Below are 288,358 nucleotides of genomic sequence, written 5' to 3'. Positions count from 1 at the left end.
CATTTTCTTGCCGGTTCTCCATGCCAAGCACACGGCTGCCTCAGGGCCTTGGCACCTGCTCATTCCTTTGGTAGAACACACTTCCCATGTACATCTGCAAAGTTTACTGCTTGGCTTCAACAGGGTCTAAGTTCAGATGCCTGCTCCCTGGAGGGGCTGGTCTTCCCTAATTGCCCCTTTCTAAAATAGCCCTTCCTGTCAATCTCTACTCCCTCATTCTGCTTTTTTTTTTTTCTTCCCCAAACATTCATTACTACCCGACATGGCATTACACATCCATTTTATGTTTCTTTATTGAATGAACCCAGTATCACACGGGGACTTCTGATGGAGAAAGTCCAGCATGAGTCTGGGAGGACATATATTGAGAAAATCACCAGGAGATTAAAATGCATAGCCTGGTTAAGAACCACTGGTTTAATGGATATTATAGTTTTTGGAGTCAGATGGTCTGGGTTTAAATTCCAGCTTGGCAAGCAGGACATTACAACTGTAGTCCCCATGAGAAACATGGTAGCAATGATCCCCAACACCAAGGGTTGTTACTCAAGATCATACCAGGAGCAGATTTAGGACAACCTCTTGAACTGGAAAGTGTGATTAAATAAATATGTTCTTATAACCTGTTCTCTGAAGGTGAACTACTTATATTTTAGAGAAAGAACAGTCTTTAAAATAATAATGAAATTATGTTTAATTAGTAGTGCCATCTAACTGAATCAGATTGTTCCTTTCTTGTAAACTCTAAATTTGTATATCCAATTTTATCCCCGGAGGCAGTGCAAAAGACAAATGAATGGAATTTGGCCAGTCCTGATAACTAATGCAAATAATTCCAAATTCTGAAATTCAAAATTGCTAGCAGTGACTTTACCTACATTAGGCCATATCAACTGCCATGAAGAGGGGATCTCCCCAACCCCCACCCCTACCCCAACTCCCCTGGGCTGAGCTGTCTCTGAATGTCCCCGTTTGGGGGGGTCACTCCGTAGGGGAAAGCGGCTCAGGGCGCGCTGGGTGCCCGGAACGCACGGAGATGATGGTCGCATGGAGTAGGTGGAAGTGCTGTCTGCAAAGACTGGGAGACAACACTAAGACAGCACTTCCGGAAGCAGCAAGCGGAAATGGGGCCTTTTAGAAACATTTGGCTGTCATAGTCCCCTGTGATCTCCAAAGCAGCTGGGTCCAGCGTCATGAAAAGCGATGGATGAATTGAGGAAGCTCCAACTCAAGTGGCCAGGCTGCAGCTCCCAAAAAGTCTCAGAACAAACCTCTCTGATTGGAATGAGTTCTCTGGAGAAATTATATAGGGTCCCCTTTTATGACAGAAGTCGCCAGCAAAACACTTAAGAACACACACGTGGGGACATTTTGTTATTCATTTTTATGTAACCAAGGAAATACCTTAAACATACTTGTTTTTATGAACACTGTTAGCCAGGTTTAGTTGGATCAAGAGTGACACCTAGTGGACAAGCTCTGGTAACCTCTATTTTCTGTTCCCTCTAAAGCAATTTCGTTTCTTAAATTATTCCACAGTAGAAGGAATGATACTAAAGCTGAAACTCCAGTACTTTGACCACCTCATGGCGAAGAGTTGACTCATTTGAAAAGACTCTGATGCTGGGAGGGATTGGGGGCAGGAGGAGAAGGGGAAGACAGAGGATGAGGTGGCTGGATGGCATCACCAACTCGATGTATGTGAGTCTGAGTGAACTCCGGGAGTTGGTGATGGACAGGGAGGCCTGCTGCTGTTGCTGCTAAGTCACGTCAGTCGTGTCTGACTCAGTGCGACCCCATAGACGGCAGCCCACTAGGCTCCCATCTCTGGGATTCTCCAGGCAAGAATACTGGAGTGGGTTTCCATTTCCCTCTCCAGTGCATGAAAGTGAAAAGTGAAAGTGAAGTCGCTCAGTCGTGTCCGACTCTTCGCGACCCCATGGACTGCAGCCCACCAGGCTCTTCCGCCCTTGGGATTTTCCAGGCAAGAGTCCTGGAGTGGGTTGCCATTGCCTTCTGGCGTGCTACAATTCATGGGGTCGCAAAGAGTTGGACACAACTGAGCGACTGAACTGAACTGAACTGAACACCAAACTGTCGTAAAGCCAACGCCTTTGAAAACCTCACCCCAAATTCTATAACTTTTATTCCTTTAAGAACAACAGCAAAAGGACACTGGCAGACTAAAAATAGTTTTGAAGCATTTGTGAATGAAGAAAAGGATAAGAAAAGGAAATAGTAAAAGATGTAAAGACATATCTTTGTCTCACAACACAGTATGAAAATTTCCCATCAGATGGAAAGAGGAAATTTTTAATTTTACTAGGAATCTGTGTGGAGAAGGAAATGGCAGCCCACTCCAGCGTTCTTGCCTGGAGAATCCCAGGGACGGAGGAGCCTGGTGGGCTGCCGTCTATGGAATCGCACAGTCGGACACGACTGACGCGACTTAGCAGCAGCAGCAGCAGGAATCTGTGAGTAGGACTTTTTGGATTGGAAGCAGGTGAAAAACAGTAGCTACTGCCTCTGGAAGCCTGGCCTGGGGACTTTGGCCCCTTTACCTTGTGGGATCCAAATATCCACTCTTGCAGAATCTGAAAGGTTCAGCAATTCACATGTCCCAGCTTTCACAGAGCAGGGTCATCTGGTGGGCACCTTGGGCTTCTGTCCTCAGGCACTTTCACCATTTTTTTTTCTCAAATGTTTATCCTAAAATCAAGTAACACTGGGATCTCTCTGACCATCCAGTGGTTAAGACTCCCAACTTTCCACTGCATGGGGCACAGGTTCGATTCCTGGTTGGGGAAATTTCCACATGATGCGAGGTATGGCCAAAAAAAAAAATTTTTTTTAAGCAAAATAAAATCCGGGAACATTACCTAACAGTCAGTTACACCATAGGACAAAGCCACTGAACTGAAGGCTGCCCCTGGGAAATTCAAGATATGCGCTTGCTGTAACGCATAGATTCACCCATTTTGATCATAAAAAATTTATTCTGCTTCCTAAATGTCCTCTGGGGTAATATCTTGCTCCTCTTCACCTCAGGAAGAACCATTTGCTACTATTCGGACAGAAGATTTTAACCAGCCCCTCAGTAAAGCCACTGTGCCTCTCGACTGCTACCAGCTTCCCGTCAGTTCTCATCCTTGCCTAGCACAACCGCAGCTTCCTGGTTTCTCACCCCTCCTCACCCACACGCCTCCCAATTACCTTCTCACAAGACTCAGGTGGCCCCAGCCCAGGGTTTCCCTCCCAGAGTGCTTCCACCCAGGACCTCCCTCCCAGTTGCATCACAGTGATTCCTCTGAAATTCCCCAAAAAGCGTTAGTCGCTCAGCCGTGTCTGACTCTTTGCAACCCCATGGACTGTAGCCCACCAGGCTCCTCTGTCCACGGAATTCTCCAGGCAAGAAAACTGGAGCGGGGAGCCATTTTCTTCCTCCAGGGGAATCTTCCCAACCCAGGGATCAAACCCAGGTCTCCCACATTGCAGGTAGATTCTTTACCATCTGAGCCACCAGGGAAGCCCAGAAAATCCCTGAGTAAACATAAATTTGCAGGGAAATAGCTCCCACCTGAGCACCTCCTCCCCACCAGAAACACACACTTTTATTACTCCCATGCCTGGGCGGCACCAAGCCGTCGGTTTGCTCTAGCAGCTCTGTTGAGCCTAATGGTGTAACTCACTCCTGTTTGTTTAATTGGTTAAATCAGATAATGTGTTTGGGGCTGGGATACAGTGTGCTCACTTGTGTGTGTTTAACTGACAGTCACCCCCGATGCTGAGACCCAGAAGCACAGTTTAAAAATTAAAAGTTTTCAAAGCCACGCTGATGTCAACAACGGTTCATAGACTTCACAGCCAGCAAATACTTCAAATAGGTTTAATTATTGAAAACAACTGATCCTCAGGCCCAAGGAGGTATCACTTCCTTCAAGTTTCCCAAACCTGGCTGCACCCAAGTCATCAGAAAACCATCCTGAAAAGACAAAGCCCAGGGCCCCATCTCAAATCTCCTGCACTAAAATGTCTAGGTAGGGACCTGGAATGTGTTTCACAAGCCCTCAGCCAACCCCACATCACTTCAGTCTAGTGTTTGGAAGCCCTGCTTTGAATCACAGCTCAAACCTCACCTCATTTCAGAGAAGTCTAATTAAGCAAATTCTGCCAGTGTTTCCTGGTATAAAGTCATGTATGTCATCTTGATTTTTGCCATATCCATGGACCACCTGTACTGCAATTTACATAAGATGTCTATATCAATTGGCCTGCATTTTTGCATAAATAGATTTCAGGTTTTTTTAAGTTATATCACTACTAGGAAATCATGGCTTTGATGGATGTTAGTATATTTTTTTCTAATACACAATACTTGTACACCATTAAAAACTGTTTTAAAAATGCATTTGCCTGTAGAACTAAACTAAGTTTGTATTCCAATGGGTACACTTCAATACAGGAGAAAACACTGATAAAAAGAAGTAATTTCTGATTCTACCTTTCCTTCCAGGAGACTTTATTGTGGCCCCTGCTGCAACAGGGGGGCATATGAGAACAAACAACAGATTCCCTGAATGGCTAGCTCCTTGGGGAGCTAGCACACTGGTTCCTTCTAAGGGGTGAGGGTAGAGGTGTGTCCAAGGGCCAGGGCGAGGGGTGGCTTAGGTGTTTCACCCACCCCTTAGGTGGTGGTGGGATGGGGCATGCCCAGTACCCTGCTTTTGCTCCAGGCTCTTCAAAAGTGGCAGTTGGGGTTCCTTTGGTCTCTTTCTATCTTGTGTCCAAAATTTATCTCAACTATTACATGTCTGCAGTTATTTTTAATCTCATAAATTTTTTTTGTATTTTGTTGCTCAAGGAGAGGTGTGCAGGTGCAAGCATTGCAGCGCTGCAGCTAAGAGTCCCAGCCAGTCTCACCGTGACTCCAGAATTCCGGAGAATGCCAACCTCCAGCGATGCCATAAACGCATATACTACAGCGACACACGTAAACATCCGCTACAGAAGGCCCTGGTTTCTTCTCTCATTTTTCCTTCCTTCCTATCTTCTGTTTTTTATTTTTAGTGGCTAAAAACAAATAACATACTTTTTTTTCTTATTTTGAAAGCAAATGTTCAACATAAGAAAAATTAGAGGCAGACTGCTGCTACCCTCTGTTATCAGTCTCGCTTCACCCTGCGATGCAGCTGGTCAAATACAGGGTGTGGGGGATGGGACAGGAGGTGTCACGAGCTGGGCGAAGCGCTGACACTCACCCAGGTTGAGGTTAAGAACCAGCCCATGAGCACTGCAGGGGGAAGAGTTGATCCAGTTGATAAATGCTGCATGTTGTTCTTGACAGAACTGAATGCTCCCAGGCATTAGGGCACCGTTTCCTAGTGGTCAACATAAAGGGCAGGAACATCAGCGATGACACAGTCCTCTCGGATTACGTGGGCCTGGGACCCCCAGGAGAATGGGTCTGCTATGTCTGTCTGGTTTACAAGCAGGACTGGCCGCTGAATGAGGCAAGCCCATTATCAGCAGCAGTTATGGAGACCACTGTGGCAAATTCACACCAGAGTCTTTCCTCAAAAGGTGAAAAGTTTGGGACCCCATGGCTGGCACATGTCACCAGGCTGAATGGGATGGCTGTGTGCCCAGACTCTGCGGGCAGCTGTCTGGGAAGTAGAGGAGGAGATGGAAGCCTTCTGGGAATTTCCCAAGAGAAGTTTCAGTTCAGCGATGCGTGTAGATTTCACCCCTTCCAGTTCCAAAGCCCTGAGCTGTGAGATTTAGGTTTAGGATGACTTTTACTTCTGCCTGTTCTCTATAATTCTAGGAGGTTTATGTTTTGATCAAATTTGAACCCCATTTGGGAAACTATTTTTGGTGCTATGAGAGGGCCATCAAAATTTTAATATAAGGATAGCAAACTGAGAATTTAATGAAGACAAAAAATCTGGTAAAACGACCAAGTTTACAGTATTCATTCGAATAGAGTATGAGAGAATCTTTAAGTGAGGTTGAAAAAGAAAAGGGAAAAAAAAAATGGATTGCCTCCACCTATTTGAGCCTAAGCCCAGATTTGTGTGGGGTGGCATCGTCACGGCTTGTGTTTTCACAGCTCCATCTCTCACCAAGACAACCAGAGGCTGGCATATCCATTAACAACCCCCCCCAACATGGTACATGTCAAGCTGGTTACTGGGTGCCAGTGTCCTGCTCTGGCTCCTTAAAGGGCAATAGTGAGGAAAAAAAGCAATAGGGAGAGAGTCACTTCTCTGTTAAAATGTGGCCACCTAGATAAGCTGCAGGGCTGGGTGAGAGGTTATCAGAAATCTGAAAATCTGTGCCTGTTAAATTCATCACTCCTCTCTAGTATGAGAAAAGCCCATCTGGAGTTGCTTAATGTTGTGTTCATTCTGCTGTTTGCTTACAATTGGATAAAAATAAAAACAATATGTGGATGGGAAAAATAAAAATAAGCAATACATGTACACCTTTTTTTTTTTTTTTTGGCTGCATACTGTGGCATGTAAAACTTCCCCAACCAGGGATTGAACCTGTACCCCCAGCAGTGAATGCATAAAGTCTTAACCACTGGACTGCCAGGGTTAAGGTAAACATTTTTAATGATCCATAATATCACCATGGCAAGACATCCACTTTTAACATTTTAGGATATACATGCAGCTCTTTCTAGAATGTGTGCCAGCATGCAATTCACAGATTGATGTGTCCTGAACTCACTGCTGTAAAGGAGTGAGTGGTGATTTTTCCTCCTTCATTCCCAAGCCAAGTCTATGTTTGGCAACTGAGCGTCCCAGGCTCAGCAGGTTATTACATTCTGGTAGCAGAGCTAGAAATAGAAGCTAGGAGTGACAGAAAGCTAACAGCTCACCCATCCTGAATGAGGCTGGTGCTGAGACGGGAAGCCTGAACCAGGGGAGAAGCCTCACGAGGGAGGAGGCCAGTGGCAGCGGGTCCCACAGACAGGGAAGACCCATGCCCCAGTCGCAGAGAGCCCTTGAGGAGTGATCTGGCTTCTGCGAAACAGGGACTGAACCCAAAATCTTTGGCCTTATCCTGCAACCTAAGGTCCTTGTAACCACCTTGGCACAGAGCAAGTGAAGCTGCCCTCTTCGATAACAAGCACCTCAGTGGCTCCCACAGGGGCCCTAACAGATGGGGCCCCGTGGTTTGCTGCACACTGTGTAAAACTCAAATGGGATTTCCAGCCAGTCCTGGTGGGTGGGAGGGGAACAATTTTATCTCTTTTAGAATTGTAAAAGCCCATTGACTAAAAGCACCAGGAATACACGTGGGACCTCTCAGTAAAGAGGAATTTGGAGAAGTTTCTTAAAGGATTTGGGCATTTTATGGATATAATAGTTCCACCTTATGCTTGGGGAATACAATCCAAGACCCCTGGTGGATGCCTGAAACCTCAGATAATATGAAGCCCTATATAGACTATGTTTTTTCTTATAATTACATAGCTATGATAAAGTTTAATTTATAAATTAGGCACAGTGAGAGAATATCTGAATTGCCAGCATCAATAACTGCTTTTGAGCTTTGGGGCCATTATTAAGTAAAATGCTTGAACACAAGCATGATTACTAAGTGACTAATGGACAGGATACACTAGACGAAAAGATGGTTCACATGATCTGTAGGGCCAAGCAGGATGGGGAGACATTGCATCATGCTACTCAGGACGGTGTGCAATTTAAAACTTATGAATTGTTTATGTCTGGAACTACTCTCGTTTAATCTTTTTGGACATAGATCTACCTTGGTTAACTGAAACCACAGAAAGCAAAACCACAGATAAGGGGGACTACTGTACTTTCAAGGAGAAATCAAGGAAGCAGAGATAAAATCTGGGTAGGATTCCATCAAGAAGAAGAGGCAAGCTGGTGATAAATATCTTGCAAGGGGAAAACCTAAAAAGGGCGACAGTTGTCATTAGTTTAAAAAGAAAGTAGCAGTCACTTGTGTTGGGAGATACTGAGAAGTTAAGGTCAGTTTTCATTCCAATCCCAAAGAAAGGCAATGCCAAAGAATGTTGAAACTACCACACAATGGCACTCATCTCACACACTAGAAAGTAATGCTCAAAATTCTCCAAGCCAAGCTTCAATAGTACATGAACTGTGAACTTCCAGATGTTCAAGCTGGTTTTAGAAAAGGCAGAGGAACCAGAGATCAAATTGCCAACATCTGTTGGATCATTGAAAAAGCAAGAGAGTACAGAAAAACATCTATTTCTGCTCTACTGACTATGCCAAAGCCTTTGACTATGTATATCACAACAAACTGTGGGGAATTCTTCAAGAGATGGGAATAGCAGATCACCCTACCTGCCACCTGAGAAATCTGTATGCAGGTCAAGAAGAAACAGAGTGGGACATGGAACAACAGACTGGTTCCAAATTGGGAAAGCAGTACATCAAGGCTGAATATTGTCACCCTGCTTATTTAACTTATATGCAGAGTGCATCATGAGAAATGCTGGACTGGATGAAGCACAAGCTGGAATCAAGACTGTTAGGAGAAATATCAATAACCTCAGAAATACAGATGACACCACCCTCATGGAGAAAGTGAAGAACTAAAGAGCCTCTTGATAAAAGTGAAAGAGGAGAGTGAAAATGTTGGCTTAAACCTCAACACTCAGAAAACTAAGATCCTGGCATTCAGTCCCATCAGTTCAGTTCAGTTCAGTTCAGTCACTCAGTCATATCTGACTCTATGCAACCCCATGAACTGCAGCACACCAGGACTCCCTGTCCATCACCAACTCCCGCAGTCCACCCAGACCCATGTCCGTTGAGTCAGTGATGCCATCCAACCATCTCATCCTCTCTTGTCCCCTTCTCCTCCTGCCCTCAATCTTTCCCAGCATCAGGTTCTTTCCGATGAGTCAGCTCTTCACATCGGGTGGCCAAAGTATTGGAGTTTCAGCTAAAACATCAGTCCTTTCAATGAACACCCAGGACTGATCTCCTTTAGGATGGAATGGCTGGATCTCCTTGCAGTCCAAGGGACTCTCAAGAGTCTTCTCCAACACCACAGTTCACAAGCATCAATTCTTCTGTGCTCAGCTTTGTTTATAGTCCAACTCTCACATCCACACATGACCACTGGAAAAACCATAGCCTTGACTAGACGGACCTTTGTTGGCAAAGTAATGTCTCTGCTTTTTAATATGCTGTCTAGGTTGGTCATAACTTTCTTTCCAAGGAGTAAGCGTCTTTTAATATCATGGCCACAATCACCATCTGCAGTGATTTTGAAACCCCCAAAAATAAAGTCAGCCACTCTTTCCACTGTTTCCCCACCTATTTGCCATGAAGTGATGGGACTGGATGCCATGATCTTAGTTTTCTGAATGTTGAGCTTTAAGCCAACTTTTTCACTCTCCTCTTTCACTTTCATCAAGAGGCTTTTTAGTTCCTCTTCACTTTCTGCCTTAAGGGTGGTGTCATCTGCATATCTGAGGTTATTGATATTTTTCCCAGCAATCTTGATTCCAGCTTGTGTTTCTTCCAGTCCAGGGTTTCTCATGATGCAATCTGCATATAAGTTAAATAAGCAGAGTGCCAATATACAGCCTTGTCGTACTCCCTTTCCTATTTGGAACCAGTCTGTTGTTACATGTTCAGTTCTAACTATTGCTTCCTGACCTGCATACAGATTTCTCAGGAAGCAGGTCAAGCGGTCTGGTATTCCCATCTCTTTCAGAATTTTCCATAGTTTATTGTGATCCACACAGTCAAAGGCTTTGGCATAGTCAATAAAGCAGAAATAGAGGTTTTTCTGGAACTCTCTTGCTTTTTCCATGATCCAGTGGATGCTGGCAATTTGATCTCTGGTTCCTCTGTCTTTTCTAAAACCAGCTTGAACATTTGGAAGTTCACGGCTCACGTATTGCTGAATCCTGGCTTGGAGAATTTTAAGCATTACTTTACGAGTGTGTGAGATGAGTGCAATTGAGCAGTAGTTTGGGCATTTTTTGGCATTGCCTTTCTTTGGGATTGGAATGAAAACTGACCTTTTCCAGTCTTGTGGCCACTGCTGAGTTTTCCAAATTTGCTGGCATATTGAGTGCAGCACTTTCACAGCATCATCTTTCAGGATTTGAAATAGCTCAGCTGGAATTCCATCACCTCCACTAGCTTTGTTCTTAATGATGCCTCCTAAGGCCCACTTGACTTCACATTCCAGAATGTCCAGCTCTAGGTGAGTGATCACACCATCGTGATTATCTGGGTCGTGAAGATCTTTTTTGTACAATTCTTCTATGTATTCTTGCCCCCTCTTCTTAATATCTTCTGCTTCTGTTAGGTCCCTACCATTTCTGTCTTTTATTGAGCCCATCTTTGCATAAAATTTTCCTTGGTATCTCTAATCTTATTGAAGAGATCTCTAGTCTTTCCCATTCTATTGTTTTCCTCTATTTCTTTGCATTGATTGCTGAGAAAGGCTTTCTTATCTCTCCTTGCTATTCTTTGGAACTCCGCATTCAAATGGGTATATCTTTCCTTTTCTCCTTTGCTTTTTGCTTCTCTTCTTTTCACAGCTAAGGCCTCCTCAGACAGCCATTTTGCTTTTTTCCATTTCTTTTTCTTGAGGATGGTCTTGATTCCTGTCTCCTGTACAATGTCACGAACCTCTGTCCATAGTTCATCAGGCACTCTGTCTATCAGATCTAGTCCCTTAAATCTATCTCTCACTTCCTGGCCCCATCACTTCATGGCAAATAGATGGGGAAACAATGGAAACAGTGAGAGACTTTATTTATTTGGACTCCAAAATCATTGCAGATGGTGACTGCAGCCATGAAATTAAAAGATGCTTGCTCCTTGGAAAAAACCACCTTGACCAACCTAGACAGCATATTAAAAAGCAGAGACATTACCTTGTCAACAAAGGTCCATCTAGTCAAAACTATGGTTTTCCCAGTAGTCCTGAATGGATGTGAGAGTTGGACGATAAAGAAAGCTGAGAACCAAAGAATTAATGCTTTTGAACTGTGGTGTTGGAGAAGACTCTTGAGAGTCCCTTGGACTGCAAAGAGATCCAACCAGTACATCCTAAAGGAAATCAGTCCTGAATATTCATTGGAAGGACTGATGCTGAAGCTGAAACTCCAATACTTTGGCCACCTGATGTGAAGAACTGACTCCCTTGAAAAGCCCGTGATGCTGGGAAAGATTGAAGGCGGGAGGAGAAGGGGACAACAGAGAATGAGATGGTTAGATGGCATCACCAACTCGATGGACATGAGTTTGAGCAAGCTCTGGGAGTTGGTGATGGACAGAGAAGCCTGGCATGCTGCAGTCCATGGGGTCACAAAGAGTCGGAAGCTACTGAACTGAACTGAACTGAGAGTAACTTTGTCTTTATCTTCCAAACTTGATCAGAGTGGCCTTGTCTGAACATTGTTTATATTCTGTGAATATCATTAATATTTACTTGGGAACTTCATGATCAGCTGCCAGCATTGCCAATTTCTTTCTTTCCTGAACAAAAGCATGTATCATCTCTCAGGCCAAATTAATATTTGTTATGTATGTATATATACATATATATATATATAACAAATATAGGATTATACTACATATACTGTTTGATCATTTATATTACCTAATGATATAACTATAACAGTCTTCCCTGACAGTATTCATCTGTATCACTTCAAATGGATGAATGAAGTTCCATTGTATAAATGAATCACATACATTTAACTAATACCCTATTGCTGGCATTTAGAAGGTTTTCCTTTGTGTGTGTGTGGTGTGTGTGTGGGGGGGTGTGTATGTGGTGTGTGTGTGTGTCTGTGTGTGTCTGTGTGTGTGTGTCTGTTGTGTGTGTGTCTGTGTGGGGGAGGGGGGTGTGGTATGTGTGTGTCTGTCTGTGTGTGTGTGTGTGTATGGATGTATGCACCAGTCTGCTATGACAGAGTACCACAGACTTAAACAACAAAGTTTATTTTCTCACTGTTCCTGAGGCCAGAAACTCTAGACCAAGGTATCCACAGGGTTGGTTTCATTCTGAAACCTCTCGCCTTGGTTTACAAATGGCTGTCTTCCTCCAACATCTTTATACAGTCTTCCCTCTGTGTTTGACTGTAACTGAATCTTCTCTTCTTATAAGAACCATTCATATTGGATTAGGGCCCACCCATGTAACCTCATTTTGTTTTGATTTTCACTCTAAAGGCTCTATCTTCAAATATAATTACAGTCTGAGTTACTGGGCACCAGGACTTCAACAGATGCATTTGTGAGTTGGTGGGGGAAATTAAGGAGGAGACATAGTTCTTATAATGTGCTTATAATCAGAGCTGAAATGAACATCTCTATATCTAAGATTTTGTTTACATCAATAGTTATTTCCTTAGGGTAAGTTTTCAGAGATGGGATTGCTACATCAAAGTAAGATCACAGTTCTAAGGCCTTTGGTAATATTATCAAATTGCCCTTTAAAATTTATTACAGGGACTTCCCTGACAGTCCAGAGGTTAAGACTCTGCACTTCCACTTCAAGGGGGCCTTGGTTTAATCCCTGGTAAGGGAACTGACTTTATTTTTTGGGCTCCAAAATCACTGCAGATGGTGACTGCAGCCATGAAATTAAAAGACGCTTACTCCTTGGAAGAAAAGTTATGACCAACCTAGATAGCATGTTGAAAAGCAGAGACATTACTTTGCCAACAAAGGTCCATCTAGTCAAGGATATGGTTTTTCCAGTGGTCGTGTATGGATGTGAGAGTTGGACTGTGAAGAAAGCTGAGCGCCGAAGAATTGATGCTTTTGAACTGTGGTGTTGGAGAAGACTCTTGAGAGTCCCTTGGACTGTAAAGAGATCCAACCAGTCCATTCTGAAGGAGATCAGCCCAGGGATTTCTTTGGAAGGAATGATGCTAAAGCTGAAACTCCACTACTTTGGCCACCTCATGTGAAGAGTTGACTCATCAGAAGAGACTCTGGTGCTGGGAGGGATTGGGGGCCGGAGGAGAAGGGGACGACAGAGGATGAGATGACTGGATGACATCACTGACTCGATGGACGTGAGTCTGAGTGAGCTCTGGGAGTTGGTGATGGACAGGGAGGCCTGGCGTGCTGTGATTCATGGGGTCGCAAAGAGTCAGACACGATGAGCAACTGAATGAATGAAGGGCACTGAGATCTCACATGCCTGCCATGCATCATGCCAAAAAATAAATCTATTACAATGTACACTCTCTCACAAAGCAGTATAGGAGACTGATTTTAGCCCCATTTCCTTCAGTGTGCTTCATAACTTATCTACTCCATGTGAATTCAGATGGTCCAAACATGTTACTGAGACCAAGACTATCCATTTAATTGCTTTAGGAGGTAAGAGTTTTTCTAACTAGTTAAGTAAACCAAGCAAAGTCAGAACCCTGCCATTTCCATACACAAAGGACAACATATTAAAGTTTTTGGGTTTTTTTAACTGACAGAAATAGTCCCTTGATTTTTATCTTAAGCACTTAAAAATCTATTTGTACTCTACGAATCTCAATAAATATCTATTGATTTTCTTTTAATCACCATCTGATTTGAGATATCTTTGGGTGGCAAGTGGTAAAAAACTCTAAATAGCTTAAACAAGACAAACTAATAATAAAGCAATATATTGACTCATGTAACTGAAAACCCTGGAAGACAGTATAGCCACAAGTGAGGCTTCATCCTGCAATTAAATTCTGCCACCAGGACCCATCTCTGACTGACCGCCTTTGGACTGCTTGATGCCTAAGCTAACTGTGATGGCTTCTGGCAGCTTCAGACTTTGTCATAATAGTCACAGGTAAGTGCAGAAAAATCAGAAGGAAGTCATCATGGGTGAAAGTGAAAGTGTTAGTCTCTCAGTCATGTCTGACTGTTTGTGACCTCATGGACTGCAGCCCACCAGGCTCCTCTATCCATGGAATTCTCCAGGCAAAAATACTAGAGTGGGGAGCCATTCCCTTCTCCAGGGGATCTTCCTGACTCTGGGATCAAACCTGGGTCTCCTGCACTGCAGGAGGATTCTTTACCATCTGAGCCAACAGGTGGGCAGTAAAACAACAAATACCACCATTCTGAGTCTCACAGAATTCCGAAGCATGTAGGAAAGTAGGAATCATCTGGTCCAAATATTTTTGAAAGGTTTTTTTCTGGGACTGAGGGTCATGTTTTGTTTTGCTGGGTCAAAAAAGATCATTAGCTTTCCTCAAACAATATCTTAGGATGAAATCAAATATTTAAAACAGAATAAAACTGTGTTGTTCAGGTAGAAAAAGATGGGGACCCCCTACTTCCACCATGTTACCTCCCATCTGCCCCTCCTCCTCCTTCCTGAGGTACCCCGTAGCAGCACACTACTGATAACTTTAAGACAGGGAAAATGAGCCCCAGAGTGCATCCGTGGCTGACTCCAGGACCCACAGCCCATGAGTGACAGGGCCAGAGGAACTCAGGCTCTCTCCCCCGTCCACTCTGTCCCGCCTCTCCCCTCACCTCTGTTCCCTTCTCATTGCCATTTTGAGTGTTGTGTTTAAACTCTATCCTTAATTTAATACCTCTGCTCCTACCAAAAGATGGTAAACATAATTAAAAGGCTTATTTGGCACTTCCCTGTTGGTCCAGTGGTTAAAATGCAGTGCTTCCAAAGCAGGGGGCAGGGGTTCAATCCCTGGTCAGGGATCCCACCTGCCTCAACGCCAAAAAACCAAAAACATAAAACACAAGCAATATTGTAACAAAATCAGTAAAGACTTTAAAAATGGTCCACATGAAAAAAATCTTTAAAAAAAAGGCTTAATTGTCCACCATCAGCGTATACACACAGCCTTATGCCTCCAGCCATAATGGATCATTGAAACTGGCTCAGGACAGAGCAGGTTCAAAGCTACATGGAGCCTCAGAGCTTCTCAAGTCAATTTAAGGTTTTTATTTCAAGTCAGCACAGTTCAGTCCAGTCATTCAGTGGTGTCTGATTCTTCTGTGTTCTTTATAGTCCAATTCTCATATCACACATGACTACTGGAAATACCATAGCTTTGACTAGATAGCCCTTTGTTGGCAAAGTGATGTTTCTGCTTTTTAATATGTTGTCTAGGTTGGTCATAACTTTTCTTCCAAGGAGCAAGCATCTTTTAATTTCATGGCTGTAGTCACCATCTGCAATGATTTTGGAACCCCCCAAAATATAGTCTGTTACTGTTTCCATTGTTTCCCCGTCTATTTGCCATGAAGTGATTGGACCAGATGCCATGATCTTAGTTTTCGGAATGTTGAGTTTTAAGCCAACTTTTTCACTCTTCTCTTACTGGTCCCATCACTTCATGGCAAATGTATGTATAGATATGAGAGTTGGACTATAAAGAAAGCTGAATGCAGAAAAATTGATGCTTTTGAACCATGGTGTTGGAGAAAACTCTTGAGAGTCCCTTGGACTGCAAGGAGATCTATTCAGTCAATTCTAAAGGAAGTCAGACCTAAATATTTATTGGAAGGACTGATGGTGAAGCTGAAACTCTGATACTTTGGCCACTTGATGTGAAGAACTGACTCCTTTGAAAAGCCCCTGATGCTGGGAAAGATTGAAGGCGGGAGGAGAAGGGGATGACAGGATGAGATGGTTGGATGGCATCACCCACTCAGTGGACATGAGTTGAGTAAGCTCCGGGAGTTGGTGATGGACAGAGAAGCCTGGCATGCTGCAGTCCATGAGGTAGCAAAGAGTTGGACACGACTGAGCAACTGAACTGAACTGAACTGAACTGATGGGACTGAATGCCATGATCTTAGTTTTCTGAATGCTGAGTTTTAATCCAACTTTTTCACTCTCCTCTTTCACTTTCGTCAAGAGGTTCTTTAGTTCTTCTTCACTTTCTGCCATAAGAGTGGTGTCATCTGCATATCTGAGGTTACTAATATTTCTCCCAGAAATCTTGATTCCAGCTTGTGCTTCATTCAGCTCAGCATTTCGCATGATATACTCTGCATATAAGTTAAATAAGCAGGGTGAAAGTATTCAGCCTTGACGTACTCCTTTCCTGATATGGCACCAGTCTGTTGTTCCAGGTCCAGTTCTAAGGGAACAAGTCAGCACAACAGTCCTCAATCTAAGGACTTTGTGGGTCCCTCTCCAAACTCCCCTTAGGAATTATTGTGTTTAGAAGATATTTTTGGACAAAGCATAGTCAGAGCAATGACGTGAACCAAGGCTGGAGTCCTAGCGAGATCTGTCCTGTGAGAGAGAAAGTTTATTGGTTCCACTTGAAGGGATAGAAATGTCTTTAGTGCACAATTGAGAGTTTAAAAAAAAATGAAAGAGAAATTTTAAAAGATGACCAAATTTATGCAAATGCCAAATACCTCCTAACTATTCTAAACTAAAATAAATAATTTAAATAAAATAATAATACCAATTGTGTCTGCTGAAAAAGAGGGATACCCCCCAAATCCCACCACCATCTTTTTTCTGAATTTATAGCCAAGAGAGCTCATCAGAATGGTCTCTCTCCACAGCAATCCCCAATCTCTTTCTCCCAGTTTTATTTAAAGTTTTTCTCATGTAGAAGGTTTGGAGCATAGAGAAAGAAAACAAAAATAACACTCTGAAAAATGCATTAATAAATTTTCCAAATAGAACAAAATAAAAGGTTAAGGGTCCCTGGGGCCCTGGGTAATGGTCAGAACCACATATGTACAAGGCCTTGGGTTAGAGCCAGTCAGTAAATGTCACAAGAGAATGGGGGAAGGGGCAAGCCTCTCCCCTCGAAGAACCATTTTTGGAAGGACTCATTAAGTACAACTCTCCTCTTCTGTGAAGGAAAATAATTTCTACCAAAATTATTACTTCTAGCAAAACTCACACATAACTTTTTTCATTGTACAGTGGTGTTCTGCAAGAGGGTAAAGCATCTGCCTGCGATGCAGGAGACCGGGGTTTGATCCCTGGGTCGGGAAGATCCCCTGGAGAAGGGAATGGCAACCCACTCCAGTATTCTTGCCTGGAGGATCCCATGGATGGAGAAGCCTGGTAGGCTACAGTCCATGGGGTTGCAAAGAGTCGGACACGACTGAGCGACTCCACTTTCTTTGTTGATTAGTTAAAACTAGAGACACTGAGTCTCTCCAAGTGTTCAAATTATTTAAAAGAAAAAAAAAAAAAACATTTCCCTGGGACATTTGAATTATAATGATACCAGACTACATATTAATGCAACCCTTTCAGATCTGAAATCATTCCTTGGATTAGTAATACAGAGATATATTAAATCCACCATAACTTGTTCATAGAATCTTGAATTCTAGTGCATAGGAGAGATGTTACTGTCAGGAGAAAAAATTCCGGTCAGGGAGGCTTTCAGTTTTCTCACCTGTGAGTTTGAATAACCAAAACAGTTCATTCCCCTCTGAGCACCCACTTCACTGTTCACACCTCAGTATTTGTCTCTCAGTGTCATAACTTGCTTTCCTCGTCCATCTTTCCCATCGCCCTCCAAGCTCAGCAAAGCAAAGGACTGTACCTTTTTCATTTAAGATTCTTTTAAAAAAAAATTATTTATTTGGCTGTGTCAGGTCTTAGTCATGGCAAGTGAGATCTAGTTCCCTGACCAGAGATTCAACCCTGGCCCCCTGCATTGGGAGTGTGGGGTCTTAGTAGCCACAGGACCACCAGGAAATTCCCTGATTCAAGATTTTGAGAGGCCTCAAGCATTCAAAAACTGAGTAGACAGTAGATGTAATAGAAATGAGGGGCAGAAATTGATCCAATGAATTTTATCAATACTCCCTCCAAGCCTTGAATTGCAGCCCTTTTTTTTCCCCCCCATGAATTAGTAAAAGCTTAAGTGTAAATCCCAAAGAAAGGCAGGGCCAGAAGATTCAGAAACCATGGCCAAGTAAGGATGAGGACTGTTTATGAAGGCTCTAGAAACACTGGGTGAAATTAATTTATCCCAACAACAATACCTTTTGCTTTTCTCCACCAATTTATTTAATGAAATGATAAGGAAGCAATTGCCGAGGCAAGGCAGCCAACGACAAATAGATTATACCAACAGAGGGCACTCTTTCCACAGATGTTGACCAACGATGCCTTCTCTTTTTGAACGTTTGCCCACAGCGGGGGCAACGGAGAAAGCCCAGCATTCTTTCCTAAGGAGCTCATCGTAATTCTCACAGCCAAGCAAGAAGGAAAAGGGAAAATACCAAGGGTAAAATATTAGTAGAGAAGAATGCCAAAGGTGACTGCTCCATTGCACTCCGGAGGCAGAGCTTTATATGGCTCTCAAAGAACTATCCCTCCTCCTCACTGAAGCTTAATCAACAAAGGCAAAAGTGCCAAGAAGAAGCTGTACCAAGCCAACCCACATTCTGGACTGTATTTACCCTCCCCCTGTCATGCCTTTCACGTTTTTTATTTCCACTTGTTAGAACAAGTCATTTCATTCGAGGCTTAGACCAAACCAGGATGTCTGGGACATTTGCCAGGCCTGTAGTGATAAGAAATAGAGTTGCTGTATCTTTCAGGGGGAGAACATTTGTGCTCTCTCCCCATGGAGACTGCCCAGGCTTCTGAGCTGTGGAAGCAAATGAACTCTGTCTCTTCCTTCATCCTCCTCTGGGACAGTCACAGACTAATGTGCTGAACATTGGGAGAGAGAGAGAGAGCTGTGGTTCTCCTCCTTCTCTGACGACTGCCATCACACATTATTGATCCAGGGACTGGGAAGTAAGTACCCTATCTCATTCTGTCTCAAAGCCCTTTATTCCCCCAAGGCCAGCTCTGTTTGGGGACTTCATTTCTGTCCTGGTCCAAAATACCCCCATCTAGAGGATGACTCTACAATTCCAACTCCATTGCTCTGGTGATGGCTCAGTCCCCCATCATTCCCATAGGCATGTAGCAGTCTCCATCCCTGACCCATCCTTCACACTACATTGGAGTTTCCTTCCTGGAAAAGATCTGATCCCTGACTCCCTCAGCCTCACTGCCCACCATTCTTCCAGTTGCTTACTCCTGCCAGATTGGCCTGTGTTGTTCTTTGAATGTAACTGTGTTCCTGCCTCAGGACCTTTGCACGTGTGTTCCCTCTGTCTAGAACAGATGATCCAGGATTCATTCTCTGACTTCATCCAGGATTCTACCCAAGTACCAGGCCTTTCCTGACCTGCATCTGTACCAGCGCCTGCCGTATCCACTCTGCCCCTTACACTGCTTCACCTTTCATCATAGCGCTCATCACTCTCTGACACTGTGTTCTACTGACACTGTGTTCTGTATCTGAGTGTTATTTCTGTCAGTTCCATGGAGGGCAGAGACTTAGTTCCATCCTGTCCTCAACTGTATTAGCAGCACTTGGCACATTAGATGTTCCTAATAATTAATTAATGAAAACATACCCTCCATATCCTGGTGCTCCTCATTTACTCCAGAATTAAACCAAATCCTATGGTGGGGCATTCCAGAATCATGATCCAACTCTTCCCCCCTTTTCTGGTCTTATCTCCTATCATATAATTCTCACATGCAACGTACCCTGAACTCTAGCCAAACTTTGTAACACACCATCCACTTTCACTTCTGCCTACCTTAGCTTCTGCCTTCTGTTCCATCACTGTTCATTGAAATCTTCTGAATCTCTTAAAACCCTTCAACATGCTCTTCGCATGGTGAAAACTTCTCTTCTCCCTTCCATGCCCCCCATTGACAGCTCTGTCCTTTGATATCCGTTTGTATATCTCTTACATTGTATATCTCTTACATTAAATGATGTCTCCATTTAACTTTTTCCCCATCAGTAGACAAAGCATAAGACATGGATATTCACTTTTAACTCTCAAGGACATAAAGCAGGAATCTCAAGCTCAAATGCCCACAGAAGCGACCCACAAAGTAAATGAGGCACATGGGTGTGTCAGTCTGCTCAGGCTGCCAAAATAGAATAGCACAGACTCAAGGGCTTAAACAACAGATTCAGTTTCTTACAGGTCTGGAAACTAGAAGTCCAAGGTCAAGGTGCCTCCAAGTTGGTTGCTGGTGAAGCCCCTTTACCTGGCTTATAGATGTTGCCTTCATCCTTTGCCCACATGGAGAGAGGAGACAGCTCTCTGGTGTTTCTTCCTCTTCTTAGAAAAGAAAGCTAATCCCTTGGGATTAGGGCCCCCCTTATTTTTAATTCTATGTATTTGGCTGCAATGGCCCCTGGTTGTAGCACTCAGGATCTTCCATCTTCACTGTGGTATGTGGGACCTTCAGTTGCATCATGAGAACTCTTAGCTGCTGCATGTGGGATCTAGCTCCCTGACCAGGGATCAAACCTGGGGCCGCTGCATTAGGAGTGTGAAGTCATAACCACAGGTTCTACCCTTATGATCTCATTTAACCTCATTGCCTTCTTAAAGGTCCCATTTCCAAATATAGTCACATTGGGCATATGAAATGAAAGTATCTCCTGCCATATCAATAAACAAGAACTGTCACAGCCATCAGTGATTTCTCCAAATATGAATGAGGGCTCCCAAAACTGATTCAGCGGATGCCGCTGGTGATTGCAAAGGACCTGGGGGAATGCAAGAAGCAGGATGAACAAGGAAACAGGATTGGCCCCATATTGCTGAGGTGCATATGCAAGGAATGAATTCAGTAAGTCCAGAGGCTTGCATCTTCCCATAGGTAGAATGCTAAATTCTTTAACTTGATACCTGATCTTTGATGTTAAGACTGCATCCTTTTGTTGGAAACCTGTATATAGCCTGATTTCCCTTCCTGCCTCCTTGGAGCAGTTTTCTCAGAGCTCCTGAGATGCTGTTTCCCTGGCTCAGAGTCCTAAACATTCCCACCAAATAAAATAACTCTCTACTTTCTGGTTGTGATTACATTTCTTAGTCAACAGGGGTTAGGCCTTCAACATATGAATTTGGGGGACACAGTGCAGTCCATCACAGTGGGTGAGGTGGGACTTAGGAGAACTAGAAAGTAGTTCCCATTCACACGGCGGGGGGAGTCATGGGGTGGCGGGCAGGCAGGTAGGAGAGCCACTACTCAGCTTTAGCACATGATTCCAGGCCTGACATGCCAGTCTAGTATTCCCAACCTATAGAATGTGAAAGAAGTGGGGTTCCCTGGTGGCCTGGTGGTTAGGATTCTGTGCTTTTACTGTTGGGGCCCCAGTTCAGTCCCTAGTCGGAAAACTGAGATCCCGTAAGCTACATGGCCAAAAAAAAAAAAAAAAAAGTAAAAGAAGCTGGAAATCTGGATAATTCTTAAGTGAACTATCCTAATTTTAAAATGTCAGTAGCTAAATAAAACATTGTAAACTAGGTGAAAAATACAAACACTGCCCACAGGCAGCTTTCAACCTGAGAACCAAAATGTGGCAGTTTTCTGAATTCCCACAGAAGTACTGAGCCCACAGCTAAGCCTTGTTAAATGCTTTGTGAGGAAATAGTTCACTAACATTGTTTGGAAAACTTTTACGTGTGAATGATAGGGTGGGTACAGCGTCTGACTTCTAACTCTTACACAAAGATGCCTACTCCTCTCTTCTTTCCCACCTTGTCTGTACACTAACAAGCTGTTTGCAGTCACTGCCTGCCAGTCCACTCCCATATCCCCTGCGGCTGCTGCTGCTGCTGCTGCTGAGTTGCTTCAGTCGTGTCCAACTCGGTGCGATCCCATAGACAGCAGCTCACCAGGCTGCACCATCCTTGGGATTCTCCAGGCAAGAACACTGGAGTGGGTTGCCATTTCCTTCTCCAGTGCATGAAAGTGAAAAGTGAAAGTGAAGTCGCTCAGTCGTGTCCGACTCTTGGAGATCCCATGGACTGCAGCCCACCAGGCTCCTCCATCCATGGGATTCTCCAGGCAAGAGTACTGGAGTGGGGTGCCATTGCCTTCTCCCATATCCCCTGCTCAGCCTCACAAACCTGGGCAGACCCTTCCTGAACTCGGAGTCTGGTTCTGGTGCATGCGATTAATGGGGAAGTGAGAGAAACTACAGTCAGTTCAGAAGCCACGGGAGTGATTAGAGAGCTGAAAACTAAAGAACAGGAAAAGTTAAAGGAACCAAGGTAATTCTGTTTAGAGGCAAAAGGGTTACAGGGTTAGTTAACAGCAATTTTCAAGTGTATAAAAGGCTTATAGTACCTAGGACAGTATGAGATCTTCTCCCTACTGAGAACAGAACAAACAGAAAACAGACTCCAGAGGCAGCATGGGGACTTGGAAGTGCCTTTCCTTACCTTTGTAAGGACTTTTGTACTTGAATAGCCGTTTACAATGGAAACACTCTTTTTTCCTTTCCTTATCTCCCTTCTGGCTGTTACAGTTTGTGATTCTAAGAAAATTCTGTTAGAAACGGTTGTTAATAATGAAAGAAAGAGCCATAAGGTAAAATAACATTTTTCATTTCTCTAAGAAGCTTGCAATGTGATAGTGCTTAATGAAGAGCAATATTTCTGTGTTTACCCACGCGATCCACTTCGGACAGGAAGCAACCAAAACCCAGATGACTTTGAAAACAGGTTCAAGGTCACAGGGGGCGATAAACAGCTACATTTTCCCCATCGCATTCTTCCCAAGTTACATACTAAGATAGCTAGATTTTCTCCAGTAAATGAGGACAGTGAGGAAGCTATAATAAGTAAACAGATGTACAGAAACAACCAGAGAGCCTGTTCCTTTAAAAGTGCATTGTCATGGCCTCTCAGGGCAGAGGAGCTGCCCTCACAGGACAGCTGGACCTCCCCCAAGGCCTCTGGGATGACTTGCATTTTATTAATTTCCTAAGTGGAAGAAAGAACAAGGGTGAGCTTTTGTCTCTGCAAACTTTGGCAGAGCTAGCGCTCAGTCACCTGGCCTCCGAGGAACTCCTCGGCAGGATGGCAACATTGATAAAGTCTTAGATGTTTCCTGTGGGCCTCCTTTCCCCCTGGAACCCAGAGCCCTCCTGACCTTGGACATATCCACCAGCATCGATTCCTTTCTGTCAGTTGCCCCCCCCACCCCCCGCAGAGAAGGCTAATCAGACCCAGAGACCAGCCTAAGTTATCTGATTTCCTCACAGCCTCTCTCAGTGTAAGAATCCCAACCAAAGCAATATGGTCTTATTCCTCTTTTGAATAATGCCAGGTGGTGCAGTAGTAAAGAATCCACCTGCTAATGTAGGGGCCACAGGTTTGGCTCAGGGAGATTCCCTGGAGAAGGAAACGGCAACCCAATCCAGTATTCTCGCCTGGGAAACTACATGGACACAGGAGCCTGGAAGGCTACAGTCCATGGGGTCGCAGAATCAGACACAAACTGAGCATACATACACACACACACACACACACTGTCCATAATTCACAGATATGAATTTGGAGGGTTTCCACCCAGCAGGTAAATACATACCCTTGCATTCCCTCTTCACTGCAGGTTTTATCTGCCTGGTTAGACTATGGTCCTCTCTCCTCTTTCCACCGCTTCCCAAGATTTGCTTCTATACCCTGATATTACCTAGTTATATATGTCTTCTTGTTGGACATGTAAAGGGCTTCAGTATCATATTTTGATATGCTGTCCGTGAATAAGAATGATTGTCAACATTCAATGGAAAAGACGTGTTTTCTGTTGCTCTGTTTCACATGGTAAGACTATATTTAAAGGGTCTGATAAGGGCGGAGTATCTGACAAAGGTCCATCTAATCAAAGCTATGATTTTTCCAGTCGTCATGTATGGACGTGAGAGTTGGAAAATAAAGAAAGCTGAATGCAGAAGAACTGATGCTTGTGAACTGTGGTGTGGGAGAAGACTCTTGAGAGTTCCTTGGACTGCAAGGAGATCCAACCTGTCCATCCTAAAGGAAATTAGTCCTAAACATTCATAGGAAGGACTGTTGTTGAAGCTGAAACTCCAGTACTTTGGTCATCTGATGCGAAGAACTGACTCATCTGAAAAGACCCTGATGCTAGGAAAGATTGAAGGCAGGAGGAAAAAGAGGCAACAGAAGATGAGATGGTTGGATGGCATCACCGACTTGATGGACATGAGTTTGAGCAAGCTCTGAGAGTTGGTGATGGACAGGGGAGCCTGGGGTGCTACCGTCCATGGGGTCAAAAGAGTCAGACATGACTGAGCAACTGAACTGAACTGATCTGATTTAATTTTAGGTGGTAAATTGTTCCTGGACATTTGGAATCAGAAGCAAATATCCCAGGAACTGGCAAGCTGACACACGTGAAGAAGGTTTTCTTGAGACTGTGAATTTGGGAATAGCTAAAGGGGCAACTTTTTAAAAACATTGGTTTGGCTGCACCTGGTCTTAGTTACGGCATGTAGGATCTAGTTCCCTGACCAGGGATAGAACCCGAGGCTCCTATGTTGGGAGTTCGAAGTCTTAGCCTCTGGACCACCAGGGAAGTCCCTAAGGGGGCAGCTTATCTTATTGCTACTACTTCTTATCATGCCATTAAGTGCAGTGCTATAATGTTCTCAACTTACTTAAAGTATCAAAACTGGAGGATGAGGGCATTGAAACTATCTGTGAGTAAATATCAAATTACTTATTTGGAATTCTGTCACATAAATTTGGAGCCAGATAAAACTCAAGTCAAATCCCACATCTGCCATTTGCTGTGAGAATCTGGTCAAGAAATCTCTAAAATAAAGATTAAAATACCAACCTCCAAGTTTTTTTGTAAAAATTAATTTCTATAAGATACATCATAGAGCAGTTTTTAGCACATGTTAAACTTGTGATCAGTGGTAGCTGTTACTTTGAAAGGAGAGATCTGGACAAGATTACTTCTAAAATCCTCAGATTACACAGAAATTCATGGCCAAGTGTGAATCCAAGGTTTACTGGCCTGCTGGCAGGAGAGTTTTTTTCAATGACCCCCATCCCCACTTAATGTAATCCCCACTAATTTAATCTTTGTTGGTAGACTATGGGAATATTTAGATCTATCTGGAGAAACTGGGTCACTCCCAGCCCAAACACAAAGGCAAACAGTATTAACCTCCTCACCACCCCACTTTGGAAAAGTACCTGGCCCCGGGCCCCCACACAAATATGGCTAGAAAATTAAAATTAACATTACTACCTGTTACGGATACTTATGGACAGTCAAAGGAAGCAGGGGGGCCACTTGATCGTGGAGGGAGTCTTTGATCAGAAGCTGTGACCTCAGGTTATCAGAAGCATGACAGCCTTGTTAAGCAGACTCTTAAGAACAACCCGGGCAGCTGAGGCTTCTAATAACATCTGCCAGGTTTGGGCCAAGTTCGGGCTAAGGTGAACTGACCCATTTAGGCAAGTTTGGGATTTGATGGCTGGTTTGTGAAGCAGAGGAACATTCATGGGACTGATGGCTCCATAAGAGCCCAGTAATGGAATTACGGGCCTAAGGTACACAGCTGGCAATTCTACTCTTTACAGATTACTTCAGGCAGCAATAAAGATAAAGTGCTTTAAAATGTATTCATTCATTTCAATACAGTCAATGGTAACATTTGAAAGCGGTTCATGGCAAGAAAAGGCTTAGCTGCATTTGAAAATGAGAAATGTGTTTTCTTAAAGGGATTGTTTCAGAGAACCAAATGAATGTGCATGAACTACTTCATTAAATCAGAAGTCAGTTTGGGAGATGATCTAATCTGCTCCTGGCAAAAGTTTGAACTGAAGCAATTGAAACAGTGGGAACAAATGAGCTACAGGTGTTCCTTGTTTTTGTTTGTGGTCTCATTTGGATTATTATGGGGTGCATCAGGTATATTTCCAATAGTTTTCAGTAAATCATTGTGATAAATTGATTTGGAGTTCCTAGAAAGCATCAGATGTGTATTTGATGGACAGTTTAAGAGAGAACACTTGGTTTCAGGGTTGTCTTCGCAGAAAGTCAACAGCATCCAGGTCCACCCTCTATTCCAAAGCTCTTCTCCTCTCCTCTCTCCCAGGAAGAAGGTGAGTTACAAGGGAAGTGGGAGGGTGGACTCCTAAAGAAAGTTGAAAACTACTGAGACAGCCACCCAGAGAACAGGACTGTCCTAAGGGGGCTATCCTGATGCTTCAAAAGGAAATGACCTTTGAAGGGCACAGAGCTGAATCCCCCATCCTTGGGATCCTGCCGATTGCCATGTAAAGTAGCATTTCTTCTAGGACCATCCCTGCTTAAAACTAACTCATCAGGAACTAACAGTGTTGTGTGTGTTCAGTCGCTAAGTCGTGTCCAACTCTTTGTAACTCCAGGGACTGTGTAGCCTGCCAGGCTCCTCTGTCCATGGAATTCTCCAGGCAAGGGTACTGGAGTGGGCCATTCCTGTCTCTAGGGGATCTTCCCGACCCAGGGATGGAACCCGTGTCTCCTGCATTGGCAGGCAGATGGATTCTTTACCACTGAACCACCAGGGTAGCCCAACACAGTGTTGTAGGACAATCATATTTCAAAAACAAGCAAACTCATAGAAAATGAGGTCAGATTTGTGGTTGGGGGTATTATGGGATAGAGGGAGACGGAATTGAATGTAGGTGGTCCCAAGGGACAAAGTTCCAGTTTTAAGATAAATAAGTACTAGGAATGTAATGTACAACGTAAAACACATAATTAACACTGTGGTGTGTTATATATGAAAGTCAGGAGAATAATCCTAAGAATTCTCAAAATAAGAAAAAAAAATTTTTATTTCTTTAACTTTATACCTATATGAAATGATGGATATTTACTGAGCATAATGTAATAATCACATCATGATGTAAGTCAAACCATTAAGATGTACAACTTGTACAGTGCCGCATGAGTATATCTCAGTATTATATCTCAATAAAACCAGAATTAGAAAAGGAAAAAAAACTATCTCATGATATTCCACCTCCTCTTCTCCCCAGATTAGCTCCTTGTTTCATTTATTTAATTAAAATATATTTATTAAGAACCTACTATGTGCCAGGCACTGAATTTACCTGGTATTTTACTGCATTAAAAAAAATAAAAATAGAAACATAGTGTGGCTCATATGCCCTTACAGACTAAAAAGAAAAACCATAAACTAACTGAACAAAGGGCTAAGTACTTAACACATTTACTCAGCTGTGGAAGCATGCTACAAGGAAAGATCAAGCAGGATAAAGGGAAAATTTGAGGTTGAGCAATCGAGAAGGGCACATCTAATGAGGGCATATTTTCGCAGTCTCTATAGCTTAAGCCCTCCATCTCTGCACCTGCAAGAACTTCCAGAAAGAGTAATATTTTCATAATCAGAGGACTGGTTAAAAATTCCAGTGTTTTAGAAGACAACTTAAATGAGTGGAGAGGGCCAGGTAAAGACTGAAAGTGAAGAAACAAATCAGGTAGAGACCTGGGAGAAGAGTGTTCAGGATGGAGGAATTGGCGTATCAAGACCCTGAGGTGGGATTATGCTTACCTTGTTTCAAGGAACAGCATGGAGATCTGTATGGCTAGGGAAAGGGAGCAAGGTGAGACGGGGAGCAAGGCAGAGACTCTCAGTTCTTAGTCCCTTCCAGGTTGGAAACTGCAGGGGAACTACGCTTACCTCTTATACCTCTCCCCTCTCCTTGACCCAGCTGTATTCAGTTATCTTATCTTTATATTATATATAAAGAATTCCAGTTGAGCTATTTCAAATCCTAAAAGATGACGCTGTGAAAGTGCTGCGCTCAATATGCCAGCAAATTTGGAGAACTCAGCAGTGGCCACCGGACTGAAAAAGGTCAGTTTTCATTCCAATGCCAAAGAGTGCTCAAACTACCACACAGTTGTACTCATCTCACACACTAGAAAGTAATGCTCAAAATTCTCCAAGTCAGGCTTTAATAGTACATAAACTGTGAACTTCCAGATGTTCAAGCTAGATTTAGAAAAGGCAGGGGAATCAGAGAACAAATTGCCAACATCCGTTGGATTATCAAAAAAGCAAAAGAGTTCCAGAAAAACATCTATTTCTGCTTTATTGACTATACCAAAGGCCTTTGACTGTGTGAATCACAACCAACTGTGGAAAATTCTGAAAGAGATGGGAATACCAGACCACCTGACCTGCCTCCTGAGAAACCTATATGCAGATCAGGAAGCAGCAGTTAGAACTGGACATGGAACAACAGACTGGTTCCAAATTGGGAAAGCAGTACGTCAAGGCTGAATATTGTCACCCTGTTTATTTAACTTATATGCAGAGTGCATCATGAGAAATGCTGGACTGGATGAAGCACAAGCTGGGATCAAGACTGTCAGGATAAATATCAATAACCTCAGATATGCAGATGACACCACTCTTATGGCAGAAAGTGAAGAAGAGTCTGTTGATGAAAGTGAAAGAGGAGAGTGAAAAAGTTGGCTTAAAACTCAACATTCAGAAAACTAAGGTCATGGCATCCGGTCCCATCACTTCATGGCAAATAGATGGGGAAACAGTGGAAACAGTGAGAAACTTTATTTTGGGAGGGTTTCAAAATCACTGCAGATGGTGACTGCAGTCATGAAATTAAAAGACGCTTGCTCCTTGGAAGAAATGCTATGACCAACCTAGACTGCATATTAGAAAGCAGAGACATTACTTTGGCGACAAAGGTCCGTCTAGTTAAAGCTATGGTTTTCCAGTAGTCCTGTATAGATGTGAGAGTTGGACGATAAAGAAAGCTGAGCACCAAAGAATTTATGCTTTTGAACTGTGGTTTTGGAGAAGGCTCTTGAGAGTCCCTTGGACAGCAAGGAGATCCAACCAGTCAATCCTAAGGAAATCAGTCCTGAATATCCATTGGAAGGACTGATGCTGAAGCTGAAACTCCAATACTTTGGCCACCTGATGCAAAGAACTGACTCATTGGAAAAGACCTTGATGCTGGGAAAGAATGAAGGTGGGAGGAGAAGGGGACGACAGAGGATGAGTTGGTTGGATGGCATCTCTAACTCGATAGACATGAGTTTGAGTAAGCTCTGGGAGTTGGTGATGGACAGGGAAGCCTGGTGTGCTGCAGTTGATGGGGTCGCAAAGAGTCAGACACAATTGTGCAACTGAACTGAACTGATATATACATAGTCTAATTGCTTTACAGCATTGTGTTAGTTTCTGCTGGTGCAAGGAAGTGAATCACTATATGTGTACATGTATCTCTTCCCTCCTGTATGTAGAATCTAGAAAAATAGTACAGATGAACCTAGTTCCAGGGCAGGAATGGAGATGCAAACATTAGAACACAGGTTGGGGGGCAGGGGGACGGGAAACAGAAAGGGGAAAGTAGGCTGAATTGGAAGATTAGATTCATTTATCTTTTCTAAAGAATAATTCTCTAAAAGCACCCCTCCCTGCTTCTCCCTCCCCTCCCAGCTAAATTCAGACTCCACTTACTTTCTACTTGGATTATTCAAGAGCCTCCTAACCAGCCTTCCAGCCTCTTGCAGCTTCTATTGCTCTAATCGCTTTAAGCTTCCAGATTAATCTTCCTAGAGCATTACTTTTGTCACTTCTTTTCCTCTTTCATAATAATAGCTTAGCATTACCTGAAGAATAAAGCAGAAGCTCTTCCGTCTGCTCCTCCCCACCCCTGCTTAGAAACTCCACCACTCTGTAACTCTGTTCCCAACTTCCCAATTCCAGTGACCTCAACCCATCATGTCATACGCTGTGTCCTCACTCTCAACTCTTTTTGAAACCCAGTCTAAGACCCAATTTTGTCTGCTCTGAATGGCCCAACCCAAAACATGCTACCTCCACTCTCAAACAGCTGGGGCAATGTCCTGGGAGTTAGCTCTAAACTGATGCACTGAAGGTCCTGCCCCACCCATCTACCGGCAAGCATAAGTGGATGCCACTTTTCCAGGCACCTTCAGATTTGGAGATGACATGGATGGTTCCTGCCACAGTTAGAATCTCTCTCTAAACCAGCTGTCCATAGATTAAAGCAAATAGGGTCAGGTGTACAGGCCTTCCCCTGACAGCTTGGCCCTGGGCAACCCTTTGCTTCTCTAGAAAACACTGCATCCCTCACACCCTAGCCAGACACCTTATAAATGTCAAGAAAAGCATGTCCAAATTAGAACTGTAGTTAGATCCACTTTCTCACATATCAGATTGGCAAAATTTTTAAATATATTTTATATATCCATCCAATTTAGTGCTTAATATACAACAGTACATAAGGCCCATCACCTCTTTCTTTGGTCCTGGCTCACTGACTGAATCCACTGAGGATAGGAAGTACATCTTCTGCACCCATGCATCATATGAATCCCATATACATACAAACCACAATCTGTTAATCAATATTAACAAAGAAAGATTTCTGGGATGTCAGGCATTGAATTGGGTAGGAAAAATGAAATGCAATGACTATATTTTGTCCTCAAAGCCCTCCTTTTTCTGCAGGCAGAGGGGGCTTTTCAGGGCACGGTCATCTTCCTCTTACTAGGAAGGATGGTAAACTCAGCAGCATGGTCACAAAATCTTATTTTGTTCACCTCCTATATTCAGTAACTAGCTATCTAAGTAATCATATTCCCCATACATTTATATTAAGTACTAAATATATGTAATTATAAACTCTCCAGGGAAACACTACCAACATGGTGAAACCAAATGTAAAAAATGTACACATCTACTTGGACTTCTAGCAGTTAAGCTAATAGATCTGAAGAGCTTTACAAAAGTGAGAATGAGGGATGAGGGACTTTATAAAAATGAGCATGAAAATGAGGGACTTTCCTGGTGATCCAGTGGTTAAGACTCTGTGCTTCCAATGCTAGGGGCATGGGTTCAGTCCCTGGTCAGGAAACACATGCCCCATGATGCAAAAAAAAAAAAAAAAGTGAGAATGAGAAGTTCATTTCTTCAATTTTCAGCACCAACATCAAAAACTGGGCCACAGCAATATTTTGCCCACACAGAAAGCTCCCATAGATGCCAATAAAAACAGAGACAAAGTTTAGAAAGCCTTCATTGTTATGGAGAAAATATAAAACCTCATTCTTAAATAGAAAGGCTTCTACAAGAAGCTAAAATAAAAATCCTTTTCACCTGTCTATGTCTGTGGGGCTTGCACAGAGTCACCCAAAGGAACTCAACTGTCAGGACAGTGCTGTATGTTCGTTCTTTGAAGTTAGCACTTGCCAGCTTGAAGTTCTGTCTTTTAAAATAATAACAGTCACAATACAGTTAAAAGGAAGAGATGCATATAATCTGTATTCAATTCATATTTCACCTGGTTTTAGCAGAATGAAGCATGGAAAGTAGGGCAGGTGAGATTAGGTGGCAAATCGCCAACTTCCATGGCCTCTCCTGATTCGCATTCTACCTACATTTATCCCTGCAGTCAGGCTGTCCTGGCCACACCATTCATGTGAAGCTTGGAACAAACCTTGCTCACACTGAACGTAAGCGAAGGTCTCACCCGACATGACATGCTGAAGCCTGATTTCTTCATGCCTTCCCAGCGGCTGAAGCCTGTAATTCCATTGTTGTTATTGTTCAGTCACTAAGTCGTGTCCAGTTCTTTGCGACCCCATGGCCTGCAGGACGCCAGGCCTCCCTGTCTCTCACCATCTCCCTAAGTTTGCCCAAGTTCATGTTCATTGCATCGGTGAGGCCATCCAGCCATTATCATTGTATAATTACTACAGCTTTCTTCCTTCTCAGTAAACCTGCAAGAATTTTGAGGAAAGATAATGTTTTAAGCTGTCATTTATATCTTAGCACAAAGATTTGAAATTCTCCCATATTTACAGGCAAGGCTGGGAGGGGCTGAAGCAATGGCTCCACTCACCTCCAGCCAAATGGAGCTGTGTAATACTGGCCCAGTGCTACTAAGCATTCTGATTTTTCAACAGAAATCCAGATTTTTATGTGAAACCTCCCATTTAAAAAAAAAAAAATTTGGCAACTACAATAAATTTCCTATATATGAACTTTCTAGTTGCAAACTTTAAAAAATGGGAATGTACATTCTATCAGCGTCAGGCATGAGTGAAATGGAAGCTTGTCCTCCTCTCCTGTTGCTGATGAAGCTTCAGCCCTACCATCTCCCACCTCCACTCCCTCCTCCAGTCAGTAACTTGTCTTGCCTGTTCGTTCAGTGCCAGCCCATTTTCCAGCTGTTGTACCGCACTACTGTGCTTTTCAAGGTTCTGTGCTGCAGGATTAAAAATGTTTTCCTTATTTTTTTGTGCTTGTTTTTTATATATCATTTGTGTGTTGTGCTGTGCTTGCTCAGTCACTTCAGTCGTATCCGACTTTTTGTGACCCCATGAACTATAGCCCGCCAGGCTCCTCTGTCCATAGGATTTCCCAGGCAAGAATACTGGAGTGGGTTACCATGCCCTCCTCCAGGGGATCTTCCCAAACCAGGGATCGAACCCTCATCTCCAGTGTCTCCTGCATTGCAGGCAGATTCTTTGCTGCTGAGCCACTAAGGAAGAATATTATTTGTGTGAAAAGTATTATAAACCTATTACAGTATAGTACTGTATAGCCGATTGCATTACTTGGGTCCCTAGGCTAACTTTGTTAGAACCTACAAACAAACTGGAGTTATGAACACACTCTCGGAGCAGAACTCAATCTGAAGTAGAGGGCTTACTGTATTCTGATTTGTTCAAACATCGTACATATCAGACCAGACCCACCTGCAGGCCAGCAGTGAAACAGGCTTGCCTCAGTACAGGGCAGGAGAGAAGAGAAAAGTTCCATCCACTCAGTGACCAAGGCAGGGGCCAGGGGGAGGGGGAGGGGCACTTCCAGGAGAAACCAGAGGTTTGATGCGGTGTTGAGCCAAAGATGGGCTATATGGCAGCTTGCCTGGGTACCACCCTGCAGAGAGGAGGAAGAGACCAGATGGGAAGAGCAGCTTTGTCCACGCCTATCAACTTCTACTCCAGTCAGGCCCACACTATAATGTTCCTGGGCATATTTTATAAAATATAGATTATGGCAATGCTGATATAAAGAAATGTGGTCCAGGCTAAATTATATTTGGGGTTTTCCCTTCTGATTTTAAAAGAAACTAAAACATTTTCTTGGGCCCCTGAAAGTATCATGGGTCTTAGACTCTGGCCTTCTATGCCTGAAAGATAGAGCTGAGCTGCCTTCAGCTTAGGTTAAACACTGGTTACTCTTGGTTACTAAGTGTGTGTCACTGTGAATATGACAAATGGGTAGTCATGTTATAAGGTAGCTATGTTCTTGCAGACATAAGCATGGGCCTTAAACATAGACCATATAGGTTCGAATGCCAGCTCTATCATTTACAATTTAAGTGATATTAAGCAAGTCATTTATTTTCTCTGTGACTTAATCTCCTTATCCATGCCACAGGAGTAATAACAGTACCAACCTGAGGATTGCTGCAAAGATTAAATGAGTTAATATATGTAAGAGGTTTAGAAAAGTACCTGACAAAGGAAAGAAACAAATGCTAGATATGTCCTATTGTCCCCTGGTGGCTCAGACGGTAAAGAATCTACCTGCAATGCAGGAGACCTGGGTTCGATCCCTGGATTGGGAAGATCCCCTGGAGAACGGAATGGCAACCCACTCCAGTATTCTTACCTGGAGAATCCCACGGTGGGCTACAGTCCAGGGGGTTGCAAAGAGTCAAACACCATGGCTGAGCAACTAACACTTTCACTTTTTTTCCGTCATGACTATAACTGACTGACTTTAAGTTTCTGATATTAACAAAACTATAGAGTTACCATAGAAAAGCTCTTGAAGTACCAAACATTCTCTGGTCATTAAGGCAATAGCTTTATCATGATTTCCTAAAGGTAGCTTAATGATATAAAATTCAAGAGACAGAGGAATGACCATGCAAGCTTGATTAATGTTTATTTTTGGGGGGAAGGGGCCATGTTTCATGGCATGCAGGATATTAAGTTCCCTGACCAGGGACTGAACTCACATCCCTTGCAGTGGCAGTACACAGTCTTAATCACTGGACTACCAGGGGAGTCCTAGGCTTGGCTAAATTTTAATATGTTATCTACTTTCTATCAGCTTCCCTCATTTATCTATGAAAGAAATTCAAAGTGGAGACTTAGGCTTAGAAACTTACCCATGAATTTGTCTTACATCCTGAAGAATTGTGATCTTTCAAGAAATATGCCTTGCATTCAAGTGCCTAGCAGCTTTCAAAGCACTTGAATATTAGACAATGGTAAAATGTCCATTCAAAGCATCTGAAAACCAGAGAATTTTAGAAAACTTCATGCCCTTGGGAAGACTCAGAATATCAATCTCTCCCATTGTGCTGATATTATTATTATTAGTGATTCAACAGTGATTTATATTGTGATTCACACACATGTTGAGTGAGAAGGAACCTCTCAAGTTACCAATCAATTCCTCATTTGCTGAGGACACTAATGCAGAGAGAATTCAGTTGTTTCTTTGAGGACCCATTGGTTAGTCTCAGGCTCTTTCCCTGTCTCTTCTACCTCTGTCATCATTTTGCATATATAGTTTATTCTGAATTCTTTTGGACAAATTCCTATCTCTAATTCTAAAATTGCTGTAACTAAAGACAGTTGTAGACTTTTGTGCAAATTTTACATTTCTCTCTGGGTGGAAAACAAAAACAGTCAGTGCACAAAAATACTTGTTGAATGAATGAATGAGAATTCTTAAATCTTTTGCTTCATATCATCTTACAATCTCTTTGTTGAATTCCTAACCATTTTATAAAAAGGAGGAAATGGAGACCCTGGTGTATGATCATGTCAGCCTACATATAGTCCATATGGTTGAAACTACATGTAGTTCATGTATTGTGAAACCATGCAGTATTTCTATTTCCCAATGTTTAAAGATTATATTTAAATGAGTGTTGTTTGATTTCAAAAGAGCTGACAAAGATGTATCCAAAGCCACATGATGCTGTGACTCCTGAAGACAAGAATAAGGGCGGTCTTGTGAACTTGTGGGCTAAGCTGAGCCTGCATTCCTCTACTTAACATAATGTACCCTTAACTGCTCAAAATTACCAAAAAATTATTATTCTCATCTAATCTGGAGGAAATGGCCTTTTAACTCTCGTCATCAGCCAAGGACAAACTCATTTTTCAAGATATATCTTTTAAGGCATAAGTTTCCATTCCCAAAAAACAATCAGCAAGATATCTCTTGCAGATTTGTAAAATACTTTAAAATCGGTAATTCCCTCCCATAGCACTGTCAGCTTATTTGATAGTAAAGGTTCCAAAGAAAGGTAGAGGCATATTGTGTGATTTTAGGTAACTCACATTCTATTTGCTTGTCAAGTCCAGTGAGCCGTGCTGTGTCCCTAATGTACAAGTAGATGTCCGAATCTTTCTTTGGGCCAAAATAAACCAATGAATTGCATCTAAAATAGCTGCTTTGTTAAAAATCAGAGTCATTTGTAAACAGAATGGTTATTTCCTTATGGCAGAGGAACAAAACCCCTTCCTAACCTATGCTCACATCTGATGTTCAGCTCTATGGGCCCAAATGCAATTCTGGAACATAAGCCATGTCAGCATTAAGTGCTGAATACAGGTTAATATATTGGGTCTTTATAACTGGACTATTAAGTCCATTAACATTTAATGAAACAATTTTAACTTTACCCACAAGAACACTCACAATGAATTTCCATCAACTCCCTAAAGGCAAAACAATGTAAATTTGAAAGAAAAATAACTGTGGGGCTTTGCTAAGCACGGATGATTTCCATTGGACAGGTTAAGTCCTGGACTTCTGTTTCAATGCAGTCCACATTTGATTTTTACTGCAAAGATAAACCCAAACTGGCAATTACCCTTGGGTTACCCTACCAAATAATCTCAGCATGAAAACTCTGATGTTTTTCTTACTACAGTGTCACATATAGTGAATCAACTAATGTAATTTCACTAAAAGTCTTAGTAATCCATTTCAAAATTGTGCTGTGAAACATTATCTTTTAAAATATCATGTTAATTCCTTTCCCTTCATAACCATCTCCAAAATTACATTCACTTTGGTTTGAATGATTAATATCTAGAAACCAAAGTCCTTTATAGAGATCCAACTGTCACGCTGCCACAGAGAGATATATATGGAACACAAATAAAGTATTCAGTTGTGCTTTAGCCTGCTACCTACAATGCATGTATACACTAAACTTAGGTTCATTCTGAGCCTCTACTCTGAACCTTTTTATAAATATATTTTTTTCCCAAAGCCTATTTGGAAACTTCTTAGGTAGACAGAAGTGAATTTAGTCCTTTTATCAAGCTCTTAAAAAAATAATAAACTAACCTAGTCTTCTTTTCCTAGGGTGATGCTACTACCTGGACTGTTCTATAGATTTAACAATCCTATATCCATGCTTGCCAAACTTGATCCCTTTGAAAACAGCTCTCCATCAATTAAAAATAAAGAAAAAGCTGCAAACACCCATGACTTGTAGTCATGTTTTTGGCAAACTTATTTAATAATCTAGTGATTAAAAAATAAGTCACTTTTTTAAAACATCTGTCTTGAAAAACCTCCCATGGCAGCTTCAGTGATTTGAATACCTTTGAGAAACCTGAACATCTGAAGGAGTTAGTGGAACTGACGTGGTCAAGGCACTGAACATTTGACGAGGCAATTGTAGAAGTTGTAAATGCACCGCAGTAGGAAGCAGCTTTCCCTGGACTTCAAAGCAAGCGGCAGTTAATTATCTAGCTTTCAGGAGCAGCCTGGACCTACCGTGACAGCTGTTAGGCGAGGATACACGGGCATCTCCACCACCGAACATCAGCTCGTGTCATTGTTCAGCTTGGATCTCATTGGGAAGAAATGCTTAAGGTCTCAGCTTGGCTCAATTCAAATTAGTTGAAGAGTTTTCCCAGATGGTTTCTCAGTACAAGCTTATTTCTCAGCCCAGAGCCTATGCTTCACCATCCTCTCAGAGCTGCCATCGACTTGCTATTTGCATATGCTTAAGCTTCATTTTTAATGCCATACATGGGATACATCTATTTGAACTTTCTCCACCCCATCATTATTGTGAATTCAACCTGGAGGTCTTAAAACTTTGGTTAAAGAAAAAAATACTGCTTCTTTTTAATCTCTCTCTCTCTTCCATTCCTTCCCACACATTCCCCTCATTTTTTAACTGACAGACACGATTGACTCCTTCTGCTTGGTGCCTAACATGTGGGGTGCCTTGGGGTGTTCTCCATGGCTGGCCAAGTATAGTGGATCCAACCATTATTTGCCTTGCAGAACTCCTGATGGTCTGGCTTGGCCATGCATTCCCAAAATATCTACTTCTATCTACAGCTACATCAGGCTCCAGGTCAACCATGAGAAATGCTCACAGCCTCTGAGTTCACTCTTGGCCTTTCCTAATGCCACCTCCCAATCAAGGGTTGTGGTCACAGTTGTGTACTTTGCTGCATCTGGCATCTTTTTTAGATCCCAAACTCACCCTTCTTCAATACTATCAAGTGGTCCATTAGCAGAAGGGATCTACCCTCAAGGAGAGAAAACAAAAAGGAAGTAAAGAATATATTCCTTTGATTAGATCCTCTCAGAGAAAGGAGGGCACAGAATTTAAAGGTGGAGGTGGGGAATGAGAGGCAGAGTTATGAAGATCAAACAGCTAATTACGAGAGTCGAGAGAAGGAAAGCTTTTCTTAAAAAAAAAAAAGAAAAAAATGAGGAAAGTTGAAGTTCCAAACTGTTCAATATGACCTAACCTTATTATTTCATTCCTTATAGAAAAGTTCTGTGTTTAATCATTCTAAGTTAGGGAACTCTTGCTCTTAAACTTGAAAAAAAAAAAAAAAAACTTGAACAAAAATCCTTCAGCAACTGCTGACATCACATTGGCATTTGCTTCAGTTGGCCCCATACTCTTTCTTGACACGTCCAAAATCCCAATGAGGCCTCGCTGATTTCCCACGATTGGTAGCTATGTGAGTATACGCTGAATCATCTGGGGACTTCAGAAACCCAGGACTCTTCTTCCACCTCCAGGAAATAAATATCGAATGCTTTCATCTTTCTAGTGTGCAAAATGTTTTCAAGCTGCCTGTAAGATGTGTGGTACAAGTGATTCGAGAAAACTATGATACAAACATATTATCTTTAAACATGTTTCTTTGCAGTTTTCAGTTCATCTTACAGGAAGTGCTGAGCAGAAATTGGCTTTGTGTCTTAACAGCCAAATTACACAAGAGGCATGAATCTTTAATGTTCTTGGTTTCCTTTCATGACTTTGCTTTCTTCATAAAACGGTTGAAATACCTCTGAAAAGCATGCTGGATAAATTCCCAAAGTGCCAGGCTGCTGGCCAAAAATACTCAAAGGTGAGAGGCCACAGCAGCTTCCTCCTTTCTAGGGGAAAGGATACAAAGGTGCAGGCCACTGGATACTGGACAAATACATGCTTACCAAGTGTTCTGGCTTTGTCTTCTGTGGAGATTCTGGGTAGACTATGTTTCAAGCAAACTGCTTTATATGGAGAATGCAGAGTTAGCCTGACCTAGGTTTTCTAGGCTAGGTAGAAAGTGAAGTGGCTCAGCCGTGTCCAACTCTTTGCGACCCCATGGACTGTAGCCTACCAGGCTCCTCCGTCCATGGGGTTTTCCAGGCAAGAATACTGGAGTGGGTTGCCATTTCCTTCATCAATAAAGTATAAAAGCTGAGAATGGAAATATACTTTAAGAGTCACATGGTCCACAGATTTGATCCAAGAATATCTGGTATAAAATTCTTATCAAGGGATCTTATATTTGAACACCATTGGGGCAGAGTATCTACTCTTTGTTAAAATAGTCTGTACACATATATACACTCAATGGAAATTCATATCAGATAAATGGATAATCTTCATAATATATAAAAAGCTACTATGCCTCACAAGAAAAATACCAATAGTCCAAGAGAAATATGGGCAGAGGATGTAGAAAGAAAAAGAAACATAAATGACTCAAATATAGAGAAGATATACTCAACCATGCACATAGTAAGATTTCAAGTATTTCATATATGTTTTGAGTATAAATTGGTACAATTGCCTTGTGAAATACACTGTCAAGAGAATGGAAACTTAGGCCACAGACTGGGAGTATGAGTATAAATTGGTCGAATCCCAGTAGAGGGTAATTTAGTAATTAAAATAACAAATACATATATATGATTTTACTCACTATTTCAACACTATTTCAACTTTTCATTCTTCGCAGTTGCAGAATGATCTCTGTGTCTGGTTAGTCGCTACAACATTTTATATACATATATATATCGGAGAAGGCAATGGCAACCCACTCTAGTACTCTTGCCTGGAAAATCCCATGGACAGAGGAGCCTGATAGGCTGCAGTCCATGGGGTCGCAAAGAGTTGAAGATGACTGAGCGACTTCACTTTTACTTTCCACTTTCATGCACTGGAGAAGGAAATGGCAACCCACTCCAGTGTTCTTGCTTGGAGAACCCCAGGGACAGGAGAGCCTGGTAGGCTGCCATCTATGGGGTCGCACAGAGTCGGACACTACTGAAGTGACTTAGCATAGCATATATATATATATATATATATATATATATATATATATATAAAATTAAGTTGCTGATCTCTTAAGTTTAAGCCCATTTTAACAACCCTGTATGTTTTCTGCTTGCCCCTACCAACATTTTCTTGTTTGGACATAATCTCTTATATAATTTTGTTTTGTGTACCCCTTAACTACTTATTGTGGATATAAATGATTGTACTACTTTTGTCTTTTAAGCTTTCTACCAGCTCTATATATGGTTGACATACTACTTTTACTGTACATTTGCTTTTTCCTTTTGTAATTTCCATCTTTCTAGTTGTAGCCTTTTCCTTTTTGCTTAGAGAAGACCCTTTAACATTCCTTGTAAAGCTAGTTTGGTGTGCTGAACTCTTTTAGCTTTTGTTTCTTTATGAAGCTTTTGATCTCTCCATCAACTCTGAATGAAAGCTTAAATCAGGGGTCCCCAACTCCCAGACTATGGAGTACCAGTCTGTGACCTGTTAGAAACTGGGCTGCACAGCAGGAGGTGAATGGTGGGGAAGCAAGTGAAGCTTCATTTGTGTTTACAGTCACTCCCCATCACTCACATTACTGTCTGAGCTCTGCCCCCAGTCAGATAAGTGATGGCATTAGATTCTCATAGGAGCATGAACTCTACTGTGCCTGAGTCATCCTGAAACCATTCCCTCGTTATATGTGGAAAAATTATCTTCCACGAAACCAGACCCTGGTACCCAAAAGGTTGGGGACCACTGGCTTAATGTATTCTTAGTTGTAGGATTTCCCCTTTTATCACTTTAAATATACTATACCAGTTGCTTGGGACCTGCAGAGTTTCTGCTGAAAAGTCAGCTCACAGACTTATGGGAGCTTCCTTGTATGTAATTTGTTACTTCTTCCTTGCTGCTTTTAATATTCTCTCTTTATCCTTTAATTGGGCTTCCAGGGTAGCTCAGTTGGTAAAGAATCTACCTGCAATGCAGGAGACCCTGGTTCAATTCCTGGGTCAGGAAGATCCACTGGAAAAGGGATAGGCTACCCACTCCAGTATTCTTGGGCTTCCCTTGTTGCTCAACTGGTAAGGAATCTACCTGCAATGTGGGAGACTTGGGTTCGATCCCTGGGATTGGGAAGATCCCCTGGAGAAGGGAAAATACCCACTCTAGTAATCTAGCCTGCAGAGTTCCATGGACTGTATAGGCCATGGGGTCGCAAAGAGTCTGACAAGACTGAATGACTTTCACGTTCACTTTCATCCTTTAACTGGGCTTCCCTCGTAGCTCAGTTGGTAGATAATCTGCCCGCAGTGCAGCAAACCTGGGTTCGATTCCTGATTTGCCACTCCAGGCAACCCACTCCATTATTCTTGCCTGGAGAATCCCATGGGTAGAGGAACCTGGCAGTCTACAGTCTGCAGTGTTGCAAGAGTCAGACACAGTCCAGCAACTAAATCACCACCATCCTTTAATTACAGTGTATCTTGGTGCAGTTCTCTTTGGGTTGATCTTGCTTGAGACTTCCTGTGCTTCCTGGACTTGAATGTCCATGTCCTTTGCCAGGTTAGGAAACTTTTCAGCTATTATGTCTTCAAATATGTTCTCTGGCCCTTTCTCTCTCTCTTCTCTTTCAGAGATCCCTATAGTGTGAATGTTAGTGTGCTTGATATAGTCCCAGAGATCTCTAATGTGTCCTCATTTCTCTTTACTCTTTTTCTCTTTTCAATTCAGTTTCAGTAATTTCCACTACTCTGTCTTCCAGCTCACTGATCTGTTATTCTGTATCATCTATCCTACCATTGATTGCTTCTAGTGTATTTTTATATCAATTATTGTATTATTCAGTTCTGTTTGATTCTTCTTTTAACTCTATTAAACTTCTCGCTATGTTCATCCATTCTTTTCCTGAGTTCTTTGAGCATCTTTACAATCATTTCCTTGAACTCTTTATCAGGTAAGTTGCCTATCTCCACTTAGTTCTTATTCTGGGGTTTTTATCTTGTTTGTTCATTTGGAATATATTCTTCTGTCACCTCATTTTGCCTAATTTGCTGTTTTTATGTCTATATATTCAGCAGGTTGGATACATTTCCCAACCTTGGAGAAGCTGCCTTTTTTAGAAGTCATCCTATGCATCCCAGAAGCACACTCCCCTCTGTCACTAGACTTTAGGCGTGTCCCTTATTTAGGCTGTGAGGGTTCTTCTGTTGTGGCAAGCTGACGACTATGGGCAGTCTGGAAGTTGTGGCAGGCCCTCAGTCCAGTTGGTAGCCAAGCCCCACCCTGTATGAAGGCTGGTGGGTGGGGCTGGATCCTGAGACAAATGTAAGCCCACTGGAGAGTGGAGCTAGGTCCAGGGTCTCTGACTGTAGGGCCCTGGGGTAGGTTTTGGCCCCCTGGTGGGTGGGGCTGAGGCCCAGGTGGGACTAGAACTGGTGACTACCCCCTTGTGGGTAGAGCTGAGTCCCAGGCCTTCTGACTTCAGGGTCCTGGGGGTCAGGGACTACTGCCATGTAAGACTGCAGACCAGGTGCTGGGCCCTCTGGTGGACAGGGCCGGGTCCCAGGGCAGCTGTAGGCTCAGGGGTCTTAGAGTGGCAGGCCTCGTGATGGATGGGGGTGGGTGGTTCCTCAGCTTTACTAGTTGCCTTGTCTAAAGTGTCCCAGCACTGGTGCTGACAAGCTGGTGGGTGGGGCTGGGTCCCAGTGCTATGAAACTAGAGAGACGATTCCAAGATGATGCTTGCCAGCACCAGTGTTCTCATGGTATAACATGCTCCCCAAAATGGCTACCTCCACCATCTACATCCCCAGGATGAGCCCCAGCTTTTTGGTGCCTCTCCAAGAGGCTCTCCAATATCAGCACAAGGGTCTGACCAGGCTCTTTTTATTTGTTTATTTTTAAAATTTTAATTTTACTTTATTTTACAATACTGTATTGGTTTTGCCAGACATTGACATGAATCCACCACGGGTGTATACAAGCTCCCAATCCTGAATCCCCCTCCTACCTCCCACCCCATATCATCTCTCTGGATCATCCCCATGCACCAGCCCCAAGCACCCTGTATCCTGTATCGAACATTGACTGGCACTTTGTTTCTTACATGATAGTATACATGTTTCAATGCCATTCTCCCAAATCATCCCACCCTCACCCTCTCCCTCAGAGTCCAAAGGTCCGTTCTATACATCTGTGTCTCTTTTGCTGTCTCGCATACAGGGTCATCATTACCATCTTTCTCAATTCTGTATATATGTGTCAGTATACTGTATTGGTGTTTTTCTTTCTGGCTTACTTCACTCTGTATAATCGGCTCCAGTTTCATCCATCTCATTAGAACTGATTCAAATGTATTTTTTTAATGGCTGAGTAATACTCCATTGTGTATATGTACCACAGCTTTCTTATCCATTCATCTGCTGATAGACATCTAGGTTGTTTCCATGTCCTGGCTATTATAAACAGTGCTGCAATGAAGGCTCTTTTTAAATTGCTTCTTTCTACCTGGGTCCAAGTGTGACATGTGCACCCTTTAAGTGTGCAATCTATTTCCCACAGCCCTCTGGTTCTCCTGAAAATAAGTCTTGCTGGCCTTCAAAGTCAAACATTCTGGGGGCTTGTCTTTCTGGTGTGGGACCCCCAGGCTATGGGACCCAATGTGGGGCTCAGACCACTTCATCTTTGGGGAGAAACTTTGCAATTTTAATTATCCTCCCATTTGTAGGTTACCTACCAGTGGTATGGGTCTTGACAGATTCATGGCTCCACCCTCTCCTACCTATCTCATTGAGGTTCCTTCTTTACATATATATTTTTTCAACTGAGACAATTACACAGTGGTGTATTTATTTTTAGGGCTTCCCAGGTGCCATAGTAGTAAAAAATCTACTTGCCAATGAAGGAGACTCAAGACACTCAGGTTCTAGCCCTGGGTTGGGAAGATCTCCTGGAGTAGGAAATGACAACCCACTCTGGTATTGTAGCCTGGAAAATTCCATGGACAGAGGAGCCTGGTGGGCTACAGTCCACGGAGTAGCAAAGAGACACAACTGAGCACATATACATACACTATTTATTTTAACCTTGAAAGCATGGACTCAATTTTTAATCTTCTTGAAACTAACAAAAGTATAAAGAAGATCCTATAAAGTCTCCAAAAGAGAAAAATCAAATCTTAAATCAATGGGGATTCCTGTATTAACCTCTGCCTTCCATTTTTTCCTTATGTAAACTTCACCTTTAACATCAGCCATGTCTTGATTACTTGTCTTCCATTTAAGCCCTTAAACTTTTAAGCCTCCAATCCAAAAGACTCTGTGAGCAGGGAATACATGGTGCTGTGTCCCAGGTGTGTCAGAAACACCCAGCTGTCCTTATCAGCTGAGCATATTTCTTGGAAACTGCAGGGCCTTCTGTGCAGTGAAACATTTTTCTCCTGACCTCAAAAAGTATCTAATACCTTTTCTAAGTAAATACTATTTCTTTCAAAACCTATTTGTCTAGGTCTTGGCCAAATTTTGAGAACCGGTATCTTTGGTAAAAGCCATTCTTCTGCTTGCCCCTGGGGTGGGTATTGCCTTTCTTACAGACATCCCCTTGTGAGTTTCACTTAACAGTGGTCACACACTTTTTTCATGAATTTGATTCTAGCCTAACACACCAGAATCCTAAGCAGTATCACTTCAGGGCAGGTGGCTGGGCATCTTTTGCTTCATCTCCCTTTGGGAGAACCCACTGGCTTCCAGAAAGGGCTGCCCTCAGTTGACACCAACTGAACATGCCAAGCAGCTCACATGCTGATTTTCTGATATGCCTGGGGAGGTTAGATACTGTCACCCCTCCTAAACTTTGGGCCAGGCCAGAAGCCGGGTGAGTCCTAATGATGTACCATGGCAGAACAGTTTTTGGCTGTGAGATCCTGTTTGGCAAGGAGAGGTGTAGTATCAAATTCTGACAACAGCCTTTGGCTCGGTAACAGTCAAGGAAGATCCTGGGCTGCGGGAGGGATTTTCCTAATGCAAACTGGCCGAGAAAAATTTTCAGTTCAAGGTCAGTCTGTGCTGCATGGAGCCAGTTCACCCACACACCCTACAACTACTGATTGCAAGTCTTTCTGAAATACAGATGTTAGGAGACTGTGAGTCCTAAATCCTTCCCAATGAAGGTTAACATTTACTTGAGTAAATTTTTACACTGTTTAATTCCAAATCAAAAATTATCTCAATCATCCAACAGAACAAAATCTGAAACGTTTGGGGAAATGTTTATCTGGTCACAAAGAACTTGAAAGTCCATCAGAAGCAAAAGTGAAAGCAGCCAGCTGTATAACTTTAAGAGCCATGGCATACAAACCACTCCAGTATTGTAAAGTAATTAGCCTCCAGTTAAATTAACTAATTTTTTAAAAATAGAAGTGAGTATTTTCTAGCTCAAAGGCCTTATTTTTCTGTACAAAATAATAGTAAGTCACTTTTTCTTGCCTTACTGGGAAAAAATTGTTTAAAATACATATTTTGGGGGAAAAAAAACTTAAATAGTCCTTAAAAAGTTTTAGTACCAGGACTGAGGAAATGTCTGCTTCTACATAACTGCTACTGCTGCTAAGTCACTTCAGTCGTGTCCTACTCTGTGCAACCCCATAGACGGCAGCCACCACGCTCCCCTGTCCCTGGGATTCTCCAGGCAAGAACACTGGAGTGGGTTGCCATCTCCTTCTTCAATGCATGAAAGTGAAAAGTGAAAGTTGAAGTCGCTCAGTCATGTCTGACTCTTAGCGACCCCATGGACTGCAGCCTACCAGGCTCCTCCATCCATGGGATTTTCCAGGCTTCTACATAAACACCTTTCCAATTTACAAATGACAACAATAGCACTAGGTATTCATGTTTCCAAGAATCATATGTTACTATCATTGCTCTATGTGCAAAATAGTGATACCTCAATCAATGCATCCTCTGAAAACGTGTTGCTTTAGTAGGCACTTTGTTTTAAAAAATCTTCAACAGTCATTTCAAGCCAAACCAAATGTACTCATATATGACAAAAATACCTCTGGACACAGAGTCTTCTTTACTGGCTTACAAAAGGCATAGACACACATTGAAAGTTAACAGTCTCTTAACCTCTCGGTTTCATCATTTTTGTTTACTAAATGGAGCTACTAGTCTTTTGCACAGGCTGCTAAAAAATTAAATGAGATCATATATGTAGGACTTCTTCTTTACTGTGCCTGATATTTATTAGCACTCAAAATAAGTGCCTTTCCTCCCTCAATCAGAATTTACTTTGCTCTCTAACTATAGGTGACATATCTGTCATCAAAAAGAATTTCAGACTCATGGAGGTATTTCAGGATTTTAGGACTCCCCAAGAAATCATTAAGCCTTCATTCCAATGACCCTTCCCTGGAACCAGAAATATGCAACAGGATCTATTCTAGGAGCTGCCTGGGAATCGTAAGGAGGGAAATCATGTATGCCCTTTAACACCAGCTTTTCCAGCCCCTTGGAGCTTCCTTTACTCCCACACTCACCCCTTCTCCTTCTCTGCCTGCCCGTGGGCTGGGAGCCTCCCTCAGGCTCTTTCTTGCATCCATCCATCTTCTTTTACTTTCTACCTTTATTTTTATTCTTAGAGATCTTAGACAGCTTCTTCAAAAATCCAGTGCCCATTCATTCCTCCACTTCCTTTACATCAAAAGCAGCAGCCGATGGGGGGGGTGCTGTTGATGTATTGATTGTCTCCATTGGAAATGCATATCTCTGAGGTCCCAAATTCTGAGGAATGCTTTGCTTCCCGCTTACATGGCAGTGAAGCAGCACAGCTTAAGGAGACCCAGGTTTGCTGCTCTCTACTAAAGTGACCCTGAACAATTTCTTCTCTTCTCCACGTCTCTGTTAGGTCACTGGTCATATACATTCTGCATGAGCTAAAGAAAGTCATTTTCCTGATGGAAAAGAAAAAGACAAGACAAAAACCAGAAAATGAAACTTTTTGTTTCCAAACATTGTGCTCGATAATACACCCCTCACCCTCATCCTCACCTTAGAGGTTCAAGGTTGAGACTGAATCAGAGATACAATGAGTCTGAGGGATGAGGTATAGTTCAGTGATGTGAAGATGGCTCTGAGTTAGGTGGGGGTACTTGTTACAGCCTTTAATATTTTTAAAACTGGAAGCTTAGTTTTTTAAAAAAAGAAGAATAAAACTGTTCTAGATTCCCAGAGTGGCCTTGTGAAAATGGCATGTATCCCGCTGGATTAACAATTGGCTATTTTGAGGATCAAAAGACACAGTCCATGGGAGAAAACTTTCTATAATATATATTGTGACCTTGAGGTTTGGTAATGTTTTCTCTCTCCATGTTTTCTGCTCTTTGGGCAAAATCCCTGCAGTTGATAGAGCACTAAGACTTTGGACTGTAATGAACCTTGGGGTCATCTTTTCCAGTCCTTCTCAAATGAGGCCCCGTGTGTACACATGCTGGACAAGCAGAAGTGAATGGTACTGCCATGCTTATAAAAAAGAAATTCTCCAGTGATACACATGGGGATTTATGTCCCCTTTTCTCTCAGTGAACTATGAATGGACATATGATCATCTTAAGACATAACTGATTTGTATAAAAACAATAACTTCTGTTCTTCATGATCGTAGTATTTAAATTTGGCAATGACCTTTGAAAGTTAACTGCCATTCCTATAAAGTTAAATGTTTCTTTATAAAATTAAACATACCATACTATACAACCCAGTAATCCCACTCCTTTGAATATTCCTGGCAGCTTTATTCATAAAACCCAAGTAGAAGCAGCTCCAATATCCACCAGCTGAATAATTACATTGTGGTATATGCACGCCAAAGAATCCTACTCAGCAATAGAAAGGAATGAATCACTGATATTCAACCACATGAATAAATCTCAAAAGCATCATGCTAAGTAAAAGAAGCCAGACACAAGAGCCTACATACTGTATGATTGCATTTCTATGAAATTCTAGAAAAAGTAAATCTATACAGATGGAAATCAGAGCTGTGTTTGGCAGGGGAGGAGAATGGAATTGACCACAAAATACAATGAGAAAGTTTTGGAGACAATTGTGGTGATAGTTATATGATTGTATATTTGTTGAAACTCATTGAATTGTATCCTTTTAAAAAGTGAAACAACTGTATGTAAATTATGCCATCATAAAGCATTTTAAAGAAAAGGTAACCGCCAAAGAGATTCTCCTAATTTCAGCCTGATAATTAGCTAATTTAAATGACAATCCATCAACTAAAAGATCATAAATGTGATAACTAAAAGTTGAAAGGTGAAAAATATTTGAAATATATTTGAGAAACTGGACAACCTTATCCCTCCCTTTTGACCATTACCATGTTGTTATTATATTACTGGTTAGAATAGATAATAAAACTAAGGCTGACAAATCAAGCCATTACTGTGTCTTTTTAAGATTTTAAACTAATTACAGGTTATTCCCATGTCTGGATCAGTTAAGCCTGTGTATGAAATTTTCATTTTACTGACAGATCACTGCAAAAAACTCCAGTCACCCAAATTGAGCTGAAATGTCCTCTTCCCTTCTCTACTCCCACTAGAAAACTCTGATCACTTTATTTACTAATTAATTCCACATTCTTTCCCCACTTCCAAAGGATCTCAGCAACTTCAGAAATAAATCAGGCAGGGTAATAATGGAGAAAAAAGGTTAAAGCATAAATAAATGCAGGGTGAAGAGCCAAGTAACTAATGGAAAGTTACAAATTTTGCTCTAAGCTTTTTGCTGCTGCTGCTGCTGCCAAGTCACTTCAGTCGTGTCCGACTCTGCAACCCCATAGACGGCAGCCCACCAGGCTCCCCCATCCCCGGGATTCTCCAGGCAAGAACACTGGAGTGGGTTGCCATTTCCTTCTCCAATGCATGAAAGTGAAAAGTGAAAGTGAAGTTGCTCAGTCGTGTTCGACTCCTAGCAACCCCATGGACTGCAGCCAGTGGCCTATAAAAAGAAAAAAAGAATTAATATAATTCAAAATGTCTATTAGATAATGAAAAAAACTAAGTATTAAGACATACAACACTCTTTCTGATACGAAGACCAAGGTGAAAATTTTCCCATGGAGCCTCTGAAAGGAAATTCTGTGACACCAAGAAACATCTACAAGAGCCCATAGGAGGGACCTATTAATGCTGGTGGTCCAGTGGTTAATATTAATAATCTGTCTTCCAAAGCAGGGGTCGCAGGTTTGATCCCTGGTCTGGGAACTAAGATCCTACATGCTTCAGGACGTCAAAGCCCACATGCAGCAACTATTGAGAACGTGTGCCCTAGGGCCCATGATTAGAAACCAGATGAAGTCACAGCAGTGAGAGGCCTGCGCACTGCAACTAGAGAAAGCCCATGTGTAGCATCAAAAATAAATAAAATTAAAAAAAAATAGAATCCATAGAATTGATGCTTTCGAACTGTGGTGCTGGAGATTTTTGAGAGTCCCTTGAACAGCAAGGAGCTCAAACCAGTCAATCCTATGGGAAATCAACGCTGAATATTCATCAGAAGGACTGATGCTGAAGCTTAAGCTCCAATACTTTGGCCACCTGGTGTGAAGAGTCAACTCACTGGAAAAGACCCTGAGCTGGGAAAGATTGAGGAAAGGAAGAAAAGGGGACAACAGAAGACGAGATATTTGGATGGGATCATTGACTCAACGGACATGAGTTTGAGCAAGCTCCCGGAGATGGTGAACGTCAGGGAAATGTGCTGCAGTCCACGGGGTTGCAAAGAGTCAGATGTGACTAAGCAACTGAACAACAACATAGGAAAAGTCACAACAGTGGGTTTTTTTGTGACATCCTTAAAACTATGGGAAAAGTCGAGAAGATAATGCCATTCTAGGAGGGGAACATGGTAGCTGGGGCAGGGGGAAGGTAGCAGGCGAGACTTACTTTTCTCCGTACACATATGTTTTTCAGTAGCGCACACCTACACATATTGCCAGACAGAGATTAGCACACAGACTGGAGAGGCAAGCCACCTGGTTCAAATCCTAGCTGTACAAATTACTAGCTGCAAAATGTTGGGCAAGCTCTGTGCCTCACCTCTAAGGTAGGGAGTAGAGACTACCTCATCAGATTGCTGGGAAGATTAAATGATTTAATATGTATAAGAAGCTTAGCATCAAGTATGTGTCCGTCATTACTAACAATAAAGCCAAAGTGAAGTTTTGTCAAGGTTGTCCTGTGATGGGCCAAGATATTAGGGCATGTATGAAGTTAAATAATAATCAGATTTTAGCCAGGAATATCAAGTTAGAGTATCTAGCAGATATGAAAATCAGCTGCCATGACTGTGGGATTTATATAGCTAACGAGCCTGAATTGTTTGAGTTTTGTTATATGTTTTAAAAGGCAACAGAATAGTAAGCATTGCTGAAAGAAACTAAAGATTTAAGTAAATGAAAAGACATCCTACGTTCATAGATCAGAAGGCTTAATTGTTGTCAGTACTCCCCAAATTGAGCCACAAATTCAATGCAAGCTTATCAACATTCCAGCTTCCTTTACTGTAGAAATTAATAAATTGATCCTAAAATTTACATGAAAATGCAAAGATTTCAGAACAACCAAAACAATCTGAAAACAGAATAAAAACAGAGAACTCACCCTTCCCAATTCTAAATGTACTACAAAGCTGCAGAAATCAAGAAACCATGGAACTAGCTTTAGGATAGACATATATGTCAATGGAAACGAACTGAGTCCAGAAATAGAACTCTCACACTTACAGTCAAATCATGGCATCTGGTCCCATCACTTCGTGGGAAATAGACGGGGAAACAGTGTCAGACTTTACTTTTTGGGGCTCCAAAATCACTACAGATGGTGATTGCAGCCATGAAATTAAAAGACACTTACTCCTTGGAAGAAAAGTTATGACCAACCTAGATAGCATATTCAAAAGCAGAGACATTACTTGCCAACAAAGGTCCGTCTAATCAAGGCTATGGTTTTTCCAGTGGTCACATATGGATGTGAGAGTTGGACTGTCAAGAAAGCTGAGCACCGAAGAATTGATGCTTTTGAACTGTGGTGTTGGAGAAGACTCTTGAGAGTCTCTTGGACTGCAAGGAGATCCAACCAATCCATTCTGAAGGAGATCAGCCCTGGGTGTTCTTTGGAAGGACTGATGCTAAAGCTGAAACTCCAGTACTTTGGCCTCCTCATGCAAAGAGTTGACTCATTGGAAAAGACTCTGATGCTGGGAGGGATTGGGGGCAGAAGGAGAAGGGGACGACAGAGGATGAGATGGCTGCGTGGCATCACCAACTCGATGGACATGAGTTTGAGTGAACTCCAGGAGTTGGTATGGACAAGGAGGCCTGGCATGCTGCAATTCATGGGGTCGCAAAGAGTCGGACATGACTGAGTGACTGAACTGAACTAAACTGATTTTCAAAAGGTGCCGAGACAACTCAAAAGAGAGACAATAGTATTTTCCACAGATGGTGCTGGGCCAACTCAATGTTCACACACAGAAGAAAGAAGTCGGACCTCTACTTAAGATCACACACACAAAAAAACTCAGAATGGATTACAGACCTAAGAATTAAAACTATAAAAGTCTTAGAAGAAAACTTAGGGGTAAATCTTCATGACTTTGGATTAGGCAATGGTTTCTCAGATATGACACCAAAAGCAAAAACAAAAAAGAAAAATAAATAAATTTGATTATGTAGAAATGTAAAACTATTTGCTACAAAATATACTAGCAAGAAAAGTCAACCCATAGAATGGGAGGATATATTTGCAAATTATATACTTGTAATATATATCTGAAAAGGACATGTATCTAGTAAAGAGCTCTTTTTTCCCAGATTTTTTAATTGAAATATAGTTAGTTTACAATACTGTTAGTTTCCAGTGTAGAGCAAAGTGATCCAGTTATTTATATATATATATATAGTATACATGTATATACATATGTGTGATTCAGTTTCCTTTTCAGATTCTTTTCCACTATAGATAATTGTAAAGCATTCAGTATAGTTCCCTGTGCTATACAGTAGCTCCTGTTGTTTACCTATTTTATATACAGTAGTATGTATAATTTGGGCTTCCCTGGTGGCTCAGCTGGTAAAGAATCCTCCTGCAAGTGGGAGACCTGCGTTTGATCCCTGGGTTGGGAAGATCCCCTGGAGAACGGAAAGGCTACCCACACCAGTATTCTGGCCTGGAGAATTCCATGGACTGTACAGTGCATGGGGTTGCAAAGAGTCGGACACGACTGAGTGACTTTCACAGTAGGTATAAGTTAATCCCAAACTCCTATCTTACAAAGAACTCTTACAACTCAAAAGGGTTTCCCTGGTGGCTAAGTAGTAAAGAATCTGCCTGCGAATTCAGGAGACTCGGGTTCGATCCCTGGGTCCGGAAGATCCCCTGGAGAAGTAAACAGCAACTGACTCCAGTATTCTTGCCTGGGAAAACCCTTGGACAGAGGAGCCTGGGGGGCTACAGTCCACAGGGTCGCAAAAGAGTCAGACGTGATTTAGTAACTAAACAAAAACAGTAACTTACAACTCAAAAATAAAAAAACCAACTCCGTTAAAGGATGGGTAAAGGGTTTGAATGGACATTTCTCCAAAGAAGATACTCAAATGGACAATACCACTCCAAACCCATTAGAATAGCCATAATAAAAAAAATAAATAAATAAAGAGTATTGGCTGAAAAGTAAAGAAATTAGAACTCTCCTACTAGTGGGAATGCAAAATGATACCTATACTTTTGAAAAGTTTAGCAGTTCTTGAAATGTTAAACACAGAGTTACTAACTGATCTAGCAATTCTACTCTTGGTATATATCCAGGACAAAGAAAAACATATATTCACACAAAAGCTGGGAAATGAATGTTCACAGGAGCATTACCCATATAGCTAAAAAACAGAAATTACTGAAATGCCCATCAACATGTTTATCCATTATATGAATAACTAAAACTGGTATATCCATATAATGAAATATTATTTGGCAATGAAAAGGAATGAAATACTAATAATGCATGACATAAGATTGAAGAATCACAAAAACATTTTGCTAAGTGAAGAAGCCAGTTATAAGAGACTACACATAGGCAAATCTCTGACTTCCCTGGTGGCTCAGATGGTAAAGCGTCTGCCTACAATGCGGGAGACCCAGGTTTAATCCCTGGGTCGGGAAGATCTTCTGTAGAAGGAAATGGCAACCCACTCCAGTATTCTTGCCTGCAGAATCCCATGGATGAAGAGGCCTGGTAGGCTACAGTCCATGGGATCGCAAAGAGCTGGACACGACTGAGTGACTTCACTTCACTTCAGGCAAATCTCTACAGACAAGTCTATAGAGACAGAAGGTAGATTAGTAGTAGTTGACTGAGTGCTGAGGAAAGGGGAAAGAAAGAGGAATGATTGCAAGTGGTTATAGGTTTCTTTGGGGTGCTGAAAATATTCTGTACTTAAATTGTGGTGATGTTTATACAACTCTGTGACTATACTAAAAACTAATTGTGTGCTTTTTTTTTTTTCGGTCACACCTCATGGCACATGGGATCTTAGTTCCCAACCAGGGATGTAACCCATGCCGCCTACAGAGTCATAACTACCAAATGCCAGGGAAGCCCCTAATTGTTTACTTTAAATAGCTAGATTTCACAGTATGTGAATTTTATTTCCATAAAGATATAATGATACTACTTTAATGGCAAAAGCAAAGAGGAACTAAAGAGCCTCTTGATGAAGGTAAGAGTGGCGAGTGAAAAAATCAGCTTAAAACTCAATATTTTTAAGGGGAAATGGTGGAAGTAGTGACAGATTTCCTTTCCTAGGGCTCCAAAATCACTGTGGGGTGACTGCAGCCATGAAATCAGAAGACAATTGCTTCTTGGCAGGAAAGCTATGACAAACCTAGAAAGTGTGCTAAAAAGTGAAGACATCACTTTGCTGACAAAGGTCCATATAATCAAAGCTATGGTCTTTCCAGTAGTCATGTACGGATGTAAGAGCTGGACCAAAAAGAAGGCTGAGAACCAAAGAATTGATGCTTTTGAACTGTGGTCCTGGAGAAGACTGAGTCCCTTGGATAGCAAGGAGATCAAACCAATCAATCTTAAAGGAAATTAACTCTGAATATTCATCGGAAGGACTGATTGTGAAGCTCCAATATTTTGGCCACCTGATGTGAACAGCTGACTCATTAGAAAAGACCTTGATGCTGGAAAAGATTGAAGGAAGGGGGTGACAGAGGATGAGATGGTTGGATGGCATCACTGATACAATGGACATAAATGTGGGCAAACTATAGGAGATGGTGAAGGACAGGGAAGCCTGGTATGCTGCAATCCATGGGGTCACAGAGTCGGACATGACTTGGCAATTGAACAACGTAATGTAGCTGGCCACCAAGCTCTTGCAACTTGTGGAGTTGGAACTCCAACTCTTGAGTAAAGAATGGACTCCTTTGGGCCTCCAAGAATAATATATGTTGAAACTAAGCTTCCAGTTAGATATGAATAGGGTTGTGGTCACTGGCAACAATTCCAGGTATGGATTTTATGTATTATCAATTAAGGGAAAACTTTTAGGCTGTCAGTTACCTAGTTAGTTCCTCTGTTTGGCCAGATGCAGTGTATCTATTCCATGGACTGTCTGTGGGAACTTTTTGTGTCTTAGGACAGCACATTGCCCTTTGCTCTTGATTATATTTCCAGGTCAGTTGTTCCCACCATCAATTAGCATGTGTGCTCAAGGGAATGCAAACTGATTTTGGCATTATCTTAAACAAAACATAATCAGGAAGGTAAGTATCCTGCCAAAAAAAATTACATAATGCATTCCAAGGCCAACTAAAAATTAATTTGGACCAACCATACTGAGTATATGGATTTAGCAAAAGTTTAAATGGTTAATAGTTCTGGGTACTCTTGTAGAATACAGATTTTTTTTTTTTAACCTTAAATCTTTTTTTAGGAATCAGAAATTCTACAAGTTTAAATTTCACAGAAAAACAATAAACAAATGAAAGTCTCAAACATCTGTCTTGGTACATGTATTAAGGTAGTATTTGCAGGTAGTATCTATCTACTACCTGAAAAGTCTTATAAACCAGAATGTTTGAATACCTACTTGGTCCACAGCCTGGGACATCACCTGAGAGATCCACCCCAAACCACTGAGTCAGAATCTGCATTCAACAAAACCCCCAGGCAATTTGTGGTCACATTAAAATTTGAGATGCTTTGATCTCATAATTCATGAAGCTCAATGTGGAATAGCCTCAGGAAAACTGGTCAGTGGGTCACTATTAGTAATCTCAATTAAGACAACATGCAAAAATAGATTGTAGCAACCTCAAAATGCCCCTATTTGACTCCATGTGGTAAAAGCTGCAAAGTCTCTGTTTCTGTGACTCTGTTTCATGTAAATGTTTTTCTCATATGAAACACAGGAAAGGAGGCTATGGTGACTGCTTTTACTGAAACACCGCGGGTTGGTGGGGGTGGGGGGAGTGCAGAGAGGAGCTGTTCCTAAGGAAAACCTGCCAGTTCTAGTTGTCCACAGCTCTTCCTCTAGGCTTTGCCCTTCTGGCTCTAGAACCACACCCTGTGGGAGCCCAGTATGAATACTTAGACTTCAAGCAGCAGGTGGTTAAGTGTCATAAGGGTAGGAGGGTTCCTGGGTGAAAGAGGAAAACTTCACTCTCTCGAGTCCACCTATCAGTATGAAAAAGAGCAATTCAAACCTGAAAGCACCACTCTTTTCCCTTTCCCGGTGCATATGTGTGCTGTCATTTCAGTCATGTCCAACTCTTGGCAACACCGTGGACTGTAGGGTGCGAGGCTCCTCTGTCCATGGGCTATTCCAAGCAAGAATACCGGAGTGGGTTGCCATTTCCTCCTCCAAGGGATCTTCCTGGCCCAGGGATTGAACCTGAATCTCTTAACGTCCTGCTTGGCTGGCGGGTTCTTTACCACTAGCGCCCCTTTCCTCTCCTCAGGTAGGTGCAACTCAGCTATAGCCTTTTATCTTCCTTGCGTGCTTGCTAAGTTGCTTCAGTTATGTCCAACTCTGGGATCCTATGGACAGTAGCCCACCAGGCTCCTCTGTCCATGGGATTCTCCAGGTAATATTGGAATGGATTGCCATTTCCTCCTCTAGGGTATCTTCCTGACTCAGGGATTGAATCCTCGTCTTTTTTATCTCCTGCATTGGCAGGAGGGTTCTTTACAACTAGCACCACCTGGGAAGCCTTATCATCCTTAAAGAGCTCCAACTCTTCTAAACTTGTAGGCTTTGAGTAAGTGGTAACCCACTTACTGCACCTCCTCCCCTCATTTCCACTTCCTTCAAAGGAAGTTTAGAATGCCAAGTAATCAGGCGGTTTTCCGAAGTGAATGAGTGGTGTCAATTGCTATGGTCAGGATAGGGGAAAGGATTCAAGAGTCTCCCAGAGATGACATTTAAAATGCTGATTCCTGGGTTCTATTATTAAGATTCTGAATCAGGGGTCTGGGCTTAGAACCAAAAATCTGCCTTTTTAACAAGTGTCCCCAAGTGATTCTGATGTAGGTCCAGGCCTACACTTGAATAAACAGTGATATAATTAGTTTGGGCTTCCCAGGTGGCACTAGTGGTAAAGGATCTGCCAATGCAGGAGACACCAGAGACTGGGGTTCGAATACTGTGTCAGGGAGATTCCCCGGTGTAGGAAATGGCAACCTGCTCCAGTATTCTTGCTTGGAAAATTCCATGGTCAGAGAAGCCTGGTGGGCTACAGCCTATAGGGCTGCAGAGAGTTGGTTTGAGAATAGCAATACCACCTTTACAAATAAATCACCTATTCTAAAGCATCTGTTTGGTTGTTTCAACTGATGTTGTCAACTTCCTGTTTGGTTTCCATTCAGCAGATACTGAGCAACTATTGTTTGCAGCGCAGAAGGCAATGGCACCCCACTCCAGTACTCTTGCCTGGAAAATCCCATGGATGGAGGAGCCTGGTAGGCTGCAGTCCATGGGGTCGCTAAGAGTCGGACACGACTGAACAACTTCACTTTCACTTTTCACTTTCATGCATTGGAGAAGGAAATGGCAACCCGCTCCAGTGTTCTTGCTTGGAGAATCCCAGGGACAGGGGAGCCTGGTGGGCTGCCGTCTGTGGGGTCGCACAGAGTTGGACACGACTGAAGCGACTTAGCAGCAGCAGCATTGTTTGCAGAGAATTGTATCAATACTAGCTGCTGCTTTCCTGTGTGACTGGATGGAAGAGATGGGGAGAGAAGGGTATGATCACATTAGAGAACTATTTCTCAACTTCCCAGAAAAATGACAAACTCACCTTTTCATGATTTGTGAAACAGATTATCCTAAAAGACTGTATTACCCAACCACAGTTAGCATAGTTTACTAAGCTTTTGGGCACCAGTGTACCAGAGATGTCATGGTCTTGCTTGCAAGGTCAGTTCAATAATAAAACTGCCATGGTTCAAACCCTACTTTCTCCACTTACATGATACGACCATAGACAAGCGACTTTTCTGTGACTCAGCTTCTTCACCTGTAAAGATTACAGAACCTACTGCATTGAGTTAACGTTTGACAATTCAATGGAACACTGAAATATCTAATTGATTCAGAGGACTTCAAGAATCTAACGTACTGAAAATTTATTCTGTTTTTAGGTTAAGGCCACAAAACCGCTGTGAGAACACTGAGAAATGCTTCCGGAGGGTGATTTGGAATTCCAGGTGAAGAAAGTGCAGTTAAACTTTATGTTTCACACAAGCAATTCAGATGAATTATTCTAACTGGAGTGATCTGGGGTTTTTGTTTTGTAAAGTTCCCTAATCCTTGGCTTCTTTGGGAGTTTGTCCCTGGGATGCCACACTCTGCCGCTAAAGGGCCCCTCCAAATCCCCAGCTCACGGTCTCAGGCAGGTGCCCCGCAGGAGCCGGACCAGGACTAGAGCGGCCGCGGGAGGTGGACGCGGAGCCCAGCACGTCCGTGGAAAGGCTGGGTGAGGACTGGGGTCCCGCAGTCCCGGGGCCGCCTCCCCGCGAGGATGCCGGCGGGCGCGGGGAGCGTGCGCGGCCACGTGACGGCCGCTATAAGAGCGCTCCGGGCGGACGCTCGTCTCCCGCCGCGCCTCCTCGCCGGCCGCGCTCGCTCCCCGCGCCCGGCGTCTCCGAGTCACGAACTTGCGGCTGCGGCGGCCGCCCGCGCCCCCGGCTGCACCATGACAGGTACGCGCCGCTCGCCGCTGCCGCAGCGCTTCTCCCCCCACACCCGGCCCTCCGCCCCGGGGGAGCTCCCGGCAGGACGAAGACCGCCGCGAAGTTGCAGGCTGGCCGCAGCCGGGCGTGTCGCTTCCTGCGTCAGCCGCTGCCCCGCCGCCCCGGGGGCCCGAGCGGCCGTCCCGACCCGGAGCGCAGCCGAGGGGCCCCCGCCGGGCAGCGCCTGGGCCCTCCGCCGAAGCCCCCGTTCCTGCTTCCGTCTCCTTGCCCTTCCTCCTGCGCGCACCGTGAAGGGCGGGCGGAGCAGCTGCGGCGGGCTGCGTAGGGGCGGGGAGCCGGCTCCTCGGGGGCGCCCGGCCCGAAGCCCGGAGCGCGGCGGGGTCGCGGGGCGCCGCCCCTACAGCCCGCCGGCTGGAACCTCTGGAAAGGGGCGGCTGCGAGGCGGGCACGCCGGCGGCCCCGGCCCGGCTCCTCGGCCGTCAGTCCCGGCGCTGGCCGCCTCGCCGAGACTATTTTTAGGCCTTTGGGGCTGGGTTGCGGTAGGCACGAGCCCGGCGAGCGCCCCCGGGAAGCGGGACCCGCGTGGTGGAAAGGCGCCGGCCCACTTGTTGCAGGGTGTCCGGGCCACTCGGCAAGTCTGCCCCCGAGGACCGCAGACCGTGCTGTTGAGTCTAATAGTGGGGTTAGTACGGCCACTGAACTGCGGAAAGATTGCAGAAGTCACCCGGAGCTCGGCCATCTCTGGGAGGGTTTAGCCTCCTCCCCAGCTGTCATTGGTCTTTCCTTTGCTAGGTTTGCCTTGCAAACCTCAGTTCCTAAGGTTGTCCTGCCTCCCTCTTCCTTTGGGAAATCATCCATATCCTTGCTTCCTGAAAGCCTTGAATCCTACTTACCTGTAAACTTTTCTTCTTGATCTCCTGGTGTGTGTATGTGTGCTAAGTGGCTTCAGGCATGTCCTACTCTTTGGGACCCCATAGACTGTAGTCCCTCTTGTCCAGGGGTTCTCCAGGCAAGAATACTGGGGTGGGTTGCCATGCCTTACTCCATGGTCCTGGAATCAGGACCATCTTTGAGTTGAAACATCATTCATCATGCCCCAGGTTAAGCGCCCTTGCGGTGGGCTGATTAAAATATTGCTATCTTATGACGGGTTGAAGAAAGGAGAACAGGCAGAGGTTGATGGATATGTCAAGGGATGGGGGCCCTGTTCCGAGCTTTCCTAGAGTGACTGTTTGAGAAGCAGATGACCCCGGGGGAGGGCGGGGTGCAGGTAGAAACTCTAGACCTTCTACTGCTTAACAGAGAATCCAAGGCTATATGTGAAGGTTGCCCTCAAATCTGCAGCTGGGGAGTGTGCTGGCCCACTGGACAGCCTACAATTTCCTCTTCTCACTGGAATTTGCCCTCAGGCACCACTGGAAAATGGGCAAAGTGAGGAAGAGGAAACCTAAGACAGAATCAGAGTGACTTTGTTACAGTGTCCCAACTGCCTACTTGGGCAACAGTGACCCACGTGAACCCCAGCAGCACTGGATCCTTTGTGTTTGGATGCCCACCAACCTGTTTTAACGTTAAAATCCCTTTCGAGAGGGAATGTGTCCCAGAATCATCCTGGGAAGGACTAAAGAAACCCTAAAGGCTTGGCTGGTGGCCTTGGGAGGGTTGGGCTTGTTTAGGAGGAAGAATAATTCATGTATTTGTAACTAAGTGATTATTGGAGATTGACTTTTGAATGTGGGGGGGTGTGTGAGAGAGAGGGGATTCCCTGGTGGCCAGGTGGTAAAGAATCCACCTGCCAAGCAGGAGATGTGAGTTTGATCCCTGGGTCGGGACAGTCCCTGGAGGAGAAAATGGCAACCCACTCCAGTGTTCTTGCCTAAAAAATTATATGAACAGAGGAGCCTGGTGGGCTACAGTCCAGGGGGTCACAAAGAGTCAGATGGGACTGAGCGACTGAGAACAAGCATGAGTATGAAAGAGAGGGTTAAGGGGCCCCAGGGTACTGGGTAGGATGTAGTGCTTGCTTCTCCAAGGAAAAGGAGGCAGGTTTGCTAGAGCTTGTGAGGTGGTCCCTAAATCCATTCAACACTGATGGGCCACTAGTCCAGATGGAAGCATCAAGGAGGGAAGGCTTCTTGGGGGAAGTGATGTTTAAGAGAGACTCAGAGCGACTCTGGAGAGGTGGTTGGGTGACTGTGGAGTCTTTGCTCCAGGTTGAGGAAAGAGTTGAAAAAGCCTGAGGCTTGGCACAGGTGAGCACCAGGATGAAGAATATGGCTTCTGCTTCAGATGCTCTCCGTTGAGGTTGTTGGCTGGATTTGTTCTTGACTGAGGATACTGTCTATGATAGCTTGTAGGAAAACAGAAAATGCACTTCTTGATCTCTTCTCTGCTACCTGGTAATTGCCCTCTGGGTGTTAAGCTACTGTGTAGTCTGAGAATTTAGCATGTCTGGACTTTAAATTAGATTTAATTTTTATAGCCTCTTAAAGATTGCCAGTGATCTCCTGCTAAAGAATGGTACTGAGACACTCTTAAAGTGGTCACTGGGTTCTCTCTTCCATCCCCCATCCCCCCAAGAGGCTGTTCTTTATTAATCGAGCAGGTTGATCACAGAGGAGTTGATTTTGCCCATGTATTGGTTGACCAGGGTCCTGGGGTCATGTTTTCTAGTTAGACTGATGTAATGAATACCTTCTGTTTTCCTTGTTTTAAGATCAGGCCTTTGTGACACTGACCACAAACGATTCCTACGCCAAAGGAGCCCTGGTCCTGGGCTTGTCTCTGAAACAGCACAGGACCACGAGGAAGCTGGTCGTGCTCGTCACCCCACAGGTCTCGGACTCCATGAGGTGAGGACCTCGCTGCCGGGCTGTTGGCTGGTCTCTGACATCCCCTCCCCTGTTTCTGGCATCAGTGGACCTTAAGGCCATCCCCTTTCCAGAGGTTGAGTGCTGGTGGAGAACGATGAGAGCTGCTGAGTGAAGGATTCCTGGGTCTGAAACCTCGTCCTGGCTCTTGGGAGATGTTCCAACCATGCTCCATCTGGGAGGTGGAGTTCTGGCCCTTGTGCTTACTGATCCCAACCAGGAGTTGGGCTCTCTCGTAGGCAGGTCCTCCCTGGGTGATCCAAGTGAGTGACTCAGTCCAGCCGTTCCCTCTGTGTCCTCCTGCTTCACCTGCATACCTTTCCGCCAAAGGGAGCAGGGGCTATTGTTCCTGTTTCCAGCCAAGCAAACCTCCCTTGCCTTTGAAAGAAAGTAGCAGTTTTCTCCCGGAGAAGGCAGTGGCACCCAACTCCAGTACTCTTGCCTGGAAAATCACATGGATGGAGGAGCCTGGTAGGCTGTAGTCCATGGGGTCGCTAAGAGTCGGACACGGCTGAGCGACTTCACTTTCACTTTTCACTTTCTTGCATTGGAGAAGGAAATGGCAACCCACTCCAGTGTTCTTGCCCGGAGAATCCCAGGGACAGGGGAGCCTGGTAGGCTGCCGTCTATGGGGTCCCACAGAGTCGGACACAACTGAAGGGACTTAGCAGTAGCAGCAGTTTTCTCCACCACATCTGACATTAGTAACCTAATGATCTTTACTTAAAATTCAGTAGACTAGATATTTTCCAAAGGGCTTTCTGAATTAGGGGTTCTGCTAGGAGAGACCCTGAGAGGTACACACTGCTTGTTAATTGGGTTAGTTCATGTTACTTTTTTGGAATTAAATTTTGAAGTATCTGAATCAGCTGCCTTGATCCTCATGTTAACTTATTTAAGAGTATCTTGCCACACTAGCACCTCTGTATTGCGTTTATTTTTGCATTCTTTTATCCCTTTTAGAAGTTGAAAATGCCCCTTTTGTGACTCTTCTCAAAAAATGTAAGCACATGCCAAGGACCCCTGAAAAAGAGGCATTATATATGCATACATATATCTCACACACTAACAATTTTGTTCCTAAAGGGTAATTTAGGAAAACCAAATTACCCCCAAACTGTCTCCTATGTGTATGTCCTAATCTGTAATCACTTTAGTGAGGATACTGTAAGAAAGTGGATGTAGTCTTGGAAACCAAGAAACCAAGCCCCCTTTCCTGTGGTAAGTGGTACACCAACCATTTCTTTCAAAGAAATCAAGTTTACAGTGTGAACTGGAACATATTTTTGTACAGCTTTGGAGATTACTAGTACAATATCAGTTTTGTTCTCCATGCTTGATATTGTTATAAACTTTCAGTGATGATCTGTCTTTATCCTGTGTTTTTTCTTGTGCTGAATTCAGTGTCTCACCTAAGAAGTACACCCCCACTTCTCTCACCTCTGGCTTGCTTTCTAAAGTAAGTCTTTAGTTAATTTTGGGCAGAGATAAATGTTGTACCTCACAAATCAAAGTGAGTCTGTCATGCCAGGGGTGCTAAGCATATAATAAATGCTGGTTATATTCAATGCAAAAAATGGAAACCGAGTAATTGAGTCACTCAGCTTCTTTTATGACACACAGCTTCAGGCAGTTGTCAACTGCTTTAGCAAAAATTATTAATTGTAGGCTTCAGTGCAGATATTGTATGCCTTAACTCAGCAGCACTTGGAAATGTATTCAGTGGTCAGCAAGAATCAGTTCTAATAAAATATTATCGTTAAAGACATCGGCTGTTGAAAAGATGTCTGACCAAACATTAGTTACATTTTTACACGCTGTTTCACAATTTGCCTGGTAGTCAGTGGTACAATAAAACATACAGAACTTCTTCTATGATAGTGTTTAAGACAAGTAGTTCATCCTCACCATAAGTCAGCGTTTTAGTGAAGTTAACTGCACATGCAAATTAGAAGTTTGTGCTGAAGTCAATTAGGACATACTTAAGAGACTGTAACATACCAAAGTAATAGATTGCTGTAGTTGTCGATAAGCTAATAAGAATGCAGTCTTATGTTATATGGGTCACTTGTTCTGAAGAGATGCTAATAGCTGTTTTCTGGATTTTATTTTGACAGGAAAACTTTAGAGACAGTCTTTGATGAAGTCATTGTGGTAGATGTCCTGGACAGTGGCGATTCTGCACATCTAACCTTAATGAAGAGGCCTGAGTTGGGTGTCACGTTGACTAAACTCCACTGCTGGTCACTTACACAGTATTCAAAATGTGTATTCATGGATGCAGATACTCTGGTGAGTGTGACTTTGATGGCTGGAGAGATGGATATAGTAACTGAAACCAGTTAGGCATGTGAAGAATGCCGTCAGGACTTGACAGTAAAGTTCAGATAAAACCGCTGTTGTGAAAAGTGTCAGGTGTTGAAGGAGAGTAGGACCAGTCTGCCTCACAGGTGTCATCTGAAGAGTTAAAGACCAGCAACAGATTGCGTCTTGTTTGTTGGATAACTTAAGGAGAACTTAGGAAGGGTTATGCTATAGAAGAACAGTTCTGAAATGCTTTCCCTTCTCCCCAACCCCTTACCCTTGAATCAGGTCCTAGCCAATATTGACGATCTTTTTGAGAGAGAAGAATTGTCGGCGGCACCAGACCCAGGGTGGCCTGACTGCTTCAATTCTGGAGTCTTTGTTTATCAGCCTTCAGTCGAAACATACAATCAGCTGTTGCATCTTGCTTCCGAGCAAGGTAGCTTTGATGGTACGTATCTATTTTCCTTGTATCAGATAAGATGTGAATAACTTCTAGGGGCTGCTCTTCTCAGGGAGTTGCTACGTTTCCTTGTGTCTACAAGATAGTGATACATGTGATATGACAAGCATTTTAAGTCGTGTTGTTCTGGGAAATAGTGTGTTTTGTGTGTGTGTATGCATCTTTTTCCTATAGGTACCTAGGCTGTTTTATAGACTTGCCATTCATTGATCTTCCTGTGTCTAAATTGGAGTATGATTAAAGCAACCATGATTATTCAGGAATTCAAAAGACTACTAAACTAATGAAAGAGTTTAACAGCTGTCTTAAGCCTGAGTAAACTGAAGTGCAAGAACAGGAGGACCCAGAATTGTCTCCGTGGAAATTTGAGGGATAAATTTAGGCTCTCATTCTCAGAACATAGGCTCTGTGAGTAATCTTTGTCTCCAAATTTTCACTGTCTCTTAAGGCAGTGCATCAGATAGAGTGGTATCTGCAAAGCTAAAGCATAGAACCTTGGCAGTCACCATCCATTTTCCGTAAGGCATATGTGTATCTATCTATAGTTGTCAATATATATTTATATAGAAAGGTATGACTGTGATTTAGAGCCTCAGATCCTTTGGAGAATTTTGGTTAAATTAATTAGTTAGGTATACTTCTATTTTAGGCCAGTCTCTAAAATAATAAATAATAACTCACTTTTGTTTTTAATAGCACAAACCACAAAACTAGGAGTTAGTATGCAAAAGCAGCTTTTTTGAAAATAAATGTTGATGAATCCTTTGAATTAAGAAAAGACCCAGTTGTATCTAGGTAGAAGGATTTGTACAAGGAGACCCCCTCTCAGCAGTGACTCTCTGTCAGATTCTTGACACTGTGGCAGAGGCTAGGGCCAGGAACATGGGGATAGGCCAGAGCCCTGAGCAGACCCCAGGCCCTACTTTCCACTCCAGGAGCAGGTATGAGATTTGCAGTGAGTAGATCTTTTGACACCAGCAGGAATGACCGTCCTCAACTAACATAAAGTTCAGCCCTGGATGCAGATATGGGGGTTCATCTCCATTAACTAGTTGTAAAGTTAAAAATCACAATTTCAGGTTTAAAGTTTTTGAATTAAAAGTACATCTAGAAGTTCATGGGATTGCTGAATATAAGAGATTGGAATTTAAAACATTTTTGTGTGTGTTAGTCACTCAGTCATGTCCAACTCTTTGTGACCCGAGGAACCTTAGCCTGCCAGGCTCCTCTGTCCATGGAATTCTCCAAGCAAGAACACTGGAGTGGGTAGCCATTCCTTTTTCCAGAGGATCTTCCTGATCCAGGGATTGAACCCAGGTCTCCTGCATTGCAGACAGATTCTTTACCTTCCCCGCCAGGGAAGCCCAAAACATTTTTAGTTACATATAAAATTGAAATTGGGTTTTTGTTGTTGCTGTTCACAGAAATTGAATTGTTTAGTCGTTTGAGGATTTGGAACAGCAGCTATTTGAAATGTCACTGAAAAGGAAGGAGAAATTTAAATCTCAGTCTTGTTTCACTATTTGACTAGTTTATATTCTATACCAGTAGTGCTAAACCTGGGATGATTTGGCCCCACCCCCTGGGGACTTTTGGCAATGGAGACATTTTTAGTTGTCACAAGTGAATGGGGAGACAGGACTGTCATCTAGTGAGTAGAAGCCAGGGATGCGGCTAAACATCCTCCAACGCACGCCCCCACACCAAAGAATCATCCTGCTCAGGAGGTTAGTAGTGCCAAGGCTGAGAAATTCTGCTCAATGCCTAGTCATTACGTGCCCTTAAAACAGTGAGCAAAAGTATCTGAGCCGTAATAAGTGGCAGCCTCCGACAGGAAGTGCATTCTTACTTTAAGCAACCTTAAGTGAGAAGTAATGCGTTGAGTGCTCACTGTGGTTATGGCCAAATGTAACTTCTTCACTTCACTGACTTATTTTGTAGTTCCTGCTATTTTCCTTTCATATAAGGAATGAAAGTTATATTGGCATTTGAGTTCAAAACATGTATTTCTTTTGCACACACAAAAATAGTTACCTTTGCACAGAAGGAAGATAGAGTATTTTTAGCCAGAGTCCACTGTTTGTCTTAACCTTTGCGTCAGATTGTGGCTTTCTTCACCTCCTCTTATTAAGTTTAAAGGAAGTAGCATAATCCTGCCAGAAATTTCATATAAATTCTCAGGTCTAGTAAGTGAGTCGCATGCTACAGTAGATCTAGCTGCCTAGAATGCACGTGATTGTAATTGCGTAAAGAGAATCCACTTTCTAATTCTGAAGAACACTAGATTCTGTTGTTGCAAGATGAAAGTTTCGATGCTAAACAGTGTGCCGTGATAAACTACTGGGTTACAATTTCAGAATATAAAATGGTTTCATTAGCTGGTAGAAACCAGCCTGGATCATGTATTTTTTCTGGAACCAAGAGGTACTAAAGGAATTGATGGTCCGTTGTTAAGAAGCAAGAACGTGTAAAGAGGGCTCAACTAGAAAGCACTTTCTGCTTTTTCAGCTAGAATCTGAAACCGCAGGAGATTCTCTCTGTGCCTGGGAGCACATTCATTATTCAGCAGCAGGGTTTCCAGGAGCTGGCCTTTCTGGAGGGTGCTCCATTTACTGGCTCGTTGGTGGCAAAGGATTGGAATTTTTTCTGTGACTTGTAGAAATACCTAGTTGAAAGAGTTGAAAATTCAACTATGTAGATAGGAGCTTGTGGTTATTCTTTTTTAAAATGTCATTTATTTATTTATATTTTTGACTGTGTTAGGCCTTCACTGCTGCAGGGGCTTCTCTCTAGTTGTGAAGAGAGGGGGCTGCTCTCTGGTTGTGGTGAGAGGACTTCTCGTTGCGGTGGATTGCAGTGGCTTTTCCTATTACCGAGCACAGGCTTCAGTAGTTGTGGTTCCTGGGCTCTAGAGCACAGGCTCAGCAGTTGTGGTTCCTGGGCTTAGTTGAACCGAGGAACTGATGTCAAGCTCTCAATGCAGGCCCTGTCTTGTTTAGATGTCATGCCACAGGCTCTGAGACGAGCACTTTCAGGCATTTCCTCTCACCTTACCATACATTTTCTAATACCCACAGATACCTCCCCCGACCCTCAGCCCCCAGGTATACTGAACAGGGGTCTTCAGTCCCAGCGTTTTTAGACTGATGCTAAAGAAAACCTGTTTGCAGATAACTATATCTCTGTCTGAATGTCTTGCAAGTTCTGCTTAATCTCCTCATACGTTCAACAAAAATTGATGGGGCCTGTTGTCCACTGACAAGCCACGCGGGCTGCTGATGGCTGAGTATTTGCAGCTGCTTCTGCAGCCCTTCTAATGTGAAAGAATGTGGCTGTCAAGGCTTCTAATCACCAGTCCACTAATCACACCGCACCCTTGCCTCTGACCAAGAGGATATTCCTAATATGGCAAATCATGCTAGGGACCTTGACATCTCTTTTCTTCCCCAATGTCTATAGAGTGTTAGACATTTCGAACTAGTGACTTCACACCTAATTCATGGCTGGCGTTTAATTTCCTACAATGAAGTGTCTAACTTCCTATGCTGTTAATATTTGTGGACTGTCCTGCACTTACTTCATAACCAACATTACATGTTTTCTGAAGAGTTGTACCATAACTATTGCAAAACACATACACAGTAACATTTTATAGACTCTGACAAGATAAGGTCAACTTCAGGACTTAACAGTGAGAAGGAGAGAGGTGATGATTTCGTAGATACTAGTCAGCAGTTTTCTCTCCACACATGAGAGTACAATAAGGCTGATTCACTTGACTCTTCATTTGATTAAATTAATCTGGATGCAAGTTGATATTTTTATTTCCTTTCCTCCCATGACTCCAGAGTATCCTAAGTTAAGGATGCCTATACAGTTGAAATGGTTGGATGGCATCACTGACTCTATGGACATTAGTTTGAGTAAGCTCCGGGAGTTGGTGATAGACAGGGAATCCTGGCGTGTTGCAGTCCATGGGGTCGCAAAGAGTTGGACACAACTGAGCAACTGAACTGATACAGTTGAAACGTTTAGTGCTTGACAGTTGCTATATATTCAATTTCGTTTCCATGTATTACCTTCAAAAACCTAAGTGAAAAATTAGAATTCATATTTTCCAATTTCAAGTATCCATCTTTTTTAAAAATGAAATTCATTAGTGTAATCTAAATACCCTAAACTTTTTTTGAAGTCATGAAATTTTGGTCTGTTGTTGAATTTTCAAAAAAAAAATAGAACAGAGTAAATTGGTGTAGAATGTTAGGTATGGTTTTCCTTCAGCAGAATCTAAAATCTGCTGTGAGTTCATTAAACTGTGTGTTCCCTATGCTGATTTTAAGGGGCCACTGAGACCCTTAAACTGAAATTTTTTTCTGTGCTTGGAAATGTAAACTGGGAGAATACAATGAAGTTTTTAAATAATTTTAAAAGAATTGGTTCTAAATTCTAAATTTTAAAGTGTAAAATTGACCCCAGTGCTACCTTCTCTAACCTTTGCGATTAGTTTGGATTCAAGCTGTCCAAAACAGGAGTGAAGGAGAGAGGTATTCCCAGATAGTACTTGTCTTCTTCAAACCAGAGATGCTCAGAAATTCAGATGTGCCTCACCTGGTCCCCTGACGTGAAAGGTTCCACTTTGACAGGTGCTCATGGTAGGCTTTCCCCAGTTGCCCACAGACTAGGCTACTTGTGGCTATATAGGCCTTAAGCTGTGTTGTCAGTTGCTTTGAAAATTACTCTGTTCTCTTGTGTTTATATCATTCAGTAATTAAATTTTAATTGATAGTTTGGGTACTATCTTGAATAAAGATGAAAAGCAAAAGTCATATCATGTAGCAAAATAAATGAGTACACACAATTTTTAAGAGCTATTTTTATCGCACTGTACCTACCCATGAGTATTTTTTTTTTAACTTAGCCATCTGTTTCTAGCCTCGTAACCAGCAGAGATCATGAACTCTTGAGAAATAGAGACGGAAGGAAGAACTAAAGTGTTCATGTGTACAGGCTCTTAGGGGGGTCATTTTACTTCATTTATTCCTTCACAGTTTTGTGAAGTAGTCATTTATTTATTCATTAATATATTAGTTCAGTAGATACTTATTGAAGGCCTGCTATATGGCTGTGCTGGGCACCGGCATGGATCCAGTTTGGACAGCCGCTTGCCAGACAGTCTGGCAAGGTCTGAAGCAGACAGTCTTTCTTGACGCTGTGGCTGGGTTGTATGAGTGTAGTTTTATGTCTTCTCTTCCAGTGGATCATCACATGCTGCAACATTCGTGAAAATATATCCTGGGAATGGTACAGGATGGAGGGAAATATTACACTGACTCTATTACAGATTAATTACTTAAAATTCATTGCCCTGACTAGAGAAAGCAGGTGATCTATTCCGCATTTTAGAAATGAGGACACTTAAGTCTTCTATCTCTGCAGCTACTCTTTTTCCCCTCTAAGCTGTAATGTCTAGAAATATTTTGTCTTTTGATTGTTAAAATAGTGGATGTGTTTTATTAATGAGATATGGTTGATTTATAATATATGTACGTTTCGGGTGTACAACATAGTGATTCACCATTTTTAAAGGTTACACTCCTCATAGTTATTACTAAATATTGGCCATCATTCCTTGTGCTGGACAGTCTATCCATGTAGCTTATTTTATACATAGTAGTCGGTACCTCTTAACCCCCCGACCCCTGTCTTGTCTCCACTTCCCTTTCCCCACTGGCACCCGTTAGTTTGTTTTCTGTGTCTATAAGTTACTTTGTCTTTTTTAATCAGCAGCACAGTTGATAGTCTCGAATTGTTTTATGGGTTTAGAAGTATTTTTGCAAATGATTAATTTTGTCTTCATTTCTGTAATCCATTCCTATAGTATTGAAAAAAAATCATTTGAGCTCCTCATCTGGGGAAGATACTAAGTTCAAGGGCTAGGAATAGATAAGTAAATAATACAGTTTTTTTTTTTTTTTAACCCTACCTGTATAAAGCTTGTACACTGTATATTTTATGAGACCTTACATTTAACACCTAATTACACAATTAATTATGTAATCATGAATCTGATAAATTCAGAGTGCTAAAAGAATCTAGACTTAGGAGGAGCTGCCTTAAATTGAGAAAGTGAAATTTAAACCACAAATAAGTGTTCCCTTGCACCCATGTAATTATTTAATAGCTTGATTATTTAAAATATTTTTTAAAGCGAGAAAAGCTGAACATGAAATGGTAAAATAAATCAATCGTTCTTGGTTTAAATGGATTGAGGCCAGCGAGATGCAGTGATGCTAAGACCAAGGCTCAAAGTACCTGGATTCCCATGAGCCACCTGGGTTAATCTGATGATCCTTCATAAACCTGATGGAAATATCCCCAAGAGCTGGAATACTCACAAACAGTAACTTAGTATCTTTGGCATGCTCTCTGTAGACAAGAGTGATAACACCTGCTGAGCATGTTATAGGAAATCAGTGTTAAGGACTGAGTCACATTTTCATTTCAGCATTTGTCTATCTCTCGCTTATGTTGTTCAGTCACTAAGTCATGTCCAACTCTTTGCGACCCCGTGGACTGTTGCCTGCCAGGCTTCTCTGTCCATGAGATTTTCCAGGCAAGACTACTGGAGTGGGTTGCCATTTCCTTCTCCAGGGAATCTTCCTGACCCAGGGATCAAACCTGCATCTCGTGTGGATTCTTTACCACTGAGCCACCTGGGGAGCCCATCCCTCTCCTATAATATTAACCATATTTTGCTTTAAATTGTTTGCTTGGTTTATGCTCTTCTATTCCCTGATTAGGCTGAAAACCATTTGAAAGCTGGAGCCGATTTTAGTCATCATTCTAGAGTACCTATGTGTAATTTATATAACCTCAGACATTTTCTGTAGAAATGACATTTCTGAGAGTGACATTCTCTGATATAATAAAATTTTAAAAGGGTCATTCTCTAAAAGACCCTGCTGCTGCTAAGTCACTTCAGTCGTGTCCAACTCTGTGTGACCCCAGAGACGGCAGCCCACCAGGCTCCCTGGTCCCTGGATTCTCCAGGCAAGAACACTGGAGTGGGTTGCCATTTCTTTCTCCAATGCAGGAAAGTGAAAAGTGAAAGTGAAGTTGCTCAGTCGTGTCCGACTCTTCGAAACCCCATGAACTGCAGCCTACCAGGCTCCTCCATCCATGTGATTTTCCAGGCAAGAGTACTGGAGTGGGCTAAAAGACCCTAGACCAGTTCTTCTCAGATTTTAATATGCAAACAAAGCATCTAAGGATTCAAATGAGCATTCTGATTCTGTGGGATTGGGGACTTATTATTCCACAGTTCTGTCAAACTCTCAGGTGGTGCCCCTACTTCTGGATCCTTGTGTTGAGCAACATGGTTCTAGGGTAACATTTCCTTGGGGCTGAGAAATTCAGGTTCATGTTTAAACCAAAATTCATTCTACTCTGCCCTGCTATTCTTAGTAGGCAAGCCAGCTGCCAACAAACTATGGGAAAGCACACACAATACTTAAGCACTGAATAGTGCACACATTAGAAAACATAACAGCATGCAGTTCCATTTCTGTCTCATAAAATAATGGACACAGTTTCTGATAAGTGCTGTGATATGCTCATGTTTATCAGGTTCCTGCCTCTGGTCAAAAGACCTGGAAATACTGAGTGGTTGTAACGTTATCACTAGCACTTGGCCAGCCTGGGGGAAGGAAGATACAGAATTCTGATGTTTGCTTTTGTTGCAGAACAGGTGCCATGCGTCTCTTGTTCCATTTCCTTTCTGTCTCTCACCTGTGTCACCACACCCACGCTTGCTGGATCACAGCTGCTGGCATGTCTGCTAATCATGCTTGCTGGTTCTGAGCTGATTGAGATGAACAGTGTCTTAACCTGTCAAAAGAAGTAAAGTTGCCTCTGGAAGCCTGACTAGAATGTACTGGACAAAAGTCCTGAGGTTTTCATTGGGAAAATTCAGCAGCCTTCATTACATCCTTGTATGTCTTGTAGCACAGACCTGCTTAGATTTGCATTCTGCTTTAAAGTGTGCTCAAGTTTAGGGACTTCCAATGAAAGGATATTGATAGCACCAAACACAGATTTTTCTAGTGAAACTAAAACATAGTTTTGCATGATCTTGAGATGTACAATTGTATATTTGGGAGAAGATGGTTAGATGACTGAATTAAAAAATTATATAAGAAGCCATAGACTTCTAGGTGGTATTTAATTCTGTTTTTAATCCACCACTTTTGATTAAAGGGTCACCCTTCATAGTACATAATGAAGTCAGTGGCCATGGAAGTCTCATGGTCTGTATGTTCTGTGCCCTGAGAGGTAAGGTCCTCGTTGAGGGTGTAAGGACTAACCAGTTGAATGCGTACCATTGATTCACACGTCTGCTGCCCTGTCTCTTCCACTTCTTGCTTGTTTCCTGTTCTAGCAGTGCTTCTCAGCCCTGCCATGGCACACAGCTGAGGGACTGATGGTGTTTGGAGGGTACCTGAGAGTGAGCGGAAGCGGCCTTTTGTGGCTGGAGGCAGCTGGCCAGGGGCTCTGAGGAATCAACAGAACTCTCGACTCCTGTTTCCCAGGCTCGCCCTGTCAGACTGGGGAGTCCTGCTTTATGCTTAACTCTTCTGACCTTCGTGGAATCGGATTTCTTGTCTGCATTACAGTGTCATCAGTAGTCATTTTAAGTGGAATTGCTTAATTTTAAAAGAAAAGTCTTTAAATGTGGCAGGAAAAAGCAAGTAGTAGAAAAAGATACGTAGTATGATGCCTAGTTTTATAAAGTTCAAAAACAAGTGAAAATACATACATTGTCTGGGGATAACACACACATGTGCTAAAGGAAATCGAGATAATTACAAACAAATTTCATAATAAATAGTTCCTTCTGAAGTTGGGGGCAGTGAAATTGGGTAAGGGAACCCCCACAGATAATTTAAACAGTGTTGGTAATGTATGAGTTTTTCAGTTGGATATTGGGTATATTTAGTGTTATTGTATGCTTTATAACGTACACATATATTTTTCTTTTGATAATATATTTCATACTGAAAATAAATAAGTGAAAAATGGAAAGAAAAGGTCTTGGCACAATTCTCATTCTTTCCTAAATTGTATTATTAATATGCTAGAATTACCAAAATAATGTAACAATATTAAGGAAAAGTTGGAGTGAGGGAACATCGGTAACACCAATCCCCTCACACTACTACTGTTGTTGAATTTATTATCTTCTGGTAGCAATGTGTATGTTCTTGGGGCTTCCTCAGTGGTAAAGAATCTGCCTGCCAATACAGGAGACCCAGGAGATGAGGGTTCGATCCCCGGGTTGGGAAAATCCACCAGAAAAGGAAATGGCAACCCACTCCAGTATTCTTGCCTGGAGAATTCCATGGACAGAGGAGCCTGACAGGCTACAGTCCACGGGGTCACAGAGAGTCATACACAACTGAGCACACACACACACACGTATGTTCTTAGTTATAATGTGTCATTGTATATTTTTATATTACATAGTATATTGATGGTCTTTATAACCACTGGTTTTAATGGTTTAATGGCTGAATAATGTTCAGGGAGTGGTTAGTATCACAGTATACTAACCACTCTTCTATGGTGGAATATTCAAGTTGTTTCAGCTTTTCTGCCATTAATGTCCTTCTTCATGGTTCTTTTGTTCATTCTACAAATAACTTACCCATGTGTAAGGCATTCTGCTAGCTGCTAGAATTACAGTGATAAGCAGAAAGAGCCATAATCTCTGTCCTTGTGGAATCTAGAACCTAATGACTGACAGTTCAAATGCATTTTGCATTTTAGCCACATTAATCTTTGCACTTTAAAAAAACTTTTTTGAGTGAATTGTAGATTTACATGCAGCTTAAAAAAATGTATAGAGAGACCCCATATACACTTCATTCACGCTGTTTCCCCCAGTGGTAACATCTTATGTAATTGTAATTCTGCAACAGGAATTGATGCATTGACACAGTCCACCAACCTTGATTCTCTGTTGAGCTGCTTGTCCCTTAAGTAATGGGGGCCTGTCAGAACTTTCTGATACAGAGAGAGTGCTCCATGTGAGGTCACTCCAGACAGTTGCTCGATGATGCCTTTGATCCATAGAGTTGATCGAAGGCATTTGGAAAGGATGGGACACACAGAGGATAGGTAAGGTACATTTGGACTTTAAGCCTAATGCCCTGATCTTACTACTGAGCTCTGAATATTAAATACATCTCCAGATCTTTAAAGTCTGTTTCAGAACCAAGAAAAATCAAATAATAATGACAGCCAACTTGGGTATGTTTAGAAAGGAAACTAGGTCTCAGTGCAAAGTGAACCAGGGAGGGAAGTAACTGTGGTTTACCAGCCTTGCACTTTGAAAGAGCAGGATTCTCCTTGCCTGTCACCCTCCCTCCCTCCTAAGCACGGATATACACACCTGTGAACACCTGCACACCTGAGCTGCTGTTCTGATTCATGGGATACTCTGGTTCTGGGTGTTTATTAGGCTCATGAGCCTAAGGTGAGACGCACATGGGCTATGTGGTTGAATGTGTTTTGAAGTGGCTTAGTGACTGGTTACTTGTGTGTTTATGATTTAGGTCTTGTTCTTAGCTGTTGAGATTTTTATTGTTTTCTTTTAAATGAGTGGCATGGTCCTCACTATCTAAGAAAAGTGTGAGGTCCAGGAACCCCCAGGGTCTGAGCAATCATTGTGCTCAGTGTTTGTGGCTGCTGTTGACATTAGCCCAGTGAGAACTGACCTGCCTGGAGGTGTGGTTGGTGGCAGAAGGGTGCACCAGGGTGACATGGCCTGCTGTCCATCACCCTTCCATCAATGCTGGGGGCTTCAGATGTAATTCTACTATCCCAGTTTGCTCTTTTTTGCTTTTGACTTTTTCAGTACCATTTCTCTTTCTTTAAAAAAAAAAAATTTGCTATCTGACCTTTAAAAATATTGTTATTTATTTGTTCATTTGTTTATTTTTGGCTGTGCTGTGTCCTTTTGCTGTGTGGGCTACTCTCCAGTTGTGATGTGTGGGCTGCTCATTGTGGTGGCTTCTCTTGTTGCAGGGCATGGGCTCTGGGGTGTTCAGACTTCAGTAGTCATGGCTCCCAGATTCTGGAGCACAGGCTTAGTAGTTGCACAAGCTTAGTTACTCCCCAGCATATGGGATCTTCCTGGATCAGGGTTGGAACCCATGTCCCCAGCATTGGCAGGTGGATTTTTTTTGTTTAATCACTGAGCCACCAGGGAAACCCTGTCCCATTGCTCTTTAACCTCAAGTCTAAAATCTTTAACTGAGAACAGTCTAAAGTCCAAGCCTGGGGTGGTCTAGTTGTTGCCTACCTCTTGGAGACCCACCTGGTGCCAGGTGGCCCCCGCCCTCCTCTGCAGTCCACTTACCCAGGCCGCCTTCCAGGTCTTCTTCACATAGCTGCACGTTTTGCCCTCCTCGGGTCTGTGGTGCTGTGTGTTCTGCCCACCTTCTCTCCAGCAGCAGTTGTCAGCCCACCTGTGCATCCCTCGTACACCTGTGTATGTAGGCGGTTCTGGCTGGCATACAGCCTCTGCCTGGAGGCCTTCCACAGTCTGTCAGCCCAAGTCTCAAGCCACTGCCACTTGCCTCATAGCACTCAGAACTTTCCTCACTGCCCTCATCCCCATTTGTGATGGTGTGGATTCTTGATTTGCTGAGAGTGGTGCTTCCCACCCTACCCAGACTGTCCTAGAGATGATGGCCCTGTCTCTGCTTACAGTTGATTCTCTAGTGCCGGGGCTGGTGTCTGGCACGTAGTAGCTTCTCAGTCAATATTTGCTCAGTTAATGAATTAGCTCAGGGAGATGACTACCCTCTAAAATGTACTTTGGGAGCCTGACATAGAATTTATTATTTTAAAAATGGAATTAGTGGGAATTTCCTGGCAGTCCAGGGGTTAGGACTCTGGGCTCTCACTTCTGAGGGCCTGCGTTCAATTCCTGGTCGGGGAACTAAAATCCCACCAGCCTTGAGGCATAGCCAGAAAAAAAAAAATAGAATTAGTACCTATTTGTAAAGGTTCAGTTATATATTCCTGTAAAATTATTGACCTGTCCTTGAAGTCCGTGACTGTAATTTGTTTGTTTCTTTCAGGCGGGGACCAGGGTTTACTGAACACGTTTTTTAGCAGCTGGGCAACAACAGATATCAGAAAACACCTGCCATTTATTTATAACCTAAGCAGCGTTTCTATATACTCCTACCTCCCAGCATTTAAAGCGTAAGTGCAAAGGGTTTAACTGTGGTGTGGGATGGTGAGGGCATGGGGTGTGGTTCACATTTGGGGTGGGGGGTGCCTCAGTGTCATTCTGGGGGCAAAAACAGGTGGAGACTTTGAGGAAAGTCCTTTCTCTCATAAGAAACTTGGCTGTGATGGGGAGGGGCCTTGCTGGTATTCATCACTTTACGTTTGGAGGAACCCAGAGGGCACTTTGCTGTCTGTGGGAAAAGGTTCCCATTGGTTCCTGGGATGCCAGGGCCTCTGATGAATCATCTCTCTGTCATGGTCAAGAACACTTGCCTTGTACAACCTGTTGAGCCTCAGCTCTCTAAAATGAGTGTGTGAACAGCTCCCTCCGTGGTTGTGGTAGGGATGACATAAGATGTGTGGTGTCCTGGTCAAGGGCAGGGCCTGTGGAGCTGGCCTCCCTCACTTCCCATCCTGGAGAAGCCACTTCCTGGATGGTTAATAGTTACTGAACTCGCAGCCTAGTAGGAGTTGGGCTTGTTACTGAACACTCATCCTCGGTGTCCTCCAAAGGTTATTGTGAGCACTAAGGGAGGTGGCTCGGTCAGTCAAGAGTCTGCCTGCAATGCAGGAGACCAGGGTTTGATCCCTGGGCTGGGAGGATTCCCTGGAGAAGGAAATGGCAACCCACTACAGTATTCTTTGCCTGGGAAATCCCATGGACAGAGGAGCATGGAAGGCTGCACAGCCCATGGGGTCACAAAGAGTCAGACATGGCTGAGCCACTAAACCTGCCTAAGGGAGGCAGTCATGTGCAGAGCTAAGGGAGGCTGGCCTCCCTTTGTTGCTGTGGTTCAGTCACCAAGTCGTGTCTGACTCTTTGTGACCTCATGGACTGCAGCACACCAGAGTTCCTATCCCTCATCAACTCCAAGAGTTTGCCCAAGTTCATGTCCAGTGAATCAGTGATACCATCTAACCATCTCATCCTCTGTCGACCCTTCTCCTCCTGCCCTCAATCTTTCCCAGCGTCAGGGTCTTTTCCAGTGAGTCAGTTCTTCGCATCAGGTGGCCAAGGTACTGGAGTTTCAGCTTCAGCATCAGTCCTTCCAATGAATATTCAGGACTGATCTCCTTTAGGATGGATTAGTTGGATCTCCTTGCAGTCCAAGGGATCCTCAAGAGTCTTCTCCAACACCACAGTTCAAAAGCATCGGTTCTTCGGCCTCCCATAGCATTTAGTAATAGCGGGTGATTTGTCCTCTATCTGGGAGGTGGTCTAGCAATGCAGGCGATCTCTCAGCCTGAGGAGCAGCATGTGTGTTCTCTTTCTGCCATTTCCCTGCAGTGTGGGGAAGACTCTTGGCTTCAGTCCACCATATGTAAAAGGAGGAGGGAAGTAATAACCTCCCTGGTCAGGCTGTTGGGATAAAGCAGTTCATATACATAAAGTGCTCGGTGGACATTTGCTGTTTTTGCAATGTGCTCATTTCACCCTGTTCCCTGTGTGTTTCTAATTCAGCAGCTAATACAGCCCAGTTAACAGTGCTTGTCTCCCAGTGAGGGCCTGGGGCCTGTCCTTTAGCCTCTGACTCATTCGTGTGCAACCAAGATGATGATTCAGGCTTCTTGAGCAGAGGCCAAGCTGTCAGGTTGATCCTGAGACATAGCCGTGAGCAGCGACACTCTCTGCTGAGTTGGGCTAGGCTCATGATCTCTACATCTCGCTTGGGCATTCCTGAGTGAGCAGAAAACAAAGGGTCTTTCACTCCTTGTGTTTCATTATCCAAAGTCCCCTCTAGATATCTCGCCCCTAGGTATTGAGCATGCCTGGCTTTTTGAGGCGGAAGTGTTTCCTTTTGTGTTCTTTTCTGGGTAAACTCTGTCAGTGTTACCCAGCTAAAGATTACAAGTATTTTGTGTTCTTTCCTCCCAAACTGTTCTCTTGGAGTGTGTGTCTCTGACATATTGCAGCCTCTTCCTTTCTAGAACAAAACAGACAGCCTCTCAAACATACCAACTGTGGTCTGAGTAAAGCAAACAGAACACAATTCACTGTCAAGGGATGAAAAATAGCAGATGCATTATCTTTGCCTCTAGTCCTTGGCCTTGAGATGTACAAGCCTGTCTTGCTTGGAAGTGTGGACTTGATTTTCTCTAGTTTTGCGTTTAGTTTCAGATATACAGCAAAGTGATTCTTTTTTTCAGATTATATTCCAATAAAGGTTATTACAAGATATTGAGTATAATTCCCTGTGCTTTCCACTATATCCTTGTTGATCTTTTTGATGTATAGCAGTTTGTATCTGTTCATCGAAAATTCCTAACTTGCTCCTTCCCCTCCCTTTTCCCCTTTGGTAACCATAAGTTTGTTTACTATGTCTGTGAGTCTGCTTCTGTTTTGGATATAAATTCATTTGTATAATTTTTAGATTCTATGTATGAGTGATAACATAGAATATCTGTTTTTGTCTGACTTACTTCACTAAGTATAATATTTTCTCTGTGCCTGATTCTTTGTAACCCTTACTGCCTCATAACTAAAAGTGTTCCTACAAACCATGGGCACTTTGTGGTGGTTCACTCAGTCATGTCCGACTCTGCAACCCCAAGGACTGCGGCACACTGGGCTTCCCTATCCTTCACTGTCTCTCAGAGTTTGCTAAAATGCGTGTCCACTGAGTCAATAATGCCATCCAACCATCTCATCCTCTGTCGTCCCCTTCTCCTCTTGCCTTCTATCTTTCCCAGCATCAGGGTCTTTTCCAGTGAGCTGGCTCTTTGAATCAGGTGGCCAAAGTATTAGAGCTTCAGCTTCAGCATCAGTCCTTCCAATGAGTATTCAGGGTTGATTTTCTTTAGGAGTGACTGGTTTGATCTTGCTGTCCAAGGGGCTCTCAAGAGTCTTCTTCAGCACTACAGTTTGAAAGCCCTCTAGAACTGAATTGCTCTATAAGAGGGCAGTTGCTTAATTTAATTGACTAGCTTCAGCTGAGCAAGCAAAGGTGAGCGTGCAAAAGAGAATCATTAGTGGTGTGAGCAGTTCTGCGCCCCTTTCCACTCAAGTCTGCTCATCGAGCTTGTATCCTGAGGTGACTGTACTGGGGAAACATGAATTTGACATCCTCCCAATTGGACTCGGTTCCCATATCATGTTGATGCAGAGTTTAAAGATTCATGTTTTTCATGTAACACGGCCTTATTTCCACTATGGTTCATTCAGAGAGTCCCTCTGATTTTCATTTTCCTACCAATGTTGAACTTACTGTCCCTTTAGTGATAAGCCTGGTTTGCACAGACACTGCTTGCATTCATTTTATTTTGACAAAGAACAAGAAGCAGGTAGAGCTGAGTTAAGTTACTTAGGGAGAAAATAGACTTACTTGCTGGAATCTTGGCTGCCTCTCTCAGAATCCCAGTGGTTTTTATATCTTCTAAATGAATTTCCCAGCACAACAGTTTGGGATCTAAATTACCAAAATGGTTAGGATGGTTTCTTCTTCCTCACTCTAGAAATGAGTGCTAATTTTGGACATCTGCTTGGTGTATTGCCATAACCGTAGTGTAGATGACGCACTGGGAGGCTAGGAGCAGCCCCATCACTAGCTCGCCGTCAGCTGGCGTGTGACCTGACGGGAGTTAACACTGCCTCCATGCTGCTCTCCCTGGGGGGTGTCGGCTCCACAGTTTGGTAACGAGGTTTCTCAGAGAGATGCCTTGCCTTTCCCCATTGCTAGTTATTTAGGGATGTGGAAACCAGATCACAGAACTCATTTTCCCTTCCCTTTGCCAGAAAATTCTTTTGTTTTGTTTTGCAGATACCCGTCTCCAGAGACATTTTTCCTTACGTTTTTGTTAGAACGGGGAAGGGCTAAAAAGGCAGGCAGTTACATTTTCTCTTTTGTTTTAAGTTAATATAAAATTGTGGCCCAAATCTTTGAAGCTTCCCTGGTAGCTCAGTGGTAAAGAATCCGCCTGCCAATCCAGGAGATGTGGGTTTGATCCCTGGAGAAGGAAATGGCAACCTACTCTAGTATTCTTGCCTGGAAAATCCCATGGAGCCTGGTGGGCTGTGAGTCCATGGGATTGCAAAGAGTCTGATACAACTTAGCAACTAAACAACAACACAGACAGTCCTGAACTCTTGGGCTGCCATCGCTACCGGACCAAGAACCCTGTGCACAGCTGGGAACTCAGAGTGAATTCAAAGCCCACTGCTGGGCTGAGGATGACCTTGCTGGCCTCCAGGACCGAGTGGCTCTGTGGTGTGCTGGCCTTCCCCAGGACAGCACAGGTGGTGGCAGGTGGAATGAAACTAAGGAGTGGTTTAGAGGCTTCATGGAAGAAGTCAAGAATTTGGCTTACCACTCCTAGCAACTGTGTGCCTTGAAAATGCCAAGACAGTATTTAGATGCCCCAGAATCTCACCACCTTGGATATCTTACAGCAATGTAGCCTTTGCTCTTACATGAAGTTTCTGCAAAAGGACGACCTGACATGAATCAAAATTAACATGAATTTGAGCCACAGGGGTAGCATATCTAAAGCCTTTCTCTGCAAACTGTTTGGACAGAACAAAGCACAAAGGAAGCAGATGTACTAGTTTTACCACTTTGAATGGATTCTCAAACATAGCTTCTGAAAAACCAAATTAATAGTATTTTCTGTAACGCAAATTAATAGTATTTTCTGTAACAGAAGATCCTGTTTAATACCGCATAACTTGAGAACCAAAATGCTTGGCTTAGAACTTTTCAATTAATTTGTAATATATGTGTTGAAAAACAATCTCATAAATGTATTTCTTAATGAAATAATATTTCTGAAAGTGCCTCGCATAATGTTTGGGAAATAGCAGGCTCCTAGTTAATATTCGTTTCTTTATGTTTTCTCCATCTGGAGGGCCTGTTTTATCCATATAGCATAGATTTTGGCTTGTACATAATACTGGGCGAAATCTCGTTAGTCTTTTTAAAATCAGCCATTTAGTTCCATTTTTACTTTCTATTAAATCCACTGACTAAAAGCTGTTAATGTTATATTATGCTATATAAAATTGGCCTAAAGCAAAGATAAAGAACCCTATGGTATTGCTTCAAACTGCCATACATATTAATTGGTCGAATTGATTGACTAAAAAACTTGATTTGTCAAATAATTTCCAATTTGACTTACCCTTTTACTTGAGTTTAAATATGATCTAAGACCTGGCCTAGTGATCTAATCTCAGAAACTAGATCTGCAGACCCAAAATATTTCTTTCCATTAGTTTGCTGCTTTAGATGTTTCAGAGGATGTTCACATCCATTATTTCTTTCCCAGAAATGTAGCTTATTCGGTAAAACCTCTTCAAGCCTCTTTAGAGTCAGTATTTTCTGAAAGTGAAATTGAACCTTTGGTTCATTTCGGTTGTGTACGCATATTTCTGATGTGGTGGTTTTTCCTTGATCCCTAAGAGACCCCTGGTTCCAGTTCTGCCTGGGACTGTTGTCATTGAAGATATAGACCATCTGTGTTCATTTCTTTCCACACTCCATCTTCACCTAAAACCCTGAGGAGCTGTAGTTGGTATGGCTCTTATTTTTTCATCCATTTGTTGTCTTCTTACTGATTATCCAGCATGGAGCATATGGAGGGTGCCTGCCTTCTGCTCACAGAGGACCGGAAGAATGAATGAGGGCACCGTAATCTAATCAACCTGGCAAATGCTTAAGCATGCAGAGATTCCTGTACATCCCATGGTACAGTCCAGCATGGTTTGAGTGTTGGGGAATCAAGTCTATGGTTCCACGGACATCTTCTTTCTCCTTTCTGGGTGTCGAGGTGCCTGCTAGGCCCCAGGTGCCCCATGTCTCAGCACAGCCATCGGGTCGTTCTGACTTCACCTCTGAGCGCCTGTCAGATGGTCTGTCCTCAGATCTTACTGCTGCGGCCCATTCTGCTACCCGGGTCCTCATCACAAAGCAGGAAGCTTCCACGACGGTCCCATTGCAGCCTTCAGAGACTGCTCTGACAGTAGGCACAAAAGGGTCTGAGGAATAACGTCTTATGGGCCGGACTCTGGCTGAGAAATGCCATCTCACAGGAGAGGGAGCTCGTGGGAGGGGAAGAACATGGGGATTGAGTGGAAGATTCAGGCTTCTCAGCGGTCTCAACCTGGTGGGCTATAGACTGTATTTGTCCCACGGATATGTTTTGTCTTTCTAACATAATTTTATTTTTAAAAATTCTCTCAGTTATTAATGCTTAAAATTAGGGAATTTCACATGAATTGCAAATTTCTAAGTCCTTAAAAAAAAGTCAGATCTTTAGCAGGATGTGGAAGAAGAATGTCAAAGATATTGTTACCAGCGTGGGACCTAAGCAGCTGGAACAGAGGAGCTGCCATTTCCCAAGATGGGAAAGTGAGCAAAGTCGGTTATTAGGAGCAGGGACTGACCAGAGATGTATCCGGTGTGTTAAGTTTTGAGGCAAATATTAAACATCCTAGTGAAAACGTGGAAGAGGTGAGTAGGTACAGGAGTTGGGAGTTCAGGAGAGAGGTCAGGTAAGACATTGCCACAGGAGTGTCAGCATATAAATGATATTTATAGCTGGGAGACAAGATGATATCAGCAAGAGAATAGTTAATGATACAGAAGAGTCCTTGATACCGAGCCCCGAGATGGGAAAATGTGGAGCAACAGGAACAAGAGACCGAGACCAGCAAGGCAGGAGAAAACCCTGCAAAGTGAGGTTTTGCACAAGCCAAACAAAGAAAACATTTCAGGAGAGGGGCAGTGATCCATCCATGTCAGGTGCTGTGGTAAGCCAGGTCAGAGGACCGCTGAGAAGTGGTCCTGGACCTAGAACGTGGGGTCACCGGTGACTTTGGCAGGGACACACCTGGTGGAGGGTGGAGGAGAAAACCTTATCACAGCAGAGCGAAGGGAAGGGAGAATTGGAACCCTTCTGAAGCATTTAATTAAAAGAGAGAAGAGAAAGGGACTCCTAACTGGATGGGAATGTTGGACCAAGAGACAGTGGTGGTGGTGGTGGTTTTTTAAGATGGAAGCAGTTACAGCATGTTTGTGTGTTGATGGAAATGATCCAGGAGGGAGAGAGAGCACTGAAAAACCTGGAGGGAGACTTGCTGAGTGATGCCCTTGAGTAGGTGAAAAGGAATGTGTCTGAGTGCACAAGTGGAGAGGTTGGCTTCAGACAAGGGGAGGACAGTTGCGTGGGCACGGATGCAGGTGGGTGGCTGTGTTTTTTTGATTGAGTGAATGAATGAGCAGTCAGCCAAAAGAGGCTGAGAGTGACACGCTACCCCCAGGAGTCTTCCTAGTGATCTTACCTCATGGGGCTCTCCCTGCTGCTTTCTGAAGAGCAGCCAACCAGGTAGGTGGCGGAGTTGACAAGGTCCAAGTTGAGGCTTTTTTTTTTTTAATATTTGTTTGTTTATGGCTGCACTGGGTCTTCATTGCTGCGTGAGGTCTTGCTCTAGATTCAGTGAGCGGGAGCTATTCTTCACTGTGGCGTGTGGGCTTCTCGTTGCAGCGGCTTCTCTTGTGGAGCACAGGCTCTAGGGTGCAGCAGCCTCAGTAGCTGCAGTGCTTGGGCTCAGTTGCTCCACAGCATGTGGGGTCTTCAGGTATGGAACCTGCGTCCCCTGCATTGGCAGGTAGATTCTTAGCCCCTAAACCACCAGGGAAGTCCCAAGTTGAGCTTATTAAAGTCTGGGTTTGAGTACTGATGTTGTTGGCATTTCCAGGGCACCATTGGGAGGGTTATTTAATTTAGCTTGAAAGGCAAAGAAAGATTGGGTGGGTCCTTGGAGGCTGCAGTTGTTTGTTGCTGGGTAGCAGCTGTCTTCTGGTGATGGGAAAAGCACTCACCCCATGACCCCCCCTCACCAGCTCCACTCTCTGCATGACCAGCCCACCCCATGGGCACTTGGCTTTGTAACTCTTGATCTAGATTGTGAGTGGGTAAGAGGAGGAAATTTTGGTGAGAGAGAAGAGGTGGCTGATCGACTATGGGAATCGGTTTGGGTTTGTGTGTGAGAGGGAACCCAGGAAGATACGAGAGTAAGTAGCCACAGACCAGAGAGCATGAGTCACTGAAATGGTCCGAGGATGACTGGCACAGCGGCCACGTTTCCTAGGGAAGGATTGGGCTGGCAGTGCTGCGTGTCTCTTCTTGGAACCTGCGTGAACACTGCAGGCAAAGAGCTTCGTGAGAATTGAAATTGCTCTTGTGTGCACCCGTCCTGGGTTAGTTCCCATTCTGCTCTGACCAGTCCTGTCGTCTCATCCACACCTTACCGGCTGCATTTCTCAACTGCTAAACTGGTCGTGAAAATTCTATCTGATCTTTTGGTAACACCAGGTCACAGGGATTATTTTAACGGCTAACCTAAGCAGTATTATTGCTGGCTTGGGTTCAAACTATGTCTTGTGATCTGGACGTCACTTTTGAGATTCTATCAAGTTAAAATTAGAACACTTATTTTAAGAGATGTGTGCAAGCTGAGACAAATCCCCAGTAGTGGGTCAGAATGAATGGCTCTCAGTAATTTAGAGACAATTGTGATATGTACTCAATTTTTTTTTTTTCCTGGCTGGTAAAATTTGGTGGATAAATCGGGCAGTGAGTCAGTGATTCTTCTGGTTATCCTTGCACTGAACCGAGGTCAGTTGAACTTGATCTTCTGATATCAGCATGTCCTCTTCTTGTTCACTGCCTACTTTGCTTTTGACTAAAAAGCGACCTAAATTCTGACTGTCGTACCTGTTTGGCCTTTGGTAAGGGAGAGAGATACCACTAGAAAAATACTCTCGGTTTCTCTTCTCTAAGAAACACCCCTCCTCCAAATTTGCATTTAAGCTAAATTGTTCTTTTAAGCAGAAGTAATTTTCCCTGTTCTTATGACCTGTGCGCACTCTTATTTCATTTCACATGGTTATTTTGGACTTTTTATAAATGGCTGAAGAGTAAGTTGGTTAAAATGATAGAAAATAATTTTTAAAAACATTCCTCAGGGAACATGATTGTGACAAACATAAGTACATGAAATCCATATCTAGATGAATGGAAATTCCAGATTCAAAAACTGAGACCTTTTCTCACCTCTTTTGCAAACAGACTGTTTTATCATGAAAGTTAATAAAGCAGGCCGTTCAGGCTACTGTGTTTTGTAATTAAATACCATTCTGTTTGTGCAGTGAGACCATAGTTACATAAACTATGTAACTGACAAACCTCCATATGTGGTGGTCAGGGTTAGGCCTAATGAGGCCGCCCCTTTCGTGGAGCCCAGGGCAGCCTCAGGTCATCTAAAGGAACATCCTTTGGGTGACTCCGTTTTGCATAACTGCTGAGTCTGTCTTCACTTCCTCCCACCTTTTTGTCTGAGCCTCATGATTCCCACTCAGCAGCTGCATCTCTCCCCACCCTCAAAGGGCCCAGGGCAAAACCTTAAGTGACTCACCAGGCCTGTTCTTCTCATAAAGCATCCTTGCTCTGAAACTTGTTTTTCTCCCATCCCTGTTCATTCCCACAGATCTGTCAGGTGGCACTGAGGTTAAAGTAATACCTCAGCACCTAAAAAACAAGTTCTGATTCCTGACTGTGCAGAAATAGGGCTGACTGTAGTATGAACCTGTGACATTGGAAGCCTCCACACCATGGGCTATAAGCCCAGCATCTTCCTCTCTCACGTATCTCTCTGCTGTCACCTTCTGAATCTTCGTGAACTCTTCCCAGTCTGCCCCTCAGTACCCTGGACCCAGTCTTTTTTTTTTTTTTTTCCAAGAAACACCTCATATTGGGCATTTTGTGGCTTGTTTTGTTGCTGGAATTTGAGTCGCTGCTGGGGGAGTATGTCACACTGGGCAGCCTTCCACAGTTCTGCTCACCTCTTGACCCAGCCCACCCTCCCCCCCGCTTACCAGCACCCAAGGGATTCCTCACCTTTGAGCAGAAAGAGCAGTTCACCCCACATTTAGGACCCTTTAAGATCTCAGTTTCTACCTCTAACAGACTTATCAAGAACTCTCTTAAAACCAACACCACTCTGTCTAGGAAAGGACCCTCTAGTGAATAGAATTTTTCACATTGTTAGGGTGGAATGTGAAGTCTTTGAGAAAAGAAGTCCTTCTCCTGGCCACAGAAGGCAGTGGTGACTTAGCATTAAAGAAACACTCAGGCACATGGATTCATGAAGGAAGAGCCCAGGCCTGAACCACAGTGAAATGCAGGGTATGGACCGTCCCCAGTGGCATTCCTATTGACTAGGAGAAGGCCAAGGGCCATGTGGGCAGGAATCCAACAGGCATGAGCCGGGTGTCCAGGGAGATGGCAGAGGCCTCTGAGCCGCCTCGGGGCACAGGCAGAGCCAATGTACGCTTCTGCCTGCCACGGACCGTGGGCAGTCCTGTGGGTAGGTGGGTTTGCTGCTTTGCGGTGAAATTCTGCTGTAGATGAGACCATTGTGCCTTCCTCTGCATGTGCTCTGATGGCCCAGTTCATGGAGTGAGGTGCTGGGAAGGCCCCTAGACACTGTCAAGCACAGTCCACTTGAGAGTCCCTAAGAACCACCAACCATTTCTTGCTCTTTTTTCCCCCTTCCCCCTAAACTTTGTGCAGACTGCACCCTTCTGAGAACAGTTTTCAGACAGTGCTAAGTTGCTTGCTCTCTAGCTTTCTTTCCTGTTAATTACTTCCTGCTGCTATGTCCTTGACTATATTGGGGCTATTTCCAGGGTTCATTTCCAGCTTTGATATTGACTGTCTCTTGTATTAATTGCTCAGCCATGTCTGACTCTTTGCAAGCTCATGGACTGTAGCCCGCCAGGCTTCTCTGTCCACGGAGTTCTCCAGGCAAGTATACTTGAGTGGGTACGCATTCCCTTCTCTAGGGGATCTTCCTGAGCTTGGGATCAGTCGTGGGTCTTGTGCATTGCCGGCAGATCCTTTACCATCTGCGCCACCAGGGAAGCCCGACTGTCTGTAGGCAAGGGGTTAATCTGTGGAGTGATACTCTGAGATTATGTCCTTAATAATTCTGGGACTGTCTTACAGCCTGGCTGTGGTGGAAAACCTTGGCTCTGGAGCCGGACTGCTTTGCTGAAATCCTAGTCCTGTTATTCACCAGCCTCATGATTCTAGACAAGTTAGTTAATTTCTTCCTACCATGGTTTCCTCACAAAGTTGTTTTGGAAATTAACTGAGGTAAACCAGGCAAATGTTAACAGTGCTTGGCACATGTGGGTACTCAGTGTGCACACTCAGTCACTTAGGTATGTCCAACTCTTTGCGACCCCATGGACTGTAGCCTGCCAGGCTCCTCTGCCCGTGGAATTTTCCAGGTAATACTCAAGGGAGTTGCCATTTCCTCCTCCAGGGGATCTTCCTGACCCAAGGATTGAACCTGCATCTCCTGAATTGGCAGGTGGATTCTTTACCACTGAGCCATCTAGGAAGCCCTGATAGAGGTTAGCTATTCTGATTACTATCGCTTAAGCATGTGTGAACTATGAGGAGAGTGGGCTGGAAAGGAATAAAGTTCATGCTGTATTCGTGTTTTAATATTATTTTTCTTAGTGTTGCTGTCTCTCATGTAATGACTGTACATGACATTGAAATTAGGCTCAGCAGGTCATGGGTTGAGATATTGGTTGGTTAATAAAGGAGAAGCCGATAAGTGCTATTGCTTCAGGCAGGGAAGTCGGGGCAAGAGGGGTGGATATCAGAGGAGGTGGGAGGGGCCCCCCTCCCACGTGTGCTCTATTCTGGTTTAGGCTTAAGTGTACCGCTAGGCTGAGGCAGTGCCTGTTGTCCCTGCCTGGCCCCCGCTGCCCCAGAACACAAGTATCAGGTCTCTGGGATGGGTTGCCCCCTCATCATTAGAACATTTGTTGAAGGCACTTCTCTTAATCCTGCTCATCTTTCTCAGGCCTTGACTGAGCCTCTTCCAAAAATCCCCACCTGCAGTAATTGCTTTGGAATGTCCATAGCACTTAATGTCAGCACTGCCCTGCTGGCTCTGCTATGTTGCCTGCTTGTGCTATTGTTTCTTATTTTTATGTGGATGACTCATCTCCATGTTTGGATAAAGGATCTTGAGGCTGCACACTGACCATAGTAATGGTGCCTTACATGGAACTGTTGGTTATTTAATTGATCGCCCTGGTGGTGGTTTAGTTGCTAAGTCATATCTGACTCTTGCGACCCCATGGACTGTAGCCTGCCAGGTTCCTCTGCCCATAGGATTCTCCAGGCAAGAATACTAGAGTGAGTTTCCATTTTCTTCTCCAGGGGATCTTCCAACACAGGGATTGAACCCAGGTCTCTTGCATTGAAGGCAGATTCATTACCTGCTGGGCTATGAGGGAAGCCTGTCTATGCACAGATTTGAGCATTATGATTTATCCCTTCGAGAATAATATTGAGAGTTCTTGTGTGTGATGTGCCCAAGTATTTGCATGCATGTAAAATATACCACATGTATAAAATAAAGAGTATGCTTAGGAATATCAAGGATCCATCATCAGAAGAAATGCCTTGAGGGGAGACAGTTATCCTTAGGAGGAACTAGACAGTAGGCTCTCTTGTTGTACTTGGTTTTGGAGTAGCAGCATGATAGGATGGTAAGAACTTAGGCTTAAGAGAGGGACAAGACCCCATCGCTGCCACTAAATAGCCGTATGACTCTAGACAACTCAGCTCTACGACCCTCCATTTAACACATTAGTAAAAATCTACCTGGCAGGACTATTATTATTCCCAAATGTGTCCTGAAAGAATTTGGAACCCAAACAAACATTAAAATGTCAGATGTTGTTGTTCAGTTGCTCAGTCATGTCCAAGTCTTTGTGACCCCATGGACTGCAGCACCCTAGGCTTCTCTGTCCTTCACCATCTCCTGGAATTTGCTTGATGCCATCCAACCATCTCGTCGTCTGTCATCCCGTTCTCCTCCTGCCTTCAATCTTTCCCAGCATCAACATCTTTTCAAATGAGTCAGCTGTTCGCATCAGGTGGTCAAAGTATTGGAGCTCCAGCATCATTCCTTATAATGAATATTCAGGACTGTTTTCCTTTAGGATTGACTGGCTGGATCTCCTTGCAGTTCAAGGGACTCTCAAGAGTCTCCAACACCACAGCGCAGAAGCATCAATTCTTTGGTGCTCAGCCTTCTTTATGATCCAACTCTCACATCATTACATGACTACTGGAAAAACAATAGCTTTGACTAGATGGACCTTTGTCAGCAAAATGTCAGATAACGAAAGCTATATAACAGGTCTCTGACATTAAAAACAAAACAAAAAACCTTTAGGAGATAAGAAAGGTTACATGAATAGAGTTTGCATTGTTTTGATCTGCCCATCATGCTCAAGTACTTCGGCTGCCTGTAGGATAACTCCACTAAAATCTGACACTTCAACCCAACACCCAAGGATCTGTCCCATGTTACCTTTCCCTATCAGAGCTTCCTGAAAGTGAAAGTCACTCAGTCATGTCAAACTCTTTGCGACCCCATGGACTATGCAATCCATGGAATTCTCCAGGCCAGAATACTGGCGTGAGTAGCCTTTCCCTTCTCCAGGGCATCTTCCCAACCCAGGAATCTAACCCAGGTCTCCCACATTGCAGGTGGATTCTTTACCAACAGAGCCACCAGGGAAGCCCTCAGAATTTCCTCAGTTCAGTTCAGTCCAGTTGCTCAGTCGTGTCCGACTCTCTGCAACCCCATGAATCGCAGCACGCCAGCCCTCCCTGTCCATCACCAACTCCCGGAGTTCACTCAGACTCAGGTCCGTCGAGTCGGTGATGCCATCCAGCCGTCTCATCCTCTGTCGTCCCCTTCTCCTCCTGCCCTCAATCCCTCCCAGCGTCAGAGTCTTTTCCAATGAGTCAGCTCTTCGCATGAGGTGGCCAAAGTACTGGAGTTTCAGCTTTAGCATCATTCCTTCCAAAGAAATCCCAGGGCTGATCTCCTTCAGAATGGACTGGTTGGATCTCCTTGCAGTCCAAGGGACTCTCAAGAGTCTTCTCCAACACCACAGTTCAAAAGCACCAATTCTTCGGTGCTCAGCTTTCTTCACAGTCCAACTCTCACATCCATACATGACCACTGGGAAAACCATAGCCTTGACTAGACAGACCTTAGTCGGCAAAGTAATGTCTCTGCTTTTGAATATGCTATCTAGGTTGGTCATAACTTTCCTTCCAGGGAGTAAGCGTCTTTTAATTTCATGGCTGCAGTCACCATCTGCAGTGATTTTGGAGCCCCCCCAAATAAAGTCTGACACTGTTTCCACATCTATTTCCCGTGAAGTGATCGGACCAGATGCCATGATCTTCATTTTCTGAATGTTGAGCTTTAAGCCAACTTTTTCACTCTCCTCTTTCACTTTCATCAAGAGGCTTTTTAGTTCCTCTTCACTTTCTGCCATACAGCTGGTGTCATCTGCATATTTGAGGTTATTGATATTTCTTCCGGCAATTTTGATTCCAGCTTGTGTTTCCTCCTGCCATTTCTCATGATGTACTCTGCATATAAGTTAAATAAGCAGAGTGACAATATACAGCCTTGACGGACTCCTTTTCCTATTTGGAACCAGTCTGTTGTTCCATGTCCAGTTCTAACTTGCTTCCTGACCTGCATACTGGTTTCCTGCTTGTCTCTAATTGGAGGACACTCAGTCTGGCATACACATGCTATGCGGCCCCTGCCTAGAAGACCTGTATTAGCATCTGCTACCCAATGCCTGTCTGCTGTACAGGTTTTTAAGTCATATCCTCTATCTCATCATCACCTGCCTCACTGACCTTAGCTGTCAGTGACCTCTTTGCCTCTGAACTCCTAGGGTACTTGCCATTCCCATCTTCCTTTTGGCACTTGTATTCACCTTTATCATTATTTTGTTTTACATATATATAGATTATATACATAGGACAGACAGAATAGGACCATTCTTAACTTACTTTTCTTATATTATGATATATAGTGTGTGTGTATTGTGAAATATAGTATATACACAAGAGGATATACAGAAGTGTTCAGTTTTTTTTTTTTTTTTTTTTTTTTTTTTATTAAATTTTAAAATCTTTAATTCTTACATGTGTGTTTTAAGAGACATCCACCACCCAGGTTCAGAAGTGGACTATAACCAGCATCTTAGAAGCCCCTTTTTGTCTCTTTCCTATCACAGTTTCCCCTCTCTTCTCAAGATAACCAGTGTCATGAAATTTATATTGATTACGGTTTTCTGCTCTTTAAGCAGTACTTTTTTTTGTTCGTCCTTATGTAAGTAGATTCATATGTATGTATCCATATTTACATACACATGAATACATACATGTATTCATATTTCTATTTGAATTTGTATAGTTTGTTCATATTTTTAAAAATCAGTCATCTATTGGCTACAGGATGTGTATAGCTACAGTTCATTTGTTTTGGTTGCTGTATTGTATTCTATGATGTCAGTATACCAGAAGTTGTCCTTAAAAAAAAACTAAATGGATAAGTAACCGTCAAATTTCAGTGACATTCAACAGTCAGCAATGTATTTCTTGCTCATATAGTGACTAGATTGGGACAGCTCTGATTGTCTCAGCTGAGTTAGGAGCCAGGCCTCAGGTCTGAGCCACATCTGTTGCGATCGTCTCATTCTTCTGGAACATTCTTCTGCTGGCAGAAGTTGTAGCTTCTCAGGGAGGCTGAACAGAAACAAGCAATGCTTCTAGAAGGCACACTGTCCCTTCTGCCCACATTTCATCAGTGAAAGCAAATCATGCAAACACACCAATATCAGGGAGGCAGGAAAGAGACTGGGCAAAAAAGTGAACGTCTGCAGAACAGTAAACTAACCTGATGTGTGGCCATTCTGGTTGTTTCCAGTTAATGACTATTTCAGACAGTGCTGTGGCTGTGAACGTTTTGATTATGTCTCCTGTTGTGTACATGTAGGTGTTTCTCTAGGGTTCATGCCTAGGAGGTGAGCTTCCTTCTGGGTTGTAAAGCGTGAGCATTTTCCGCTTTACCAGGTAATATCAAATGGTCTTCCAAGTGCTTGTACCTTTTCTATCCTTGCATGTGTGCTCAGCCGTTTCAGTAGTGCTGACTCTGTGCAACCCCATGGACTGTAGCCCACCAGGCACCTCTGTTCATGGGATTCTCCAGGCAAGAATACTGGAGTGGGTTGCCACGCCCTCCTCCAGGGGATTTTCCCAACCCAGGTATTGAACCCACATCTCCTGCGTCTCCTGGATTGCAGGCAGATTCTTTACCACTGAGCCACCGGCTCTATCCTTGGTGGATCAGTATTTGGTTGTTGCACTGATCCACTGTTACTTAGGGGTTTTTGTGTATATTTAACATACAATTGAGGACTTACCCGGTAGCTCAGTGGTAGAGAATCTACCTAGAGTAAGCGCTGCAGGAGACTGGGTTCAATCGCTGGGTCAGGAAGATCCCCTGGAGGAGGGCTTGGCAACCCACTCCAGTATTCCTGCCTGGAGAATCCCATGAGCAGAGGAGCCTGGCCGGCTCCAGTCTGTAGGGTTGCAAAGAGTTGGACAAGACTGAAGCAACTTAGCACTCAGGCACAATGTACAGTTGAATAATTTTAGAAGCAAGTCTAAAGTTTTTTCAATGAGCTCAACTTTTCTTTTCCAACCACGACTAAAGGATGGAAGGTGCACTGTCAGTGCTCAGAATTCACTGTTTCATCTTGTGTTCACTTGGCAGATTTGGTGCAAATGCCAAAGTTGTGCATTTCCTAGGACGAACCAAACCATGGAATTATACTTATGATCCTCAAACAAAAAGTATTCAGAGTGAGTCCCACGATCCCAATATGACTCACCCAGAGTTTCTCAGCCTGTGGTGGAACATCTTCACTACCAGCGTGTTACCTGTGCTTCAGCAGTTTGGCCTTGTCAAAGACACCCGCTCATATATACATGTGGTAGGTTCTCTTTTTTTCCTTCAGGTAATTTGGTGTTTTGTTTTTAAAAACCTGGTATACTAGTAGAGACAGACTTTTTAGTGGTATTTTGAACAGAGAGATAAGTAAGCCTTTGCGGAAAGAAAACAGTGTTCATCTTAGAGGGGAGAAATATTACCAGCAAAGATTAAAGCAGAAGTAGATTTTGTGGCAGATTTCATTAGACTTGGGAACACAAGAAAGGTTTTTAGAGGTTTAGACTGATAGATGTATCTGTATATATATCCATATGTTATAACTATAAAATTCTTAGTCCATTGTCCTAAGACTGTAAGATTATTCCTAAAGTAGTGGTTTACAAAAATAAAAAATGCCCCAGTTCATGTTTTAGAAGCTGCAGAAATTTTAAATATACCTATTTTAGTTTTGCCATTTGTGTAGAAGAATATTTTTCAAGTGAAAATTACAAGAACAGGAACATACAATAAACACTTTTCTGGGATTATTTTGAGTTGCTGTGTTTTATTCCTCTGGTTATATAGGATTTTAGAAAACCTCTTTATGAGAAGAAGATTACTTAGTAACATTTACAGTTACCTCCTGCTTAGCATCTTTTCTGACTTTAAAAGTCCGCTGTGAGGTTTGTTCTTTTGGAAGAGTTGGAGGAGGATGGGAAAATAAACTTTTATGTTATATTAAGATATAAAGAATAAAACTAAATCAGTGAATTATAATCAAGTCTAAAAGATCAGTTAATTACTTTGAGACTATAAAGTTAGATTTTAGTCATTTCACTTATGAGCACTGGTGCTGAAATATAAAAAGGAGAAAGTGAAAAACAACACATCTTACACTATTAGCTTTATATGGACCATGAAATAATACTTATACAGTACTTGGAATATTGCCTTGTACATAGGAAGTGCTTACGAAAAGTTACCTATTCTTCTTTAACCCTTACAACCACTCTGGCAAGTAAGTAGTATTTTTGTTACTATCCCCTTCTTATATATTAAAATTAACTGAGACTTAAAGAAGTCACACAGCCTCTCTTAGTTATGTAACAGACCAGGCAGTGGCAGAACTGGGACTCACCTCCAGGTCTGAGAGACTGTTGTCCTTGTGAAGAGCACTGTGAGAGGGGACTCTACGAGAGGCTGCCTGTGTCATTCCTGGGGCAAGTGGAAGGCAGAGGCAGGACTAATCCAGGGCAAGGACAGGTGTTGCCACAGCTAGAATCGAATCCCGTGGAATCTACCCAGATACCTTGGAATTCCAGAATATTTAAATTCATACATATATACTCATACTTACACACACATATAGCAGCAGAAATAGGTAATCACATGTTATGTTCTCCCATTTTCTCTGTTAAAAGCTATACCTGTATGTATTCAGTTGCCTGCCTTTTTCTCTACTAATGGTTGTAGTCCTGTTGCACCTGAGAGCTTTATGAAGGATAGCCTTAAATGTTCTCTTATGCTACCACTGAAGTTAATTGCCCGTGTGGTGTGTGCTCAGTGGTGTCCAACTCTTTGTGACCCTATGGACTGTAGCCCACCAGGCTCCTCTGCCTTTGGAATTTTCCAGGCAAGAATACTGGAGTGGGGTGCCATTTCCTATCCCAGGGGATATTCCTGACCCAGGGATTGAACCTGCGTCTCTTGTGTCTGCTTCATTGGCAGGCGGATTCTTTACCACTAGTGCCACCTGGAAAGCCTGAAGTTAACTCCCCACCTGTATGAAATGAGAATTGAGCTTAATGCAGAGGACGCTTGCTCCATTCCCGCACAGTTACCTTGTTCCTTCCACACAAGCCAGGGACTGAGGGTTATGAACCAAGGGAAGTAAAGATGGGAAATGAAGATTCATTCAAAACTAAGCAGATTAACAGAAGCTACAGGAATAGATGCGACTTGGCAATAAACTTGAACAGGAAGATAAGTTTGGTGTAGAGTCTCAAACCATTTAGCTCACTTTTATAACGTGACGGCTATCTATGTGGTGCGGCTCTCTGCTTAGGTTCTTAGCTTCTGAGGTACCATTTTGTTTAAGTTCTCAACCTTTCTGAGCCCACACAGATCAGGAACTTATCATGAGACTTCTGTTCCCTTGTCCATCCATCTTACGCTTTCTAATGAACTGTTGCAGCTTTCAGACTTGGTCTATACACTGGCTTTCTCTTGTGGCTTCTGTAGAAAGGTATGCAGAACTTAAACATTAACCCTACCCAGTTAATTTGTTCCCCCAATGTTTTCACCAAGTCAAGAAGTCTTCATTTTGTTAGGAAAAAAAAAAATCATGATCCTTGTACTTCTGTGTCTTTGTTTGTTTTGTTTCACGTAATACTTTTTGGTTTTTGCTACTTTGCATGATGATTCATCCTGGTTTTACTCGCCTTGCTCAATTTATTGCATTCTTACAATGGTCCAACTTTAAGCTCTAAAGGAGCCTCTACTTATTCTCTCCTTTCTAGGAAAATGTCTCAGGAGCTGTATCACAGCTGTCCCTTGGGGAGATCCCAGCTCCGGCACAGCCTTTTGTATCCTCAGAAGAACGGAAGGAGCGGTGGGAACAAGGCCAGGCTGACTACATGGGAGCAGATTCCTTTGACAACATCAAGAGGAAACTTGACACTTACCTCCAGTAGAAACACTGCCGTTTTCCGTGGACACCTCCACTTCAGAGGCACTTGTTTCTGATACTTGGTACCTAGAGCTGGGTTAAGAAAGGTCTGTTACAGTTGCTAGAGGCTTTCACTAAAATTCATCAGATGTGGGGTTTTTTGCAAGAAAACTGGTGAGAACTGGGCAAAAGTTGTTTAAGTAGCAATTCTGTTATGTGAACAACAGTTCTGCTTTTTAACCCTGAGCTTATATTTCACAAATTCTCAATTAAGCTGATTGCCAATGTATATGGTAGGGGAAACTCAATCTGCAGTTGTTAAGATAGCTGTATCAACTCTTAAATTGTGCCAAGCCGGGCTTCAAATCAGTCTCCTTTCAGAATGGGACACGCACGGTTCATGTCTCTTGCTTGCTTGCTGAGCCCCTCACTAGACCTGCATTCTAGAGTCACCCAGAGGCTGCCAGAGTGATTGTAATTCTGCTTTCAGATAAAGCCAGCCTGTGATAGCACTGCTGAGTGATTCATAAGCATATCAACAAATGGTGTGAACCCATTTCCTAGTCTTAGTGTCTGAAGACGTTCACCAGTTCTCTGTGTACAGTAAGGCGGCATGCTAAAATGCTTTGTTCCGTTCTGTATATCTGAAAACAGCAGTGTGATGGTTCCCTGCAATGGCACCCTGTATGAAAAATAAAGACTTATTGCCATATCTTGGTTGTTTCATTAAGGATGCCCACTCCTCATGGGGAAAAAAAAGTATCGGAATTTTTCATAATTTGTAGAATTTGTATTTTAAAAACCAGTGTAAAACTTGACACTGAAATATATGCTTTAGAAGTTGTTTTCTAGATACCTAGGGAAATCTACATCTGGTGTTCTCCTGTGATGCTGATGTATCTGATATGATAGATGGAGGAAAGGAAGATCAAGTTTCTCTCTTCTGTCACTCACATTTCACCTCTATATTAAGTGGGTACTCAAATTTTAGAATATTGTAACCTTAATGAACCTAGGTTCATTGTCAGCCTCTAAACATACTCAATAATCTTTCAGGACTATTAGAATCGGTATCAGACCCAGTGTCTTCTAGCATTTTTATCCGTGGCTTAAAATGATAGAAGTACCAATATAAAACATACTTATTAAATGTGCAGGTGATTCCAGGTTGCACGGATGGCAAGCTAGTGAAGGGCATGATTTAAATGACCTTTTAAATCTGAAATGAGTAATCACAAATTATTCTGTTGAAGAAAACGAGAGAAGACCGTGACAAGACGAAACTTTAGAGGTTTAATTGGCCAGAAGCTGCAGTGGCTTTTAACCTTCAAGCTCAGGAATAAAGATTCCTCTATTTCCACAGTAAGGGTGTGAATGAATGTTGGAATATGGAAACCTGGGGGCAAGACTGGATTGGGGGACCACCTTGGATGTTGGCTACCAGAAGAGCTTAAGAAGAGCCTGAGGATTTACCTCAAAGTGTAAACTGTTAAATAACAAATGATTTCTGAAGGTAAAATAAGCTAGTTAGTTGGACTGGTGGAAAGTGAGTTGCTGTGATCTTCAAATACGTGAAGCACTACCAAAAGATTTAAGCGCTTCCGCGTGTTAGATGCAGCCATACAAAGACCCTGCAAGATCATCCCAGTCCAAAAATCTCTGCATTGAGGGGTATGAGAATCTCTTCCAATGAGAATCCACTGCATAGAAAATCTGGCAAAACTGAAATTAAATTCATTACAGTGCAATTTACAAGTCATACAAGTATTCCTGGACAATCTATTTGTATCTAATATTAAAAACTTTTAATTGAAGGATAATTGCTTTACAGTATTGTGTTGGTTTCTGCCATACATCAACATGAATCAGCCATAGGTATACATGTGTCCCTTTCCTCTTGAATGTCCCTCCCCAACCCCCTCCCCCATCCCACCCCTCTAGGTTGTTACCGAGCCCGTTTGGGTCACATAGCCAAGTCCCACTGGCTGGCTATTTCGCATATGGTAGTGTGTGTTTCCATGCTAGTCCCTCCATTCATCCCACCCGCTCCCTTCCTGCCCCTGCCGTCCCCTGTCCATGAGTCTGTTCCTTATGTCTGCGTCTCCATTGCTGTCCTGTAAGTAGGTTCATCAGTAGCATCTTTTTAGATTCCATATATATATGTTAATATACGACATTGGTTTTTCTGACTTAACTTCGGTCTGTATAAGACTCTAGGTTCACCCACCTCATTAGAATTGAGTCAGATGTGTTCCTTTTTATGGCTAAGTAACCCGTGTGCCACTGCTTCTTCATTTATGAATATGTTGATGGACATCTAGGTTGCTTCCATGTCCTAGCTATTGTAAATAGTGCTGCAGTGGACATTGGGGTACATGTGTCTTTTTCAGTTATGGTTTCCTCAGGGTAATGCCCAGTAGAGGGATTGCTGGGTCATATGGTAGTTTTATTTCTATTTTTTAAAGGAATTTGTGCCTAATTTTAGAGTTGGTCTCAGCCCTACATTGCTTTCACAGTCTCAATGGTTATAAAAAGGTCTAATTTCAAGGAAATACTTGAGCTTATTCCAAAAATTACATCTACCAAAGCATTTATTCAGTCATCTTATTTTCACATCAAACACAATTTGGGTTGACATACACATTTATACAACACAACTCTGAATAATTCATTCAATAAGCATTTACTAAGTACTGACCATTGCACCCATGTGATGGACAGTAGATACATAGGAATGTATAAGACAGACATATTTCCTTATATTCTAGTAGCAAACAGACTGAAAGAAACTAACATATATACTTGCAAATTATGTTAAATAAAATACACTGACAAATATACTTGCCCCGGAGCAAGTCCAGCCCTAAGGTCTTCAGGAAAAACCTCCTACAAGATGCTGATTAAGCCAGAAGGAGAGGCTCTCCAAAAGCCAAAAGGGAGTGAGAAGAAGACTATTCCGTTCAGAGGAAATTCTGGGAATGGTAGAACTGGGTGGAAATAAAGGCTTTCAAGACAGGATGGAGAGGAACGTATTGGCTTCATAGATGAACGTTTGGGCTTTGGATTTTAAATTCAATAATGTAATTTATTACATTACTAATAATGTAATTTATTAATAAATAATTTATTAATGTAATTTATATGTAATGTTTTATTAATGGGAACTTACATACCAGGGTTCCCTGATGGCTCAGACAGTAAAGCGTCTGCCCGCAATGCAGGAGACCCGGGTTCAATCCCTGGGTCAGGAAGATCCCATGGAGAAGGAAATGGCAACCCACTCCAGTACTCTTGCCTGGAAAATTCCATGGACTGGGGAGCCTGATAGGCTACAGTCCATGGGGTCGCAAAGAGTTGGACATGACTGAGCAACTTCACTTTCACTTTCACATACCAAGGTAAGCAGAATAGTATAAATAATTCCCATCACCTACTTTGAACAGTTCTTTCATCTATGTCCCTATATCCCCATGAACTCTTCCCCTACCAAACTATTGGGAAGAAAATTCTAGATTAAAAAATTTCACATGAAATATACCTGCTATCTTTAAAACATAGGGACTTCATAAAATGCTCACACCAAGAAACTTAATTACAAATTTCCTCCATTATTTTGTGTTTTATTTCCACTTGATCTTATCAGGATCCAAGTGATAGTTTAAGGTGAAGGATGTCAGATTCTTGATCTCCGAAGAAGACTTGAGCTTCAGGACCAGGGGACCAGATTTGATCACTCAAGAGATTTTGTGTAGCAGAGTTTTATTAGCATATAAAAAGGGACACAGGAAGCTTCTGACATAGACATTAGAAGGGGGACAGAGAGCCCCCCACTCGCTAGTCTTATCAAGGCCTTAATATACTTTTACCAGACCCATTCCCACAACATACATCTTAAATTAACAAGATTAGAACTAACAATAGAAAGGTCTCACCAGACCCACTCCCACAATATTCAGTGAGAAAGGTCTCCTTACGGAGAAACATGTCCTTCAGTTCAGTCGCTCAGTCATGTCCGACTCTGCGATCCCATGAATTGCAGCATGCCAGGCCTCCCTGTCCATCACCAACTCCCAGAGTCCACCCAGACCCATGTCTACTGAGTCAGTGATGCCATCCAGCCATCTCATCCTCTGTCGTCCCCTTCTCCTCCTGCTCCCAATCCCTCCCAGCATCAAAGTCTTCCAATGAGTCAACTCTTAGCATGAGGTGGCCAAAGTACTGGAGTTTCAACTTTAGCATCATTCCTTCCAAAGAAATCCCAGGGTTGATCCTCAGAATGGACTGGTTGGATCTCCTTGCAGTCCAAGGGATGCTCAAGAGTCTTCTCCAACACCACAGTTCAAAAGCATCAATGCTTTGGCGCTCAGCTTTCTTCACAGTCCAACTCTCACATCCATACATGACTACTGGAAAAACCATAGCCTTGACTAGACGGACCTTAGTCGGCAAAGTAATGTCTCTACTTTTGAATATGCTATCTAGGTTGGTCATTACTTTTCTTCCAAGGAGTAAGCGTCTTTTAATTTCATGGCTGCAGTCACCATCTGCAGTGATTTTGGAGCCCAAAAAATTAAAGTCTGACACTGTTTCCACTGTTTCCCCGTCTATTTCCCATGAAGTGATCAGACCAGATGCTATGATCTTCGTTTTCTGAATGTTGAGCTTCAAGCCAACTTTTTCACTCTCCTCTTTCACTTTCATCAAGAGGCTTTTTAGTTCCTCTTCACTTTCTGCCATAAGGGTGGTGTCATCTGCATATCTGAGGTTATTGATATTTCTCCTGGCAATCTTGATTCCAGCTTCTGTTTCTTCCAGTCCAGCGTTTCTCATGATGTACTCTGCATAGAAGTTAAATAAGCAGGGTGACAATATGCAGACTTGATGTACTCCTTTTCCTGTTTGGAACCAGTCTGTTGTTCCATGTCCAGTTCTAACTGTTGCTTCCTGACCTGCATACAGATTCCTCAAGAGGCAGGTTAGGTGGTCTGGTATTCCCATCTCTCTCAGAATTTTCCATAGTTTATTGTGATCCACACAGTCAAAGGCTTTGGCATAGTCAATAAAGCAGAAATAGATGTTTTTCTGGAACTCTCTTGCTTTTTCCATGATCCAGCAGATGTTGGCAATTTGATCTCTGGTTCCTCTGCCTTTTCTAAAATGAGCTTGAATGTCAGGAAGTTCATGGTTCACGTATTGCTGAAGCCTGGCTTGGAGAATTTTGAGCATTACTTTGCTAGCATGTGAGATGAGTGCAAACATGTCCATACATTGTTTATATTGACTAAGACAAAGCAATGTAGAAAAAAAGTTTGTCCTTTTCTCCTCCTTGAGAACTCCAGACCCCTATCTCCTCCTCCAGAGCCCCAGACCCCTTTCTCCTCCTCGGGGACCCCAGACTTCCTATCAACCTGCCTTGGAATTGACTCTATCACAAGTAAGGCCCTTATAGTGCAACTGGTTGATATCTCTGATTCAACTGTGTTTCCTTACACTCCCTTCTTGTTTTGTTGTTGCCTTGCAATCTACTGAAGAAACCAGATTATTTGTCCTTTAGTCTCGCCCACGTTCTACACTTTACTGATGGCAGTTTGTTTCCTTGTATTCTGTATTTCTTATAAACTGATTCAGAGGACCAGTCAGATTAAGGTGTGATTTAATCTCATTATGATATTAACTGCCATTAATAATCATTGCCTAGATACATTATCTCACTGGGGTTACAAGATGGTAATACTCTCACTTACTAGCTGAAATATTTCTATATACTTCCATTCATCAACAATCTGGTTATCCTGAGTTTTTCCTATTAAAGAGGCAGGATAAATGCTTGATTCCTTCCCTTTACCCACTAGTCAGTATATAAAATATGCAACTGGTTTCATAGCATCCTCCAAAGGTGGTTTTGAGGGGGTTGGTTCTAGTATCATTATGAATTAATTTTAATATAGTTTGTTTCAGTCCAATGCCAGTCATCTTAAAGAAGGTCTAATTGTCTTACCTTTGTGATTTACATGTTAAGAACACTACTTCTGAAGCTGGTGGAAAACAGCTTAAATGAGAACAAGAGTTGATTAGAAGGCTAATTAGTTTACTATGGTGGTCCTGGAGAGAGACAGTGGTATTCCAACACACCTTCCACCAGGCTGAAGGCATAAAGCTGCTGATGGATTGGATATGAAGAGAGAGGAAGGAGTAAATAAAAACTGGAGGCTTAAGCCTGCAGTGCAGGAGACCTGAGTTTGATCCCTGGGTTAGGAAGATCACCTGGAGAAGGAAATGGCAGCCCACTCCAGTATCCTTGCCTGGAAAATCTCATGGACAGAGGAGCCTGGTGGGCTGCAGTCCATGGGGTCACAAGGAGTCGGGCATGACTGAGCGACTAACACACACTTACTTAGAGGCTTAAGCAACCGAGTCTCCAACCTGGCTGCTCCTGAAAGACACTGGAGTTGTAAGTACAGTCTCTTGGGCTTATCACTATAGATTATGATTCAGTAGACCTTGGTTGAGGTTGAGGCCATAATATTTCTATTCTAAGTCCTATCAAGCAGTGACCATGACCCAAGGGACATTTGAGAACCTTTTGATACATTAAGAAGGTATTTACAGTAAATACAACAGGGAGTCAGAGTTTTCAGAAGAGGCATGGTGCAATGTTGTTACATAGCAGGGGATTCAACTTCTATTTAGTAAAGGCTTTCCAAAAGACAAACTTGGCCCCTTGAGTGAAATAGGCAATATTATCATAAATAACATCTATAAATGAATTGTATAATGTTTACCTCTCTAATGCCACTGAAATGTAGGGAATTAAGCTAAGGAATACTTGGTTTCCCCTTAAATAAAAGTCTGCCATAGTCTGCTTTTTTTCTATTACAAATGGATTATTAACATTTTTACACTTGGGTATGTTATGTGATGGGCTTCCCTGCTGGCTCAGCCTTTGATAATTTATTTCTCTGAGTTTCTGATGCTGAAATTTAATCTTCTTTAAGTGAAAACAATCTGTAAGAAAGCAATGAGGAAAGACGGTATTTACTAGGTACTTATAGCTCAATTCTCATATCAGCCCTATAATGTATATATAGATTTCTCATTTCTCTGGTAATCAGAGAATAAGAAAGGTTAAAGATTTTGATTCAGATCTGTGTATGTTCTAAATCTAAAGCTATGCTCTGCATTAAACGAATGATCAATACAGACAATGAGATCAGGGAAATAGACCAAGAGATCAAGAGTATTCTCTGTATATACCCAGAAATATAAATGCCAGAAACAAATAATGGAAAAGATTTCATTTTGCTTTCTATGAAGATAAGGACAATGGCCTTGAAATAGGACTTGGAAAATACTTCTTACAAAAAGGCATTCCTAAATAGGCTGCCTGAAATTGTAATATAAAAATGAATGGGTAAGAAAATTCAAGGATAGAGTTAAGTCATGAATTTTGGCTTGGACGCAATTCAGCTTCACAATGTATAGACTTTGTATCTTAAAAGCCTATATAGAATTATCCTGTTTTCACAGTTGTTTTATTGGCCCAGAAGAGGGAAAACTTCTATGATATGACTATATGATACTGTGGTGTATTCAGGGTCAGCATCCTTTTAGAGATAAGGGCTTCGCAGAAGGAACCCTGGGGCCCGGTGTCACCCCTTCCAACCCCCCCGGAAGGAACCCCAAACACTAGACCATCCAACACTTGCTAAAAGGTCATCCTTGTGTCTCCTTTACCTCCTCCAAGGTAATTCCCAGCCATCCCCACCCTTTCCCATTCACCACATGGATGCTCAGCCCCATCTAGGTGCAGGGAGTCAGTTACCACCCTCAGGCTTATCTTTTCTCTGTCTCCTGCCCACCTACCCTCAACGCTTATCCTCAGCATTCCTTTCAGGGCAGTTGGTTCCTTCTTTTGTCCATACCCCCCACCTAGGCTCCCTTTCAGACTGTCCTCTACCTCAGCTCCCACCCCACCATCAGTCATGCAGGTCTGCCAGAAATAGGAAGATCTGTAATCCATTGCTCAAAGAGATGGGACTTCCTAGCCATCCCCTCCCAGTGCGCTGGACCCTCCCAGCCCAAGTGGTTGTGGGTCTTTCCTGTGCTGCAGAAACCCCTCCTTTACCCACCTCCGTTCATCCACAGCAGGACATTACACCTGGAGTTGAGCTTTTCCTGGTGCTTATGAGACTGAATCAAGATCCAGAGAAGGCAGGGGACCTTGATCTTGAGAGTTATGAAGAATGAAGACATGCAGGTTTGTTTTTTTTCTTCCTCCAAGTTCAGATGTTCTTTTTTTCTTCAGATTCATTGGGATATGATTGACATGTAGCACTGGGTAAGCTTAAGGCGTATAGCATAGGGATTTGGTTGAACATACCTCATAAATTGATTAGTAAGTGTAGTGAACATTATCTCCTACAGATACAAAACTGAAGAAATAGAAAAAAGATACATCCTGTTTTCCTTGTGATGAGAACTCTTACAATTTACTCTTGTAACAGCTTTCATACACAACATATGGTGTTATTAATTAGGCTTGTTGTATACTGCATCCCTAATACAGGCTACTCTTGCATACAGGAAGTCCTTCTTGGGATCTGACCACATTCCCTTAAGAGTACTTTATCCACTCTGCCAGTATTTGAGCTCTTGTCCTACAGGGGCTATGTTTTTTACTGAGGCAACAGAGTAATGGTTAAGAGCACGGACTCTGGAGCCAAATTGTTGGATTCAACCCCTGACTTAACCCACATAACCCACTTAACCCACTTAACTAGCTTACTGGCAATTTCCCTTCCAAGTGTCTTGCTTTCCATTAATAGTTCCAGAATCAAATATGGACTTGAGTTAATAGAAATCTGCTGATGGCCAATGTATGTGGCCATCGACAGTACCTATTTCTTAGTATTGTTTTGAGGATTAAATGAATTAATCAGGTCAGGTGCCCTTGGACTAGTGCCTGGCACAGAGTAAGGTGTTACATAAGGGATTCATTGTTACTATTAAGGTGGATATGTTTTATCTCCAGTGCCCAGCAGTAGTGCTTCTAAAGGTCTTTTAAGTAAGGACTGACTTCCAATCCTCAGTGTTGAGTACTAGCAGGTGGGATTAGGGGAGGCCACTGGACAGGCTGCTGGCAATGAAGGGGCACAGTCATCCCCGTTTTCTCTCTAGATTATAACTGGTGGACTAGATGGGAGTATTTTTCTTTAAATAAACTTTTTATTTTGGAATAATTGTAGATTGACCACAAAGCTGCAAAGACACTACAGAGAGTTCCCGAGGAACCCCTCACAGTCTCCCCGCTCCCTGTGGGCATCTTGTGTTATAAAGGTGTTTGTCACAACTCAGGAGGCAATGTCAGTCTGTTGTCTGTGACCTACCCCCTCGCCCACCCTATCTTCTGATTTCACCTGTTCCCTAACCCCTTTCTTTGTTTCAGGATCCCCCCCAGGATGCCGAGTTACACTTAGTTTTCACATCTCCTCAGCAACCTCTGGTCTGTGGAGGCTTTTCAGACTTTTCTTATCTCCTGTGACTTTGATGATTTTTAAGAGTGCAGGTTGGGTATTCTGTGAACTGTTTCTGTTTGGTTTTGTCTCATAGACTGGAACTTGGAGAAGGAAATGGCAACCCACGCCAGTATTCTTGCCTAGAGAATCCTGTGGATGGAGGAGCTTGGTGGGCTGCTGTTCATAGGGTCGCACAAAGTCGGACACGACTGAAGCGACTTAGCATGCATAGCACTTAGCATACACCTATACTAAGCCACTCAACTCTTGTGATTTACTTATTCTGTGTTCACTTTTAAGTTTCCTTCTATAATGTCCAGTCTACCAGCTACCACTTCTCACTACTGTTTGCCCAGAACAAAAATAGGAAAAGAGTTAAATGTGCAATAATAGGGCTTTTGAACACTAGGTCCTTTTCTATTAAGTATATGGATTTATTGAACTCTGTTATTTTAGGTGGTTAGAAGCCTTTTTTGGTTTCTCTGCTCCTAGTTGGGAGGAACAGAAATCTAGTCTTCAGATAACTAATATTGCCTTATTATTGTGACCATGTAATATGCAATCCAAATAATTTGGAACTCTCCACCTGTATCACGAGATCACAAGACTCAAATCCTTTTTTTTAAATAAAATTGAGAATATCAAAGCATCTTAACTAGGGAGTGAGAAGAATTAAAACATATCATCTAGTATAAACTTTTTGTGTTTACTTATTCCCTTTGGTTCCCTATTTTTTTACACTGCGTAAGAGAAAAGCTCTAAACTTAAAAGGCTTACATAATTTATTTTTGGTTGTGCTGGGTCTTTGTTGCTGCACATGGGCTTTCTCTAGTTGCAGAAAGTGGGGGATACTCTCTAGTTGTGATGCACAGGCTTCTCACTGCCAATGGTTTTAAAAATCCTATGATGTACTATTATAGCCCTTCCCTACCCTAACAAAAAGGGTAAATTAGTTTAAACATTCAGGAAACTGTATCTTAATTTTATCTGCCTTTCTAAGACACCATTGACAGAATGCTGAAAAGATGGCAAATGTACTAAAAACATCTCAAAACATTAGTCCTATCTCTGCTTTAGCAAATGGCCCACGTATTTTAACAACATACAATCTCTCTGATGACCTTTAATATCACATCTATCACATTAAATACCCTCTTGGAATACTAGACTGGGTTTCAACTGTGCAAAGACATGCCCTAGAATTTATCTACCAATTTAAGAAATCATTTTGACATTTGCTGTTCTTCTAAGTGAAGTCCCAGTGTAGCCTAGTATTATATCTTGGTTCAGATTAATAGAGGTGTCCTGTTCCATACACATTTGAATCATATACATTAAAATCAATTTTCATGTAAAAATTAATTTTCATTTTTAAAGGTAGAAGCAGGTTTAAATCTGTCAGAAAATTCTTGATCAAGAAAGTTGAACAGGGAGCTGGAAGAGATTTTTTTAAAATCCCATCTTAAACTTTGGAAGATCTGACTGGGAATAAGAAATCATCTGGCCTTTCAAAAGCAGCATATTATTACGGCTTCATCTAGAAGACTGTTCTCCCTTATTCAGTTCAGTTCAGTTCAGTCGCTCAGTCATGTCCGACTCTTTGCGACCCCAAGAATTGCAGCACGCCAAGCCTCCCTGTCCATCACCAACTCCCGGAGTTCACTCAGACTCACATCCATCGAGTCAGTGATGCCATCCAGCCATCTCATCCTCCGTCGTCCCCTTCTCCTCCTGCCCCCAATCCCTCCCAGCATCAGAGTCTTTTCCAATGAGTCAACACTTCATATGAGGTGGCCAAAGTACTGGAATTTCAGCTTTAGCATCATTACTTCCAAAGAAATCCCAGGGCTGATCTCCTTCAGAATGGACTGGTTGGATCTCCTTGCAGTCCAAGGGACTCTCAAGGGTCTTCTCCAACACCACAGTTCAAAAGCATCAATTCTTCGGCACTCAGCTTTCTTCACAGTCCAACTCTCACATCCATACATTACCACACAGTAAGTATAAATATATTAACATGGAAGAAAACATTATGTCTGCTAACAGGGTTTCTAATCAAGAGAGTTTCTCCCTCTGAAGTAGACATTACTGCAGGGAAGCCTCCCAACCATTATTCACAGCTATCAGTATCTTGGGATCTTTTTATTTAGAAGTACCATAAAAATGAGGTACTGAATTCCAGAATGTAGAACTTGTAAGGAAGGTTATACATACTTATTGGTGAATCAAATGAAGGGAAAGCTGTTGTATTTCGCCTGTTGCAAATATTTTCAAGTTTAATATGCTGCTGCTGCTGCTGCTAAGTCACTTCAGTCATGTCCGACTCTGTGTGACCCCATGGACTGCAGCCTACCAGGCTCCTCTGCCCATGGGATTTTCCAAGAGTAATGGAGTGGGTTGCCATTGCTGTCTCCACAAGTTTAATATAGTTGAAAACCTCAGGTTAAGCATTTGAATTCTTATTAATAAGCCAAACATATCATTGCCCTCATGTTTTTGATGAATCTTCTTTCCAAATACTAATGAACAGACCTTTGTTAAGTACTATACAGAAAAGGAATAAAAAACACACCAGTGAGTGGGAATGCAACAGCCACCATGGAACACAGTGTTTCCGTAAGGAGATGCCTTAAAAAACTGGAAAAAGAACTGCCATACAACCCAGCAATCCCACTGCTGGGCATAAACACCAAGGAAACCAGAATTTAAAGAGACATGTGTACCCCAATGTTCATCAAAGCACTGTTTACAATAAGCCAGGGCCTGGAAGCAACCCAGACATCCATCGGCAGACGAATGGATAAGAAAGCTGTGGTAAACATATACACAATGAATTACTCAGCTATTAAAAGGAATGCATTTGAATCAGTTCAAATGAGGTGGATGAAAGTGGAGCTTATTATACAGAGTAAAGTAAGTCAGAAAGAAAAACACCAATGCATATTAATTAATGTATATATATGGAATTTAGAAAGATGGTTTAACGATGACCCTATATGCGAGACAGCAAAAGAGACACAGATGTAAAGAACAAACTTTTGGACTCTGTGGGAGAAGGCGAGAGGGCAGGATGATTTAAGAGATTAGCAATGAAACATGTATATTACCATATGTAAAATAGATCACTAGTCCAGGTTTGATGCATGAGATAGGGTGTTCAAGGCCAGTGCACTGGGATGACCCTGAGGGATAGGATGGGAGGGTAGTGGGGGCGGGGGGGTTCAGGATGAGGAACATATGTACACCCATGGCTGATTCATGTCAATGTATGACAAAAACCACTATAATATTGTAATTAGCCTCCAATTAAAATTAATTAATTAAAAAAAATCCAACAGTGAATGCCTTTGATATCCCCCAAAAGAAAATATGCATCACCTGAGTATAATTTTATTGGTACTTCACTGGTTTTAAACATAAGATGATTATTTTCTTGATATTCCCAATCCTGGAGCTATAATAAGGGCAAAGTCTATAACCCATAGTGGTATCTAGTATACCACTATACACAGCTGTTATCACAGCTCCTTTTTTTCTGCCCGATGGGAAAATAAAAATAATTGAAACCAATGTTTTAGATCAAGACACTTAAAATTTTAAAATATATACAATGAGTTCTAAACAAGAAAGTCAGTTAAACTGAAATTTAGTAAAATTAAAAAAGGGTAGGAATATGAGTCAATTTTTCTCAGCTACTTATAGTACTTTTTATGTACTGTCAATAAAAAATAATTATATAAAATAGACATCTTAACAGAAATATGAGATTTATAAAGATTAAATATTCTCTAAAGAAAAAGTACTCATTAAAATATGGCACTGAGAAAGTAATAATTTTTGAAACTTTTATTAATTTTGAATTTAAAACAAAATCCAGTTTGAACCACAAGTGGAAACAGTATTTTCAAGATATTTCTAAAGCTATTCCTCTACATAATAATGAAACAGAGTTAACAGCATAAACATAATGTGAATTTTTCATTCCAGTAGTTTATATATTTTCATAGGATGAATTTGTTTTTTATTTAACACCACTTAACGGAACTGTACAAAACCAAAAAGGTATTTTTTAAATGACTTGTCACATGAATGTGTTTAAAAACAGAAGTCTGTAAATGCTTGGGTAAAGAAGCAGTCTTCACTTTACAATGAGTTTGTAAGGTTTTGCCTTTGTAAGCAAGGAGAGTAGAGTTGTGTTTTTTGCTGCAAACTCTTTTTATACTTAAATCTTACAGGAGTATTGGTATACTGAGAACCCATATATCTATCATGTTTTACGAGATCCTGATCCACTTGATTTTTTGTGCTAGTTCTTCTCTATCACTCCTTATGCTAGTGGACCAACCTCAAATTATAATTCCATTCTCATCGCTGCAGCAAGGTCTATTGGTCCTTTTCATCACCTGCTGCTGGAGAGAAAAAGGCCTGGGAAGATTCCTGCTGTCTAATCCACTGTTCCCTTAGAGCAAAGAATAGGGCTCAGAGAAGGGAAGGATTTAGCTGGTGATAAAATATGTGTTAAATCTAAGATATGTGCCCTAGAATACAACCCTGCCTCCAATCTCCTCTTATCTTTCAGTCAAGTTACTTCCAACACTGTAAGTAAAATATAAGGTGTTCTTAAATTTGTGTCATCAAACATGAAGCTTCTCCTGTTATAGTGATCAATTTCTTCCTTCTTTGGATTAAAAATAAAGTTTCCCTTAAGGAAAAAACACCACTTATTACCTCGTGTTCTTAAATTTGTGTCATCAAACATGAAGCTTCTGTTATAGTGATCAATTTCTTCCTTCTTTGGATTAAAAATAAAGTTTCCCTTAAGGAAAAAACACCACTTACTACCTAACCTGATTGATAAAGTTATAGTTTGTTTTAAATGTGACTAAAAGAGTTATCAAGAATTCTGTGGCAGCTACTGTTTGATTATTAACAAAAAAGTAGGAAAATGATGACTGATTCTGTAGGTAGGTGTAAGGGTGAATTACTCAAGTTTCAAAATCAAACTCTGATTCTAAACATAATATCAAAGAAAATTCTCCATTTAGGGATTAAGATGTCTTTAAAAGTTGAAACAATTTTGGAGGTCATCCAGCCCAACTTCCATCCAGATATCATGCCTCTCACATATAGTAGTCTTCTGAATTATAAAAATTTATAAAGTTTTTTTTAAAAGCACATAAATATTATCTATACATAGAAATATCTATTCAGCAATTCCATAATTTAAATAGTCAAATCAAATTGGGCAAAACTGGTTCCTTCTCATCCCCACAGACTGTATTTACACACTAACACATCAAGTTACATTTAAATAAAAAGAATAATACCACCTGACTAAATGGAGAAATTGTGCTCTAACACAAACCCTAATTTTTTTCATGAACATAGACTTGTAAGTCACTTATTTGAATTTTATCTCAATGATACTGTGAAAAAAAAATGAACAAAGAAACCAAAACACACACACATATATGAACAAAACCAAACAAAAACCAGGTAACCTGCTAACCTGGACTTTGGTCTCTCATTTAATGTTCTGGAATGCATATGTGGTTTTCAAAGGTCCAATAAAATCAATCTCTTGTATAGTCTGTGTACATATTAATCGTTTACAAGGACTGTGAATCCATAACATCACAAATGGGAGGCTTTGGTGACTAACCAAATGTGTCAACATAGAAAATAACTCTCTATTTGGTCAAAAGTATAAAAGGTTTGACTTTTTTGGAAATATGAAAAAGCTGAGTACTTGGGAGAGACATGAAAATACTCAGCATAGATAATATGAAAAGTTGAATAAAAGTAACTTTTTCTCCCCAAAAAATTATTTTAGGCCACGGCATATAACAGAACTTATTGCTATTTGAAGTATCATTAAAAATAGGTTCATATATAGAAGGCGATTAGCAATACCTCTTCACTAATATAAAATATGCCCCTTTTAGAAGACATACTCTAGGTATCATTTCTAGAACTGCACTTTTCTCATTTCTAAAACTTGTGTATGTGTCTGATTAAACTGAGCTTACCAAATTCCACAAATTTATAAATCAATTAAAGTTCTGATTTCGTTGATTTTAGCTTGTTTCATTTCACTCGCATTTGTTTTCTTAGTTCCAAAGGCTCCAGCTGCAAGTTCTCTCTTTGTGTTTTGTATTTTCAGCATGTTTTCTTCAACAGAATCCTTCACAATGAACTGTAAAAAGAAAAGAAAGTTAAATTGGTTAGGTACTATATAGGTCACAATACTTAAATTCTTTAATTTAAAAAATGAGACCTAATGAAAATAATGCTCTACTCTAAAGCAATCTGCTTCCTTATAGTATTATGTAGCTGTCAAAAATGATCAATAATAATCTATTAGAAACTGTTTCACTATCCCTTTTTTTCTCAATATACAATAGTAATATTAGAATATGGTATGATAGCTAGAGATGAATGCCATTTTTCCTTATCACTCAGTATATTTCTCCTGTATAAAGAATATAGCTGTAAGGACATGTTAAAACTCTATCATCAGATAAGAGCAACATATAAAAAAGCAAACTTTATGGACAATGCTGTAGCTGGAATATTAGCAGAATAAATTCAGCATATTTAAAAAGCCAAGTAAGATTTTCCCAGAAAGAATACACCTTCATCTGGTGTAATTCAGAAAATTTAAAGAAAAAATGTGATCATCTCAATAAATATCAAAGAAGAATGTGATAAAGTTCAACATTTATTCCTCATTAAAAACTTTAATTTTAAAAAGAATCCTCATTAACCTAGAAATAAATGTCCTCAATCTTATTAAGGACATCTACTAGAAACTTACCAAGAACACCATACTTAATGTAAAACAATAAAACTATTTCCAACAAAGTTAGGAACAAGTCAAGAATGATTACTATCATTAACACTGTATAAGAGGTCCCAATTACTATAATAACAAATTGTGTTATAAAATGTTACTAAGTTCTTATATGGGAACACTCCTTATTTATAAAGAATACAGTTTTCAAATTAATCATAAATTCAGTAAATCCCAAACAAGATTTCTTAAATGGGATTTGGTAATCCAAATCCAAAGTTCAATTCATGACTAAATAATAAAAACCAACACAATTTTCAAAAAGAAGGGTAGTGAGAACACTATGCTCTATTAGATATCAAGGCATACTTTATAAAACCACAGAAATTATTAATGTAACATTGTCCTGGGAATAGGAAAAGAGATCAATGAAATGGAACAGAGCCCAGAAAGAGACCCATGTAATATATATGAATTTATGAAGATGTGACATTTCAAATTGGTAGGAAAAAAAAGATGGACTTAAAAATGGTAATGTAACAAACGATTCTTCATTTGAAAACAATAAAGTTAGATCCATATCATGAATTATAAACAAAAAGTAAAATATTTCAAAAGAATCAGAACTACAGGAGACTTTTTGGGATAACATTTTCCAAATTTTGAATATGACCATTTTTATTGATATTTTTATAAAACACTACTTCCAGTGGTGGATCAGACCATAAAGAATCCACCTGCAATGCAGGAGACTTGGGTTCGATCCCGGGGTTGGGAAGATCCCCTGTAGGAGGGCATGGCAACCCACTCCAGTATTCTTGCCTGGAATATCCCCATGGACAGAGTAGCCTGGTGGACTACAGTCCATGAGGTTGCCAAGAGTCAGACACAACTGAGAGACCAAGCACAGCACCTCTCCAGTTTACAAAACTTACAGAAGATTCATTTTTAAAATCTGAAGATAAAAGTCTTCTGTTCTAAAGCAAGACCTCAAAAATCCAGGAGATATCAAGAAAATGACTGACATATTTTAAATCATAAAAATTTCTAAACTTTCATGATGAAAAAACACAAAGCTCAAAGATAAACAAGAGCCTGGGATAAAAATTTTCAATACATATAACAAAACATTTAAAATCAGAATTTATAAAGTCCTTTATACTATAAAACTATATTTGTTCTTTATGAAAACTTGGCAAAAGATATAAGCAAGCAATTCACATTAAAAAATTAACAAGACCAAAATAAAGATGACCCTCATAGTTTGCTCTGGATAATTCTATTTCAATCTTTTATAACAATAAAGTCACGCACTATTTATGTAGTTTTTAAAATCTTACAACCTAATTTCAAAATAGGTATCTTAAAAACTCACTTTTGTGATAATAACTTCTTGCTTCTGGCCAAGTCTATGGCATCTGTCAAAGCACTGATCTTCAGCAGCTGGATTCCAGGCCTAGTAAGAACATGAACTGCATCACTACCACCCTAATCTGTATGTGTTCTATACAAGTCCTTTTGTTGCAGTACTATTCATTCACCTTTTACCAACTGAAATCTTTCTAAATGAATTCAGATAATGACGTATTAATAAATGTTCTAGGGACGAAACAATCCACACACACCCCTGACTGCCTTCCCCAATCACTACTATGATAGGCAGGTGTTCTCTCCCCTGTCATTTTACTCCACTGCCTCCAGTATCTAATTGAGGGTCTGAAAAATAGAAACCACACAGTATAAATGATTGCTGAGTAGTCAAATAGTATCTTTCCAGTTTCTTCTCAACCCACTTTCAAGTCAAAGTATATCTGCTTAACAGAGGAAGGTTATACACTCTCCAAAATAATTTACATCAGAAAAGATAGGTGAGCCCATTTAATGAAAAAGTTTTCTCCCTTTTTGCTGGTCTTTAGTTCTTTTTCTTTCATTTTCCTCCACTCATTATATAAAAGTACAAAAAAAGATTTCAGGAGTAGTCAAAAGTCCTAAAAATTATTTAAGACTTTGAAATATAATTTTCAGTATATATACTTGAAATCAGTTTGACTTCAAAACTGATCTAAGAAAGTAACGTTAGCTAATTAACATAAGCATTATCGTAGGGACTCTCTTATGGTAAAGAATAAAACAATGAAGCACTCAAAAGGGAAAACTAAGCAAGAAGGATATAGAGCTTTTCAGTCTAGAAGATAGGCGTCAAGTGGTTTTGAAATAATATCATGAATTGTCAGGGTGGGATCATTAAATTTTAAACTAAACTATGGAATGATTCTTGAAGCCGAAAATAGGGTTTTTGGAGAAAAGGAAAATTTATACAACAAAGTACCAATGGAAAATAGAAACAAAATCATAAATGAGTAAGTAATGGCAAGTTCACAGTAAAATTTATACTTAAGAAGTTATTTTCTTCTTTTTAAAGTTCCCTTGAGATCTAGAGAAGAAGAGATTTTTTAAACTATTAACTTGCTATAATTTGATTTTGGGATTGTTTTTTGGTATAGAAGTTAGATTTAAAGGACTTATGTAGCTTATGATTTTCTAAAACTGAGAGTCATATTCTGTGAATATTTTGTAGTTTGCAACTGGATACACTTTGAAAGCATTATACTAAGAGGCCAGATAAAATGTTCCTTTCTGCTATCTGTATTTTGTCAGGAACCTCATGGTGAGATAGCAGTATATATCAAGTATGACTAAGATGTATAATAAAATTTATTTCATGGTAATAGAAAACCAATAGCTCCCATTCTCATAGGCAGTGATGAAGGAAGCAATTAACTTTATCAAAAGCTCATAGTGAAATATCATAATTTATCTTATCTTTTATATAATACTCCATAAAGAGGTAAAAGATTTTCATGAGCAATTTTTTTTTCCACTGAATCTTATTTTTTGGGGACTGGCTTTTGTTTTAAAGTTAGAAACAATATCTGAAAACTTAAAAAAATGTTCAATGAAAAACAATCAACCTACTATGAAACTACTAACTTTCTGTAAGTTTTCTAAAAGTATAACTGTTCAACTGGTCAACTTTATAATAATAATTAAATTACTGTATTTGGTATTAACAACCTCTTTCTTATCAAGTAATAAGATTATAACCAAAAAAAAAAAAAATTTGGGAATTTGTTCCAAAAATCAGCTTCTTGAATTATTATCTGTAGTTACAATGCATAGTTTTTATAATAACCATAATACCAGAACTTCAGCAGATATTTAAAACTTCATCCACAGAACTAAGGCAAGAAAATACAATAGACACTGCCATCCCCATGGCATTAACATGAAATCCATGAGTATGGCTTACGGCTGTGATATTACTGGAAAGGTTACCCTCAGGTGAGGAAAAAAAAAAACCTTGGTAACAGGTATATGCTTCAACTAGACTGTCTATCCAGAATAATTCAAAATTTGTATCTTAGTAAAATTTCTTTATGTTATGAATTTTCTGAGTTTCAGGCAGTAAGCTAAAACTACAAACCTTAATTAAGTCTGTGGTTACACAGAAATAGAACAGGGTTTCCTCTAGGTAAAACAGAACGCAATACAAATTAGAAACTGAATTAGTTCAGAGGGTTTCCAGTCCAAAAAAGCCCTTTGTACCATCAAGAAAAAGTGCTCCTGTGGGGATGCAACTCTAAGTCACACAGTTTGATAAGTCAAGTTCAGAGTGAATTTTAGCTCCCACTCTATCCCTAGGCCTGTTTCACACACAGTGACTGCACTGTATCAGACATTAAAATTTACCTAAAACATCCCATTAATGTTATCTGTTAATTGTGATGCTGGACCACCTGCACCTTTATAAAAATGCAGTTTCCTGGGTCTCATCTAGGAACTCCTAAATTTGAGGACAGAGGTCAAGTTGTATTTCTTAATTCTTATGCACATGAAAGCTTGAGACTATTAGTACCATGATGGTGGCTACTTTGTCTATTCTGTTTATAGCCAGATTCCACGTCTGGAAGATTTCCTGATACAAAATAGGATCTCATTATTCATGGGCCAAATCAATGAAAACACTTCCCTAAAGCATTAGAAATAACAGAAATAGATTCTGCATATAGAAGAACAGTAGAAAAGCACAGCACAATACTTATGAACATGGACTCAGATCTTTATTTGTGTATTACTAGCTGTGTGACACAGCAAGTTATTTCACATCTTGGTTTCAGTTTCCTCACCTGTAAAACAGGGATAAGTAACAAGATCTACTCACAGAGATGTTGTGAGAATTTCAGTTGATATATGTAAAGCACTTAAAGAGAAAGCCCTCAAAACACATTTCCTAAGTTGTTATCTATTTCTAAAGTTTGCCTAAGAATTTTCACAATCAGTTACAACTATAAAGGTCTTTTAAAAAATAAACCAAAAACTATTTGGTAAAGAGGTAGTAACAGATCAAAAAGTCTATAAAATTACTTACTGGATCCATTAAAAAAACTCGAGAAGCTGCAGAAAGATTCAAACCAACTCCACCTGCTTTTAAGGATAGAAGCATTATAGTTGGAGACCCTGCTTCAGTGTTTTGAAAACACTGAATTGATTCAACTCTTTTTTTTTGGGCCATGGAACCATCCAAACGAGTAAATACAAATCCAGAGGCTCTAATAGAGGGAACAAAAGAAAGTAAGTTACTACACTATAAAAACATGTTAAGTAATTGTAATCTGTTCATTAAACCAATTTTTTCACTCATTTCTTCTGACAAATATATACCAATCATCTACTAGTAAGTCAGGCTCTACAGTCAACGTTTTTTCCTATAAATTCCGGACTTAAACTTAAAAATTCTAAGTTCTCAGGAATATTCTTTATTGTTACTGTTACTTTGTGTGTTGTTCGTCGCTCAGTTGTGCCCGACTCTTTGCAACCCCATGAACTGCAATCCACCAGGTTCCTCCATTCATGAGATTTCCCAGGCAAGGATACTGGAGTGGGTTGCCATTTCCTTCTCCAGGGGATCTTCCCAACCCAGGGATGGAACACGGGTCTCCTGCACTGCAGGCAAATTCTTTACTGACTGAGCTACAAGGGAAGCCCTGTTATTTTAGATAGATGAAATAAATAAAACTGCTAAAACAGAAATAATGTCATTTTTTTGCTATTCAAATTAAAACATTTATATAAAATCCTTTTGCTCAAAGTGAAAACACTGTTTAACTTACCTGAGGGGAGTTTCTATTAAAGACAGAAATGTTGTAAACTGAGAAACAACTAAACTTTTTATGTTGGGGTTCTTCTTTCTTAAATCAATCAATGCATGCATTAGAGCATTAATCTGAAAAAAATTAGGACACCCATTAGGTTCCATTTTGAATGGGAAGAGAAAGGTTCTGACATATTACCTCCCCAAAATGCAAACGTAAAAGATCACTAATTTTTTAAAAAAATTGAGACTATCATATTTTTCATAATCTGAACCCTCTCTCTCCCCTTAAATTCACCATTAGATATAAACAAAAAGCCAGTAACCACCAACAAAGTATAATACTCGTGACAAGATTAAAAGCAGAATTATTTTAAAATATGATTATTTATATAAACATAAATATTCAAATATCTGCACATGTATATTTACCTTCGAACTGGATGTCCATTCCATATTAGACTTTTTCTCAGTGTTGCATGCCAATTCTTCTGGAGGACATTCTATTAAACTGTCTCCATGTATATCATTTCTGCACAAAGGGCACTTAGCATGAGGCTATATAAGAAAGAACAAAGTACAAGTGACACTTAACAAAAGGAACAGAAATATAAATTTGCCTAAAATGTTTAAAAGGCAAGGTAAATTCCATATCCCTAATAGCATTTTATTAAACCTTTTATTAGATTCATCCATTTGAGATAAATCTGTACATGCTGAACTCCAGGCAGATATAATGTTCTAATGCAGGAAGTGGGATTGGTAAGAGAGCAAAAGTAGGTAATCCTGACTAGCAGCACGAGCTTGAAACAATAAATATTATTTTCAGCCAAATAAAGAAACTATGAATAACAGTTTCTTGAGCTAATTAAAATTCAGCATATTAATTGAAACTACTCTTTAGAAGAAAACCAATTCCTTCTTAATAGCTTATAAAGTAGTTCAGATGTGTTAAGTCCTAGCAGGTTCATTCAAAGCAGTTGTCTGTTGTGTCTATTTTGTACCAAGGCATACTGATAAGACTATCTCTAAAATAACTACATACCAAATACCATTATAATAAAAGAGTCTCAAACTATCTACAATCAAGACGTGCATTTTCCCCTATATGTATATTACCTCTCCACAAAAATGTTTAAAAAAATTGTACCTTAAAAGGACTGTTTAAAGGATTATTCCACTTCACATAAATTTAGACCTACCTAGACATAACAGTCCAATAGCCATGGCATGGCAACTAAGCTGTTGAAATATGGCAAAGACAAATTGAGATGTGCTTTAAGTGTACAATACCACTGAATCTTGAACTTCTAAGTTTAAAAAAAATCATATAAGGCATCTCATTAATAATTTTTATATTTTAGATATACTGGATAAATAAAAATGCATTATAAAAATTGATCTGTTTTACTAGAAAATTTTAAATTACCTTTGTGTCTCACATTGTAAGTCTATTTCTTAGAAATGATCTGAAGAGTCAGTAGAATTAAAACACTGACTATGAAATATACCTCCAAAGCTATGTCTTTTTATAAGACAAGAGCTTAGTTACATGAAATATAAACAGTGATAAAATTAACTATAAAAGGTACACTAGCAAACCCAAGTGAAAAACTCCTTATAGTCTTTGTTGGGCTTGGGTTTTCATTATACTCAACACTGGAACTCCACACCATCAAACACTGAATTTGTACTAGGCATAAAACTCACCTGCTCATTCTGAATGACCTGACAAATACAAGGTTTACAGAAGACATGTGCACAATGTGTTATGACAGGAGCCATTAAAGAGTCCAAGCAAATTGCACACTCTTCATCAGAACCTGAGCTCAGAATTAACTTCATCTTCTTTATTAACTTCTTCCGTAGTTCTTCAGGTGTATCATTCCCTAGAGAAAAGGCTGAATAATTAATTTCAGAGGAAGACTTGTAATACGACTAGACAATCTTAATCTTCCTTATACAGGGCAAAGTTTTGCTTGGGCAGTTCTTAGTCTTTTATTTTTTTATCATAGGTAAAAAGCATGATTTAAATTTGAAATTTTAAGAAAAATTCAGAAGTTCCACATAACACACCTTACACAGAAACAATATTATAACACAATCTGCAGGTACTGCCATAGAATAAAAGGCTGATGCGATTTGATCCTTTCTTCTAAGACTATCATTGGAAATCCTGGAAAACCTCATTAATATTCCACTTCATTGTTAAAGAGATTTTTGAGTATATTTCTAGTTGAGTCCTATACTAAAAATCAATGTTCATTTGACAAACCAAATTTAGGCCACATGAATAATTTCTTATTTTGACTTAAATATCTCTAACAAATATAATGTGTAAACCAATCACATTTACCTACCTGAGGGACCACTGGAAGACACTGCATTTGCAAGAAGGTGTGTATGACAACAAATCTGCCGCAATCTAAGCAAAAGACCCAGGACATCTGCATAGTGTGCAAGGACAGTGCCTTCATTAAAATACCTAGAGGTAAAAATGTTAAATACTATGAAGGCCTCTAAACAGTAGTATTTCCTATTCTAAAACAGCACACATACACAAAAAAAATAGCATTGTTCTCTTCTTCCCTAGAAATCACTTCAAAACAAGGATGGAAAACAGAAAAGTAAACTCTTACCTTTAATGAAACCATGAGAGATTTACACCAATAAAGCAAAGTATATGAGAAATGGCTGCAAACTACAAGTAATGTCAAACAGGAAAATAATGAGAGATATGACTGCAGATCTCAAGCAGACCTGCCAGAGCACAACTCTTCAAAATAGACAGCATGCCCTAAGGAGAAAGCCACCATCTCTTACATGCAGAAACAAAAACAGGGTGTGTGGCTCATGGCTTGAACATCCCAGGACAAGTTTATACCAGGACAAAGGGAAGACAAACTGAATAAGGAAACACACTGACCTACTGTGTTTTTTCTTTTAGAAAATACTACAAGCACAGCATTCCATATCATAGGGAACCCTAAAGCTTCCAATCTCCGTTGAAAGAACTCACATGTAACACCCTGATATATTTCCTACCAGTCAAGCATACAGCTATGATTCCTGTCCCTTTGTATGATGAATCTCTTGCAAACAGCTAGTCCAGAAAGAACTCAATACATTCATATAAGAGTAATAATCAGCACAGATCAAGGAAGAAAACAAATAGCATCAAAAGAAAACTCACCAGAAAAAGGTTTCCACAGAACAAATTAAAAATTATGACCAAGAATTCTGCCATAATACCACTCAATAAAACAGTTAGTTCCTCCTAAAAAAAACACCAATAGCTTAAGGCAGAGACAAAACTTTGAAAAGGTATGGCAAAACAAAACAGAGATCAAAAATGAGCTCATACAGCTAAAGAGTGAGAAAGAGAAAAGTGAACTATCAGAGAAAGCCACAGGAAACCCAGCATAAAAGAGACTGCGTGGGTGTCTGCTCAGTCGCTTCAGTTACGTCTGACTCTTTGCAACCATATGGACTATAGCCCACCAGGCTCCTCTTCCATGGGATTCTCCAGGCAAGAATACTGGAGTGGGTTACCATGTCCTCCTCCAGGGATTCTTCCCCATATAGGTATCAAACCCCTGTCTCCTGCATTGCAGGTGGATTCTTTACCACTGAGCCACTGGACTAGCCACTGATAAAAACACAGGAAAGAATGTGGGAAACAGGATTGAGAAAAGCAAAATTAAACAGAAAAATATAAAAGATTAGAGTAAAATGATACCTATGAAAAAACAAAGACTATCCAACCTACACAGAGAAATAAAATAATGGAGCAGAAAGCAATATTTAAGAACACTTTCCCAAAGTGGGGTACAGGGGAATCCTGGAAGTCTGCAGATTTAAATGGTACCACCTGTTCCAGGAAGAAAATAATCAACAGAGAGAGGTCCTGGTGAAATTGCTTGACTTTAAAGAAAAGAATAAAAATAAAATCAAGGTTTTCAAGGGAAAGATTCAATATAAAATACAGAAAAAAAGACAATAAAGTTTCTGAAGGAAGAATGAGTGATCCAAAAATTATATACCAAGGCAATCTGACATTTAAGTATTAAAGCAATAGAAGAAATATAGCCTAATGGTTAAGAGGACAGACTCCAGAGCTAAACTATCTGAATTCAAAACCTGACTCTGTCAGTTTAACTGTGAAACCTTGGGCAGGTTTCTCAACCTGTGCCTTGAGCTTCCTCAGTTGTAACAGTGGCATAATATATACCTAACAGGATTGCTATATTAAAAAAGTTACCATATGCAAAGCGTCTACAACAGTGCTGAACTACAATGAATGATATATATGTGCTAATATTATTAGTAAGGGTAGTAGTATGGCAACAAATGCTTCTCAGTACTCAAGAATGCAGGCTTCCCAGGTGGCACAGTAGTAAAGAATTCACCCACCAACGCAGGAAATGGATACCCACTCCAGTATTCTTCCCTGGGCGGTCTACACAGTCCATAGAGTCACAAAGAGTCAAATGCAAATGAGCACGCACATAACAATAACATTCAAAAATGCAAGGAACAGGCAATAAAAAGATTAAACTTACAAATTCTAGAATCAAACTGCCTGAGTTTAAGCACCAGCTCTGTCATTAGTTGTGTGACACAAGGTAAGTCAACTAACTGCCTCCGTGCCTCAGACTCTTCCTCAGTAAAATGTAGGTAATCTTTGTACTGACTTAACAGAACTGCTGTGAATTAATACACATAAAGCACTCTCAGATGATTGCATTAATACCTAGTAACTGCTCAATGTTTGTAAATGTATTACCTAATAGGATATTTTTAAAATACTTATTTAAGAACAGTTTCAATAAAGATTTTTTTTCAACTTTTCAAATACAATAACATTTACCAATAGTCTAACTACTTCTTGGCATCACTTCTTACACTGAAAATCATTATTTCAGTTTAAGAAATTCCTTTTGAGTGCCAGATACTGAAGTAGAAGCCTCCTCCTACCTCACCAGCTACTTCTGTCTTGTTAGAACTCTTCTCTAACTTCACTCACTCTCTTGGTGACCTTATCCAGTCCCCTGGCTTTAATTATCATTTACACACAGGTGACTTTCAAATTTGTATCAAACCAAGATAATTCCTATGAACTCTAACCTCATATCCAACCGAGTATGTGACATCTCCAATTGGAAAACACACAGGGATCACAGAATCAATGTGTCCAAAGTGGAGTTTCTTATTTTCCCTGAAAAAATTCTGCTCCTTCCATAGACATATTCTGCAAATGGCAATTTCATCCTTCTAGTCACTCACGTGAAAAACCTTGCAGTAATCTTCCACTTCTCTCACACTGCACACTATATAAAATCGGCAAGTTCTGTTGGCTCTCCCTTCAAAATGTAACAAAATCTAGGCATTTCTCACCCTCCTCATCACTATTACTGCAGTAAGAAAACACCATCATCTCTTACTTTGATTACTGCCACTGTTCTCCCTGCGCTAACTCGCTTCAGTCATGTCCGACTCTTTGCAACCCCATGGATGGTAGCCCACCAGGCTCCTCTGTTCATGGGGATTCTTCAGGCAAGAATACTGGAGTGAGTTGCTGTGCCCTCCTCCAGGGGATCTTCCCAACCCAGGGATCGAACCTGTGGTTCTTATGTCTCCTGCACTGGCCGGCAGTTGCTTTACCACTAGTGCCACCTGAGAAGTCCCAACTGTTCTCCCTATTTATGCCTTATTACTAAATAACACAACAGCCAGTGATACTTTTAAATAAAAATAAAATTAAGTCACTCCTGTGGTTCAAAACACTTCAGAGGTTCCTAAATCTCATAAACAGTAAAAGCCAAAGTTCCTAAAATATGCCACAATGCCTTACATAATTGTCACCCGCCTCTACTCCAACAGCTCTCTACCATCATTACTATTTTCCACCTTGCTCATATTATCCAGCCACAATTGCCTCTTTGTTGCTCAAGTTCCTCAGGTTTACTCCCAACTCAGGACCTTTACACTTGCTGTTCCCCTCTGCCAGAAATGTCCCTTAGCCCCAATCTTCTTTAAATCCTTTCCCATGTATTACCTTCTTGGTGAAATCATCTTCCCTGAACGCTATAAAAATTTCAAGTTTTAGTCTTTAATAGGTTTCTTTTCCCTATGTATACTTCTTTCAATGCTTTTAATCTTCTCCCATGTCACAAAAACGGCAATAGAAGCAAGCAAGGTCCTCTGACTAAGCAATTCAAAACTTGCCATTTCACATAAACTTTTTTCCCTAACTGTAGGAGTTACTTACGTGGTGAATTATAATACTATTTCACTCCAATTATTAATTTATAAAAAAGCAGTTTGAATACTTAAAAACAAATTATACTTCAGTGTACTGAAGGCTTTTATAACTTACATTTCTAAAAAGGCTCTTCAATTAAAGTTAACAAAGAAAAAAACTGATTTCTAAAATGACTTTCTTTCTCCATACCTTCCAATAGTAGCTTTGCCTTCATTTTTCACGGACTGGTAAATCTTTCTCTCTTCATCTGAAAGTGTAATGTGCTGAATAAATACTTTACGTTCTGGTAACTCCAAAACAGGTTTTCCTTTAATTTTGCTTGTCTTTGTTCTTCTAAGTGTAATATTTTTAATTAGGGACTGCAAACGCCTAATCAAAATAAAACAAATAATTATATAACTTTTCATTCCTATATAAGTTGATTCAATGAGAACAAAAAAAAATATATTAATCTGTTAGTTTTATAAACTTAGTAAAGATTTAAAAAAAAAATGTTTAGGGATTTTTATCCAATCTGATAATGACAGACATTTTCTACAGAGAAAATCAGAGCAACAAAATGCATCTAAATTTGCTCTCAATTCAGTACCTGTCACAGTTTAATCTTTTATTCTGTCCTTATTTTTCTTACACTCATCTCCCCATTTTTCTAATCACTAACCATTTTTATTTCTCAATTCTGTCAACTATATCACCCAATGTTTGACACTCAAATGCTTAATAAGCACCTATTAAGCACAAGGCATTATACTAAGTATCATAAGTTCACAAATATGAGTAAGATCTTATCTTCAAAAAGTTTCTCCAGTAATATGAAAATCAAGGTACATAAATAAGTAATTTTTATAAAATAATGAATACCAAAAATAAAAACATGATGTGACAATTCAGAAGAGGGATAAATGCCTTTTTAGATTCTACAACCTTTACACTCTCTTTTCTCAGTATCAGGGAAAAAAGAAAGCGTATCAACTCTTTAAAAAAAGATATTTATACAATTTCTTAAATTAGAATTCAAATAGTTGACTCTAAGGAATCAAGTAGACAATACCACAAGCTAGGTTAGTGGCTTTTGAACCTTTTTCACTATAACTCACAGTAAGAAGTCTATCCAACAAACATATACACAAACACACACAAGACAGAAATGAATATTTCACAAAATGATTGTTTGTGATACACTTTGCTGTTTTATTAAATCTTCTACTTTATTTCATTTTATTTAATGAGCAGCTATAATGCTAGCTGCCATCTTGATGATTTTACAAACTGCTAATGAATCCTAAACCCTGTCTGAAACCCACCACTGTAGCAAAATATGTGAACCACGTTAGCCGAATACCTTGCTTTTAAAATGGCTATCACCAAGTTGACTTTTATGTTTTCAACTTTTATCTATCTCCACCAGAAACAACTTTCTCTCTTGTAGAAACTGTTGGTGATGCCACTGTATTATCACAACATTCAATTATCACTAAAACTATCTAATGCTTAAAACTTATCAGTTATGAAAATTTAGTGCATATTGGATTCTCTGAGCATATTTTTCCTATTACTGTTTATTAATGGTGGTTTTGAGGGTAAGAGCAACACACAAAGACCATATAGCTCTGCTCTTTCTTCACAGTTTTGACTAAAATCAGGGGAAAGTCTGATTAACCTTTTAGTGATAGTTAGAAATTTTCATCTCCATAAACAAGAATCATTAGATTTTGAGTCAAATGCATTAAGCTGTAAACATGTTTTGGAGAGGAAAGCCACAACAGTCAGGTTAAAGGGGTAATGAAAGTGGCAACTGGTTCAAGCTGCTAACAATTATTTATAACTATCAGTTGTGAAATTACTTACCTAAGTCCAGCTTCATCTCCCACTGTGACAGGACGCTGTATTGTTCTATGCCACCATTCTCTATCAACAAATGGTTTAAGTTTTAAAAAGGAAAGAAGAGACCACAAGTCCTTTAAAGAATTCTGAATTGGAGTGCCTAAAAAGAACATAAAACTCTTATAACTCTACAGCAAGAGTACACAATCAAAATATCCACCTGGCCCAATTAACTGAGACAACACTTGAAAATGGGCACTTAGTTCTAAACATACCCACTATTAAGCTGTGACTATAATGCTTTGTTAAACATATACACAATCTCAAAATCCAGTCTGGCTCTAACTTTTAGCTCTCACTTGCCATACTAACAAAAAGAACACAGATCCTGTAAACTTAACTTTCCCCTTATCAAGAACATTTGCTTATCAGATTTTTAAATCAGTAGCACTAGCAAGTAGAAAAAAACTAATTTTTGAGTTTATATTCTTGTCCCCATCTTCCAGTATAGGTTCACATGTAGCAAACAAGCTCCAAGATGGGAAGCAGAGAAATCAAGATTCTGATTGGAGAATTAAAGTGTCAAATCCAACAAAAATTTAAAAAATAAATAAATAAAGTGTCAAATCCAATGTTGAAAAATTATTCTGGTGACTGTTCTATAAATAAACTATAATTCAAATGTTGCTGTATCATAGGCAGTTAAGAAAAAAAGTCAGTTTTATTAAATGATTTCTATAATTAATTTTTGGAGACTTTATATCCACTTCAAATTTACAAGTTACCTCATAACTTACTTAACAATATGTATTTTGGAATTAACTTTTCTAAGTATATGCTCTCAAAATCCAGTGAGATAGTATATGTTATCTCAAAATCCATATCATTACCTGTCAAAACCCATCTTCTTTCTGCTTCTAAATCAAGTACAGCTTTTGTTTGCTGAGCATTTGGATTTCGTATGGCATGTCCTTCATCCAGGATCACTCTTAGCCACCTTATGCTATGTAATGGACTATCACCCTTAGTCTAAAATAAATATTTCATATGAATTAAAAACACAGGAAATTAAGATAATACTTTATGTAATTTGATAATGAGTTCTTATTTTTTAATATCATCACTTACTATGTGGTAGGTACTTCTTTAAGCATTACATACATTAAATTATTGAATGTTCACCAACTTATAAAGTATTATTATTCCTATTTTACAAATGAGAAAATTGAAGCACCAAGGTATGGTATATGTTGCTCAAAGTACCACAGCTAGGAAGTGCTGAGCTAGCATTCAAATCCAGGTTGTCTAGCTTTCTGCTGAGATCATGGTTCAAAACACTAAGTTATCATGCCTCAGAGTCAAACATATGACATATGATGTCAGCTAAAAAATTATTTGAATATAACAGAATGACTTTTTAATGTAAAAATCAATGTTCTTACCCGAAGACTAAAACTTTTATAATAAAGTATTTTGGAGAACATTTTCACTTAACAACTGGAATTAGACAATTGGAATCCTAAATGAATTGGGAAACTCCTAAGTTTCAGATATTAAAAAAGCTTATTTTTAAATAAACAATTATCAAATCATTGTGACAGAAAACAATATTTCAAATTAGAAAAAGAATTCACTGACAAACTGCTGGATACACTTAAATTCAAATTTAAAAATTCAAGTGGTCTAAATATAAAATATTCCTAAATTATTATCTAAAGGAAGTTGAACCTTCTTTTTTTCTGGCAAAATATTAAAAAACAATTTTCTCTTGTGGCAACTAGAGAGGCAGAAGCAGCATCACCCTCTAAGAGGTGACACCCAGGGCCTGCCCTCCACACCTGTACATGAGGGCCAGGCAGCCCCACACCCCAGAAGATCAGATGACGGGGTCCCCGCACTAGCTATGATCACAGCTGGAAGGACAGCTTGATGCTCAAGTTTCTCCATCTGTGCAGTGATGATGTGGCAAATTCCACATCTAAAGAAACCCATCAACTCCTGAAACAGAGATCCTTAATTTGGAGGTAGAGCCCACAGAAGGGATTCAGGGCACTCCCACCAGTTCCTGACATTATATGCTAAGTTATGTGGATAGGTATGCATGTGAATGGTTCTGAAAAAAGGGTCTAGAGTAGCATTGTCCAACAGGAATGTTGTGCAAGCACATATGTCATATTCAGTTTTCCAGCAGCCACACTTAAGTAACAAGATGTAGGTAAAATTAATTTTAATAAAATATTTTACTTTAAAAATTTCCTATTTACTTCTTATATATTCAGAAAGAAAAAAAGGAAGAGTATAAAGCCTAAATTTTAGAACACTTTAGAAACCTGAAGCAATTTCTTAAATTCAACTTCTGAAAATCTCTGAGTATCAACACACTTACACCATAGTCATGAGTTAAAATATTGTATGTAGTCAAAACAATATCCTGTTTTGAAAGCAAGGTTGGGTCTCTAACACGATCAGGACCATAATAAACATAAAAATTCAAGTGCACATCTGATTTTATATGTTGTCCAAACTGGTCCTAAAAGAAAATTAGAAATATTTTAATAATGAGAAGATTAGTATCAGGTTTAATATGTATATAAAATATACTGTCTTGGCAGTTTGACGAGTCAAACTACTAAAATCCCATAAAAACAAGTTTCACGAAATCTAAACTAAAACAATAACAATACTAATATTTTATTGCCAGAGAAACTGACATATTTACAGTAATAATACATTATATAAATTTTGCCTGGCCCTACCAGTGAGCGGCTGCTTCATCTTTAGAAGTTAAAAGAAGGCAATGGCAACCCACTCCAGTACTCTTGCCGGGAAAATCCCATGGACGGCGGAGCCTGGTAGGCTGCAGTCCATGGGGTCGCTAAGAGTTGGACATGACTGAGTGACTTCACTTTCACTTTTCCCGTTCATGCACTGGAGAAGGAAATGGCAACCCACTCCAGTGTTCTTGCCTGGAGAATCCCAGGGACGGTGGGCTGCCATCTATGGGGTCGCACAGAGTCGGACACAACTGAAGCGACTTAGCAGCAGCAGCAAGCTCTTTTAAGACAGTAATTAGGTTTTCTCAAATTTAGTATTCTACAAAAAGGATCTTTAATGATTCCAGTTTAATCTTTAAAAATTAAACAATAAAAGAACAGTAAGGAATATTTTCATGAATGTAGGTAGAGTTTCAAGCACAGTGTCCACTTTCATTCATTTATTATAAGACTACTATTCGTCAGGTATAAACTAGAAAGATGATACAGCTAAAGAAAAAAATAAGACCAGGTTACTGCCCTCCTTAACAACACAATCAGTTTTTAAAACTTAGAGAGTTTTTTGTTTGGGTTTTTTAAACTTATGAAAACAACAGAGCTGAGAGATTCTGAGCAGAAAAAAAAAGATGAGAAAGAGAAGACACTAAGGAGACATAGCTGGGAAACTATTAGGTGAAAAATGATGAAAGATGAAGACCTAAACCAGAATGGCAAAAGCCCAGAATGGAAACGGCTGATATGTACATGGACTGATGGGGACTTGAGAACTAATACGGAATATGAAGAAAAGGGAGAAATCAAAAGAAGACTCTGAAACTTAAAAACTACTAGAAGAACTGTGTGATAATGATACAAAGAAGTTTTTAAAAAAATTAAGGAAAAACAGGCATAAAGATGAAAAAGAGGTAATGAGTATTACTATTTTAGACATTTTAAAATTTTGGTCACCTTAAAATATCTAACTGGAGAAATACACCACAAAAACTTAAATATTGGCCTATAATGCAAATGTAGATATAGACTTCAAAGTTATCAGTATCAGTACATGAAATCACTGGAATAAATAAGATGCTCTAAGGAAAACAAATACAATGATAAAGGTAGGTTTAGGGAAAGAGGCTAGAGAGCGCAATATTTAAAGGGCAAAGCTTATGCTTCTATTGGAGGATAAGACATGAGGTCTGAGGCACAATTTAAAATATTCCAGCAAAGAAAAATATAAAGCAAATGTGGCAAACTTTTGATTTTTAAATTGAGAGGACTAATATGAAAGAGGAGAATGAAAAAGTTGGCTTAAAGCTCAACATTCAGAAACTAAGATCATGGCATCTGGTCCCATCACTTCATGGCAAATAGATGGGGAAACAGTAGCAGACTTCATTTTTGGGGGCTCCAAAATCACTCCAGATGGTGACTGAAGCCATGAAATTAAAAGACGCTTACATCTGGGAAGGAAAGTTATGACCAACCTAGACAGCATATGAAAAAGCAGAGACATTAATTACTTTGCAAACAAAGGTAGTCAAGGCTATGGTTTTTCCAGCAGTCCTGTATGGATGTGAGAGTTGGACTATAAAGAAAGCTGAGCACCAAAGAATTGATGCTTTTGAACTGTGGTATTGGAGAAGACTCCTGAGAGTCCCTTGGACTGCAAAGGAGTCCAACCAGTACATCCTAAAGGAGATCAGTCCTGGGTGTTCATTGGAAGGACTGACGCTGAAGCTGACACTCCAATACTGTAGCCACCTGATGCGAAGAACTGACTCATTTGAAAAGACCCTGATGCTGGGAAAGACTGAAGGCGGGAAGAGAAGGGGACGACAGAGGATGAGACGGTTGGATGGCATCACCGAGTCAATGAACATGAGTTTGGGTAAACTCCAAGAGTTGGTGATGGACAGGGAGGCCTGGCGTGCTGCAGTCCATGGGGTCACAAAGAGTTGGACACGACTAAGTGACTGAACTGAACTGAACATGGATCTCATTACAAATTTTCATAATACTTAAAAAAAAAAAAAGCTTAGGAGAAAAAAGGCAGACTACATATGATGTATGGAAGAAGTGGAGAAAAACAATGGTCACTGGGGCAGCAAACAAAATCTTGAGTGAAGGACCAAAGAATATCAAAGTTTTAAGAACAAATACAAGATTAATTTTTTAATTTGTAATTTATGCTCATTCCCTCTATTTACCAAAATGGTTAAAGATGATTTACAAAGTAACAGGTAACAAAAAGTAATAAAAGGAAAACAAAAAAGAAAGTCAGTGCAGGGGAAAAGATAAAGGGAATTCACTGGACACAGCAACAATGAAGTCTCTGACGAGACTAAGGAAGACAGGAGCAAAACCCAGACTTACTGTGAGCTAAAGAGAGAATGAAATCTGAAACAGCAGAGGCAAAAATATAAAGAAGATAAAACATGAAACATTAAAGGTGAAAATGCAGAAATTTTATTAAGAAATCTTTATCAATTATCAAGAGAATTTTATCAAGAATTTTATCAAGTGGAAAAGGAAAGGAGAAAGAGAACAGTATGAGAAAAGCCAATCAATGTGTTAGCCTTTAAACAGAACAGATAATATTTGTGGAAAATTAGACTTGACATAAAAGAAAATTAACTCTTGGTGAAAGAGAACCTATAGTATTGAGTTTGTGGTCACTGTGGTAGGTTGTATGTGTGTGTCTGTCTGCGTGAATGAAATAGGAGTTACTACTTAATTTTCCACTGGGACGACAGGTAACCTAAATAGCCCCCAAAATTATGTGGTGTATTTGGGATTGGTATTTTACTCCTTTAACTGGATTCTTTCCCACATCTGAAGACAAAGAAAGGAAGGAAAGGTTACTTCTAGCCTGCTTATTACAGTACTGTGCAGTTATGTCACTGGGGGGCTTGGAAGACAGCAACTTGCAGAGATTGCAAAATTCTAATTCTTATCCCTATATGTTCAACCATCACTCCTTTAAAATGAGACATAATCATTAAATATGAGACATACTCAAGAGAAAGCATTTGAAAATCAAAAGGATCTGAGTATGTTTCATGAAAGAGCCAGGGGAGAGAGACTGGATAACCAGACAAGAGGAAGAATAACAGACAAAATGCAAAAGCAGAAAGAGATGAAATCTAATGTACAGACTCATGTTCTGATCTTTATAAAGAGTAGGAACTCTTCCACGTCTGAGATAAAAGGAGGCAAGTTGAGGACAGATGCAGATAACCTTGCAGGTGGCAAGAATGGAAGTTCAAATCCAGTGGTCTTTATGTTCACAATGCTTTCAACAGTCATTATTTCATTAAAACATGCAGCTTGAAGGTCAAACTAGAAAGGAAATAGAACCAAGCTGCTCCTACACAAAAAAAGGCTCCATTCCAATGTAATGTTTTACAACAGAAAAGCAATCTCGAAGGAAAAAAAAAAAGACTATATTTTCTGGCGAGTAGCTTAAAAGAATAGGCTCTAGAGTCAGAATGTTGGACACTATCTCCTTGCTCCATCATTTATTGGCTGGACGACCTTAGGCAAGTTATTTAATTTCTCTGTGTTTTAATCCAGTCACTTGGAAAATGAGAATACTAGTTATGAGGATTCATTGAGAAAATCTATGAAAAGAGTTTAGGAAAAACTGAGCATATAAGAGCTCATTAAATGTAATAAGCTGTTAAAATAAACAAGTTATCATTAGTGGTGCACTTCAGAAAGAGATTTCAACAGTTCATAAATATGGTGTGGTCTTAAACTATACACCTTTCCTACTTCAGGAGACAGAAAGGAAAGAGGCAGAAGTATAAGTCAAATCTTACAATAGCAACTGACAATGTTTCTTTCTCTACTATACATTTTCAGAGAAAAACTACTTCAATTCAGTAAAATTAACCCCAAGTCAACTAACAATTATTTGAATTTAACTATAAAGTGCTAACCAACCATATTTCTCCCAACGAATGACTCTCTTATAGTGTAAGACAAATATAAATTATATTTTTAAAGGGCTGTAAAGACTTACCATCCAGTTGCTTAACACAGAAAGTGGACAGATGATCAGTGTTGTTCTTGGTTTATCTTCAACATCAGTTTTCTTTGAACTCTCCACTGCAGATGCTCCTAAAAGAATGAATCAGCGACACATCCTTCAGCAGGTTTTTCTCAAACATACATGAAGTCAATAAAGATATGTCAAAAATGTGCCTCTATGAAGAGAAATTAGAATTAAAAAGAAACAAAAAAACTTCTGTTTCTAACCATAATGAAGTAACAGGAACTAGATTTTACCTTACCACTTTATACAACTAAAAATCTGAATAGTGACTGTTTATGGGGAATGTAGAGAATGATAACTGAGAAAGGGCATAGGGAAGAAGTTTGGACTATCTCCTAATACTTGTTAGGTTATTCATAGTTATTAAAATTTGTTTTATGCAGTTTTCTGAATTTGTACTATAGTTAATGTGGTATCAGACTCCAAGATGGGCCCAAATGGTATCTATTTCCCCAAAGTCACAATCTTGTATAGCCCCCTTCCACATTCAACTAGACTTGGTGTATATGATCCCCTGGAGAAGGAAATGCCAACCCACTCCAGTATTCTTGTCTGGAAAATCCCATGGACAGAGGAGCCTGGTGTGCTACAGTCCATGAGGTTGTGAAGAGTCAGACACAACTTAGCAACTAAACAACAACAACATGACCAACAGGATATGGTAGAAATGATAGTGTATCACTTCTGAGATTGTTGTAAAAGACACAACTTCTGACTCAGATGCCTGCTCCCTCTGTCTAGTCAGCTTCTCTCTCTGATCACTCTAGTATCTTTGGGTTCACCGTATGGCTTACTTGTTTTCCAATGTAATTTACAGTTCTGTACACTGTGTTCCTGTTCCTTGGCTATAAACTGAGGGTTTTTTTTTCTGGGGGGGGCGGGGGGTGGCGGGGCAGGCTGTGCCCCACAGCTTCTGAGATCTTGGTTTCCTGACCAGGGATCTAATCCTTGCTACCTGCATTAGAAGCACAGAGTTTTAACCACTGAACTGCCAGAGAAGTCCTACATTTCTTAAAATTTTTACAGTTAGGGTCAAGAGTAATCTAAAAAGAATTTTCTATTTCTAATTTTCTGATTTTAGACAAAACTTAACTCTTTCTCATCATTCTTTGCTAGTTCAAATATCACCTTCTTAAATAGGTTGTTGTTGTTTAGTTGCTCAATTGTGTCTGACTCTTTGTGACTCTATGGACTACAGCACACCAGGCTTCCCTGCCCTTTACCATCTCCCAGAGTTTGCTCAAATTCATGTCCTTTGAGTCAGTGATACCATCCAACCATCTTGTCCTCGCTCATCCCCTTTCCCTCCTGCCTTCAATCTTTCCCAGCATCAGAGTCTTTTCCAGTAAGTCAGCTATTCCCATCAGGTGGCCAAAGTCCTGGAGTTTCAACTTCAGCATCAGTCCTTCCAATGAATATTCAGGACTGATTTCCTTTAGGATTAACTGGTTGGATCTCCTTGCAGTCCAAGGGACTCTCAAGAGTCTTCTCCAACACAGCAGTTTGAAAGCATCAGTTCTTCAGTGCTCCACATCCAAGGAGCAAGTGTCTTTTAATTTCATGGCTGCAGTCACCATGCACAGTAATTTTGGAGCAAGAAAATAATCTGTCACTGTTTCCACTGTTTCCTCATCTATTTTCCATGAAGTGATGGGACCAGATGCCATGATCTTTGTTTTTTGAATGCTGAGTTTTAAGCCAGCTTTTTCACCCTCCTCTTTCACCTTCATCAAAAGAGTCTTTAGTTCCTCTTTGCTTTCTGCCATAAGGGTGGTATCATCTGCATATCTGAGCTTATTGACACTTCTCCAGAAATCTTGATTCCAGTTTGTGCTTCATCCAGCCTGGCATTTCGCAGGATGTAATCTGCATATAAGTTAAATAAGCAGGGTGATAATATACAGCCTTGATGTACTCCTTTCGTAATTTTTAACCAGGAACCTAAGGTCAGTATTTATTTCACTATTTTACTTTATTTTCTTCATGTTTGCTGCTCGCTAAGTCACTTCAGTTGTGTCTGACTCTTTGCCTCCCTATGGACTGTAGCTCACCAGGTTCCTCTGTCCATGGGATTCTCTAAGTAAGAGAAATGGAGTGGATGGCCATGCCTTCCTCCAGGGGATCTTCCTGACCAAGGGATCAAACCAGAGTCTCTTGTGTCTCTTACACTGTAGGCGGATTCTTTACCAACTGAGCTACCAGGGAAGCTCCATTTTTGAAGTCCTTATTGAATTTGTTAAAATAATGATTATGCTTTACATTTTGGGTTTTTTGGCCCCCAAATATGTAGGATCTTAGCTCCCTGACCAGGGATTGACCTGAACCCCCTGAATTGGAAGGCAAAGTCTTAACCACTGCCCATAAGGAAAGTCTCATTCTATGTCTTTTGACTGGAACATCTGGTCCATAATTATTGATATATATCTATCTTCTTATTGCCATTTTGGTAGTTATTTTGGATTTCCTTTTGTAGGTCTTTTTTCCCCTTCTTTTGTTCTCTTATTATTTGATGACTAGTGTTATACTTGCACTCCTTTTTCTTTTTTGTATGTATATTTTTTATAGATTTTGGTTTGCAATTACCACGAGGTTTTGTAAATCCTAAAGGAAATCAGTCCTGAATATTCTTTGGAAGGACTGATGCTGAAGCTGAAGCCCCAATACTCTGGCCACCTGATGCAAAGGACTGATGCACTGGAAAAGACCCTGACGCTGGGAAAGATTGAAGACAGGAGGAGAAAGGGACGACAGAGGATGAGATGGCATCACCATCATTGGATGGCATCACTGACTCATTGCACATGAGTTTGAGTAAGCTCTGGGAGTTGGTGATGGACAGGGAAGCTTGGCATGCTGCAGTCCATGAGTCACAAACAGTTGGACATGAATGAATGACTGAACTGAACTAATAAGGTTTTTGTACATAATTATTTTAAGTTGCTAATCTCTTAATTTCAAATGCATTTTAAAACTCCCTTATGATTACTATTTTTGAGATATTTTACATCTAATTGTTTTGTGTATTCCTTAACTGCTTCATAGATGATTTTACTACTTTTGTCTTTTAACCTCAGTAACTAGCTTTGTATGAGGATGATTTTCTACTTTAACTGTACATTTGCCCTTTACTGGTGAGTTTTTTCTTTCCGTAATTTTGTTCCTAGTTGTGGCCTTTCCTTTTTTGCTTAGAGAAGTTCCTTTAACAATTGTTGTAAACCTGGTTTTGTAGTGCTGAACTCTTTCATCTTTTGCTTGTCTGTAAAGCTTTTGATTTCTCCATGAAATCTTCAGGAGACTCTTGCTGGGTAGAGTATTCTTGGTTGTAGGTTGTTCTCTTTCATTACTTTAAATTTATCAAGCCACTCCCTTCTGGCCTGCAGAGTTTCTGCTGAAAAATCAACTGATATCCTTAAGAGAGTTCCTTTGTATGTTTATTTGCTGCTTTTTCCTTGGTGCATTAAATATTTACTCTTTAATTTTTACCATTTTAATTACAATGTCTTAGCATGTTCCTCCCTGGATTCATCCTGTATGGAACTCAGTTGTTCCTCAATTTGGGTGACTATTTCCCAGGTTAGTGAAGTTTTTAGCTATTACGTCTCAGGCTTTTTCTTTTCCTCTTCTCCTTCCGGGAGTACTATAATGCAAATATTAGTGAGCTTGGTGCTTTCCCAGAAGTCTCTTAAAGTGTCCTCATTTCTTTTTATTCATTTTTTCTTTTTCTTTTAATTGTTTTTAATTAGAGGATAACTGCTTTACAATAGTATGCTGGTTTCTGCCATGGATCAACATGAACCAACCATAGGTATACATATGTCCCCTCCCTCTTGAATCTCCCTCCTACCCCCCCACCCCCCAGATTGTTATAGCACACCAGAATTGAGCTCCCTGTGTCATACAGCAAACTCCTACTGGCTATGTAATTTTACATAAGGTAGTCTATATGTTTCAGTGCTACTCTCTCAATTTGCCCCATCCTCTCCTCCTTGCACTGTGTCCACAAATCTGGTTTCTATGTCTGCGACTACACTGTTGTCCTGTAAATAGGTTCATTTTTTTTCTGTTTTCTGTTTAGTAGCAGTGATTTTTACAGAGCTGGAGGAATCATGCTCTCTGACTTCAAACTATACTATAAAGCTACAGTAATCAAGACAGTATGGCTGCAGCACATAGATCAATGGAACAGTACAAAGAGCTCAGAAATAAACCTACACACTTATCATCAATTACCTACAACAAAAAAGACAAGAATATACAATGGAAAACAGCCTCTTCAATAAGGGGTGATGGGAAATCTGGACAGCTACATGTAAAAAAATGAAAGTAGAATATTCACTAACACCACATATGAAAATAAACTCAAAATAGACTAAAGACCTAAAGGTAAAACCAGATACTATAAAACTCCTCCAGGAAAACAGAACACTCTTTGATATGAATCACTGCAATATTTTTTGGATCCATCTCCTAAAGAAAATAAAACCAAAGATAAACAAATGGGACCTGATTAAACTTAAAAGCTTTTGCACAGCAAAGGAAACCATTGACAAAACAAATAAGCTAAATGGGAGGCCTACTAAATGGGAGGATATATTTGCAAATGATTTGACTAATAAGGGATTAATATCCAACATATACAATCAACTCATATAACTCAACATCAAAAACACAAACAACCCAATTAAAAAATGGGCAGAAGACCTGAACAGACATTGTTTCAAAGAGGAAATATAGATGGCCAACACACACATGAAAATATACTCAACATCACTAACCATCAGGGAAATGCAAATCAAAACTACAATGAGGTATCAAATACCTCATACCTGTCAGAATGGCTATCATCTAAAAGAATGCAAATAACAAATGTTAGTGAAGCTGTAGAGAAAATGGAACCCTCATATACTATTAGTGGAAATAAAAATTGGTACAGCAACTGAAAAACAGTAAGGTAGTTTCTCAAAGAACCATATGACCCAGCAATTCTACACTTGGGTATATACAAAAAGATAAAAACACTAACTCTAAAAAAACACACTCACCCCAATGTTCACAACAGCGTTATTTATAACTGCCAAGATACAGAGCAACCTAAGTGTCCATCAATAGATGAATGGAAAAAAAAAAGATGTCACACACACACCCAATGGAATATTACTCAGCCATTAAAAAAGAATGAAATTTGGGGAATTCACTGGTGGTCCAGTGGTTAGAACTCAGCACTTTCACTGCTAAGGCCCATGTTCAATCTCTGGTCTGGGAACTTAGATTTCACAAGCCACGTGGTACAGCCAAAAGAAAAAGTTAAAAACAAATAATGGCAGAAAGTGAAGAGGAACTAAAGGGCCTCTTGATAAAGGTGAAAGAGAAGAGTGAAAAAGTTGGCTTAAAAAATCAACAATCAAAAAACGAAGATCATGGTATCCCGTCCCATCACTTCATGGCAAAGATAGGGAAACAAAAGAAATAGTGACAGACCATTTTCTTGGACTCCAAAATCATTGCAGATGGTGACCGCAGCCACAAAATTAAAAGACTCCTGCTCCTTGGAAGAAAACCTATGAAAAACCTAGATAGGGTAGTAAAAAGCAAAGACATTACTTTGCTGACAAAGGTCCATCTAGTCAAAGCTATGGTTTTTCCAGTAGTCACAGATGTCTGTGAGAGTTGGACCATGAAGAGGTCCAACACTGTGGTGTTGAAGAAGACTCTTGAGAGTTCCTTGGACAGGAAGGAGATCAAACTAGTTAAGCCTAAAGGAAATTAACTCTGACTATTCATTGGAAGGACAGATGCTGAAGTTCCAATACTCTGGCCACTTGATGGGAAAAGCCGACTCATTGGAAAAGACCCTGATCCTGGGAAAGACTGAGGGCATGAGAAGAAGGGAACAACAGAGGATGAGATGGTTGGATTGTATCACCAATTCAATGGACATGAGTTTGAGCAAACTCCAGGAGATAGTGAAGGACAGGGAAGCCTGGCATCCTATGGTCCATGGGGTCTCAAAGACACTGAGTGACTGAACAACAACAAAAATAAACAAAACAAGTAATATTTTCAAAAAGAAAGATAAAATTTTACTATTTGAAACAACATGACTGGACTTGAAGAGCATTATGCTAAATGAAGTAAGTCAGAGAAGACAAATATTGTATGGTATCACTTATAAGAAGAATCTAACAAATACAACAAACTAGCGAATATAACAAAAAAGTAGACTCACAGATATAGAGAACTAGTGGTCACCAGTGGAGAGAAGGAATGGGGAAGGGCAAAGGAGAGATATGGGAGTAAGTACCAAATATTAGGTATGAGCTACAAGGATATATTGTACAACATGGGGAATATAGCCAATATTTTATAATAACTATAAGTGGAGTAGTACCTTTAAAAACTGTATACCTGTAACATATAATACTGTAAAGCAACCACACTTAAGTAAAAAATAAATTAAAAACATTTTAAATTATGTTTACATGTTTATGTTTCCACCTCATCAATAGACATAAGCCCCATGAAAATAGACTTGTCTGCTGCATCTTCAATATGTAAAACAGAAGTTACTAACGTACAGAGATAAAATAATTTGCTAGATCTCCTTAACCGCAGTCCAATCTCCTTCCATTTCAACTATTTAGACTCTTAAGCAGTGTCACTTTCTTACAAATTACAAATTATAAAGAAATAATAAATATCACTCACATTTTTAATTGAAAAACAAATTCTCATACCAATAATAAATATTTACAATTCTAATTAATCCAAATTAAATTAAGTTTTAAAACAGCCATAAATTGCTCTGTGCCTTTACTAGAAACAATATCTCTGCTACTCAGATGAGTAAGAAAACTCTGTCCATCATATTTTTGACCTAACTAAAACAAATAGAATAGGAAAATACAAGTACAATAAATTGTACTTTAAAAAATGAGACTATTTTTTCTCTACTTTTTTCTAGTAATATGATTTTATACTTTTGTCATTTAAAATTTCATTTGAGAAACAGAAAAAATAAACCAAACAAAAGCAGATTTACTTACCCTTTTTCAACATTTTCTTTTTTGCTGCAGGGGTAGATGAAGTAAGTGCACATTCAAACTCTGCATCCTCTTGAACCTTAGAAGATCCTGCTGAAGTACAAACCACAGAATCATTAAGAAATTTGAAAATTAATTCTCTCCTATACTTAAGTACAGATAACTTTCTAAGGATAGGAAACATAATACCACTTACAAACTTCAAGAGTTTGTATTATTAAATAAATATAAAATAATTTCTAGTAACCAAAACTGCCTCTTTTGACACTAAGCATCTTTCTAGCTCAGAGAAGAAACAGTCATTCATGATAAACTGAAGCTTCTCCAAAGGAAGAAATATGAAAGTAGAAGCAGTCAAATGCAAAGTGATTCAGCTCCTAGGTGGAAGGAGAATATTTTCAATGAAACAGGTGTTTAACTTTTAATGAAGATGCTGCCAAATTTTCAGATCAGTCAAATGGTGATAAGTTATCTTCCAAATGCAACACAATTTCTTAACCTAGGAATATGATATAATCAGATTAGGAGATAAAGTAAAGATGTTTTAAAGACAAAGGAAAAAGTAAAGATACTCAACATTTATAAATTTGTATAATGCTAAATATAATAGCTGAGCTATATTGACAAAAAGGCAGTCTCACCCCACTTCTGTAACTACAACTTATACATATACAAAACAGGTATTATTGAAGTCATTTCATAAGCAGTAGAAAGATTTTTGTTTTGTCGAAAGTCAGTTTAAATATTTTCTCTTAGACTTTAATTTGAAACTATTTTTTCAATTTGCTTCATTCATTTAACACCCTTGGTAAACTCCATAAATAGTTTAAATGTAAAAAGTAGTCAAATTTAAGATCTATTACTAAAGAATTCCAAGCTAGACAGATACAAATCAATGATTACTTTAATAATCTTTTAAGTGTAGACAGGGGATATTGAGATGTATACACATACCTTTTACTCTGATTTTAGTCTCTGATTGTGTTCTTTTCAGTTTGCCTAAAAACAAAACCAAATATAATGTGGTCACACTAAGAAATTAAAATACAGGACACATTATCAAATCAAACTCATTTCATATTACCTTTCATCTTCTGTGGCAATTCACTTGGTTCAACTTCCTCTGAATCACTACTTTCAGTGTACTGTACAGCAGCAGGTTTTCTCCTAAAATTAAGTATACACAATTTTTTTATCAACCCCAAATAAAATGGGATATAAAATCTATGTTTAATAAATGTAATACAAATGCTTTTGTCTTACCCTGGTTTATTTTTTGAGAAAATTTCAAGGGAAAAAAAATTTTATTTGACAAATGAAAGCCAAATTTGCTAAAAGCATTTTGCTTTCACAGCCAGATGCATTTAACTGTACAAAATACAGTATTACGATTATTAAAATAAATTTGAGAAAGTAAACCTTCTAGAATAGTAATCTCTTCAACACTTTATTTAGTATTTGGTGATTCAATTAAAATACTTGTATAAAACTAGAACAAAAAAGAAGTGATTCTGATTATCAAAGAAAACCCTCCAATATAAAGTAAGCAGCTAAGAGGCAAAAATGTAATTCTTTCATAATGGAAACTTTTATAAATTCCGTGCAGAAGTAGTACAGTACTATGTTTAAGTGCCTAGAAACAATGGACTGTGGAATGAGACTGCCTAGATTCAAATCTCCATTCCACCATTTATTTGCTATGTGACTTTTGGCAAATTACCTAATATTATTCTAAGTTTCAGTTTCCTCACTCGGAAAATAGGAATAAAGATACAATTCAGTCTGTACAATAAAATGTGTTACCACATGTAAAGCCTCTAAAATAGTCCCTGCTATACAGTAAGTATATCTGTTTTAATTAATAGTTTAATTAATAGTTTGTGTGTTGGTTGTTGTTTTTCCCATGTCATCATTATTTCCACACCCTTGAACCTAATCCTGTCCAGCTGATAGTGCTCTGTTACCCAGACTCATGTTCAGTTCAGAGTTATATAAGATTTGAGATCTAGATAAAAGGGAAACTGATGAGTCCTGGTTTTATACTCAGTTCAGACAGGTATTAAAGACAGAACAATTAACAAAGCCCCAGATTTGAAATCTCTATTTCAAATAGAATAGCTAAGAGGGACTCAGATTTGGGGTCATACCTGCAGGTATTGATAGTGAACAAAAAAACACAAAAGCCAAGTATTTAGATCTACCTCAGAAATGAATAAAATTTATAAACTTAACAGTTCAAGTGGAAATCAGAGGGGCATTATGGGTTTTATTCAAATTCTCCTTCCAGTCTACATGAATATAATACTGTCCATAAACAACTTTATCATGTTTTATTTCTGCTGCTGCTGCTAAGTCACTTCAGTCGTGTCTGACTCTGTGCGACCCCATAGACGGCAGCCCACTAGGCTCCTCCGTCCATGGGATTTTCCAGGCAAGAGTACTGGAGTGGGCTGCCATTTCCTTCTCCAGTGCATGTAAGTGAAAACTGAAAGTGAAGTCACTCAGTCGTGCCCCACTCTCAGCGACCCCATGGACTGCAGCCTACCAGGCTCCTCCGTCCATGGGATTTTCCAGGCAAGAGTACTGGAGTGGGTTGCCATTGCCTTCTTCGTTTTTATTTCTACTAAAGGTGAATTGAGAAACAACTCAAATGAGCAAACAATGCTTTTGTCAAGTCGTCCAATAAATATACATCAGTTCTCAACTCCTTAAATTCACAAAGAAAACTCTTCTTAAGTCTCAATGAAAACAAAAAACCCAAGAGTGAGATCTCAGTTCCTATGTGAAAGAAACAGGAAAATGATAGAAAGATAGCGGTTATTAAAAATTATCGATTACTTCTTTTATATATTAATGTTACTTTTTAACCTACAAAATGAGAAAAGTCTACCTCCCTAAGTCACAATGATTTTAGCAGTTTCAAATTAAAGAATGTATTTGAAAGAACTATGTTGTGGAGATAATGGTCATATCTTTCTTGCATATGTAAGAAAATAGAGAAAGAGTTTAAACATATTACATAAAATCAAACCATAATAGAGTTTACCTTTTGGGGCGGGAGCTAGAGAATTCTGATTTGGGATATTTATTCTTTCCCTTGACATCTGAAATACTGGGTTCTCCACTACATCTAGATCCTTCCATTTCAAAGAAAAGGATAAAGAGTATTAGTAAACTATCTCAGACAAGAAGCATCTTTCTTAAAACGTTGGTTTTCTAACTCAATAGCTAGTTTCCTAATCTAGTATTTTCTCACAAAAGTAACTTCAACTTTTTTGTAACCTAGTTGTTTCCCCTGTAGTCATGCAGTCAGTCCCCACACTGACTGTATTTCCTGCTATACCAAGGCAGCTGAGCGCTGCTGCAGAAAAAAATGAACAATAAACAAGTGGTATAATAAATGTACACTTCCCAATCTCAGTTGTCAACCTTGTATCACTTAGCAACTCTTCTACCTATCACAGTACCTCCCTACCCACTCACCTGGAATAGCTATACTATCATACACTGGATCCTCTGCCCAGATTTTAAACTCCTTTTACTCTCAGCAGATGACCTACTTCACTTTATAAAGAAAATCAGATGTCATCTTCTATAAATTAACCAATTTTCCTTTTTTTAAATTTTTTAATTCTTTCAAATATTATATTTTTCCTCAGCATTATTTCCTCTCCTTCTCATGCTAACTCATATACCTATTTTCTTGATCACATTTCCTCCCAAAGGCCAACAAATTATTCTTTCCATTACATGTAAAATTTTTTCCTAAACCCTGCCCCCACCTCGAAGCCCTCAATTCTGCCTCTCTCTCCATCTATTTTGCCCCTGTCTCAAACATAGCAAAATCAGTAACAGAACACAGATGTTATTTCTATTTCTTCATCTACTAGTCTTATTTTAAAATATCTTCAGTCTTGCTCTACTCTAACCAATCTTCAGAAATTAATTTTATGAAAGTCACTAACTGCTAAATGTAACCATATAACTGCATCCCTTTTCATTTCTCCCCTAATTTGGCTCTAACCTATCTAAATCTGCTGCTATTCATGCCTACCTATTCATATTCAGTTATTTATTTACATTATAAATACCACAAACTATTCTGAGGTCCCAGAGCAAGATACTCTGTTTTGTTTTTACCTGCCCTTTCCTGGGGCTTTTTTTCTCAACCAAAAATGTTCTTCCTCAGATTCTTTAATGTGCTACCACCCAATTTCATCATGGCCTCCTTCATGAAATTTTTCTTGACTACCAGTTTTCATGAGATTCTTTAGAAAAAAATCTGAAATTTTTGTACAGTACTAAAGCCAGAGGTGGAATTACATCATTAAATCGGAAAAATCTATGAGGTCATGTTCAAAATGAAGGTTTACCTTTGATTAGTCCAGCTGCCTTTTCACTGATATTGTTTCCTCCAAGTTCCATAGATTCATCATAAACATTACATTCCTAGATGAAAAGGCATATTTCTTACATAGTACTGCTGTCAGTTTTAAGTAAACTTAAAAATATATCCTATTTTATACTGCTTTACTTTATACAATAAAGACTACTTAAATGGCTACCCTATTCTGGAGCAATGCAAGGAGGTACATTAAGAGGAAAAATGTACAAATTGAAAAAAAATTTTAACAGGTATCTAAAAAAAGAAAACTAGTCTGTCTCGACCTTTTCAAAAGAAATACAAAAAAGCAAACTTCAATTATAAATGGCATATTACTGTGAGAAACAGTCATGAATGAGATTTACTTCAAAATTAAAAGGAATTCTAACACTAGAAACTTTCAAACCTAGAGTCCCTTCTCAATAGATAACAGATCTATAATGAAGCTAAGCTGCCATTGACATCCTTTTCTTCTCTGTAATTCTTAGAGTGGGTAGATCCAATAGTCAGGTATAAGAGTGCCTGCTCCCCTGCTCTATCAGGGATTTTCCTGCCAATTCTTCGTTCTTTTCCCTTCCTGTTTCTTTGTTTCAAAAATGCATCTATGTGAGCACAAGAACTTCTATAAAAGCAAACTTTTATACTTCTCTGTGAAAATATTTTCAACTGAGTCTACTAGGGCAGGGTTCCTCCAATCTTAATTCTGGACTTGATTCTGTATGAAGGAATGACAAATAAAATTGGGTTTAATTAAATTAATCCTTTCAGTTTAAAAAGGTAGGTATATTGTGAAAGGAAGATCATTATTTTGAACCTCAGAGTGGGTTCAAAACCTCAGAGTGGGTTCAAGATTGGATAGCAGGAGTACAATGTAATTTTTACCTAGAATTAAGGCCAATAAAAGATATTTTATTTTATTTTTTAAAAGATAATTTTAAACATTTTATAAAATCCCACTAGAGTTTACATTTCTCTAAAAATGTGGTTAAAAAGAAAATCTATCCCCTTTCAACAGTATGAGTCTAAATAAAAATCCAAGATATACCATATTTAGAAATATGTGACTAGAAATTAGATAATTAATTTTTAAAAGCATTAGCTCCAAGAAGCAGATGTTAAAAATGCCTTCAGTCAAGACATCTTACCCAGTCTTCCTCAGTAATCAGCATAATCACTTATATTAAACAGCATGGAGAAATAATTTAAAATTTTATCTACAAAATAAAGGATGTCCTTTACATTATTCTTTTCACATTCAATGACTTGGCTCAGCAAACCTTTTCTTCATGAAGGTCAAAAAAAATGTACATATAAAGCCTAAACTATCAAATACTATGCTCCCATCTCATGGAATTTAATTTTTACTCTGTAAGTTTGCAATATCCAAATCTATTTAACAATGAAATTTCTATTGCAGTAAATGCCTGGCTGGAAATCACATTTTCAGTCTCAATTTCAACTAATGTAGCAAACAAAATATCATAAAGCCTTTCTACTACATAACACGTTAAATGCATGGCTGATCTTAAGGGGAAAAAAGAATGCCTTACTGTTAAACAGGTAATTAACAATGAAGTACTACATAGTCTTAGGTACTATTTTTCAGTTTTAGTAACTAAATTGTAGGGGAAAAAAAAGGTAACAAGCACTGGAATATTCAGGGTAGGGGACTGACTCTTACATGTTAATACCATAGTTAAACTTCCAATAAAACTACAAAGAAGGAAATGCAACTAAGCTTAGAAATTAAGAAAATGGAAAATAATAAACAGCAGTAGGAAACCGATATGCAGCATCTTTGAAAACGAAGAAATCAGAACAGTAGCAGAGAAAAGTCCAAAAGAAAAAAATATTTTGCATGTATCTTGTACTTAAATTATTTCCCATTTTAAGTTCTTTGGACTTTGAGTTGAGAATGAAGAACAACCATTTCATTCTAATAGCACTTATTTGCCTTATAAAACTAATTCTTTATTAATTCTTCGGTTTGGTTCACTCAGTCATGTCCAACTCTTTGCAACCCCATAAACCACAGCACACCAGGCCTTCCTGTCCATCACCAACTACCAGAGTTTACCCAAACTCATGTCCATTGAGTTGGTGATGCCATCCAACCATGTCATCCTCTGTTGTCCCCTTCTCCTCCTGCCCTCAATCTTTCCCAGCCTTAAGGTCTTTTCCAATGAGTCAGCTCTTTGCATCAGGTGGCCAAAGTACTGGAGTTTCAGCTTCAACATCAGTCCTTCCAATGAACACCCAGGACTGATCTCCTTTACTAAGGACTGGTTGGATCTTCTTGCAGTCCAAGGGACTCTCAAGAGTATTCTCCAACATCACAGTTCAAAAGCATCAATTCTTCTGCACTCAGCTCTCTTTACAGTCCAACTCTCATATCCATACATGACTACTGGAAAAACCACAGCCTTAACTAGATGGAACTTTGTTGACAAAGTAATGCTCTGCTTTTTAACATGCTATCTAGGTTGACCATAATTTTCTTTCCAAAGAGTTAAGCGTCTTTTAATTTCATGGCTGCAATCACCATCTGCAGTGATTTTGAAGCCAAAGAAAATAAAGTCAGCCACTGTTTCCACTGTTTCCCCATAGATCTGCCGTGAAGTGATGGGACTGGATGCCATGATCTTCGTTTTCTGAATGTTGAGCTTTAAGCCAACTTTTTCACTCTCCTCTTTCACTTTCATCAAGAGGCTCTTTAGTTCTTCTTCACTTTCTGCCAAAAGGGTGGTGTCATCTGCATATCTGAGGCTATTGATATTTCTCCCGGCAATCTTGATTCCAGCTTGTGCTTCATCCAGCCCAGTGTTTCTCATGACGTACTCTGCATATAAGTTAAATAAGCAGGGTGACAATATACAGACTTGATGTACTCCTTTTCCTATTTGGAACCAGTCTGTTGTTCCATGTCCAGTTCTAACTTGCTTCCTGACCTGCATACAGGTTTCTCAAGAGGCAGGTCAGGTGGTCAGGTATTCCCAGCTCTTTCAGAATTTTCCACAGTTTATTGTGATCCACACAGTCAAAGGCTTTGGCATAGTCAATAAAGCAAAAATAGATGTTTTTCTGGAACTCTCTTGCTTTTTCCATGATCCAGCAGATGTTGGCAATTCAATCTCTGGTTCCTCTGCCTTTTCTAAAACCAGCTTGAACATCTGGAAGTTCACAGTTCACGTATTGCTGAAGCCTGGCTTGCAGAATTTTGAGCATTACTTTACTAGTGTGTGAGATGAGTGCAATTGTGCAGCAGTTTGAGCGTTCTTTGGCATTGCCTTTCTTTGGGATTGGAATGAAAACTGACCTTTTCCAGGCATGTAGCCACTGCTGAGTCTTCCAAATTTGCTGGCATATTGAGTGCAGCACTTTCACAGCATCATCTTTCAGGATTTGAAATAGCTAAACTGGAATTCCATCACCTCCACTAGCTTTGTTTGTAGTGATGCTTCCTAAGGCCCACTTGACTTCACATTCCAGGATGTCTGGCTCTAGGTCAGTGATCACACCATTGTGATTATCTGGGTCATGAAGATCTTTTTTGTATAGTTCTTGCCACCTCTTCTTAACATCTTCTGCTTCTGTTAGGTCCAGACCATTTCTGCTCTTTATTGAGCCCATTTCTGCCTGAAATGTTCCCTTGGTATCTCTAATTTTCTTGAAGAGATCTCTAGTCCTTCCCATTCTATTGTTTTCCTCTATTTCTTTGCACTGATTGCAGAGGAAGGCTTTCTTATCTCTCTTTGCTATTCTTTGGAACTCTGCATTCAAATGGGTATATCTTTCCTTTTTTCCTTTGCTTTTCGCTTCTCTTCGTTTCACAGCTATTTGTAAGGCCTCCTCAGACAGCCACTTTGCTTTTTTCCATTCCTTTTCCATGGGGATGGTCTTGCTCCCTGTCTCCTATACAATGTCATGAACCTCCATCCATAGTTCATCAGGCACTCTATCAGACCTACTCCCTTAAATCTATTTCTCACTTGCACTGTACAATCATACGGGATTTGATTTAGGTCATATCTGAATGGTCTAGTGGTTTTCCCCACTATCTTCAATTTCAGTCTGAATTTGGCAATAAGGAGTTCATGATCTGAGCCACAGTCAGCTCCTGGTCTTGTTTTTGTTGACTGTATAGAGCTTCTCCATCTTTGGCTGCAAAGAATAGAATCAATCTGATATTGGTGTCAACCATCTGGTGATGTCCATGTGAAGAAGTCTTCTCTTGTGTTGTTGGAAGAGGGTGTTTGCTATGACCAGTGCATCCTCTTGGCAGAATCTATTAGCCTTTGCCCTGCTTCATTCTGTACTCCAAGGCCAAATTTGCCTGTTACTCCAGGTGTTTCTTGACTTCCTACTTTTGCATTCCAGTCCCCTATAATGAAAAGGACATCTTTTGGGGGGTTAGTTCTAAAAGGTCTTGTAGGTCTTCATAGAACTGTTCAGCTTCAGCTTTTTCAGTGTTACTGGTCTGGGCATAGACTTGGATTACTGTGATATTGAATGGTTTGCCTTGGAAACGAACAGAGATTATTCTGTCATTTTTGAGATTGCATCCAAGTACTGCATTTTGGACTCTTCTGTTGACTCTGATGGCTACTGCATTTCTTCTAAGGGATTCCTGCCCACAGTAGTAGATATAATGGTCATCTGAGTTAAATTCACCCATTCCAGTCCATTTTAGTTCGCTGATTCCTAGAATGTCGACGTTCACTCTTGCCATCTCCTGTTTGACCACTTCCAATTTGCCTTGATTCACGGACCTAACATTCCAGGTTCCTATGCAATATTGCTCTTTACAGCATTGGACCTTGCTTCTATCACCAGTCACATCTTCAGCTGGGTATTGTTTTTTGCTTTGGCTCCATCCCTTCATTGTTTCTGGAGTTATTTCTCCACTGATCTCCAGTAGCATACTGGGGACCTACCGTCCTGGGGAGTTCATCTTTCAGTGTCCTATCTTTTTGGCTTTTCATACTGTTCATGGAGTTCTCAAGGCAAGAATACTGAAGTGGTTCTGAATATAAATATATTATATGTATATTTACTATATATAAAAACATACATAAGTAAAGTATCAAGAATAGTCACCCATACACTCATCAGTAAGACAGAATTATCACTATTAACATTTTGGCACATACAGTACGTGTGACTACACTTAAGACATATACATATATGTATTTACAAATGAGGATTCAAATTCTGTAGAAGATGTACCTGGCCTCATTTTTTTAACTAAAAAAGATCATGAAAGTATTCTTCAAAAATAGGATTTTATAGTTTGATAATAAGTTAATTATCATCTTATTAAAAGGTATTGCTTTTCTGCCTTTAAAATAATGCTGGGGTAATAAAGCTGTATTTTTCTCATTGGAATAAATATATTTCTGACAACTTCTTCAGACAATTTTTTTAAACGGCATTATTGAGTCAAAGATTATAAATGCTTTTAATGCTTCTGATACATATTACCAAACTGACTTCAAAATGTAGTATCAACTTTTACTCTCATCAGCAATATACAAGGCCATTCATCATACCTCTAAAAACTGGGTATTATCAACTTTTTGCCAATAATTTTTTAATGACAAAATAAGTTTTACAATAAACCAGAGAGCTTAGGAAAAGAACACTAATACTTTACCTTCTTCAGTTGATTTTTCTTAATTCTTTCAACAGGAAGAGACTTGCCATCATGGAAGTTGGTAAGAATCACTGCAATGGCTGTCAGAGTTTTGCCCTATAAAATGTTTTACAAAGAAAAATGATCAGATTCTGAAACCCAGAATACCAGGTAACATTTCAAAACCAATTTTTCAAGTAAAGTAAAAAAAATATCAAATAGCATTCAGGGCCACAGAAGTGTCCTGATTATTATGCTAAATAATATACATATTAATGAAGTTATTTCACTGATTACATTAGGAAATGTCTTACCATTCTGTATTACTGGGAGTTATTAAGTAATTTACTCTAAAATACTATAAGCATCTTTGAGAAATGTTATTTTATTGAACAACTGCCATTTAAAATTTCACATTTAACCCTGAACTATTAACTTTATCATGAAACCACAACTATTTGCTTGCCATATAATTCAAAGCTAACTTAAAATGATTAGTAATTCCAGTATGAACATGAGTCACTATTTTATTAAACTTAATTTCAAAACTTAAAGGCTATTCCTTATCAATACAGCATAAAGGACAAGATACTTCTTTTGTATTTTTTAAAAGCAGAAATATAAAAATTTTCATTATTTTCCACTATTTAGCTGAATTTATAGTGAGCAACACAGAAATAAATCTCTTTCAAGTTGGAAGCAGTGTAAAGCAGCCGTTTTCAAAGTGTGGTCCACAGCTCCTAGAAGTTCCCCCTAGGGCCCTTTCAGGAGTGTGCACAGTCAAAAATATTTTGATATTACTCAAACTTTGTGTTGGATATTTGTAGTAACTCCACAAAACTGCAATGGTGGGCAAAGCTGCTGCTGCTGCCTTAGCATGAAACAAAGCAGTTGGCACTGTACTATACCAGGAGTCATTGTATTTCTAACACATACAGTAAAAAGAAAAAAAATGTTTACTTTAAGAATACTCTTGATAAAGCAGTACACATTCATTTTACCAAATCTCACCTCTTTAAGTATGGATCTTTTAACTATTCTTGTAATAAGATGGGAAGAACACAAAATACTTCTTTTGCATACCAAAACATGAACGTTATCTAGAGAAAAATCACTTGAGACTGAACTGCAGCTCAACTAACTACCACACATTATCATTTTCAAGTATCACCATTTTAACTTGAAAGAATGACTGACAGCTAGTTATTTATGATTGAGCAGCAGACATTTTCTTGAAAAATGAATAAAGTGAGCCTATGAACAAAGTGAGCCCATCAATTCCAAAGGAAAAAACTGACAATGTTTGTGGTTAATGATAAAATTTGAGCTTTTAAGCAAAATTTATATTAGAAAACTTGTATCAACACCATAAGCACAGAAGCTTCCCAAATGTAAATGTCTTTCTTAGTAAGATCAGAAGTAATACCAATGAATGTAAAATTTTTTATATTATATAATGAAATGCATCAACATTTGGCAGATCTGTGTAACTCAGTGAACCAATTTATTCCAAATGAGCAATACCTAGTGTTACAAAATCATCATGGATAAAACATCCATGCAATGTGCAGCTACACCAATGAATTTTAACAGAACAGAGTACAAAAGTTCACTGACATGATACTTAATTTTTACATTATCAGAATTTCCCTGGCAGTCTAGGGGTTAAGACTCTGCACTCCCAGTGTAGAGAGCACAGGTTCAATCCCTGGTTGGGGAACTAAGATCCTGCATGCCACATGGCACAGCCAAAAAGAAAAGTTCCAGATTATAACTATTAACCTTTAATAGGGATTTCACTGGTGGTCTGGCAGTTAAGAATCCACTTTCCAATGCAGTGGATGTGGATTCGAGCCCTGGCTAAGGAACTAAGATCCCAAATGCTCAGGGGGATCTAGGCCCATGCCCCACGACTACAGAGCCCACATGTTCTGGAGCCCATGCCACAACTACCACTACTAGACAGAAGCCCGCAAGCTGTAACACAGGAGTGGGTAGCCTATCCCTTCTCCAGTGGATCTTCTCGACCCAAGAATCGAACTGGAGTCTCCTGCAAGGCAAGCGGATTCTTCACCAACTGAGCTATCAGGGAGACCCTTCAATAAACTAACACTTGCTTAATTCTGATCTTCTAGCAAAGAAGATCTAGTTATCAAAAAAAACTGCTAAAGTACACCTCTTTCAAATACATATCTCTGTGAGGACTAATCTTCTCTGTATATCTCAATGAAAACAACAGAATGAATGAAAAAACAGGTATAACAAATCAGCTATCAAGTATTAAGCTACACATTAAAGAGACTTGCAAAAATGTAAAACAATGCCAGTTTTCTCATCAAAACTGTTTTCGTTTTGGAGTGCACTTTTCACTGAAAAATATGCTAGTTCTGTTAGCAAGTAATGAGTTAAAATGAAAAATTCATTTTATTATCAAAACCAAAAAGTATAAAAAATGCTAATGTAACAAATCATATTTTTCCTTTAATAAAACCTATAAAAGATAAGCAATCTTAAATTTCAAAAGAAATTGAGAAACATGTTTATATCATTACTGCCAATTATTTTAATTGTACCTTGGGCAAACAAGCCAAAAGAAAGAAAAAGAAGAAAAATTCGGCATTATTTTAAGTGAAAACCATAGGAAAAACTACATTCTACACTAATAGTGATATCTATTCCAATACTGGCACCAATATATTCCCATCTCTATCTACTTTAAGATTACTTCATATAAATCTTAAGTTACTGAACTTCCCTGGTGCCCAGAGGAGAAGAGCCTGCCTGGAAATGAAGGGGACACAGGTTCAATCCCTGGACTAGAAAGAGAGCACATGCGACAGGGCAGCTAACCCTGTTCTTCATAACTACTGAGTCTGTGCTCTGAAGTCCACAAGCTGCAACTACTTAGCCTGTGTGCCACAATTACTGAAGCCTGTGAGCTCTGGAGCCTGTGAGCTCTGGAGCCTGTGCTCCACTACAAGAGAAGCCACTGCAATGAGAAGCCTGCTCACTTCAACTGGAGAGTGGCCCTTGCTTGCCACAAGAGAAAGCCTGTGTGCAGCAATAAAGACCCAATGAAGTCAAATAAATAAAGTTAAAAAAAAAACTTAGTTAAAAAATAAAATGTTACGAACTTAATAAAAAATATAATTACCAAACCCATATCATCAGCTAAAATTCCTCCATGAACATTTTCTGGTCGGTCCTTTTCAGAAAAATTTGTTATTGTGTTATAGTATAAGTCATTTCGCTGTTCCCAGAATGGTGGAAGTTCTTCACTGTTTTCCCGTGAAACCATCCAAGCTAGAGCTTGTTTTTGATGTGGAAGCAATGGTGTTTCAATAGCCTGTAAGAAATGTCATAAACAGAAATACAGTAAGTCCTTTCTTATAATAAACCCCACAAAGAATCTGGAAAACAGTTGATCTTCTGATAAAAAAAAAATGTATATAGTAATGCTACATTTTAAAATTTCGAATAGTTTTAGATAGAAAATACTGGCTCAGTACCTCAGCTGGTTCCATTTCCTGAGTTTTATCATCTTCTTTTAAATCTTCAAACAGTTTGTCAAACTCAGTCTTAAGCTACCATAAAGAGCAACAAGAAACATAGTGAAACAAACCAATTAATAACTGCACTTAATTCAGAGACTTAAGTCATTTAACTCAAAGAGTTGCATACCAAAAGGTACATAAAATATATTAATTCTTTGAGATACTACACTGCTCTGTTATAGTTGAAAAAATATAGGATGTAGTTTGAAGTCCTGGGTTTCAGTCACAGCTCTGTCACAAACAAACCTTTATATAACTTTGGGCAAGACATTTAATTTATATGGCCCTGTATCTTATTACTGCAAAACAAACAGAATGAACTAGATTTACAGTGTATCTAAGGTCCTTCTGCCACTGAAATTCTATGATTCTACTAGCTGTATTCAAACCATTTTAGCAGATCCTATCAGGTATATTTGACTTTTTCAAGTAAATGACATTACATTGATTAATACTATAATTAGAAACTTGCTATGTGCAACAAAATATTACAATAATTTCAATCTTAATGCTAATTTAGTTGGTTCTTTAAACTGATCTTGTCCAATTTTATAGTAACATATGTGTTATAATTATTTTTGTAAATTACCAAATAAATACAGAACATCAGTCCAGAAGAAACCATGCCAAGTCTAAAAGTGAAGAAAGGTAATCTGGGGTTTACCCACCAGACACAGGCTCATGCCCTTCTAACAATGAACAGAGAAAACACACTAACTACCTTAGAATATAAAAAGGCTAACACTGATGATGCTGCTGCTGCTGCTGCTGCTGCTGCTAAGTCACTTCAGTCATGTTCGACTCTGTGTGACCCCACAGACGGCAGCCCACCAGGCTCCCCTGTCCCTGGGATTCTCCAGGCAAGAACACTGGAGTGGGTTGCCATTTCCTTCTCCAATGCATGAAAAGGAAAAGTGAAAGGGAAGTCGCTTAGTCGTGTCCGACTCTTCACGACCCCATGGACTGCAGCCTACCAGGCTCCTCCATCCATGGGATTTTCCACGCAAGAGTACTGGAGTGGGGTGCCATCCCCTTCTCCAACACTGATGAGTAGAGACCAAAAAAAAAGTTTTAATTTTTTTTTATGCAATTGTGTAATTGGAAGATTGATTTCACTATTTTATATCCATTTTCCCCAAAACTAACCCAATGTAATTCCCTGGTGGCTCAGACGGTAAAGCATCTGCCTGCAATGTGGGAGATCCAGGTTCAATCCCTGGGTTAGGAAGATCCCCTGGAGAAGGAAATGGCAACCCACTCCAGTACTCTTGCCTAGAAAATTCCATGGATGGAGGAGCTTGGTGGGCTACAGTCCATGGGGTCACAAAGAGTCAGACATGACTGAGCGACTTCACATACTTCACATAACCTAATGTAATAGTATCCTGGATCACAAAGTAGATAAAAGTAAGAAAAAGACTAAGGCCAAAGATTTGGAACTAGTTTTCTTTAGCACTGAATTTGCAATCTTACTGAAGGAATAAGTTTCAAGCTTCAATTTTTTAAAAATTATGAACACTTAAAAATTTTCAAATAATACAAAACATCAAAACACAATAAAATATTCCAGGTATATATAGCAATGTACGTCTCAATGTATGCCTGAATATACATATATAGATATATTCCTTATCACTGCTTTCTTTATACATAAATATTTACAATATATTTTATTGATTCTACACTTCATAACAATATAAAATCACTAACACTAGCACATGCATACTTATCTCATTTTTAAACATCAATCTTCAACATTTAAAATTCACTTTCAGGTTACAAAATTTTAAAAAGGCACACCTGTTCTGTTGTCATCTGTACTGCAGCATGAACTGGCATACTGTAGCTTGGTCCAGCTCTTCCAGTGCCCCAACCACTTTCCAAACTGAACCCTAAAGCTATAATTTACAAAATGAAAGAATACAAAATTATCTTTTAGTAAATTGTTTTTAAAGCTTGTCTAATAAGCTAAATTAAAACTTTCCTTAATATATGTTTTAAACATTTTAAAGGTAAATTTCCAAGGTCATTCAAAAAATACATTAAAAGAATTTCACGATTTGAACTTTTGAAACACAAATAATACTTTTTCATTCTCTATTAGGAAATTATTTTTATCTATTACTTATTAAAAAGAATGTTTAAAATCAGGGATTTCCAGGTATCATCACTGGGAGAAATCTGGGGAGGGCCCTCCCTGTACATTTTTCTGTGTGTGTGCAACCTCCTATGAATCTATTGTTACTTCAAAACAAAGAAAAGAAATTCAGGGATCTCCTTAAAAATAGTCCTAAAAAAGAACTTGGAGGCTTCAGTACTAATTGGTCAACCAAACTCAAAACTATTACTTAAGAGAATAAATGTTTTATAATTCTGGCATCTTACAGTATCAAAATAATAGTACATTAAACCCTAAACTTACATTTTGGTGCAGGTCCCAATTTAAATCCACGTTTCTTTAACTCATCTAAAACTGCTTTTCTATTTTCTTCTTTTCCCCAAAATGTCATTTGCAGAGGCATGGTAAAAGTATTGTTTGCACCAAAAGGAACTACCCTATTATAATTAAGGGAAAAAAATGAGAAGTTAATAGTTATTTTTTTACATTTAATTTTAAGTCCCATTAAGAATCATGTTAAATAACTGTCACGTGCAAATTTTACTTGGAAGTAAAACAGAGAGAGATTGTGGAGGACATAGAAGCCTAGAGTGCTACAGTCCACGGGGTTGCAAAGAGTCGGACATGAATGAGCAACTGAACAACAACAAAAAGTATCTAACTGGGCAGACTAGCAAGAAAAAGAACATGGAGGAGGACCAATAATGAGAAGGTAAGGGCAGTTTTTAGGATCAGAATGCCAGAAGAAACTGAGATAGAAGTGTTTAAATACATAAGATAACCTATTACCAAGGTTGTAAGATAAGTAAAATAGTAAGTTTACTTGAGAAGGTAGAGCTTTCACTAACAGAACCACTGCGTGTAGCAACCCAATCTGAGAAAATGGGGAATGATTTCAAAGAATTATTTCTGATTCAGGATTTATTGAAAGTTTACTCTCAACATCTGAAAAGCCTGAGAAAGGAAATGAACTGAAAAAGGAGAAAACAAGTAAATAAGTGAGAAGACACTGCTAAGTATTTATCTTCCAAACTCACCTTTAAATATTCTAAACAATCTACACTAAACTTTAGATCACAAACATAAATGCATACAAAACATAACCAAGGAGACTGAGTTTTAAAAAAGGAACAGGTGGTAAAACTAAGAAGGGATATGCCTAATTAATGCAACAGCTGCTACCTAGCTCCAGTCAAATGATGTCAAGTGGAAATCAGTATCCTGCATTACCAGATCTTCCATTTATCAAGAGAAAACTTTGTAAAAAATGTTTTATAATTAGGGAAAAAATAATATGCATAAAATGCAGAACATCCAGATATTTTAATACTGGAAATAACTGAAAAAATTTAAACACTGCAGGCAAAATCAAACTCATCTGGAACTGATCACAGACTATCAGCTTACAACCAGATTTAAACAAACATTCCCAAACTTCTAAAATCAATACACTAAAAGGCCTTTTTTTCTCCTCAAAAAAATTAGAGATACCAAGGGAACATTTCATGCAAAGATGGGCACAATAAAGAACAGAATTGGTATGGACCTAACAGAAGCAGAAGATATTAAGAAGAGGTGGCAAGAATACACAAAAGAACTATACAAAGAAGATAACCACCAAAGATAACAAAGAAGATAAACCCAGATAACCACGATGGTGCGATCACTCACCTAGAGCAAGACATTGTGGGCAGTCAGGTGGGCCTTAGGAAGTATCACTACGAACAAAGCCAGTAGAAATGACAGAATTCCAGCTGAGCTATTTCAAAGACTAAAAGATGATGCTGTGAAAGTGCTGCACTCAATATGCCAGCAAATTTGGAAAACTCAGCAGTGGCCACAGGACTGGAAAAGGTCAGTTTTCATTCCAATCCCAAAAAAAGGCAATGCCAAATAATGTTCAAACTACTGCACAATTAAACTCATTTCACACACTAGCAAGGTCATGCTCAAAATGCTCCAAGCGAAGCTTCAATAGTACGTGAACCGAAAACTTCTGGATGTACAAGCTCGATTTAGAAAAGGCAGAGGAACCAGAGATCAAATTGCCAACATCCACTGGATCATAGAAAAAGCAAGAGAATTCCAGAAAAACATCTGCTTCATTGACTATGCTAAAGCCTGTGTGGATCACAACAAACTGGAAAATTCTTTAAGAGATGGGAATACCAGACCACCTTACCTGCCTCCTAAGAAATATGTACACAAGGTCAAGAACCAACACTCAGAATCGGACATGAAACAACCGACTGGTTCCAAACTGGGAAAGGAGTACGTCAAGGCTGTATACTGTCACCCTGCTTATTTAACTTATATGCAGAGTACATCATGCAAAATGCCAGGCTGGATGAAGCACAAGCTGGAATCAAGATTGCTAGGAGAACTATGAATAACTTTACACATGCAGATGATACCATCCTTATGGCAGAAAGCGAAGAGAAACAAAAGAGCCTCTTGATGAAAGTGAAAGAGGAGAGTGAAAAAGCTAGCTTAAAACTCAACATTCAAAAAACTAAAATCATGGTGGACAAAGGTCCATCTAGTTAAAGCTATGGGTTTTTCCAATAGTCACATATAGATGTGAAAGTTGGACCAAAAAGAAGGCTGAGTGCTGAAGAACTGATGCTTTTGCACTGTGGTGTTGGAGAAGATACTATAGAGTCCCTTGGAGAGCAAGAAGATCAAACCAGTCAATTGTAAAGAAAATCAACCCTGAATATTCACACTGGATGAACTCATGCCAAAGCTGAAGCTCCAATACTTTGGCCAACTGATGCGAAGAGCCCACTCATTGGAAAAGATCCCGATGCTGGGAAAGATAGAAGCCAGGAGGAGAAGGGAACAACAGAGGATGAGACGGTTGGATGGCATCACCGACTCAATGGACATGAGTTTGAGCAAGCGCTGGGAGGTGGTAAAGGACAGGTAAGGCTGGCGTGCTGCAGTCCATGGGGTCGCAAAGAGTCAGACATGACTGAGTGACTGAACAACAACAAAAAGGCTTTTTTTCCTAAAAGATTGTGTGGACTTTCTAATATTTGAACCAAAGTCTCTTTTTCTCCATGGTAATAATTTACCAGGAAAGTGAGGGAATAGCTATCTAATGGTTAGGGTAGTGCAGGCAGATGATAAAATTAAAACATTTATTGAACATATACTAAAGGTATAGTCACAGAAGTTGTCAGAGCAACTATACATATCCTTAAATTCAAGATCACCACAATTCACAATTATTAAAACTAAACTCTAAAAGTGCATTACCCTTCAATTTGTGCCAATTTGTTGTCCATGATATAGGCCAAGGCAGCTGCAAGATCTTTCTTTATATGACCAACCTGATTTCCATTCACATTGTTTACTTTAATTGCATTCTTATCATAGGGGTTATTCGGCTCTCGTTGTAATGCAACCATTTCATTATTATTAACCTAATAAAAGTAAACAGATGTTATAAATAATAAATATATGATAGATTTCACTGTACTTTATCTGGGATTTCCATTCATTTTTTTAATGCTTGCTGAGTAACACCACACATAAGAAATGTACATTTTCTTAGACTCATATTTCTATAGAAATATTAGAGAATATATTTTAAAATAATTCTTTTGCAGTATTTTCCTAATTTACATTAATTGGAAAGTTAAAAAAATCCTTGATATATAAAAGGTATAATCAAAACAGATACACATTATATAAAATTCCCAACATAACTTCAAAAACAGATAATCTCTTGAATGCTTATTACATACTAAACATTGTTCTAAGTACCTTATACAGACTGACTTTCAAAACTGTCACAACCCTACTGGTAGGTCTTATCATTATCTCCATTTTGCAGATGAAGACACTAAAGCACAGGGAAGTTAAGTAACTTGTCCAAGGTCATAAAGTTAATAAGTAGCAGAGCTTAGAATTTGAATCCAGGCAGGCTGGTTCCTAAGCCTAAGTTCTCCAGAATCTGAAAGGGGAAAAAGGTATTAATTTTAAGTCAGAATGGAAGGGGATCAAGAAAACACATCCAGCCTTCAACTCCTGCCATTATCTGATTCCACTTAATTAAAAACTGCCAATTTTCTAATTGAAAATGAAAGAGTAAAGATTTCCAAAAATTGTCTCTTCCATAAAAGCAATAAAAAATCTGGCAAAAACTGAATCAACTTTTTCAGAACTCTGGAAACTAACCTAAGTGTCACAGAAACCTGGGGAGTCTTAATTCAAGAAAACAGCTGAGTATCAATGCCCTAGTCTCATCTCCAGCTCTCAGTTCATGATAGCCTTTTGAAACAGAACAACCTGCTGGAATTTTCAGTGCAGCCTGGTAGTTACCAGAGTAAGCATACTGAAGTAGAATCTTCCAAAGATTCATTTCTATACAATTGTCATTTGAGTGGTATGGTGGTTCCCTAGAAGACTCCCACTTACAAAGCTGTTTCTGCCTGACCTCTGAACTAACCCAGTACATAAAACCTTCTCCCTCCGGTGGGTGTTTATAAAAAACAATTTTACAGGGATCTCCCTGGTGGTCCAGTGGTCAAGACTCCACATTCCCAACACAGGGGCCCAAGTTCAATCCCTCGTTAGGGAACTAGATCCAACATGCCACAACTAAAAACTAGTACAGCCAAGTAAATAAATAAAAATATTTTTTAAAAAATTTACAAGCAATGACTAATAGCTGAGGCAAACAAAACAATAACCAAAGAGTTTAAAAGGAAAAAGCGGAAAATAAGATATCCATAGGGGCTTTGAAAAGCTCCAGCATATTCCTGGGAATCTAGAAGGGCAAAACCAAGCACATGGCTATTTGCATGCCCAGCATTGTGCACATGTTCAAGAAAGACCTGAGAGGCCCTAAACTCTTACCTCTGGCTAAACTTGAAGATCTGAACAGGCAGAAGATAAAGGCTAAGTCACAGTTGTTGACTATCAGTCTGAGTGTTGAAGGAGTGCCCCAAATGCACACAGGTCCTCTCAGTAAAGACTGGGAAATTTACTGGTTCTAGTTCAATCATTAGCTGACCACTAGTTTGGCCACCTCATGAGAAGAGTTGACTCACTGGAAAAGACTCTGATGCTGGGAGGGATTGGGGGGCAGGAGGAGAAGGGGATGACAGAGGATGAGATGACTGGACGACATCACTGACTCGATGGACGTGAGTCTGAGTGAACTCCGGGAGGTGGTGATGGACAGGGAGGCCTGGCATGCTGTGATTCATGGGGTCACAAAGAGTCGGACACAACTGAGTGACTGAACTGAACTGAAGCTAACCAAATACAGCTATCAGTCGCCATAGACAGCAGAAACTTTTACAAGGTTAATTTAGAAAAGTTACTAAACAAACAATAATTACTAAAATCAATAACAACCAGTAACTATGAGGAGAAAGAAGAATATGATTTTGAGAGTTTCCACATTATTTTGTTGTTGTTGTTCACATTCTTTATCTCATGTAGATTATTCTTTTAATTGAAGTATAGTTGATCTACACTGCTGTGCTAGTTTCACGTGTACAATAGTGATTCAGTTATACATATATATATGTATATATATACATACACACATATTTATATGTATAAAATCTGTATTATTTTTCATATTCTTTTCACTTAAAAGTCATTACAAAATGTCGTGTACAGGTCCCTGTCCTATATGGTAGGTGCTTATTGGTTCTACAGTAGTGTGTACATTTAATCCCAAACTCCTAATTTATCTCTCCCCCACTTCCCTTTTGGTAACTATGTCTTTGGACCTATTTCTGTTTCGTAAATAAGTTCATTTTTATCTTTTTTTTAGATTCCATGTATAAGTGATGTCATATAATACTTGTCTATCTCTGTCAGGTTTACTTCACTTAGTATGATAATCTTTAGGTCCATCCATGTTGCTGCAAATGGCATTATTTCATTCTTTCTTATGGCTGCATAATATTTCACTGTACAGATATACTATATTTTCTTTATCCATCCATCTGCTGATTGACATTTAGGTTGCTTCCATGTCCTGGGTATTGAAAATACTGCTGCGATGAACATTAGGCTGCACAAATCTTTTCAAATTATAGTTTTCCTCAGATATATGCCCAGGAATGGGACTGCAGGATGATTTAGAGTTGTCACATTATTCAAAGTGTCTAATTTTCAACAACAAAAAAAACATGAGACATGCAAAGAAATGAGAAAGTATATCCACACATAGGAAAAATGCTATCAATTACCTATCCCTCAGGGAGCACAGATAACAACTAGAAAAAAACTTAAAGTTTTAATTTTAAATATGTTCAAAGACCTAAAGCAAACCATTTCTAAAGAGCTAAAGAAAAGCATGAGAACTATGTCTTGACATACAGAAATCTGGAGTCAAAAAAGTACATAGTTACCTAAAGTTTAAAATTCACTAGAGAGGACCAAACAGCAGATATGAGCAGGCAGAAGAAAGAATCAATGAAGCTGATGATAGGTCAACTGAGACTATGTCTGAGGAAAAGTCAGAGAACAGAAAAAAAAAAAAAAGAATGAAGAAATATGAACAGATCCTATGGGACAATAGCAGCATACCAACACACACAGAGTCTCAGAAGGAGGGAAGAAAAAACGGTAGAGAAAACATGTGAAAAAGTCAAAGCCAAAAACTTCCCAAATTTGATGAGAAAAACATTAATCTACATATTTAAGAAACTGAACAAATTCCAAGTAAAAAACACTTAGACTTCAAACCCAGACACATCATAATCAAACTGCGGAAAGAACACTGAAAACAACAGAAAGAAGCACCGCATCACATACAGGGGCTCCTAAAGAAGATTAACAACCGATTTCTCACCAGAAACCATGGAGGCCAGAATACAGTGGGATAACTTCTCAAAGTGCTAAAAGGAAAAAATTCAACCAAGAATTCTTTATCTGGCAAAATTATCCTTCAAAAATGAAGAAGAAATTAAGAAACTGAGAGAATCTATCACTTGCCGACTGCTCCACAAGAAATATTAAGACCTTCAGGCTGAAATCAAAGCCACTAGACAGTAACATTTGTGAATATGTGAAGAAATAAAAAGTACAACCAAAGGTAAATGTAAATACAGGTAAATGTAAAAGACAGTGTGAAATTTCTGGTTGTAACTTTTTTCTCCTCACTGATTTAAAACAACATAAACAATCATTTTAAACCTGTATTGATGAATATACAATGTATATAAAGATTTAATTCGTATGATAACAGCACAGAAGAGTGGGAAAGACGACAATGGAACTATTTTAAAGCAAAGTTTTTATAAACAATTAAAAGTAACTTGGCACAAATCCAAACTTATGAATTAAGATAACTGCAATTCCCATAGGCGTTAGTAGTAGTTTCTTAGTAGAAAACAACTCAAAATATAGAACAAAAGAAACAAGGGAACTATTATATATTTAACACAAAAGAAGACAGTAATGGAGGCCAGACCCAAGGGTTATGTATTGTATGATTCTTTTTATATGAAATGTCTAAAGTAAGTAAATCCACAGAAACAGAACATAAATTAATGGATGCCATGGGCTAAGAGAAGAGAGAAATAAGGGTGATTACTTATAATAGTAATAGTATACTATAAAAGTAATAGTATAAGGTTTTTTGGAATGATGAAAATATTCTGCAATCAGACAGTGGGGATCATTGTACAACCTTGTGAATATCTAAAAACCACTGAATTGTACACTTAAAAATGATAAATTTTATGGTATGTGAATTACCTCAATTTTTTAAATTGCCTGAAAAATATGCAGGAAAGCTGCTTAAATCTCCCAGTATCTGTCTACTGACTTAAGAGACTACAGTCTGACTAACCAGATTATCAGACAAATATTACTCCTTCAAGATATTCTGTGAGGCATAATTCTGTTTTCTATCAGCCCACCTTCCCCATGCCACTCTTAAAGCATGATCTTCTTTAAACCATATTAACGCAAATTACAGGAAATAAATAACCAAAAAGTAGGGCAAAATGTGGAGACTATAAAAACAAAGAAAATATGATCCAAGCACAAGACAAAAAAGGATATATTAAAACAAGATTAAGACAACAAAAGGAATCAGGACTAATTATAACAGTATTTTTAGACAAGAAATAATCTACTTTATTATAAAGGCTTTGAAGGGTCAAGAAATAAAACATGTAAACATAAGCAAATGAAAAACATTTTTAAAAAGTTAAAAATGTATAATGCCAATTTAAATAACAAAACCTAGGAGATACAGCCAACACAGTACTTTGAAGAACATTTAAAAGATTAAAAGCTTTTATTATTAAGATTAAAATTAAGCATTCAAATCAAGAATCCAAAACTAAAATAAAATGAACCTCAGGAAAATAGGATAACAGAATATATAAATCAATGAAGAAAGAAAGATGATAATCATTAAAAAAAAAATTCAAGAAAGATTACACGAAAAGATGAAACAGATAAATCTCTATTGAGGCTAATCAATAAAAAATAAGAATAGACACAAACACATAACACAAACAATGAAAACAGGAATACAACCATAAACATAGTCAAAATATTTTTAAGTATAAATGACTATTATGCAAATTTTGTGGCAATAAATTTGAAAATATAAATGGAAGCTTTTCGATAAAAATATAAATTGCAAAAACTGACTCAAGAAGTATCTTAATTATGCTGAGTTTGAATGAAACCAGACTTAAAAAGTACATATTGTATGATTCAATGCATATGAAGCTCTTGAGAATTCCCTGGCAGTCTAGTGGTTAGGACCCCATGCTTCCACTGCAGGGGTCACAGGTTTGATCCCTGGGCATGGAACTAAGACCCGCATGACTCAGGGAACATCAAAAAAACAAAAAATAAAACAATTTATATGAAGTTCTAGAACAGGCTAAACTATTTACAGTTATAGAAATCAGACTGATGGTTCTTAGGGCAAAGGCAGGGAAGAATGACTACAACAGAATACAAGGGAACTTTCAGGGGTAATGGAAATGATCCATATGTTGATGGGGTAATGATTATTAGGTATATATATATATTTGTTAAAACTCAGAATCATGTATTTACAATGTTTGCATTTAAAAAAATATATATAAATCACATCTCAATAAAGCATAAAAAAGTTGAAAATAATAAATAAAAAGTATACAAAGATAAATACCTCAATTTTTATTTCAATATTTTTATCAGTGATCAACTCCAAAATGTCCATCAAGAAAATAAAAGGTACAATAAATATTTGTATTGAAAAGACATTATTCCTAATATTTTACTTTAAAAAAGGTGGTAATAAAAAAATAAAATAAAATAAAAAAGGTAATAACATATATAATACGATCCTCATTTTTGTTAATATATAATAAGATTTCAATTCATATGCATGTGCTCTCAAAGTAAAGTGTGGTTCTGGACTGAGGGAGACTTACTACTTTTTCTTTTAGCCATTTAAAAATGATAAATGTGTAGTACTTATAAAGTAATACACACTTTATAAAATTAAAAAATTAAGCAATAATAAATTTTAGTCAGCCCAGATCAGCCCATCACATTTTTAATAGCTTACCAGTGTCACAGAAATTATTCTAAGATCAACAAATAGTGATTGTTCTATAATAAAAAACAACCATGATTTAATGGTTGTTTAAATTTAAAATAATTTAAAAACAATATTTAGTTTGGAAAAACTTCACAAATCTAAAATAGGAAAGTCCTGAAATGAGTATGAGAGCCGGAGAACAGATGGGATACATGAACTTAGAACTGACAGACTTCAGGAGAAAAACAGAAAAGAAAAACTACTTCAGAATTAAAGAATAAGGACTTCCCTGGTAGCCCAATGGTTATGACTCTGTGCTTCCACTGAAGGAGCACAAGTTCAAAGCCTGGTTGGGGAATTAAGATTCTGCCTGTCACACAGTGCAGTCAAAAAAAAAAAAACTTGTATACAGAATTAAAGAATAAAGTAGAAAGAACACAAAAGTGAACAGATCTTGTTAAAAAAAACATGGTAAGGGAAATAAATGATGAAAAGAGAAAAGTGAAAAAACATGATAAAAATGATCTCAGAGGAAGTAATTGGCATATGTATATGCACAGAAGATCTAATACAGAAAGAGCAGAATGGAGTACTCTGAAGAAAAGAACAAGCTTTGAAACAAAAACCATTTAAAACTATAATTAGGACTTCCCTAGCGGTCCAGTGGTTAAGAATCTGCCAATACAGGGAACACAAGTTTGATTTCTGGTCTGGGAAGATTCCACTCATTGAGGGGCAACTAAGCCTGTATGCCTTCTTGCCTGGAGAATCCCAGGGACAGGGGAGCCTGGTGGGCTGCCGACTATGGGGTCGCACAGAGTCGGACACGAGTGAAGCGACACAGCAGCAGCAGCAGCAAGCCTGTACGGCACAACTACTGAGACTGCTCTCTAGAGACGGTGCTCCAAAAGAAGAAAAGACACCGCAGTGAGAAGCTCAGGTAGCACAACTACATAAAGTCCATGCACAGCAACGAAGATCCAGGGCAGCCAAAAAAAAAAAACCTATAATTAAAGTTTTCTGAAATAGAAGAAAACAAAGTTACAGAACAATCAACACTAAGACATTCCCTAATGAAAATTACGGGACTTCTAATTCACTTATATAGGAGAGAGATTATATTGGCATTTCACCAACAATATCTTATACAACATCAAGATATCATGGGCTTCCCTGGTGGCTCAGTAGTGAAGAGTCCACCTCCAATGCAGGAGACACAAGTTTGATCCTTGATATCACCAGGAGGATCCCACATGCCATGCAGCAGCTAAGCCCATTCGCCACAACCGCTAAGCCTGTGTGCTAGAGCCCAGGAACCAAAACTACTGAGCCCACTTGCCCCAGCAATTGAAGCCCATGCATCCTAAGGCACATGCTCTGCAACAAGAGAAGCCACCACAATGAGAAACTTGCACATCACAACTAAAGTGTTGCCCCCACTCTCTGCAACTAGAGAAAAGTCCATGCAGCAACAAAGACCCTTCACAGGCAAAAATAAATAAAAATTTTTTAAAAAAGATATCATGGAGAGAAAATGAGTCAAGGATTTTATATTCAACCAAACTGTCCTTGAAGTGTATCACAATTACAAATATACAAAATCTCAGGAAATATTGTTGCTTATTAAGGAATCTCCTAGACAACACACTTCAACACATTTCAGACAACCACAAAATGATTTGAGAAGCTCTAATATTATAAAGAAAATATGAGAGGACAAAACACTAGACAAATGGAATTCTTCCCCAAGGAATCTCCTGCAAAACATACCTTACACAACCAAAAAATGATTTGAGAAGCTTCAACATAAGAAAAATATGGGAGAACGAAAGAACTGGTAAATCAAATTTCCACAGAACAATATAAGCAGCTTATGCAATAAATCAACGACATAAAACAAAGAGTAGGGAGGTGATTTACATAATAACCAAAGATACTATTATTAACTTGTTTTGATCCTAATTCAAAAAAATTAATTATAAAAGACATTTTAACCAATTAAGAAAACTGGTCATATACTAGCTACTGGATATAAAAGGGAATTATTATTAATTTTGCTAAGTACAACAATGATGTAAGAAAATGTCTGACTTTTTTAGAGATACACACACACTTAAATGTGTAAAGTGATACAGTTGGAATTTTTAGTACCAAAGGAAAAAAGTTATGAAGCAAATGTGCAAAAAAATTGTTAACTACTGAATCTGGATCATGGATATATGGAATTTTACTGTATTATTCTACTTTTATGCATGTCTGAAATTTTTCAAAATTAAAAAAACTAGATATACCATCCAGATAACATAGAGGCATACTAGGCAACCATAACAAAGACAACTGCTTTTTCTGTCTTTGTCTCTGTTCTCACACACTCACACACATACAAAGCAGAGAATAGAGACACAAAAAGAGAAACAGAGGAAGAAAGAAAAGGACCTATAAAAGACAAGTCCCTTATCTAGCATCTTCCTAACTTAAAAAAAAAGTGTAGAAATGCGCTCAGGGACAGAAGTGAAAGCAATTAACTGACTTAGAAGTCACTTTGCAAACAGTATTTGTGCTTTTCTGGCAAAGCGTTTAACCTCCCTGAGCTTTAGTTCTTCAGTTCCTGAAATGGGATAATAGGTGTTCCATCTACCACAGAGACAGTGTAGTGATCAAATGAGACTACACAGGAAACAGTGCTTTGTATACTGTAACCTTGATATAAAAGTAAGAGAACATTAATAATTATTTATCTCTTGCCCAGATATATTTCAATTATTTAAATATTTACTGCACATATCACCTAATTCTTATTTTCTAGGTTAATAACATCACATCACATCAACTTAATATCTAATGCTATACTCACTACTCCTGTGTAATAGCGTAGTCCAACGACATGGCCTCTCAAAGTTCCAAATAAAACTGAATCTAACTCTTCATCACTTGTTAGGAAGTCATCTGGAGGAATAATATCTTGAAATTCAAAACGAGGAAAGAAAGTTGGATATGAGAGGCGTGGAAAATTTCCATGGACTCCATACTGGACAGTCTGCAAGTACTTCCAAACAGGATCTCTATTTAAAAAAAAAAAAAAAAAGGCACAAAAATACAATATTTAACCAAACAGTCCTCAAAGACCATACCATATTTAAAGGCCAACTGCTTTCTCACACTTTATTTCAACAAAATAAATCTAATATGGGAAGTGCTGTATAGAGATGAATCTCGTTCCTCTGGCTAAAGCAAGGATTGGAGTGAGTGGGGGAGGTTACTAGAAACCTTACCTGTTCAATAATGCGTCTTCTACCCACAGGTATTCAAAGTGAAAACACCAGTAAGGGTTCACAAACCTTACTTAGTCACAATCCCTTACTTAAACTGAAAAATAATGTGATGTCTGTAATTAATTTTACACCAAAATTTCAATATTGAGCTAGAAGAAACTCGAAAATATAGAACCATTTTTTACATGAAGCCACTTACAGCTTTACAAATAATACATTCAGCATCCATTACTTGAATTATTCCCTTCGAAGATAACCCTTCTTTTATTCAGGAATCTAAACCGTGCCATCATGGGAAGCTAACCCCAAGCCTCCCACTCCCGTTGGTTAAAGGGTAACCTCAACCCCTAGATGGAAAACTGTTTCCGGAACGAATATGTAAACCGAATCGGACAATGAAAAGTAACAGGCAGTTGGCTGGGGCCTTCCAGAAAGCTTCCACTTTTCTGGAACGGATAGAAGCTATTTCCCCTGCGTTTTCCTCGAACGTCGCGCACACCGCTTTTGGCTCCTCTGCAGATAGATATTTGCACGTCTGTGCATACACATCAACTGCGAGGTGCTTGGGGAGAAGCTGTCTTACCCAGCCCTTTCTGCCGAGCACAATGCCCAGCGCACAGTGGGTATCTGATAGGTGTTTCGCGGAATAAAGTACAGGTTGAGACACCGGGTAAGGAGTGAGCTTAGAGCCCCAGGTTCCCCAAATCCCTTGACAAATATTTCCCCAAGGCTCTAGCTGGAGACTCGCCCGAGGATCCTCCCCTCTGCATTTATTTCTCCCGCGGCTATATGAGCCGCCAGCAGGACGAACAGCAGCTGCACAGCTCGCGCCCCGAAGGAGAAGGAAACGCTGGGAAGGTTGCGTTCATTTCAGGACTCTTCTAGACGGTTACCGCCGGCGCCCCACCCCCCCTCCGCCCCCTTCACCTCTTGAACATCCAGGACATGGCGCTGAGTGCGTGACGAGCGGAACACTCAGACGCCCAGGATCGTTCTCAAGCCGCCTAAATAAGCCTCCTTCCAGGCCTCGCGGCCGAAAAGCCGGTGACAAGTTCCGAGCGCCGGAGCGACAGCCCACTCCACGAGAGTAAGACGCCCCGAAATCTAGTCAGACGTCTACAGTACCGTCTGCTTCCAGCGACAATTTGAGTGACTAGCGACGCTTTGTGACTGGCATCCGGAAAGTCCAATCCCAAGGAGGGACCTACGGAGGCAAACCAATCAAAGCAAAGGAGGGAGGGTAACTCCGCCCCGCGCAGCGATTCAAAGACTGGGGGGTGGTCCCAGCTGCAGGGGTGGTTCCATCCGGGTTCTTCCCCGCCCCCAAAACAGGGCGCGGGAAAGCCACGCGACCCCATTAGCACGACTGTGGTGTTCAAGGCATTCGCGGTTCCTCTGATTACCACCTCAAACAGAGGGCAACAACTCCCCTTTCCGCTGTTTTCCTCAAGCCGTAAGCCTCGGCCCCATTTTTCAGGCCTTACCTCATCGTCATCCTAATTTTCTCCTCATCTAATGGCATCACTGACTCGATGGACGTGAGTTTGAGTGAACTCCGGGAGTTGGTGAAGGCCAGGGAGGCCTGGCGTGCTGCAATTCATGGGGTCGCAAAGAGTCGGACACGACTGAGCGACTGAACTGAACTGAACTGAACGTGACATGTAGTAGGGACTTCCAGTCAATAAGCTCCGCACTTTACGAACCCTACCAGCCAGATCCTTCACTTCGTTTTCTGTGGTGAATCCGGGTAGTTGCCCTCAAAATATGCCTTTTAAGCCCCACGAACGAATCAATGAGACACACCGGGTTCAGAGAGTTTAATTTCAATTTAGATTTATGGAGTTTCCGTTTCTCTTTCGCTATCGCTTTTTTTTTTTTTTTTTTTTCCTTTTAGGGAAAATTTTCACTTCTACTAGAGGAAAATCGTAGAACGGGATGAGAGCAAAAGAAGCTCGTGGGTGACTTCTGGAAGTGTCCCGGCTTCCCTTGAAGGCACGTGACTATCCCTGCAGTAAGGGAAGAAGCTGATTTTCCTCAGGGAACTGTAGGAAGAGCTCCCGCGTGCCCAATAGCCAGCTTTTGAGAGTCTGAGGAGACTCGGTACAATTCAGCTTTGAGTAGGTGGGCGAGTGGGCCGGTGCAGCCCAGGTACTGGCCAGAATGGTCTCTGCGCCTTGTCAGCCTTTTAACTGATGCAGCAGCAGCACCAGGGTGAGAAGCTGGCCTGACCTGCCCTTCGGATTAGGTGTAAATGTCAAGACAAGTGCAGGATCAAAGAGGAAAGGTATTTGAGAAAGTGATTAGTATTGACCCTCACCCTTCAAAGAATGGTCCATTTTACACTTCCATCAGCAGAGGATTTGGAGAAGGATATGGCAACCCACTCCAGTGTTCTTGCCTGGAGAATCCCATGGACAGAGGAGCCTGGGGGGTCTTCAGTCCATGGGGTGGCAGAGTCCGACATGACTGAAATGACTGCATGCACAGCAGAGTATTAGAGGTGGTCAGTGGAACAGGTTTTTAGGAGGCATTTGTTCATTATCTTAAACTATCACAATCTGTAAATATGAACCCAGTGTAGAATGAGAAGTAGAATTTGCAGCAACTCAATACTTCATTTTACTGAACATGCAGGGCATGTGAGCTTCCCTGATAGCTCAGTGGTAAAGAATCCACCTGGCAGTTCGGGGACGTGGGTTCAATCCCTGTGTCAGGAAGATCCCTTGAACGAGGACGTGGCAACCCACTCCAGTATTCTTGCCTGGAAAATACCAAGGACAGAGGAGCCTGGAGGACTACAGTCCATGGGGTTGCAGAGGGCTGGACACGACTGAGCATGACTGCACACACACACACACACACACACACACACACACACACACACACACACACACACACACACACACACACACACACACACACACACACACACACACACACACACACACACACACACACACACGGCATGTGGGATCTTACTTCCCCCACCAGGGATCCAACCCGTGTTCCTGCAGTGGAAGCACAGTCTTAACACTGGATGGCCAAGGAAGTCCCTGAAATTATTTCCGTTATTTACTTTCTTCTAGAAGTCTTAGGAGGCAAATGGCAGTATAGTTCAATTTGGGGTGTGCCAGATCTAAGTTCTTGGAAAATATGCCCCAAAGTGCCCAAATTGAAGATGTTTTGTGTATAAAGTTAATGAGGAAGTTATGCTCATCAGATTGCAGGATAAAATTTCAAATGTCACAATACAGGTAAACCTGATCCTCTCAATACTTGAAACCTGTGAGCAGTGACCATACCATGGTTAAAGAATGTGGATTGAATGAAGTAAAAATTTGCTAAAGTCAACATTTTTGTCCATATTGTCACTATTTTACATCTCAGATCTCACAGTTGAACTTCAACTTGAGCACTCTTTCACTTAATCATTATTATTTTAGTGTTTAAAAAGTGCAATGTGTACTAGTTTGATTAAAATGTTACTACACTTATAAATTCATAACTATCACATAAGATATTTTCTGAAAAATGAACTTGTAGCTAAAAAATAGAATGGCAGCTGTACAATGGCTTGCGTGTTGGACTGATGTGTAAGGAGGAGAGTGTCACAAAGAGGATAACGAGCCAGATGATATAAAAATTTAAGGTCTATGGTAGAATTTATATTTTATTTTAAATGTAATAGCCATTAAATATTTCATGCAGGAGAATGACAATCTAAATTAGGCTTAAAAAAATTCACTCTGGCAGCTCTGTGGAGAATGGATTATAGGGGAAAAGAACAGAAATGGAGAGACTGGTTAGTTAATCAGGAAATGATTGTGTCTATGTAAGAGATGATAATACCTTAGAATGGAGAAGTGATGAAGACAAGGAAAGTTTGCTAATAAATTTGGATGTGGGTGCTGAGGGAGGAGAAGGAATAAAAAATTCCTCTAACCATCTGCCTCCTAGTTACAAACATGCCTGCTCATCCTTTCTCCCTCTATGCAAATTAAACACATCACTTCCCTGTTTGATGCTATCGGCATGAAATCAAAGAATGGCATGTGTGACTTTTTATAATCTGTCCCCTACTTCCCACTCCTATCACTTCCCAACCCACGCTCCCTATAATGACCTTCGCATACATAACCACAAGACCATTCTCACACCCAACAAAATTAATAAATCAATCCTTGGTGTCTTCTAATAACTAGTTCATAATCCAATTTTCACAATTGCCATTCTCCTGCGTAAAACATTTAATGCTGTTTCCTTCTCCAGGGGATGTTCCCAACCTAGGGATCAAACCCAGGTCTCCCACATTGCAGGTGGATTCTTTATTGTCTGAGCCACCAGGGAAGCATCTACATCATAAATAATGTGGCTTTGCAATATACATATTAGAGCCTTTCAGAGATTGCCAGAAATAAGGGTTTTTCTCTACACCTCAAACAAGAAAGTAAGCTAAAAATGTTCCTTCACAGGTTCTTAACAAAATAGAATTTTGAAACCCCTGGCAAAGAAGATTCTGACTTTTCAAAAGCCTGGCTTCAATACAAAAACTTCTAAGTTTATGTCATTAACTAATGGATTCCAGAATAATATACTATGCTGGGACTTCCCTGGTGGTCCAGTGATTAAGGCTCTGTGCTTCTAATGCAGAAGGCACGGAAATTAAGATCCTGCCACGCAGTGTGCATGGTCACACTGCATGCCACGCAGTGTGACCAAAAGAAGAATATGTGATGGTGTAAAAACTTGTTTTTTCAATTCATTCATCCAAAAGAAGATAAAGACAAAAATTCAGTATAACAGAATTTTCAGGAATGATGTAGAAGAGTTCACAGAGCAAATCTCTGAGTAGCTCTTAGGATCCAGCACCACAGAGGGCTTTCCAGGTTGTGTACTGGTAAAGAATCTGCCTGCCAATGCAGGAGATTCCAGACAGCGGATTCAATCGCTGAGTTGGGAAGATCCCCTGGAGGAGGAAATGGCAAGTCCCGCCAGTATTCTTGCTTGGAAAATTCCATGGACAGAAGGGCCTGGCAAGCTACAGTCCATGCGGTCACAAAGCACCACAGAAGGAGGGATGAAAAACAGCTTAGCAAAGTTCCTGAAAATATAAGAAAGGGAAACTCTGCCTTGTTTTCCAGAGTAGCCTCAAGATTTTGCAGATCTTAGAGAGAGCCTCAGAGGCCCGAAACATGCCACGGCAGTAAAGGAGTAATTGCTAATGCTAATGAGGTGGCTCAGCTAAGGGGCCCAAAGGCAGTCCTGGAAATACTACAGGGGTCTCTTATGAGTCTCCAGGATCATGGTTCTAGCAAGCAGAACAGCAGACTGGTGCCTAAAGATGAGGTGAGATAATTTATACCAGCAATGGGTGGCTGTAGAAGACGAATGAATGAAGCCCCAAAATTAAGTCCCCTAAAGAGTAAAAGAAATAAAACTGAATTTTGAAACTTGAATTTAATTGGTATTAAGGATTCCCTGGTGGCTCAGAGGTAAAGAGTCCGCCTGCAACGCAGGAGACATGTGTTCTATCCCTGGGTTGAGAAGATACCCTGGAGAAGGAAATGGCAACCCACTCCAGTATTGTTGCCTGGAAAATCCCATGGACAAAGAAGCCTGGCAGGCTACAGTCCACGGGGTCACAAAAGAGTTAGACATGACTTAGTGACTAAACAACAACAAAGTCTTAAAATGACTGAAGTACCTGGAAGTGACTAAATCATTAGCTTCCATTAGGCAAACTGATGGGTAAGACAAATTAAGCTCAATAAAAACTTATAGTTTTGTCTTTGTGAACAGTCAGTAATTGAAATTACTACATGCTATACATCATATATGCACACATCTCAATGAATTTATATCTAGGTATTTTTAGCAGATACTTCTACTTGGTTGAATTAGGGGATTTACATTTTCTTCTTTTTGCCTATATGCATATAAATTATTCTCTATATTGAATATGTATCGCTTTTTTAATAAGAAAATAATAAAAGTTATAAACTAAATTCTTGTAAAGAAATCAAAAATTTTAACTTGCTATTTTAACAATTTTAACTTATAGAAAAGTTGTGAAATTAGCACAAAAAGTTACCTCATATCTCTTATCCCATTTACTTTTACAACATACGTAATCATAGTACAATTATCAAAATCAGGAAATCAACATTTGTACAATAGTATTTCTGAACTATTTTTTCAAATAAGGCAGAGGAAATGATAGAAAATAGTCTTTTGTAACTTATTTACCACCAAATTTTCTTACACTTATTTGGGACCCCTATAGATTTGGGGGCAGATATGTGAGTACAACAAGAACTGATAGGGTAGAGGAAGTAAGGTAAAATGAATGCCAAATAAAATTCTCTTTAATTAAATACTGCAATGAATATCAAGTGCCTGGCAATGGCACCCCACTCCAGTACTCTTGCCTGGAAAATCCCATGGATGGCGGAGCCTGGTAGGCTGCAGTCCATGGGGTCGCTAATAGTCAGACAAGACTGAGTGACTTGACTTTCACTTTTCACTTTCATGCATTGGAGAAGGAAATGGCAACCCATTCCAGTGTTCTTGCCTGGAGAATCCCAGGGATGAGGGAGCCTGGTTGGCTTCCATCTATGGGGTCGCACAGAGTCGGACACGACTGAAGCAACTTAGCAGTAGCAGCAGCAGCAGCCACCTAGAAGTAAGCACTCAATAACTACTCTTAAAAGCCCATTCTTATTACTGTTATTGTTGTAATAGAGTTATTATCTAATGAGTCTTCTAGCAGTTAACAAGGAGTATAGTTGATTGAGGGTGATTTCCTGATGCTCGTCAGCAACTAAATAACAGAATAATACTGTTTCCAGAAGCCAGTGATTTTTCCCAGGTGCAAGTCCTTGAAACAGACTGAAAAGTTTCATCAAGAACCGGGAGACACTCTTTTCTCAACTCCCACTCTGAGAAATCTGTTGTGTTCCAGATTACAGAGGCTTTTCCCAGGAGATAATTGTTTCCTCCTCCTTTAGGCCTTGGCTCAGTTTGTTCTCGTAAGTGCCGGAAGACCAGAGTGGCTAAAGCATTAGGCCTGCCCTGTGATCTGTCTCCGCCTTTGCCTCCTGCCCAGGATCCTCATCTCAGGTTCAGGAAAGCATTTCTTTGGTCTGTGAAAAAGAAAACCATAGTCCCCAAATGGTGTCACTCATTCTAAAAAAAACCTATGATACCAAATCTAGTTTTAATACCTGATTTAACTGCAGTTTTAACCTCTCCCAGGATGTAATCTTAATCAACCAGTCTGGAAATTTCTGCTCAAGCACCAGTAATCTGTCACCCTGGCCCTCTCAATCCTCCAGAGAAACAGGCAATCTGCATGATAAAACCCTTGTGGTTCCCTGCCCACTCCACCCAACCCCACACCCAAGAAAGATGGGCCTAAAAATAATCCTTTCTTTTCTTTTGCTAATAACTTCCTTGCTACCTCACCCTTCTTTCACCCCTCACATTAAACACCGTGCAAACCAAAAAATAAAAGTCCACATCAGACTAAAAATCATTATACAACTGTATAGCTAGGATACTGTTATCCCAGTAGGATTATGGAGAAGGCAATGGCACCCCACTCCAGTAATCTTGCCTGGGAAATCCCATGGACGGAGGAGTCTGGTAGGCTACAGTCCATGGGGTCGCAAAGAGTCGGACACGACTGAGCGACTTCACTTTCACTTTTCACTTTCATGCATTGGAGATGGAAATGGCAACCTACTCCAGTGTTCTTGCCTGGAGAATCCCAGGGACGGGGGAGCCTGGTGGGCTGCCGTCTATGGGGTTGCACAGAGTCGGACACGACTGACTCGACTTAGCAGCAGCAGCAGCAGCAGTAGGATTATATCATATACAAATAGCTACCCATTCACAAAATATTCCCCTTCAAAGAGGAAGGAAAGCATTACACATATTGCTATTTCAGATTTCTATCCTTGAGGTGGTTGAAAGTCCCAAAACAAACACAAAAAATTATACATTTTTCTTCATCATCACTGAGGATTTATTATCCCAAAAGACCAGTGGTCTAAATCCTCATTTCCTGATTCCCAGACCAGTGTAATGTTTTCCCCTAGATCATACAATTTAATCTAATAATTGAAAATATACACAGAGAGATAAAAAGTCACCCAATAATCCAAAGTTTTAAAAAATGCCCCCAAAGGGGGTGGGCGGTGGATATATGGCATCACATTATAGAACTAAACTTAAAGACACATAACTGTTTTTCTTACTACAGGTATTTTAGAAAGTACTTGAAAAATGAACAGTTTATAAAAATGAGGTAAAAAATTTCAGGTAGGAGCAGAAAACTAAAACATGTCATACTTTGGCAAAGTCTTTAAAAATGTCACATCCTTAAAATGATGTTTTATGAGATTGTTCTGAGGCTGAATCATACATGAGAGAGTTTTCAAGCCATTTCACTTTGCTTTTTCCCTCATATTGGCTTCAAAGTTGTCTCTGTGTAACAACAAGGAAAGAAAGGGGCAGGGCACAACCACATGGGTTCAAGTCCCAATCTGTGGTAAATCGGGTAAATCTGTTTCACCTGGGGGGCAAAATTATTCTCAGTTAAGAATCATTGTCATGAATATGCATGTGTGCTCAGTTGCTAAGTCATGTTCTACTCTTTGTGACCCATAGACTGAGCCTGCCAGGTTTTCCAGGCAAGAATATTGGAGTGGGTTGCCATTTCCTTCTCCAGGATATCTTCCTGACCCAGGGATCAAACCAATGTCTCCTGAGTTGCAGGCGAGTTCTTTACTGCTGAGCTACCTGAGAACTGTCTGTATACTGATCACTCCCAAACGTGTATCTCTAACCCAACTTCTTCTCTGAGCTCCAGAATCATATGTAATGGACATCTTAAATTTACAAACCTGAAATAGGACTCTTCTTTTTTTTTTTTTTTTGGCTACGCCTCACAGCTTGTGGGATTTTAACTCTCCAACCAGGGATTGAATCCAGGCCCTCAGCAGTGAAAGCACAGAGTCCTAACCAGTGGTCAGCCAGCAAATTCCCTGAAACAGGACTCTTAATTCCACCTCTCCACTTCCTCAACATGCTTATTCTTCTGGTCTCCCCCATTTCAGTAAAAAGCATGCCAAAAAAACTTGTCGATTCTTCTCTTGCTCTTACACCACACATTTTATCCCTCCTATTAGACCTACTTCCAATATAACACAAATTTACCTAATTTTCTCCATCTTTATTATTATCACTGTGTCTAAGTCACTGTTCTCTCAGCTGAACTGTAATATTGCAATGGTCTGTCTGAACTCCTTCTTATTTTCTGTTTTCCTCATTTAACCCTAGTCCTACTTGCATTCTCTATTCAGAAGCCAGAGAGATCTTTTTATACTATCAATTATATCCCATCATCCACCTGCTAAAAATGTTCCAATAAATTATCTTTGCCTTAAAATGAAATCCAAATTCTCCCACAGTACATTATCTAGCCCTGCCTCTCTTTTATCTTATTTCATTCCACATTTTCCTGGGCTCCTGATGTTCTAGGAATATCGATCCTCTCTTCATTTATGGCATACATACTGTCAAGATTGTTCAGGCTTCCAGGCTTCTGAAATTCCTCTTTCCTTTGTGTGAACCCCCAGACCTTTCCCTGCTGGGTTATTATGTTTCAGGTCTCAGCTCAAAACCACCTCCTCAGAAAGGCCTTCCTTGACTTTCTGACCTAAAGTACTCATTGCTCAGTTACTCTATCTCCCAAGAGTCAGCAAACTTTTTCTGTAAAGGGCTATAGAGTAAATATGTTCACCTTGGTCTACATCACTTTGCTGCAGTAAGAGAAACGCAACCATAGACAATACTTAAATGAGTGGGAATGGCTGTCTCTCAATAAAATGTTATTTACAAAAGAGGGTGACTTGATTTGCTTGTCCCTACTCAATCACACACTAATAAAGTAATGCTCAAAATTCTCCAAGCCAGGTTTCAGCAATATGTGAACCGTGAACTTCCTGATGTTCAAGCTGGTTTTAGAAAAGGCAGAGGAACCAGAGATCAAATTGCCAACATCCGCTGGATTATGGAAAAACAAGAGAGTTCCAGAAAAACATCTATTTCTGCTTATTGACTATGCCAAAGCCTTTGACTGTGTGGATCACAATAAACTGTGGAGAATTCTGAAAGAGATGGGAATACCAGACCACCTGACCTGACTCTTGAGAAACCTATATGCAGGTCAGGAAGCAACAGTTAGAAATGGACATGGAACAACAGACTAGTTCCAAATAGGAAAAGGAGTACGTCAAGGCTGCATATTGTCACCCTGCTTATTTAATTTCTATGCAGAGTACATCATGAGAAACGCTGAGCTGGAGGAAACACAAGGTGGAATCAAGATTGCTGGGAGAAATATTAATAACCTCAGATATGCAGATGACACCACCCTTATGGCACAAAGTGAAGAGGAGCTAAAAAGCCTCTTGATGAAAGTGAAAGTGGAGAGTGAAAATGTTGGCTTAAAGCTCAACATTCAGAAGACGAAGATCATGGCATCTGGTCCCATCACTTCATGGGAAATAGATGGGGAAACAATGAAAACAGTGTCAGACTTTATTTTTTTGAGCTCTAAAATCACTGCAGAAATTAAATGAAATTAAAAGACACTTACTCCTTGCAAGAAAAGTTATGACCAACCTCGATAGCATATTGAAAAGCAGAGACATTACTGTGCCAACAAAGGTCTGTCTAGTCAAGGCTATGGTTTTTCCAGTAGTTATGTATGGATGTGAGAGTTGGACTGTGAAGAAAGCTGAGCACCGAAGAACTGATGCTTTTAAACTGTGGTGTTGGAGAAAACTCTTGAGCGTCCCTTGGACTGCAAGGAGATCCAACCAGTCCATTATAAAGATCAGTCCTGGGTGTTCTTTGGAAGAAATGATGCTAAAGCTGAAACTCCAGTACTTGGGCCACCTCATGCGAAGAGTTGACTCATTGGAAAAGACTCTGATGCTGGGAGGTATTGGGGGCAGGAGGAGAAGGGGACGACAGGATGAGATGGCTGGATGGCATCACCGACTCGATGGACGTGAGTCTGAGTGAACTCCGGGAGTTGGTGATGGACAGGGAGGCCTGGCGTGCTGCGATTCATGGGGTCGCAAAGAGTCCAACACGACTGAGTGACTGAACTGAACTGAACTCAATCACATTATCCTGCTGTGTCATCTTCAGAACTTACAACTAACTGGAATTGCTTTGTTTTCTTGATTACTTCCTGTCTCCTTTCCCTAGATAAGTTCCACCAAAAAAGGGACTTTATATTGTTCACAGTTTACATTCTGCAATAACTAAAAGACAGTCTAGGTGCTCAGTAATTTTGCTGACTGAGTCTATATAGTAAATAAACTTTCCTTGCATTTGATATAATATATGAAATCACTTTAAGGCAGGAGGAGAAGGGGATGACAGAGGATGAGATGGTTGAATGGCATCACTGACTCAATGGACATGAGTTTGGGCAGACTCGGGGAGATGGTGATGGACAGCAATGCCTGGCGTGCTGCAGTCCATGGGGTCGCAAAGAATCAGACACGACTGAGTGACTAACAACAATGAAATCATTTAAAAGTCAAATTCTATTCTACATAAAAGACACATTCTCTGGGCTTCCCTGATGCCAATTCAGGAGACACAGGTTTGATCATTAGTTCGGGAATACCCTACTTGACAAGGAGCAACTAAGCCTGTGCACCACAACTTCTGAACTTGTGCTATAGAGCCAAGGAGCTGAAATTACTGAGGGCTGCATGCTCTAGAGTCTGTGTGTGCTCTGCAATAAGAGAAGCCACAGCAATGAGAAGCCCACCCACCTCAACTAAAGAGTAGCCCCTGCTCTCAGTAACTAGAGAAAAGCTAGTGCAGCACTGAAGACCCAGAGCAGCCAAAAATAAATAAATTTTTTAAAAAAGGGATGCTTTCTCTTGTAGATGCTTACATTAATATAATTGAAAGAAGGTAATAGGTAATCCCCCCAAAACTACTCAGAAACTTATCTGAAACTTTTTTTTAAGATATTTCAGATAATTTATCCAAATCACTTCTGATTTCAATCAGATATTTTGCTATTCTTTTATATAAAACACACCTATATTTTCATTTTAAAGAAAATAGTCACATGAACCTGACAACCTTAACAAAAATTATATGTCTAGAACAGAGCAAGGGAGGTCTCCTTTACCAGAGAATCTTTGAGATAAATCACATCCCCTTCTCACCCCATAACCAAATAGTCTCATAATTCATATCCTTCTTTCCTTGTCCTCCTTCTGCTATTCCTTAAGCTCTGGCACTTAGAATGTATGTATTTCTATGTAGACCAACTACAATAAGCTTTCGGCTCATTCTGTACTTTTTATGGTAGGTGATACTGATGCTTTTAAGTTTCTTGGGGGCATTTTTAGTCCTCTTCAAAGTGTTCCTGGAATTAAACTGTTTACATAACAAAGAAGTTTTGAATAGAAGATCCCTGTGTAACTAGCAGTAAATGTTCTGACTTTAAAGTTTCACATTATCTTTTTGGGGAGAGGAAGTTGTGAGGTGGTTTTTGGACTTTGGATCTAAAACTCATTCCACTTGCCTTTCAAATGAAAATTTATAAGACTCTTAAAATAGGCATTGACTGCTACTACATTTTTATCTTCTGAAGCTGGAGGTAGGAAAACCTGAGAATACATGCTAAAGGAGGAAGTAATAAATAAAGGCTACACTGAACCTATTCAAAAAAATATTAAGTCAGTGGCCATAACGGATGGTGATAGTGTGACTCATACAGGATATGTCAAAGTTAAGAGAGGTCTCTTCTCCGCAGGCAAGAACATACCTTTATTTCCCCCCAGTTCAGTTCAGCTCAGTTCAGTTGCTCAGTTGTGTCTGACTCTTTGCAACCCCACGGACTGCAACACTCCAGGCTTCCCTGTCCATCACCAACTTCCAAAGTTTGGTCAAACTCATGTCCGTTGAGTAAGTGATGCCAACCAACCACCTCATCCTCTATCTTCCCTTTCTCCTCCTGCCTTCAATCTTTCCCAGCATCAGGGTCTTTTCCAATGAGTCAGTTCTTCGCATCGGGTGGCCAAAGTATTGGAGTTTCAGCTTCAGCATCAGTCCTTCCAATGAATATTCAGGACTGATTTCCTTTAGGATGTACTGGTTAGATCTCCTTGCAGTCCAAGGGAATCTCTAGAGTCTTCTCCAACTGCACAGTTCAAAAGCATCAATTCTTCAATGCTCAGCCTTCTTTATGGTCCAACTCTCACATCCATACACGACTACTGGAAAAACCATAACTTTGTCCACAAAGTAATGTCTCTGCTTTTTAATATGCTGTCTAGGTTGGCCATAGCGTTTCTTCCAAGGACCAAAAGCATCTTTTAATTTCATGGCTGCAGTCACCATCTGCAATGATTTTGGAGCCCAAAAAAATAAAGTCAGCTACTGTTTCTATTGTTTCCCCATCTATTTGCCATGAAGTGATGGGACCAGATGCCATGATCTTAGTTTTTTGAATGTTGAATTTTAAGCCAGCTTTCTCACTGTCCTATTTTATTTTCATCAAGAGGCTCTTTAGTTCTTCTTTGCTTTCTGCTAGAAGGGTGGTGTCATCTGCATATCTGAGGATATTGATATTTCTTCCGGCAATCTTGATTCCAGCATGTGCTCATCCAGCCTGGCATTTCTCATGGTGTACTCTGCATATAAGTTAAATAAGCAGGGTGACAATATACAGCCCTGATGCACTCCTTTCCCAGTTTGGAACCAGTATGTTGTTCTATGTCCAGTTCTAATTGTTGCTTCTTGACCTGCATACAGATGTCTCAGGAGGCAAGTCAGGTGGTCTGGTATTCCCTTTAAGAATTTTCTTGAAGAATTTTCCACAGTCTGTTGTGATCCATATAGTCAAAGGCTTTGGCATAGTCAACGAAGCAGAAAGAGCTGTTTTTCTGGAACTCTCTTGCTTTTTCCTATGATCCAACAGATGTTGGCAATTTGATCTCTAGTTCCTCTGCCTTTTCTAAATTCAGCTTGAAAATCTGAAAGTTCGCAGTTCACAAACTGTTGAAGCCTGGCTTGGAGAATTTTAAGCATTATTAGCATGTGAGATGAGTGCAATTGTGTGGTAGTTTGAACATTCTTTAGCATTTCCTTTCTTTGGAATTGGAATGAAAACTGACCTTTCCCAGTCCTATGGCCACTGCTGAGTTTTCCAAATTTGCTGGCATATTGAGTGCAGCACTTTCACAGCATCATCTTTTAGTCTTTGGAATAGCTCAATTGGAATTCCATCACCTCCATTAGCTTTGTTTGTAGTGATGCTTCCTCAGGCCCACTTGACTTCACATTCCAGGATGTCTGGCTCTAGGTGAGTGATCACACCATCGTTATTATCTGGGTCGTGAAGATCTTTTCTGTACAGTTCTTCTGTGTATTCTTGCCACCTCTTCTTAATATCTTCTGCTTCTGTTAGGTCTGTATTGTTTCTGTTTATTGTGCCCATCTTTGCATGAAATGTTCCCTTGGTATCTCTAAGTTTTCTTGAAACTTTTTGTTTCCCCCCTCAGGCCTCTATTTTATTGCATTAGCTAAGATAGCAATGAATAATGTTTGTATTCAATTATTCATTTAGATATTTTAAAAACAGTTACTGGTCACCTCCTATGTGACAGAGCCTTCTACTAGATAGAAGGTGTCAAATAGCTGGAAACCTAGTTTATCTGTGGAGGCCACAGTACTGTCAGATTGAATCAATTCTCATTTGTTTGTCAGAGGAAAACAGATTGGGTTGCCCTATTGATCAGTCATTGGGAAGAAGGACACTTTAAAAAAATAAATGTTATAGGGCTATAAGGGCTTCTCAAGCGTTAGCTATGTGGGAGGTTCTGCTGAATAACACCCCCCTCCCTCCACTGCCGAATGCAGCCTCAATCCCTCCTTTCCCTAACACACCAGACACAACTTGAACCCATGGATAGGTCTGAGACACTAGAGTAAGGAAGGCCTTTTCTATTGGGGAAGATTCCTCTACGAGAGGAAATCCCTCAGGAACTTAAAAACCTCATACAGTTCCCAGAGTCTACCACCCTCTCCTCCAAGCCAAGAAGCCAAGATTTACCATGTTATAAGCTCCTGCTTATTGAACTTCTATGCAGAGTACATCATGAGAAACGCTGGGCTGGAGGAAGCACAAGCTGGAATCAAGATTGCCAGGAAAAGGATCAATAACCTCAGATATGCAGATGATACCACCCTTATGGCAGAAAGTGAAGAGGAACTAAAAAGCCTCTTGATGAAAGTGAAAGAGGAGAGTGAAAAAGTTGGCTTAAAGCTCAACATTCAGAAAACGAAGATCATGGCATCTGGTCCCATCACTTCATGGGAAATAGATGGGGAAACAGTGGAAACAGTGTCAGACTTTATTTTTTTGGGCTCCAAAATCACTGCAGATGGTGACTGCAGCCATGAAATTAAAAGACGCTTACTCCTTGGAAGGAAAGTTATGACCAGCCTAGATAGCACATTCTGGAGAAGGCAATGGTGACCCACTCTAGTACTCTTGCCTGGAAAATCCCATGGGCGGAGGAGCCTGGCAAGCTGCAGTCCATGGGGTCGCTAAGAGTCGGACACGACTGAGCAAATTCACTTTCACTCTTCACTTTCATTCATTGGAGAAGGACATGGCAACCCACTCCTGTGTTCTTGCCTGGAGAATCCCAGGGACGGAGGAGCCTGGCGGGCTGCCGTCTATGGGGTCGCACAGAGTCGGACACGACTGAAGCGACTTAGCAGCAGCAGCAGCAGCAGATAGCATATTGAAAAGCAGAGACATTACTTTGCCAACAAAGGTCCGTCTAGTCAAGGCTATGGTTTTTCCAGTAGTCATGTATGGATGTGAGAGTTGGACTGTGAGGAAGGCTGAGCGCCGAAGAATTGATGCTTTTGAACTGTGGTGTTGGAGAAGACTCTTGAGAGTCCCTTGGACTGCAAGGAGATCCAACCAGTCCATTCTGAAGGAGATCAGCCCTGGGTGTTCTTTGGAAGGAATGATGCTAAAGCTGAAACTCCAGTACGTGGGCCACCTCATGCGAAGAGTTGACTCATTGGAAAAGACTCTGATGCTGGGAGGGATTGTGGGCAGGAGGAGAAGGGGATGACAGAGGATGAGATGGCTGGATGGCATCACCGACTCGATGGACATGAGTCTGAGTGAACTCCATGAGTTGGTGATGGACAGGGAGGCCTGGCGTGCTGCGATTCATGGGGTCACAAAGAGTCAGACACAACTGAGCGATTGAACTGAACTAGAGTTAGAAAACTACTATAGCCAGATCATTCTGAGAATGTATCTTCCTCATCCAGGACTATATTTCACAGAAGCCTCTGGCTTCACTCAGAGTTTGAAAGTTTTTCTTTCATGGGGGATGAAAATGGTAAGATCAACAGGCATCTTTCCCTCTACCTTGGAAACCGAGGCAGTCCCCACCTTCTTTGGGATGCCGTTTATGAAGCCTTCTTTAGTCTTGTTACAATTTGTTAGATCGTGCTGGCAGCATTAGCAGTTCCGAGAATTGGAAATTGGAGAGGGAGTAGAAGAGGTGAGGTTGGCCACAGCAGCTCCTGAAACTGCTTACTACCTAGTGGAGGCAGGTGCTACAAGAGTAGGAAGTCCTTCTCCAACTCAGGCTGGCCTGAAAGGTCTCTTGGTTCCCAAGGGTTCTAGTTCCCTAGGCATTACACATTGGTGGCCATGGGCATCCATTCCAGAAGGAGAGGTCAAGGCAGTGGAACCACTGGCTGTTCTCAGTCTCCAAAGAAACTACCTGAATGGAACTCCAGACTCCCATTTTCCCTTGCTCTTGATCTTCAGTCACAAATTCCATCCTTTTTTTTTTTTAATTAAGTTTTGTTTTTCTTTTTGGCTGCACTGTGTTTTTGTTGCAAGAGCAGCCTTCCTAGTTGTGGCATGCTGGGTTAGTTGCCCTGGCCTGTGGGATCTTAGTTCCCTGATCAGGCATGGAACCCACATCTGCTGGATTGGAAGACAGATTCTTAACCACTGGACCAACAGGGAAGTCTGTCCACTCTATTTTTGCTTCAGGGATTCAACTCTAACAGTCTGCGTGTAAGGATCCACCCCACCCCCACCCTCCAGTCCCTAAATCTTCAGCCTCTACTGATATCCTAGCTTCTCTTTCAGACAGTTTAACTCCATACTTTGTCTTTGTACTCCAGCATCACTCCTCATTACTTTATATTGAGAATGCCACATCTCTCATGTCCCATTAGTGTTGGAGCTACAGATTTGCCAGGGTCTTTCAGAAGCCTGCCTGAAGAGGACAGTACATGGGCTTAATTTCCCCACTTGATATGAAGTGTGTTGGAGTCAAGACAGAGAAAAAGGGGTATGATGAAATGGATGGTCTAGGTAATATTTCTCATTGAGCCTTATTCTCTTTATTTGCAAAATGGTTATCCTAACCAGAAGGCCCAGTCCATCAGACTTCCCTTACCAGGCCTACACCCTTTGCCTCCTACTCCAAAGGAGCAATCAAAACCGTAGGGCATAGAAGAGAGAGATCGTCACTCCAGGCACTTCTGGCTTATATCAGTTATGTGACTGTGCTTGGCATTTGCAAGAATCAAGGTCATGCTTACAGGCTAGAAATAGAATCTGGAAGCTATTGATGCACACTGATGGTGCTCATACTGGGAAGTTTAAAGGTGAGATCATTCTGAGGGAGGGTACCCTTGAGAGGAAGGGGAAGTTGAAGGACCAGTCAAGTTTCAGTTCCATAGCTATCTATGATTCTTGTGTGATCTCGGGTCAACGTACTCTCTAGGCCTTGATTTTCCTTTCTAGATAATATGTGTATATCATAGAGGGGCATGGAGTAGTGGAGAGTGGTCATTGACACCTTTTCTCTGTGTTAAGATTATTCCTACTTTGTCCTTTGCCTACAAATGTCTGTATAGTCAAAGCTATGGTTTTTCCAGTGTTCATGTAGGGATGTGATAGCTGGACAATAAGAAAGGCCAAGTGCCGAAGAACTGATGCCTTAGAACTGTGGTGCTGGAGAAGACTCTGGAGAGTCCCTTGGACAGCAAGGCTATCAAACCAGTCTATCCTAAAGGAACTCAATCCTGAATATTCATTGGAAGGACTGGTGCTGAAGTTGAGGCTCCAATATTTTGGCCACCTGACGTGAAGAGCTGACTCACTAGAAAAGACCCTGATACTGGGGAAGATTGAAGGCAGGAGGAGAAGGGGATAACAGAGGATGAGATGGGTGGATGGCATCACTGGCTCAGTGGGAATGAATCTGAGTGGACTTCAGGAGATAGTGAGGGACAGGGAGGCCTGGCGTGCTGCAGTCCATGGGGTCGCAAAGAGTCAGAGAGGACTGAGCAAATGAACAAAGAACAAGAGTATTCAGGTAGGAACAAAATTAGATTGTTATTTTAGGTTCTCAGCACACCACCAGAGGTCACTGTTGACTAACTATTTGTCTGAAGAGCAGTTAGTCACAATTTGAAAACAGCCCTGTTACTTTCAGTAGCTTAATACATATTACTTAGAAAAATCAAACGATGTCTTAGGTAAAGGTTTCGATTTATACTGTACCCTTAATCAAAAAAGACAGAGAAGTCTGTTAAGACAGTGGTTCCCAAACTTTGTTGCACAGTGGAATCTTTAAAATTACTGAAGCATGTGAAAATTCAAGAAAATCAAAGCAAAACTACAATAAGTACCACCTAATACAGGTCAGAATGGCCATCATCAAAAAGTCTACAAATCATAGATGCCAGAGAGGGTGTGGAGGAAACAAAACCCTCCTATACTGTTGGTGAGAATGTAAACATACTGCAGCCACTATGAAACATGGAAGTCCCTTAAAAGTCCAAAAATAGATCTAACACATGATCCAGCAATGCCACTCCTGGGCATATATCCAGAAAAATATGAAAAGTGCAATCCCAAAGATACATGCATCCCAATGTTTGCAGCAGCACTATTTATAAAAGTCAGGACATGGAAGCAAGCTAAGTGTCCATCAACGAATGGATGAATAAAGAAGATGCAGTGTGTGTGTGTGTGTGTGTGTGTGTGTGTGCAGTGAAATATTACTCAGCCATAAAAAGGAATGAAATAATGCCATTTGCAGAAATATGGATGGACCTGGAGATTATCATACTAAGTAAATAAGACAGAGAAAGACAAATATTGTTTGAGATCACTTAGATGTGGAATCTAAAATTTGAAACAAATGAGTTTACATATAAAACAGAAATAGACATACTGACATAGCAAACAAACTTATGGTTACCAAAGGAGAAAAGGGAGAGGAACAAGTTTGGAATTGGGGATTAATAGATTTGTTCTTGTTATGAAAGTTGCTCAGTCATGTCTGACTCTTTGTTGACCCCATGGACTGTAGCCTGCCAGGCTCCTCTGTCCATGGAATTCTCCAGGCAAGAATACCGAAGTGGATTGCCATTCCTTTTTCCAGGGGATCTTCCTGACCCAGGAATCAAACCCGGGTATCCTGCATTGCAGGCTGATTCTTTACCGTCTGAGCCGCCAGGAAGCCCCTTATTAGATACACACTATTATATATAAAACAGTGAGTTGGGCATGGTGTGATTTTGAGAGCAACTCTCCATCTCAGTAGAAGCCACCAAGCTGATCTAAACTCTAAGAGTAGTAAGACTTACTTGAGTAAGAGATTAATATCTTATGTCACCTTATTGTCCAGGTGCCAACCTCTGAATGCCCTAGCTTTGCCCATTCTGGTGTCTAAGTGCCAGATCATCAGTGGGGGTAAAGAAAGCCCAGTGAGTCCCTAGCAATCTTCCAAGATCTCTAGAGCTGAAACTCACTCCTGCTTGAGGCTTCTAAAATTCCTAATAATAGCAAAGATTCTATTAAGATAATACACGCCCTAGGGTTTCAGCTGAGATTACTGCTCTTGCATTCAGCAAACCCATAGAGAAGGAAAGCTAGTCAATATGGTCTTCAGGCTGTCATCTACTGAGATGTTTGTTTTCCCCATTGAGTTTCCACAGTCAGTCCTCTCCTTGTGGGTGTGAGGTTTTTCTGATGCTGTTTCCATCCTTATTTCCTTTCCCTCCAGTCCAGGACTGTGGGAAACCAGAGGGGCTGAGTATGGCCCCCATCACCTCCCCACTATCCCTGGCGGCATGGGGTACAGGGAGGCATGAGGCTGCTCAGACCCCACTGTCTATCTATCCTCACCTCAGTATCACTTCTGCAGGGCCTTTGGCATCTCTGCCTGCCACCTCTTTATTTTGTTGTTGTTTTCTAGTCCTTAGTGCTTAGATTCTTTAAGTCTCAGATTTTTGTCATTTCATCCTCTCATGTGCCCCTCTTGTGTGATGCTGCAGAAGGTGGGTTTGGGTAGAGCCAGCATTACTTCAAAGGGACACATACCTGCTTTTAATTCCGTTTTCCCTTCAAACCCTCTCTCTCACCTCAGTTTAGCACACTTTGAACAGTCAGAGTGGTTTGGGAGGCAACTAGTCCCTCCTGATGGCATAATTTCCCAAATCCTTTTGTACTGCAAATCCATCTAAAATTTTAAAACTTAAAAGATATGAATTAGATTCTCTGGTTCTTCTCTCATTCTTTCCCTGAGGGCAGTCAGTATATAATTCCGTGGTTTCTGCTGCCTAAATTGGGGGAAAGTCTTGGTCACAGAAAAATATCAGAAATAACAGTTAATACACCAACATGTAATAGAATAAAGGAATGTGTGAGATGTCTACCACATGCCGAGCACAGTGCCAAATATCCACTGAATGCGGAGCTCCAAACAGCAAGGAGAGATAAGAAAGACTTTCTAAGTGATCAATGCACAGAAATAGAGGAAAACAATAGAATGGGAAAGACTAGAGATCTCTTCAAGAAAATTAGAGATACCAAGGGAACATTTCATGCAAAGATGGACTCGATAAAGGACAGAAATGGTATGGACCTAACAGAAGCAGAAGATATTAAAAAGAGGTGGCAAGAATACACAGAAGAACTATACAAAAAAGATCTTCATGACTCGGATAACCATGATGGTGTAATCACTCACCTAGAGCCAGACATTCTGGAATGTGAAGTCAAGTGGGTCTTAGGAAGCATCACTGACAACAAAGCTAGAAAAGGTAATGGAATTCCATCTGAGCTATTTCAAAGACTAAAAGATGATGCTGTGAAAGTGCTGCACTCAATATGCCAGCAAATTTGGAAAAGTCAGCAGTGGCTCCAGGACTGGAAAAGGTCAGTTTTCATTCCAGTCCCAAAGAAAGGAAATGCCAAAGAATGTTCAAACTACTGCACAATTGTACTCATTTCACATGCTGGCAAAGTAATGCTCGAAATTCTCCAAGCTAGGCTGTAATAGTATATGAACTGAGAACTTCCAGATGTTTAAGCTGGATTTAGAAAAGGGAGAGGAACCAGAGATCAAGTTGGCAACATCTGTTGGATCATCGAAAAAAGCAAGAGAATTCCAGAAAAACATCTACTTCTGCTTCATTGACTATGCTAAACCCTTTGACTGTATGGATCACAACAAACTGGAAAATTCTTCAAGAGGTGGGAATACCAGACCACATGACCTGCCTCCTGAGAAATATGTATGCAGGTCAAGAGGCAACACTTAGAACTGGACATGGAACAACGGACTAGCTCCTTGTTGGGAAAGGAGTACATCAAGGATGCATGTTGTCACCCTGCTTATTTAACTTATATGCAGAGTACATCATGCAAAGTGCCAGGCTGGATGAAGCACAAGCTGGAATCAAGATTGCCGGGAACAATATCAATAACCTCAGTTATGCAGATGACACCATCCTTATGGCAGAAAGCGAAGAGGAACTGAAGAGCCTCTTGATGAAAGTAAAAGAGGAGAGTGAAAAAGCTGGCTTAAAGCTCAACATTCAGAAAACTAAGATCATGGCATCTGGTCACATCACTTCATGGCAAGTAGATGGGGAAACAATGGAAACAGTGACAGACTTTATTTTCTTGGGCTCCAAAATCACTGCAGATGCTGATTTCAGCCATGAAATTAAAAGATGCTTTTGCTTCTTGGAAGAAAAGTTATGACCAACCTAGACAGCATATTAAAAAGCAGAGACATTATTTTGCCGACAAAGGCCCATCTAGTCAAAGCTATGGTTTTTCCAGTAGTCGTGTATGGATGTGAGAGTTGGACTATAAAGAAAGCTGAGCATTGAAGAATTGATGCTTTTGAACTGTGGGGTTGCAGAATACTCTTGAGAGTCCCTTGGACTGCAAGGAGATCCAACCAGTCCATCCTAAAGGAGATTAGTCTTGAATATTCAGTAGAAGGACTGATGCTGACACTTAACTATGGCCACCTGATCCAATGAACTAACTCATTGGAAAAGCCTCTGATGCTGGGAAAGATTGAAGGCAGGAGGAGAAGGGGACGACAGAGGATGAGATGATTGGATGGCATCACTTACTCGATGGACATGAGTTTGAACAAGCTCTGGGAGTTGGTGATGGACAGGGAAGCCTGGAGTGTTGCAGTCCACGGGGTCGCAAAGAGTCAGACACTACCGAGCAACTGAACTGATTTATCTGAAGATGGATAATTTTTTTTTCAGGTTTTTACTATTACATATAATGTTAATATGTGTATGAAAATGTGTGTACAAGTGATTTTAAGGATATATGCCTTCAGTCCTTTTAGGTAAAAACCTAGGAGTAGAATGGTTGGATCATATGGTAGGTACACGTTTAGCTTTCTAAGAGACTGCCAAACTGTTTCAAAAGTTATTGTACCATTTGACACCCACACCAATTTTTCTATATCCTCATCAGCGCTTATCATGATGGATCTTTTTAGTCTATAGTAAACGTATCATGGTCTCTAATGGTGGTTTTGTTGTGTATTTCTCTAAAGACTAAAGATGCTGAGCAACATACAGAAATCCTATAAGCTGTTAGTTGCTCAGTCCTGTCTGACTCTTTACAACCCCATCGACTGTAGCCTGTGAGGCTCCTCTGTCCATGGAATTCTCCAGACAAGATTTCTGGAGAGTGGGTTGCAGATTCTGATTAGTGCTCTTACAAAAGAAATCCTACAGTGCCCCCAGCCCTTTCCAGCTCGAGAGTACAGAGCAAGGAGTCAGCAGTCTGCAAACTGAAGAGGACTCTCACCCATTTATGCTGGTACCTTGATCTTGGACTTCAGGCCTTCAGAATTGTGAAAAAAAAATTTTTTTTGTTGTTTAAGCCATTCATTCTGTGGTTATTCTGTTATGACTGCCCTAGCAGACTAACCTAGCCTCGAACAAGGACATGATGGCCTGCCCACTGTTGTCTCTGCATTTGTTACAGGAGGGCAAATAGGCAGCTCTTGTTTAGAGCTATGGACAAATGTGGAAACCAGGCACACTGCCACCTTCCCTTTGTAGGCATGTCTGATCTCTAAGAATCTTAGATGAGCCAGACACAGGTGTAAGGGAGAAGTGGCTGTCTCTAGAAGGGACTGGAGTTCCAGGCTTTGAGCAAACTATACTTTTTTACCCCAAATAAACATTTTTTTTTAATATTTATTTTTAACTGAAGGATAATTGCTTTACAACATCGTATTCGTTTCTGTCATACATCAGCATGAATCAGCCATAAGTATACTTATGTCCCTTCCCCTAAATAAACATTTTAATGTAGGTGAAATTACAATAAAATTGTAATTTTAGTCTCAAAATTTTAATTTAGCACTAAAATTATCATTTTCAGCCTTACAGGAGAAAATCAAAAGAGGATCATAAGACAAATATTTGTGAAGGAGTATGCATGAGTGTTGTATCTAAAGGAATGAGTTGTGGGCTGTATTAGGCTGGTTATTTTCTATAAGAGCCTTCCATGAGTTTTCAGCCCTAGCTGGCTGACCAGAGCAAAGCTCCTTGTTCACTTCCTGGTCTCACTGAGTCTGGTGAACTGTTAGTTCACCGAAACCCTAGTGGTTGGATGAAGCAGAGTTTATTACTGAGGATAACATTATTCATCAAGAGGGTTTAGGAAATGGAGGTAGGATTTAATTCATTTTAGTCCAATTGCACCTAATTTGTAAATTCTTGGCAGAAAAAAGGTCATGAGAGTGACAAAAGGAAAGTTTGCTTTTTCTTTTCAGTCCTGTCCCTGCATGCCAAAAGTAAGGCAGCATCCCTCAATTCATACTTAGATTTTTTTTTCTTTCCTGGATGAATTGGAAAGAGTAGCTCCAATACCTGCTTCATCTAAATCATGTTGTTGGTTTTTTTAATGAGAATTTGCAACCACGAGCTCCACACTGAGATCTCAGGAATAGACACAGAATACAGATTAGATAGAATAAACAGAAGAACTATACAAAAAAGATTTTCATGACCCAGGTAATCACAATGGTTTGATCACTCACCTAGAGCCAGACATCTTGGAGTGCAAAGTCAAGTGGGCCTTAGGAAGCATCACTACAAACAAAGCTAGTGGAGGTGATGGAATTCCAGTTGAGCTATTTCAAATCCTAAAAGATGATGCTGTGAAAGTGCTGCACTCAATATGCCAGCAAATTTGGAAAAGTCAGCAGTGGCTCCAGGACTGGAAAAGGTCAGTTTTCATTCCAATGCCAAAGAATGTTCCAACTACCACACAATTTCACTCATCTCACACACTAGTAAAGTAATGCTCAAAATTCTCCAAGCCAGGTTTCAACAGTTTCTGAACCGTGAACTTCCAGATGTTCAAGCTGGTTTTAGAAAAGGCAGAAGAACCAGAGATCAAATTGCCAACATCTGTTGGATCATCAAAAAAGCAAGAGTTCCACAAAAACATCTACTTCTGTTTTACTGACTATCCCAAAGCCTTTGATTCCGTAATCACAATGAACTGTGGAAAATTCTTCAAGAGACAGAAATACCAGACCACCTGACCTGTCTCTTGAGAAATCTGTATGCAGGACAGGAAACAACAGTTAGAACTGGACATGGAAGGATGTGGGGCCCTACATGGGAAACCTTGAAAAAGAAGGGCTAGGTTTGCGGTTTAGAGCTAAGATGGCGCCTGGCGGAAGAGATGAGGGCGTGGTGTAAATTGTTTGTCAAAACTTTTGATTGGCTCTCTTGATTTCCCTGCGCGTGGACAGTGCGTGATCACCATAGACTCCTGTTACAATGAAGCGCATGACGACTTGACCTTTAACGTGATTGGTGCAACTATGGTATATTAAGATTTGACCTTTAACATGATTGGTGCGACTATGGAAAGTCCCTCCCAAAACCCCCCCTTTGCTTGCCTATATAAACCAAGAGTTTGTGGCAATAAAGCGGAACTGCTTAGGTGGGACCCCTTTGGCTTTTGATTGTCTCTTGCTCACCGAGGGGGGCTGGGTTGGCAGACAGCAGGCTCACCTCTCCTTGGGACCCCTCGGCTTTGCTGAGGGAAGTTCCACTGCCTCTCTCTTTCTGTGGAGTGCCCCCCGCAGAAGGACAGACTGGTTCCAAATAGGGAAAGGAGAACATCAAGGCTACATGTTGTCACCCTGCTTATTTAACTTCTATGCAGAGTACATCATGAGAAACGCTGGGCTGGATGAGCACAAGCTGGAATCAAGATTGCTGGGAGCAATATCAATAACCTCAGATATGCAGATGACACCACCCTTATGGCAGAAAGTGAAGAGGAGCTAAAAAGCCTCTTGATGAAAGTGAAAGAGGAGAGTGAAAAGGCTGGCTTAAAACTCAACATTTAGAAAACTTAAGATTTGGCATCTGGTCCCATCACTTCATGGCAAATAGATGGGGAAACAGTGGAAACAGTGACACACTTTATTTTTTTGGCCTCCGAGATTACTGCTGATGGTAACACTAGCCATGAAATCAAAAGACACTTGCTCCTTGGAAGAGAAGCTATGACCAACATAGACAGCATATTAAAAAGTAGAAACCTTTGTTGACAAAGGTCCATCTAGTCAAAGCTATGGTTTTTCCAGTAGTCATGTATGGATGTGAGAGTTGGACCATAAAGAAAGCAGAGCACCGAAGAACTGATGCTTTTGAACTGTGGTGTTGGAGAAGACTCCTTGGACTGCAAGGAGATCCAACCAATCCATTCTAAAGGAAATCAGTCCTGAATGTTCATTGGAAGGACTGATGCTGAAGCTGAAACTCCAATACTCTGGCCACCTTATGTGAAGAACTGACTCATTGGAAATGACCCTGGTACTGGGAAAGATTGGAGGCGGGAGGAGAACGGGACAACAGAGGATGAGATGGTTGGATGGCATCACCAACTCAATGGACGTGAGTTTGAGTAAACTCTGGGGCAGGGAGGCCTGGCGTGGTACAGTCCACGGGGTCGCAGAGTCAGACACGACTGAGCTACTGAACTGAACTGAAATGAATCTTGGACGCACTGGAGTGAGAACCAGTGGGTTCCATCCTCAGTCCTATCGTTTGGGCTCAAACTAATCTTTTTCAAATATTTGGAGTTCATTAGATGATATCCACGCTTCTTCAGCAAATATTTATTTTGCCGAGCATGTTCTAGGAGTTCCTCTTTCCAACCAAACCATTCTGAAATGTCCAGTGCTTTTGAGCAACTCTTCCGTTTAGCCCGAAGTTGAGCTGTGTGCACTCCACTTCAGTTTTTGCAGCCCTGTTCTCCATAAGGTCACAGGCTGCAGCAAGTAGAAAAGGGTACAACAGATGATCAAGTATTTAAACGGCCTCAAGGGCCTAAATATCTCGCCTGGCCCAAAGCAGTATCATAAAAACATGAAGCGAAAGACACGCTGGTTCCCGAGCCCGCTAACTCTTGGGCGGGGAGGCGCGGTCCGAGGTTCAGCGAGCTGCGGTCGCGGGCGGGCCGGTCCTCACCTCCGGCTCCACCCTCACGGTGTAGCTGCCTCTTTAAGAATCGGCGCTGCAGGCTGGTCCGCCTGGTGCTCACGTGACTCGGCTCCCTGCAATCGCTCGCGGAAGTGGTCCAGCCTCCGCAGACCGCGTGGGGTCTCCCGGTGCCCGGCGGGGCTGACTGGCCGGAGCGGGCACTGACGGGAGGCCCGCAGCCGGTCGCCAGAATGGTGCAGTTATACAACCTGCATCCGTTTGGCTCGCAGCAGGTGGTGCCCTGCAAGCTACAGCCCGAGCGCTTCTGCGGCGGGGGACGCGATACGCTATTCGTGGCGGCTGGCTGCAAGGTGGAGGCGTTCACTGTGGTCGGCCAGGAGCTGTGCCAGCCGAGATGCGTCTTCTCCACGCTGGGCAGGGTGCTGCGCCTGGCCTACAGTGAGGCCGGTAAGTAGTGGCGGAGGAAGGGGCGCCTCGGCCCCTCCCTGGGGCCTCCTTAGAGGACCGAGTGACGCCAGCAGCTCTGGGTAGGGAAGGACTTCCTGCTTGTAGGATCTCGCCCAGTCCGGCGACTGAAGGAAGGTGAGAGCTGTGCAGTTGTCCTGGCAACCACAGGTGAGAGCGGGCCTCTGGTGGGCCGGGGGAATGCTGGTTCTTTTTGCTCTTCTGGTGTCCTCGCTGGAAAGGCCCGTGGTTGGGTGACTGGATTCCACTCAACTCAGACACTTGAAACCAAAACAAACCAAGTAATATTCGTTTATCATAGAAAGCAAGTACAAACAAAAGTAGGGAGAATGGTATCCTGAACCCCCGGTTAATCCCATCTTCAACAATTATACCAACTCATGGCCAGTCCTTTATCTATTTCCTTTCGATTTTTGAAAGCTCACATGACCTGCTGATTTTTAAATCTGTTTAAGTAGAGCTCGGGTCTTAGGCCCCTTTCCCTCCAGAAAAGTAGCATCCACTACTCCTTTTCCACTAGAAATGTGAAGCAGTACCAAGGGGATACTGAGTAGGCATATCCCTATTTTAGAAATATCCAACATTTAAAAATGGGTACTTTGGGACTTTCCTGGTGGTCCAGCGGTTAAGACTCTTCACTTCCACTGCAGGAGGCGTGGATTGATCCCTGGTGGGGAACTAAGATCCTGCATGCCAAGTGCAACACCCCCTCCCCACCCCCAGGAAAAGATGCAAATAGGTAGAAATAGGTACTTTAGTTTACAGAAGAATTCACCATAGGATTCTTTTAACTGTCTAATAATACACTTAAAATTTGAATTCTGCTTTTCAATAGGGGTGTAAATTGCAGTATTTAAGATGGAAAAGTCTGTGACTGAGGTATTTACTAATAAAGTGAAGAGCATGAACCTGGAGAACTGTAGAGCTCCGTCTAAACTCTCTGTCCACAGCTGACTATGTGTGAGTTTAGTCTCCCTTTGTGTTTAAAAAAAAAGAAAGTGGAAAATTAGATCAGTGATTTCCAGACCTTGGAATTTTGTGGGTCAGCAAAAAAACTGCGGGGCTACCATACGTGGTATCTGACTGTTCATTTTGTCAAGTAAAGCTACATGTTAAAAAAATGAAAAGCCCTTTTATTTACTGTCATTATTTACGTAAAAACACCTAGCTCCAAACTTTGGATCCCTTTGCTTAATGAGTAACTTATTATATTGTTACTACTTTTTCTTTTTGAATAGTTTAGACATCAATAGTTCTGCAGACCGGTTTGAAAAACACTTATTAGATCTGTAAATTCTCTGTCAGCAGAAGGCTCTGATTTTGGTATTTTTAATGATATTGCTCTCCTAATCATTTCACAATATTAGTAGTTTTCCCCACCTCCTTTTTAGACCTATGAATTCTTTACCTTCAAGAGCTCTATTGAGTGGCAAGCTCACCAGTTTCAACATTAGTATGTGTGTGTGTGCTGGTGGGGGGCAGATAACCACTGTTTACATGATTGGCTCCATTCTTCCAAATGGACATTTAATGTAGAATTGTAAGTGACCGGCACTGTGTGAACCTCTAGCTTTCTTGCCTGTCAGTAGTGGTGATTCTGGGGAATCCTTTGATGCCTCTACTGGTGTTTAAGAATCACCTAGGGTAGCTTAAAAAGATTCCTGGACCTCAGAGAAACGATAATAGTTTCCTGGGGTGTGGCCCAGCATTGGGTGAGTCTCCTGTTTAGTCAGGATTGAGAATCACTGACCTAGAGCCGTATTGACTGCCGTAGGCAGTGAGTAGCATGGTGGTACTGATGCCTTGAAGTTAACAAAGATGTTTTTGTAATTCCCTTGACTGTCTTAAAAAAAGTTCAGGAGTCATGTGGTGTGGTGTTAGCATAAATCAGATAGCTCAAGGGTAACTTTCAGCTTGAACTTAATGCTTGGGTGCAGCTTCTTCCAAATTGTAGGTAGAGGACTGCTAGATATGCTGATATCCAGATAACTCCTCTTACACATCTCAGCTTTTTCCTTTAGCTTGAACTTAATGCTTGGGTGCAGCTTCTTCCAAAATGTAGGTAGAGGACTGCTAGATATGCTGATATCCAGATAACTCCTCTTACACATCTCAGCTTTTTCCTTTAGCTTGAACTTAATGCTGGGGTGCAGCTTCTTCCAAAACATAGGTAGAGGACTGCTAAGATATGCTGATATGCTGATAACTCCTCTTACACATCTCAGCTTTTTCCTTTTGGTCTCTTTCCTCCCACTAACACTGGCTTGGACTTGGGGATTCCTGCTCTAAGCCCAGTGTCTCCCCTACTCTCACCCCATCAAAAAGAAAGTGAATCTTAGATCAGGAATTTCTATTCACTATAAATGCTTTGCAGATTCTTACACAAGAAGAAAATATTTTCAATTTCTTTCTGTCTCTAATTAGCAGGATGTCAGGCTCCGTTCATAAAGATTGGAGGTGGTAGAATGTAGGTTGAAATTTTGAAGGATGGGCCCCTAATATCATCATCAGTAATTGAAATTATTTTAGGTTTTTTGTGTGAAGGGAGAAAGAAGAGATTTGGGAACTCATTGCTCTCAAGGAAGAAAGATCTCTGTGGCCAGAGTTGAGTGCTGTGTAGGGACTTCTGGTGCTGGACACTTGTTTATGGGCTGTCTGGAGGTGTGGGGCAGAGAGGACAAGACCACATAGCACAAGTGCATGAAAGAGCCCCAAGAATGTCTGTTATCTCCCCCTAGGCCCTACTGTGGATGGAGATGGTTAGATAGCATCACTGATTCCATGGACATGAGTTTGAGCAAACTCTGGAAGATACTGAAGGACAGGGAAGCTTGGCATGCTACAGTCCATGGGATCGCAAAGGGTTGGACCAGACAGGACTTAGTGACTGAACAACAAAGCTCTACCCTCCCTCAACTTTTTAAGTCATAAAACATATTTTGATTCATCGGATATTATTTCTGTCTTCTGATAACTGTTTTGTCATAGGAGTGCAGCCTTTTAATTTACGGATCAGTGTTAACCAGGGTTATGATCTTGCCACATAAAAGGAAAAGTTTACTTTTTTTTTTTAATCAGTGACTCTCAGCTTGAGAATAATTAGAATAATGATTTTTAAATTTACTTAATAAAGACAGAAGCTGTCATAAAATAAGTAAAATAAAGCCCTGAGCACATAATGCTTTGAAAAGTTTAATTCCTTTCTCTTATGAAGGGCTAGAATCCTCCAGACTTATATCTCCTTTCTAACATTTTGAGAGATGCATGGAATGACCATTGACTTTGGAACTAACCAGATCCAGATTTAAGCCCAAGTGCCATCATTTGTTGGCTGTGTTGCCTAAGCAAGATACTTAGCTTATTTGAGGGCTTCCCCTGTGGCTCAGCTGGTAAAGAATCTGCCTGCAATGTGGGGCACCTGGGTTCGATCCCTGGGTTGGGAAGATCCCCTGGAAGAAGGGAAGGCTACCCATTCCAGTATTCTGGCCTGGAGAATTCCATGGACTATATAGTCCATGGGGTTGCAAAGAGTCAGACACAGTGAGCAACTTTACTGCACTTAGCTTATTTGAGTCTCAGGTTCCTGATCTATAAAATGGAGAAGGGGATCTTGCCTTGAAGGGTTGTGAGGATTAACTGAGAGAACTCGAAAGGTCTGTTTATAAGGCTTATCAAGAAGACACACCTAGCAAGTTCTAGTTCATTGTTTATAAAACAAGTTATTAATTTGAAAACATAAGACAGCATAGGTGCTTTCTATAGTTTGCAAATTACATATAAACAGTTGATATATAGACTTTACCAGTAATAAGCATATATTTGTAGATGTATGAAAAAACGCTTATATTTTTCTAAAATAAAATGTATAAAACCTTTTATTATAACTAAACGAATTATTCTTAGTTTTAAAGTTCGTTAAGTAACTAGTAACTTGAATATGACACCAAAGCACTGACAACACAGAAAAAATGGAAAAATTGGCTGTCATCAATATTAAAAAATTTTGTGCATCAAAGGACACTATCAACTGATTTGAAAAAGCAGTCTACAGAAAAGGGAGAAAATATTTGCAAAGCATATACGCAATAAGGGATTAGTATTCAGAAGAACTCTTATAACTCAGCAAACAACAAAACAACCCAATTTGAAAATTGGCAAAGAGTTTAAATAGATATTTAAGTTGTGAACAAGCACAGGACAAGATGCTCAACATCACTAATCATCATAGAAACGCAAATCAAAACCACAAAGAGATACCATTTCATACCCATTAGGATGGTCATTATAAAAACAAATAGACGTACTAAGTGTTGATGAGGATGTGGAGAAATTGGAACCTTTGTACCTTCCTGGTGGGAGAGTAAAATGATAGAGCTGCTATAGAAAACAGTATGTTTCCAGAAAAAATTCATAGAATTTCCGCATGTGAAAGTTGCTCAGTTGTGTCGGACTCTTGGCAGCCCCATGGACTATAGCCTGCCAGGCTCCTCGGTCCATGGAATTCTCAAGGCCAGAATACTGGAGTGGGTAACCATTCCCTTCTCCAGGAGTTTCACTTCTGGGTATACACACAGATTAACTGAAAGCAGGGGCTTGTGCACACATTTGTACACCAGTGTACATAGCATATTTCAGAGCCAAGAGATGGAAGTAGCCCAAGTATTCATCGACAGATAAACAAAATGCAGTGTATCCACACAGCCTTAAAAAGGGATGAAATTCTGGTGTGTGTACAACATAAATGAACTTTGAAGACATTACACTAAGTGAAATAAACCTGACACAAAAGGACAAATATTGCATGATTCTACTTATGAGATGCCTTAGAATAGTCAAATTCATAGAGACAGAAGTGGAATGGTGGTTGCCCGAGTCTGTGTTCATGAGGCACTGCTTCTAATGTTCTGATGTTCAGTCCTGGTTTTCACTTTTACTCTACACACATTAAGTTTTGCTTTCAATTTTATGTACCTTAGTTCTGAGTTAGATCTGCAGATGTGTACAGATAGTTCATATTTATGTATTTGCACATAACCCATGCTCTTCAGCATTGATGCTTTATTGTATTATGTAAATAGTAAAAGACATACATGTACATAGGGTGGGAACATAGAGTTATTGTTGGTGGATTCAGAGTTTCGGAGAAGATGAAAAAGTTTTCAAGATGGTGGTAATGGCTTCATAACAATGTGAATGTGTCTAATGCCATAAATTGTGCACTTAAAAATAGTGAAAGTGGTAAATTTTATGTTATGTGTATTTTTATTTTTATGTATTTTACCACAATAAAAATTTTTTTTTGTTTAATGTATTTACCGAGAGAGTTTAAGGAAGATGGAGGCCATGTGGTATCTTCTGCTCTCAACTCCATGAGACCTTCTCTGGAACAGAGTGAGCCAATGTATGGAACCCACAGGGTATAGTTAGGTATTCCACCTAGATTTCTTGACGAAGAAAATGGCAACCCACTCCAGTATTCTTGCCTGGAGAAATCCCATGGGCAGAGGAGCACGGTGGACTACCGTCCACGGGATCTCAAAAGGGTCGGACACAACTTAGTGACTAAACAACAACCAGGATCTCTGGGGAGAGAATAGATGCAGGATTCATGTCTGTGGCATCAAAGGAACCAGCATCAGGAGAAGGTTTGCCTGTCTTGAAGCCTGGCTCAGTCTAGAGGAGGCGGGGCCTGGCCAGCCCACTGAGTGTCTTCAGAAAAGGGCTGCCCCCGCTTGCTTGCTGCATCTGTCTGGGAAGCAATTGTGCTTCATTGGAGGAAGGCTTATTTACATAATAATGTCTAGCATTTAGTGAGTTCTCTATTTGAAAGAACCTTGACTTCTCCCCTCCAACCCAGAAAGTTCTAAAGATTAAAAATTTAATTTACCACTCGCTGCCCACCAACGCCCCGCCAAGGGCTGCCGTCTGTGGGGTGGCACAAAGTTGGACACTACTGAAGTGACTTAGCAGCAGCAAATAGAATATGTAAGAGTGTGTTTATGTAATTTGACAGATGCAAGAAACTGTTTAAACAAGTCAGGAAACACAGAAGCCAAGATGGAAAAGATACATATCTGGTTCCATATGGTAAAAGATGTCAGACAAAGTCAAACCATAGCAAAGTCAAAAGTCAAACTACAGACTACCAAAAGTGATTTGCTTTTCATGGCCAGTAAAGGATTAATACCCTTTTTACCCAGAGAGCTGCTATTCCTTGATAAGAAAAACAAACCAATACAATAATTTTAAAAAGTGGATAACTTGTAGAAGAGAAACTGTACATGGCTGCATAAACATATAACAGCTTTATAAGTGGTCTGGAAAATATAAATGATATTTATATCCATGAGAGTCTCTATTTCCTCCATCATGTTGAGTCAGTGCTGGTGAGGATGTGGGGGAACAGGGCTGTTTAAGCAGCACTGGTGGAAATTTGAGTCTGTAATATGTAATTGTGTTTGTAATCTGGGAATATCTATTAAATTTTAAAATGTACTGACCCTTTGACTGATTGTCTTACTTTTGAAAATCTACACCATTGAAATTAACACTCCAGTATTCTTGGGCTTCCCTTGTGGCTCAGCTGGTAAAAAATCCTCCTGCAATGCGGGAGACCTGGGTTTGATCCCTGGGTAGGGAAGATCCCCTGGAGAAGGGAAAGGCTATCCACTCCAGTATTATGGCCTAGAGAATTCCATGGAATTTATAGTATAGTCCATGGGGTTGCAAAGAGTCGGACACTACTGAGCAGCTTTCACTTTTACTTTCAAGTAAATATGTAGGTATAGGTCTATTTATTACAGCATAAACTATAGTGGCAAAAACAAAAAAGCTGGAAATTTGGGGTTGGCCAAAAGGATCGTTCGGGTTTTTCTGTAAGACAGTGTAGAAAAACCTGAACAAAATTTTTGGTCAACCCAGTGCTTAAATGTAGTATATCAGTAGGGGGATCAAACCCAGGGATCAAACCCAGGTCTGCTGAATAAATTATGATACAAGTATATACAGGATATTTTGTAGATATTGAAAAGAATGTTAGATATCCATGTATCTACCCTGGAGGGAAAAATATGGAAATCTTGGTAATAAATTGGTAATAAAAAAAAATCATTTTATTATTTTTATTTTATTTTTAAAATTTTTACAGTGTGTTGCTTTCTGCTATATAACAATGCGAATCAGCCATAATTATACATATATCCCCTCCCTCTTGAGGTCATTTTTTAAGTTGCAGGTTGTTAAATATATTTAGTGTGATTCCATTTAGTTAAAAGCAAGAATGACAAACTACCACTCTGTGATCTATGTTTCTATGAAAGAAAGGTTTAGAAGGACACGTACCAAGCTGTGTGTATTAACACTGGCCCCTCGTGGATTGGACTGCAGGGGAGAGATCATTCTGCTTTTCATTTTGTATCTCTTCATCACTTTGACTTCTCACAAATAAACAACTCCAAAATTACTTTGTAATTTAGAAAATCCAAGAAAATCAACAATTAAGGGAAAACTGGCTTGGATTGAAATTTTACTTGGTATATGTGGCTTTATGCTATTTCTCAGAGTTGACATGAAAATATGACTTGTGGGGATGGGAGAGGTAGCAGTATATATTCCACTGATCTCTTCAGAGTTCCTTATACCTAATTTTAGCATCACTCTGATATCAAACTCTATGTCAGGAGAGGTTTGTTCAAGCTGTAAATTCAGAGCTACAATAACTTGCAGAGCTATCATAGAAATTAGTCATAGAATTTCTTGGTAAGCTACATGAATATTTAATAGATCGTCTTAAGATATTAACTGTTTTCCAGGTGGCTCAGTGGTAAAGAATCCCCCTGCAATGCAGGAGACATAGATTTGATAGCTGGGTAGGGAAGATCCCCTGGAGAAGAAAATGGCAACCCACTCTAGTATTCTTGCCTGGGAAATGCCATGGACAGAGGAGCCTAGTGGGATACAGTCTGTGGGGTTGCAAAGGAGTTGGGCACGACTTAGCAACTAAATAAGAAGACATTAAGACGGGGTGAGATTGTATTTCAGAACCTAAATAAATGCCTATTGTCAGTTAAAAATACACCCAAGATCCTGTTAGTTAGAGTTCTGTTCTCTTGTTCAGTCACCAAGTTGTGTCTGACTCTGCAACTCCATGGACTGCAGAACGCCAGGCTTCCCTGTCCTTCACCATCTCCCGGAGTTTGCTTAAACTCATGTCCATTGAATCGATGATGCCATCCAACCATCTCGTCCTCAATCACCCCCTTCTCCTGCCCTCAGTCTTTCCCAGCATCAGGGTCTTTTCCAGTGAGTCGGCTCTTCACATCAAGTAGCCAGAGTGTTGAGCTTTTGGTTCTAGTCAATCTTTAATTCAACCATTCAGATTAGGATTCTGTTTTAGTTCCCTTTCATGATGCAAGGTAAGTTGTGGTTTCTAATTAGAAATTCTAAGTGTAATCTTATTTCCTTCTCAGGAGATTATTTGGTAGCAATTGAAGAGAAGAACAAAGCTACATTCCTGCGTGCTTATGTGAACTGGAGAAGTAAAAGGACTGAAAACTCCCGAGTGTGTATCCGGATGGTCGGGCATGACATGGAGGCACCCTTCAGCGAAACCTTCAGAGAGCAGATGTCTATTGTGGAAATGCCGCTTTCTGAGGCCCCCCTGTGCATTTCCTGCTGCCCTGTGAAAGGAGACCTTCTTGTTGGCTGCACCAATAATTTAGTCTTATTTAGTTTGAAGTATCAGATAATTAATGAAGAATTCTCGATTTTGGACTTTGAACGTTCTTTAGTTATCCACATAGATAACATCACCCCTGCTGAAATTTCTTTCTGTGTTGGGTATGTCGCTGTCATGTCAGAGTTAGAAGTCTTAATCGTAAAACTGGAGTCAGACCCCAAAAACAGAGAGAGTGTTAACCACTATCCACGTAAGACCACCAATCCCATGAAACAGGCAGAAGGTAAATAATGAATTTAGCTTACTTTCTTGTTTGGGGTATAGAGAAAAACCCTTATTTCTGGCAGTCTCGGAAAGGCTCTACTATGTATATTGCCAGGCCACCTTATTTATGGTGTGGTTGCTTCCCTGATGGCTCAGACGGTTAAGAATCCACCTACAATGCGGGTGACCTGGGTTCGATCCCTGGGTTGGGAAGATCCCTGGAGAAGGAAATGGCAACCCGATCCAGTATTCTGGCCTGGAGAATTCCATGGACAGAGGAGCATGGCAGGCTACAGTCCATGGGGTCACAAAGAGTTGGACACGACTGAGCGACTTTCACACAAATAGATGTTCCTAATACATGGGACTTGGGTTTATGATCTGGCTGTCCGTATCTTCTCCTGTAGCATGTGATGTGTTCTGTAGCATGTGATGTATTCTGTAGCACATAAATGTATTTCAACATAATTTGTCATTAAAAATAATGAAACATCTACTGCTAGAGGAGCAGTTTCTAGTTCCAGTCCTCATATTTACTAATCGAATGACCTTGGGTTAGGAATACCATCTCTGAGTTTCTGTTTCCTTATGTATAAAGTGGGTATGATGATCATGTCCTGTTTTACTTTGTCAGTTGTGAGGAAGGAATGAGCAAGTGCTAAGACATTTCAAAACCATAGCGCCTTACAAATACATGGGATGTGTGTGTATAAATACTGTATTTAATTGGTGGTATTTATTTATACTGTATTTATTTAATGGGAAATCTAATTGGGTTTCGGAAATTACTTGGAGTTACTGCATAATTTTCTTCAATTTTATTTTTTAAGGCATCAGTAATGAAACTTCACAGCTTGAGTCAGATGATTTTGTTATCTGCCAAAAGCCCATGGAACTTCTTGGTGAAAAAAGCAAACAGTCAGGAATATCTGTTACACTGGAGTCAACGGGATTAGCTGATGAAAAAATAAAGTATTTCCACGTTCGGCACCTGCTCTATAGGTACTAGATAGCTTTTTATTCACCAGCAGTTAATATATTTACTGGCTTAATGCAATGGAAATTAGATTTCCTCTCCTCTGTCTCTCTTTGAATTCACAGACGTTTCGCTCCTGATATTTCTTCCTGTCTCTTGTCTGATGACGTCAGGTTGCATTCACTTCAGCTTCTACCCATTTACCAAACAGGTGAGTATGAGAGTGCTGCAGTGCAGTGAGCTGGAAAGGCACTGGGCAGAGTGGGGAGTCCGATGTGAGTAATGGGTTAGGTTTTTCTGAGTGTCCCTGTGGCCTTAGACAGATTCCTTAGCAAATAACAGTGAGTCCACAAAACGGAGATTATGTCTGCCAGGAGAAGCCATGGAGAGGAAATGCCTGACAAAACCCATTTCTCTTTCTGAAATGGTCACTAGGCCCCCAAAAGAAAATCAGGGCCCTGTTATAGCTGAGGTTCATCTGGGTTCCAGCTGGGTCATTTGGCAGAGCTGCTAATGATGGCTTTGTGAGCCAGATGGGAAAATGTGGGCTGGATGGAAATTCACTTAAGAGCAATGGTTTCCAGCCTCGCTGCACATTGGCCTTACTTGGATGCTTTTTAAAACACTGATACCCAGTCTTAACATACTGGAGAGTCTTTTTTTTAGACCATGCTTTGCAGCATATGGGAATCTTAGTTCCCCAATCAGAGATCAAACCCATGCCCCCTTCCCTGGGAGCATAGAGTCTTAACCACTGGATGGCCAGGGAACTCCCCATGCTGGAGATTCTGACTTAATTGGTCAACTGATGCCTGAGCATCAGTATTTTTTTTTTTTTTTTGAACTTTTTAAAAGGTAGTTTAATTTAAAATTAAATTTTAAATCCCACTGCATGGCATGTGGGATCTTAGTTCCCTGACTAGGGATCGAACCTGTGCCCCCTGCAGTGGAAGCACAGAGTCTTAACCATTGGACCACCAGGAAAGCCCCAGAGCATCAGTGCGTTTTAAAACCTCCCCAGAAATATAATGGGCAACCCAGATTAAGAATCATTATTGAATTCTGTACTTAATGCTGGCCTGCTTCACATGTTTAGGTGATGGCTAGGGAAAGGTGTAAATATTACTCTGATTAAACGTATACTTTTTTTTTTTTTCTTGTAGTGACCATGTATTGAGTACCTACTATGTTGGGTCTTGTGCTGAATACTAGGGTTCCTGTAATGAGCAAAAGTAGGCAAAGTACTTGCACTCATGGAGCTTATTGTCTTGTGGGGGGAAGCAGGCCTGAATGGAATGAACATTAGGAGGAGTATACAGTTACACACTGATGGGAGTGCTTTGTGAGAAGAATCCTGCCTTGAGCATGTATAACAAAGGATCCTGACCTCACTGGGGGTCAGGGAAGGCTTCCTGAGAAAGAGGATCTGTAGAATGAATGGGGCTGATCGGTGGGCAGGTTTGGTTGTGGCCGATGCAGAGTCTTTGCTTGAGGAACTGAAAAGCCAGGGAGAGGGAGGTGTAACACAAGGCAGAAAATCAGAGGGCCCTCAGCCACCTTAGAGGGTTAGCTCTTATCCAGGGGTTTCCCACAGCACCTGGAACAAAACCCCAAATCCTCTCCAAGGCCTGCATTACCCTGACCCTGAGCTCTTTTTGTCCTGCTCACCCTCTTACATTTCTCCATCCGTGTGGCTTTTGTGTGCTGCTAGGTTACACCAAGCTCACTCAAGTCTAAGATCTATTGTTTACTCTTCCAGTGCTCAGAACATAGTACTTCCCTCAGAGCTTGCGAGAGTAGTGTCTTCAGCTCACAGCTCAAGTATCACCTCGCCACAGAGGACTTCCCAGACTTCTCAGTTTAAACTGTTCCCTCCCTGCACACTGCAGAGTTTATTCTCCACCCCAGTCCCCCTCACTAGAACGAATGCAGTATCCCCGGAACCCAGAACAGTGGCGTGTTGTAGGTGCCTGATGGATGTTTACTTAGTGGATAGATAAGGGGTTGGGCAGTGCCCATGTGAGCTGGGCCCTGATGGATAAGTAAAATTTTTAGAAGATAAAATTTTTTTTTTTAGAAGATGGAGATTCTGGTAAGATTCTACCTCAGGGAAAGCAACATGTGAAAGATCATCATGTATGTTTGGAGATAAGCGAGCAGCTCTCTGTATGATTAGAGCACAGATGTGTGTATGAGAGAAGAGGAAGTAGAAACTGGATCAGTTGTTTTAGGCCAATTGTGGAGAGTGTAGTAATTGGATTTTCTTTTTTTTTTCTGTAGGTTCTCATTAGTTATCTCTTTTATACGTTCTTCTGTTATTAATGTGTCCTTGAAGGGCATCAATCAGAGCTATATTTTAAAAAAAAAAACACTTCGATTATGAAAAGTTTCAGGCACACAGATATAGAAAAATAGTACAGTGACCCCCAAGGTCCCCATCACACAGTCTCAACAGTGTTGCCTTGTAATCACCCCCTGCCCTGTGCCAGATTGTTTTGATGCAAACCCCAGAGCTTATACCTTTTCATTTATAAATATTTCAGCATATGTTTCTAAAGGAAAGGGATTCTTGTATTTAAACAAAAACCCCAAATGTCATTTCACATTTTTAAGAAATGGCTTGATATCATTCAGTACCCATCAGTTACTCAAATTTCCCTGATTGTCTAAATATTTTTTTCTGCAATTTATCAGATTCCAAGTAAGGTTCTAGACCTGCAGTTGGCTCCTATGTCTTTTATGTCTCTCTGCTATATAGGCTCTGCCTTCCTCTCTCGTTTCTCTTTGAGGGTTAGTTAGCAGGAAACTGGACTATTAGTACAGACTTTCCCACAGTCTGAATATTGCTGACTGACTCCCCACAGTGTCATTTAACATGTTCCTGTATCCCCTATACTTCCCTGTGATCTAAAGCTGTACTGTTCAGTATGGTATCTATTTGTCAATATTGCTGTTGAGCACCTTGAAGTGTGACTAGTCTAAATTAAGATATGCTTTAAGTGTAAAATTCACACTTAGGTCTTAAAGACTTGGTACAACAAAAAAGAATATAAACTGTCTCATTAATTTTTTATTGATTATGTATAAAAATGATAATATTTTGGATATGTTGGGTTAATATATTTTTAAAATCTTGCCTGTTTTTATTTTTTAAAGACCAATTACTAGAAACTTTGCAGCACATATATCACTCATATTTTATTTCTATTGACAGTGCTGGTCTAAGTCTTGATCAGATGATGGTGATGATTTTTTTTTTTTTTTGGTGATGCAAATAGTCTTGAGTTCTCTTAGAAGTACATGGTATCAGGTTGGCTCTTTTGTGATATTAACAACTATTGATGATGATTACCTAGATCTGTTAATTTATTAGGGTTTTCAAAATATTGATATTCTAATTATATCACTCTTTTTTCATTTTTTTACTGGCATTCTTATATAAGCACCTAAGCAACTCTTTGGTTATCTGTTTATAGATGTTTTTACACAGAAAAGTCAAAATATTGGTTCCTTTTATTTACTGGTTTCATGATTGGTTTGTTGTTGTTTTTTTGCATGCAGGGTCTCTTACTTCTGATAGAAAAAATTCATCTCAGGAAAAAGTGTTGCTGAGTCTGTTTTGTTTTTTCTCATTACCTCATGTGGGCTACCTGTACATGATTGTCAAATCTGTTGAATTAATGTCGGTTTACCAATATCCCGAGAAATCTCAGCAGGCGGTGCTTACCCCACAGTTTCTGCATGTCATCACAAGGTATGTCCCAGTCCCTTGCTGGCTTTTGAGTCACTTATTTCTCTGTAAATTCCTGAGGTGCTTTCTAAATCTTTAAATGAAAATTATGTGAACCAGTGGATAGCACTATAAATTAATGATACACACCTGGGGTGTGAAAGTGAAAGTGAAGTCGCTCAGTCGTGTCCGACTCTGTGTGACCCCATGGACTGTAGCCTACCAGGCTTCTCCATCCATGGGATTTTCCAGGCAAGAGTACTGGAGTGGGTTGCCATTTCCTTCTCCAGAGGATCTTCCTGACCCAGGGATTGAACCTGGGTTTATTTTATTTATTTATTTTTTAAATAATGGCTCATAACTGCCTTTTCAACATCAGAGATTTAAATTCTGGTTTGCCTGTTTTGTTTTCTTAAACTGGATGGGGATCTTTCTAAGAACGGGTAAGGTTCTTCATGAGGGAAGATGTTCATAGGGAATTTTAATGAAAAGTCAGTGGGGGCTCTTGACAACAGTCAGGGCATCTCTTCAGTTTTAGATTTCCTAAAGTTTTTTTTTCACTGCTGTCATATCTTTTCTATGTGAGTTGAGTTCATTGATACGGTTTAGGACTGTAAAGGGTCCAGAAAGCCTGCCTGATTCTACCCTCTGAGTAGTGTAGATTGGGAGAGAGTCCAGAGGTTGGGGTTGGTCAGGCTCATGTGGCTAATCGGTGGTGAGTGTCTTCTGAGTTGCCTTATCCTCCTAGTAAGCTGGCATGTAAACTGGGTTCCTGAATTTAATCTCATTTCCTTTTATCTCAGCAGCTAGTAATGCTTGTGGTTTTATTTCCTGTTTTTTTGAGTTCAGGTTCTAGGCAAGGCACTGCATTGAGCCCTCTGGCCAACCAACCATGAGTAAGGCGCAGCCTCTGCTTTATGCAAACAGCAACGTAAGAGAGGATGAAAGACACGTACAAGGGGCACAAACACTAGGGGATTTGTGAAAAATGTCCTAAGACTACATGGAAGTGTCTTAGGCTATGGGAAGAGGGAAATTACTTCAGCCAAGTCACACGGGCAAGGTTTCTGTGTTGCAAGTGAGGCCTGAAGGCTAGTTAGATTTGACAGATAGAGACTGAAAGTGAAGAGCGTTCCAGATAGAGGGGAAGCTACAAGCAAAGCTATGTCCAGGTTTCTTGGAGTTTCTGATAAGTAGTTGCATAGGACAGTGCTTTTTTTGTTTTTCCTGATTGAGTGGTAATATCAAAATCTCCAGCAGGTGCTGTGGTGTATTTCACACAGCACAGGACCCACCTGAAGATTCTGGCACCCCCTCCCAGTGGGGGTGCTCCCCTCTCTGCCTACTCTCTGGCATGGGGAACAGTGTAGAGGTCTCTGGTCTTTTCAGTTTCCAAAGGGTTGTGTAGTAATGTCCTTTAAATGTAAAGTTGCTGAAACAAAAGTGGGGAAAATAGTGCCTGAGAGGGAACTTGGGGCTTTGGAAATTAAGGAATTTTTTTAGATTTTGAGCAAAGGAAAGGATGTGAATAGAGCATTACTTTAAGAAAATGGATGGTAGCCACAGTGGAGGATGGCTTGAACATACTAATGAGCTATTGGGATAGTTCAGTGAGGATAGTGAGGGATTGTATTTGGGCAGAGCAGTAGCAGTGAAAAGAGAAGGAAGCATGGAGAGGAGAGACTTATAGGACTTGATGTCTAGTGGGATACTGGGGATGGAGGAGACATGAGAAAACCCATCAGTTTTGAGCCTGCTTTCTTCTTTTATTTTTTAGACTTTTTTTGTGGGGGAGGGGGGATGTGTATCATTTTTAAAATCTTTATTGAATTTTTTATAGTATTGCTTCTGTTTATGTTTTGGTTTTTTGGCTATAAGGCTTGTGAGATCTTAGCTCGCTGACCAGGGATCGAACCTGCACCCCCTGCATTGAAAGGTGGAAGTCTTAATCACTGGCTGCCCAGGGAAGTCCCGAGCCTGCTTTTCTGAAAGACTGGAGGCTGGTGTGGTGTGGGGCAAAAGAAAAGTTTGGTTTAGATATTGGAGTTTGAGGTGCTTAGGGAATATCAGAAGGAAACCTATCAAGGTTTTTGTACACAGGCACTTACTGTGAAGTCTCCAGATTGCTTTGCTGTGCAGAATGTAGCCTGGAGTTGTTAAAAGAGGAGTGTGAAGAATGAGGAGACCTGGGTCTGATTTGATTTCCATTCTCCAAAGAGGACTTGGACCAACCATGTACTTTGCAGGCTCTAGTCTTTAAAAACAAGCTTCTGGACTACATGATTCTGAAGATTCCTTCAGAGAGTTTGCCTAACCTAAGTGTGTTGCCCAGCACAACCCAGGCTGCATTTCATCCTGAGATAATAATAAATTTGGGTTCTAACCTTGGCTTTGATAGTCACCTGTCTGAACTTTGGGCAGGTTCCCTAGCCATCATTTTGTAAATAAAATAAGGGTATTGACCCAGATCCATGGTTCTTAACTAGGAGTGTGTGTCACACCAGGAGCTTTGTAGAAATATACGTGTCTAGATTCAGCCCCCGTGGGCTTCCTTGGTGGCTCAGACGGAAAGGAATCCACTTACAGAAAGGGAGACCTGGGTTGGGAAGATCCTTTGGAGGAGGGCATGGCAACCCACTCCAGTTTTCTTGGCTGGAGAATTCCATGGACAGAGGAGCCTAGTGGGCTACAGTCCATGGGTCACAAAGAGTCTGTGCGACTGAGTGACTAAGCACAACACAGATTCAACCCCAGAGGTTATGATTTGGTAGGGGTGCAGTGGGGATCAGTTATGTGTTTAAAAAAAGCACTCCATAGGATTTCTGAGGTAATCTCCTTGTTCAGAAGTAGCCTAACTTGTCAGCGCTTGATGAGTACTGGGGTGTTCAGCCACCCGCCTTATCGCTCCGTGGTCCTGTGACATCCTCCCAGCTGTGGGCGTGTTGGTTCCTGGCCTCCGCGTTGCTCAGTGGCCTTTCTCCTCTTCCTCAGTAACAACCTGCAGTGTTACACAGTGCGGTGCAGCGCGGCGGCCGCGAGGGAGGAGGACCCATATGTGGACACCACCCTGAAGGTCAGAGCTGGCTAATGACAGTGCAGCCTAAAGATCAAACATGAGTGCTTGCAAATTTACGCTCTTTGCGTCTAAGCTGGGCGGACACTAAAGTCTTGTTTGTTCAGTTAGAGCTTTGTGATGTAAAGTGGTAAGCATTTTGCAGTTTGTGGTTTAGATGGTAATTTTTAAGATTACTTTGAAAACATGTCATTCAGAATTTAGATATAATGCATGTTTTTAAAATTTTGTAAAGAATATATACAGTGTAATTTCATAGAGGGCACATCACAACTATAGTATACTACAGTTTTATTCATTTTGATAAGTGTTGGTATTGGCAGTTATATAGAGCTATTAAAACAGTTCAGAAATCTGTATGTCTAAGAGCACAGAAGTGAATGCATGCATTCAGATGATTTATTTATACCATTATCAGCTATACTAATAATTCTTTTGTCATTTTACAAAGCCTTCAACAAGTGTTCTGTATTTCCATAGTTTTGATCTAGTGTTATTGATATTCTAGATCAGTAACCTCGTTTTTAGTGAGAAGTAATCTGCTTAGTCTCTGAAAAGCTTTTGATCACCAAATAGACAATTTTATGATGAAATTCTCTATTTTCTGACCTTGAATTTCTGTTCTCAGAAATGCGCTGATGATTTGCATCATGTTCATCATGTGCAGTTTCACCTCTGAGATGGGTATTTGTTATTCATATCCATGCTTCAGGGAACCCCCAAATCATGATGGCCTCTGTTCACACATTATTGTCCATCTGGCACCCGGAACACTTTCTTCTGGAAAAATGAGTGTCCAGTGATGATGGTGTTTAGTGCGTAATGTGTCTGAGACACTTATCCACTATCACTGTCACCCAAATTGTGTGCTACCTTTTTCTGGAAATCACATCCAAGTTCTCTTTTCTTCTGTGGGCTGCCTGTCACGTTCTGCTGCTGACAGGCTTACTGCCTACCTTCAGCCTCTTGGGAAATCAGAATCACAGCTTTCCCATGCCCTTCTGTTTGTGTTTAAGATACACACATAGCCTTTTCAAGAGATTATTTTAAAAATAATGGTTATGTCCCTGGTACCCATGGCAAGGTGACAGCCTCTTTGTCTCTTGCTTCCTCTCTCTCCACCCCATCTTGCCTTGTGTTTTGTTTTAAACGTCAGGAAGACCGAGGCTTGTGTAGGTATGATGGTGGAGTGAGGGGTACATAACACATTGAGGTGGCATCAATCTGCATTTGAAAATAAATCTCAATTCCAGGCCTTCTCATAGTCTCATAAAACCAGAGGGAAGAAACACAGAAGAGAGAAAGGGAGAAAAGAGGGGAGATGGGCAGCTAGTAGAGGACGCTGCCCCTGAGGCTAGCCCTTGAAGGTGGCAGAGGGAAGGACAGTGACGGTCACACCTCCTGGCTCCCCCTTCCCTGCACTTCCACCACCCTGAAATCCTAGATGCCCCTGAACGGAGCACACCGTCATTTTGCTCCCTTGCTGACTCGGGCTTTGGAAGCTGTGGTGTCTGAGAAAGGTTTCACAGCCTCAGAGAGAGGGCCATAATGCACGCTATCTTTATTTCCCTTTCCCCTGAGACTCTGGCTCAGCATCACCAAGGCCACCTTAACTATTCATAAGTGAAGTGAAAGTGAATTCGCTCAGTTGTGTCCGACTCTTCGCGACCCCATGGACTGTAGCCTATCAGGCTCCTCTGTTCATGGGATTTTCCAGGCAAGAGTGCTGGAGTGGATTGCCATTTCCTTCTCCAAACTATTCATAGGAGTGACAAAAATAGATGGAGGGTTATCCCCATGCACTTTGTACAAAAGAGACAAGGAAGATGACTTTGGAATCGAAACACCATTAATGGAGGAGCCAGGGAGACCTGGCAGCCTCATTTTGTGAGTCCCAGAAAGAGCTCCTCAGTTAGCTTCTTACTCATTCTGCTTGGGTGAATGTTTCCTTACAAGGACAGGAGCCTGTCTGCTGGTCTAGGGTTTCCTCCAGTTTGCCTGGCAAACCTCCAGCCTGTTAGCCATTCTAGGCAGTGTTCGTACCTGCAGAGCTAACAGGAGCCATCTGAATGTGCCCGCATTTCTACACACCCATCCACTAAGAAACCTTTTTATGTATTTTACGAGCAGTAGAATGCCCTTTTATAGTGTCTGATTTTGACTAAAAGCCCATTTGAAGGTACCACCTGAGCCAGCCCACTGTTAGTGGGGATTCCCTGGGTGGCAGTAACCCGCTCAGGGCAGGGCTCCTGGAGGCTCTCTGCTTTCATCAAGTCAGTGTCAGCACATACTGTGGGGCTCTTTGGCGGACATATGAAAGAGATAGTCAGTTATATAGTTTAGATAAGATAGCCTCTTGGTCTGATAGGAATAGGAATTTGGATTATTTGAGTAGCGGGGAGAGACAGGAAAGTAGAGATTGTATCCAATCGATTGATTTTTGAAGTTTTTGAAGTTCATGCACTTCATTGGCTAAATTTGTGAATTTTTCCTTATTAGGCTTGCCCACCTATCAGTATGGATGTCTGTGCTTTAAGAATACAGCTTTTCATAGGCTTGAAAGCCATCTGTCACTTTAAAAACCACGTGGTACTTCTGACCAAGGCAGACCCTGAAACTGTTCCAGAGAGAAGAGAGTCACCCAAGAGGTTTCTGTAAGCATGCCCATCACCCCCAGATATCCTTGCCAAAGTTTCTGGAATGAATTGTGTTACTGGTATATTTTGTGTACATCTTCACTAACCTTTTGAAATCAAAAATTTGAATGATCAGATGGGTTTTCTAGGTGTTCTTTTTTCAGAGTAACAAAAGAAGGTTTAATGTTCTCTAAAATATCCTTTGTAATTGACTGTGAGCTTTCAGAAGAAAATAAATTATAAAACTGTTTCAGTAAAAATCTGTGGTATTGTATAATAAGAATTTAAAGGACATGTTTTTCTGTGTAATTAATAAGCGAGATCGAGCCTCTTAGGCTAATCGAAACTACAAGGCTCTTTATTATTTTTCTTCCTTGACCTTTCAGTGGCAATATTTTTATCCAAAGTTTTTTTTTCTGGTATTTCAACTTGAAAAGAAATTAACTAATGCATTTCTTACCTGAAAGCATATTTGTGATGTATAAATTATGTGTTAATCTACCTTAAAATAAAAGTGCATTCTTCTAATCTTAGGTTAATTCTAACTTCAGTTTTCTGCTTTCACATTGTTTGGGATAAAATGGTTAATTCCAAAGTGGTTATGCTTCTAGTCAATGTTTCCTAAGTTCCTGTGAACTTAGTGGTTGGGAATGCAATCTAATTTGAACATTCCTCTATGGAAATTTTAAGTAGGAGAGAAAACTGTTGGGGGCAGGGGCAAGGAACATAGAGTGTATTTCAGATCAAACACTGTAGTTTTTGCATTTTTGAATTATTTGTGTCTGTGCTTTGTTCCGCCAGCAGAAATAACCAGGTTGCCATGGGTAACTAGTCACCTAGAGTGTGCACAAAGTGGTCTAAAAATGACTGATCCTAAAAGCTTTCTGGCAAGAGGGAAAATAACTTGCAATCTTATACATTTGATGTCTTAATAGTATTATATTTTTTTAAATGGTTTAAAATTTTTAATTTATTTGAAAATTCATTTGGCCAAAACTTTGCATTTTAGAAAAGATTGCATACTACAGAAAATGCTTCGTACAGTGAAAGCTGGAAATATGATAGTGCTTTAAGTTGACTTACAGTTCTGTGTTTTACATTTTCCCAGCAGCCCTGGCCTCACGAAGGCCACATGCTGGAGAGAGCCAGATTGCAGGGATTTTCATGGCCAAGTCTCTGTTCTTTCTGAGAGGTCTTGCCTGTTCTTTGAGCTTATTGCCTATTTAAGAATACTTGTGGAATGAATTGGAAGTGATTGGTTGACCAGTCCACGAGAGTGTAGTACATGAACTGCTGTTAGGCCTACATAGTGTTGTACACTAATGTTCTCTAAAAATCTACTGTGTAGTTAAATCACCAAAGTGAAAGTGAAGTCGCTCAGTCGTGTCCAACTCTTTGCGACCCCATGGACTATAGCCTACCAGGTTCCTCCATCCCTGGGATTTTCCAGGCAAGAATATTGGAGTGGGTTGCCATTTCCTTCTCCAGGAGATCTTCCCAACCCAGGATTGAACCTGGGTCTCCTGCATAAATCACCAAAGAAAATACTAAATGAAAATGGTATCAGAGTTACAATATTTTAGGTATCTGGTATTTACCATTTAAAATCGCCATTTATTAATAGTATGTCTTGTCTTACAATTCTTGTCCTTTGTTTTGCTTTTAGTTCTAGAAAAGATACCAGTGTTAATCCCAAAACACCTCCTGTAGCTGAAGCTGGGTGGAATTTGTATATTGTGAATACGGTCTCACCAGTGCAACTGTACAAAGAAATGGTACTCCTTTCAGACTTCTTATTTGTAGAAGTTTAGAGTCTAATTGATCATTAGAAATTGATTCTAAGTATCACACATTCAGAATGCCACAACCAGCCAGCTTCAAGGCTCTTACAGAGAACTATATATCTTCACCTTCTTGTTTTCACAGCTCGTGACATTTGAGGATCTAAGAGAAATTCCCATCACTAAAATAAGACTCCCTTATTCATACCCACTCTCCTATGGGAATTGATTAGCCAGTCTAAACATAAATAGCCTTCGACCTTTACTTTGAACCCTGGCAAGAGAATCATGAAATGGAGCGGAAAAAAATCTCAGATCATATGTCTGTGTCTCACACTTCTTTGAAATATTAACAGATGGTCCTAGCGTACCACGGCACTTGTAGTCTTGTCCTGTGGGTATCTTTATTCCTTTTCTAAGAGTGACAGCTGTCTGCTTATCCCTGATGATTTTTATAAACTATTTTGAAATAATTTCAAATCTACAGAAAAGTTGCGAGAATAAGAATAGCACAAATAAAATCATTTTATTCCCCACATCAATTTACCTGTAGTCAACAGAGTCAACATTATACCGCCTATGCTTCTATCTCTCTCTTTTTTTGTTTTTGATGTCTCATCTTATTTATTTCTGACTCTTAGAACATCTCATTTTTGACTGGATTCAGACTCAGAAGGAAAAGTTCTCCAAGAGGACAGCCTCCATCTCTTTCTCTCTCTCTTTTCAAATATTTTTATTTATTTATTTTTATTTTTGGCTATGCTGGGTCTTTGATGCTGTGCGGGCTTTTCTGTAGTTGCAGCGAACAGGGGCTGCTCTCTAGTTGGGGTGCAAGGGCTTCTCATTGCAGTGGCTTCTCGTTGTGGAGCACGGGCTCTAGGGCCTGCAGGCCTCAGTAGTTGGCGGCATGTGAGCTCAGTAGTTGAGGAACATGGGCTCAAGAGCACAGGCTCGGTAGTTGTGGTGCACAGGCTTAGTTGTCCTACAGCTTGTGAGATCTTCCTGGATCAGGGATCGAACCCATGTCTTCCGTGTTGGCAAGTGGATTCTTTTCCACTGAGCCTCCTGGGAAGCCCAGCCTCTGTCTCTTGACAGTCTGTTGCTGGTGTTTTTCTTTGGCCTCCTTCATTCTCTTGGCCAAAAGCTTAGGATATTCTGCAGCCTCTTCCATATATTTCTTAGTACACTGTTTCTTTGGAGCAGCACATCCACGTTTGTGCTGCAGAACACGTGGAGTAACAGGACAATGAATCTTGAGTGCTCTGGTCCTAGGTTCCTTACCTTCTTTGTTTAGGGGCTTTCTTACAACATACTGGCGGACTTCATTTTCTTAGGAGAGATTGAAAAGTTTTCGAGTTCTTCTAGTTCTTTTGGTCCCCAGGCAATGAGGCACAGTAGTATCAGGGAGTCCAAGAATATCCTTTTCCCTTTTTTTTTTAACAATGACCTAATTGAGAACACTCAGGTCAGCATCCACCATGCAACCCCATCAGACTTGTAGTTTCTCCAGTTCTTCTTGGCTGTAACAGAAATGCCCCTTACTCAGCAGCAGGCAGACTCAGCCATGGGTCAAGACACCTTGCTTCAGGGGGAAACCCTGTTTATCGTTCCCAGCACTGACTGGGACCACATAGCCCTTCCATTCTTCACCCAGAGCCTCAGCAGCAACTTCTGTGGCCATAAGCTTCTCATAAAAGGTACGAAATTTTTGTTCATCATCCACTTGAATGAGCTTCTGGAAACCAGTGACCAGAAAGAGATGTTCAACTTGATTCTTAAGCCTCTCTCTCCCTTTTTGCACTCTTGTACTTTCTAAATGCACAGTCATGCCTGCATATTTTCTTCTGATCCATTGGAACGTATGTTGCATACATCCTGGCCCAATGCCCCTAAATATTTCAATGCATGTTTCCTAAGAATTTAGATATTTGCTTATACAATTATAGCACACACATGTGTTTCAGTAAATTTAACAATGACAATAATTTATCTAGTCTATGGTTCATATTCCATTTTTGTCGATGGATTCAGTAATGGCCTAATAGCATTTCCCCCATCCTCTGGCCCAGGATCCAGTCTAGGAATCAAGTCATGTCTCTTTAGCCTCCTTTCATCCAAAATATGTTCATAGCCTTTGTTTTATTAAAAAAAGCTTTTCTTGTTTTCTTTTTGTTATTGTTGAAGTATAGTTAATGTCCAGTATTGTAAGTTACAGGTGTAAACATATTGATTCACAATTTTAAAGGTTATAGCCTATTTATAGTTATTGGCTATATTCCCTGTGTTCAGTTCAGTCTCTCAGTCGTGTCCGACTCTTTGTGACCTCATAAATCGCAGCACGCCAGGCCTCCCTGTCCATCACCAACTCCCAGAGTTCACTCAGACTCGAGTCCATCGAGTCCGTGATGCCATCCAACCATCTCATCCTCGGTCGTCCCGTTCTCCTCCTACCCCCAGTCCCTCCCAGCATCAAAGTCTTTTCCAGTGAGTCAACTCTTCACATGAGGTGGCCAAAGTACTAGAGTTTCAGCTGTAGCGTCATTCCTTCCAAAGAAATCCCAGGGTTGATCTCCTTCAGAATGGACTCGTTGAATCTCCTTGCAGTCCTAGGGACTCTCGAGAGTCTTCTCCAACACCACAGTCCAGTATATTCTTGTAGCTTATTTATTTTATATGTAGTACTTTGTACCTCTTATTCTTACTCCTTTATCTTTTCCTTTCCCCGCTGGTAACCACCAGCTTGTTCTCTGTAAGACTGTTTCCTTTTGTTTTTTTCACTATCTTGTTGCATTTTTAGATTTCACTCTTTGTTTTATAACAGATAGTTTTGAAAAATATTTCTTCTCCTCCACCTTTTAAACATTTTTTTTTCCATTTCATTTTCATTTCGTTTTGTTTCTTCTCTCATGATTAGATTGAGGTTATGTGTTCTTGGCTGGGTTCTCTGGTGACTCAGACAGTAAAGAATCTGCCCGCCATGTAGGAGACCCAGGTTCGATTCTTGGGTCGGGGGCATGCCCTGGAGAAGGGAATGGTTACCTCCTCCAATATTCTTGCCTGGAGAATTCTGCGGATAGAGGAGCCAGGCGGGCTGCAGTCCATGGGTCACAAAGAGTTGGGCCAGAACTCTGTGTAGATGCTGTTCCATCTTTCTCAGAGTTTCACGAGGGGAGGTGCAGAATATTCATTTGTCCTTCACCGGCAATGTTCACTTTGGTCATCAGGTGAAGGTTTTGCCTGATTTGTCCCTGGCATTTTAATGCTGATAAATTTATCAGCTTTGGCCTGTGTTTTCAGTCTTATTTAATTGAAAGTCTTAGACATCATCCAGATGATTTGCCTATTGGAGTCTAAAAATACTGATTGGCTCAGATTAACTAGTGAAAATTTTTATAAGCTCACTATGAGTTATAGAATTAGATGTAGTAGAATCTAAATTCACCAATTGAAACTAAGATAAAGGAAGGATGCTCAGTCTGAATTTGAGAAAGATTGAAATCGTAGAACTTTAAAAATAGTTAAGTCTTTCAGATATGTTCATTAGCTGTATCAAATTGTGATCAAATTATTGCTCAGTTAACAGTGTCATTAGTATATTACAGTACTAATTGCTTTCTCTGATGATTAACGTTGTTTAACAGTATTTACAATCATGTATGTGATAAATTGACTCATACATTGTGGGGGAAAAGAAAGCCACTTTAGCTAAGCCTTATCAGAATGATAAATAACCACTTTTTATTTCTTAGGATGTAATGTGTTCAGATAGTAACTTTATAAACAACTTATAGACCTGGGAAACTTTGGGGCGATGTTTTCAGCATCATGAACTGCTTGCCTTCTTTGTGTGTTAGGTAGACTACAGTAATGCCTACAAGACTGCAAAAACCCAGAGCTGCATCCACCTTCTCAGCGAGGCTCACTTGTTAGTGAGAGCGGCCCTGATGGATGCCAGTCAGCTGGAACCTGGAGAAAAGGCAGAGCTTTTAGAAGCATTTAAAGAAAGCTGTGGGCACCTTGGCGACTGCTATAGCAGGTTGGTGATGCTGCTTGGAAGCTCGTTAAAGAAGCCACCTGAGCTTCAGGTGTAACTTACCAACGTTTCCACCTCCGGCAGTTCCCTGACAAATGGGACAACATATGAGGGGCTGTGATTTATTTACTCATTTATTCCACAGCACTTGTTGAGCACATCCTGTGTGCCAGGTGCTGTGCTAAGCTTAGAGAGATAAACATGACCTGTTCCTATTCAAGGACTTATAGTTTATTAGATGAGCAGTGTTTATGTCTCCTTCAAATTTAGAAATTTGAAGTTTCTTTTCAGGCCTTTGGGTGGTGGTGGGGCATGACCAATGACCTGAGACAACTGTATTACTCATCTATTGCCTATTAGTTTTGAGGCAGAGATCCTAGTTGGACAGTCTGTGATTTTAATCTTAGTAATCAATGGTTTTATAATGTCAGAAAAGGACACTAGGAAGAAGAATGATTTCTATTTTTGAGAATGATCTTTACAATTTTTTTTTAATATAATTGTTTTAAAGGCTTATTTGAACCACGGGAGTCATGAATTAATGAAAGGCTTTTCCTACTTATGGTCTTCCCCTGGTGGCTCAGATGGTAAAGAATCTGCCTGCAGTGTAGGAGACCCAGGTTCAATCCCTGGGTCAGGAAGATGCCCTGGAGAAGGGAATGGCTACCCACTCCAGTATTCTTGCCTGGAGAATTTCATCGACAGAGGAGCCTGGCGGGCTATAGTCCATGAGGTCACACAGAGTCGGAGATGACTGAGCAACTACCACTTTCCTGCTTATAAACACTATTATTGTAGAGCTGCATTATGAATATTAAAATTCACTTGTTTCTCTGATTTTATTATGAGCAAGCAAAAAGAAGCTATATTAGTTAGAATGACTTTGCAGAACAAACCTTAGGAATTTGTTCCAGCTCCTGTTGGCCACAGAAAAGTATTTGTGTCTTCTGGAAAGCATGATCTGGTTTATTATCAAATGTGTTAGACATCCAAACTTAAAATTGACAAATCTGAGGGGTTTTTTTTTCCTCCCACTTCCTTCCCTTTAGGCTTGAAACCCAGCATTCCCACCTGGCCTTGCCATACTATAAGATGTCTGGTTTGTCTATGGCAGAAGTTTTGGACCGAGTGGACTGGGCAGTAGAGGATGGATCACAGAAATATGAGCGGGGATTAATCTTCTACATTAATCATTCACTTTATGAAAACCTGGATGAAGAATTAAGTGAAGTGAATACAACTTCCTGCTTAATTAGATCGAATATTTTTAACTTTTCACTTTAGCTGTTTATGCAATTCTGTTTAAAAAATTAAGTTCCCAGTATTTTCATTGGTAGCATAGTCTTTTTTCCTAAAAAAGGTAACTAGGGTGCACTTTTTCTTCATTAATAATACTCATAGAATTACAGCTTGAAAAAGAACTTAGAATCATCTTCTCATACTTTCTCATTACATAGACAGGGAGATGTGGTCCACTGTGCTTGAGTGACCTGCCCAGTGCATCAGTGGCATGTCTTTAGAAGAATGTCAGAGAACCTGGGCCTTGCCTGCCTTCTCATCCACAGCCCTTTTCAAAACCCTAGTTGCCCCTCTCTCCAAGTGTCTAAAACTTCTTTATAAAATCCTGGCCCAGTGACATTTTTAAGAATTGTTTTTAGCCCCTGGTGTATTTTTTTATGTTTTGGTTGTTCTGGGTCTTTGTTCCTGTTCAGGCTTTCCCTCGTTGCACTGTGCAGAGGCTGGCCTTTGTTGTGGTACATGGCCTTCTCATTGTGGTGGTTTCTCTCGTGGAGCACAGGCTCTTGGGTCCCTGGGCTTCAGTAGTTGCAGCCTTTGGGCTCCGGAGCATGAGCTTTAGTAGTTGTGGTGCATGAGCTTTTAGTTGCTCCACAGCATGTGGGATCTTCCCAGACCGGGAATTAACCCTGTGTCCCCTGAGTTGCCAGGTGGCTTCTCATCTGCTGCACCACCAGGGATGTCCTCCCTTTTGTGTATTTTTAAATAGTTGAATGCAGATATACAGAGTTGGGTATTGTGATTGCAAATATTTTAAGGTTTTAAGAGAAATGAAATTTTCTTCTATAAATATTAAGTACATTTTGTACTAAGTAGTAATTCTTTATAATGGACTTTTGAGTGGAATTTAATCCAGTATTTGTTTTCTTCTTCTGAACACCTGTTAGTATTAGAAATACTGACCACAGTTTGGTACAAAGAGATCATTTTAGGTCACCTTAGATCTCCCATGCTATCATCATCAACTCTCTTTTTAAATCAAAACATAGTACAAAATTTTATATTAATTGGAATGTTGTATCTTACTTTTTTATCCTTTTTTTATTTTTTTGCTGATTTTGTGCTTTCTGTCGGCTGACTGACCTTTTATTTCTTGTTTTGCTCACCAAAGGAATTGTCAGCAAAAGTAGTTCAGATGTTTTATGTGGCTGAGCCAAAGCAACTGCCACATATTCTCTGTAGTCCTTCTATGAAGAATATTGATCCTTTAACGGCCATAAAATATTTAAAGAAGCTGGATACTTCTGGATTTTCATCAGTTTTAGTGACATTGGCCAAGGCAGCAATGGCTTTGAAAATGGGAGATCTTGACATGCACAGGGATGAAATGAAAAGCCATTCAGAGGTATGGCTCCGTACCTAGCATTAATAGTCAGCTAACGTAGGACCCGGTGGTCCTGAGGTGTTTAGCTTTTTTCTGGCTTCTGTGTAGCTCATTTTTCCTTAGTGGTAAAGGAAAATAGACTTAATATTATATTAAAAGGAAGTGACCCAAAGTGGGAGTGCTTGGGCTTTGGATTTGGAAATGAAAAAGAATAATAAATGATAAATGGTAGCTAGGGGTATCCAAAGACTTTTCAACTTAGTGTCAGATTTATTCAGAGCACAGCGCTTGGTACTGAAGAGCATATAGGCTCTGCCCTAAGCTGACAGTGTGACGTGGCACGAGGAGGTATGGGGTGTGTCCCTAAAAACAGAACAGTGATATATATTCAAGTACAGCAAGTGGGATGTTAACCTTGAGCCTTAGGCATCCAGCAGTTGAGAATATCACAAATGACTGTGAAAGACTGGGGATTGAATGGTGGCTTCCCAGGCGGCTTCCCCCAGGAAGAGTGGCCCTGTAGGGAAATGAGCCAAAGAGGTTAATCAGTCGAGGAAGAAATGACGAAGTGACATTAGCTGAGTACTTATTGCTCAGGTGTAACCAAGAAGAGCAGGAGTTCTTTATTGCTGCACAAATGGCACATTTTGTTATGGTGAGGAGAGCAAGTCAACACTGACATGTCCTCTACTTTGAAGAGTAGAATTCTAGGAAGATGAACTTTCATAATTTTGAAGAATCCTAGATAGACATAAATTTAAAGCTGTCTATAATATATGACACTTTGATGCTTAACTATGTTAATAACTTCTAGGAAGACAGTTATTAATGATGTTCTTAGAATTGTCTTTGTAGTTAAATTAAAAATTGAGATTATAATAAATTGTTAATGGCTTATCAGTGATTCTTGAATGCAGTAGCATGTATTTCCAAGATGAATGCAATGTATATTCGGTTCCTAAATTTTGTTTTGTTTTTAATCTGAAGATGAAGTTGGTATGTGGCTTCATTCTGGAACCTCGGCTACTGATTCAGCAGAGGAAAGGACAGATTGTTCCAACTGAGTTTGCAGTTCACTTGAAGGAGACTCAGCCTGGATTGCTTGTGGCTTCAGTCCTGGCCTTACAGAAGAACAACAAAATTGGAATTGAAGAAGCAGATTCCTTCTTTAAGGTTTGTCACTTTGAACATGTTATTTTAGATGGCCTGATGAAGCTGATGGGAAGTGAGGAGTAGAATAAGAGAAGCAAGTTTTCATTTGTTTATTGAAATACCAGACTTACACATAATCACTTAAAAAAATACAGGTTAAAAAAATGTTTCTTGAAAAATTCTGTTCATGCAACTGGAGTATATTAAAATGTTTAAATTGGCTTTTCCCATGGCACTAATGCTAGTGGATAAATTGTTGAACACGTGGTCCGCATGATGGAGTGCTTTTTAGACCAGCTGTAACTTGATCAGCGCTATATTTATCTGAGCCGTAGGGGCTTGTTTCACTGTTCTCAAGGTGCTTTGTGGTAAAGATGGAGACACGATCCCTCAGCTCTTAGTGGACTTTTGGGAAGCTCAGCTGGTAGCCTGTCTCCCAGATGTGGTGCTTCAGGAACTTTTTTTCAAGCTCACATCACAGTACATCTGGAGATTATCGAAGAGGCAGCCTCCTGACACCACACCATTGAGAACATCAGAGGACCTGGTAAGATAACGGAATAGTACAGTGATCAAACTTTATGTACATTCCCTGGAGAAGGAAATGGCAACCCACTCCAGTATTCTTGCCTGGAGAATCCCATGGATGGAGGAGCTTGGTGGGCTACAATCCATGGGTCGCAAAGAGTAGGACACGACTGAGCGACTTCGCTTTCACTTTCATACATTATGATAATGTCACTTATTTTTAACAGTATAACATCAAACATAATATTACCAGACTTTTAAATTTTATTATTTATTTTATTTTATTTTTGGTTGCACTGGATCTTCATTGCTGTGTGCATATTTGCTCTAATTGCAGAAAGCAGGGGCTACTTTCTTGTTGCAGTATAGGGGATTCTCACTGCAGTGGCATCTCTTGTTGTGGAGCACAGGCTCAGTAGTTGCGGTACATGGACTTAGTTGCTCCATGATATGTGGAATCTTCCTGGACCAGAGATCGAACCCATGTCTGCTGCATTGGCAGGGTGATCCTTATCCACTGTACCACCAGGGAAGTCCTACCAGATTCTTTCTTTAAGCAGGAGTTAAAAACACACCTATAACTTGCCTGTGAGTGATATCCACATTTGAAATTTTATATTCTAAGGAGAGCCTCCTACCACTCCTTTATTATTTCCTTGTAGTGGTACCTCAGTAGCCAAAGTGTGGAGAATAGGGCTTTCCCCCAAACCCATCTGCACTCCCTTAGGTGATGGTCATGAAGTAGAACGTGAGAGAAGAGACACCTGCAGACCTCCCTGCTGGGAGAGGAACTGCAGAAGCCCTGTGGGAGAGAGACTTCCTCCCTAGACTTCCACTTCCTGTCGGCTGCACAGACTAGAGCTCTTTTGCAGTCTGAGCTGCTCTGACAACTCTGCTCTTATGCTTCCTGTTCTCCTCACCCCCTTTACCCCTTACGGATGCAAGGCCAATGTGGATTTTCTTGAATAAGGGAGTCTTTATGGGAATTCTCTTCAGAACTTGTGGAAGAGGTTTTGACTCCCAAGGAAAGTAGTAGAAATAAAAATCATTTTCAATGTTACTGTTAACTTTTTTTTTGGCCACGCTGCATGGCACACAGAAACTTGCCTGATCATGGATTGAACCCGTGCTCCCTGCAGTGGAAGCGTGGAGTCTTAACCACTGGCCCACCATGGCAGTCCCTTATTAACTTTTTTTAAATGTAATTAGCTTAAAAGAAGTATTACCCTTTTTGTTAGAAACTGTCTCTTTGCACCCTTTTGAAAGTTAAAATATTAGGAAATATTTAGTAAAGATTTGTTCATTAAGAAGCAGCAAGGCTGAAACATTTCCCAGGGGAATACATTCTAAGACTTTGTTCCCATTCCCAAGAAAATGTATAACTAATTTTGGGACACAGCAGAAAGTTGGAGACTGCTTACTTTTTGTGGGATGGATGAAGAAGACCTTGTTTTATTGTACTTTGTTTACAATAAATTTCTTTTACATTTTAGATAAACACCTGTAGTCATTATGGCTTAATAAATCCATGGGTTAATGTCTTAATCTCATCCGAATCTTTAGTCGACAAAAATTATATGGAAGACCTTTCAAAATTACAGGTAAATAAAGATGCCTCTTTTTCTTATGAATTTGTATATTATAACATAGTATAGGACTTAAATTTGGTAAGCTCCCGGTTGTGCTGTTAACTGAGAGTATGTAGTTTGGGCGACAGATCTATAGTGAGGCATCCTCAGCAGCTCTGCAGGGAATTCCTGCTGCTTCTGCCTGAAACTGCTGAAGGAAGGCTGGTTTTGTTGCTGGTGGGTGGGCGAGTGAGCTTCACCGAGTCCTGTGACAGTCTTGCCTCATTTTCAGGATGTGCTTGAAAATGCTTTGTGAAATAAAAGTACGGCAAATGCTTCGTGTTGTTTTCATTGTGATTCACTTTTTTTAAAAATTTAATTTAGTTAATTAATTTTATTAATATTAGCATTCACTCATACAGTTTAGGCCTCTAGCCCAAGCCAAGCACACCTATCTATCTTATAGGAAATAGATTAAAGTGGCCAGCTTATCTGGTTCCTTAAAGAGTTTTTCCCCCCAGATATTTATTAATTTATATATTGGGCTACATGGATCTTAGTTGCAGCATGTGGTATCTTCAGTCTTCCTTGTGGCATGTGGGATCTAGTTCCCTAACCAGGGGTCGAACGCAGGCTCCTGCACTGGGAGCTTGGAGCTTAGCCACTGGGCCACCAGGCAAGTCCCAGATTTTTTTAAAAATTAATTAATTAATTTTAATTGGAGGACAGTCACTTCACAACCCTGTGGTGGCCCCTGCCACACATTGACATAGATCAGCCATGGGCAACATGTGCCCAGATTTTTTTTCAAGTAAGAAATACGACCAAGAGAATGTAGCCCATCCCGCAAGAATTCTGACCTCGACAGTGTTTTGACTGAAAGTGAGAAATGAAGTCCACATTTGACCTGGTGGGTGGGGCTGGGCTGCATGTGTATGTGATTTTATTTGATGGAGTCAGCGGCCTGAGGACTGAATATAATGCTCACATCTGTTGTGTTTTGTCTGCTAACATGTGAAAGCTGAGATTTCAAATGAAGAAGTGTTCAGTTTCAAGTTTCTCTTTGAAAACCTCAGCAGCACTTTCATCCAGCCGTAATCCCCGGCGCTCACTGCCTGAGACCTGTGGGCTGGATCCCCTGGTGGTTTCTCTCCTTACGCAGGGCTCACGCAGTCCTGGCTGCCTGACGAGCTCACGCTTGTCTCCAGTCTCCCTGGTTCAGAGGCGGAGTGTCTGGCGTCCATTTTCCTTATACCCAGCTGCCTCTGTGCATTTTCGTCATCTAGTTTGGCCTTGTTAAAGGCTTTTTGCAACCCCTGATTTATGCTGGGAACTTGGTGTAAATGTAGTTACTGCTTTTAGAAACCAAAATGTCAAATTGGGAGTGGAGGTCAGGAAGGGAAACTCAAGAGACCATATTGCTTAGTCTTAGCCTCTAGACAGCCTATGATGTCTCCAGATAGAGAATTACTTACATTTTTTTTTTTAATTGCCAAAGAAGATTCTTGCAGGTTCTTATCTCTAGTACTCTTATGATACAGAGGTTGCTGAGGGCTGAATCTCAGATGTGTTCATTCCACAAATAGTCCTTGATCATAAACTATAAATGTTATTGATGTACAGCATTGAATGAGGCAGGCAAGACCTTGCCCTCTTAGAATATATGTGTTAATTATATATTTAAAGTCATAATATGTGCTGTTAAGTATCCCCTATAAAGCTTCAAAGCATACTTAAAGTCTCGGCTTGAAAAAGTATAATTCATTGACCTTTAGAATCCATTTTAAAGTATTTAAAAGGGAGTGTTTACTGATACAGGACAGAAGGTTCAGTTAGCCTAAATTTTTCTAAATCCTTTTCCTAACTCTAACTCTTTTCTAAATTATCTGGGGTCAGTCAATCAATCTTGTCATTTAGAAAAAAAGAACTATCAAGAACAAAAAGATCTCATCTCTTCTTACCTCAGAATGAGATTCAGAATCACCTGGAGAGCTTTATCAAAACTGTATGACTTCCCTCTACCCACCAGCTAACCACCACCACACAGATTTAATATGTCTGTGTCACTTGTCCTCAGAAAACATTGTAATAGTATATTTGTGCAAAAATTAATATAAAAACAATCTATAAATCTATCTATAAAATCTATCGAAACAATCTATGTGTCAAAAAAAAAAGCACTACTGCGTTTAGAACACAGTAGCTAGTAAATGCCTACCTTTTACCAGAATTGTCCTGGTCCCCTCCCCTCACCTTTTTGCCATTTCCCCCCTCTTGGAGCCACAGGTGTGATCGTGTAGACAATTCTGTGAATTCCAGTCCCAAGGAGATCAGAAAAGGGAATAAATAGTGCCTGTGTTGAGGGTGGAGAGTCCATTTCCAATATTGGGGGAAAAAAAAGGAACACACTGGTGAGAAGCAGACAACATTGAGTATTTTAAAGAGTAGTAGTAACCTGTGGGCCATTTTTTATCCAGTGATGCATGTCTGGTTGTCTGGTAATACTTTGTTTTTCGGCCACATCTTGAAGTTGCAGGATCTTAATTCCCCAACCAGGAATCAAACCTGTGCCCCCTGCAGTGGACGTACCACTAGACCTCCAGGGAATTCTGTGTCTGGTGTTTCTTATTTTTAAACTTCTTGATGATATGGATTCAACTATCTAAAAGTTCCTGGGTAACCCATTTTGTACCAAGCTTTGATTCATTTCACTTTAATCATCTTATTTCATATTTGCTATGTTACTGTCAGAAAATTATTCAGATGAAAGTGAATATTGCAGGAAGGAAACAGACCAACCTTATTCTCCTAGCCATTCTTCGATAATTGGAGTAAAATCATAACGCTGACTGTAAATGGATAGTTCATGTTCCACATTCTCCTGTGAGTCTGAGAAGATGCTGTAGTAAAAAGGATAAAAGAAGAAGAAAATCAGGATATGACTATTTCATTTTTATCCAGAATAAAGGGGAAGCAGAGATTATTTTGATGGTATAATCAAAAGTAGTATTAATATTAGTAGTTTAAATGCTTAAAAGTAAAATGTTGGTCACGTTCTGAATCCTGAAATAACAGCTGCTCTAAGTCATTTAGCTTGCAGCAAATGGTATTGATACAAATTATTAGTTCTTAGTTTGCTTAGTTTTCTTAAATGTTAAATTTTATTTTTGGTTTTTATATGGTACATGTGTATTATAGAAACCTTGGAAAGTGTGAAAAAGAAAGCAGAAGTGGGCTTTATCCTTCTATGCAGTGAACTGGTTTCTATTTCAAATTTCAGTACTCTTCCAAAGGCATGTACCTATATAGATTTTACAGAATTGATCATGCTTTGAATATAATTTTGTATTTTTTTTTTACTGATTTGATCATGAGCAGCATTTTGTCCTTAACTGCCTTTGAAAACAATTTTGATAGCTACAAAATATTCCATCATTTGAATGTACCATAATTTATTTACTCATCACTTCTTGATGAATGTTTAGATTTCTTCTAGTTCTTCAATATTACGGATATTCTTGAGTTGACATCATTGGACATAAATCTTGACCACCATGTTGATTATGTCCTTGGGATAAAGTCTTAAAGCTTTCCCATTCATTTAAGTACGCAGTCCACTCAAAGCAAGCAAGCGTGTGCTCTAAAATTGCGTGTTTTTTTCTTTTTTTGACAAATGAGATTTAGTCTTTTTTAAAAAACTTGTGTTCTGTTATGTTGTGCTTTAGTGTTTTGGGTGCCTCATTCCATAACATTTCACTTTTCTGTTCATAGTCTCTTATATGTGGTCCTTCATTTGACATAGCTTCCATCGTTCCATTCTTGGAGCCACTCTCAGAAGATACTGTTGCTGGCCTCAGCGTCCATGTTCTGTGTCATACACGTTTGAAAGAGTATGAGCAGTGCATAGACAGGCTGTTAGAGAGATGCCCTGAGGCAGTCATCCCATATGCTAATCACGAGCTGAAAGAAGAGAATCGGGTATGCTTTTCAGATTGTGTTTTTTAGTCTTTATATGTGATAATCAAATGATAATTTTGTTGCCTTATCTGCAAAATGGGGCCAGATTATGTCAGTCCAACCTCACAGGACTATGTGGGTCAAAAGAGCATGTATGTCTAATATGTTACATGTTTTGAGTACCATGGCACCCCAGTCCAGTACTCTTGCCTGGAAAATCCCATGGACGGAGGAGCCTGGTAGGCTGCAGAACATGGGGTCGCTAGGAGTGGGACACGACTGAGTGACTTCACTTTCACTTTCATGCATTGGAGAAGGAAATGGCAACCCACTCCAGTGTTCTTGCCTGGAGAATCCCAGGGACGGGGGAGCTTGGAGGGCTGCAGTCCATGGGGTCGCTGAGGGTCAGACACGACTGAGCGACTTCACTGTCACTTTTCACTGTCATGCATTGGAGAAGGAAATGGCAACCCACTCCAGTGTTCTTGCCTGGAGAATCCCAGGGACGGGGGAGCCTGGTGGGAGGACACATGGAGTCGCACAGAGTTGGACACGACTGAAGCGACTTAGCAGCAGCAGCAGCAGCAGAGGCTGTTAACGTGTATTGTGCTGGTATGTTATTTTCACTAAAAATCTCTTGTTTGGAGATGAAGTCCGCTATTATCTGAAGATTTTGAAAACATAATGAATGATGAGAAAATCTTTTGTGGATTATCTGGTCTTTAGAGATTAGAAGAGTTTTTGATTTTAGAAATTTTTCTTTTGTTCCTTCTTTCCTGCTACCTGAGAGATGAAAACAAGACATGCCTATGTTTCTTCTTGAAAATAGTGGTGTACATATATATGTACAGTGTACATACTGTTAAGATTTTCAAGGTAAAAATCTGACTTATGTTATAGTTTAAGCAGAAGACTTTGAACAAAGTCTTTGCCTTAACCAAGTTGATGTATTTTTGCCCTGTGCTTCCTTGCACAATCTTTTTCTTCTTGTTGGAAATCTGAGTATAAAATGCAAACTTTAAAAGTACTCATTTTTTCCCAAGATAGACTTTGTGGTGGAAAAAATTGCTGCCTGAACTTTGTCAGAGAATAAAATGTGGTGGAGAGAAATATCAACTTTATTTATCATCACTAAAAGGTAAAATAATCTTTTTTGCTTTATTATAAATTTGGGAGTCTTCATTTCCATAATTTGCTGAAACCTTGCTTTCTCATGTATTTTATGTGATTCTCAAGTATGGTGAAGAGGGTCTGAGCTTGAGGGTCTGAGAATTACCCGGAGAGCTTACCTTATTCATTTGTATTTTTTAGCTCTTCCCTGGGCTTCCCTGGTGGCTTAGACGGTAAAGTGTCTGCCTGTAATGCGCGAGACCCAGGTGTGATCCCTGGGTCGGGAAGATACCCTGGAGAAGGAAATGGCAACCCACTCCAGTACTCTTGCCTGGAAAATTTCCATGGACTGAGGAGCCTGGTAGGCTACAGTCCATGCAGTTTGCAAAGAGTTGGACACGACTGAGAGACTTCACTTCACTTCACTTTTAGCTCTAGAGCTGATTCCTCTAAGTTAATTTTTTCAAACACTTAACAGTTTATCATAGAGAAACTCACAGCCTCAGTATTTTAAAAATTGGAATAACCATTAAGACAAGTCCATTTTGTTTTAATGATCTGGGTGCTTAATTTACCTCATGCAGGAAATTAAGATTATTATTATTAGTCATAATTATAACCAAGTACTGAGGAATGACAAGTTTCTCAAAAATTTAGATGCTTAGTATCTCTAAATTACACAGTATTTTATAGAAAAGGTAGTTACTGTTTGAATTTTTATAATTTATAGTCATTTATAAATATTGATAGCTATATGGTTTTGTTTCTCTTCTCTTGTGTGTTAATATCACTTGCTAATTGTTGGCTTGATGACAAAGGTATGGTTCTATTGATACCAATGTGCCTAAAATATTAGAAGTTGACAGTGTGGGAATTGTATTTTCCAGCTGAGGTCACTGACTTTAAGTGTTAGGCAAAGCTAGTGGCCATTGGATGGTGCTTTTCTGGAGATCCTCATTTAAGTAAAGGTGTATGTATGTATGTGACTGGGAAGACAAGGAGGAACGTTCATACTACTTGTCCTACCCACCTCTCTGTGTGATACTTTCATTTTTACAAGGTAGCAGTGTCAGGTGTGGAGAAGGCAATGGCACCCCACTCTAGTACTCTTGCCTGGAAAATCCCATGGGTGGAGGAGCCTGGTGGGCTGCAGTCCATGGGGTCACTAAGAGTCGGACACGACTGAGCAACTTCCCTTTCACTTTTCACTTTCATGATTGGAGAAGGAAATGGCAAACCACTCCAGTGTTCTTGCCTGGAGAATCCCGGGGACAGGGAAGCCTGGTGGGCTGCCGTCTATGGGGTCGCACAGAGTCAGACAAGACTGAAGCGACTTAGTAGCAGCAGCGGTGTCAGCTGTTTGATTGCCCAGTCCCATCTGCATCATGTAATTTTGAGCTGATTATTCTTGTTGGTGGATCTCTTTCTGGGATAGGTACCTCACATCTTCACACCCCAGTAGTGTCATTATTTTAGGCAAGACTCTTCCTTCTTCCTTTTCTGATCCTCATTCACAAACTCTCTACCCGTAACTTAACCATAGTCATTCCTCCACATGTTCATTTTTCTGTATCTTTAATATGTGTGTGTTCACACACGTGCATATAGTGTGTGTGTGGCTCACAGAACTAAGTGCTGTGTGCGATTTAACCTTTATCAGATTGTATGTAATACCTTCAGGGCTGGAATCGTGTTTTAACATTTTTCATGTTACACTTTCCTTGCCAGCAATGTGCTTCTCCATAGGAAGAGTCTATAACTAGTTACTGATTTGAAGGGAAGACACCTGAATAACCTCAAGTCCATTTTTATTGGGGGGGCAGGGGGGAGTTGTCTTTCTGTTGGCGCCTGTGGTATATCCAGAAGAGACCAGGATTGGAGTTAGAATTGGAGGTGAGTTCCAAGCCTTCTACTTACTGAGTAAGCCTGAGGCAAGCCAGTTTTTTAAGTGCCTGGGACTAATGAGAAGTTCAAGACTGACTGTGGAGTAGAATGCTAGGCAAAAATTGCAAGATGGTATGGTTGAGATGGAGATCATGGATTTATATATTAATAATATACCATTATTAATATATTTAATATAAATATAATGTAGATATATAAAGTTTAATATAATAAACCACCACCAGTATACTTAGGAGCTTGGATTTCTTTCTAGTGCAGCATTTCTCAGCCTTGTCAGTACTCACATCTTGAACCAGATAATTTGTGTGTAGGTGTCTCCTGTGCATTGTAGGATGTTACCAGCATCCCTGGCCTCTACCCACTAAATACCAGTAACACTTGCCCAGGTAAAATGGAAATGTCTCCAGCCATTACCAGATGTCCCTGGGGGTGGGGGTGTGGCAAAACTGTAATTGTTGAGAACCACTGCACTAAAACAGAGCCACTAAAACTGGGGTTAGTGATTGGCTTGTTTTGCGGAAATACTTATTACTATTTTTGAGTCAGTGAACTGTGCTTAGTAAAAGTTCTAGCACTGTAGTAAACTATGAAGTTTAAAAAGTCAGTTTAAATTCTAGCCAGAGATAACCGTTTTTAACATTCAACACGTATTTTCTAGATGCACTGGAGAATTTAAAGTACTCTACAGATTTATGATATTGACCTTGTTCTTGTAATCTGTATAAGTGAAGTGAAAAGTGAAGTCGCTCAGTCGTGTCTGATTCTTTGTGACCCTATGGACTGTAGCCTACCAGGCTTATCAGTCCATGGGATTTTCCAGGCAAGAGTACTGGAGTGGGTTGCCATTTCCTTCTCCAGGGGATATTCCCGACCCAGGAATCAAACTTGGGTGTCTCACATTGTAGGCAGACACTTTACCCTCTGAGCCACCAGGGAACCCCCCCAGAAAATACTGGAGTGGGTTGCCATGCCATCCTCCAGGGGAATCTTCCCAACCCAGGGATCGAAGCCAGGTCTCCTGTACTGCAGGCGGATTCTTTACCATCTGAGCCACCAGGGAAGTCCTAGCCTGTATAAGCCCCTCACTAATTGGCAGAAGAGGAGAATAGGGCAGTGGCAAGATTTTTGTTGGCTCTATAATTACAGTGGTTCCCAAATCAGTTTTTTTGTATGTAGGTTATTCTTACAGGTTCCACATTTAGACCAAATAAACTAGTTTAATAGGAAAGTGTTGATAATTCATGAGTTTTGCAAGTTAGTTAGTAATTATTGTTTATTAAGATTCTGTTTTATGTCAGTATGTCAGAATGCATCACTGTCTTTTAAATAATTCTCCAAGGACTCTGGAAGCTAGTAGGTGGTACCACTACATGATAGATGAGGAATCTGAGACTCAGGAGTTTGACCTTCTCAAAGTCACCCAGAGCGTAAGTCGAAGAGTGATCCCTGCCCAAGTCTGTCTTGATTCCAGAGCCAGGCATCTTTCTCATATGTTCCTGTCATACCATTCACTACCTTTTTAGCAACAAGAGCATGTCATTCCTTTGTGTAAGGGGTGATTTAGATTGTGTATATTGGACAGCTGGCTTTGGAAGGACGCACACATACCTGAGCAGGAATTTTTATATTTCAGTTACTCTGCGAATAGGATAAGTGGTAGGCATGTAAGAATCAAACAGAGAATGGCACTGCAGAAGGTTTAGAAACATTGTTCTTAAATGTCATTCCCTTTTCTTCCCAGCAGAGGGCTGTGTGTATCAAGAACAATAGAGTCATAAAATTAGTTACCTTTATAAAAATGTTTACTAATTTCCTTAATATTTAATATTCATTAGAACACATTTTGCAGTTTGAGAAAAAAAGTAAATGGTCTTGAAAACAGATTTATGCTTATTAACATGAAAATCACAATAGAGAGGAACAGATTTAGTAAAATGGCATCTAACACTTAGGGCTTCCCACTAGCTCAGATGGTAAAGTGCCTACCCACAGTGGGGGAGACCTGGGTTCGATCCCTGGGTGGGGACAATCCCCAGGAGAAGGAAATGGCAACCCACTCCAGTACTCTTGCCTGGAAAATCCCATGGACAGAGGAGCCTGGTAGGCTACAGTCCATGGGGTCACAAAGAGTCGGACACAACTGAGCAACCTGACTTTCACTTTCATCTAACAGTTAATGCCCTCTGTGTGTGTGTGTGTGTGTGTGTGTGTTCGGGCATGCACATACTCGTGTGTGCATGCATGCATGCTTAGTCATGTCTGACTCTTCGTGACCCCATGGACTGTAGCCTGCCAGGCTCCTCTGTCCATGGAATTTCCCAGGCAAGAATACTGTGGTGGGTTGCCATTTCCTACTCCAGCGGATCTTCCCAACCCAGGGATCGAACCTGTGTCTCTTGAGTGTCCTGCATTGGCTGACAGGTTCTTTACCGCTAGCGCCATGCAGACAGTCTATAAAGGAGCTGCAATATAGTCTTAACATTAAAAACAGTGTTCAGTTGATTGTATTTTCCTACAAATGATTCTGGAGAGAGTAAATTATTAGAACTGTAAAGCATTTTTAGAATTAAAAGACTGGTTTTTTTTTTCCTCTCTCTTACCATAGTTACAACATTTTGTCACCTGAATCAGCTTCTCACTGGTTGAGTGATGAGAGAATTGGGTGAAAGGCAGAATCTCAGTTCTAACTCAGATATTCTTTCTCACAAACAGAAACACTGTCAGTTGTTGCTGTGGAACTAGAACTAAGGGATTTCTTAAACGTCCTCCCAGAAGATGGCACTGCAGCATTTTTCTTGCCGTATCTTCTTTACTGCAGTCGAAAGAAATCATTGACTTGAAAGTATCATTTGAAAGGTGCCACAATGGCACATGGCACTGAATCTTGAAAAGCTGAATGCCGTATAAAATATATATATAAAGGATTTTTATATTGAATATGTACATACACTGCAAATGTTTTCAGTCTGCTTGCAAAGTCGCTTCAGTCGTGTCTGACTCTGTGCAACCCCATAGACAGCAGCCCACCAGGCTCCACCGTCCCTGGGATTCTCCAGGCAAGAACACTGGAGTGGGTTGCCAATTCCTTCTGCTTCAGTCTACTTACCTCAGTGTTATTACTAATTTCATAATTTTTGACCTGAGTCCATTTAATTGTCCAGAATGTTAAAAAGCTACAAGACATTGGAATTCCCTCAAAGAAAGCACATATTTTGAAAGATAGAGGCTGACTTTTATACCAAGAAACATCAGTTTACTGTTGTTGGAGCCACGCCAGTCTTTTTCATCCCAGGAACATAAAACAGTTTGTAAGTGTGTTCAGAAGAATGTCCTTCCAAGTAGTCCAGAATTCAACCTTCTTGATTTTTCCAGATTTTTCTACTGTGTCACTTTTAAAAACAGTAATTTTCCTTGAGAGAGATTTTATTGTTTTCCCACAGTAAAAGATATCAAACTTTATTTTCTTGTTACTTTCCAAGCTCATGTTGAGTTTCTCTGAATCAAATGAAATAAAAGTTTACAAAGCTGACTTTCTTCTTGTCTGGCTACTTAAGTAATTTGTTGAATGCATGTCTTTCAGTCAAAGTTTTGTTTCCATTTTTTGTTGATGTGTACTCTTGCTCTTTTAGCTAGAGTGTATGTGAAAAATAAAGAAATATAAAGACCTGTGTCTTCTTTTTTAGCCTCTTAGACAATTCTGAGTCCAAGTTCAGCTCACTGATTGTGTGCTTGACCTTAGTTAAGACTGGGCAAAAATGCTACTCACTTGGTGTTTCCACAACCGTATCATAAAAACTTTTCTCATGATGGCAGTGTTTGTTTTTATCAGAATTTAGTTTATAGATTATTTCTCAACTCTGTCTTTTTCCAGTTCCAGATTAACATCCTTTTGACTTCAAGGGTTCACAAAATTCAGATAGGGAACATTTTATTTTTAAATGTTTAAATAAATATTTTATTTTTAAGATATTTTAAATCTTTTAAAACTAAAATATTTTAATTTTATTTAAAAAATGTTTAAAAAAAATAAAAATTTTAACAGCTTTGAAAGTGTTCATTGTTCATTTGTGTCCAACTTTTGCGACTCCATGGATTGTAACCCACCAGGTTCCTCTGTCCATGGAATTCTCCAGTCAAGAATGCTGGAGTGGGTAGCCATTCCCTTCTCCAGGGGTTCTTCCTGACCCAGGGATCGAACCCAACTCTTCTACATTGCAGGCATATTCTTTAACTTCTGAGCCACCAGGGAAACTCCTTTAACAGCTTTATTTAGGTATAATTGATATATAATAGCTTCCCAGATGGCACTAGTGGTAAAGAACCCACTTGCCAATGCAAGAGACGTAAGAGACACTGGTTCGATCCCTGGGTCGAGAAGATCCTCTGGAGAAGGAAATGGCAATCCACTCCAGTATTCTTGCCTGGGAAAACCCATGGACAGAGCAGCCTGATGGGCTACGGTCCACAGGGTCGCAAAGAGTTGGACACAACTAAAGCAACTTAGCATGCATGACATAAAATAAATGGTACATCTTAGAAGAGTATCCTATTGATTTTTTATGGCTGCTGTAACAAGTCATCACAAGCTTAGTGGCTTAAAACAACACAAAATTATCTTACAGTTATGTAGATTAGAAGTTCAATGTTGGTCTCACTGTTTTGAAATTTTGTTATTATTTTATTTTGTCTTGTTTGATTTTTTATTTTACTTCCTCTACATCGATGCCCCTTTGTCCACTGGTCCATTAGGAATGAAGTCAACAGTACATTAGAAGGATTGATAAGCCAAATTTTAGAAACATTTCATTGAATCTTATTTATTTTTATTGAAATCATTGAATCTTTAATAGTGATCCTTTAAGGACTGTCCAGGACAATATCTAGTCATAGATTTTTTTTGTAATAAAGTTTTGTAAAGCCCTACCTAATAGTGGTGATATGAACCACCTATATTAATCAGTTATATTACCAGATGTATTGGAGTCAGTCGTGTCAAAATACAGTCTATTGATCTTTACATATGAAACAGTGTGACAGTTTTCTGCACAAATGTATGGCATGTGTATTTTCAGTCTTTTTTTTTTAATGCTTATAGCCATTCCAAAGTAAGCCTTCTATTCAACACTTTCACATACATTGTTACAAATCATTGTTTTTTCTTTTTTTTCCACTTATCACCAATTTATTTCTTTCATCCAGACTTGGTCTCTATAGAAAAAGAAATTTTAAGACCATTATTAAAAATAGCATATATCATACAGTTAAAAAGATTAGCACATGGTGCTTTAAATGTATTCTAATTTTTTAAGGTTATGTTGTTTAGTTATTCTTGATTCATTTATATTTTTCTGCTCTTTATATGTTTAAAACACACCTCTCATTCTGCTGCTGCTGCTAAGTCGCTTCAGTCATGTCTGACTCTATGCAACCCCATAGACGGCAGCCCACCAGGCTCCCCCGTCCCTGGGATTCCCGAGGCAAGAACACTGGAGTGGGTTGCCATTTCCTTCTCCAATGCATGAAAGTGAAAAGTGAAAGTGAAGTTGCTCAGTCGTGTCTGACTCCTAGCAACGCCATGGACTGCAGCCCACCAGGCTCCTCCATCCATGGGATTTTCCAGGCAAGAGTACTGGAGTGGGGTGCCATTGCCTTCTCTGCCTCTCATTCTAGTACTGCTTTATTTAAAGAAAAATTAACTTTCCTTCCCATAAGAACCTTATTAATTATAAAGGGAAAAATAGTCACTTTATAGTAGAGAAACCTGGCAGATATGTCCTTAATCAAATGCTCAAAATGAACACAACCAGGAAGTGAGCAAATCAGCATCTTGTCTCTTGATGTATGTGCTGAGAAAAAACAATGAATAACCTGAATCTGATCATGAGGAAACCTTGTTGTTTAGTCACTGAGTCTTGCCTGACCCTTTGCGACCCCATGGACCGTAGCCCGCCCAGCTCCTCTGTCCATGGGATTCTCCAGGCAGGAAGACTGGAGTGGGTTGCCATTTCCTTCTCTAGGAGATCTTCCCAACCCAGGGATTGAACCTGCCTCTCCTGCATTGAGGGTGTATTCTTTACCACCGAGCCGTGTGGAAAGTCCAAGAATACCTTAGACAAACCAGAACTGAAGGACATTCTACACAGTGACTGCCCTGTATTCTTTAAAAATGTCAAAGTGGTAAAAGACAAAAGACCAAGGAACTGCTCTAGACCCAGGAGACAAGAAGACGTGTCCGCCAAACATAGCGCATGAATCGGAGCTTCTCTTTCTGTGCGGAACATGAGTAGAATAATTGATGAAACACGAAAAGGGTCCTGATTTTGGTAGGTATACTGTGTTTATAAGAACAGTCTTATTCTCAGGAAATAGGAGTATATGTATTTACAGTATCTGTAGTCTTTGTGGTTAGGGAGATAGGAGAAAGGATGAGAAAATAGATGATGCTGGGCAAACTGTTAACATTTGGGGAATCTGGGTTAAAAACACGGATTTTTTTGTACTGCTCTTGCAACTTTTCTGTAAGTCTGACATGGTGTCCAAAAAAGTTAAAAATTCCTTTTTATTGGGTTAGTATGTGGTTAGATATTTGCCAAGCAGAGCACTGAACTGGATTTGGGCATCTACTAGAAGTGCAGAATATACACTCGCTGTGTATCAGGAACTTAAAGCTAAATAAGCTTTTCTCCTCAGACAGCTTTGAGAGGTTATCTGGCTGTTGTGGCAGTGTCAGTTTAAACAAAGCACTGTTTGTATTTATTAGGGGAGATCTTTATTATGTTTCCTCGGGTAGAGGAAATGAGGCATTACATTAAGCATGACAGGATATCCAGAGTTCTTTTCCAGTGATATTTTTTTCTTTGTGGAGGAAATTGTCTGTCTCCCTGTGCATATTATTGAAAATTTTCACTATACTTGATTTTCTCCCTTGTCTGTGTCATGGTAGGCTGAAATTCTCCTAAGATTTAGAATCAAGGTAGACTTGGCCAAAGCTTTATCAGACTTTCATTTAAAGATAATTCAGACTGACCAATGTGGCTCCCCATTTTTCTGTGAATCATTCAAACTATCTTTTTTGTTCATAATTGCTTCTTTCAGTCTTTGAAAAGCCAAATTTCTCTTTAATCTTTTTTTCCAACTCATGTTTTGCCTTCACATTTGCTGTTTATTCCATAGTTTTTAGCAGGACTTTTAAAACAGTTTCCCCTTTCTTAACCAAGCAAAGTCACCTTAACCAAAGTCACCTCCCTCGTCTCCTCCTGGGCTTATCCTACAAGAGGAATCTTTTCCTTGTCCCTGTTGTGTAGGTTTAGCCTGTAGCAGCTTTCTCTGCATATCAGCCATTTGCATACTTGAATTTCCAGAATGCCTGCCTCCGTATTCCTTCACTCTGGATTATTTCCCTAAACAGGGTGATACTTTCATGTGGTTTCCATGTGTGCTATTTTTCTTTAAACCTTCTAAAGAAAGGTTTTCTTTCTCATCTCTGACTCTGCTCTGTTCAGCAGTTACTGGCATTACATGCAATGGTTGATGTTTTGTCTGAATCTTTGGTGTTCTGATGCTCTCAGTACCACACTTTGTAATAAAGGGTTTTAATGGAAGTAGTTTTTCATATTATGAGGTCTTTGTGTAGGAACAGGAACAGAAACCTTCATTTGTACCAGTGAGTAATCTTTCAGTGATTTTTAGTATTTGAAGTATATATACTTCTATATTTTCTTTCATTTATGTGTTCCCTTTTATGCCAGTTTGATGGGGAAGTGCAAGGAGTTGTTTTCTCTACATCATTTCCCCTCATTGGATTTGCTGTTGCCAATTCCAACAGCTCTGAACTCAGAAGACTCAGGAAACACCAAAGCCTGCAACCATAAAGCAAGAATTTTTCTTTTTTCTAATCTCAACTTTTAAAATGGAAATATATTTAATTTACAATGTTGTGTTAATTTTAGGTGAGTAGCAAAATGATTCAGATATATATATATATATACATATACATTTTTTTCAGATTCTTTTCCATTATAGGTCTTTATATTAAGTACAGTATAGGACCTCTGCTATATAATAGGTTCTTGTGTACATATTTTGTATATAGTATTGTGTATATGTTAATCCCAAACTCCTAATTTATCTCCTGCCCCCTCACTTCCCCTTTGGTAGCCATAAATTTGTTTTCTATGTCTGTGGGTCTGTTTCTGTTTTTTAAGTTCATTTGTATCATTTTTTAATATTCCACATGTAAGTGATATGATATTTGTCTTTCTCTGACTGAATATGATTATCTCTAGGTCCATCCATGTTGCTTTAAATGAGATTACTTCTGTTTTATGGCTGAGTAATATTCCCGTGTGTGTGTGTGTGTGTGTGTGTGTGTGTGTATACCACATCTTCTTTATCCATCCCCTGTCAATGGACATTTAGGTTGCTTCCATGTCTTGGCTATTGTAAACAGTGCTACAGTGAACACCGGGGTGCATGAAACTTTCTGGATCGTGGTTTTGTATGGATTTATGCCCAGGAGTGGAATTATAGGGTCATGTGGTAGCTCTATTTTTAGTTTTTCAAGGAACCGCCATACTGTTCTTCATAGCACCTGTACCAATTTACATTCCCATAAAAAATTGTAGGATAGTTCCTTTTTATCCACACCCTCTCCAGCACTTACTATTTGTGGATTTTTTTTTGATGATATCCATTCTGACCGGTATGAGGTGATGTCTCATTGTAGTTTTGTTTTGCATTTCTCTAATAATTAGTGATATCGAGCATCTTTTCGTGTGCCTGTTGGCTGTCTGTATATCTTCTTTGGAGAAATGTCTATTTAGATCTTCTGCCCATTTTTTGGATTGGGTTGTTTGATTTTTTGATATTAAGCTGTATGAACTGTTTGTATATTTTGGACATTAATCCCTTGTTGGTAGCAGGAATTTACTCTTTATGTAACACATTTCTTTGGTATTTAGTGTTTATCCATCAAAGGGCTATTTGTTTTTCTGTGATTTTATCGTGTGCATGTGCTTACATAGGAGGGAGTGTTCTTGCTGGGATGGGCAGTGCAGGGAATTTAAGTTTGTTTTTTTTCCTGGATCATTGCTATGGTCTAATAAATATTTGTGTATCTTCCCCCCCACCCACTCATATGTTGAAAGCCTAATGCCCAAAGTGATAGTATTAGGTTAAGTCTTTGGGAAGTGTTTAGGTCATGAGGTTGGAGCGCTGGTGAATGGGAATAGTACCCTTATAAAAGATGCCCGTGGAGAGCCAGCTTGTCTCTTCTGCCATTTGAAGATACAGTGAATCTTTAACCCAGAAAAAGACCCTCACACAACTGTGTTGACACCCTGATCTCAGGTTAACAGACTCCAGAATGGTGAAAATAAATTTTTGTAACATGAACTTGGGCAAACTTGGGCAAACTCTGGGAGATGCTGAGGGACAGGGAGGTTTGGCGAGCTGCAGTCCATGGGATTGCAAAGTCAGACACAACTGGGCGACTGAACAACAATGTATAAGCTACCCAGTCTGGTATTTTGTTACAACAAAATGGACTGAGTTTTGTTACAACAAAACTTAGCCTAAATGGACTAAGACAGTCATTGTCAAACAATAATCAGTAATGCCTCCCCTCCCCACAGAAGCACAGAAAGACTGTTCTGCCTGATTGACTATTTGAAATTATATTTGTTATATGGGGTTGGTGGGGGGGGGTTTCCTATACCAGGTACTACCTGGAAAAAAAAGTGAACGTTTTCTATTTAAAAAGACATTAAATTTTAAATGTGCCTTTTGTTAAATCACAACTACTCTCTTACACATATCGGTTTTAGGACTATGGATTACACTGCATCAAATTGGTGTCAATTTGTATTACTCAAGAAACTATTGGTGCTGTATCAGTACCAGCTATCAGAAGATAAGCAGTGTCCCACACCATTTAACAGTAGGAAAAAAGAAAAAAAAAGAATCCTACTTGGAGGTAGAGAAAGAAGAAATCAGGGTAGCAAATTCACGAATGCTTCATTTGGGGGCAAGTATATAGACAAAATTGTGCATCTTAATTATACTAATGATATATGCCTTCTAGAATCACTAAATGAATATTCACCTTCGTTTGGTAGAACGGTGTAAGTAGTCTCCATTCCGGCATGAATGTGGTCAGTCACATGGCAGTGGAGTAACCAGATTCCAGGTGTTTTTGGAGTCATTTCTAAGGTTTGGTATGTCCCAGGGAAGAGGTCGAATACATCAGAAGTATAAATGCCCCTGTGCTTAATTAGAAAAATGACCAATATTGTATATAATGTTTATTATGTGAGAGAGTTCATTCAAATAATCTTTCATTGGCTATCTCAGGGATATTAGAAAAATGACTAAATCCATTAAAAAAAGAAAGAGACCCTACGTATTTCTGTGTGTAATGCAAAGATATGTGATCTTTGCTAAACCCTTGGCACTATGGACCAATAAATGGATGTGAAGGGAAGATGTGATAAAAGTGAATTCAGCAGTCAGTAACACCTGGCTGTTCTGTCTTTTTATCAGAGCACTGGAGTTACACAAGGGAATTTAGCTATGACCTCATTTCAGTCTTAATATCACTCTTGTTAAACCTATCCTAGACGAGCTGTCTGTGAAACTTTAAGACTGGTGGGTAGTGAGGGGAGTAGGAAAGGAGGCCAGTGGAGAAGCCAAGACTGGGAACAGTTCAGGTAGAGTCTTGACAGAGTACTTGGGATTTCTACAGGGATGGAATTGAAAGTCTGCTAAGGAATAAAACAAAAAGCGGTAATAAAATGGTTCTGTACTGTGCTTTGTGGTAGCTTCTGAATTTTCTACATTAACTCAAAGGTAAGACAGAGCGTTTCCAGAAGGATTGTATATTCCTGCTGAAACCAGCGCTGGGTGAGAAGTCAAAGTAGAATTGAGACCTGGGAACCAATCAATTGTTTGACACCAAACTGCTGATCTTGTTCATTTCAGGCTATTTACAATCCAGAACTTAGAACAGGCAAAGGTTATAATAAGTTGTTTCTACTCTCTAATCCATCATTACGTGAACATTCCTACCCGCTCTGCTAATGATTCTTTTCAAATACCTTGTCCATAAATATGTGAGCAGAACTCCCAAGAAAAGCCAGTAAAAACTAAATCCAAGGGAAAGCCCAAGGTGTAACAAAGGTTGGGAATGCCAATTGAAATAGCTGTGTGCCACACTCTTTGAAAATTAATTTGTAACTTTTCTTAAGTCTGAGGAGATATGTCCTTCATTTGCATTAAAGCACTTTCAAATAGAGCAGGAATAACGACTGTGGTTGGCCCTTACCTGGTATTGGAAGCTGTGGCCATGGAAATGTACCGAGTGCAAGTCTACTTCATTGCCCATTCCCATCAGATACCAGTTGACTTCATCTCCCACATGCATCGTGAGGCCTTGCAGGTTCCCAAACATCCTTCCATTAATAGCTGGGGAAAACATACACGTTTTTATTGCCTTCCAGGATACTTTAAACCAACAGCTATTTCACAGAAAAGAGGTTTTTAAGGTTAATGTGCTGTGCTAAGCTGCTTCAGTCATGTCCTACTCTTCACAACCCTATGGACCATAGCCTGCCAGGCTCCTCTGTTATGGGATTCTCCAGGCGGGAACACTGAAGTCGGTTGCCATGCCCTCCTCCAGGGGATCTCATGACCCAGGGATCAAACCCAAATCTCTTAGGTCTTCTACATTGGCTGGCGGATTCTTTACCACTAGTGCCACCTGGGAAGCCCCATTAGGTTAATATACGGGATCTTTTTGAGGTAATAGAACTTATTTCACTACAGAAAAGGGAAATGGGTACTTTAAGGTCAATAACATCACACTGCTTTTCTAGTCACTTAGCGCCAAAAGTCTTCTTAAGTTTATGAGTTTAAGAAGGAATGAAACTTTGGAATTGGGAGAGAAGTTGATTGATGATTTTGAATATAGCCCCCTTTTTGCTTTGAATAGAATTCTTTCACATGCAACTGTGGCAGAAGTGGTTTATTATAAAATAAAACAAATGAATAGTTTCCCAAGTAATTTTATTTGAAAGAAGAAGAGCGAAAAAGTAGGTTTTAGAATAATGTACCATACCATGCATTTTATTGCTTTCCATGAATTCCTCATTGGCTTTGTCTACTTTCTCAGGGTGATCAGAGTATGTTTTGATGTTGTCATCTAAGTACCAAGATTCATTCTCATCAAAAACAAGAAACAGAAGGGAAAATTCCAGTTTCTTTATGGGATTGGATACTTTTAAGTAGTGCTTCCGACAAACAATCAGTGGGCCAATTAATCCACTAAAGAGATCCTGAAACCAAGCAAAAACTTAGTCATCTTTGTGACACAGGTTGGGATTTCAGAGAACTGGGACCTTATTCCCCATGACCTCAGGATTTTAAGTAGCACTTAAAGTAAGTACTACTTAAAGTAGTAAGTCTACTACTTAAGGCAGAGACTGATATAACTAGTAGACTTTGCCCAATGTGGTTCAGTCAAGTCAGTAACTTTCCACTTGGAGTAAATTGGAACAAGGGTGAGTCATAGGTACGTTGTGTGGTTGATGGTGCAAGTAACAGAAATGTGTTGCAAAGGCCAAATATTGGCTCAAGTAATGAGCAGCAGTTGAACACAACCCCAAATAAACAGTGCTGGTTTGCCTATTCCATAACCTAGGCACTATGCCAGTCATTAAAAACCAGCAGGAAACAAATCCCCTGCCTTCAGGAACTCAATCTAGTAGGGAAAATAGATGAACAGAAGAAATGACCCACTTTCTGCAATGGAGGTGCATAAAATGATAATGAACGTGGGGAAGATTGTAATGGACTTAAACTACAAGAAGTTTGATTTGACTGGGCTTCAGTAATGCAGATTTGATCTTAAATGGCCTTTGAGCTGTACTATGTTTGCCATTTTAGATTTTGTCTTGTGGGTCATAAGTAGCCACTGAAAAATTGAACATGGAGTGGCAGTATATTTGCATTTTAAACCAGTGATCCTAGTGGTGGAGTGAAGGAAGGCTTGGATGGGGAAAAGACTGGAGACCAGGAGGCCAGTGCAGTAGTTGAGGAAAATTAATAGCACCTGATCTGTGCAGATAAGAAGGAATGGACAGAGCTCTGTGTTGGTGAGCCAAGGGTAAGAATTAGATATTCTATATCCAAGGTTCTAGCTTGAACAAATGACTAGGTTTGTTTCTTGTGCTATTTATCACAACTGGGAATACAGGAAGAAAGAGCTAGAGGAAGACCTCAAGTTCTGTTGTAGAGTTCCTGAGTTTCTGTGCCTGTGGAACATGCTGGTAGAGATGTTCATAGGCAGGTATATAGACAGGTCTGGAACTCAGAAGAGAGATTTGGACTAGAGGCTTAATTCAGCAAGAGTCTTGGTACATGTTCTGATTTTTAGTTGTTGAGGGCTTTTTGGCTTCGAAATATTTAATCAAACAGCAGCTCTAGCTGTGCTGTGATTGACCGTTGACATCAGCACTTTTATTACCGTGTAATAATAGAACTCTGAAATCGTACCTCAGTTCTTTGAGTTTAATGTATTTTCATATCAAAAGGGAAAAGATACTGTATTAATATTTAATTCTGCGGTATCCTTAATCAGCAATTATAAGGTTGATACATTTATAACTGTAAATGTACAACCTTAAACCATAAAAAAGAAAAGCCAAAATGAATTGCAGAACAGCTTACTTTCCTGTGATTTTTTAACATAGAAATGGACCACAGGAAAACCCTAACCTCATCTTCCTTCAATTGTGTGTCTATTTTGGGAGTCTGCACAAAACACAAATGATTTAAAGTTTACCTTAACTCGATCCACAGTTGAATAGTAAACCCATGGAATACAAGGAGAATCACCCATTCCAGCTCCAGATCTTTCTGGGATTTTCCATATGTAAGTGCGAGTTTCACCTAAATTAGTCAAGCGTTAATGTATCTGGTTACATTTGATAATGTGCTTGATATATGTCTTTCAAATTGTTAGCAAAGCCTTGAAAAACAGTGACCCAGAAACTGGAAATGTCACAAAGTAATTCATTTTAAAAAAGTAGCAGTATTCAAAGTTGTTTATAAGAATTTAGTTTTACTATAAGGAAACATAACGACCTTCATTATTTCAAAGATGATGAAAGTCAGGAGCACACAAGATATTTATTCTAAGATATAAACCTGCTGCTGCTGCTAAGTTGCTTCAGTCATGTCCGACTCTGTGCGACCCCATAGATGGCAGCCCACCAGGCTCGCCCGTCCCTGGTAATCTCCAGGCAAGAACACGAATAGCAAAAAGTACAACTTAGATCACAGGCATCCCAATGCCAAGACCTGTAACTCTCTGTTACTATTTATGGCTTCTCGGAAAATAGGAAGGAGTTTCAATATCTCCAATGATGAGAAGAATATTAAAAAGGAAATTGTTATACCTCTGACCTAAAGGATAATGAAACTAACAATTAAAAAATAATTCTTTCTAAATAAATTCTGTCTGAATTTGAAAAATAAAGAATTTAGTTTTAAAAACACCTGTAAGACACACTTTAATATCTTCTTTGTTGGTTGTGAATTAACTACCCATAACACAGAAGCCACATCACAAAGCTAGGAGATGAGAATTTCAATATCAAAATTTGCAAAAACTTTGCAACAGAACTTTCCTTCATTTGGAGTCTGTTTTTAAAATTTATTTATTTTCTTATTGAAGGATAATTGCTTTACAGAACTTTGCTGCTTTCTGTCAAACCTCAACATGAATCAGCCATAGGTATACATATATCCCCTCCCTTTTGAAACTCCCTCCCATCTCCCTCCCCATCCCACCCCTCTAGGTTGATACAGAGCCCCTGTTTGAGTTTCCTGAGCCATACAGCAAAGGCCCCCATTGGCTCTCTATTTTACGTATGGTAATGTAAGTTTCCGTGTTACTCTGTTTTTCTTTTCAGCTCTCAAATAAGAGTGCTAACCTCTTCCCTACCATCTTCTCTGTGTCTGTGTTTCTGGACTGCCCTTGTGTAATTCCTACAGTTTCACCACCACCTGCCTTTTCTCTTTTATCACCATTATCCTCAGTGATTTCACAGTTTCTGGCAAGGAGTCATCAGACCTCTTGATCTCATGGGTCGCTGACCTGTCAGTGACCTCTCTTGTCTGCCCCCTTCTGTCATACCATACACTGTTCCGTTCCAACTGTGTCACACGCAGGACATGACCACACCCTGGACCTTCACACTCTGAACCTTCACACTCTGAAGACAGCCAGTTGCTCCACCCTCCTATCTTACCAACATCTTTACCTGCTTCCATTTGCCCTGGGCCCCTCTCCAACCCGATCCTTGCTGCCAGTCACCACAGGGCTTCCTGCACGGCTGCTCACAAGAGCCTGACTTGCAGCCATGGCCACTTACTGTCCACTCTATTTATGCAGATCTCACCATTATATATTCCTGCTGTCAGAGCTTAATTAACTGGAATCTGACAAACCTTCACTAGGGAATCAAGCAGGACGTGAGGGATAATGTCAGAGGATATGGCAGACATTTTTCCTTTTCAGTCAAGTCTTCCATTTTACCCGCTCCTGTGTCCTCACCCTTTTATAAGCAGAACATTTCACTGAGAATATAAAGCATAGATTCATCACCTGAACATACTGTCTTTTCATTAAACTCCTATTCTCATAAGCCAAAAAAATAGCATTTTCTTCTCTTCTTCCTTCCCTGCCCCAACCTGCTCTGCCATAAATGGTCAATGCCCAAACCTTGGGCTTTCCTGGACTCCACCTTTCCTAACATTCCTTAATGACCACTCTTTCAGCAGGTCCTTTTAACACCACCTTTAAAATATTGGGTTAGCCAGGCATTCTGTAAGATATTACAGAAAAACCTGAATGAAATTTTTGGCCAACCTGATAGACCCAGAATACAACTAACCACTTCAACTGCTTCTACCTGGGTCCAAATCTTATTAATTTTTTACCCAAATTATTGAGATGGTCCCCTAACCAACCCTTGATTTCTACCCTTATCCCCTACAGACACTTATTCACATACCAGCCAGACCAGTCCTTTAAAAACTATTCATCAGATCATCACTCTTCAACCTAAACCCTCACATGGGATTTCAGAATGAAATACAACATTGTAACCACGGCTTTTGAGGTCCCCCTCCCTCCTCCTACACCTGGCTCCCTGCCCTGCCTGGATCCCATCTCCTCACATTCTGCCCCTGTTTACTCTGCCCTGGCCTCTGGCCTCCATGCAAGAGGAGTGGCCTCCACAAGTCTACTTCCATCTCAGGACCTAGAATGCTCTCCATCTCCAACTCCCTGTGACTCATTACTTCTCATCGTTTATGTGTCTTTACCAGTGACTCCTCAAGGAAGACCTCTTGACCAACCCCCTGCCCCCCCTACCCTAAAATAGCACCCTTGTTATTTACTGTCTCTCATCCATCTTAATCTTTTTCATAGCACTTTCTATGACTTGATATTATATCTATATTTACTTGGTGCTTATCTTGGAAGAATATGAGGATCATGTGGGCAGAGCTTTTTATTTCTATTTCCTTGTATTGACAAGACCAACTCTATAGAGTATTTTTTCTCACTTGATAAATTTGAGAACTGCTAAGTTACTGAGAAATGGTCCTTTCCCTGAAGCCAACTTTCCAATGAATAGAAGAAAGTTATAGTTCTTATTAAAGAAAATGCATATTTATATATTTAATTGATTGCAGTTTTTAACTCTGAATTAAAGAGATATTTAGTAAGCCAGATATTGGACTAGGATTTAAAGTTCCAAATGGCAGCCTCTGCCCTTAGGACTCTGTCTTTGGATAGAGGCATGGAAATAGCCACGTGGTAGGTGCTGTCCAGGATGTATTCTAGCTGAGCCTGTGGAGATCATCTCTGCTGATGCAACCTTGAGTATGTGTTCAGAACCATCAGATTCTTTTCCTTACAATTCTGTGGTTTTTAAACTTTTGGTATGTGCATACATTCACACAGATGCAACTGCCTTTGTGCCCTCTTAGCCACCTCCTTCACTCCCTCAAGACGAACTCATATGGATAGCAGTTGTTTGTGGAAAGCTGTAAAGTCTACTAAAACATATCCCTCCCCCTACCATGAATACCTGGTGCAGCGGGAGTCACTGTAGAACTCTCTGTTTTCACCCCATGGGCATGGATTGAATAGGGCCTTGTGGCCATGTTTTTAAAGATAATATTAACTTTGTCTCCAACATCTGCATGAAGTTGTGGACCTGGGAAAAGTGAAAAGAAGACTGGCTTATATATCCATCAGATTGGAAGCTCTAACTCAGGTAACTTTTTTTAAGTCATTAAGGATGTGGTTTTTGTTTTTCCCCTCTGGCTTCATGCAGTAGTACTTTTGGATTGATACCTGGTCCCCGACGACTTAGGATAAAAACACTAGTTATGGCTGTCTCTAAAGATAGAGACTATGGGTGTATCTCTAATCAAGAGTCCTAGGGGAGGTTTTAGCCTGAAATTTCCTGCAGGATAGTGGCCTAATCATAGCCATCAGCTGTGACCCTACCCTGGCCGGGAGTCATTTCTCATCAGAACCTCTAGACCTTCCTGTGAATTAAGGACAGTACTGCCTTTGAAAGGATGGGTGGGGTATCCATCCCATTCCTGCCTTCCAGCCAATTTTAGCTTCTCTCCTGACAAAAAATTTCTGTGACCCAACAACAATGCCACTCTTGCTTGGATGTCTTACTCCCGGGACTGAAGATAAGAAAGCCCAGGGAATTCTGTTAGTGTAAAAACACAGTGGGCTTGGGAGCAGCATCCCCTGCACTTAACAGTTTTCAAGAATATTCCCAAGACCAGTGTTGGAGAAGTTCTTAGACATTCAGTCTTAAAGTGATTTCTGAAAAATTGAAGGCAACTTTCCCCTGGCTGTGTGCACCATAACACTTTTTTCCTTTTCCTTATTTCCTTGTTTATATGTATATTTCTTCTTGAGGTTAATCATTTACTTCTTAAAAGTAAATAGCTATGATTTATTTTTAGTGGACTAGAAAACTGGAGAATTTGGTTAAGAATCTCGGTACAAAGTGATCTCTAGCAATTTCATCAAAACTACAGGCATCCATTTGATAAACACCAAATATATATAATTTTATTAGTAAATGGGATATAATGCCATTGTTTCTGATAGAAATAAGTAATATTTTCTTATGCAATATTTTTAGTAAGTATAGGCTTCTCATTGTATTAAGTAGCTTCTGTTTTTTATTTTTATAAATGAATGAATGAAAAATTCATTTTATTAATAACATTAATATATGAACTAAGAACATTAAGCCCATAGACATGGACTGACTCACCACACAGAGCACCATATCACCAACCCACACCTGATAAATTGGAGCTGGGACAGTACCTAGAATTCCCAGGTGTTCTTCTTCACCCTTTCTCTCCACAGGAACTTGAAATGTGCTGTCAGTGAATTGCCGATACACAACTTTCTTGTACTTGGAGCCTATGTAAAATTCTTCCTTATCTAAAAATGCGTTTGAAAGACTAAACACACACACACACACACACACAATTAAGGTTAGTATTTGTCTTAATAAAAGTGAAAGTTGAGTTTTAAATTTTGAAGAAAAATAATTTTCATTATGCTAGTTTTTAATATCACTGTCCCATTTGAACAAGAAAGAATAAGACTAACAATAAACAAGTGTCTCCAATAAAAAGCAGTAGTAAAATTAAAATTTAAAAAAGGCCCCGCAATAAACAGGTGTGGTAGAAAGTCTAGCTAGTCTTTACACCTAGCTAGGAGTGGAGCCCTAGGAGTCCTGGCCCTGACTGTCACCAGCTAAAATGACCTCCAGCTACTCACTGCCTGTTGGAGCCTCCATTTCTTCACCTCTAAAATGAGCTATTCGGTGAGACTGTCTCTAAGGTTACTTTATGGCTCTGAAATGTTATGAGTCCAGATTTCATCAGTGAAGTGTTCTCTGGTTCCTGTAGTATTTTTAGGCTATAGGAACTGAGTGGCCCTTTTATCCAGCCATTCCCTTTATCTAAAGCTTTCACTGACTCCTAACGACTCTGTATATTTTGACAGTTCTACCTTAATCACTGAAATGGCTATCTATTCCCTTACATCACAAATCGTACTCATAGGACTTCCCTGGTGGTCCAGTGGCTAAGACTCCATGCTTCCAATGTAGGGGGCCCAGGTTCAATCCCTGTCCGGGGAACTAGATCCCATACGCCACAACTGAAAGATCTTGCATGCTGCAACTAAGACCCAGGGCAGCCAAATAAAAATAAAGAACAAAAGTCCCCCAAGAAATCATACTTCTTATGGCAGTCAAACTGACCAGCTAGGCATCATTTAGCTACAAGTTACCGGTCATGTTGTACACCTCAGCTCTGAACACATTCCACCCCAGTCTCTCAAATCATATCCCCCAAGGGTTAGTACCTGATGAGAGATGGTAAAGGGGAGAGTACTTGGCAAAGTATAGAAGAGCTACCCATAGAAGTGTCAGGTGATGTGTCTCTAAATGTATTGTTTCTGAAGCTCCAATAACCACCCTTTATTTACACTTATTCACTGAACTCACTTTTACATTTCCATAGTGTACATGTTATTGGTAGTTTTGAACCATATTTTCCTGTAAGTTCTTGTAGGGCAGAGACCATATCTGCTCTAGTGCCCTCAAGAATTTAAAATATGCTTCCATACATAATAGTTTCCAAAATGTGAAGTAACTGATTACTAGACTCATAATGAAATCTTTGGAAGAAACATAAGCAACAAATCAAAAGGTTAGTAAAGAAAATTATTTTAACTCTGAAGGTAGGCATTAATTTTGGTTTAAGTTTGAAAACAATGACAGGAGTATGCAGGTATGAGAAGACAGTCTAACAGAAAAGAGAGTAAGATGAGTGACTACAAAGAATCAAAGGAGATTGATGGAAATTTTTCTGAGAGATAGTTGAAAGAAGCAGAAATGATCGAGAAAGCATTTTGTTGTTTTGTTGTTATTGTGTAATGCAATTGTTCATTGCTTCTTAACTTAGCATAATTCTTACTTCTCTGAAAGAAAAAGCTAAAAAATAATTGGGAGTCAGAGTCTAGAGAATTACTTTTGTTCCTGTAAATGATGTAGCTCCTTTTCCCATTTCCTACTTGGGGAATAATCCCATTCCACTTCCACCGCTGCGATGTAGTAGGTCCTTTCGCCCAGGTAGAGGTATAAATCCTCAGACCTCTGCCCGCACTGGCTCACTGTGTATTTTTGTTTCATGCCACCTGTGTAGTGATCAGTTGTGAGGCATTCCACGTCAAAAGTCCCTGGAATGGTAAATAAACAGGCAGGTCACCTCCTGTGAGTATTTTTGACCACTAGCCCTCATCTGTCATGAGCTCCTTCCCCTGCCCTATTTTTCTTCACAGTACTTATAACCACTTGATACATATATATGTGCTTGTGTGTGTGTTAATATACTTGCTTATTGTCTGTCTCCCTGCATTAGAATTTCAGCTCCATGAAAGCAGACATCTTTATCTCTTTTGTTAATTGTTGTATTTACATTTGTCTAATAAAGGAAAAGGTGACATAGGACCTGTCTTGCATTTTAGTGGCATTTGATGAGCCAAATAAAGCCTGAGGCAAGTTAGCATATTTTTATGTTTGGGTAAAATTCTCTTTTGTTTTAGCTTTTAATTTTATTCATTCAGAGTCCGTATCTCTGAATTTGCATGTCTATAGTTCCAGTATAGGATATTCAATTGTAGATGACTAATAAGCCAACACTTCATCTAGGATTGGGAATGGCTTCCTAGGTGGTGCAGTGGTGGCCTTTCCTCTCCAGTGCAGAAGAGGTAGGTTTGATCCTTGGGCTGGGAAGATTCCCTGAAGAAGGAAATGGCAACCCACTCCAATACTCTTGCCTGTGAAATCCCATGGACAGGGGAGCCTTACAGGCTACAGTTCATGGGGTTGCAAAGAGCTGGACATGACAGCACACACACACACGTAGGATACAGAGACATGACACAAAGTTTAGATGCAGAGCCTTTATGGGAGACATTTGTTTTCTAGTCTGATTTGCCAGCTATCTTTAAAGGCACATAATTGAAAAGGAGACCATCTTGAGGGTTTGACTAGGTGGAAATGGGCTTCCCAGGTGTTGCTGGTGGTAAAGAACCTGCCTGCCAATGCAGGTTAGACATAAGATACACCAGTTCGACCCCTGGGTGGGGAAGATCCCCTGAAGAAGGGAATGTCTATCCCTATCTCCACGCATTCTTGCCTGGAGAATCCCATGGACAGAGGAGCCTGATGGGTTCCAGCTCTTGGGGTTGCAGAGTCAGATGCAACTGAGTGACAGCACCAATGGGAGAAACCTCAGTCCTCTCTTCTCAGTCCCTTCTCGCCCCACCACAGAAACAGAAAATGGACCTACCTGGCAAATACTACAGTAAACAAGGAAAGAAAGGTAGTTAGGAGGCTTGGGGAAGGGATGAGCTAGCACCCAACACAGCATTTTGAACCAAAACCATACAAGTAGACCCAACAGAAATTTGCCTTGACGTTAAAGGAATTCACCTGCAGTATCTGGCTGCATGAAGAGACTCAAACTTGTTTGAGGGAAGAGGTTTGCTGTGTCTCTCCTTTCTCCTCTTGACAGGTAAGTGTTTCCTGAGAAGTATATCCCGTGTATATCGACCTCATTTCCAGCACTGAATAAGTACCACATGACCGAATCTCCTTGGCACATACTGAGACCAGGCTGATTCCCGTACATGAATCCATTCATGGCTATAAAAGTTGGAAAATGATATTTTGAAACTGGTTAAATCATATGACCTACTTCATGACAACCTCTCAGACTTTCCAGAGCCAACTGGGTTTACTTAATTTTTAAAAGACCCATTTGGGCCTGCCCACAACTTTACATGTCAACAATGTCTCTAAAACTTCTTGCTGAACTCAACACTTCCAGGCAAGCCCTGGGTGGAAGACATAGAGCTGAATGCATGGTTCTTCTTCCTTTTTTAAATATGTATTTGGCTGTGTAGGGTCTTAGTTACAGACTGTTCATTGTGTCACGCAGGATCTTTCGATGCAGCGCACAGACTCTCCGGTTGTGGCGCATGGGCTGTCTAGTTGAGGTGCACGGGCTCAGCAGTTGTAGTGCCAGGGTTTAGTTGCTCTGCAGCATGTGGGATCTTAGTTTTGCAATCAGGCATAGAACCCATGTCCTCTGCATTGCGAGGAGGATTTTTAACCACTGGACTACCAGGGAAGTCTCATGAATGCTGGGTTCTTAAATTTCTGGGCCCTGGGAATCTCACTGTTCTCAGTGAGTCATTTCTCAGTTCTCCCAAGGGCCATATCTGTGAGCACCCAAATGGATGATGAATAACATTTCTTCCTAGGTGCTGTAGACTGTGAATGTGTTTGTTGCCCTAGATGGAAAATTCTCTGATTCATCTTGAATAACAGGGAAGAGTATGTGCAGGAAGTTCCTTCTCATTGCTGTTTTTAATAGATGATATTCTTGACTCCTCCAAAATGCAAAATAAAGATTGATATGGGTAGTGTGACTATTATCAATCCAATTTGGAAAACAATGTCAGTTTGTATTGGGCTTCCCAGGTGGCAGAGTGGTAAAGAATCCACCTACCAGTGCAGATGTAGGAGACATAGATTCAATCCCTGGGTTAGGAAGATCTCCTGGAGGAGGAAAGGGCAACCCACACCAGCATTGTTGCCTGAGAAATCCCATGGACAGAGGAGCCTGGCTGGCTACAGTCCATGGGGTCACAAAGAGTCAGACGTGACTTACCATAAAAAGAAGTTCAAAGAGGAGGAGTTCAGTTTGTAATACAAATTTACTTTTTTTTTCTTCTAGTTACAATGAGTTTCAATTGTTGTGCATTAGTGGTGTGGACATTTTGAACAATTAGTTCACTTTCTCTAAACTCTCACTGCATTTTAGAATTACACTAGGAACTAAAAAGTAAATCCGATGCTGTTTCAGTGAAGTAAAAAAATCTCTGTAGATTGTGTTGAGCATTTGAAAAACAGTTTTAATAGTTTTGGGTTGTTTTTTTTTTTTTTTAACTCTCAGGGGATTCTCATGGGTAGTCAAAGATGAGAATCATGTAAGTTTATTCAGAATAGAAACCATAAAAGAAGCCTGCCTTTATTAAGCCACAGGTAAGAAAAGTATCTAATCCAGTAACTCTCAAATTTAAGCACACGTCAGAATAAGAGAAGATTTGTTAAACACAGGTTTCAAGCCCTACACCTAAAGTTTCTGATTCAGTAGGTTGGCGTTGGAGTCCAAGAATCTGCATTTCTAACAAGTCCTGGGTGATGCTGAAACAGCTGACCTAGAGACTACATTTTAAGGACTATGAATCTTATTGGAAGAAAAGTTATGACCAACATAGACAGCACATTAAAAAGCAGAGACATTACTTTGCCAACAAAGGTCCATATAGTCAAAGCTGTGGTTTTTCCAGTAGTCAAGAATGGATGTGAGAGTTGGACTGTAAAGAAAGCTGAGTGCCAAAGAATTGATGCTTTTGAACTGTGGTGTTGGAGAAGACTCTTGAGAGTCCCTTGGACTGCAAGGAGATCCAACTAGTTCATCATAAAGGAAATCAGTCCTGGGTGTTCATTGGAAGGACTGTTGCTGAAGCTGAAACTCCAACACTTTGGCCACCTGATGCGAAGAACTGACTCATTTGAGAAGACCCTGATGCTGGGAAAGATTGAAGGCAGGAGAAGGGGATGACAGAGGATGAGATGGTTAGATGGCATCACCGACTCAATGGACATGAGTTTGGGTAAACTCTGGGAGTTAGTGATGAACAGGGAGGCCTCACACGCTGCAGTCCATGGGGTTGCAAAGAGTCGGACATGACTGAGCGACTGAACTGAACTGATCTAATTGGCATATATTATATGTTTTATTATTCTGAGTTAAGTGAAACCAAGATTCAGTTGACTGATATGTCAAATAATTAACAATATTACCCTTAGAGCACTATGGTATTTAATCATTTATTAAAACAATCCATGGGAAAGCTATTAGTATTTTAGCTTAATTAAAAGCATTACATGTGCAGTGCTGAAATAGCTTGATATTGGTGGATGATGCTGTACTTACAGTGCATCTTATTAGATTCCTGAAAATCTTCATTTTCCTTATCCACCTGATCGGGTGCTGTTGTAAACATTTTAATATTATCATCCAGGAGTAAACTCTCATTCTCATCAAACACTGTAGGAAACAAATAGAACTCCTTGTCTACATTTTTCTGAAAATCAAAATAAGAACAATGAGATGAAGACAGAATGAGTAAAGCAGAAACACTTCCATATACACAATACTATTTATGCATAAACCTGCTAAAAGAAGGACAAGAGCTGAAGTTTCTATTCCACTTTGTAAATGGAACTCACAAAATATTCCTGTTGACCACCAGAGGTTTTTAATTTGTATTTGAGTATAGTTGCTTTACAATGTTGTGTTAGTTTCTGCTGAACAGCAAAGTAAACAAGTCATACATATACATATATCACCCCCCTTTTTGTTAGTTCCTTCCCATTTAAGTCACCACAGAGCATTGAATAGAGTTCCCTGTGCTATATAGTAAGTTCTCATTGGTTATCTATTTTATACATAGTAATGTGTATATGTCAATCCCTGTCTCCCAATTCATCCCATCTCCCTTCCCTGCTTTGATGTCCGTACATCTGTGTCTTTATTTCTTCTTTTCAAATAGTGGAAATGTTCACAACTATAAAAGGGAAAGTCTACTCAGATTCAAAAATTTTACTGAAAGCAAGACAAAATTAGTAATATAGACTTTTACCTAAAAATACCCTGCTACAATTTTTGGATTTCAGAGATAGACAAATTTCTAGAATAATCCATTTTAAAAGTTATGAACATCAGACTTCTCTAGAACAATAAATGTCAGAGTAAGATGGAGTACCAAGTACTGTTTTGGGAGGGAAAGATTATGCTAGAAAAACTCGACACCAAGCAAAGCACAACAAAGTGATATTTTCAGATGTGTCAGGATTCCAGAAGGGAGCTGCTATAATCTCTTACATGCTGACCTACTGAGAAAACTTCTCTGTAGTTTCTTCAGAGAAGAAAACTTCTCTGAAAACAGAGAAAAGTTTACAAGTCATATTTCCTAATTATAAGGCAATAAAACTGAAAATTACTCATAAAATGACAAAAAGTTAAAAAAGTAAAAGATCATATTTGGTTCAAGTAACTCTTAGATCAGAGAAGAAACAAAAATGAATTTCTAAGAATTTAATAAGTAATGTCTATGAGAATACTATAAGTCACAATGTATGGAATATAATTAAACATAAACTGAGTCTGAAATGTTTTATTTTAAGCAAAACCAAATTAAAATGTATGTTTTTTGATACTTTAAGGTGTGGTAATTGTATTGAATGCATTTTCAAAGGAATCTTTCTCTTTTAACGATTTATATTGCAATATTTATTTTAGAGATAAAAACAATGGTTAGATTAAGTATTTCTGTTTCTAGATAAGAAGGTCATTTTCCCATTTCTAAAAAATATTTATGGATGTGTGAGTAGTGTTATTTCTTACATGTTATACAAATAATTGAAGCTTAATTATCAGTATAACTAAATAGTAATATGCCAATCTCCTTCAGATGAATATAAAAAATATTTAAAGCAATATTTTCCTCAGTGAATGTTAACTGACCTATTGTCATTAATAGGTGACTTTTAAAAATGTGTGTGTTGAATTGTATCGTAAAAGACTTTGGATTCCAAGGAAAATCTTGTTTCCAACTCATTTTGAAGCAATCCTGTTAGTCAGAGAGTCTCCACACAATACAGATATAAGCCTAAGAAAAAAATTGTAACAGGTATTATGTGTGGAACTTGGGCTTCCCTGGAGGCTTAGTGGTAAAGAATCTGCTGCCAATGCAGGAGACGCGGGTTTGATCCCTGGGTAGGGAAGATCCCCTGGAGAGCATGGCAACTCACTCCAGTATTCTTGCCTGGAGAATTCCATGGACAGAGGAGCCTGGTGAGCTACAGTCCTTGGGGTCACAAAGAGCCGGACATGACTAAAGCTACTGAGGATGCATGCATGCATGTGGAACCCTCACTGTCTCAAACAGCAGAATTTTCCTTATAATAATGATAATTCAAAGGGATTTGAAAATCATTTTCATTTTCCCTCATTGGACTTACCAGTCTCCCATTTGCAAGTAAACTTCCATTCTGGCATATTTTCATTGGCCCGATAAGCCCAGTAAATATATCTTTGGTGGGATCCACAGCAGAATAATACATCTTAGCCAGACAGACAGGATCTTTGTAGGTGGGTCCCACTTCCCTGGGGACAGTCCACTCATAGGTGAATGTTCCTTTGGGTGCCACATGGGAGCCTGAAGGAGGAGGCCCACCTGTAAGAAAGGTCACATGGGGGAGGTTAAGTTTGCTTTCTAATGTGGTCATTTGAGCCATGGAGTAGACTGAGTTTAGCCTAGGATAACCCACTTTTGTGCTCCTTTTATAAATTAGACTGGAATCCCACTGGTGTCAGGTCACAAATAGGTATGATTTCCCTCAGGAAGTCTTCTCTATACCTCTGTCTGAGATTGGTGCTTGCTATGGTCTGAATGTTTATGTTTCTCCAAAATTCATATATTGGAATCCTAATGCCCAATATGATAGTATTTGAGGTGATTAGGTTATGAGAGTGGAGCCTTTCTGAATGGGGTTATTGCCCTAACAAAAGAGATCCCACAAAACTCCCTAGCCCCTTCCTACATATAAGGTTACAAGAAATCAAAGACCCAGAAGAGGGTCTTCATTGGCTAGCCTTGACCTACAAAAATACCTAGATACTTTCATATAGTGGAACATTTTGTATCATTAAAATTATACCTATAAAATATTTATAAGGTAAGAAACCAAACTCTGGGTACAAAATTATAGCAATAAGTATATTTATATACTAGGGCTTCCCTGCTGGCTCAGACTATAGATGCTCCACCTGCAATGCAGGAGACATGGGTTTAATCCCTGGGTTGGGAAGACCCCCTGGAGAAGGGAATGGCTTCCCACTCCATTATTCTTGCCTTGAAAACCCCATGGACAGAGGAGCTTGGGTGGGGGAGGGCTATAGTCCATGGGCTCACAGAGTCAGACATGACTGAGTGACTAACACTTTCACTTTTTCATATTTAAATACTATGATATCAAAATATTATGTGCACAGATGGAAGAGTGAAGGACTTATATGTTTGGCTACAAATTTTATATTTCTAAAAATTCTAAAATGTACATCTAATAATTACAAGAATATTTTTTCAAATTTAGCAGTTACCCAGATAGAACTCTGGAAATGTGTAATTGATACAATCCAAGTAAGTTACTTTCAGTATTGTCAATAATCACCCAATTTAAATAGGACAGAATCCCACAAACCAACCGCAAATGGTAGAAGAAGAGATTGACTTGCTTCCTGGCATGATGCCTGAGGATGGTATGTAAGAAGATTCCTCAGAAGTTCCTGCCTTTGGTTTTTTCAGGGCTGTTTTCCTGGGGTGACTAGCACAGTGGGTTATAAACATTATTGCTTGATTACCAAATGTTGTACTCACTTCCACTCGGTGAATAGTATGTGCCCTCGTTGTTCTTATCGACTCTCACTCCAATGGGCTCAATACTGAGGGGATGGGCTGCTTTGTTATGGAAGGTGACTCTGATGGTGTCTCCCACCTCTGCAGCAATGACGGGACCTAGGGATAAAGAGAGAATTATTATCCTCCCTGATATCTAACCTACAGAATACCTAAGACAGTTGATTTCTCGGTCTTGTCCTCTAAAAAGAACCTCTGGAAGCAACATGCTTATTATGGCATGAGGAGTCTGGAAAGAGATGAGAAGGGTTTTTTGAGTTAACTTCAAGTAATGAAATTTGTTGCCATGTTTAACCAAGTCAGTTCACAAGCTTCACACATCTATAAAACTACTCAATACCTGCACTCTCCTCATCCTAGTTTACTGTGGACCAGATGTGTGCTATTTGGTCCCAAGAGCCAAGTTCAGTTCAGTTCAGTTCAGTTGCTCAGTTGTGTCCGACTCTTTGCGACCCCATGAATTGCAGTACGCCAGGCCTCCCTTCCATCAACCAACTCCCAGAATTCACTCAAACTCATGTCCATTGAGTTGGTGACGCCATCAAGCTGTCTCATCCTCTGTCGTCCCCTTCTCCTCCTGCCCCCAATCCCTCCCAGCATCAGGGTCTTTTCCAATGAGTCAACTCTTCGCATGAGGTGGCCAAAGTACTGGAGTTTCAGCTTTAGCATCATTCCTTCCAATGAACACCCAGGATTAATCTCCTTCAGAATGGACTGGTTGGATCTCCTTGCAGTCCAAGGGACTCTCAAGAGTCTTCTCCAACACCACAGATCAAAAGCATCAATTCTTTGGCACTCAGCTTTCTTCACAGTCCAACTCACATCCATACATGACCACTGGAAAAACCATAGCCTTGACTAGACGGACCTCCAAGAGAATGCCGTAAACACTGACCACCCAAAGGGGGTAAGTTAAATTTGTCTTGGATGTGAAAAGCAACACTGTTGTGTATTTTCCATCACCAAAGTTAATATTATTACTAAATAAAGAATAAAAACAGATATATAGTACACATGTATTTTATGTAATATATAAAATGATATTTATTGAGCATTTCCTATGTGTTCTCCTGAGTATTTATGTGAATTAACTCATTTAATCCTTATGACTGCTTTATGAGGTAGGGACTATTGTTGTTACTATCATTCTCGTTTTATAGAAAGGCGGCAGGCACAGATAGTTGAGTATTTCAAAGGTCACACGGCTAATAGGTGAGGACGGACAGTGAGGACAGTCTGAGTCCACGCACTTGCTATTCTGCCCATGTGCCTTCGCAAGAAGCCAACTGTCTCATTAGTAGCTGGATTTTATTTCTAAGGGAAGGTACCTTTAACTAAAACCGGAAGCTAATAGCGTCACTGTCTATTAAAACAAAGTCACCCCTTACCTCTTTGAAGAAAGAAAAAGACATTCAATTGAAGTCAGCCTGGCTTTTCATGTTGAAGATTTACTACGGGTAAATTTACATTTGGGGAAGTGATTGGCTACTGCATTTTATTGATGTTTGCTCCTCCACGAATAGTTTGTATGTAGAAATCATGCTTCAGATTCCAAAGCTTCTGTTCTTTAAGTTGGTGGTAGTTCAGAGGAAGAGTACATTGTTGTTGTTTAGTTGCTAAGTTGTGTCTGACTCTTGTGGCCCCATGGACTGTAGCCCCCCAGGCTCCTCTGTCCATGGGATTCCCCAAGCAAGAATACTGGAGTGGGTTGCCATTTCCTTCTCCAGAGGGTCTTTCCCAACCCAGAGATAGAACCTGCATCTCCTGCATTGGCAGGATATTCTGTATTGAATTGAATCTGCAATTCTGCATTGGCAGATTCTTTACCGCTGAGCCACCAGGAAGCCCAAGCATACGTTAGTATTTATGTATTCTGTGCAGACTTACCCAGGATGCCAAGATGTTCCTCTTCAGGGCCTCTCTCTTTTTGATTAGAGAATGAGGCATCTGTGTACTCACGATAAACCAGCTTTTTATACGACCCTCCGATTCTTGTAGGACCCTGTTCAAAAAATGCCTCTGAAGCACTGCCAAAAGAGAAAGGGTTTAATTCTGGAGCTGAGAGCAGAACAGAGCCCAGTAGTCACACAAGATACTAATTGAAAAGTTCTGACCAAGGCTTAGAATTATTACCCATGATTTGCCAAATACTCAAACAAGCAGATAGTACTAGGCATTCTGTAGAAAGATGTTAAGATTGGGGGTGGAGATTCATGGCACAGAGATTTAATTTTTTTTTTTTTTCAAGTGAAGTGAAAAAAATTTTCAAGAGGACCCATGTCGACCCCTGAAAGTTAATAACTTGTCCTACGATAGAATCTTTTAAATAAATTATGAACTGTCTAAAAATAGAGTAACTACTGTTTATTGCACGTTAGCACTCAGAAACATTCATTTATTGTCTGAAACTCACATGACGATGCAACAAAATTGGTATTGTTCTCCCCATTTTACAGTACTCTGCATTTCTGTTGATAGTCTTTCTTAATTTCTTCAGTATTTTCATGATATCCTTTCTTTTTTTTTTTAATTTGTCTCTATTTCTGATTGGAGGATAATTGCTTTACAACGTGGTGTTTCTTTCTGCCATACATCAACATGTATCAGCCATAAGTATACATGTGTTTCCTCCCTCGTGAATCTCCCTCCCACTTCCTACCCCATCCCACCCCCTAGGTTGTCGCAGACCACCAGGTTGCGCTCCTTATGTCATACAGCAACTTTCCATTAGCCATCTATTTTACATATGGCAATGCACATATTTCGATGCTACTCTCTCAATTCATCCTACCCTCTCCTTCCCCTGCTGTGTCCAGAAGTCTGTTCTCTATATCTGAGTCTCTATTCCTGCCCTGCAAATAGGTTAATCAGTACCATTTTTTCTAGATTCCATAAGTATGTGTTAATATACGATATTTGTCTGACTTACTTCACTCTGTGTAACAGGCCGTACGTTCATCCTCACTAGAACTGACTCAAATTCGTTCCTTTTCATGGCTGCATGACCACATTGTTGAATCTAGTGTCTGTTACACTGCACTGGTCTGTCTTGTTTGTTCCTTCAGGTGATTTCTCTTGGTCTTTTAACTGGAAGTGGTTCCTCTACCTCTTCATTGTACTTACATTTCCCTCACTCTGAGTTTAGGAGAAACAGTTATCTACCGTAGTCATGGAAGGCTGTACACATGCGGAAGCGCTCCTGCATAGCTTGTGTGGATTTAATACTTTTTGGCCCAAGGGCTGCTTTGAGTTTGGATGCCTTCCACCTCTTTCCTCAGGGTGTGTCCCCATTATCCCCTGAAGGGAATGTGCAGATGTGGTGGCCTGCCAGCACTCCTGGGATCCTGTGATGTGTCCCATTGCCTGAGAGTACACAGGGAAAGATGCTCCTCTGGGGGTCCCACCTCTCCCCTCTCACAGCCCCCAACAATGGCGCTCTACACTCTCAGTCATTCACACTCCAGCCGCTGCAGGCTGTCTCTGGTGCATCCCACCCCAGTTCTCCCCCTGGGTCTGACCTCTGAAGCCTGAGCTTCAGCACCCAACCCCCATATGCACCAGGCATCTCAGGCTGGGGAGCTCAGGGCCTTGGTATTGACTGTCTATGCAGGCAGGCCTCTCTCCATTTTTCCTTCTGCAAACTGGTTGTTGCACTCTTCTCTGAGGTGAAGCTCCCCCTCTGTCCCACCAGTGAGGGGACTTCCAGAGTCCAGGAACCTTTCTTCTCCCATAGCTCCCTCCAAGTGGCACAGATCCTGTCCCAATTCCTTTCTCTCTCTCTCTCTTTTTTCTTCATTTGTACTACCCAGTCATGTGGAGATTTTCTTGCCATTTCAGAAGTCTGAGGTCCTCTGCCAACATTCGGTAGATGTTCTGTGAGCATCGTTCCACATCTTGACACAGTTTGGATGTATTTGTGGGAGGAGGTGAGCTCCAGGTCCTACTCTTCTGCCATCTTAATCACTCCCTCCCCAGTCTCTTCATCTTACAGATGAAGAAATTAAATCTCAGAAAGGCATTGAACCTGACAAAGCTGCCCCTTTTATCTCTTCTCCTGTACAGACAAATGTACTGAACACCTGCCCTTTGCCAGGAGCCCTGCCATATGATGATGACATACCCATAAGCAAATGGACCCACCATTGTCCACATGGACTTTGCATCTGTCCCAGAAGACAGACTACAGACTGTTCAATATAACAGCATGTGACAAGCACAGGGTGTTACAAAACATTTATCCTGGAGTTATGGAGGGCGGGGAGAGGCCTCAAAGGCTTTCCAAAGGAAGAGATTTTAAGAACTAGCTAGAGGAGAAGTGGCATTAAAAAGATGGAATATGTGTGGTGGGGAGAATGGGGCAGGTGTTTACAAAGAGGGAACAGCCTGCGGGAAGGCTCAGAGAAGAGCGTGAGCATAGCATGTCTTATAAAATAGTGCAGGACCATTGCACGCAGGGTAAGACAGGATTGGAGAATGAGGCTTAGAGAGATGGGGCATGGGTGGGAGGAACTAGTTAAAGTTTCAGTACATCTCAGGGCTTTGAAACATGTAAACATTAAGGATTAGTGTTTTACGGGATGTCCCTGGTGGTCCAGTGCTTAAGACTCTGTGCTTTCAATGCAGGGTGTGTGGATTTGATCCCTGGTAAGGAAACTAAGATCCCATGTGCCACACTGCATGGCTAATATATATATTATATATATATATATATTGGAGAAGGAAATGGCAACCCACTCCAGTATTCTTGGCTGGAGAATCCCATGGACAGAGGAGCCTGGTGGGCTAGAGTCCACAGGGTTGCAAAGAGTCGGACATGACTGAGCGACTTAACTTGCAACTTTCAAATTATATATATATATATATATATATGTAAATTTTTTAAAAAGGTGCCAGGAGCCAGCGTGGGGAATCCTGCCCATGGCAAAGGTCATGAGGAAAGGGACCTGACAAAACGCAAAGGCGTGATCAGGCCTCAAGGAAACCCCCCTGGGCTTTCTCAAGCATCTACTCCCCAAACCAGAGTCTGCCTGCCTTACTGCATTATGCTTTCCACCTATTCTTCTGACATTACAGGGGGGCTATCCCCGACCACCTTTCTCTGGAAAAAGTTAACTTAGAGCTCCAGTTAACAGTCTCCTGCATATAAAAGGAGTGTTTCAGATCAAACCCCTCTGACGGCTCTCTAACTTGCCTTACCCAGACTTTTACAACTACACATGTGATTGTTTACAGGCCCCCAACTGTGAGAAACATGGGAAGCCTAAAACATAGAGCCTTTCAAAGAGTTAAAAGTTATTAGAGTAGTGCTGGTGTAGGATTTCATTATTGGGCCAATGCTTGTTGCTAAGATCCCATATCTCTTATCCATTGTGCACCTGGGAGTGCGTTAGTTAACATAGATGCAATGTAAGAAAACAGAATAGTAGCCTTGAAACTAACCACATCAGACTTTTGAGCTAATTGGTTCTTTGTTTGTTGTAATTCACTGCACCTTTGCTTCATGAAAATGTGACTGATACTTTCTGAGGCTGGCATAGATTAGAAATATAAAGAAAAAACACTTCAAGGGAAAATAAGTTTTCTGGTTGAGCAGCCTTTATCAAAAGAGGGTCTTAAAATGTTCACAGGCCTCCAAGGCCAGAAGATAATGTATACAACATCATTTGTGGGAAAGGTATAAAAGTCCTTTTGAAAATAAAGTTATTGGGCCTCGCTAACTGAAGCAGTTTGGTCTCCCTGTGTCAATCATTTTCTCTCTCCCTCTCCCTCTCTTTTTCAGGCTGATCCCTTGGAGCATAGAGGCTCCCTGTGTTCACTTATCTGCCCGGGTTTCTAAGACCTGAACGGGAAGACGTTCTGCGTCTTCAGTCCCTTGGAAGACCGGGAGGGCACCTATGGCCTCCGTGAACAGGGCAAACTTCTTGTCTCGAAGTTTTATTGGTTATCTGTGTAAACCAAGGAATATCAGCCTCTTTTTCTCCACTAATTTTCCTACTACACTATCCTTTCCTAATCAAATAGTTCTTACTTAGGACTCCGACTCCGTCTCCCCTTCAAATTCCCTGGATCTACCAGGGCTGGACCCCGGCAAAAAGGATTAGTGTTTTAGGAGGATTCCTTAAGTGGTTGGAAGACCGTGGTAGGGAGCCAAGTCAGTAGGCTTCTCTTAAAATCTCAGTGAGGGTAGTGATGACTTCAGAGGTACTAGCCAAGAGGTTAGAGAGATGCATACAAACTTCCTGAGATATTTTGGATATAATGAGGCAGCATTTGATGAGAGAAGGAGGGATTGGTGAAGGAGGGAAGGAGTCAAGTGTAATGCTGAGGCATTGGGATTTGAGTGATGGATAAATGGCAATACCATTCATGTAGAGCAGAAAGCTCAGAATTGTGTGGAAGACAGAGGATTCATGGTTGGACATATTGATTTGGAGAGGGCCTCATCCAAGTAGGGTGTCCACTAAGCAGTTCAGAATGAAAATCTGCCATATATAAGAGCCTTCTGGGCTGGAGATACAGTTTAGGGAATCATTATATCTGGCTGTCAGTGTAGCAGGGACTTAAATCTCTGCTTCAGAAGTCACAAGCTTGGGTAGAGCTCAGCTATTGACCTGTTGAACAGCATTTCTACTTGAAATGATGGGAGTTCTGAGAGTCACAGTGCTGATAATTATACAACCTTGTGAATATACCCAGTGCTGCTAGATTATACAAGGCTGGTTTCAGGAATGGAAAGCTAATGAATCAATCTTGTTTTCAGCATTTTCTGAGGATTTTCTTGAGCATCTAACAACTTTTCTATTCTTTTTCATGGACTCAGAAGTCCTGTTTCTCTAACTTGGACTCACTACCAAACACCTCAATAATTACTTAGCGGTCTAGTTACTCAATTTCAAGTATCAGTTAAAATCTTAATTGCTGAATAGCCTTTTATGACTTGTTGAGGAGGAGGCATATTTTGAAATAATATCTTTTTTTTTTTTTTCTGAATTACCTTCCCGGTGCTCTTAAATTTTCTTTGGTGAAGGCATCTATCCCGGAGGGTGCATAGTTCCAGATGACTTCTTCAGCAGCGATGTAGTAGTGTCTAACATTTTTACCATGGATATTGTCCTCAGATGAAGACTTCTTACAGTCTTGTACCCAGAAAAAGGCCTGCAAACCAGCTGAAAACCACATAGAGGCGCCACTGTTTAATGAAGCCATTGTTATCTCTCCTATTGCCTTATCAATGCTGCCGGTGAAATGACAGAAAGAAACTGAAGAAATAGACAGCTACAAACAATACTATGAATGAGTAAACAGCTGCAAATGAATCACTCATGGAAAATTCAAGCAGTGAAAAAAAAGCCTATATTCCACAGAGAAGTGGTATTACTTGTGTTTTAAAAAATGTGGAACAAACTTCAGTGGGATTTCACTATGACGATCTTTTGATGAGAAAAAAAATAGGACACATTAATAGATAAGTAGTGTGGGGAGAAATGCACTTTCACTATTTTATTTCACTGGGGGTTTTTTTGGCAATGTCACGTGGCTTGTGGGATCTTAATTCCCTGGCCAGGGATTGAAGCCTTGCCCTCTGTTGTGAAACGCCAGAGTCCTAATCACTGGACTGCCAGGAATCCCTCACTCTTTTATGTTATCAGTGAGTCACCATTGAAATAAATAATGCTTTAATGAGGAAAAATAAATGGTGAAGAGAAGCTTTGCCATATTTTAAGGGATATGATGGGATAGATGAGGAGGAATAGAGTGATCATGTATTTTTATCCCTCCCTTAGATAAAATGGTTTTGCACCTGCTGTGCTGGGCCTGCTGCAGCCAAGGTCACCTTTGATGAATGAGATTATATTTGAAGTTCAAAGTAACCTACTCAAAGACCCACATTAGACCTAATTTCTTCAGGAAATCAATATTACAAACTAATATTTTTCAAGAACTGGGGATATTTCTTTTCCTTATATTAAAGAGATGGAAAAGAGATTTAGCATGTAAAACCAAGGAATAGCTGGACTCATAAAGAACAAAGTTGGTTGTATTTAACAGAATCAAGTCAAAACTCAAGTTACTTTTCAGCACCAATATACACATCTTCTGATGTTTAAAATATTGTATATTTTACAAATCTGAGTAGCTATAAGCAGTATTATACTTTTACAGTAAGACTATACTTCAGGACCAATTTTTGTTTTCCAAAATTAACGTATTTTCAGCTTTAATTACTTTATAATTGCTCCAGTCTTTGTCTATTTTAAAAAATTAGATTATGATCCATACTTTCAGAGGAATAAAATTAACAATTCAAAGTTCAGATCATTCCAAAGATATTTAGCTTTTAGATTCTAATTTCCAATAGTCACCCCATTAGTATTGTAACTGAGACATGTTTCTTTTTTCAACTGACAGTTAATTTCAGGTAAAGATGCCTTACCTTTCAGATGGTTTAGATTCTGACAGCTAAGCATCCATTGTCCAGGGTTCTGAGCCACCATAAAAGCATCAAAGAGGGTAGCAGGAAAGAGATTGATTGTATCAACACGGTAGTTCTTGCTTGTCAACACTTGCCCATGGAAGAAAGCTGCGTGCACATCAATTTCATTACCCATGCCAAAAAGATACCATTTTACTCTGTCCTCAGCACACATGGAGAGTCCTGGGAGACTTCCAAAAGCATATCCATTCACAGCTGTAAGTCAAGAGCAGAGACTGTGACTAACATATATTGGTACCTGGAATATTGATAGTTAGCACTACAAAAATAAAATCAATTTGAGATGGAAAATACCTGGCACACATGTCACTATTCTTACCTTTTGTACCCACATCAGATATTATGAATCAATCACAGCATTCTTCATTTTGGACCTGAATTTAGCCTCAGGTTTTTTTTCAACACAGTATTAGCACATGAACACTGAAGATGAAACCTATTTGCTCTCCTTGTTATAAACTATACATCTTGGTATGTTCATGTGTATATTTGCAAATACAAATGTGTGCATACATACATACATACATACATATAAATGCACACACATATATAGTAAATAGAAAAAGGACATGCTTATTTATGAATCAACCATATGCATCGTGTTGGTAGTGGCAGTATGGATGATGTCAAAGTTTTCTTTGCTTATTTATCAGAACTTTTGCAATTTTCTACAGTGATGTGAGTTGCTTTTTCAATAAGAACACAAAGGAAGCTTTTTTTTTTTTTAACTTGAAAGACAAAATTGGAAGAAATGTGAAGGAGGAAAAGATCTAAAAGGTCAAAAGCATGATGGCCTGAGATTCTTCTAAAAAACTGAGAGGCACTGTTCAAACTGGGAGGTCTTAGAGTTAAAGCAGAAATCAGTTCTGGGAAGTCCTGTGAGTGAACCAAATGCAACAGAGATACCAAACCAGGCTTAGCCAGCCTGGAAGTTTGAGTCTCTAACATCTGTTTTGCTTAGCACAGAACAGAGGCTAGATAAAAGTATGGAGCGAGGATCTTCCAGCCAGAAATAAGCAGAAGTTAGAACAAAAATCTGTCCTGTGTTTAATTTGTTTATTTTTCTGCTTTGATAATACAGTTATTATTGCATTTCTCAGTTTCTGCATAAGAGCTATTTTTAAGAAGCTAAACACAAACAAAAATCTATACTTATTGGTCTAGTTGGTATTAAGGGATTTGAAATTTTATGCAAATTCTGCATGATAGACTATCTTAATAAACCCATTATTTTGTGTCTGAGAATTCAGGAGAAGCCTAGGCAGTAAAGAAAGCATTTTTAGAAGAAATAAAGTGAGCAAAAATGTAGGGGAAAATGATGCAAAGTTGAGGGTGGTAATGAAGGATAATATGTATGTAAAAGAAATCTTTTAGAATTAATGGTTTGAACTATTTTCTTAACTATAGTGCAATGCTTTAAAATATAATTTAATAATTTTAGGCTGCTTTAATTTTTAGGAGTCGGGAGAATATTGATTTATCCTTATTAGTTTTGAAATGGTTTGATGTATCTGGCTTTCCCTGGCTTAGAGTTTTGATTGGACCTGTTTAGCTGAATATCTATTTGCATACCCAATATGCTTTGTTACCAAGGGCATAGATTAGAATACACTACTTATTCATGTAAGGGAATAAGTTTAGCATAATTCATGGACTGAGAAAAATAAGATAAAGTTAACAGATCCTGTGTAATCTTACAATACATTCTGTTACTCTCCTGGAAGTCTTCATTATCTTGTTCAACCTTCTCTGGTTCAGAGCAGTAGGTTTTAATGTTTTCTTCTAGGTACCAGCTGAGATTTTCATCCACCACAGAAAACATTACCACAAATTCCTTGTCAATATTTTTTTCTTTTTCTTCATCCAGAGAATCTGAAGTGAAAATTACTATTTCAGTAGAACTTAATTTTTAGCATGAATTTTAGCATGTGATTCATATAGTTTTAAACAATTTTAGTATTTATTTTCCTAACAGACCAGAAATCTGGACCAGTCATTCCTGTTTTATAGACTTGGAAATATTTAGGGAATTTGTGTTCAATAGCCTAAATGTTGCTTCATGCACCCTTTTTTCTCCTTACCCTTGCCTACTCTTCCGTTCCTTTTTTTCTAGACTCACCACCCCTCTGCCTTCCCTACTCAGTCATAACACAGAAGACTTAATGTGTATTTAAAGAATAAACCTCCCTGTCTACTGTCTTTGGTAATTTATTGTGACTAATAATGAGAAAGTGTACCTTTTTTGCAGTGTATTAAAGGCCCAATGAGTCCTGAGGCAATGTCTTTTGGAGCATCAATGTGGGAATGGTAAATCCGGGTCACACAGTTGCTGTCTTCCTCACCAGGACCTTGTTCTGGGTTGGCATGCAGTATGTACAGACACTGTTCACCTGGCTGCACCTTGTCATCTGCTTTTTGCAAATCTGTGGTGTTATCAGGATAAATGGCCCCTAGGAAACGACATGCAATGAAATGACAGGTTGAATTTGAATGTGCTTGAACTTAAAAGAAAAAAAATAGATGGTCTGTTAATTCATTCAGCAAACATTTATTCAATATCTAGTATGTATCCCCTTGGGAATGCAGTGATGTTTACTTGAGCACAGAAGAATAAGAAGCTAATGGCAACAAGGTCTGGAAGTTTCACAGAAAATGTCATTTTTTATACTTGACTGAGTCTTCAAGAAGCAGTAATAGATTAATTAGGAGCATAGTGACTTTTGGGTGCAGAGTCATGTCTGACTTTTTGAGACCCCATAGACTGTAGCCTGCCTGCCAAGCTCCTCTGTCCGTGGAATTCTCCAGGCAAGAATACTGGAGTGGGTCGCCATTACCTTCTCCAGAGGATCTTCCCATCTCCTTCATTGGCAAGTAGCTTCTTTACCACTGTGCCCCCTGGGAAGCCCCATAGTGACTATGGGTTTGCAATTAAAAAAACAAAAACAAACACTTTTTCTGAGAGTTCAGAATTAGGGTCACATTAAAATGCCATACAATTGTATTTAAAAAACAAAAAAATGTTTTTGCCCTGGGGTTATGGTTTGGAAGTAAGAGCAAAATGGCTACCCTCTCCTATAATTTGAAGCTTCTTATATGATATCAGGTTTTTACCTATGAAATAACCATGAAATTGTTTTTTTACTTTAATTTTGTATTTTTCCAAACATATGCAAAAATTAGAGAATAATATGATAAACTTTCCTGTGCCCAAAATCTCAGCTTTACCAGTGATCAACTCAAGGCCAATCTTGTTTCCTCTGTACTCTCACCCACTCTAATCCCCATCATCAGTGAATTATTCTAAAGTGAGCCCCTGACTCATGTCATTTCATTTATAAATAACTGAGTATGTGTCTCTGAAAGATAAGTACTCTTTTTTCTTCTAACACAGCCACAATACAATGATCATCTGTAAAAATTATTTATATCCTAATATAACATGAAATAGTAAAAAAATAAGATGGCAGTAAACTTTTATGCTATGAATATAATTATTTTGTTTAGAAAAACACATAAATATATAAAAGATCAAAACATTCACCTTGTAAAGCAATCCCTCTTTTAAATACAAAGCCAATAATTAGTTAGGATGAATTTTATCCTAATTTCCAAGCTTGATCCTTATAATTCCCATGAACTGTAGCATGGCCTCAGTATTTTTTTTTTTATAATAACTGACATTTATAGAGTTCTTATTATATACTCTCACTGTTCCTTTTTTATAGATGAGAAAACTGAAGCATAGAGAATTTAAGTAACTTGTCCAAGGTCATTCAGCCAAGTAAAAGCCAATGCTGCATTCAAACACGGGTCAGTTAATTTTGAAGTCCTTTCTTTTAACCACAATAGAACATCATCACCTGTCATCATCTTCGTCTCCATCATCATCATCACCATCATCACCATCATTACCATCACCATCTACTAAGAATGAGATCACAGGCACCAGATATAATCTTTGTTCTTCCCGTACTATCTTTAAGGATTCCAAGTCCTGTAGTTAAGTGACGTTTTGGTTAATTGTGTCTCAGGTATGACTCCAGGATCATCCAGCCATATGCACTATCTGGTTACCGTGTGAGACGACTGTGCTGTGCCTTAGCTGGGACAAAGTTAGGATGGACGTGAAAGTGAAGTCGCTCAGTCGTGTCCGACTCTTTGCAACCCTATGGACGGTAGCCTACCAGGCTCCGCGGTCCATAGGATTTTCCAGGCAAGAATACTGGAGTGGGCTGCTAATTCCTTCTCCAGGGGATCTTCCCAACCCAGGGATCGAACCCTGGTTTCCTGCATTGCAGACAGACGCTTTACCGTCTGAGGCACTAAGGTGACAATTGTTACAGTAAGTTCACAGTAGGAACTTTAGAGACAAGACAATCCCCATCTGAGTCCTGTTTCTTCCTTCAGGAGTTTTGTCTTTTCCAGGCTTTAATGTGCACTGCATTTCTCTTAGTTTGACTATTTATCTGGAAAGGTGTAGGGCGCTGAGAAAGAAGTCCAGCTCTCTTTGACTCTCACTATGTGAGTTCACCCAGAAATCCTATCACATTCACACTCCACATAAGTAAGCACAACCAAGAGAAGCACGGCATTATTCGGGTGAACCAAAACACTTATTCGTAAAATTGTTACGGGTCTTATCCAGGAGGAAAGTCCATAATCTTGGAAGTTAAAAAATGCTGCTACTGAAAAGGAAGAGAGAATTCCAGCAAGATTTTGAGTTGAACTGACCTTCATGCTCCTTATAGTAAGTTAATCCATGTGCATGAAATGTATAAGGCCTAGAGGCAAAGTTTTTCAGATGTACATAAACTTTATCTCCAGTTTCAGCTTTGATAATAGGGCCTAAAAACCCTAACCAGACAGGTTTTTCTATAACAGTCCTGAAGTTTTCATCTGTGTACTGAAGATATACAGCCTTCTTGTAAACACTTCCAATTCTATTGGGGCCATTTTGAAGATAGATATTGGAATGTTCCCTGCAAAGGGAAAGAAGACAACGTTATTAGAAGCCATCATTTCCAGGGATAACATTATAATGAAAGAGAAATGAATAACCATATCATATTAAATGTTTGCTGTTGTTGTAAGGATGTTTTCAAAAAATGAAGAGGAGAGCTGGCATTTAGCCATATTATTTTAATAATGTGAGGTGTCCTACATTAGCTATATGGCAGACAACCATGTGTGAATGCTCCATAAAAATATAATACATCTCACCAGAGTATTTCTTACAACATTTTAATGTTGAAACACAGAGACCTTATGAATACATATAAATATATAAATTTATAGACTATAAAATTTAAGTGAAATGTAAAATAAAGCTAAGACATTTCTCACTCTTGTGCACTTCTTTCAGTCATGAAGAAAACTTGAGCTTACAAGCAATCAATCTGGATGTGTGAGATGTCAAATTGTATGTATATATTTGTTTTCCTAAAGCAAAACTAATAATGCTAAGGTAATGCTATTGTTTTAATTTCTTTTAGCAACACTAAATCAAAGTTGGAATTGATGCATATAAAGTATATGGGTTTTTTAATTACCTTTGATTTCAAATTACTCCTGTGGTTTTTTTAATCCCTTGCTAGCAGAAGTACTTGAACACTGAAAGTTTATATTCTGGTTAGTGGCTGATTAATAGTTGCTTAAAACTTCCCTGAAAATATCAGCAAAGTGAATAGTAGCCAGGAAAAAAAAAAGAGAGAGAGAAGAAAAGAAAGGAAAAGAAAGAAATTGAGCTTGATATTCAAACTTTTGAACTGATTCTTAAGTTATTGTCTTTAATAGAAGCTGGGGTAGGTCAGTGGAATCTACCTGTGGGCAGTGGCTTCTAGCTGTTCAGGAGAACCCACTTAAAACCTGGACTTTGGCAGCCCTTCCACACTTGAGGTCTCCTCCACTAGAATAAAAAATGCTAACATTCTGGCTGATGACCTAGGGTTTATGTGTGTGTGTGTGTGTTGCCTGCTTTGATCTCAGTGACTTTTGGTGCCTTACTATTTTCCACTCAACCCTTGTGAGGCTGTATAACCTGACTAAGGAATAAATTTAGGCTTGTTTTCTCAGTGGTAAGCTCATCGGAAAGAGTGAAGAATATTTTTCCTTTTTTTTTTTTCCAAGATGAGAACAGAGCTTGTGTGGGAGTGTTGATCTTTGTCTGTTGCAGAGTTTAAAGGCCTGTTATTATTTTTTAAATCTAAGGCTCTGGCCTAATGTTTCTTAAATTTTCACATGCGTAGGAATCTACTGAGGACCTTGATAAATGCAAGTTCCTAGGCTCCAGCCCCATTGATTCTGCATCTGTGCTGCTGGGGTGAAGTTCGGGCATCTGCATTTACTAACAAATAACCCCTCTGTGTTCTGATGCCTCTCTGTGCTCATGGGCAACCCGAATAGAGGAGGCTCCAGATGCAGGGGGAGAAAGCTGCCCAATCCCAGAGACAGTGGGATTCCTGGATGCCTTGAGACAGAAAGGTGGCTGGTTCTGGTCGTGGCCAAATCTCTCCTGGCATGGTGGCATGGAGGTACCAGATCGAGCTTGAGTGAGGGGAACAGTAAGAAGGGTCTCTGAGCTGCATTTGGGCAGCAGGAACAGATGTTGAAAATAGCAGAGCCCCGTGCTCTGGATTGACCAGAGAGCTTCTACAACGAGCACCTTATAGTTGTCATGCTGGATTGTTTAAGCCCTGGGATTCTCAACTTGTTCACTGAAAAATGAATGAGATGGGAGTCCATTTCCCCCATCGTGGTGGGAGAAGGGCCAAAATGGAAGTTAGAAAAATAAAGTTACATCTTTTATAACCAATACGGCAAATCCCATGCTTAAGCTGTTATTTGTCATATTTGTTTTCATTTTCTAATTGTTGCAATTTCCATTTTGTTAAAACAAACCAAAAAAAAAAAAAATTGAGAAAAGCTCTGAGAGACTTTGAGCACATTAAAATACATGGAAAAACAGTGAGAAGGGGTGTGATTTCTTCCCCCTAAACTGCCACATTAGTACCGTCAGAAGTAATCTTGATGAATAGATGTTGTAACAACAGCAACATTCCAAAGCACTGAAGGTCACTGAGATTAAAGACAGATTCATCCAGTCCACTTTGCTGAGAGGAGGTCAGGAAGAGGGCAGTTCAGTCAAGCACACAATGGCAGCTGGAAACCTTATAGCTCAAAGATGGAATTCCTCTCGGGTCACATCAGAACCTGGGCCACTCAGGTTCACACAGACCTGTCTAAGCCTAGCGGAAAGTTTTCACCAGTGTCTATGAATCTAAGAGATTCACCTTCAGTGATATTTAAATAGAGGTTCTAACCTGCGTTTCACCATGCCCTGTTGATCCACATCTTGCTGTTTTATTGACTAAGTCATGTTCGACTCTTTTGCGATCCCACAGACTGTAACCAGCCAGGCTTCTCTGTCCATGGGATTCTCCAGGCAAGAATACTGGAGTGGGTTGCCATTTCCTTCTTCAGGGGATCTTCCTGACCCAGGGATCGAAACTTCATCTCCAGGATTGGCAGGTGGATTCTTTACCACTGAGCCATCAGGGAAGCCTGATCCACATTTTAAATAAAGCCAAAGTTTAAAATTAGCCCTCAAATTCTTGAGGCTTCCTTTAGATACAATGTGTATTTATACTTCCTGAATGTGCCTCTGAAGCATTAAGGAATATGTCACATTTCATTTCCATAAACTGCAGCGGACTTTGTCAAAATGCTTTCATTGCACTGAAATTCTCCTGTATTCATTATTTCCTGAAATTGGGGGAGTATTGCCTAAGCTTTGGGATTCTTTTTGTGTATACAAAGATTTTTTTGGAGGTGGGGTGAGGTGGTGAAAAATACTTTAAAAATAATTGATCTGAACTTATAATCTATTCAGAAATTTTAACATTTGGATTTCTTGTATATACATAGCAATGTGCAAAATGTGTTTCCCATCTTGTCTTTTTTTCTGAAACAAAATTAAGTCTTAAGCAAATTGGTAAATATTTCACGTAATGTGATAACTTGGGGGAGGTCTGTTTGTTTATGCTCTGCCTCCAAGGACACATCAAAGGGTCATTAGGGAATGTCTATTTAACATCAAGAGCACAGCTTTGGGGACAAAAGGTCAGTTACTGGAAGCTTGCAGGAAGCTTGCCAGTCAGATATCCAGTCAAAGCGATCTATTATTGTTGTTCTTTGACCTGAACAAATTATTCACATTAATTGTTGTTCTTTCTGTTGGCAATTGTGATATGTTGTTTTACTTCATTTCAATAGATATATCCCCCTCTCAGTAATCACATCCTTCTCTTTTAGCTTCCCCAGTTCTTAAAATTCTATAGTGAAAGTGAAAGTGTTAGTCACTCATTCGTGTCTGACTCTTTGTGACCCCGTGGACTATAGCCCTCCAGGCTCCTCTGACCGTGGGATTTCCCAGGAAAAGAATAGTGGAATGGGTAGCCATTTCCTTCTCCAGGGGACCGAACTTGGGTCTCCTGCATTGCAGGCAAATTCTTTACCATCTGATGAGCCAGCAGGGAAGCCCTATAATCCTATAGCAATTCTTCTAATTTCTGGTAGGCTCAGATCCAGAGGTGAGTTTTTAATGGTAGGGTAATTAAAACAATTTTTATACTGCCTTGGTAAAACAATAATAATGCTATTCCCTCCCAAAAATTCAGAGTGCACTCAAGGAGGTCTTGGTTTATGTTTAGACATGATTACTAAAGTGTGGGTAATATATGTGAAAAGTCTCTGGATACTTGGCTTCATTACTTGAGACATAGTATATTAGTTTTCTATTGCTGCATAACAAATGATCACAAAGCTTTAAACCACACCTATTTATTAATTTCATAGTTCCATGGATCAGCAGTCTGGCATGGCATGACTGGATTCTCTCCTCAGGTTATTACAGCTGACATCAAGGTGTTGGCTTGGCTGAGTACTTGTCTGGAGGATCTGTGGAGAAGGCCACTGCCAAGCTCACTCAGGTTATCGGCAGAATTCAGTTCATTGTGGTTATAGGACTGAAATTCCTGTTTCTTTGCTAGCTCACAGCTGAAGACTTCTCCCAGTTCTTTAAGGCCATTTGTATTCCTTCCAAAGTGACTTCTTCCATCTCCAAGTCAGCAACAGTTTGTTGAATCCCCCTCAAACCTTTTTGAATCTCTCTGACTTCCTCCTCTTCCACTAGAGAATTCTCTGCTTTAGACTAGGCCCACCCAGATCATGTCCCTAGTTAAAAGTCAACTGTATCCTTGAATATAACATAAACCATGGGAGTGATATATCATCATATTCATTGGTTCTAGAATTTTAGATTTAGGATGTCTTTGGGGGCAATTAAAAAAACTCTGCCTACTACACACAGAATCACAAAGAAAGGTCCAAAAGTAACTGGTAGGCAAAGACTCAACCTGGGTTTATATAGCATACACTACCATGGGCCCAGATCACAGTATTGCATTTGCTAATTGTTTTTATATGTATGTCTTTTATTCTTGGTGGTGGTGGTAGTTTAGTCGCTAAGCTTTGTCTAACTCTTGCAACGCCATGGATTGTAGCCCACCAGGCTCCTCTGTCCATGAGATTTCCCAGGCAAGAATATGGGGGTAGGTTGCCATTTCCTTCTTCAGGGCATCCTTCTGACCCAGAAATCGAACCTTACCAACTGAGCCACCAAGGAAGCCCTTTTTATTCTTGTGCTTAGTTGCTCAGTCATGTCTGGCTCTTTGTGACCCCATGGACCATAGCCTGCCAGGCTCCTCTGTCCATGGGGATTCCCCAGGCAAGAATATTGGAGTGGGTTGCCAGGCCCCAACCCAGAAATCGAACCCAGGTCTCCCTCATTGCAGGTGGATTCTTTACTGTCTTAGCCACCAGGGAAGCCCTTAAATACAAATAACTTATTCCATGGACAGAGGAGGCTGGCGGGCTGTAATAGTCCATGGGGTCACAAAGAGTCGGGCACTACTAAAGCAATTAACACTTTAACTTTCACTTCAATTTAGGAGCAGAAAATATATTTCAAAGATCTTCAACAGTTTATTGATGTGTTAAAGTGACAGATAAGGCACTGATAAATATAAGGAAATTCTACTTTACCCCATAGAAAAACTATGACCAACCTAGATAGCATATTAAAAAGCAGAGACATTACTTTGCCAACAAAGGTTCATCTAGTCAAAGCTATGGTTTTTCCAGTAGTTATGTATGGATGTGAGAGTTGGACTATAAAGAAAGCTGAGTGCCAAAGAATTGATGCTTTTGAACTGTGGTGTTGGAGAAGACTCTTGAGAGTCCCTTAGTCTGCAAGGAGATCCAACCAGTCTATCCTAAAGGGAATCAGTCCTGAATATGCATTGGAAGGATTGATGCTGAAGCTGAAACTCCAATACTTTGGCCACCTCATGTGAAGAGCTGACTTATTTGAAAAGACCCTGATGCTAGGAAGGATTGAAGGCAGGAGGAGAAGGGGACAACAGAGGATGAGAGGGCTGGATGGCATCACAGACTTGATGGACATGAGTTTGAGTAAACTCCGCGAGTTGGTGATGGACAGGGAAGCCTAGCATGCTGCAGTCCATGGGGTTGCAAAGAGTTGGACACGACTGAGTGACCAAACTGAACTTATCCCACTAGAAAGAAATACTTCTGATAGAATAAAAAGAAGTGAACTCTTATTTTCCTAGTTAAAAGAATCCACACATTTTCTCCTTTCTATCTGCCAGTGTTTCCTGTTTCATTAACTGATGTATAACTCCATAAACTGACTTTTCTTATTTCATTCTATCTTCTGATTTAGTCTATGGTGTAAACCTTTTCACACTAGAAGCAAGGGGAAATTTTGACAATACAGCCTATAATTTTGTCTAGCTTCCTACATACCTTTTATTCATTCGTTTTCATTTATTAAAAAATATTTTAGTGTCTCCAAATTCTAGGTACTAGTGATCACCAGTGAATTTAGCAGATGGAGTTTCTTCCATCTCCATACACACTTTCCGCTTCCTTGTTCCAGATCTTCAAGGTCAACTGCAGCTTAAACCTAATTCTCTGCCTAACAACCATCTTGACCTCTTTCAACCTGTTTCTCAGCCTAATTATCTGCACTCCTTTTTAGCCTTCACAAGATGAGTGTCAATAATTGTATCTGGTTATATCACATCATCCTTTGGCATATTTATGTCCTATCCCCCACTATATGTTGAAATCCTAATCCCCATTGTGATGGTATTAGGAGATGAGGTCTTTGGGAGGTGCTTAGGTCATGAGGGTGGGGCTCTCACAAATGGAGTAAGTACCTTCTTATAAGGCAGTTCTGTAGAAGAGGCTCTGAAGATATTCTTAGTCCCTTCCACCAAGTGAGGACACAGTGAAAAGGCTATGAACCCAGAAAAGAGATCTTACTAGAACATGACCATGTTGGCACCTTGAATTTCCCAGCCTCTTGAGCTGTGAGAAAGGGATTTCTGTTGTTGCTAAGCTATCCTGCCTGGTGTATTTTGTTATAGAAGGCTGAATGTATTAGCAGCTGGACATTCTGCAAATCTGATGCAAAGAAGCAGCAGAAAGTTGCCACCTAAACTTATCTATCTATCTATCTATCTCTATATATATAGAAGTCACTTCAGTCATGTCCGACTCTGTGTAACCCCATAAACAGCAGCCCTCCAGGCTCCCCCGTCCCTGGGATTCTCCAGGCAAGAACACTGGAGTGGGTTGTCATTTCCTTAATGCATGAAAGTGAAAGTGAAGTCGCTCAGTCGTGTCTGACTGCTAGCGTCCCCGTGGACTGCAGCCTACCAGCCTCCTCCATCCATGGGATTTTCCAGGCAAGAGTACTGGAGTGGGGTGCCATTAAACGTTAGCATAGTATTGGCAAAATTGCTGAAGGTCTAGTCAATATTTGCTGTTCAGATATATTAAAAAATATCACAGAGTGAGCAGTGCCATCTATAGTTTACACAACTGTAGGCTGTTGTTGAAGCAAAAGATGATCGAGCCAATGTTGTATAACCTCCCCAGCACACACAGGACACTAAGCTACTTAAAAATAAAAAAATTCTCTTCCCTCCCTGCAAAAATATTCTTACCAAAGCCCTTTTCTTTTCTAAATGTCTAGAATTAGAGACTTTGTTAAAGTATGGTCAGGGCAATGTCTAGCACTTGGTTGATACACAATCAAACTGATTGGATTTTTGACCATGAATAATGACAACAGGACGGATGAGGGCATGGAGTAGGACTGTATGACAGTATTTTTTTTTCCTAATGTATCTGACCTTTTCAAAAAATGTATCTAGATTTCTTATAAAAAACATATGTAATTGTTTAGTTAGGGAAAATGCTGAAGTCATACAAAATAATGGTTCTTGTGAAGCCTAAGAATATGTCATCTCCAAAAGAGGAGAACACTAGCTCAAAACCAAGCTTAAAAAAATTATTGCAGGGACCTCCCTGGTGGTCCAGTGGTTAAGACTCTGTGATCCCAATGCAGGGTCCCAGGTTCGATCCCTGGTTAGGGAACTAAATACCACATGCAGCAACTAAGACCCAGCAAAGTCAAATAAATGAATATTTTAAAAATATAATTGCAAAACATACTAGTTTTATTTACAAACAGTTCTTTTTAGGTCAGAAACATCCCTCACTGATTATTACTAAATTAATAACTTAACTATTAGGTATTATCATCTATGCATTTATTTGTTTATTTATTTTACTTTGAAAAACTTTAAACATACATAAAATTAATGAGAATAATGTATCCCTATCAACAGAGTCAACATTATGAAATTTAGCATACTTTTTAAGCTATTTTTTATAGATACAGTGTTAGCAGCAAATGGTCATTGGGGTCATTTGTCACCATTAACAAGCATTTTTAAGTATCAGTATTGAAATACATTTATCACCATTAAAATACATCTTTAAATGTAAAGAATATGGGTTTGAGTAACAAATTTTAATTTGGTGTTTAATGTTTAATTAACATTATTAAAAGTGATAACCTTCATATAGATAATCTTCCATTACAAAAATCTTCAAGGAGAACTTGTCTTTTTGTGTGATGAACTTTGCTTGAAATAAGGGACTTTTCAACTGAAACAAAGAAAACCTTTAATAAAGAAAACCTTAAAAAAACCCTGTAAGTTACATAGAGTTTTTCTGCACATGAATGATGTGCCGAGCACTGTAAGAAGAGCTTTCCATGCACCCACTCTTTAAACAGCCCTATGAAGTATTCTTATTGTCTTTGTCAACAGATTAGGATGCTGAGTCTGAGAAAGATGAATGTAGTTATCTGTCCAGAGTCATCCAACAGGTATTAGGTGGAGTCATATTAAGATTGTATTTGATATATAAAACAAATGTTTTTTTGAAGGATTAAAAAAGCCTTTAATTTTTACTGCTAGTAATCAGAAATGGAATAGTAAACAGAAAACTTTATGCAGTCATTCTTTGGATGAAAGAACTTCTGCATAAACAGACAAAGAGCCTGAACCACGATGGGAGATGTAACGACCAGAAGGGGTAAAAAGAAACCCACACAATTCCTCAGGACCAAGGGGGAAGGAATAAGGCAGCATCCCAAAAAGCAAACAAAATCCCAGGAATTAGAGATTCATTAGTGTCCAGAGTTTCAAGTCCATATTTTTCAGTTTTTGTATATAACAAATTAAAGAAATATTTCATCTTATTGGCTTTATTTTTTAACTGATAATTTAGGTTTGGTCTACAAAGAAGAAAAAGCAATGACTTACGTGTCAACAGAAATAAGTTTCTTTTCCCCATGGTCAGAGGCATAGTTCCAAGCTGTTTCAATAATTCCAATGTAATAATGCTTATCTTTCGCCCAGACTGAGGTACCACATAAAATTAGAAAAATACAGAGCAAGAAAATCTTCATTTTTTTTTTCCCTCTTGGAGCCCAAGAAGCAATGGAATGAAATCAGAAGCAGGCAACTTTATAAATAAGGCTTTCTTTCTTTATTTGCTTGATTGGCAGAATGTTATGTTGCATAAGATGGAATTATTTAGTTAAAGCAAATAACATTTTCCACTTGGGTTCAGTTCTCGTAAACCCGGGAAAAACCTAGTCTTCCACTGCCTGGATTCTCTAATTACAAATAAAAAGTCAACAGTTATTGTTGGAGGCACTGGAGTGTGCATAAGTCTGTGTTTCTACCATTCATTGTGTAAATTCCAGGAAGGCAGAGATCATGTCTAAATGTTCCCTTTGTTCTTCCAACAATACGCTACAATACAATGCCCTGCACACAGTGAACTTTTAATAAATTGGGGTGAAAATTATGCAAAATGAATCAAAATAAGCAGCTCTTTACTTTGGAAGATACATAACATATTCAAGATACAAAACATGATATTTAGCATGTCCAATTTAAGTACCCCCCAATAAGAATTTATTTTGAAAGTTTTACTTATTTTGTAAGCTCCAAACACATCTGCATAGAGAGTTAATCAGATTATTGTGTATCATGATATAAAAGTAATTAGCAGAGGATAATGGGAGTGGAAGACACTGTTTTAGTTATTGAAGAAATCAGAAACAAATAAACCTGTCTTTAAAGGCAAAAGTTGGCCTTAGTAAATGGACAGAGCCCTAGTTTATTGTATTTATTTATATATTTTTGGCTGTGCTTGGTCCTTGTTGCTGCATATGCTTTTCTCTAGTTGCAGTGAGCAGGGGCTGCTCTAGTTATGGTGCGTGGGCCTCTCATCGCAGTGGCTTTGCTCCTTGTCGAGCAGAGGCTGTAGGGTGGGTGGGCTTCAGTAGTTGCGGCTCCCAGGCTCTAGAACTTAGGCTCAGTAGTTACAGCACATGGACTTAGTTGCTCCACGGTATATGGGATCTTCCCAGACCAGAGATGGAAGCCCACGCCTCCTACATTGGTGGGTGGATTCTTTACCACTGAGCCAACAGGGAAGCCCAAAACCTGGTTTATTAACCTGGAATTTCTCTGTTTGATGTGGACATGAATTTTGGCATAAAATATTTTTATTTTTTAGGTGAAGAAAATCCTGATGACAGTGCACATTTTATGTTGATGTGAGCTTTTTCTCTAGAATACTTCAAGGCATTATACTTCCCTGGTGGCTCAGAGGGTAAAGCCTCTGTCTACAATGCGGGAGACCTGGGTTCGAGCCCTGGGTTGGGGAGATCCCCTGGAGAAGGAAATGGCAATCCACTCCAGTACTATTGCCTAGAAAATCCCATGGACAGAGGAGCCTGGCAGGCTGCAGTCTATGGGGTCGCAAAGAGTCGGACATGACTTCACTTCACTTCTTCGCATTAAGTATTTACCAAATGGGGTTTATAGAAATAGTTGGTACAGGAGAAAGCACCCCAATGTTCGAACAATTCATTCATTTAATAAGTATTGCTGAATGAACCCCCTGTGTGCCAGACACTGTTCTAAGCACTGTGGGGATATAGCAGGGAATAAAACAGACACCAATCCCTATGCTTGTCAACTTATATTCTATTGGGGAGAGACCAACGATATACAAATGAAGGGTGAAATATCTAGTACATATTAGCAGCAATGAATGAGGCTAATAAATGCCAAGGAAAATAGCAGTATGAAGATAAAAATCTGATGACACCATGTGACCCCATGCAAGATACATACTTGACCCCAGCCTCATTTTCTTCATCTTTAAATCCGTCTCAGAGGGATATTGTTCATATTACTTGAAATGACCCATGTTAGGTCACGGAGTGGAGATGTTCCTTTCGCCTAGCAATAATGTTCCTAGCAATAATCTTAACTAATTGTCCTGATACAGAAAATTGAGTCACTATGCCCAGAATGTCCCAAGACCTCCTTCTAGAGCTACCTTAAACAATTGTGCCCTCATGCCCATGGAGGGGACCTGAAAGGGGCTAACATCTTGCCCAGACTCCACTGGCCAAACCCTGTGTCTTGCAAGATGCTGTTCTTTTTAAAACTTGGTGCCCAGAAATGCTCCTTTTTCCCAAATGGTCCACACAGAGGGAACTTCTTTTAGCAGTTCATTCTCCTAGAGAGGGTGCTTTATAATTGGCATGAAAACCCTGTATGAGCCAGTGTATGGCTGATGGTGTAAATGATGCCCTTTGGGAACTGTACAGCTCCTGTCATCCCTCCACTGGCCCTATTCAGGACTGTACCATGTGAGAAATCACTTATCTGTCATCACAGGCTTTGCAGTTAATAGGTGTTTTTTAATGATCATTAGGTCCTGGTGGCATCTACGCTCTATTAGCTTCCAAACAGTGATGACCTTCTTGATGTATTTTCCAGTGTCCATGAGACTAGTTACACATTCATAAATCTTGACCTAGGACTGTGCCTTCTTTCTCCAAGCACTTACCCTGATGCCCTAGGTTAACTGTAAAATTGTTCCAATAGTCCCTGGGTGGTGCAGAAAGCAGCTGTGAATTCTTCTGGATCTATCTTTGTCCTCCATCCTACCCTCTGAGTAAGTTACCCTATAATAAATGAATCCAGTGATCTTGTGGAGCTGCCTGCCTCATTTTCTGGTGTCAAGATACCTTCTCAGTTCATGGGCACTTTTTGTCCCCTCCATGCCCCAGCATGGTGAACCAGCTGGGAGACTGAAAATGAGATAGGAATGGGCCATGCTGAGGGAAAGCCAGGTGTGGTGGTGTAAACCCAGGCTGGCCATCTCTTCTGTGTGGAGTGACCTAGCTACGTTCATGGGACTCGTTGGGCTACTGTGTGAGTTCAGGACACCTGGAAGAATGTCAAAGTGCTTCCTAGATATATTAACTGAAGTGGTGGGAAAGGGAAAGTGGATAAAAAAAGAAAATGAGCTAAGTATTTTAGCTATTGCATGGCCTTTGTTATATCCTATAAGGGTTAGCACAGAAAAGGAATTACAGTTCAGCTGGAAACTAGAGAAGACTAAAGAGATTTTGGTGTTAGAGTGGGATGACTAGAGGGCATGGTCCGCCACTTCTTTTCTAAAAAAATAATTGTACTGATTTATTTGTTTTTGACTGTGCTGAGTCTCTGTTGCTGCATGCGGACTTTCTCTAGTTCTGGCAAGTAGGGGCTACTCTCTAGTTGTGGAGTGCAGGCTCTAGGGCATGTGGGCTTTACTGGTTGCAGTGCATGGGCTCAGTAGTTGCAACTCCTGGGCTCTAGGGTACAGGCTCAATAGTTGTGGCACCCGGCTTAGCTGCTTCATGGCATAAGGGATCTTCCCGGACCAAGGATCAGACCTGTGTCTCCTGCATTGGCAGGAAGATTCTTTACCACTGAGCCACCAGGGAAACCCATGTTCTGCCACTTCTGACTTCATATCAAAGAAAATACAACAGGAAGAGCATACTGAAGTGATGGCAGGTAAGATAGCTAAAATGCAAGGCAGTAGGCTCAAAGGTGAGGACTGTTGTTTCACAGCAGAACAGGGACCTAGAGGTGTGAGCTTTGGGATAAAGACTTGTCAGAAGATGAGGACATAATTATAGCGGAGAAAGAAGAAGCACGGCCTCTGATGCAAGCTGAAACACAGGCCACTAGGGAACCAGGAGATAATTGAGAGGAGACCCTCACAAACTCCAAAACAACAGTACCAGAATATTCCTCTCCTGAGTTAATAGAATTAACTGTCAGGTTTAACGAAAATAGTAGAGGAGTGGCAGCCTGAGGGCTCCATTTTGGGATACTTGGGGAGATGGCATCATGTTAAATGGGTCAGAAATGTTTAAGATGTCCAAAATTACCACAGTTATAGAGCAGCCTCTGGCAATGTTTGTATGTGACCAAGGTGGCCTAGCTAACTTGATTGAATTGGTACATGCAAGCATTTGTCTGGCTTAGCCAAATGAGTGAGGCGTGCTGTCCCCACCCTTAGGATGGGATCTTTGCAAGATTTACAAGAAACAGTGAGGGAATCAGGAATGAAGCATGCTGTCTATGCTCCTAATTTCCAAGACCTGTTGAGGAGTTATTTGTAGCAAGTATGAAGGATAATATCCTGCAGTCCACTCCAGGAGCTTGGTTGCTGACCTGAGATAGGGACCTTAGTTTCAGTTTTGACTAGGATGGTTAATCAACCCATTCACACTACGGTGGATATGACAGCTGAATTAAGTGAGACTGAACAGATCTGCACAAGGGAAATAAACAGGTGCCATGCTTAGTCGCTTCAGTCATGTTCAACTCTTTGTGACTCCATGGACCTCAGCCCACAAGACTCCTCTGTCCATGGGATTCTCCAGGCAAGAATACTGGAGTGGGTTGCATGCTCTCCTCCAGGGGATCTTCTTAACCCAGGGATTGAATCCCCATCTCCTGCATTGCAGGTGGATTCTTTACTGTTGAGCCACCAGGGAAGCCCAAATAAACAGGTAGATAAAGCCAAAGAGAAAAAAAAAAAAGTGAGGAAATTAAAGGGGGCTTGACTAGAATTTCCTACGAACAGTTATGGCAATACCTTGTATTAATCAGGACCCCTGAAGAGAATATAAACAACCTTATTGGGTCCTTTTAAGCTTATGGAAAGTATTATCCAAAGAAAAACAGTTTATTCTACTGACAGCAAGAGGAAGAGGCACAAGCCTGCACTCTGTCACTTTGGGAAGATGATACTCCCGGTTCTGGGGGTCAGGGCTAGGGTAAAACCTGCTCCTTGGTGTGGGCCATAGGGCCACAGATACATTAACTGTGGAGGCCCCACATGGAACTATTTATCAGTCTTGCACTAATAGGAAGACCACTCTGGCTTTAGAGATATCTGTGCCCAGTGCACCCAGATTTATGGGAATCCATCCAAGTTCCAAGGGGATGGATAAGGAGGCCGGTGTGGATGAAACATATGAGCTTGTATTTACAAATTGGAAGATTGCCTCCCCATCCCTTTCTGGTTTATATTTCACTTATCAGTTCAGTTCAGTTGCTCAGTCATGTCCAACTCTTTGCGATCCCATGGACTGCAGCATGCCAAGCTTCCCTGTCCATCACCAACTCTTGGAGCTTGCTCAAACTTATGTCCACTGAGTTAGTGATGCCATCGAACCATCTCATCCTCTGTCATCCCCTTTTCCTCATGCCTTCAATCTTTCCCAGCATCAGGGTCTTTTCCAATGAGTCAGTTCTTTGCATCAAGTGGCCAAATTATTGGAGCTTCAGCTTCAGCATCAGTCCTTCCAATGAATATTCGGGGCTGATATCCTTTAGGATTGACTGGTTTGATGTCCTTGCAGTCCAGGATACTCTCAAGAGTCCTTTCCAACACCACAGTTCAAAAGCATCAATTCTTCGGCACTCAGCTTTCTTTATGATCCAACTCTCACATCCGTAATACCCATACCTGGATATATTTTTGGGTGAGGATGTCCTATAAGACCTGGACTTCACAATCACCACCAGCAAGTTCTGCTTATGAATCCATACTGTCAAGTGTGTAGTGGTGGATAACACTAAATGGGACCCTGTAGAGTTGTCCATCCCTAGGAGAGTGGTGCCAATAAAATAGTATCGCCTACCAGGGGGACAGGACAGAATATGGGCTGCCATCATAGTATTAGAGAAGGTAAGGGTTATAAGATGCACAAAACCTATGTTGCCAGTGGAAAAAATAAAATGGCACCTGGCTCATGA

The 288,358-nt window shown here is 40.3% G+C and overlaps 4 protein-coding genes, 1 non-coding gene and 1 pseudogene across 8 annotated transcripts; 3 read left to right on the top strand and 3 right to left on the bottom strand.

Annotated features, from left to right (window-relative positions):
- The first annotated feature begins 57,668 nt into the window (after positions 1–57,668).
- GYG1 (glycogenin 1) lies at positions 57,669–95,874 on the top strand. 2 transcript variants are annotated; one of them, XM_068976489.1, is made up of 8 exons: positions 57,669–57,769; positions 60,477–60,612; positions 62,748–62,922; positions 63,223–63,385; positions 75,544–75,670; positions 92,382–92,601; positions 94,732–94,782; positions 95,057–95,874. In XM_068976489.1, the coding sequence occupies exons 1-8, from the start codon at positions 57,763–57,765 to the stop codon at positions 95,228–95,230; spliced, it is 1,053 nt and encodes a 350-aa protein (XP_068832590.1). In that variant the 5' UTR covers positions 57,669–57,762; the 3' UTR covers positions 95,231–95,874. The 2 variants fall into 2 exon arrangements, with proteins under 2 accessions (XP_068832590.1, XP_068832599.1); XM_068976498.1 differs by lacking the exon at positions 94,732–94,782.
- A 12,759-nt stretch (positions 95,875–108,633) lies between these two features.
- HLTF (helicase like transcription factor) lies at positions 108,634–168,044 on the bottom strand. 2 transcript variants are annotated; one of them, XM_068982180.1, is made up of 26 exons: positions 168,025–168,044; positions 166,680–166,887; positions 157,561–157,727; positions 154,603–154,736; positions 153,981–154,078; positions 152,136–152,210; positions 151,781–151,972; positions 148,648–148,743; positions 142,984–143,059; positions 141,787–141,789; positions 141,657–141,747; positions 139,695–139,774; positions 139,565–139,609; positions 138,614–138,703; positions 131,538–131,635; positions 127,141–127,284; positions 125,645–125,783; positions 124,779–124,914; positions 123,120–123,299; positions 119,026–119,150; positions 118,376–118,554; positions 117,098–117,223; positions 116,685–116,797; positions 115,943–116,123; positions 112,889–112,969; positions 108,634–110,916 (listed from the first exon to the last, which is right to left on the bottom strand). In XM_068982180.1, the coding sequence occupies exons 1-26, from the start codon at positions 168,042–168,044 to the stop codon at positions 110,764–110,766; spliced, it is 3,030 nt and encodes a 1,009-aa protein (XP_068838281.1). In that variant the 3' UTR covers positions 108,634–110,763. The 2 variants fall into 2 exon arrangements, with proteins under 2 accessions (XP_068838281.1, XP_068838362.1); XM_068982261.1 differs by having other exon boundaries at positions 138,614–138,700.
- A 26,199-nt stretch (positions 168,045–194,243) lies between these two features.
- Positions 194,244–236,014, top strand: HPS3 (HPS3 biogenesis of lysosomal organelles complex 2 subunit 1). Of its 2 annotated transcripts, XM_068965237.1 has the most exons (17): positions 194,244–194,460; positions 202,947–203,438; positions 204,250–204,421; positions 204,521–204,606; positions 207,957–208,149; positions 211,117–211,198; positions 213,698–213,852; positions 215,501–215,609; positions 219,470–219,651; positions 220,698–220,878; positions 222,056–222,289; positions 223,256–223,441; positions 223,779–223,967; positions 225,442–225,549; positions 229,288–229,494; positions 230,521–230,611; positions 235,201–236,014. In XM_068965237.1, the coding sequence occupies exons 1-17, from the start codon at positions 194,244–194,246 to the stop codon at positions 235,326–235,328; spliced, it is 3,012 nt and encodes a 1,003-aa protein (XP_068821338.1). In that variant the 3' UTR covers positions 235,329–236,014. The 2 variants fall into 2 exon arrangements, with proteins under 2 accessions (XP_068821338.1, XP_068821346.1); XM_068965245.1 differs by lacking the exon at positions 202,947–203,438.
- On the bottom strand, positions 216,263–219,269 carry LOC138091369 (small ribosomal subunit protein eS6-like; annotated as a pseudogene).
- A 1,054-nt stretch (positions 236,015–237,068) lies between the features above and the next one.
- On the bottom strand, positions 237,069–282,643 carry LOC138072744 (ceruloplasmin). Its single transcript, XM_068963890.1, has 19 exons — positions 282,488–282,643; positions 273,456–273,703; positions 270,962–271,174; positions 270,423–270,596; positions 268,665–268,919; positions 267,225–267,396; positions 262,118–262,257; positions 260,192–260,329; positions 258,774–258,988; positions 256,684–256,834; positions 254,109–254,321; positions 252,643–252,850; positions 250,922–251,061; positions 249,645–249,773; positions 246,326–246,432; positions 244,601–244,817; positions 243,809–243,948; positions 242,591–242,753; positions 237,069–237,696 (listed from the first exon to the last, which is right to left on the bottom strand). The coding sequence occupies exons 1-19, from the start codon at positions 282,631–282,633 to the stop codon at positions 237,680–237,682; spliced, it is 3,186 nt and encodes a 1,061-aa protein (XP_068819991.1). The 5' UTR covers positions 282,634–282,643; the 3' UTR covers positions 237,069–237,679.
- TRNAG-CCC (transfer RNA glycine (anticodon CCC)) lies at positions 281,178–281,249 on the top strand. The gene has a single exon. It is a non-coding gene; the product is annotated as a tRNA-Gly (tRNA).
- Positions 282,644–288,358: the final 5,715 nt, after the last annotated feature.

The sequence above is a fragment of the Capricornis sumatraensis genome, chromosome 1 (assembly GCF_032405125.1).
Source record: "Capricornis sumatraensis isolate serow.1 chromosome 1, serow.2, whole genome shotgun sequence".
Taxonomy (NCBI): domain Eukaryota; kingdom Metazoa; phylum Chordata; class Mammalia; order Artiodactyla; family Bovidae; genus Capricornis; species Capricornis sumatraensis.
Note: the sequence above shows the minus strand (reverse complement) of the source record. Positions and strands in the feature narration are given on the sequence as shown.

What these genes read in the sequence shown, in the direction of transcription:
- GYG1 (XM_068976489.1), top strand. An exon ending in CAGGTCTCGGACTCCATGAG is followed by an intron (nt 60,613 to 62,747) that starts GTGAGGACCTCG and finishes TTATTTTGACAG; the next exon opens with GAAAACTTTAGAGACAGTCT. An exon ending in CGAGCAAGGTAGCTTTGATG is followed by an intron (nt 63,386 to 75,543) that starts GTACGTATCTAT and finishes TGTTTCTTTCAG; the next exon opens with GCGGGGACCAGGGTTTACTG.
- HLTF (XM_068982180.1), bottom strand. Translation starts at nt 168,044, where the DNA reads ATGTCCTGGATGTTCAAGAG. An exon ending in AATGGACATCCAGTTCGAAG is followed by an intron (nt 116,798 to 117,097) that starts GTAAATATACAT and finishes AATTTTTTTCAG; the next exon opens with ATTAATGCTCTAATGCATGC. An exon ending in AAGAAGTTATTATCACAAAA is followed by an intron (nt 110,917 to 112,888) that starts GTGAGTTTTTAA and finishes TTCTTTTTACAG; the next exon opens with TTCATTGTGAAGGATTCTGT.
- HPS3 (XM_068965237.1), top strand. Translation starts at nt 194,244, where the DNA reads ATGGTGCAGTTATACAACCTGCATCCGTTTGGCTCGCAGCAGGTGGTG. An exon ending in CCTGGCCTACAGTGAGGCCG is followed by an intron (nt 194,461 to 202,946) that starts GTAAGTAGTGGC and finishes TTTCCTTCTCAG; the next exon opens with GAGATTATTTGGTAGCAATT. An exon ending in AGCTGAAAGAAGAGAATCGG is followed by an intron (nt 229,495 to 230,520) that starts GTATGCTTTTCA and finishes TTCCCAAGATAG; the next exon opens with ACTTTGTGGTGGAAAAAATT.
- LOC138072744 (XM_068963890.1), bottom strand. Translation starts at nt 282,633, where the DNA reads ATGAAGATTTTCTTGCTCTGTATTTTTCTAATTTTATGTGGTACCTCA. An exon ending in TTACTATAAGGAGCATGAAG is followed by an intron (nt 271,175 to 273,455) that starts GTCAGTTCAACT and finishes GTCGTTTCCTAG; the next exon opens with GGGCCATTTATCCTGATAAC. An exon ending in ATACTATTCACCGAGTGGAA is followed by an intron (nt 258,989 to 260,191) that starts GTGAGTACAACA and finishes CCTTTCTTACAG; the next exon opens with GTGGGCCTCCTCCTTCAGGC.